Genomic DNA, 288,358 nt, shown 5'->3' on the forward strand with positions numbered 1-288,358 from the left:
TTTTTTTTCATCAGTAAAGAGGAAAATTGACACTTTAGAGAAAATAATCGATCTTGTCAACATGCTGACCTGCAGAGTCTCATTGTGGGTAATCAGTAATATAATTTGTCTGTATCATTGTACATTATGCATTCATGCAATGTTGCCCTCACATGTTTGTATTATATAGTAGTTAAGCATGATTTATCTACAATACTGTTTTAAATTTGTTGGGATTATATGAGGTCAAAAGTAATCAACTCAATTCTTTGTCTCACCAGCTATAAATGAATAAAAGCTGAAGACAGCAGCTTTCACGTGTGGCTGATCCAGAAGGTTTGAAAACTTTAAAGGGACAGATCACCCCAAAATAAAAAAGTTCATAAATTTTTCCCTTGGCCTTTAGTGCCATTTATCAAACTAGATTTTATTGGTGTGAGTTGCAGAGGTTTGGAGATGTCTGCCTTCTCTCAAATATGATGGGCCTAAATGGCACTCGGCTTGTGATGCTTGAAGCACCAAAAACATACATTTGAAAAATACCAGTGTCGCTTTCCAAAGATTTTGACCCAGTTACTCGAGATAATCCAGACAAACCATACACTGGCTCTGAACAGGGATTTTCATGTTTTTCTCGGGTTTTGTGGTCGCTATAGGTTCTCTTGCACGCTGGAAGGGAAGGATGAAGCAACACATTTGTCGGCTGAAAGCTCACCACTTGATGCAACCAAATCCTAGGCATTGGTCCTTTAATAAACTCTTATGAACACAACTAAGACAACACCCTGCATTTAATCAAGTACTATATTTAGGCACAATTCTGAGGTACTTTTACTTTATTTCCACTTCATACTTCTACATCACTACATTTCAAAGGACAAAATAGTGCTTTTTACTGCAAAACATGTATTTGGTATCCTAGTTACTGTACTTGCAGCTTTTTGTCTCATGATTCTTGCTGTTGCTGTGTATTGTTGGGGCTCCTTGACATGTTTTATATGTCTATGAGTTTTTAACAGTCCTACTGAAGAGACACTTCCTCTCTAAATGTCTCACATGATTTCATTTCAACAGCTGTTCAACTGAGCCAATATTTCACAAAAGAATGCAAGGATTAAACAGATTAATAAAGATTTGCGTATCAGAGCTTTTTTTTATTCTTTCCTCTCCCTAATTATCACACATTGATCTTGTGACCCTTTGCAGCAGCCTGACCCCTAGATTGATGCAAATGTATACTTCTGTATTTTTACTTTGGTGAGATTCTAAATGCAGGACATTAATTTGTTTTGGCGTTTTTTGTTACTTTTACTTTTACTGTTACTTTTATTTTTCCCTTGGCCTGTAATACTATTCATCCATCTAGATTTTGTGTGTGTGTGTGTGTGTGTGTGTGTGTGTGTGTGTGTGTGTGTGTGAGAGAGAGAGTTGCAGAGTTTTGGAGATATCAGCCATAGAGAAGTCTGCCTTCTCAAAAATACAATTGGACTAAATGGCACAAGTCATATTTTGCTCCAAGCACTAAAAAATGCTTTTGAAATATCCAAAAGCAGTGTCTCTTTCCAAAAATCACAACCTGGTCACTCAAGATAATCTAAAAAAAAATCTGTATTTTTGATTTTGGGGTGAACTACCCCTTTAAGTAAATGATGTAAATACCTATCATCCTGTCAAACTGACACATCACAGACTGACTAACTGACAATCTACCATTCCAGGTCATTCAATCTACCATTCCCTTTATATGTAATTACATGACACTAGTATTATAAACTCATCTGAACAGGACAAGGCTCCATTACCTTTAACTGCTTGTTTGCAAGCATCACAAATGAGCGTTAATAGCTTGGACAGTAAACATGGCTAATTACACTCCACCAGCACACTTCCTCCAATGTTATCTTTATCCAGTGAGTGACTGCCATGTGTCTCTCTGCCCTAATTGGTCTCCTCATCATCTCTCATCTTAGGAAACTGCTGCCACCTAATTGTCCCGACGGTAATGTTCCCAGACGCCTGCAGGCCCACTGAAAATGACTCCCATGATGTGTTCAATGATTACTGAATACTTAACGCACTCTGCAGTGGTTGAATATGAGCAATCAACACAAGGGGCTATGGATATATTAGAAATGGCTGGTGGCGGTGTAATTATGCATGGTGATGATAACGAATGCTTGAAGTAGCGTGTGTGTGTGTGTTTTTGATTTTAAGGAAAACATTTTTTCCTCTGTAGCACATTCTTCCTGAGGATTGCTGCTTCGTTCTATGAGACATGCAATACCTAAGATGACCAGCAGAGAGTGCACATGTCATTCTGTTCCAGTGTGAGAACCTCTCCTCTCTGGATGAAACAAGGGATCTTTGACCTCAGACTACATTAATACATGTTTCCCTCCCTCAGGATATTGATATCAAACTATAAATCCACTAAAAACCCCATGCATCATATATTACTGTACAAGCAGGGGCTCATTCATGCGTTCATGCAAAACACCGACTTCCAGAGTAGGAGAACATAATTCATGATCCAGTTTCAAGCTTGTTCTGACCCGAACTTGATCCCATCAAGCGGGTCTTAAATCTCCATGTCAGTTGCTGAAGAGTGGGAAAAGGGAAGATCTACTTCTTTGGTTGAGGAGAAGAGTCAATGCCTGACCTGAACACACACAGAGGTTAGGAGAAGTTAGAAGGAATAACAAAATAGAGCTGAGGACTTACAGCCCTTTGCCCAAATCAAATATTGACAAGTACAGAATGTTATAATCTTTTTTTTTTCTTCATTTTTTATCAATATTTTTTTTAGTTCATTTCATGAATACAGGCAAATAATAGAGCACTCATAACACTATGAAGATATTATAATGAAAGTCAAAAAATAATATAAAAAGGGAAGTAAGACAAAAAAGAAGAAGCATAAATAAAGAAAAGGAAAAAAACATATAAAATTAAAGGATCTCTACGAAAGATTATTGCATTCACTTAAGAAGACAAAGTGCTCTGTTTTTTTTTATAAATAATGAGATACATTTCATGTAAACAAAAAATCTGTCCTGCTTTTCTGAACGAACTTATCTTTAGATTAGTTCTTGATCGCACCTCCATTATAATGTTTAAAGATATAGATTTAAAGTCAGTGTCAAGTGGCCTTAGTCAATGTTGGATGTTGGTCCAGAAACTTGCAACATGTGGATAATAAAACAAATGCATCTGGTCTTCTTCTCCCTCATTAGAAAATCTACATAATGATAATAACATTATTCCTCAGTGTTTTGTAGAATATCTTAAGTTGAAGGATTCTGGAGTATCGATCGACTGTGGTTTTATAAACTGTTCTGGAAAGCTTCCATGATGTTATCTTAAAGTTTACCTATGGAAGCAGGAATTAAACAGCCTGAACAATAATGACGTAAAGATACAGGAAAGAAAGGTGTGAAGTGAGAATATGAAGAAGAAAACAATAAGATAGAGGGCTAGCAGCAAAGCAATAAAAGGCAAAATGAAAACATGATCAAATTTCTTAACAGCTGCTGCAGGAGCAGAAAAACAGTGTGAAAGTTGGCTTGAAGTTGTGAAGGATGGGGGAGTGATTTTTTATGCCGCGCCTGTGGCTAATGGAGTCAGATAATGGCTGGTCCCCGCTTTCATCCCAGCTCCAGGTTGTTCAATTAGATCAAAAGCTGATAAATGAGTCTTGACTTTCAAATGAGCTTCTCAAAGGGTTGGAGGTTGGAGAGATCTCTATCCACACTGATAATAAAGTTGGGCCCGAGTCTGAGATTCATCGGGGATTCTGTACAAGACCAGGATGGATATGTTTACAAACACAACACGTGCTCTCCGCCTCTCGTACACGCAGACAGAAAGCCCCGAAGTGCAGCCGCGCATAAAGGAAAGAAGCATGTACAATACATAATCGAGTCTGATCATACAGTATATCTCACTGCATGTGAAGCAAGAAAACTTCACGTTGGAAATACTTCCATTCGTCAACATGTATCTTTGAATCCATACAGAGCAGTTTCATAGATGACACTCTTCCTCAGGGCCCCTGAACATTACCTCATAATACCATAGGCATTTAATCTGTCTCACTTTCTCTGCTCACCTCCCATCTCTGCTCGTCTCTGCCAGGGGTCTAATCCTCTGTGACTAATAGGCTGGATATAAGGATTATTTTTTACCTGCCCAGAGACACAGTAAAAGAGAGAGATGAATGGATATGTGGAAAGCTGATCTTTTTAATGGTATGACAGAGTCATCACCATCCACCGGCTCCTGAGCTGGAGTCTGTTTGCCTGCTCACGTGCTGAAATGAAGTCCAAAAGCCATGATGGTTTCATGCTGCAGTCGCATAACCGTGTGCCAAAAAAGGTGGGTTTTTTCCCTACCAATAACTTACAGAGGGACTGGCTCAAGCTATAGTCACACCGATGTAGACATTTTCTGCATATAAACTAATACAGTAAGTTTCAGCGCCTGAGGAGATTAATCACTCTGATCTCTGATCCACTTCGCTCCCAAGGCTTTCTGCTCAGTGGAAAGTATCTCACATATTTAAACTGTATTTCACATCACTATTCTTTTAATAATAAGAAAGTCATGCAGTTTGATCTTCTTATAATCTCATGGCAGCCATCTTAAAAAATACACCCTAACAGGACAAAGCAACGCAGCCCTTTGCAGCCTTCTATGAACTGAGGTCCAAATCATATGCATGAAACACAAGCACACTGAGATAACTGACTGAGAGACAAAAAGGGGAAACATTTATGTCCATATATGACACCTAAAGCCAAAAAGAGGGACAGGGTCATATATATGTCATTCTACTAAAGTAAAGGGACAACACTGACATTGTACATGTTTTCTTAGTTTAATCCATAGTTTGCTTTGCTTTATTTAACAAGTCTACAGCCATATTAGCTTAGCTCTGTGAGACTATACTTTGACACAGGGTCATTCCTATGTTTCCAGTGTCCTATGTTCCACACCTCTTGCACAACATAGGTTACAGTTAGGGTTATGGGTTAGCATAGAAAATAGTACCCTGGGAACCTTGGACTGTGGCAATATAGTACCCGGGGAGCATAGGACCCCAAAAATATAGGGCCATTTTAACATTGGATCCTGGGAACATAGGACCTTAGGGAACATAGGACCATGAGAAAATAAGACCATGGAAACATAGGACCCTAGGAACGTAGGACCTTGGCAACATAGGACCATGAGAAAATAGGACCGTGGGAAGATAGGACCCTGGGAACATAAGATCCTGGGAGCTTAGGACCATGACAACACATAACCTTTACAGAATAGGAGCTTGGGGACACCTGTCAGCTTAGGTGTGGGGAACATATGTACCCAAGGTCCTATATTTCTGGGGTCCTAAGACCTTGGGAACATATGCTCCATAAGTACAGTTGTGTTTTGAGCTAAATGCTAAATGATAATGTGCTCACTGTGACAATGCTAACATGCTGATATTTAGCATGTATAATATTTACCATGTTAACAATCTCAGTTTAGTGTGTTACTGTGCTAACATTTCCCAGTCATTATAAACACAAGGTACAGCTGAGGTTTAGGTTGCATTAGTTTTTCAGGTGGTCATATAAGTAAGTTTTCCAAAATAACACCTGCACAAAACATCATTGTAAAACAACCAAAAGTTGTAATTATATATTTCAGTCTAGACCAAACTGACCACCCAACAGACTGGTGTGACCAGTTTTTGCTGTTCTGCTAGCATGGCTTAAAATTGTCTAAACCTGCTCTTAAGAAGAGCTTTGTGAAAGCTTTTTTGAAACCGTTGTCATTTCTCATGTGAAGGAATTCCTTACGGAGGAAAACGCCTCATTGCGCAGGTCATCCACTTTTGCATGCTCCAAGACCCAATTTGAATATTCAAACGCCAAAAGTGTGTTGGTAAAAACTTTCTCATGCTCTCTTGCCATATGGTTCACTCCTTTGATTTCAAGGGCTTTGGCTTGTTAAGATTGCATCAGTGGCTAATCAGATTGTACAAAGAATGAGTCCGTAAAGCTTTACGTCTGAGACTGATAGGATACAATAAAGCTAATCTTATTAAACAACTTCTATGGTAAATATATGCAGTGATCCTCCCTCCCCTGGTTCACATTGTAATCCCATCAAAAGGCTGTGGACAAAGAGGAGAATGCGGTCCTCCTTCAGCAGTCTGTCAAGCTGCATTGTCCCAGACAGATCCACTAATGTATTTCCACTTGAGAGAGTGCTGTTGAGATTTGGGACAACTTGTCTTCAAAATAAGGAAACATAATGGCCGTTGGACTGGGGAGTTATCCAGCCAGACAGATGATTTCTCAGACAAATTAGAATATGATTACTCTCACATGTGGCAGCAGATGGCGGCACTTTAATTTCGTACTTCAAGAATTCACAAAGTTTGTTTTTCTGAAGTTATCTCATTCTTGCACTGTTTTAACCACGATTGTGTTTCACCAGCTATTCCTAAAATCCATTACTATGCGTGTGTATAAAGTCCTGAATGATTTTAGTAACTTCATGAATTCAAAAATGATTTTACACACAACGGTTATCAATACACATGATGAAAATCCACAAACATAACTCCCGGAATTACCTGTGTAATGGGGTCACACAATATAATACAATGCCAATCTTTTATAAATGCAAGCATGACTTTATTCTAGTTAGCCTACTTATATCTCAGAGTTTCAGAGTCATGAGTATTCATACTGTTTAGGTTGGGTAAGAGCTATCTGTTTAGCATTCTGCTGAACTAATGTTATTTATATTAAATTGTGTAATTTGAGGTTTAATGTGTACTTTTTAGGAAATGGTATTTAAAATCTTCCCAGTTTTCATTACACTTTACCAATTACTGCATATAATAGTAATTAGTTTATAGGAAAGCAACTTTTGCATTACTTTTAAATGTCTGATTTAATTCTCTTATTAGTGCACAGTTAGCTTTATTATTTTAGTGACAACTGTCAATTTTTTATCTATCATTGTATCAATTATCACTGATAGGGGTTATTAATACTCCCGACCACCAGAGGGCAGTAATAACTAGCTTTCGTATCTGTAAGCTACACTTTTATTGCCCATGGGTTAGACTGTAGGATTTAGTTGAAAAAGACCCACAAGAAGCTTGATATTTGTGACAGAATGTTGCTGCAGTAGTTAACAAATAATTATATGAATATTATAGGTCATAGATTTGGGAATAGGCTGTTTGTCTGCCACATCTGCTGTCCTCCAGAGTTCTCCACTGTTTTCAGTTAAGACAAAAGTAAAGAGTAACAAGCCCATTTAAAGTCCAGTAATTGTAATTGCATTATTAATTTGAAAAAGTAAGTGAGTAGATATCTACTTACTGCTAAGTGGAATTACATGTTACTTTGTTGCAGTAGCAGTCACTGGATAGGGCTCATTTGCAAAAACATAAAATCATGTTTTTATGCACTCAGGGAATATCAGTCAAACTTAAGCTGTTTTTTTGTTTTTTTTATTTGATAAGATACTTCATAAATGTTACATTTTTGTGAAAAATCATTTTTGTATCATACACTCAGTGGAATATCAGACAAACTGGTGTTGGTTTATTCATTTTAACTATGGCGTTTTGCAAACCAGCTCTGCAAATATTAACTAAAAACGTTTCATGTCTACTCAAGTCAATGTGCTGCAACACATTTTCACTTGGTGATGTATAAATGTGTAAATCTCCAATGAAAACACAGTGCATCTGTGTCCATGAAAACTAAAAGGCCCAGCATCCACTTGCATTTTCACCTGACCATATATATGACACACTGTATGACCCCGAGAATTAAAATTGTTTCCATGTCACAGAGGAATTGCTCTGCACTGTGAGCATTCACAAAGATGACCCTGTCTCAGAGTAAAATCAGTCCTCGGGGATCTCATTTACTCTATTCCTCTGCTCCTCAAGAATTTCTATTAACTCCTGGGAATATCAATTGCTTACTCGTTCCCCACTCTTCTCCCTCACACATATTTCTGCGATGGAGGGCATGTGAAATAATTCTGTTTCATGAATATCAGAATGCACAGGACACATGGCATTCTGATAATGTACTAAACCTGTGCGCTGATTTCATGAATGGTGAGCCACACACAGACATGAGAAAAATACAAACAAAAAAGTGGATGCACACATTTAAAGGACCTAAAATAAGACTCACAGCAGGTACACACACACACACTATTCTTTTATCCAGTAGTGACACTATAATGGAAAGACATACTGCTCATACACGCTAGCTTTCAACACTCATCCATTACATGTCTATTGTTTGTCTTTCGCTGCCTCCACCCTACCTTGTTTCCTCAAGGGTGGGGTGTCTGAGTGTTGGTTTGTGTGTGTTTGCATGTGTGTGTTAATATAAGTATAATGGCGACAAAAGACATTTATTTGCCCATATGTTGAGCAGCAACTTTAACACTGATGATAGGAGGGTGGGGCTAAAACAGGAAAACAGAGGTAGTAAATCAAACAAGGGGCACTATGGGAATGTGATTACTGACCACTCATATAGACAGAGAGAGAGAGAGAGAAAGAAGGGAAGGATGCTGCCACGAGGTTATTAGATAAACCACATAATCTCCACTCCCGGCCTCAGTGGCACTGTGTAAGCCTCAGGGCCCGAGAGGTGTTATAGGTGTTTTATGAGCGTGTTTATGGAGATCAATATGTGTAAGCTGCAGTGGTGGGGGACCGAGCGCAAAGGCATCAGTGAGATTGCTGTTTCGTCTGGAGGCAGCAGCAGCCTCACACTACGAGGGTTGAAAGTTTATACTTGTTCTGCTTGGAGTTAGCGACTATAAATGGAGAGGGGCCTGACACAGAAGTGGAGGCAGTTGTTCACAGTTTCTTTTTCTGTCTCTTCTCCTGCAATTACGTTCCTGCAGCAACAGTCTGTCTCCAGATGCTGCAGGCCTTTGCAGCCTCCTACCAGTGGTTGGGTTCAATGCTCGGCTCCTTCATGTCGTGTATGCAGACCTCCTTGAAGCGCAGGCATATCCGACCAGAAGGCCCGAGTCTGTCGACAGCTCACCGTACAGGATGGCTGCGGAGCCGGCCGGGGTTCACTCTGTGGATGTGGCCAAGTCAGCTGAGGCAGTGCTGGCTCAGTGTGGCAAATGAGACGCCCAGGATGCAGAGTAGGCATTGAGAGGACGAAGAGGAGAGGATTGGAGGCTGCAGCTTCACTGCCGTACAGCAGAGTGCTGCACATACCTGGGCAAGAAATATGGAAATACAGGGTTGCCCATGATCCCCCTCTCTGCCTTGGTGAAGGGACCCAGAAGAAAGTGAAGCATGATGTTTCGCACCAGTTTGGCTGCAGGAGCTGCCAGAACAGTGTTTGCTGGGCACCAGTATGCCTCAGGTGGGCTCAGCTGCTAATGTGCTCCATTGAGCTAAGGGGAACAACGATGGTTGATCATTCTCTGTATGTTTGTCAAACAACCTTTGAATGAAAAAAAAAACATTTTTCTCATTCATGTACACATTTATGCATCAGCATGCAGAGGCCTTGGAACACATGCAGGTACAAACTTTCCATTATGCATTATTTGAGCTCCTTACTGGTTACTGTTCAGTAGAGTGTGCAGCACACACAGATACCACAATGACAACTCCATATCTTGCATACCATGTACACTAGTTGAGAGATATAAATGATTCTCCAGATATTTTTCTTACTCTTCATGATAACAGACCAAACACACATGACCTCAGGTCATGTCAAAAATATTTTCAGCACAGCCACAAAATTACTCTAACAGCATAAAATCTTTGCCTCTGGGTCAAAGAGCAGTGTCTTTCGCTGGCCTCATTATTTTGCACTGATGAAATAACAACACAGGGAGAAAAAAAGAAGACCAGTTACTCACCGCTCTCTGAAAGATGCCTTGTCACGCAGCCACAGTAGACGTTGTCCTTGAATTAACTCACTTTTAAATGGACTTCTTCACTCTTGGCCCTGGTATGCTCTCTTTTTTAACTATCCCTCCTTTGCACTTTGATGCAAAATCAAAGCATGAATACAACAAATTTGCACCCCTTTAACTTGAGCTGAAACTTATTTGGGAGAAAGCAAGAAATGACTGAAACAGTAGTAGATGACTCAAATTGGGAGATTCTCAGCTTTTATTTGAATGTATTGAATCACCAAAGACTGGTGGCACAAAGTTTGGATTTTCCTTATAAAAATAAAATGGCTTATACCATCTCCTGGGTTAACATGCTCAGGGCTGGAGCTGAGTTGATACTGAGTTTACCATTCATCCAAGAAACGTGCCTTACAGTGATAGTGCCCTCTCTCACATTGTCTTGGTAATGAACCTTGACCTAAACAGCTCACACACATATTGCAGCATAGACACACACATCCTGTCTTTGCAAATTTATATTCAAACAACTACGACCCATAACCACTGAATTTCCCTGTTGGGGATCAATAAAAGTATCTTATCTTATCATTCTCTCCCTGCATACGTGAAAAGCTACAAACCATCCTTTACTTTTAAGTGAATCTACAAGCACACAAGCACACACTGTACATGGCTGAGTCACTGCAGCCAGGGTGCCACATTGGATCACTGTGAAAAGCAAATGAAGACCTGCAGTTTTGGAGCCCGTGGCAGAGAGTCAGCCTCAGAGCGAGGCGGCGTCCTGCTGAGGAGGACAGTAAACGTAGCACAGGGACAGAGCAGACGATCCCGCTCAGCAGCCAGAGCCGGTCTGCACTATATGCACATTACGCAAGTTGCGTAGGGCCCCGCAAGGTACGCATGGCCCCACCTCTCCCCCGTGTCAAAGCGTCAGTGTTTACAACTTTGATTAGAGGATGAAGCAAAGCTAAAGAGAAAATAACATATCAAGAGTGAACGTGGTGAACAGTAATCAGGTAAACTTGTGTTTCCTCCTCTCCAAGTTTGATATCATTCATTCACAGTGATGTTAAGTTGATGCTCCTCTCTCTGTCTGTCTGATGTTAGCTGAGCTGCAGTCTGTCTGTCTGTGTCCTGCTTACAGACTCATCCAGAGCTCTCTCTCTCTGATTAAACGTGGTTTTTCATTGTCTTGTCAATACACTGATTTATACTGAACTGACTTGTGCTGCATTGTCACCCTGATTATTTGCTGTGATTATTTCTGTCCTGTTGGTCTGGTGGTTCACTTTTATAAAAAGTGGGTTCATGACAGAGTGTATTCATGCATCCATGTGGGGGAATGACCTTTAAAATCTCAAACAGGAAAGTGTCAGATGAACTCTGGCTGGTACAATAAAAACAATGATGAAATGTTTTGCTGATAGTCAGTGCATCATAGTGATTGTTGCAAAATGTTGAGCAGAGGTGGAAGTAATGAATGACAACTAATCAAACTACCATGATCTTAACAACTTTTCAGAGACTAGGCCTCATTTTCCCCTCAATTTGAACTGTAGTTCCACACATCCATCTTTTTAGACGTTTTCTGATATTATTCCAGTCTACTGACTTTCATTTTCTATTCTTTCAGTTGATCTGTGCTGCAGACTGCCGTCACTAAAATGGAGCCCAGATGGCTCAGTCCATCACTCCAGAATCTTTTCTTCTTCTCTTTTTCAGCAGTTGTCACAGGTAGGCTTTTTTCACAGGATCATGAAACATTTCTGAAAATAATTACTTTCATTGTTTTTTGCATTATTTCAAATCCTTATGTGCATTCTCTGTGTGATCTAATTTCTTAATTCAGGTTAATTATATAAATGTGTTTTCTTCTATTTGCATTTTTTAATGCATATATTTAGAATTATTTAAAACACTGGTTAAACGTTATGGTTTCAGCATCCTGATATCATCTGGGACAATAAAATATAATGCATCAGTTATTTCTCACAAATGATGCTGTACATTTCATTTTTTTTATTTTTTTTTGCCCCCAGTGTGTGGTCCCTTGCCATTTTGCTCAATGAAATCACAACTGAAAAGAGCTCCTTCCAAATAGTTTGTGTTCACTAGCTAACAGAATATATTATGTATTATTCTGAAATCCATCATTCTGCATAATGAGCACTTTTCTTGGGGTACTTTAAGCATATCTTTGTGCTCGTAAAGTACGAGCAAAAAGATATGCTTAAAGTACCCCAAGTAAAACTAAAGTAATACTTAAGCAAAATTGTACTGCACTTGGTATTGAAAGGACACTGGAAGGCAGTTATAGTTGGAGAGTGCCGAGAGAACGTCAGTCTATATAAAGACGTCACACTAAACGGTGTGTGATATTTGTATTTTCTTGCATTGACTTGAATGGTAAAGGTAACTTATATCTAGTGTCTTATATCTATATGTCTAGTTAACAGTTTGTCTCAAAAGCACTATCTCAAAACAATGATTTATTATCTCAAAGTAATAATTTAGCATCTCAACATAATGACTTGACAACTTGAGAAAGTTTCTCATTATTTGAGACAATTTTTGGAAACTCATTTTAAAATACTTGGTCAGTATTTTGAAACACTAATTCATTACTTTGAGAGTTCCTCATTATTCTCCTGGCTGCATTATTATTAAAAGATGTATAAAATACTTTCTAAAATACCTTGAATACAATTTGTTTTATTTCAAAGACAAATAAAGGTTATCCAAGATTGACTGTATGTGAAAGTAAGCTGCATTTTACCACCATATTTGTGTTTGGATAATCTCTGTTTAGCCTTAGATATCCCATTTGTATGTGGTCATAAAAATGATGATGTGTATTTTCAAACATAGCTTTAGACAAAAAAAAGATCTGGAGTCTCCCTGCATTGACTAAGGATGCCCTAGGGGTCACAGACCAACAGTTGAAGACCACTGCCTTAAATGATGTGCATCAGTGGCTACATTTACATACACATTAGTTTTCCACTAATATTGAGAATATTGCAATAATCTGAATTTGATATGGGTCATGAAACGGCATATTCTGGTTGGATATTCTGATTAGGACATGTGGGATATTATATATATATATATATATATATATATATATATATATATATATATATATATATATATATATATATATATATATATATATATTGCTGGTATTATTCTAGTTTTAGGAGCATTCTTTGGATATGTAAACAGCAAATCCAGAATATGTATCTCAGTTGGGGTTTTTACAGCACTTTGTGACACACAACCTCTTCTGCTCTGTGCTGTAAACAAACCAAATAGCCAACAGTTTGCAGGACTCGGGTAGAGATACAGGCACAAAAGAATATCTCACCTGTGTGATCAGAGGCAGAAACATACTTTCAAACATTATTTTAAACATTTAACATCAACATGTTTTTGGATATGCACAAATATTGCAATGCTTTTCAAGAAGGTGATTAAATGAATGAAAGAGGGAGGCTGAGTTTGCACATTCAAACATCTCCACTACCAGTGCAAAAGAAAATGGTTTTTGACAGAAAAAAGCGGCCATAATCAGAGTATGCACAACCAGGGGCGCCGCCAGAAATCTTGGGCCCCCTGAAAGATTAGATAGATCATACTATTAAAATAATATTGATAGCCCTCAAAGGGCCCCCTGTCATTACCAAAAATTAATAGACATAAGAAATGCAAGAAGTAATTGCACCTGGCTTCTTTGTTTTGCTGAATAATTAGAGTAACTAGGTACATCCAGCTTCTCCTGTGGGCTGGGCCTCGCAGCTAATGATTTCTACAGTGAAATTTCAATGATCAAGTTTAATTTACAGCAATGCATCATGGTCTATCAGATCATCAAATGTCCGTAGTGTCACTGTCCTGTGAGAACCGTGTATCTCTAAAAAGTCAGAAAACAGGCTTTTTTTCAGCTTTGTGGATTAAAAAGTACAGTATTTGCCTCTTGGATGTAGTGTAGAAGCATTAAGTTTGATAAAATGGAACTGAAGTAAAGAATAAAATAAGTACAGTACTTGATGTAAATGTACTTAGTTACAGTCCAACACTGATTATAACTCACTAACTAGTGCCTAATGGAAATTAGAAGATTGACAGTGATGATTGATTAATTAAATATAGATTTTATAATCAGTTACCTGACTAATTACCAGGCAGCAGAGCAAAAGCTCAGTGTTATGTTTTAGTGTTTCCTACATATTCTGAAATTTCTTCTTTATTTTACTGTCAATATTATTATAGTTTTTTTGTATCTTAGACAGAGCAAATTGTTTGAAAGGAGGAGGGATTGTAGTGGAAGTACTGGGGTGTCAGGTGTGATTGTGTGGCAAACGGTTTACGTGGCTCTCTGGTCAGTTAGGAGGTCAGGACCAGCTCTGTCAGCAGCACACAGAACAAACGACTTCTCCCAGCCTGCACAGCTGCTCACGCTTTACTGACTGCTTGCTCACTTGGATCACTTTGTTTCCAGACAAAAAGTATAAGAGGGTACTGTGTGCGTACGTGTTGCATTTATGGGTGCGTGTGTGTTCTGGCACGAGTATGCATGTGCATGTCTCTGGTTAGAATCCATAACAGAGTCCTATAAACTTTAACGCTTTTGAAAATAACAAAACATAAAATATTCACACGCTGCCGTGTCAAAGTGGGTATAAAAGGCTTTGCAGCACCTCAGTGGTGTTGTTGAACTCTGCCATTAGAAAGAAGATTGCAGTTTTCACTCTCGTAAACACAATTTTTACCCTCTTTAACACACTTTTCTAATGAATTCTAACATGAGGGTCCACAGTCAATACCGGCTGCTCAGTGTGTGCGTTATTAATGACGAGGATAATGTTCAAGTATAATAATGCAGCAGCAGCCATGCTTAAAAGTTCTCCATCCATTAAGATGAGAATGAGAGGGATCATGTCTGTAACTATGTTGATGGTGATGATAAGTAGGGCAGAAAGAAAGAAAATGATTTTCTGATTCAAATCGATCTTGTGTGTGTATGATTTGATATCAATTAATAAAATCTGAGATGGATCTTTTGATATATGTCTTTTTCCAGGGATATGCGAAGTGCTAAGCATGTTGGGTTTTGTGTCCACATTGCATTTTAACTCTGGCATCTCAGGTGAGAGAAAAAAAAGAGGCTGTACATGCATTTTGTTTCTATGACAAGCAGATGGACCTTGTAGGTATCTAAAAACGGAGGATAAAAAGACATAGAAAGTGTTGTTTATTTGTATTTTTTCTACAGTGGAAAATAGTTATTTACACGTACATATACGAGTATACACCCGGGAACTAATTCTGTAGTGTGGTTTTTAAATTTGCGTCTACTTGAATTGTCCATCGACTTTTACTCTGTTGTAACACAAAGCATCATCTATGTAAAAACCTAGAGTTCTTCTCCCCTCATACTGTTTGAGTCTTGTGAGTAACATCCTCTCAGCTCAGAGTACAATCTGGCCGTCATGTCCAACATGATCTGTGATATTATGGAGCAGGTCTCTCTGTGTGGGAAACAACAGCCAGAATCTCATTTTGTCTGTTTCATTTTCCTGATTGAAGGTTAGCCAGGAGCAGCTTTAAGTCCAAGCTGGTATCATGGCTCTTATCTCAGCTCTCCTCCACTTCTCCTTGGGCTGTCTGTGGCAGTGAGTCCAGCTGATTGACTAAATGTCATCTATTCACGTCGTCTATCTAAAAATGTATTATTTTTTCCTATTGCTGTATATTTACAATACAGCTTGGATGAACTGACCTGTTACTGTTGCCAGTGTTAATTCATAATGTAAAGATATATTTAATATTGCACCTGGTTAGAGTATATCTTCTGCTCTCTTTCATATCCAAGCAAAATTGGTAATGCAACGAAAATACTCCTAGAAAAATTGATAAAGATATCACATCAGATTAGATCAAATCGGAATTAAGTTAGGTTTGAAAATTGAATTGTTTTGAATTCAAATCGAATCAAATTGGGAACTTTTGAATAGGACTTGAATCAATTTGGAAAATCAAAAGCGATGCCCAGCACTGATGATTTGTTACATAAGACACTAATCAATTTCCTTAACTGGTGAACCTCAGCAGACTCAGTCTTCTGAGTGTCACTTACTCAGCCTGTCTAAGCTTGAAAAGAGGCTTTAACAAACATCTATAGTGGTTGGATTTATTGTACATGGCAGCTGTGGTCAACTTGTATGTTAGTGACAAAAAGCATTAAAATGTGACAGAAACTTCTCCAGCCACTCTTAAAGCATAATCCACTTCTCTGCTCTTTATGTTCGGTACATTCCAAACACTCATTTCCATCTCCAACCTCACACATGACCTCGTCATATTTCTTCATGTGCCTATATATTTTCCACAGGGATACCATGAATGCATGGATAAATGATATGCTTTAAAGTCAACACATTTGAAGGCCCTCTTTTGTTGGGGCTCTGTTTTGAATTATTTTTCACTTCCTGACTGCTCACTTCCCTGCAGCTGAATGCTCTCCCAGGCTAGTTCCCTGCCTCTCCCTGTGAAACCTTATACAGCCTTGACATACATAACTGGAGCATAGTAACAACTCGGCACTCCCGGGTCCCGGGGCCCTCGCCCTGCCAGCCCACAGCCGCTCCCTCAGGGGTACAATTCACTCAATCTCCCCCTACATCTCCTGGACCTCTGCCAAGGCTTCATTCAACGAGGGGATAGCAGCAGAAGCTAAATTTCATTATAGTGGAAGGCCCAGACAAGAACATTACCTCTTCCTAGATATGTTAGCAAAAATTAAAGTCAAATAGCTATGATTTAAATGTGTAGAGGTTAAAGTCGAAGACCATACTGTAAATATAAAGAGTGATGTATAGATTTAAAGCTGTACTAATTAATATTTATATCTTAAACCACAAAAAAGATCACTGACTCTGATATTCCCCTTCGCTCTGCAGCATATTATTGCTTTGTTCAGCTTATTGTTTTGATTTTACAGTCCACAACTTTACTGTTTTGGTTGACTCTCCTCATTTCCAGCTGCAGACTTTTTGTTAAGCTCAAAAGCTCTGAAAATCCACTGTTTGCTATTTTCCCACCACCAAATGGCAGGCAGTCAAAGTCAGGGGCTAACATTAGCTAGTGAACATGATGAGAATTTGGCTACAGCTTGGTATTTTCTCTCTGGAGTTGTCAGAAACCAGAAAACCGCTAAAAGAGTATTAGAATTATTCACCAAGTGGCCAGAAACATGACTCCAAATCAGTGCTAACATGCTCGATGTCTGCTTTATATGAAAACAGGCAACTGTTAGCTAACAAGTTCACCAGTCTTTAAAGTGATAATATTGCCAACGAGTAGCCAAATAAATCTGTTAATACTGCTGTAAGAGAAAAAATTAAAAGATTGCATAATGTTTCACTCATTAGTGACACAACACACCCCAAAAACATTTTGTCTTTTGTGGGGCTCCATGTTAACACTTGCTAGTAGTGCTTTAGGCTAACTATGCTAGCAGTGGCGATGAAACAGTTACCAGTTTCACAATAAAGCATGATAAATTTCCCAACAATTACTGCTTCAAAGTGTAATTAAAATTAAAACAGTGTTTGATTACCATGCTTTTTCAATATAAAACTTGATTTGATGATGATTTCAGTTTGTGTATCAGTACCATTTGTACTTTTTCTTTTCTAGCATGTTTTAAAATGAATCAGGTTACCTTTCTTCATCACTTGCACTGCTAATGCTAAATGTTAATGCACCCTAGTTTACATAGCGTCGGGCAACACTCGGCTCCAGAGCGTCACTGAGCCATGATTCTCGGTCTGCTCAAAAAATCCTAAACACAGAACAGTAAAACAGTTTAACCCCACAGTTTTGTAGCACATAGATCTCAGTCTTTTCACGTTTTCATCAGTTATTTTCCAGGTGAAAATCTCTAAATTTCTAAACTGTAACTTCCCTTCGATGATGTAGCCACAGTTTATGTCTGAAAGTCTGCAGCACAGACCTTTACGTGTATACTTTCAATCACTCACCAGCTTTATTGTCAACACCACAGTGGCCTCAAAAATAACAGAGCTGATTTAACACCACTTTAATACAGTCTCAACAAAAAGCTCTGTGCTTCTCAAAGTTACAGTTGGATATCTTACAAGGCTTTTGAACTTGACTGAACTTGACTTATTGAGCTGCCCCTTGTGTGTGACACAATCTTGCACTGTTTGGTTAAAATGACACTGATTGCTAAAAATATCTGAGCATTTTGTTTTGACTTGCGTTGTATCACTGCCATATTCCAGCCCCGTCCTATATTTTGTTTGGAGACAGCAGTACATAGCTTCATAATCATCATCATCAACAACAACAAACACAGTGCCCCAGACAGTGAACCCATGACAGCAACTTTTTTTTTCATGTTGACTCCACCCTCCTCTAATCAGCGTTGGGTTCAGACACAAAGCCCGGCTCTGTGCTGCTCTGCAGACTGAGGATGGTTGGAGTGCCACTCGGTGCTGCAGGCAGGTCAGCTGGCTGCGAGTGGAGTCACAGACATGTCTGTGTTGATGCATTTGTTCATCTGCCTGCCTCTGTGGATGCTTTCTGTCTCATCTATTATTTACTATGTGCATTTCTGTTTGCAAATCTGTTGGTGTAGCTCGCCTTTTTCTGTGCTGCTATTGTCAGTCTGCCCGGTGGACTGTGAAGAGCCAGAAGTTTTGAAGACAAGTAAATGTTTGTGTCTTTTTGCATTTAAGTGTTGGCTTGTGTGCGGCCCTATATGTGACTATACCTATTGTGCACTTGTGTGTTCACGGACAAATCAAAGACTTAGCATAAAGGTGTGTACAAGTCACAAGCTTTAGAGGTGCAATATGTACGAACTGGCCACCTGTGAAATTCGTACTGTAAACACATGGCGGGCAGGGAGATACCAGAGTAACCGCAAACTGCTGCTAAATGTAGCTACAGTTTGTTAGTTACCTTAGTTAGCCGTGCAGTTTGCAGGCTTATTAGCTTGCAGAACCAAGCTCAGCAGCCTCCAAGTGAACACAGCCAGACCGGAACAGAAGACAGACCCAATGGAAGCAAGTCTGATGACTGGGATACAGTACCAGGTGATTTACAGTGAAGCTGACCAGGACAGGAAGGGTAACAGGGACAAGAGTGAGACTGGAGATCGGTGAGGCAGCAATGAGTCAGAATATTTTCACATGTAAGTCTGTGAATTAAGGGCTTATTTCAATCAAACTAGAGTTGGTGACTGTTGGAACAGTGGAAAGAAGAGTCAGGATAGTTTTGGTGGATTTCATTTGGTTTCTGTTGAGTATAAATGACACGTGTTTTATGTTAAATTAGCATGGTGATTTAGTCTTAGTTGGGTAAAAGAGAGCACCTTCAGTTCAGAAGGTGTACGGTTATTTTTCTGTTTCTGCTGTTTCCCTTCTTGACATTTTGTCAGTTTGTTTTGTTTATTTATCAGTCCAAAAAAGCTAAGAGAGCATATGAAATGTAGCAAACTTGCTGCTCTCCCATACCTGTTAGCTGGTTAGCATGCTCACTTCAGCAGATATCTCTGCAACACTATATATAAGGTATAGTACAGGCATTATACAACATGGAAAATACTGTAATCAATAATCAATTTCCCATTCCACTCATGCTAAAAAAAAGTAAATGTTGTAGGGACTGAATGTTGTCTGATGTCCTGTGTTAAACATGGAGTCAGATACTATGTAAGCCCATCTCCACAACTAAAAGAAAAAAAATCCTATGGCAGTCATAATTATGAGAGAGAAAGAGATAATTATGACAGAAAAAGTGAAAATTATAAAAATAAATAGTCTAAATTATGGCATAAAAAGAATACATTATGAGTTTAAAAAGTTGAAATTCTAAATTTAAGTCATAATTATGAGATAAAATATTATGAAATGAAAAGTCACAATTATGAGATAAAAGTCGAAATTATGAGATAGCCAGACAATTTTAAATTCATAATTATGACTTTTTATTGAATAATTATGAGCTTCCGTGGTAATTTCTTTCTTTTACTGATACAGAGCAGTGCATGTGCAAAAGGAAATTCTTCATCCTTAGATGCATAAGTGGGTCAAAATGACCTAGTACGTTTGTTTTCTAGCAATATCTTAGGCAGTCGTGAATATTTATGGAGCTATTCTAAGTGATATTTGAATCATTTTGTTTCAGATTCACATGGAATAGTGGCAATTTATGTTGCTTTGTAAACAAGCATTCTTTTTTTTAAGATATGTTTTGGGGCTTTTTTGCCTTTATTGGATAGGACAGCTGAAGAACAGACAGGAAACAGGGTGAAGAGAGGGGGGATGACACGCAGCAAAGGACCGCAGGCAGGAGTCAAACCAGCGGCTGCTGCAGAGGACTAACAGCCTCAGTACATGGGGCGGACGCTCTACCAACTGAGCTACTGGGCCGCCCCACAGACAGGCATTCTAATATAGTGATGTTGATTTAAATTTATTAATATATTAATCTCAAAATGCCTGTAAACTCTGAAATGCCACATTCAACAAGTCTCATGGTGACGATTAATAATCACTTGCATACAAATATAACTTTCAAAATTGCTTTTATGCACACAGTGATCTCTCACGATCACATCCGCACGAAGTATCACTGTCACTCAGCTTGTGATCAACCCCTCTGACATGGAGCGCACGTGATAAATCATAAACCTTGTGGCTTTTTATCGTGCACAGGACAGATGTAGCTGTGCTGTATCAGTTTCCAGTGCTGTGGAACAAAGCTCTTTGTTAGCTGTTTGATGGAGCGAGTCCATTCTACTTGAGTTAGTGAGAGGGGAACCACCTGCACTCTGACATAAGGGCCCATATACTTCCTCTGCTAGAGTATAATGCGCAGTCAGATGGACCTACTTTGTGCCCTGGCTGAAATCATGCCAGTTTGGAAATCCTCATAACCCAGGACAAATGTTTTCATTTGTGACTCTGTCCCTGCAGCCAACCAGTTCACTTAAATCATAGTCTTTGCTTTCATAGTAGACACCCAAAAGTTTTTCACGCAGCTTCAGAAAACAACCAGAGTCATGTTGATAAAAAAAAAAGTCAAAGATTAGCTTGAAAGTTCTGATATAAGGCCTCCTGCTCCAGCCACAGGAAATGACCATAAGCAACCTACTGTATGAAGGAAATATAGGGACCATTCTTTTCAGTGTACTTTGGATCCCGTCCAGATTCTACTGGTTTCCCTGTTAAGTCTGCAGGGACGTCGCAAATGAGCTTTGTGTGTGTGTTCACTGTAAAAATAAACTATTTGTTTTAAAGTTAAAAAATTAGTGTCCACGCTGTATTAAAATTAAGTTGTCTGAATTTTAAAGTTGAGGTCATTTTTGTAATCATTCAAAACAAATAAACTTCTAGTCAAATAAACTTGAGATTAATTCAGCTGTACGTGAGAAAACATGTTTAATAAGCTTAAGATATTAAGTTGAACTAACAACTTGCCAGTCACACTGATGGACATTACAAACAAATTTGATTTCCTTTTACATTTTCACAGTTTGAAAAGTCAGTTTTTCATTTCACACAGAGAACTTACAGTTGCAGCTGCTCCTATTGGAGCAACTTTGTTCCAATGCTGGTACAAAGACAATATGTGAAACTGCTCTCAGTGAATTTATGAAGTTTTAAGTGTAAGGTTGTACGGACTGAATTCAATACTAACTTTCAACATGGTCTGCAATGTTTTCGTTGTGAAAAAAAAAAAAAAAAGAAAGACTTAGTGACCCACAGCAAGTTTCCATTATACATGTTTTCTTTCTAGATAACTTTTTGGCCATTTTGCCATGATTCAATAGAGACAGCTGAAGATATGATCAGAGAAGAGGTGGAGAGAGTGAGGAGATGACACACAGCAAATAGGCTGTAGGTGGGAATCAAACCGGTGGCTGCTGCAGAGGACTGATAGCTTCAGTAAATGGAGCGCAGGCTCTAACTGAGCTGCAGGAGCGCCTTATACATGTTTTCTTCAAACCATAAAAAAGAAGGGTTGCAGCCGAGTTTTAACTCTCAGACAGTGTATGCTGGGAAGTCTGTTAATATGCTGATCACAAATTAATTTAATGAGTTGATTGAACTCTGTACAATACATTCATTCAACTTATCATTTCAAGTCAAATGATCTTGAGTTTGAAGAACTCATTTTTAAAAGTTCTGAAGTGATCTGAAAATCTAGAAATTTAAATTTAACCATGAATAAATACAATAAAATATTTAGATAAAGTTCATGAGAAATTATTACCTGATTCCACTAAATTTCTGTATGACTTTTTACAGTGTTTCTGTATGTGTGTTAATACTGGTGGGTGAAATAGGCGAGGATCCAGAGCAGCAGTAACAGTGTGGTGTTTACAGATATATCTTTTAAAAAACAGGATAAAATAAGCAGGATATCATTTGCAAGAAAGCTGACAGCAAAATGATGCACAAACAATATAGAGTGAAATGCAAACTCAGCAGAGCAGTTACTGTACTTTTTAAACGTAAAAGGACAATGTACAATGTTTAGAACACATTTTAACTTGTCAATCATGATAATCCCACGCTGTCTGAGACAAGTTCCCACCGAATCCAAACAGAGCAGCGGTGGGGAATGGAGTCACGCCTGATGTGGTGAGGAATTTACCAAGGCCACCAATACCCTCCCATCCCTCTCCTCCCATTGTGTGCTTTGGTCTTTCGTCATGCCAAGCAACCCGGCTAGGTCAAGCAAACAAAGGAGCACCTGGACACAAAAGCCGCCTTGTTTGCCACTGTGTGACAGCATGACAGGTATTTCAAGGCTGACACTGAGAACAGGCCACTGGAGAGGAGCTTTGAAGTCACTGACACTTTGATTTTATTCCACTGTCTGTCAGTACTGGCACACAGTCAATGTGGAAGCACAGTGTTACAGTACGCAAATACAGCAGTACTTCAAGCAAGAACAATCCTCTTAATTCTCAAGGGCATGTTCAACAAGTGCTCTAAAATCTTTTAGATAGCAGCTACAGAGTAGAAACATTGAGCTGAAAAGCATTGTTTTTCTGATCTCTTGTGCTTGTTTCAGGTTTGGTCATGGCTGTTGACCACACCCAAAAGTGATGATGGGTGTGGTTGGGAGTGAACCTGCAACCACACCCAACAGTGATGTCAGAAACAACAGAAAACACCTTGAGTACACGTCTACGTCAATGTAGCTCAGTTAGACCCACCAGAGATCAGCAAAAATTAGATTGTCAGTTGCTGATAAAGGCTCTGAAAACTTATTTTCCCCACCAGCTTCTTCTTATGAGTCCCAGTGTCCTATATGAACACAAAATGAAAAAAAAAACCCAATTGTTCTCTTTACACACACAGAGACCCCATCTACACTTACACAACCACCACATGTGGTTTGAGACATATTCTTGCCAGATGTTGAAAAGGTGTAAATTCATCCGTCTCTCCAAGATGCATAAGCTTTACTCCTCCCACAGCGTAACTGTGTCTGTAAGCTGTCTGTTCTGAATACATCCATGGCCTTTTTCTCCCCTGTGTTTGTGATAAAGGCAGCTAAAGTTGCACTAAAAGTACGCTGAAGTTAGCCATTGTTCTCCAGGAATTTCTATACATACGATCAAATAGAAGGCACGCTATCTGATCACTGCTAATAAACTGTTATGACTAAACAGAAGTACAGACATTGTTCTTCTTCTGGTGTTTTTTGGCAGTTATCAAATGGCTTCAGGTGCATGACTAAGACCCTCTTGACTGGCAGAAGGCCAACCCTGATTTGTGTGTAACCTGGGAAAAGAAGACAGATTGCAATCATATTTATAAGAGATATGTGTGATATATATGCGGCTCAGTGTAAATAAAAGTTGTTCAGCTTTTCAATTTTTACAAAATTGTTACATTTATTATATTAGTGTGAACAGACTCATGGGAAATCCATAATAACTATAGCTAACTAGAACATGTTCTCAGAGCTCCTTCAGTGACACGAATCACTTATGAGTGATGATTTAAACCTGTAATTAAGGAATGATATATGCAATGCCAGAGTGCAGTCCTGATTGGCAGGAAATATGAATAAACTCTAATTCTGTCACCATTTTGCAGTTGCACTGTTATGTTGCAGGCGACACCTGTAGTTACTTGTGGTAACAGCAGTCATAGATGCTATAGGTCACATAGGTTTGAAGCAGCAAAACAAACTGTTGTGTTTTCAATAAAGAAGTCAGGCAATAACTGGCCTTTCATTGATCTGATTTTGTGCTTTTTATTGTCTGTGAACAGCAGGGCACATGAAAGTAGTTGCTTACCTGGCTGAGAGAAGTTGTGTGCAGCCTGTCTGCAATATTTCAACGTGAACCATGTCAATAAATGGCAAAAATGACTTTTGTCTCATTTTGTAGATGCACCTTTGAATGATCGTGGTAAAGATAACCTTACTGACAAATTCATAACATTTCCTGTGACTACTTTGAAATAAGAGTCAAGTCTTGTTTTGCCAGTTAAATGCTCATAATGTGAGGCTGCAGCAGTGGGAAATATTTGGTTTCACTGGCAGTAACATCACACAAAGCTCAACCTATCTTTTTTTCTCCAGACTGTTTGTTTCAGTTTCAGACCACCTCTGTGAGACAGCGCTGCTAGGAATTATGTGACTCGCAAGCTCACAAATGTGTGTGCAGATTTCTGAAAAGGTGGTTGTTGTTAACTCTAAAAGAACAGTGCATTGGTGTAAATGTACATATGTAAAAATTTCAAAATAGAGTTTCAAAAGTTTAAACACTTTTTCCCACAAACATATAAACCAGTTTTCAGATCACCATTTACAAGGTTTAAAACCTGAAAAACAAAAACAAATGAGGACATTGTATCAAGGATGAGGTTTGGTCACACAGGACATTAATGTATAAACCTGCTACAGGAAGATGTGAAAGCATTTTTATATTTCCTGAAAGAAACACGCTTATAATCTACACCTCAGAGGAACTAAATGGCATCTTTAAAGGAAAGGGCCGTGCATTTTGTAAAATCTGCCACATCAGTTTTCTTTTAGTGAAAGAAACCTGTTGAATATTTGCTCATGCAAGAGGTTTACAACTCACACCAGAGGTATTTAACATAAAAATGTTGCAGTGTACTTATTATTTCGCTATTTTCATTCTTTAAAAGTCTCCATAATGTAGGAAGCAAATTAATTTTGTGGTTTCAAAATCCTCCCTGACATCTCAAGGTATTTTTCCATAAGTATTTTTGGGGGCTTTTACGTGTTCATTTGATGGAACAGCTGAAGTAAAGAATCCAAAGTAGGTAAAGAGAGTCGGGGGGCTGACATGCAGCAAAGGGCTGCAGGTAGGAGTCAAACCCTGGTAAGCTCCCAAAAAATATTCTTGCTTTGTGTGAAAACATAAAACTGTTTTTATCTGATGTTTCACTCAGCCACGCATTTCATTATCTGATGTTACTCAGACCCTTTGAAAATGTTGCCTCGTGCTGCCCCTGCAATGAATCAGTTATTTCATTCCATCGATTCTCCGAGCAGTCTTATTCAGCTGTTACTTTTTTTTATTGAAAATAACAAAAGAGGCAGAGAAACAGGGTGAGGGGGAAAAGGGGGCGGAGGAGAGCGAGTGCCATCTCATGTGGTCTGGCAGAGCATCTTCGAGTAATCAAATCTGAAATCAGGAGGAAACACAAAGCAGTTGCTTAAGGCCAGAAGGAAAGCAGAGGGTGAGCTGGGCATCTCGTATGGTCCTGACATGAACTGTCCATCTGTGAGTACAGCACACTGTCCCATTCACAATCCCTTCATTTAGTCTTTTTATTAATTCATGCCTCTTTCACTGTGCCGAGAACATAATAGACAACCCCACAGAGGGAGCAGAGAGGATTGATCATCTCTTTTAAATGACAGTAGCACAGTGTACGGTGCTTTACATGTTCTTCCGCACAAATTCCCCCTTAAAACATAGAGGAACATGAAAAATGTCAAGCAGAGTACATCTTCAGCATGTACAGCTGGGCTCTAACCCGAAAATGTCCACTTGACTTGCTTCTGTTTTATTGCAGGCATTGTGGTTGTGGAACTGGCGTGGGAGTCTGTAGCAGAGCACTAAGAAAAAGCCTGTTCTGTTCAGACGTTGTTTTGTGTTGCTTTGAATTATTCAGTTATGCTTTAACATGGCACACGTGACCTCGGCCAGTCATACCCGGCTAATCATCATGTATCATCGTCATCTCTCCCTCTCTTTGCTCTTTCCTTTTATCTTTTTCACTTCCTTTCCAGGGTCTTCTTGACTGAGATGTTCGAGTTCAAAACAGGATATGAAAGCTCTAAACAGTTTTTCCCAAACTTATGGAACCATTTTTACCGGGTTGCCGATTGATAAAGATAAATGCAAACTGACAGGGAGCACAGAATGACAGACAGAAAGCAGCTCTCAGTGGTGTCATCTACTTTCTAGTTAGTAGAAAAGAAAGTGGTTCTAGTAAATTCTAAAGTAATTCCTTTAGATTCTACTGCAGAAAGAAAGTAGTTCCTACATGAAACTGCTCACAACGAGGTGTGTGGATTATTTTGAGCAACCGGGTCATGATTTTTGGAAGGAGACACTTGTTTTGAGTTTTTCAAATATGTCTTTGTTTTCTTTTCATCACCACAAGCAGAGTGCAATGCCGTCCCATTATACTGGATGTTTGATTTTTGGGTGAATTGGCCCTTGGAAGTTTTTTGTACTCCATGTTGAACTTAAGTAAAGGGTTGACATCACTGAGAGCTGCTTTCTGTCTCATTCTGTGCAGCCTGACACTGTTTGAGGAAATGCAGTATGCCAGGAAAAAATATGTATTTCTGACTTTTATCGACTTTGACTTTTATCTTTTGAACTGTCCCTTTAAAGCACAGTAGGTCAGGAAATATAACTGCCACCTTACTAATGGTTAAAACTGTCAACCAGCACAAAAATCATGATTACCAACATAACCTCCATGTTCTGAATAAAACAGAAACAGTATTTTGGAACATAATACAGCTAATTTAACAGACCATTCAGTCCAGGCATGATGGGAAATGTGGGCCACCAGTATTTTAGTCTGAGGCCTCGCTTTGGTCTGTTTGCCCTGTTAAAGTCACTGTATTACGCTGCTGTTCACAGAACCAAAACATTGAGAAGAGACATGCAGCTGTTATTCAAAGCCTCTTATTATACAATGATGTGAAAGAAGAGGAACTTTTTGAAGATTGCCGGGTAAAGCATGCGGTTTGTTTGCACAGTTTGGATTTAATGTGTTGTCACTGGGGATGCATGATAAGGATTTTTTCAGCCAATACAAATAACTGCTTCAGATAGCCAATACCAATAAAATTACTGTTAATTTCATTTTTTTTTTTTTTTTTTTTTTAAAAGCTCATATAACCTGTTGTCTCTGCACACCTGAGGGTGAGAAAGGCTAAAGTGTAGTGAGCAAAGATGGATGATTTAATACTCCAAATCTGACATCATTATTACAGTAAATACAAAGAACAGTTCTGACCCTTTAAGTTTTTGTTTAGGTTTTCTGGTTAAGTTCATTTCATTTTTCCAGTAAAGTTCATTTAGTTTTTCTATACAATAATCTACCAATATAGACCAATATAAGCCAAAATCAGCGGATAATTTATCAGCCCTGATGTTTATTGTTTATCCGTAGTAATCATTAAAAGTGCAAGTTAACTTAAAAATAAGTTAGGGAAACAAGAAAAGATAAATATTTTGCTTATGACCCTAATTGTATGATGAAAAATATCATCTGGAAGAGCAAACTAAATGGATATTTATATCATTCAAATTAAAGAGATAGTTTGGATTGGGGTTATATGAGGTACTTATCGTAGTTCGTGCATTACCTATAGGAGATGGAGGAAATCCATATCTGTTTCTGCTATATTATATCATATATTAGGCAGCCTCTTCCTGTGAGAAGCCACTGTTATAAGCTAAATAACAAAAACACAAATTTTACCTTGCAGAACACAGGAGCTGCAAAGTCCCACAATAACATCAACAAACAAACCGAGTAAAAGACAGACAGAGAGAGAGAGAGAGAGAGAGAGAGAATATGAGTGAAAATATTCTAAATACAACATACACTGAAACTGGTATTGATTTTTATAGGTGGCTAAAGTAGGTTTTGCTGCAGACAACTAAAGTCAGTCCTTGAGAATGTCAAACCAAAAAACATAATTAAATCTATGTCTTTACTTAAATATAAGTGAGTAACATTTACTTAATATCTTCTCGAATGTTAAGTTTAGTGATAAGCACATTTTTACGTGATACTGGAAAGTGATTTGTATGTAATGTTACAACAGTAAAATTTACTTATAAAGTCCTAGTCCAAGTTGTTACAAGAACTGTATCAAATAAATCTTGAAATCAAGTTGTTATTATTTGTGAACACTTGTACTTTGTGAATGCTCTGCTTTGGTCTCCACCACTTGTTGGGGGAAATATGTTGCTTTTTTGCTGCTCAGTGCTACAGTAACAGTACAGTAACAGTAAATAAAACCATATGTGGCTTATCAAGCATGATTCTCTCGTGTTTCTATGTAGATAAGAAAAAAAAACAGGGCGATAAGCAAAACCTCTCACTTGTTATGTAAATGGACAAATGTCAAAAGTCAAATGTCTTCATCTAAATGCAGTCAGTCCCTCCCTGAGGCTCTGAAAATGCAGATACTCAACTCTGCTCTGCCTCCAGTCCAAAAAAGGAGATGATCCTCTCTGGGTCCCCGCTGACAGGAGGAGCTTTGGAGGGCGATTGGGAGCGCTCCTGACACGATGACCCATATGTCACACGTCTGAAGGCATCAGGCAGCAGTGTTGCGGGATGTTTTGAGTGCTGCAGGGTGATAGTGACTGAGGTTTCTTGTATTTAGAGCAACGAAGAAGACGAAGAAGACGCTCATTTGTTGATATTTCTCAAGTGTGCTGACCTGAGTGATTAGGCAGAGGTGTGTTAGTGTTATAGCAACAAAGCAAACATGCTTCCCTGTTGAATCAGGACATATTCCAGATGTGGGTCCAATGTTAATGGGTTTGTTTTCAGATATCTACTTACTCAAAGTCAATTTTTAATTGCCCCTGTATAAATGTTTAGTTATTAAAGTTTTATTTATTTATTTTTTTTGTCATGTTTATTCTAAGGCTGCAAAATAACCTTCAGAAAATAGTGAAAAATGTCCATCTCCAGTTTTCAAAGCCCAGTCTAAAACCCAAAGATACTCAGTTTATTATGATAATAAACTAAGAAAAGCCAGAAGTTTCCATATTTGAGAAGCTGAAACCGCTTGCCCAGTCAGGAAAGTGAGTTGCCAGATTAACAAGCACAGCATGGCATTTTATTTGCCCTGAGAAAACGGGCAATCCTTATTGTTGGCCCCTGAAATATGTCCCTGTATGCCTTGGAATCCATAAAAATGAAAAGTATTTTCAAAGCCAGGGAAGGAGTGTGAGGGCTGACTGTTCTGTGCTATATTATGGGGGAGGCAAAACATTTGCAGCATCCAGATCCAGCTGATGTTTTACTGCTTGGGATCACAGCCAGCTTTAAGAATGTGCTGACGTGAATTTAGGCAGTTAAATATGCTGAATAATGTGTATAATTCACTCAATGTCCTGTTCCTGTCTTGGCTTTTAGTTAAAGAGCTCAAGCCTCCAGATTCAGATTTAAAAACTCTATTTAGTGAACATTTTCGTACAGTAGAGCTTACAGTAAAATACCTATAGCAAGTACCTCATTATTAGTGCCTGTTATGAAACCCCGCCCCCGTCATTGGCTGCGATGTGACAGCTCTCCGCAGCCCGGTCTCATAATCTGATGGCCTTTTTGTGCCGAGCCATTCATCCTTAATCTTTCAGGGCAACACTGAGCTTTGCAGCGCTGCTTTAGTTAAGAGAAGGATTTCACTCTTTTTCCCCCTCACTCTCTCTTTCCCTCTTGCGCTTTGTGGATATTATGATGAATGAAGCATTATCAGGGCACAGAGGTAAAGTAGATTAAAGTGACATCTAAAGCAGAAAAATGACCCTCCTCATTTACAGAGCCTGTGTTAAAGTGATGAGCACAGATAAGTCATGGGTCAGCGAACGTGACTCGAGAAAACCTCCTTTGTTATACGATGCGGGGGCCACTCGGCGAGTCAGATATAAAAAGTTCATATGGTTTTAATGACTTATGAATGATGCACATGCTCCCTTTCAGACGTGCGAAACGGTGCATCAATGCAATGTCACGCCACAGAAAATATGAGGTCATATATGGCCTGCAGGTTGCATATAGGATTACATATACACAGCGCTGTTAGGTTTTTACCCATCAAAAACACATTTTGTGTCCCTTGATGTAGAGGATGGTGCAATGATGGCTCGCAACAGTCTGATCTTATTCATCAAAGCGTGAGCCAGGATACACATGCCCTAAAAAAAGCTTTATAGACTTCTGGTTTTGCAGCTACATCGGCCCATTAGGGGTTCTAAGAATTAAAAAGAAATATGGAGTTAAGTTAAACATTTATGCAAAGTTCATTGCAAGTCGTCTGATCATACAAATAGTCTGCAAAGATAGAAAAAACATTAAAGATTGAGATGTGAAATGTCAGAGGGAAAGCTGAGGAAGTTTCCAAACAGACTGAAGCTTTGGGGTGTGTGTATGATAAGGAGATGGGCTCCTTCCAAGATGGATGTGTTAAAAGGTCAGGTGTCAGGTTACATCACATTATGCAGTCCTCTCTGTCTCTACAGCTACAGCCACAGTTTAACGTCATTTCCTCTGATTCTTTCTGTCTTTCTTTCTTATTTTTATCCAGCCATCAATCTCTCTACACCTTCTTTCTTTTCTTTCAATTTCCTCGCAATCCTGAAATGATTTAAAAGTGATATACGTGTTAATGTACCCAGAAGTTAGTTTGTCGACTGACATTCAAGTTCTCAAATCTGTGTAGGATTCAGGATGAATACAGTGTATAGCAGAGGTGAAGGACTCGACTTGATAGACGATTTTGACATGAGACAGGTGACTTGAAAGGACTTTACTTTTATATGAGATTTTTGTAGTCTCTATCTCTAGTTATTGTTTCTGTATCATGACTTCTACTCCAATGAGCACAAACCTGGCTACCTCGTCCCCAGCAGACATTACAACAAAACTCACAAAGATTGTTACATTAGTGTGTCTTTTTGGCTAATTTAGTTGCTCAAACATTAGCTAGAAAGCTAACATTAAGTTTAAGGTATGTTTTACTTGGCTTGGGTATGCAGTTTATTGAGAACACATATCGTAAATGTAAAAGGACTGATTTGAGGTCATATCACCAGTCAAACTATGCAGGCATGTAACAAGTAAGCACAAAAATATGAAGTATTTTCAGCCATGATAGTGACTCTTTAAGGTTGTGTTAAGGCACAGGAGTGCTTTGAGCTAAATGCTAATGTCAGAATGCTAACATGCTCACAACAACAAGGTTAACATGCAGATGATGGTATAATGTTTACCAAGTTAACCATCCTTGTGTGTTTGCATGCTAACATTCACTAATTAGCGCTTAACACGATAAAACAGGGGCTACTGCAAATTAGTAGTAGTTCTGTTAGTCATAAAACAAAGTGCTGGACACATTAATTTTTTTTTTGACCTGAGCATGATGCTAGATGAAAAGTCAGGGGATGACTTCATCAGCTGGAAATCATGAATTTCAGTGTCATTATGTCAATCCATCTAGTTGCTGAGTTATTCCAGTTTGGACCAAAGGGGTAGACCAACAGATTAAGATTGCCCACTTTAGCATGGCTAAAAAGCCTTAACAGTAGACAGTCATTCTTCAGTTTAGGTAGGGTCTCCAGAGATGTTTATAATTTAAATTCAAAGTCTATCCTTTGTCAGCTCGTTCAGCATTTTTATTTACATTAACCTTCTCCACTCTATGTTATTTGGTATTTATTAAATTCAATGCCTTGCATCATACGTACAATATTAGTCGTCTTATTAATACTTGTGTTCTCGGATAGCAGTCTTCATAATCAGAATATCAGGGCCAGTGTGTGTTCATGTAAAGTGCCTTGAGTGAATAATGTAGTCAGAAGTTCCTGTTTTTTTAATTTATTTTTTTATTACACTGGTGCCATGTTATGGAACAGCCTTCTGCTCCCCATCAAGTTTTTAAATACAAGAGGGACTTACAGAAGTCAGGTTAGGACTTTTTTTATGGAACAACAGATAACACATAACAGATTTATAATGAATTTTGCAACAACATTGTTCCTTTAGCTGTCCTTGTTTTTGGAGTGGAGCTATTTTTTATGACTTAAATCATGCTCATGTGTCTTTGGATTCGTTGTCTCTTTTTTGTGTTGAATGTCCTGTGCTTCTGTGCATTTTCTTTGTCCTCTGAAACCTTGGGACCACGCTGGTAATAACAGTTTTCACTTTAGTATTCTTTGGATTTCTTTTGTCAATCAATCCATACAAATGTGCATGTTAGCGGACAACATTACCTCATATGACAGGCTTGAGTCTTCTTCTTATATTTTATTAATGACTCCACAAAAAACATTCCTTTCATTAACTTTTAATCACGCAGAATCCTGTCTGCCAAAAATATTATATAACTGCGTATATCAGTCCCTTATTGCTTGATAATACCAGGTAAGCTAAAGACTTTATATATTACTCATTTAGCTCATGCCTTTCCGTATTATCGTTTCATGTACTTTATCATTATTTATGTAAAAAAAAAACATAAAATGATCTGAGCCATAGCTGCACAGTCATACATTTGTGTGAGTGACGAAGTGACGAGGCGAAAAAATGTGTCCTGTGTTTTGAAAATCTTCATCTTCAACACATTTGCAATTTTGACAGCCATGTAGATACTGTGCACAAATAGTGAAAGTACATCACATAAGTAGGCTCTTAACTACTTGTAAATAGTGCAGGTGTGAGTCTTGGGGCAGACCCAGTGTCTGTCAAGCTTGCATCCCATTATACAACCTGAAATTAGAAGTGATGGATGGGTCAGCCGCTGTGTACATCATGAGAGCTACTAATGGTGGAGGAGTGCCAGAGTGTAGCACCAAAGTCATCTGAGCGCGGCTGTCAGATTTGAAGGCTGCATTATTACTGTTGGCCATTAAGTTCACTCTGTCATTACTTGTCAGCGGCGCCACCAGGCAGGCACATCAGGCAGAATGAATGGAAATGGTGGCTAATAATAGTTTATGATAAACAAACCATTCTTACCCAGGTCTTCCTCATTACATATGCTGTCATAACACTGTGGCACAATGGCAGAAAGTGATAATGTGAAAGCACTGCTTTAATGCACAACAGGGTTCTATATAACTCCTCAAGATCAACGCTGACATTTATTACATATTCTGTGGGGCTGAGTTTTATATATAGTTCCTATGGTGCTATATCATATTACATGTGTGACACTGGACATGATATATAAACTGCAATGCATGGTTGTAAAAATCAGCATTTTGATTGTAATGTCAACATCCATGATATGCTGTCGACTATGCTGTGATAGTAGAGAATGTACTGAAGAAATAAGGGTTCCAAAAGGGTTTTTGTTGAGGGCTGAGGTTCTAACCAGAACCGTTTCTGAAGGACCCTTTTCGGGAGAAAGGGAGTATGCATGCAATTTGATTCATGGATGAGAGACAACATGCAGCTGAGTCTGACAGAACATGTTTGCTGTCTGAATGCACATACAGAGATATGCATTTATTAATATGTGTGAGAGAAAAAGACAGACGGGAGCATGACAGTGAAATATCGAGAGGCAGCACACACTAGCAAGAAAGTGTTGACACACACAGACTGATGGATGGGATGAAAGGGAATATGAAATTTTGGGCCTGTGGCAGTGTGTCTGCCTCTGTCGATCTGATTTGGGTGACACTGTGTGACAGGAAGCTGGCAAGAGGAGCTGGGTGACCCCCCCAACTGGAGGTCACAATGGAAGTGACTGGCACATAAACACATACACAGACACACATGTTAAATTCAGACTCCAAGTACAAAACTTCCTCTACCCTTTACTTTTTATTAGCCCTTAAACCATTAACTGGCATTATGTCGAAGTTAACACTTACTTGGCAAACAGAGCTAAATTAAGCTTGTGTATTAAAGGTCCAGTGCGTAAGGTTTAAGAGAATATGGAATAAATGAAATACAGTATTCATAGGGTAAAATAAGAAAATAAGAACTGTTGTGTTTTACCTTAGAATGAACCTTTAGTATCTGCAGGGCATGAGTCCATGTTGAACACCCATGTTATAATAGCCCAGAATGAACAAACCAAATACTGGCACTAGATAAAGTCTTTGGGGGGGGGGGGGGGGGTTTGGGGGAGTTTTGCAGCCACAGTAGTATCTCCTCCAAGCTTAGAAGGGAAGGGTGAGGCAAGAGGTGATCATTTGATTGCAGTCTACAATCTCACCACAAGATGCTACTAAATCCGACACACTAGTCCTTTAAGCCAGAGAAAACATGGAAATGGACACCCTGATTAGCTTGTTCCCAGTTAGTCCAATCAAGGTAGGGCTTCTTATATCTTTATCAATGATCCCAGTCTAAGAGAAGAATTCACCTAATTTTTTAGGGTGAGTTCAAACCTAAAGGTCTGTTTCCTGAACCAATGTGAGGATGATACATTGTTTTATTTTTCCAAATGGTCTGGCTTGTGCTCACAAAGGCAAAACTCAAATGGTCCAGAAATTGCAAATACAGTAGTTGTAAGTGTGTCGAGTTTTATTCATGTTGGTGTTGATGTGGAGTGTATATCAGCAGACTTTAGAGGACCATGCATATAACATCAGCAATGGGTGTCAAATAATTTAATAATGCAGGTATTTCTCACTGTGAGTCCAGGTTTGTCCCCTGCCAGTCCACATTTTGGTAGCAAACGCACCCCACTAGTTCACTAGTAACCAATAAAATGTCAAATACAATGGTGTGCCCCTGTGATTGATTCAAACTGTGTTCACACCAGGAATGGACTGGTCCAGAGCTCACTTGACAGTGGTCCGAGGCCAGCCTGGAGAGCTGTTTGGTCAGTACCACAACCTGAGTCCAGTGTTCATACCAACCCAAACAAACCACACCAAGGGGGGGAAACACTTGATGGTTCAGTTCAACTACAAAAGGTGGTATGAGGTGTGGTGTGAACCTGGTCTAAGAGCCTGTGGTCATGCTAACATCTCTATGATGCTGTACCTAGACAATTTGAGCTGCATGTGAACTTCAGCATGCAGCTATCACACTCACAATGACAATGTTATCATGTTGCTGTTTAGCCAATTGGCTATGTTACTGTGTTAAACATCTTTATTTTAGCGTGTTAGCATGCTAATGTTTGCTAATTAGCACTAAACATAAAGTACAGCTGAGGCTGATTGGAAAGACTTTAGATTTACAGGTTTTGGTGATACTGGACAAATAGAAATTCTGACTTGATGATGGCACCAGACAAAAAGCCAGTAAATCACCAAAGTTATTATAATTTATCATGTGGAGGACATGAATTTCTATGCCAAATTTCATGGCCATCCATTGGGGAAACATTTGTGGAAACCACAAATATCAACCACATGGTGGCACTAAACATCAGCAGTTCACTAAAGTCAGTAGGACACATCATCTGGGAACCATGAAAACTTTGTGCATAGTCATCAACAACATGATATTAGTATATTTATATTAGATGAGTGTAAAGGAAATTCAGTGGGATTAAACCTGTGCGGAACAAGAATGTCTGTGCAAAAATGTAATGACAATCCACCCATCATTTGCTGAGATATTTCTGTGTGCACCTATCGACCAACACTCCCTCCCCGAACAAAAAAATGAGCTTCACTGGAAAAACTAGTCCTTGTGATTCTGGCTAAGTCATAAGAATGTGAGATGTATGCAGCAGGCACAGTACATCCATCATCCCCTTCACTTTCACCAAGTTGTTTTCTGTTTTATCAGGGGGTTCACACCACTGAACACCCACAGCTCTTTTGTTTCTTGTACTGTTTAATAGCATACCTCTGGTTAATGTATTTTTTATGGGATAGTTAGAAGTGCGGTGTTAGTGCTGTTTAGTTTAATGGCGCTCTGTAGATGAATGAACATGTTCATTATTTATGACGCTTGCATCCTGCGCCATTTTAAGTACTTTTCTATATTAATGTTTATTGTTCATCAATTTCCTGCGAAGAGAATTTCCCTCACAGGAACCTGCAATGAAAAGAACACATATTAAACATGCATTTGATGTATGAGCAGCTGATCAAGGAGGAAGATAAGAAAAAGTTGTACCTTTTCAGCTTAAAAGTGCACTTACTATTTTCCGTCCCATCCAGGCCAATGGTTTTTTTACTCCCATGAGGCCAAGAGTACTTTCACAGTTATTTTTAGCTTGGGAAAAGCTCATCTGCGGTTCCCTAGGTGAGAGGCCTGGCCCATCTGATCCCATCAAGCAGTGTATTCATCCCTGCTGTCTTCGCTCACTGTCTATCTAAGTGTCTAGCTGATTGTCCATCTATATTTGTCTTTATCCTCTTTCTTTCATCATTTCTTGGATTATAAACTTGATTTATAATTATGGTCTTTTCTCTTTTATTTCTCTCATCCTATTTTTGACTTACTAATCATCTCTTTCCCTCATCACTTGAAGAGTAGAGATTATACTTTTTGATGAGACTGATAATGTTGACACCAAGTTTTTGTAAGTCCAGAGAAACTAAGTCCAAAGTCTTCTGCAGCTTGTTTGTTTCACTAAATATGAGTGTGATGTTTATGGCATTCAACAAATTCTGTAGACATTTCTGGGCCAAACACACACAAACACCCACTTAGGAGTGCCCGAACAGAGCGGGGAGGTTTCACCCACACATGAAAACATTGTGTACCGCCTGTCTAACCTGAAATGCAGGAATCCTGACAGGCAGGATCACAGGTATAACCTGTGGCTGACTGGGTCCTTATCAAATTAGCATTTCAGTTAGAATATCAACCCAAATAATGACAATTCCTCAACAGAAATCTCAGCAGATAATCAAATTGCAATATGAATGTTTGACAATCGTTGACAAAAACATTAAAATACATTTCGTATTTAATGATTGAATTTTAATTAGATCTATATTTCAATTTAATTGTTTGAATTGATTAAAATAAACACAAAATTAGACTACTCTCTGATTTCAGGTAAGGTAAGAAGCCTCTTTTATGTAAAAGTACAGCCAAGAATCAGCTCTGAGCAGCGCGCATGCGCTAATTGTAATATTGCTGCCTTCATACGCTTTTTGTAGGCTCGGACTGCCGAGTTTCAAACTGCCCCAACCCAGTACAATGCTGATACTATAAATTAAGAACTATAAACGTTTTACTATTTTGATCGTTTTTTGCATTTTAAGTAGTCTATAGCCTGTTAGTCATATAGTATATGTGTATCTGCTTCAAAACAGGGTTAAAAAGTATTATCAGTCTCAGATTAGACTCATGGCCATGAGGTTAAAATTAGATTATTTTAGAAATAATTATATTAATACATACATCAAATTAATGAAACTGAGATAAAAATGGAGCCTATATGCCTTAAAAATGCTGAAAATATAGCTTGTTTTTCTTATTATTGACTGAGAGGCACAGTAGTTTGAATTTACTATCAGTATCTTCTGTTTTAAGTGTCGTTCTTGTTGTTAAACTGATATGATTTTCTTCTATGTGCCATATTTTTAATAAATACATTCATTTTTGAAAATGTATCAACATTAAAATAAAAAAGACTTTTCACAGCATAGGTCTATATGGTTTGGTCAGAAGCAAGGAAATCACACATCATACAACATATTAATCAAGAAACGCCCTACATCTTTTTAAGCTATATAATACTAATAACATGTACATATTTTAATATAGATTGCATCCACAGCGTTGTTGGATCGTTCGTGTGGAACTATCTGGACCTGTCCGACAGCCCGTGAACGCAGCACTAACAGCAACACATTCCCAGGCAGGCAGCTCCACAGCAGAGCCCAGAGTGGGAATGAGATTCAGCCAAAGTGCATGAGAGCGTCGTACCTGGATAAACGGACCGAGGACGGTGTCAACAACCGATAAAGTCAACGGATGGACAGTGAGATAAAGGAGCCCAACCTCTGTTAAGCTGGAGAAAAGAAAGAAAGGCCATTTACAGTGAGTTTATAAGAACAACTGAGAGGATTTGGTAAGTGGACACACGAGGAGTGAGTGGGACCGTGGCAGATGTAAGATGACATCGATGAAGAGGGATTAAACTGCAGGGATGTTAAGAAAATGATGTGAACAATATCTACACAGTAAGTGAGTGACCTGAGAGCCGACAGGAATGGCTTGATTTGTCACCCCGGAGGAGACAATACTGTCAGAGGCACTCATGTTTCTGTGGAAGAGAAAGAAAGTTTGCTGCGCGTCACTCGGATACAAGCAGTCTACTTTGTGAGAGACATCGCTGCTGTGACTTTTTTCAGAGCTCGACTGTTCCTTTGTCGGCTCATAACTGTTCACAATGTCCAAGCCCGCACTAAAGAAAAACCACTGGACCTCAAGAGTGAACGAGTGCTCCGTGGGTAAAGATGCCCGCGGTGACTTGAACGTGCCACTGCGCGGCGGCGCGGAGAACGGAGAGTTCGCCCACATCGGCCAAGTCAACGAGGATGTGGTGAATTACAAAAGTGGAAAATTAAATGAAGGGGAACTGCTGCTGGAGGTGGAGAATCTCTCCATTTCGGGATTACCCTTGTACGACATACAGACAGTAATAAAGAACTGCAAAGGTCCCGTCAGGTTGAAAACTGTCAGGCAAGGTAAGGACTGGAGGAGGCAGAAGCATACGCCAAACTCCGTTCAAACTTTTGTCCCTTTAATGTTGTCCAGTTTTATGTAAAATAACATGGGTTCATACATTTGCCGAAAGCCCTCTATTGTATCAAAAGGAGGCTTTCTTAAATTCGGCACTCTCAAAAGGGACAATTAAGCGTTAAGGACTGCAAGAGGCAGGGGCACACGTCAAACTCCGTTCAAACTTGCTCTATTTAATAATGTCCAGTTTTCTGAAACATGACAGTGGTTTATACAGCTGTGCCAATGCTTTTAACCGAAACAGAAGGAAACTCTGCTCAATTCGGCTCAAAGAAAATGTGCAATTAGGCTTAAAATGTAATCAAAATAGAAACGTTTATGATGGCTTTGCTTCCAGGCATGAGTTCTGCAGAAAGTCTTTTAAGTTGGTAATATGTTGGAATAAATGCTGCAAGTTTACTGAACCGAAGAGTATCTACCAAAACTTTAAGAAGTCGTGACATTGTACACCTGTCGACGAGCCTGATTTTTGATTTGCGTTTGGCATTTTTTTTTTTCTTTCCATACCAAAGAAAATAGGCTACCACCTGTCAGGTCCAGCTGGATGGAAACATTGAAGGTTTACATATGTTGTTTATTCAGCTACCCCTTTTGTTCAGTCTTTTTTCCAACCTTTTTGAAATGACTCACATGTTAAGAAACTATTCCAAATAATGTGTCCATTTAAATGGCATCTTAGTTTACCAGCAGTCATCTTTTATGGAAAACAATGCTGTCAACACCTGAAATAATCATATTCTAACAGGTGTCACTCACCCCTTCAGATGAGATGGTCAGTTTTCCCTTGATTTAAAGCAGAATTTGACCTATATATCGGCCCACTAATATTATCTGCCAGATATTGGCCTATCACAGCAATATCAGTCTATATTGGTATTGGCCAACATGTTGCTGGTATGCACTGATATGAAAGTAGAGGCTGTAAAAAATTTCAGGGAGTCGTGACATTGTAGACCTGTCAATGACAGATCTTTAAGAGTTTTAGCATACTTTTTTCCCCTACCAGAGTTGTCATGCCTCTTTTTCACCTGTATCTGTTGGGGCTGAGTCTTTGGAACAGGCTAGACCGGCAACACTCCTCTAAGCACCTAACAGGAACGGGGACATCAAGCACCTAACAGCATCAGGCCAGTGCGTCTGGTCCGGCTAGTTCATGGTCAGCTTGACTCAGCGGGGCCGGGCGGTTTGACACTGAGCCGCTCTGACAGGCTCCAAGCATGGCGAAGCAGACTGCTGAAGGGATGCTCGGAGCCAGGCCGGGCCACACTGACTTCCTGTAGAGACAGACAAAAGAGCAGCCACTCTTCAAGGACAATTTCACATGTTTATAACCTGTGAACGCCGGCAGCTGTATTGTTAAGGCCTGTTCAGATATGGCACCAGACGCTTTTAAAGTAAAACTGAACTTCAGCATCTAGCTGCATATCACATTGTGTGCCACCACATTATATTTGGGAGAGTGTTAAAAAAAAAAAATCACTTTGGCGCTAATATGGATGAAAGCTCTGTTCTCCTAGTGAATAAGAAATGGACTCTTCTTGTGCCGTACAGTCTCTGAACAAAGGCAAACTGTGACAAGCTACTGAAAAATCTTAAAGTGAAGGAAAAAACCTTCAACTGAAGGTGTAAATATCCTGTTTGTGATGGGGAGAATCGGGGTTAATGGAAAATGTGCTCCAGCTCTGACAGTATCAGAGGCCACAACGTTCTCAACCTTGGTTTAATTTGTTGACAGTGAGCATTTGTGCGCTCTGAAATGCTGGTTTTCATTCTAAACAAACACTTCATCAGTTCTCTGAAGGTTTTTAACCAGTCACCTACTGTAGTGTTTGTAGGAATATAAGGCTTCAGACATTTGGCTCTCAATAGCTAAAATTTAAGTTTTTCTTAAAAATTCAGCATATAGCAACTTTTATGTCACAAATAGACCTCTTTCACAGCAGCCATATTGACATGAAGTTAGGTTTAACAGGTGTTATCAGTGATAATAATTAAAGTCCTGTTACATTTAGTGTAGCAGAGCCTTTTCAGCGAGCCAACATGTAGCAACACCCTGACTCTGCTGCAGCTGAATGGATCCTTAATTATTATCATTGGTAACACCTGTGATTAACCTGCTATTTCATGTTAGCATTGCTGCGGTGAAAAATGTCCACGCTTATTGTATTTTTAAACTTAGGTATAGTATGAGCACAAAGAGAACAAACCAAAGAAATTGAAAGGTGCTGCACACAGGTGTTTTCTTTCTGCTAATTAGACCTGTACTTGTGTGGAGGATTGGCGGGGCTGCGCTGGTCATTATGTGACGTCACCAAACAGGCACAGGTGTCAACAATGACATTAATTACGTCCCTGTTATTGTACATGCTGGCTCACTGGAACACTGTCATGACTCATTCAGATACTTGAATGAAACAGCCATAGTTCATGTCAGCATATTGCTGCATATAAAATATATTATACTATATACTATAAGATTAAATTCAAGTCATGGTTCAATACTTTAATTGCCATATCAACATGGCTGACTTGACTTTGCCTTGTTGAGCTCACTTAAGGACAGAAAAAGATAAAAATAGTAGAACTACTCACTCATAGAGCACAACACAATAAATAATGCATAAAAACATACCCAAGTCATATAATAATCATAAAACCATATGTACAATGATCATAAAAGCTTGAAGCAATGGTTAAAGTAAAATTAGCCACATGAGAGAGTAAACTCTTCTGCCTGGACAGGACAGTCAGAGATGTCAGTACACTCCCACAGTCCTGAGAAGAGCTCTAATCAGGCATAATAAGTGAAAACACCTGTGTGGTTGAATCACAGATGCTTTAATTCACTTTCAAAGTGCTGGTATTTGAATTTTCAGAAAATCTGTGTTTTTGTTCATGCTCAAACACTGAGTTAAGTATTGTTTACTAGATTCCAGGTGATTCTGTGGCCGGAGCTGCGGGTTGCTCGCCTTCTCCTCTTCAGTATCTGCAGGGGTAGAGTTTTCTGATAAAACTCCTGCTGCTGCGAGAAAACGGCAGTAAACAAATCAAACTGCCAAGTGGAGGACATCTTTTTCAAAAGTTTGCCTGTCGCTGAGTACTGAATTCAGAAGCCTTTGTTGAATCTTTGTTATTGTGGTGCATGTAAGTTGGGAACTAAAGTGTAGAAACAAAAAGAGTTGAGAAAAATCAAAAATTTCAAGGCAACTTGCTGCAACATATTTTGAGTTTTGAGCCCAAATTCAAACTTGTAAGTCTTGAAAAGGTTTTATCAATTACTAGGCTAATTATTTGTTGACATCATTTTCTTTTCTTCTTCAGATAAAAATGAAGTTTTGAGTTTTAGAAAGCCAAAAATTATAGTATACCCCTTCAAGTAAAAGTGAATAACAGTTAATATTTTAATATTTTGAATGAAAACCATTCAGGTGAGGTTCTTTGTTTTTCTACAGGTTATCTGGGAATTTTATTTAGCCTTCATGTAAGTACTTTCAAGAATGAATTCAAAATTTTAAAATTCAGTTCACGTTACCTCAGCCAGGGTTGATTATGCACCCCCCCCCCCCCCCACATTCTTTCTGCACTTTGTAATGACTTCAGACAATAAGAGGAAACTCGCTGCTCACTTTGAACCAATCAGGAGTCTCAGCTCCCCCATTTTCCAGGACCCATCTGGGGATGTCGGGTGTCACTGCCGTACAAAGTCACATGATCAGATTCCATTTAAAGTTTTTAATAATTCACGCTGTCTGGGAATTTCCCTCCCTAATCAGCCTTAATTGGGAAAATATGCTTGGCAACAAGGGCCATCTGTAAAATCTAAGTGACCTAATTTTACCCAGAGCCTGTGCCATTTTCTCACTTTAATCAAGTGAGACGTGTGGAGAGGTACTACTGCAGTGTCTTGGCTCACCGATACCCACAAAGCTGTTGACTGCCAGCTGTATGAAAAGACGTGTTGAAAAGTGTTAGGTCGGTAACTTCTGCACTCTATTCAGACCGTGCGCACACACACACACACACACGCACGCACACACACACACACACACACACGCACACACACACACACACAGAGGGGCATTTCTAGTCTCAGCTGATAAGAGACCATAACCAGGTCTGCTGCAGAGATTGTAATGTTTGCTTTGGGTATCAGTGAAACAGTGTTACACTCTCTCACACACTTACTCACTGCAGAACACACACCCTTTGCGCTTACGTTGAGCCCAAGCCATGAGGAGTCCACTTCACTGTGTATTGATCGGACAGAAGCTGTGGGAAAATAGCTGGATTATGTAATTAGTGAGTGTGGCACACAAACACGCAGATGCACTTTCACCCTTTTAACACGCAGCTACTGACCTTGTACTGATGCAAGTTAATGTTTAATACTCAGATGGAGATGTGCCTTGTTTGCAAACAGAAAGCCACATTATGGTGACGGTGAGGACTTGACAATCTGATAAACTGCCAGAACTTGTTTATGGATAATCTTCATAAGAAGATGACCTACTGCTCCACATATGCGGCACGGTCACCGGGTAACACTATGGATAACACGCACAAACACATGCTTGTACAAACGCACAGTCACGACAGAGAGGGTTCAGATTGAGAGCAGATTAGTGTCATGCTCTCTCTGGTGTTAGTACACATGTTGGGTGTGTTACTAATCAGGGAAATTTCTTTGATAGTGTGTCTGTGTGTGTTCTTGTGCTTTATTCTCCATGTGGACAGGAAAATTGGGGCAAAGGCAGAATAGATTTAAGTTGTTTAACAGAAAAGGCTGCTTTACACCTCTCAAATGCGGAGATTTCCCTCTCTGTTTATCGCATTAAACTGAATATCTTTGGACTTTAGACTGACAAAATGAGACATTTAAAGACATCCTCTTGGATTTTGAGAAATGGGTAATTTTTCACTGTTTTTCTGACATTTTATAGATGTTGCAGCCCCAGATTAAACATGACCATTAACTTTAGTCTTTGGTGTTTTTGTACAGGGGAAATCCAAAATTCACAGGTGTCCTCGGGCAGGACGTATGCTGTGTGTGTGTGTGTGTTTGCTTTGGCAAACAGGATTTGCTACATGTAACCACTCTTTCACACATACTGGAAATTTGAATCCTCTTTATGTAAAAAAAACAACCGTTCCCTCTCCCAGACCAATCAGAAATCTACACTACAGCTTCAGAGTGTATTTCTCTCCAGCCTGCATTATATTATACAGCTGGTGTGATGAATGAGGCCTTACTAGCTATAAATTTCTGGAAGCAGAAAATATTTCCCCTTTCATATTGTGGTGCGTGTTGCTAACTAGAGCCCTCCTGTGTTACCAACCACTGCGTGTGTGAGTGTTTCTGGCAGGGATTGCATATGGAAGTGTTTATTTCCTCTCTCGCAGCAGGAAGTTGGACACCCCTCCTTGCCTCCAACCGTTCTTCCACCTTTGTATTCTCTGACAGCGGTGGAACGACTTCACTTCCTCCCTTGTAGCCTGGCTTTAGGAAAGATCTCTGGCTTCAATTTGAGGGTGTGTGTTTATATGTGCGTGTGGGGAGCGATAGAAGTCACATGTGTACAGTATAAGCATCTTGCCTACTTTGAGCTGAATTTGTGTTTATGTCTGTTGCTGTTCGGTTTAAGCTCTGCATTTAAATACAGTGGAGGGAGAGTCAGTTACCAACTAAATAGACCATGAAATGCTGTCTCACTAATGCAGCGTTTTTTGTAATCCCACTAAAGAGGCACATATGCACATGTGCACCATCTTTTCTCTTGTTTGCAGAAGAATTGCCTTTCTCTTCCTAATTAGCTCAAGTGTAGGCTGTTGTATTGAGTGTGAATGGAAATTGGTCACACTTGGCACTTGGTGTTACACACTCTGTCAGAGGACGAGAAAGGCCAACTAATTTACGATAGTGAGTTTAGTAGGGCGGGGGCAGTTCCCTCTCCTTCCCTTTGAAGACTGCTCTTATCCAGCGTCCTCATATGCACGGTAGAGGAGGAATGCCTCAAGATTTCGACACGCTTTTCGAAACCAGTTCTAAGGAAATCTGTCAACACTCTCTTTTCTCAGTGGTCAGTTCCTGAGGATTTGTAGTACGAGTCATTTCACCGCACTGCTTTTTTTCCCCCCATCTGTCAAACCATGAAATGCTGAGCTCCTTATGAGTGTCAGGACACACAGGAAAATTAAAGCTCTATAAGCTTAATATCAGGCTGCTTTGGTTCAGTACCCAAGGTACCTGTTTAACCTAGCCAAAGTGTTAGGATGAGTTGACAAATCTACTCAAAAGGCCATCACTTATTCCCACTCTGCCAATCCAACTGCTTGGTTAACATAATCCCTCAGCTGGGAGGTACGATGGTGCCCAGTGTGGTGAAATTAGCCTGCAGTATCTGAGCAGGTGAACTTTTAATCAAAGGTTTTTATGAAGTATTAAGATAATGAAAATATGCATGTTGCTTAAAAAGTAACTTAACTTACACAGTCACTTTATTACACTGTCAACCAAATAGATCCAAGTCCCATTCTTTAGCGTTAAAAAAGAAGCTATTTTCCTTTTTTCAGGATTTTTTTTTCCTGTAGACCTCCCAAAATTCAATGACTTGACCCCGTAGACCTTTTTCACAGCAGCCATATTGATAGGAAATAGTAGGGTAAACACAGGTGTTATTAATGTTACAAATTATGGTCCCTTTCCATTTGTACACCTTTCCAATACACGTGTCGGCTTCGCATTACTCTGTTTGACTTGGCATGTCAGCCCAGCTCAGCTTGAGTTGAGCAGCTGTAAAATGGCAAATACATTTAGTTTCCTATTAATTCTTCACAGTGAAAGTCCTGTGATGTTTTTGTTATTTAAAAGCTTTTGTCATGAAGCAGCAAAATCAAGAAATGTTAGGATTTCATCAGTGGTAAAGAAAGTGAACAACGAAACGGTAAAATAAAGCAGATGCGTGAAAGTACAAACAGCAACGCAGGAGAGAAACTAAACTTCAAACCACAGAGATTCTGTTAGAAGCTACAAAGAGAAACTGAATGCACAGAGAAGGGGGGGGGGGGGTCATCGCGGGATGGTCGTGATGGACAAGCAGTCCACCTTGGGCATGACACAGCACAGCTTGGTGCAGTAGAAGTGGTTATGGAAATGTAAATCAGTGTGTCACGGTTTGTCTTGCAGTGGCCAAAAGTGCCAATAGAAAAGCCCGATTAGTGTAGCAAAGTCTTCCCAATGAGCCAATATGAACAATAGCAACCGCAGCCTGACTCTGTTTGACCTGAATGGAACCTTACTTAGTATCATTGGTAACACCTGTGTTTACATTACTATTTGTGAAAAAGGTCTGTGATTGTTACTCTCCATTGCCTTTGTCAGAGCCTTGCTGAGTTAAGCTAGACGTTCAAACTACTTTGAACCAACATCTCAGTGAGTCGAGGTTTGAATGCATTTTTTGAATTTCTCAAGGAGGTGTGTTCAACTTTAATCTTGTATCACCGAGACATTTTCAGGTTTAGAGTGTTAACATCTTTCGTTCAACCAAAAATAACTATCAGTACCAGAGCAGCCTTTTGAACATTAAACACTGCACATGTGAAGTCAGCAGCAGACTGATGACATGTTGTACCAGACACCAACCTGCAGTCACTGCAGAAGTAGCTGACGCTTCACAGTCCCTCTGCCCACCTTCATTGTGCGCTCAGTCTTTACAATGTTTGACGATAGGCAGTTCTGTTCTGTGTCCTGTGTTAAGCCAGGAACAGGATCATATGCAAGCCTTGCAGATAGCAAGAATGTGTGTGTGTGTGTGTGCGCATGTATGTGTGGCCGTTTGAGTGTGTGCGTGCCAGAGAGGCTGACATGGCCAAGTGTCTCTGTCAGCTCTGCTGTTGTTGAAGTCAGATGAGATGTGGTTAGGCCTGCAGCGTGCACGACGAGGAAGCAAAATGATGGGATTCGTAGTGGCTGTGGGCATTATTAATATGGCTGAGACTCAACCCAGTAGCAAGTGGATGTGCTCAAGAAAAATGCTGCTAGTCTCTTGAAAAGTTGAAGGTTTTATGAGTTTTTTATTATCTAATTCAGCAGGGACTTAACTTCTGCACAAAGAAGCATAGTTAAGTGCTATTTTTGTATCTCCACTTCATGTTTCTTTAATATCCTATTGCCGCATTTGACTTCTTTTGACACAAGCTAGTAAAATGACACTTGGAAGCTTATATGGTGTTAATTTGTTGTTGTTAATGCTAGTCATCAGCTTGTTATCTTTCTAGTTGTGGCTGCACACAGAAAATCTATACTTTATCTCTCAGGCCTCATGATATATAAAGGCCTTTCTTCCGCCGTCTGCTTCCTTCCTTTCTTTACCTTTAATTACATTCTGGTTGAGGCCTTGGGGTCTGTTTACACAAATCCCATTAATGTAAAGTCTTTGGGAAGCTTACCCATGCACATTCATGTGCTCACGCAGACAAAACAAGGGAGCATCTACAGGTTTAGAGGAGAGTCTAGCCCTGATTAAGAGGATTTAGGCACGAGTCTGTCTGTTTGTCCGTGGCAGTGAGCACACACACACACACACACATGGGCACACACACAGGTCCAAACTCCCGGGCTCTTCCTGCAGTGGCAATTATTCGGCGCACAACAATGCCTTGCTGAACCACACTGCCTTATTCCTCCTCCTCCTCCTCATCTTTCCTTGCTCTATTCATCTTGTCTGTTCTCTTTATCTGTCCGCTCTCAAGTCTTCATCTATTCTCTCCGCACTCATTGTTGTCTGACTATGGGAATTGTGACGGCTCTTATTATGGGTTCCAGCTGAGTCTCCCACCCTGTCCCTTTCCTGCTTTAGTATTGAAAAGAATCGTCCAACAGGTCACTTCACAGCAGTTATGGATGACAGTGTGTGGCAAAGCATTGAAGGCAGCTTTATGTGGGTGGTAGACACTGTGATTGGAGAGTGTAGGGGATTATGAGAAAAAAAAAAAAAAAAAAAAACTTTGTGTGAAACATCTGACGTAAGTTTTTAGGCTTGTGAATGACCGCTAATGTATATTTTATCTCTTAATGAACCTCCAGTGGGCATGTTCCTCCTAGAAGTATTTTACTAATAGCTCAATGCAGTCAGTGAGGTACTTTTGCTCTTAAAGGACTAATGTCTAGAAATTGGTGGCATCTAGCAGTGAGTTTGCTGATCTCAAACACCTCGCCTCTCCCTCTCCTTCCAAGTGTGTAGGGGAACCAAAAGTGGCCTAGAGCCAGTGTTTGGTTTGTTCGTTCCAGACTACTGTAGAAAATTGGTGGTGCAATGTGGCAGCTTCCATGGAAGAGAACCGGTGGCCTCTATAGATTTGAACAGCTTATTCCAGGGTAACAAAAACACAACAGTTCTTATTTTCAGGTTATTATACAGTAATGAAAATGTACTCATATGTAGTATATTCCATTTCTGCTATATTCTGTCAATAAACTCCCCAGATCTCTAGAGCTGCAACAATTAATCGCTTATTAATTGACTATTAAATTGATCCCCCACTTTAATATTAATAGATCAATAATTTTGAGTTATTTTTTAAGAAAAATGTCCAAATTCTCTGATTTTTATTTTCTCAAATATGAATACGTTCAGATTTCTTTACTCCTCCCTAACAGTAAACCGAGTATTTTTGGGATGTGTGCAAAACAAGACATTTGAGGATGTCAGCTTGAGCTTTGGGAAACGCTGATCAACATTTTTCACCATTTTCTGACATTTTATAGACCAAACACCCAATCAAATAATCGAGAAAGTAATCGACAGATTAATTGATAATGAAAATACAGTTGGTATAAAATATAGTATAAAATACAGTTAATATAGTCAGTTGCAGCTCTATAAATCACACATTAGACCTTTAAAATAATAGTTCTACCTTTAGGGAACATGCATAGTTGCTTTCTTGCTGAGAGCTCAATAAAAAAGATTGATACTACTCTCACATGTACAGTAAATATGTAGCTGGGGCCAGCTAGCTTACCTTACATAAAGACTGGAAGTAGAGGAAACCAACTTGCCTTGATCTGTCCAAATGTAACAAAATCCATTATTATTAACATACGAAAACTGAAGCATGGAACTTGCTGCTTTGTACTAGGATTATTGGTCTAAGAGAAGTTACCAGGCAATCTGCACAGACTCCAGGAAGTTACTGCTCCCAACCAAGCAATAGTGTGGCACATAATACCTCGTTTTCACAGTTTCTATAAGAAAGTGAATACGTGTATTTCCTAAAATGTTGAACCAGTCCTTTAATCTCCCTGAGAAAATGACAGTAATCTGTCAGGATTTATTAACTATTAACTGAGCGACCTACGATCCTGTCATGAAAACTGACCTGGTAAGCAAAGCTTCTGAAATCTAAGAAGTGTTTGTGTCTCTGATCTTTTTGCAGTTGTGTAGTATGTAGATAGAAAGTGCCTGCAGTTCTCCCATCTGGAAATATCAGCCAGTCAGTGTGATGGTGACCAACTCTGATTTGAAGCAGCCTTGATTGAAAACGCATGTGTGCTGCGGTTAGGTGGAAGCCTTCAGGACCATATGACTCTGGTAATCTCCTATGATGACAGGGGAGATATGGTTGTGTCATCATCAGCTTCGCAGGTGGCCTGCCAGCTCTGATGGGCGTTCAGTAATAACTGTTTAGCAGCTAAGGGCCAGGTGACCCTAAAGCTATCGCAACGATCTGACATCCCTGTGTTGAACTGCACAGCTCTGTCTGATAGCTGTGCATCAGCTGTACTTGTGCGTCCCCTAAAGCTGGGCATTCACAGAGTGACTCAATCACCACATTCAACCACATTGTACCACTCAAATTGAAGTCTATTGTTTCCAGTATTTTCATGCCTCTTCCACTTAGCGGAATAAACACTAAATGATTCAATACACTGTATGCTGGGGACCACACACAAAAGAGTCCGTACTTTTGGTGTGTGCTTTGAAATGGAACCTGAGAAGGAAGAATGGTGTATACTTATTTGTGCCAAAAAAGAACAAAAGAAGTGAGCTGGATACCAGAGTGGGAATTAAGAATAGTTTTGTGCATGTTCTGTATGTTCATGTTCTTGGAATTTTGAAGGGTATATTATTTTATGAGGCAGTTCTACAGTTTGCTATTCCACATGTTTTCAATTTCATTATGAAAACTTTTGGCTGTTGTTAAATGTTTTGGCTATTGGCTATGGTTGCTAGGGTTAGGTGAAAGCTGCATACAGAGTTGGTTCAGATCTTGGCATTTTGTCGACAAAAGTACCTCAATTTGGGTAAAGAGATTTTTGGAAGAGCTTTCTTGGGGCAAAACACTAAGAATAGAGACGACCTAATACTTTATCAACACCTCCTTAATGACTGAGACACTTAATGTGGGCCAAACATGATTGAATTCTCAGTAATGCTTCTTATCCTGCCGTCATATTAACAGCGATTTGGAGCACAGAACTGTATAGTTTTCTTGAAAGTCTGTGCCAAGTAGTTGCAAACATTCTTTAAAAGCACAGCTCAGCTCTGTGACAGGTTCACTGCTTTGATCGTCTTGGTAGCAGCACCATGGCAGCACAAAGTCACGCTGTCCCACTGTGTGCGTTTGTGTCTGATAGTGGAACGTAAAGGTCAGTATGCATATGAGCACTTAAAGGTCACTACACATACTGTATGAAAACTACAATAGAGAGACTTTATTCTTTTTTCACAGACAGAAGCGGTCCGTACACTCATCATCTACTGTACAGGCTTCATTAAACCAGTACAGTGAGGGAAATGTGGCAGATTATACTGATAGAATCTTAATTAGACAAGCAGAGACTAATTAGCAAAGACAGGAAAAGGATTGAGTCTTAATTAAGAGGTCACCGGTGTCCATTTTCTCTCTTCACTGTTGGCATCAATCACAGATGTTAATGTCTACTCTCTTGAAGTGACTTCTATTAATACGACAACTCCACTGACCCACCCTGCCCTGCTTTTTCTTTTTTATCAAAGCTGGTAAATATGCCTGATGATAGATCTTGGAACTTGAAAGTTAGTTTGGATTTTTTCAGTGTATTAGCTGCTGTAGATTCTGGTCAGCATGTGGCACCAACACAGAGGCTAAGCAATTAACTGCAGTGGATGTGGTCGACAACATAAGTGCCACCTAAAAAAGTCTGTTCTGTATGAAAAATATTCTTACCACTTTACTTTGCTGTCAGACAGCTGTTTTTGACAGGAAGCCGTCTGACAGCTTGTTTGACGGCAGTGTTGATCATCTTCACCAACACTCTTCTTTTGCTGTATAGGCTTCAGCTCTCCTTCCTGAGTGAATCTGACATCAAATTAAATCCACTTTATATTTGTGTTCCCTCTGACAGCAGCTGCTGTAAAGTAGATTCTGCGCAGTAGTCTTTACATTTGCTTTTATAATTCAAGACCTTATCTCACTGTATATGACATACCAATTGAACTTATGCAACACCAAAGTTAACCATTTTACAACTTGCTGACAGCGAAGAGGCTTAATGGAGACGTTGTGTTATCTTGTCAGGACTGCATCTACCCGATGACTCTATTCTAATCCATTGTGGTTTTACTACAGTATTCCTGTTGGGGGTTCAGTTGAGTTGTCCTTGTCTGTTTCTTCTTTTCGTCTCTGCAGTTAACAAATGTTATGAGACAGATGAGTTTTATTTTGAGGAGAAACACCCATTTCTCACATAAATGCTGCAAAAAAATTCAGAAGCCAGCCACTCTAGACTTTGTAGTTTTAATTAAAGTCAAATACAAGCCGTGCAAAAATTTTTAATGTACATTACAAAACACTATTCGGAGAGGCTGTACTATCAAACTGGGGCAGCTGTGTGTGTGTTTGGTAACCAAATTGCCCCCAAATCAATCTGAAATCACATTTCCAACTCCACGGTGCTTAATTTGTGCATGTTCACGGTATGGCTCAAAGCGTGATCAGAGTATTCAGCAAATAAAAATGACAGCCTGGACAACGTGGGAAAAGGTACCCTGCTGTAATCTTGTGGACCACATGTCACCATGTGTAGTGTCCACTGTGAAGAGCCTAATCTGATACCCATATGGAAATCATGCCATACAGCCGGATTATGACTTGACACACACCCTCTGGGCCTTGTCATCATGCCTGTATTTTCAGTTTGTTTAATGGCTGCTCAGCAGACTGAGCACATCGACTGAGTGACTGTCGCCGGTCTTGATGGCGGCTGTGTGGAGCTGAGGTTTACCACACATAGCTCACTGCTGATGATGATTGCAGGGCTTTTATGTTGTGCGCTGTGTGATTTTTAGTTGTGCATTGGGTCAGATGAGCAGGATTGTGTGGACTGGGTCTAAAATCCATTTGTCTCCTAGTAAAGCTTCACTACTGTCACTATATAAGGTTGACAAAACTATCAATACTTTGACACATTTTCGATACCACGTGTTTAAAACAACACGATATCCACAAAGACTCCACAGTTATTTTATTATTTCTTTTTTTATAGAGCTAGACACATATATCAGTTGGCTGATATTGTTGTAGCTACATTGGTCTGTATTGGTAGTGACGTATGTGTTGTTTGATATGTGCCTATGGAGTACACAAATTATCAGTCAGATCTCAGTCAGATTTTATGTGTGGTCCAATATCAGAATTTACAATTTGCCTCAGGGGGCTTTACAATCTGTACAGTGAGTGACACCTTCTGTCCTGTAGACACTCGATCGGGTGAGGAAAAAGTCCCCCAAACAAAAAAGCCCTTTCAACAGGGAAAAAGTGTAAGAAACCTCAGGCTGAGGAGGGATCCTCCTCCCAGGATGGACAGATGTGCAATAGATGTTGTGTGTACAAAATAGAACAGCAAAGTCACATTAAATACAGAATTTAATAACAAAGTTTCTGATAGACTCCTTTGTCTCCCAAACCAACTTCAAGCAGCTTGATGCAAGATCAGTTTTTTTATGAATCTGACAATTAAGTTCAGTCAATTGTCTCTTGTACATGGATAATTTCACAGTGGCAGTGCAAGAGGAAATGAACACTCATTCATCACTCAGTAGTTTATGGTAACTGTGCCTTTAAAAATTCTGCAAGGATAAGCCAGACGTTGACCAATGAGACTCATTGTGCTTTACTGGTAGAAAAGGGAGGGTTGAACATGAATAATAAACCAAATAAATCTATGACTCATCTCATTTTATTATCTTCAAACAAACAAACGGATGGCAGGAGTCAGGTTTCAGATGATGACCTTGTAATTAGCAGAGTCACCCCTTTGTGGGTTTTATTGACACACATCTTATTGGCTTGTTTGTATTTAAACACTGAAAATGAAACACACCCTCTGTCAAATGTGTTCCAAACTCTACCCCTACAGGGCAGGAAATGTCAGGAGTACCTCTGAATAAAGGGCATGGTGGACAAAGGCAACGGGATGATTGAGGAAGTGACACACAGGAACTAGAGGAAAGTCAGAGATAGTGAAAATGAATCTAAAGGGAAGCCGAACAACAACAAAAAAAGTCCCTTCAAAAGGAGACAAGAAGTCAACAGCAGAGCTCAGTAACATATGACAATGCTAAAAATGACTCTGCTTATCACAATCATTCCCACTCCGGCTTTCCAGCTGTTTTCTGTGATAACATTGTTCTACAGTGTGTGTGTGGTGCTTTCTGTGACCCTCAAGAGTCTTGGGACAGACACAATTCAACACTTGTAATGAACTCTCTCTATGGAGACTGTGAGGTGGAGACAACTCCAAACAGGCCTGTCATGTGCTCTGCTAAATAAAAAGAGTCAATGTGACAGAAAGAGAGTACTACTTATCCACAGTGACTCAGCAGGCAACTAGGCCACAATTCAGCTCCAACTGTCCCCTTATCAGCCCATTTACATCAAGAAGAATAGAAATCAAGCGCCCCTGAAAAGAAACAGTGTGTCTATGAGCACTTGGATCCTAAGAGCCCCACAGGGAAATTAGATTTCTTGTCTAATTTATGAGCTCTGGAGCCCGGCAGAGCTTCAGGTCATGGAGGGACGTCTGTGTTCGGTGGCAGTCTTCTGCCTGTTTGCGCCGTTGAGTTTTTAACAAAATAGATGATTCTCTATGTGTTTTAAAACAGATTGGTGCAATACATCACCAGGAGAGGAACTGTCATTTCACGGCAAGGTGCTTCAAGTGGGAACATCAAAAAAGAGGCGGGTGGGTGGAGGTCTGAGAGAGAGAGATCATATAAAAAGGCGTGCTGATGGTGCACTTTTGCTTTTACAATACTGCGGTTGGCTAGGCTACGGAGAATCAATTCCACAAGCAGGAGGAGAGATGAAGTCTGCTGGGCAGTGAGTGTGGCTCTCATTCAGCACACAGTCTGATTTCTGTACAAGTGACGGTATGAACCAATCTTATCTCTGGCACTGACAGATGATGTCAGATACATAGAGTTGAAAAAGTTAAGTCAAGTATATACATTGTAAAAATAATACAGGACTTTAGTGAAATCATTGAATATTGTTCCATCAGCTTCACATAAATATACAAGTTGTATTTATTGAAGTTAATTAAACTTCAGAATTTCTGATATTTATCTTTAGGACACTTCAGAACTTATAAATATGAGTTCTTCTAACTTGGAAATCTTTTGACTTGAAATGATGAGTTGAATGTTCTTTACAGAGTTTGATCAACTTGTTAAATTAAGATTCTGAGGAACACCCTTATACTTAAATTTCACTGAGAACAAGTTCACGTCTTTGTGCTGATGTTGGAACAAAGCAGAGCAGCTGCAGCTCTAAGTTCTTTGTGTGAAATGAAGAACTGACTTTACGACTCAGACTGAGAAAATGTAAAAGGAAATGAAAATTGTAACATTTGTCAGTGTGACTGAAAGATTTTTGGTTCGATTTAATATCCTACGCTTACTGAACATGTTTTCTCAAGTACAGCTGAATTAATATCAAGTTTATTTGACTAGAAGTTTATTTGTCTTGAATTGTTACAATATGACCTCAACTAGACTTTCCAAATTCATTCAACTTCAATTTTTAGGGTTAACAGACACTAACTTTTTAAAGTTATAGTTACTTTTTACAGTGTATGCTGAGGATGTGCATTCATCAACATTTCAGGCCAGGTGAAAAACTCAATAGTTTTTTCAACACAGCCCATGACTTTTCCACAAGGTTTCCTACAGAAATAAATGACAATAATTCTGAAGTGCATTTCAATGATTGTGCTGAACTTCCCTAGACTCTCCGGGCCATTATGTCCTGCTATAAATCCAGCAGACAGAGGAAAGTTTTAGGCAAGGTGCAGCAGTACTAGCCACACTTGGGCCTATAAAATAACTGTCAGTGACACACAACAGACACCTGAGAGACTAAATCTGATCTGGGTCAGTTCCAGGTATGTAAACAGAGCATTCCTGAACAGTACAGAGTGCAGGGAAACAGCGGTGTGTGTGTGTGTGTGTGTGCATGTGTGTGTGAGAGAGACAAAGAGTGAGCAAGACAATATCCCTGCTTGCAAATGTAAGAGAGCAATATTTGCATGTAATAAGTTTACATGTTTATCCCAAGGGGCATGGATCATGGATTTAACTCAGCATGTGAGTGAATGTAATTCTCTTGTGTGAAGCTGTAGAGTCGTCGTGATACTACGGTTTTAAACTCTGATTCAACACTAACATTAAAAATGATTCTCAATACCTTTTTGATGCCACAGCAAAAAGAAAAAAGTCCCAGGCAAATAAAATAGGATCATTTTTTCTTTTATTAACAACCTGAACACAGGTTTCCTATATGACTGCTACCCACAGGCCAAATGTCCACTCAGAATATAAACAGAAACCGCTAATAGCTAATTTGGCATACTTGTAATGACACCAATATGCCAACATCTGAACAAATACAGGCTGAAACTGGGCTCAAATTCTACACCTCACTAAATCCATGGCAATATTACCCTCCTGCTTACATATCCCAAAGCGCCTAAATTATGGGAACTGTAGTTCTAAATTAGAGCATGATTATAACCCAAAGTGAAGTGAGGATTCCATCAGTATTAACTTTTTTTTAAGTTGCACTGTCAATACTTTTGGACATGTCTAAGGCTCAGAATGTCACATCACCAGCGTCTGTCCTGGTGCCCCTCTCTGTTTCTGACTGGCTGGCACCAACTGTAGCTAATACACTGGCTAACAATAAGGAACTCATATAACCTCACTTCATATAATGTGAACTATCCCTTTAACCCGACTCCTAACTGACATAGAAGAATCTGGGCTCCCACATTTTAAGGATGTAAGACAGTATAAGAGTAACCTACAGTATGAAGACTTGACTCATGCTGCCAGTCTGTCATGTTTATTAGCTCCACGCTGCTCCAGCGAGTTCATTGTCCTTTCAGCAGGAATGGTTGGAATCCCATACAGCCAGTCGGGGCTGTTTAGCTGTTTATCATCACAACGTCTCTGGTTTGCTGTCAGCACAGGAACATGCCGGTGTCAGGCGTTCTTTATGAGTCAGTGAGCAGAAGTTGAGCATTTGGAAAAATGAATGAACATAGAAATTGAGGACATTGTGGTTTGAATTGTCTTGAAAGTGATGCATTCTTCCAGCCACAGAAACACACAGATGCACTCTGTAGGGCGTAAGCATATTTCATAATTCACAGGTGTGGAATTAAAGTGACATAAGTCTTTATTACTTAATTGTGATGTAATTAGTAAGCAATTTTATGAATCAGTTGTTGGGGAGGTTAGTGATTAGCTAATGATTAATCATCTGAGAGAGCAGCCATATCATCAAACATCTTTCTGTTCTAGTGTGTGTGTGTGTGTGTGTGTGTGTGTGTGTGTGTGTGTGTGTGTGTGTGCCTGTTTCCATTGCTGATCCAGTCGGACAGGTTGGGGTGAAACTGCAGCATACCTGCGCTGCACCTGTCAGCAGGTGCAGTGGGCGGTGTGTCGGTGGCAGAACACATCACAAGGGTGGAGTAAAGATTAGAGATCAGACGCTGCTGTGCTTCCTGAAAGTGTGACCACACCTGCGCATGTCTCTGATTTTACTGCACCTTTGTTTCCTCTCTGGTAAATGCAAATTCCCCCTCTGGACTTAATACTTGTACTGTCCTCACCAGGTACCTGTATTGACCGTCGATACTCTAAAAGAGATTGATCATCTCTTTGTGGTCTGGGGCGATGTTGTCTTTACCCTGGTTAAATACCACACTTGAGTGCTCTCTGTCCCTTCACCCTCATCCCCTCTATTCATCTGGAGAGTGTAAACATGACGTCCGAGGTGATTGGTGTCAGGTGACCTTTTGGTTGTCGTGGCAACAGGGTCCTAAATCCCAAGGCGCCGGTCATCTCCATGGGCTCGGCTGATTACTAAATAAAATCTTCCCAGACACACACACACACACACGCACACATGCACACACACACATGCACACACACACATGCACACACAGACTTGGAAAGCGGTAGATAAACAGTGGTGGGGAGTGGAGAAGCTTTCAGTCTCATGATGTTGCAGGCAGATAACTTTGTTTAGCTGACTGAGTACGGACAGACCACATTCCTGCTGTATCTGTGCACAGACAGAGAGGTACAACAGCATTGTTGTCCACATCTGGTTGGACTTGAGTCTTTCCCACTCGTTAGTGTGCTGGACACTTGTTTTTGTTTTGTTTTTTGGAAAAGATGAACATTATAGAATTCTTGAAATTGATTTACTTGCAGGTTCACAGTCTAATAACTTGCAGTGAATGTATCCTGAAGCTTAAATCTGCTTAATGGAAATGATTAATTGTTAATAATGGAATTTATTATTTTATTTATTTATTAGTGCAATCAAACTGCAGTTCATTAATTGGTCAAATATAAATCTGCAACTATTTTGAAAACTATCAATTTTCAAGCAAAACATTCTAAACACACGTTTGTTCCAAGTTCTTAAACATAAGAATTTGCTATTTTTTCTCATCTTACATAATAATAGAGGGAATATTTTTGGGCGTACACTGTTAGTCAGACAAAACAAAACATTTGTTGGCGGCACCTTGAGTTCTAAGAAACAATAAATGGATTTATTGCAAATAGTCCTGATCACTAATGAAAATGATTGTTAGTTGCAGCCATAAATTAAAATGGTGTTCATAGCAAGTATGATACAACCTCCTGCTACTTCATTCAGGTGTTTAAAGTTGGGTAAACACTGTGATTTTGAGCTGTCCTAGATGAAAGAAATGTGTCTATCTTTTGTTCCAAAACAGCGGTTCTACGTCGTGCTGTGAGAGAGGCTGTAGGTCATCCGTTGTCTGTCTTGTGACAAAAGACAGCCTGAGACAAAATTCTGACAGTGTCAGAACCAGAACCATTGCACAATTTGACTGCTAGGAATGCACAACCATACATTAATGTATGCTATTTTAGCATTCTTAGCATACTACAGATGCTAAGTGTTACCTCAAGCTCTCTTGGCAAAATTCTCCACATTCTCCTCGTCTTCTGTGGAATGCTTTTTCCTTACACATAAACGTCAGTATTGGAAAGGCTTGGTTCTTGTTGAGCTTCATTGTTTACCACTGTTGGTGTTTTCTTGTTTGAATTCAGTCCACATACATCACACTTGATGTCTTACACAAGTTTATTTGATTCATGTCACACAATGTGGCTTGTAGTAAATTTATAAGATGGCTTAAATCTCACAGTCTGTAGGCGTCATTTGAGTAACACGAGCCTCCCTCTGGTCCTCTCAGTTGTGAATAGAAATATGTAGTTTCTCCAGAAAGCTTTTAGGAAGTGGATTCATCAGCACTCTCCTGCACCTTTGTCCCTCACAGGCGGGCCCTAACAGATAAGCTATAGGCTGGCTGCTCTTCAGTCTCAGCTTCTATTAATCTATGGCATGGAGGAGGGAGAAGGTGGGATTTGCATGACAAACTGCCTCATGATGATTTACTTCATCATCATCATCACACATGTGGAAATATTTTTTTTCCAAGGTTTAGCAACGAGGTGTAATTATCACTGAAGCTCCTGTATCATATATGGAATTTACTATGATGGGAAGGCAAATGTACCCAGTACAAGCTGTTCTTAATGTATACTGTATGTACAAAATGTGTTTACTTTAAAGAGTTGAAGGGCGGCAGTGAAATATGTGAGAGTTTCCACAGTAGTTATATTTGAATGCAGTTTTAAACAAATGATGTCATATCTGTGCTCCCCATTGTAAAAAGAGAGCAGAGGAAAAATGTGTTGCTTTGTTCTCCAAGTATCCAGGCTCTTGACCACAGGCTGTGTGTGTGTGTGTGTGTTTGTGTGTGTGCACCCTGGCATACATGCTGCTTGTGTGTGGTCTAAATACAGCTCTTTACTGTTGCCCAAATCATTGTGCGCCAAAAGGCACAAGCAAGGTCATAAAAGTGACTTTGTTTTGCCGCTCTAAACATAGACCGGCTCTATATTTTGTGTGTGGATGTGAGTCAGCAATGGATCTGTATTCAGCTACTGTTTGCTCATGAAATGTCCACCCTGGGCAATATATTTGTCATTAACACATGTGCCTTGGCTACAATGTCAGTGTTGTGAATGAAAGATCTTTTATTTTATGTCTACAGTCCTGTCTGAATTAGCTATCTTGGTGTAATTATTTGTTGACTTCCTTTCCACGATGTAGTCATAGTTTATTGTGTCAGTGACTTATGCAAGGTAGAGATGCAGCCAGCTTGTACGTAGAAGGTTCAGTGCCGTACACCTAGACATGGCCCAGTAAACGTGGGGGAATTTGTCCATCCAAGCTGTGATCCTGGCTTAACCTCCACTCACTCTTTTTGGCAGCTAGAAGGCACACACATACACGTCAAGCCCACTACACATTTCCCATCTGCCTGACACTCAGATGAATTAGAGCAGACACAGGAAGAGAGGCTAGATGTGAGTTTTTTATTGTGTGTGTGTGCGTACCTGCTCATCTGGTCTGTTTCTCTGACTTGTTTCTGCCCTGCTAAGCGCCAGCTGCACAGAGACGTATTTCGGTCTACCTGACTGTGGAAAGAGCGCTCAGCATCACATCCCAGGTCAACCACAGAGCCATCACTCAATTTATATGGAACGAATGACAGCCAGAGGACAATGGAGGTCTGACTGATTGAGGCATATTATGAGAGTATGTTCATGTTCATCAGTGACATATAGTATATTGTATAACAGAACATCCTTGCTCAAAATGAGAGACACTTTATTTTGAAATTTAACCCTAGTATCTCAAATACATCATTAGAGCTGCAGTTGATCTATTTGAAAGAAAATTTGTTGCCAACTATTTTAAAAAAAGGTTGTTTTATTTTCAAGAAAAAATGTCAAACGTGTAGAGATGTAAAGATTTGCTGCTTTTCTCTCTCCTTTATGTTAATGAGTCTGCCAGTCTGAGACCTCTCAGCCAGCTGAGATTTTTAAAGTCGAGTAGTTCTTTTTTTTCAGTCAGTGTGTAATACAATAACAGTTTAAAACAGATAGAAGCCTATAATAATAAAAAGGTTTTTTATTAGCTGGTGCACTTAGTAAAAAAAAAATCCTTGTGACAACATGTCCTGGTGGTTAATTCATGAGAGATGGTAAAATGAACAGTTGGTAAAAACAAGTTTCAACTCTTGTTTTTTTAGCTGCATCACTGCAGACAGAGCAGTGCAACAGCATGGCAGGCTGTAAACTTTTCGGCACTAAAAATCACCACAAACCATAAAGCTAACTGTGATGGCAGTGGAGAAGATTGATAGAAATGTAGAAATTTTGCATCAAGATTAAGAGAATTATTACTTTAAACCATAACAGTGACACTAAAACTGTATTTCACACTTTGATGGTTTCATTTAGTTCCTGGTTCACATGTGGGCTGAGCTGTTGGGGGTGATCTACATGGACCAACAATGATCAATTACACTTCTGTCATGTAGGCTGATATATGCGTTTAGTGTGGAGAACTGAACTGGTAAAAAAGTTGGGGACAGTCCTATTTGGACAAAAGAAGCACTTCAAAGATGTCACTTTGGGCTCTGAGAAATTGTGTCCACATCCACATTTATCACAATTATTTAACATTTTCTGATGAAATGATTAATTAATTAATCATGAAACTAACTGGCAAATTAGCCTAATTGATAATGACAATAATAATTAATTGCAGCCCTATACATCAGAGTTCTGGCTGAAATAGGATGAGCTTTAACTGATGTAAATGTATTCTCATCTTCACCATGTGATTTTGATGTATAGCATTTAATGATCTGTTCATATGGCAAAGTTGCGTTTCTCTAGTTGTTCCAGCTGCAAACTGACAACATCTGTTACTGTTAATATGACGTGGAGGTTTCAAACAGCACTATTATAATAGGGGGTGGGAGCATTCTGAGTAAGTGGCAGTCTGAAATAGCACACACTCTTCTTTTGTGGTGGATTTTATTTTATATGCATGTAAAGTCACATTTTTGAACATTCTATAAAATTAAATAACAAGCAGGAGTTATAGGTTCTCTACCCTGGGTTGTGGGAACCATAAAGAACAAGAAGAGATTACCTCATTTTGCTCTCATTAGCATTTTAGCTCACACCCATTTTAACTCAGTTTCACTCTCTTTTCCTTTCTCTCTCTGGGGATCTCTCCTTCTCCTTTACTGACTGAACAGAATACATTGTGGGTCATAAAATCCGGGTGTGTGCGGTTTCTTCTAGCGCCCGTCGTTGGCTTGACTCTGCCTTATGGAGCTGAAGGAGCCCTGAGGAGAAAACTGGCGGGGCTTTTCCACCAACCAAGACCCTGTCCCTCCCCTCCCATGAGACTCATTCCACAGTTCAAACTGAAATCAATCCTCTTCCCTGTCGCTCTTCACCCCTCCTCCCCCTCCTCCTCTCATCTTGTTCATTCTCTCTCTGTTCAGTCACCTCCTCCTGTCCTCCATCCTTTTCCCCAAGCCCATATTGCCAGGAATCCAATTACATCACATGAGGGTAAACTCAGTCTAATTCCACTCCTCTTCAATCAGTTCCTTCTTAAACTCTCTTCCTCTCTCATTTCTTCTCCCTGCTTCTACTCCCACTGGGTAAAAGAAGATCCCTCAACTCTTCAAGCATTTGCCCCCGGGCGTGTGTCACCCTGTCTGGGGTCAGTGTCACCTCGTGGCCCCTCCTGTCTGGGCCCCTGGGTGCCTGGCTTTCTTTGCGTTCCCACACTAAACAGAGGCTGTGTTGACACTGTGCTAGTGGTGCCGTCACGTTTTTCTGACACACAGCAGGTGAACCATGAATGAGAACGAGGCCAAAGCGAGGTCATGGATGGATGGCTGGATGATGGCGGTGGTGATCCTGGGGGTGCAGGTTGAGACAGCAGATTTGAAGGTTTTGACTCTAGTCCACCTGACTTGCATGTTTTTGATTTTAACAAGAAAATTATGTATTTTTGAAATATTCACAGTGTTTTTGAAAGTCATCAAGACAAATGACTATGACTACATATTAGCTTTATTTAAAAGGGATAGTTCAGATTATGTGATGAAGCGTTTTATGAGGTGTTTATGAACAGTCAGTGTATTACTTACAGTAGATGGTGTTCAGTTTAGAGAAGCACAGAGGGGCACCAGCACTGCCATAAACGCAGTCAGCAACAAAAGGTATTTTAGCCTCCTAAAAAAGGTCCACCTAACAATAACTCCAAAAACAACATTGGATTAAGTATGCAATATATTCAAAATATTTTCACCACTTTTCTGCCAGACAGCCTTTTCTGGGGGGAAACTGCCATTACAGAAGCCAAACACAGATCTCTCCAAACCAGCCAAGTAGTAGGCGGTCTACAGATTGATATGTTAGTTTGTTTCTGTCATTGTGTGACCTCTGTGTTTTAAAAAGGTAGTTTGAATTCACCACAGTCACACAATAACACAAACAAAGAGTTCAAAGCTGCATGTAAAGTTACTGATTTTGCCCATGAAGTTTGGTTGGTTTTAGTATTACAGTGGTTTCCCATCAGAAAATGCTGTCTGACAATAAAGCTGTGTGTGCTGATCTCTGTCTACTGTAGGTAATACACTGCCCCCCCCATTTCAAATATTTTGAACTATCCCTTTAACTTATATAAAGCCCCCTAACTGCTGTAATGTGTTTATTTGACAGTAGTAATGGAGGGGTGGATGGGTTGTTTTATATTCCATACTCATGTCTTTGTGAATGAGTGTGTGTGTGTTTGTCAGACATCACTTGCTGACTCATTAAGCTGTCGGGATCCTCCAGCAGAAGGTAACAGATATTACCTCCATATTTCATGTCAGGGTGAATGGACGTGCCCCGCCGGCCCACTGTCTAATCAGCCCAGAGTGGACTGCGCCAATAATCAGCAGCCACAAATCACCCTCATTTCCTGTTTTGGGGTGAGGTATGTTGTTGCCGTTGTTGTTATTGCATTCTTTTCCTGACAAATTCCACATTAGCCTTCAGCTCGCTGTGTACGTTTTGGCAGTATGCTAATAACAGGCGGGAGTGGCAGCACAGTAACAGGGACTGTCAGATTGAATTCTCTTTGCACTGGGTGAGAGATTATGTGCACATGTGTGCTGTTGATATGTGATTTCACTCACTCAGGTGTGCATAAATTAAAGGAAAACTCTTGACAAATTGTAACATCCTTTCAGTGCATTTCTGGGTTCATTTAAAGTTTATATTTGTACTTTTCTTACAGTACATATAGCTAGAACTCAAAGTTTAAGCTATAGTGTTGCCCTGAGCTAATATACAAGATTGTCAAGGAACTTTTAGTGGATCACTATCTGCAGTATAAATTCCAATCCCTTGTTTACTGTTACACATTGTGCTCTGGACATGCCAGCAGTCAGAAATTCCTCATATTGCTCTGTTTAAACCCTACAACTATTTCCTAATGCAGGTAAACTGTTGTTGAATGGCTCATACAGTTAAACATCAACCAGCAGTTTCAGTGTAGATATCGACTTTGACAGCAGGGAAACAGTGTTTTTTAAACAGTCCTTGTGCCTCTGTTACAGCCACATTTCGCAGGTGCATCATACCTCTAAAGTGCAGCTGTTTGTTGAAAACTGCACTTGAAATTTTGTTCATACTGGGGATAATGAGTTGGAATCCAAATTCTACCCATGTGTCCTGCCACAGCGGTTACAAACTGAAGCTCTCCTCGGTCTCTGGATGTTATACAAAAACAGCACAGGAAACCATGAAAGGAAAGCTGTGGTGCAGGCTGTTCCATCTGAACACAGAGCTGTCAAACATCAAAATTGGACGGCGTCATTGATTTTCAATATAGCAGGCCCACTTTTTGATATGCTCTATTGGAAAAATATACATATCAGTCGTTTTACATAGACTTGCTATTACTTTGGATGTCACTTCCTCAGAGTTCAAGAGCAAGGGCTGATTTTATTCCATATTTAGTACTAGTTATGGCACCAGGAGGAATCCATTTCTGAAGAAAAGAAATTTAAGTAACTACTAGCAGCATGTTCCACTTCAAAATAGCGCTCCACCAATTTAGCATTGCACTCATTGTCAAACTTATGATGGACAGTTTAAAAAAAAAGTAGCAAAATCGTTGCAGCAGAGCCAGAGATACTTAACATGTTCTTCTTCCTTGTCAAAACCTGACGTTTATATTACCCATAATGCAACCTAGTTGTCTGATTGAACCGGCGCTGACTCAAGTGGGATCACTTGAGGACATTTGTAAGACTTCTGACAGCTCCCTCTGGAGCCGCAGCAGGCTATACATACCACCTCTCAGACCTGTAAACAGATTTTGGCATGGTTGCCATTTCTGGTGAACATCACAGATTGATGAGACAGAGCACAAGGGAGGTTCTGAGGTTGGATATTTGTAATCCTTTTGTCTGTGAGTGTGATCTTGTGTGATTGTGTTTGTATGTGTGATGGATATGGTGCATGCTCAAATGTGTCAGATGTGAGTGCTCATCTGTAGTGCCTCCCTCCCACTGGTCGAAGAGGAGGAGTGTAAACACACTCAAACAAATCCTCCTCCTCATCATTCTCTCCCTCTAACCCATCTTTAAGTTATCTTATCCAACAGAGTGGTTACAGATAAATGTTATAATGTTCAGATTTGAAATATTACAACATGAAGTACCTATCCAAAAATCTTGTTTTATTTTGGGTAATTGATTATCCTTAATATAAATGTAAATGACCTTTAATTAATTGTTAACATCATTTTTTCCCACGTTAAACCATTTACAAACAGCCCTTTAACAGCAGCACACATGCACAAAGTTTATTTTTTCATGTGAACTGATTATTTCTTGTATCGTGTCATAAAGTTATAAAGTTTCCCTGACTGGTAGATCTAGCAGTAAAGAGACATCATAATTGTTGGAATTCTCAAACTCGGTGCCCGTCATTGCAGTTTAATAAACTTGCTCGATACAGCAGACAGGTAAAAAAAAAACAAAAAAAAAAAACTCCTGCTTCATATCTCAACTCTCAGTTCTGCCTCTGTAAACTCTGAGCATGGCAGACTGAGCACCGTGACTGGCACAGCCCTTCATAAAGCTCCTCGGCCCCTTAGGCAGCATGCTAATGTAAACGCTGTGCTCCGCTACCCCTGTTTTAATCACAACCATATGCCTCGCATTCCTCCCCCTGGGGACCTGGACCCCGGTTCTGCCTGCAGTCAGCCAGTAATACGACAGCCACTCTGTTAGCAGGCTCGTTGATTTGCTCGGCTGAAACACCTCATATGAGCAGACCGCCTTTTAAATATTATATTTCAGTCCAGTTCATATCACACCTGAGGAGGCAGAAGCCCAGCAGTTGTAAAAGCAAGCTTGTGTCAGAACTGACTGAAAAGCTGCAGGAAAGTGGAGGAATAAGTCACTGTGCTGCTACATATTTCAGCTGTGGTACCTTTGAGCAAGACATTTTAACCCTGACATCTCCCCCAGCAGAAGGAGATGACTGGGTGTTGTGACGTACTTACTAACTGGTTGTATATGATTAAGAATAAGAGTCTATTGCCATGTTAGGAACTTTGAGCTAAATGCTAATGTCAGCATGCTAATATACTCACAATGACACTGCTAACATGACTTAGCAGGTATAATGTGCCATCTTAGTTTTGTGTGTTAGCATGCAAACATTAGCTACATTAGTACATAGTGCAGCAGAGGCTGATGGGAATGTCATTAGTTTTGCAGGTATCTGGTTGTAAATGTAACTGTACAAAGTATAGGTCAAATTGTGACCTGTTGGTGCCCCTGGAGATATTTCTTTGGAAAAGTGAAAAATTTAACTTGACTTACGCTGTTTATGCTAGATGAAAAGTCAGGGGTCCACACAAGTCAGTATAATGTATCATCATTCAAGAACTTTTTATATCTTTCAGTCTGGACCAAAGTCATCTCTATTAACTTTTATCTGCATATGAAATCAGAATCTGACGGCAAGGGAAAGATTTTTTAAGTGAAGTGGGTTTGCGAGACTTTAGCTCCACCTCTCTCGTGTGGCAAGCAAAGGAGGCATAATGCATTGGCCAAAATTCAATCTTGGAACCAATGGGTTATCGTCTGACAACAGATTTAGCTTTTTTTAGCTTTCTAAAAACTGATGCGCATTCATATGCAGATATCTACAGATATTAGCCAAAATGTCGTCTGGACCTTGAACTTGTGTCTCCAGTTGCTATTCGGGCTATAACGAATGACCGATACATGGAAGAGGAAGTCTTGGCCCCCATATCTGATACCCATTATCTAGATGTGCACTTGCTATACTGGAAGCCCTGAAACACTGGCCATTGTGCTTAGAGGCTAAGTCACTGTCAGACGATAGCCGATGTGTACCGACACAGGAACCAGAGTTGTTCCTGGACTGACCGACAGTGTCATCCCTAGAGCCACAGTGCTAGTGTGGCTAATACAAAGGCTTCAAATATTATTGGAACCTACACAAGGAGAAAAACAGCATCTTAAAAGCTACTTTTCAATAAAGATTACATTATTTGACATAGAGCAGAAGTTGGAAGGATTCTTGCTCAGTAATGTTACCTTGCATAATTTAAAAACACTTCATGGCTGAACACTGCTGCGTTGAAAGAGCCTCATGTTCTTGGAGTTCCACTTCTTTTTAAGCATTGCTGAGTAATGTATTTAGAATACTAAAAGCTCCTGATACTAAGCGTTTGTGTTCCTCCTCAGTATGGCTCATTGATAGGACTGATGGGCTGATAAATTACTGCTCCATAAGGCCCAATCTCGCCGCTCAATTAGCTTGGGAGGTTATCTGAGGACACAGCGCAACACACCACTGCGGCAGGCAGATGGTGACTTGGTGTGTGTTTGTCTCATTTGACACTACCTGTGTTTTGTGCATAATCACTCTCTCCCTCCCTCCCAGCCACTCTTTTTTTTTTTATCTACCCTAGTTTCCCAGTTGGTCTTCTCCTGTCGTCCGTTCACTCGTTCTCAATCGCTCATGTCTGTCTGACGTTCTTCACTTTCTTCCCCCCTCTTTGTCTTCCGAGGCTGTGATGGATTGCTTTTACTGGGCAAATAGCTTTGCATTCATCACCCCTGCTGACTGATTTGACAAACATGATTTTTTCCTCCTCTATCAATAAACTAGGTTTTGTTTTTGTAGCGGATAAACATGTAGCCTAAATAAGAACCTGAATAAGGAGTACTCATGCTCTTAAAACACTTTCTCTGTTTTCATGTCTGGAGAAGATGAGCATGACCAGGGGCTTGTGTCTAATGTATGAACACCGGGGAACAAGATACATTGCTTTGATGTAAAAAGAGGCCAGTTAGGTCCAGTTCGGTGGAGTGAAACAAAAGGATGAAGAAGAAATCAGTGAATGTGTGCATGTGACAGAGGAGGCAAAAGACACACATACTTTACTTGAGTAGAAGTACAGTATAAAAGTAGAAAAGTAAAAAGTAACCCTCTGAAGGACATTTCTACCAGCTGTTTCTGTGCAAAGTCAACTGAACCTCGTTTTCGTCTTTTTTCATCTTGGTACATGTTTTTCACTTTGTTGCATCCTCCTTGTCTTGTTTCATCCTTTTTGTTTCCTTACATCTTTTTTCCTGTTACGTCTTTTCAGTTGTTTTTGTCTTGTTATGTCTTTTTAATCTTGTTGTGTCTTTTTTGTCGTTATATCTTTTCCGTTGTTTTCATCTCATTACGCCTGTCGTGCGTAGTGTGCACTCAGGGATACACCCAGGAATCATTTTTTGTTTCTTTGTCCCATCTATTTAGTGTGAATAAACATGATCAATAATTCATTCCAAACGCATTACCTGTTTTGAAAATATCACGAGTAGAAAATACATATATTTGTGGTACAATTTAGGGAGTAAATGTAAAATGTCAGTAAAATAAATACTCAAGTAAAGTACTGAAGAGAGACACACACACTTTCTGAATGCTACATATGTGGTTGGACCTGCTCAGTTGGATTGTGGGTGGTCTGATGTCATCATTCACACATGCAACCAGTTTCTGCCTTCATGCTGCACGACACAGCGTCAGTTTCAGTACACATACGCACGTTCATTTCCCCTATCTGCTAATTCTTTGATCTTCCATCACATCTACTGTTAAGGCACTCGGAGAGCGCTTTCAAAGCCCCCTTTTTCTCTTCCACTCCTCAGGACTCTGGGAAGAAAAATAGCTGTACAAACAACAGATGTGCGCTGCGATCCCAGGCCACCACTTCCATTTTTTTAAGAATGGTATGTTCTCAACCCCTTGACACAACTTAACAAAGGGAGATATCCTTGAAAGAACATTGGTGGTCTTTTGTTCAGCTGTGAATTACCAGATCTGTTTGATGTGCCTGTGTGTTGGTGATGGAAAGTTCCCATCCCAAATCGCTCCTCCGATTTAGGTGTTTTGACTCTTTCAAGCGTGGCAGTGATAGGATCATGCCTGTGGCCCTTCCCACTGTGACACGGTGACAAGTGAACATGCATGTTTAGTACACAGTCCCAGCCACCAGCAAGTGTCCCATACAGGTTCAGTCACAGTAGACTTGCTGAGAAGACAGGAAAATGTCCTGATCTGCCACACTGCACAGAAACAAACAATCTTTCTTGGACAAGATCGTGTGAAGGTAAGGTCCATCCTGTGGCTCTTTTCCCAGAAAAATGTCCTCTCGGCAAAGAACTCTTAGGGAGTTGTATTTTTCATCCCTGAACCGGTTTAATAGCTGGTCTTAGGTAGGGTGTGTTTTTCACTTGCTGTTTATGATGCTTTCTAAGTATTGCACAGGGACAAGCACTCCTCTGCTAAGAGCAATCTTTCCACTCTGCGATTATTGCACAATTCAAGACGAGGTGGGAATGTTTCAGAAATGAAGGCTTCACTGTAATATATTCTTTATGAGGGCTTTATTGCCAGTCACATTGCTGAAGTTGATGTAATTGTTGAGGTGGGCTATGAAAGTGCTGAAAGGTAGAGAAACGCTTGCTTCACCTGTCTGCATTTATGATGAGAATAAGGATTTTTTTTTTCAAATGTGAATGTCATGATCGGCTTTTATACCTCTGCTGAGCAAGATTGCTGCACTATGTTTTCATGTCTGTAATATAGATGCCAACGAAAGAAAAGTGAGTTCAGCCTCACAACTGGCAGCCTGTCAGGCCCTATAGTCTAGGCCTAATTTTTTGTCTTATGTTCTATCCTCTTGTCCTTTTTTCATTCTTTCATGCAAGTGTTCAAACCATATTCTCTTTTCAGATTTCAAAGTAAGCAGCACAAAAAGTCAGACCCTGAAATAAGATGAAGGAATACTTTGTCAGCAACTTAATCTGTCCCCTTCTGTCGTTCATCCTCCCTTTTTGACAAGGCTGCATGGTACTTTCGGTACTTTTCTCTCTGTAAAAATAACAAAATTGTGTTTTCACTTATAGAAAATAAACATCTCCAAATTTCAACATTGTTATTTATTTAAAACTATATGCAAAATAAAATCCTCCCTCCTCCCAAACCTGTCCTCACAACCTGCAGCCTGTCAGTCTTTCACCAGGGCATGCATAACTCATAGGATGTACATTTGACATCCTTTCTGCTGTATGATATATATTATATGAAAATTTCCCCATTAAAAAATCTGCAATTCACATACTGCTGATTTGAAACTAAGTTTTCGAAAAAAAAAATCTCAGATAGTGTTGTAGCATGGTACAGTGCATGGTGGTATGGAATTTCGGAAGTGTTGGCTAACGCTAGTAAAAATGCTAAGCCAATAAAGTCAACTAAGATAGTGAAAAAGTCTGGTTACCTCCAGTAACTTATCCAACAAGCTAATTAATCACCTGATGATGTTGATGCCTCACTTTAAGTTTCATGGTCCATTTGGCACTGACTGCAGGCTATGGCTGCTTTTAGATATGTCTCACTTTCTCTTTACACTCCACTCTCTCACCTAGATGCGCTCTCAGCAAAATTAACCGAGGTCAGTACCAACAGTCCAGTATTTCCACCTGATTGTACTTAGTCCACTAGGTCTTACCATGCTGTGAGAAGGAAATTGAGAGAAAAAGATGGAAACAAAGAGACGTTAATGATTTCTGGGATGACTGGTAGCTTCTGTTTCACAACAGTGGTATTTGGTTGTGCTCGTAAACTCAGACCGCATTCCTCATAAAGCAAGTTTCTTTCTCTTGCAAAGATGATGTTGCTACTTGCTCCTCATTTTTCTACTTGCTATGTGAATTTTACTTTTGAATAGGAGAAGAGAGCAGTAGTTATTCTTCTAGTCTGCCTTGTTTGCAGCGGATCAACGGCTTTTCTTCATGTGTCACGAGGCATGAAGTGATCTGCCTTTGTGTTACAATTGATATTGCAAATTTCCTCACAAAATCCAATGTGGGAGCACAGAATAAAGGTATAGTTTGGATTATTTGATGTGCGATTTTGATGTGTCCAAACTATCCTTTAAATGAAGTTCAAGGGTTAATAGTCTGCCAAACTTATCGCTGATTGTCTTGCATTTTTTTTTTGTTCAGTTGCTACATGCAGGAAGTTCGAAGTTAGAACAGACGTCTTGTTGTGCTTGTCTCGTTGTGTTTGTGTGGGGGGACAGCAGAGGATGGCCAGCTGCTTTGTCCCAGTGGTAGCTGCACCAGCATGCAGCCATATGTTGCCTCGGCCCCCCTGTAATCACTGGACCAGCCGAAGAGTCAAGGATGGAAAAACGAATGTGAGGTCTGATGAGAAAGAGTCGGCGGACATGTCGGTGTAATGTTTCTGTCCATTCCAATCCACATCTTGAAAGATCTCCAGACCCCTGTCGTCTTGAGCTGCAGTGAAAAGGCCCATAAACACTTGAGTCTCTCCACACATAATTTTTTCATCACCACGTATTGAACTCCTCTTTGCTTTGCTGTGCTTCCATGCATTCTTTGTGACGACTGTGTCATTGGCAGTGCATGGCTTATTATTCCAGCTGTGCTTTCGCTGCAGCGCTGGCAGCAGCTCAGGGCATTTAGTCATGCTGAGGTTAGGACTAGGTTACCACCAGCATGTAGAAAACTCAGAGGTGGTGTGTGGTGTGTGTCCCGCTGTAAGATGATACAGCAGTTGAGCCCATTGCACAGATCCCACTCATCTTTGCTTCACGGAGACGTGATTACTTTAGAGGCTCGTGAGGAGAGTGATGTAGCGCAGAGAGAGATGCGGTATTTACAAAGGTTTATTGTGCCACGGTGTGTCAAAAGCAATAAGAAAAGGTCTGGCTTAACATTAACTTGATGTTAATGCTTCGTGCTGAAGCTCATGCGTCATCTTTGTGGCAAGAAATGGATGCACTGATGAATGAGAGCTCGAGTCCATGATTCTACAACATACCACAGATGGATCATCTACTGCTATACCCTTGCGGGAGCCATGAGGCCAGAGACCTGCCCCTCAGCTGTGTCCCCTTAGAGCTGTGGTTGCTATGATACACTCTTAGAGAGGCGGGGCTCGGACCAGGATGGATGTTGCCGATCTTGGAGGTGGCTCCATGTGTAATTGATGACACGGGGAGCTCGGCAGCCGGGGGCCACTGCATGCTGTCAACGCACACGTGTACTCACACTGGGAACTGTATAGGAAAGGCTGTCGCTGCACAAACACAAATCAATAGCTAACCCTATTTCACCAGCATCTGTGCCCAGGTTTGTCGCTCTATAGGGCTGCAAGTAACAGTTGTTTTTCTTGAATATTTTTAAATTTATTTCTCAATTAATCAATTATTTGTTTGAGCTATTGAACCTCAGTGAAAGAAAACGGAAAAAAATAATATATTAGTTATTACATTAGTTAGAGAGCACATTGAATAGCCTCAATATGTGTGATTTGAGAGAGCTCAGAGTCTTAGGACAGACTTCTTTTTTTATGTATTTGTTGTGGTCCGAAGTTATGTAAAACAGCAAAATCAGGTTATCATGGCTCAAATGTTGTGTCTATGGGATCAAATAACATACTGATGATCTCATAGACATCCAGGAATTGAGCGAAACTAAGCTTTCTTTGAGGGAAGGCCCATAGTCACAGACTTGGAAAACCCCTGCCTTACACAGTTGGAAAAGGAGGGTGAGACTACATTTTTTTGACTTGCAACCTCACTGTTATATGCCACTAAATCCTACACACTGATCCTTTCACACAGATGTTATCCAGCTTTTACATTAGATTGCATTTTTTTTTATGCATTGTTCTTCATTTTCAATTAGTTTTTATGCTTTTTGTCCTTGTGAGTGATATTTATGCTGCAGCTAAATTGGAACAGCAGCTAAATGAAAACTCCATCTCTGCTCCCCCCAAAATGTAATTAGAGGAGTTAAAAACAGAAATGCCATGGCTATTGATCAGAGAGAGTGGGGGCAAAAAAAGCACTGGCCAGTCCCTATGTTTAACAACTAATTAAAGAGCCTCATTAGGAGGGCAGGGGGGGCTGAGGCTGATAGTCTGCAGGGCAGAGATGAACCAGGTCCAGTCATCTGGCCCGGAGCAGACCCCTCATTTGTGGAATGTGAGGGATTTGCATTGAGGCGAGTGAGCATGTCAGCAGCTGGCGTGGAGAACTCTGTGGTCAGCAGCAGGTTAAATTCCAGACACACAAACACAAAAGTGCATCCTTTAGAGTTTATTGCCTCTGCGTTTACAAGTTTGGATCTTCTTGGTACAGGGGATCAGCAATCTTGATTTTGTTTGTATTTTCGGGGAGAATGAGCATCAGCCAAACTTGTCATCTCTCATCTTGAGATGAAGTATTCTCCTTTAATGCCATTGTTGGGTGTGTTTTCCTCTGCCTTCATCTCCCTCAGCTCATGTTTCATCACAAACTGTCCTTTTAACTTGTGTTTTTGTTGAGATCATTTGAGTGTCCAGCTGATTTGGCCAGCTGTCCTGCAGTGCCCCCCTTAGTTCATTTAGATTTCATTGAGATTGCCAGACAGGGAAGCAGCTTCTCACATCATTAAAGACACTTAGTGTAATGATTTGTTTATGGAGCCTTATCTGTTCACATAGCTCAGCCGACACATTCTTCTGATTGAGGCGTTATTTGAGGGGCTTGTATATTTATATTTATATATATGTTTATATTTATATTCACTAAACTGGAATTTCATGAAATAATTTGAAAACAGTTGACTTAAAACAGTGAAACTAGAGATGGGGCCGATCTGATTCAGTATCGGTAATGTGACCGATACATTACAAACACTAACAACCAGTAACATTTGCATTTTGATTATAAAATAACAAGCTTGAACTCTTAGAAATGCATCATGGGAAGTTATGCACATGAGAGAAGTCTCTCAGCCTATCACCTGCACATGTGAATGTCACAACTCAGAATCCTACAGCACCCCACAATAGAAAAATCCCATTACACAGATTACAGTACACAAACTACACAAGCTTTCCATGCTGAAGTTAAGTTTTAGCCTCATGTAATCTCACTACTGCTACTGTTAATAACAATAATAAATAATCATAAACATAAAAAAAAGGATGCAGGTACTGGTACATAATTGGTATCTGCATAACCAGACAAAAAATTGGATCGGTACAGGTCTAAATGAAACGGTTTTATAGTTTTTACAGTTTCTCATGTTCTTTGCTATATTTGTGCTGCACTATCAGGAGACCTCTTTGTATGCTGTAGCAGAAGATAATGATATTTCAGACCAAGTAATAAGTCTGCGTTCAGTAGGTTGCAGAAGTAATACTTCTGTAACAGATTTAGAGCTTCATCTAAGGTCACAGAGCAATGATGCAGACACATGTGTTGCAGTGGGCTTTTGTGTTGCCCTCAGGCAGTGCAGCATGATTAGTCATTTGCCAGCCATCCTCACCAGTGTGCATTTTGTGCATTTCTCTTCTTCCTTTCTCATCCATAATCTCTCATGTTTGTGATTTATGCAACTAAGCAATAAGCTGATGATAATAAACAAGTGTTCTGTTATGTATTCATCTGCAAATTGATGACGTTGGCACACAGAAGGCTGCACAGAGCCAACAGGAATAGAAACAACAGTATGTTAGCATTTCAGTATTGTGTTTTTATTATTTTTTATGGAACAATTTGTTCTTCTAAGACCTAGAATGCATCCAGAGTGAGACATCAGAATGACAAATGTTGTTCGAGCAGCACCCGAGTTAGCGTTCGCCCTCTATTGATTTTCCAACTTTTTAGTCCACAAATCCATCTCTGAGACTGAGACGTTTGCAGTTCAGCCTCCTGGCATGGTGGACAGAAATCAAAGCTAACTTTATTTACTTCCCAGCTCTCAAACTTTGACAGCAACATTTTTTTAGTCCTCACAGTGATTTCTTTGCCCCGGCTCTCCATCAGTTCACGTGTTTATGGCTGCAGAATGTTCCAGACGCCTTGAGTTGTTTTTATGGTAACACCAGCACCTCGAGGCTGGCAATTATGATTCGTATTTTACAACCTGATTAATCTCTGCTCCAGAGGAGATGCAACCTTTCACTTCTGTATGTACTCAAAACTCAGTCAAAACACACACTCTTAAAAGTTCTCTTGTAAAGAGGTTCAATAAGAACTTCTAAGGTACTATTCCCTGAATCAAAGTACATTTTACTATAAAAGGCATTTTTCTTATTTAGACAGGTCTTTTGCACTTTAACCATATGTTTGTTTATCATGAGCATTTACACATAAGCTACAATCAAATTCTGCTCCAACATGTGAGTTAGATGTCAGTTAAATGTCATTTAGGCTAACAGTTAGCCAGCAAAGTAGTCAAACTTACTAGCCTTGACTGTCAGCTTAAATGAATGAGGTAGGTCAGCAAGCATTATTTGGTAATTACAGAAATGTAGAAACAGCTCTTTTAATATTCCTTCTTTTAGTGTGGAAAAGTATGTTTTATGGTAAAAAAAAGTAGGCTAGCTTGGCTAACATTAATCTTGGCTAAGAGAAGCTTAACTAGCAAAGCTGGATGCCATGGTTATCCCTCAGTTTATCAACATTACGTGTTACTCTCTCAATTTCTTGGCTAATGTCAATGCTCGCTAATATTAGCATTGGATGCTATGTGAGTTATCCTTCAAGTTACAAATTTTTTCTCCACCCATCAATCCACCCATTTCCACCACATACATTGGCTACATGTGTAACATTACTCAAAGTTCATTGAGTAACACTACATGCAAAATGCAACTTAACATAGGTCTACAAGTTTTAAAATCATAGAAAATGTTGTATAATTTAAGACCTAGGCATAGCCTACAGATGGAAAATTTACTTGGAACCATTAATCAATCATAAAAATAACTTCACGTAATTAATTTAATGTTTATTTGCATTTGATAATGTACTTTCCTGAAAAATGGTGAACCATTTAGGACTGCCATTTGTGCATCAAAAGGTTCATTATAGCATCATTTATTTTAAGAGAGCATTGTCATCCAAGTGTTGGTGTGGGTCAGTCAAGATGAGGAGACGGTTAAAATGAGACGAGGAATATTTATATTTTGTAACAGAAACCAGTGCATTGTACAACGTTGATGGAAAGAGGCTGAAAATCAAAAAGAAGCATTGGGTGACCCAGAGCAAAAAAAAGTTTCCCAGATCCTTCCCTTTTACACCACATATTATTCACTAACAAGCAGGAGGCATCGCAGTGCAGCTCTGCAGATGTAGGCAGAGTGTTGCGCAAGGGCTCGGAGGCTCCAGGCTGACTTTGAAGCTAATTCAATAGTGTGTTCTCCCCTGCTTCACCGCATAATAAGATTGGAACACAGACATTTGGTCCTTAGATTAAAGTGTCCAATCAAAACGAGGTTATCGGAAGACAGATTCCTCCGGCACTGACTGTAATGGAGAGCGTTATCGCTGTCTTTGTCATTATTGTTTCCTTAATTGCAAACGATGCCGGTGTTCGCCTTGGAAGACCTCTTTGAGCATCCCAAATAATAGGGTGTGATAGCACTGATAGCAAGTGGAGAATACTAATTAAATAGCTTGGGGTTCCCAGTCTTTCCACATTTTTCCAAGTTCAGTAATTAAATAACTTTACAGCAAGTGGAGCAGTAGTTGGGTTTGTATCACAAAGGAACCTTCTTTAATTTGGTGGAGTCTGATAGAGCCACAGGTGGCCAAGAAACACCAGAGAACATGTACTGCAAGCACTCCACCCAGACTGGAGTGGGTTGCATCGGGGAGCTGAAATTTCAAAGGAACAGACCAAAAACTTATCTGAGCCAACACAGGAATAAGCGTTTCAGCACATACTGGTCCATCTGATCACTGCCAGCCAGTAGGAGTTTAAAGAGAAGGCAAATGATGTTTGTCTTGGCTCAAACCAGCTGCTCCAAAGGCCAAAAGCAAGCTTTCATTGGTCAAGCATTAACAAGGCTGCATAGGCCAATGTACAGCATCATTTTCAAAATGCATTTGTGCTGTGGCCACCTTATGATGCTGGGATTCACATTGTCTCGTAGTGGTGAATCTCAGACAAAACCGTGCATGAATTTTTCTGAATCCTTATATAAAGCAGCATGAAATCTGCTTTTTAAATTCCATGTGATATGACATATGAAAACCCACTTTTATGGACAGCACATCTACCCTAAGTCTCAAGAGTCCGTCATGATTCACAGTCCACAGGTGTCATGTCTCTCTCAGTCTAATCAGGCCTCCTGAGGCAGTGCTGCCATTAAATGACCTCCTGGGCAGCGTCTCAGAAAGCAGCAGCATCTTTGACTGAGATTAGTTTCTTTTGCTGTTCTTTATGTTGAAAATATTTTTCTCCTTTATTCTTGTTGGTTTTCCTCGCTTCAGGACCACCCATTAAAGATGTAACAATACCAAAAACCCAAGATAGAATAATGCCAGGATTAAGACTCCACAATACATTTATCACAGTATTAAAAGACAATTATATAAATAATAAAATCTGAGTTACAGTCTGGTACTGTATGGATATATAGTGTTACATCCTTGCCATGCTCTTTCTTACTTTGTCCTGATCTCTGGCAACGCTTCATGTTTAAATGCCACAAGATGCAGTCCATTTACATGCAGTGAACATTATGATCTCTCAGTCTTCCAGCCCCTTAGTTTATCTGTCATCTTTTCTCAGAATATCCTCTTCTCCACAGTCACGCCCCCCCCTCCTTATACATCTCGATCAGTCATTGATTTTTTTTCACTGCACATCTCTAGGCTCCAGCCTAATTTATGCTTTCTGATGACCTTTTTACCTCAGCGAGGCCCCCGCAGCTACATTGTTAGCATAGATCTGCTAGCCAAGTATGAGGCTGATGGCCTAATGTGGTCAGCGCTGAATGATGACTAACATTAAGACCTGTGTGGTGCCTTTTTTCTTTGGAGTGGAGCATTGATGGAGATCACAGGACCCCGGGTTTTACTCCTCCAGCTGTAATTCAAAGGACTACAGTGCTCTGAAAATGATGCACTTCATCCAGTTTGGTTTAATTTTATGATTTTCCTACTTTCTGATCAGCTGTTGTTGAAAATATGAAATTTTGAAGTGATTGAGGCAACAATATTAGGACTGCAACTATCGATTATTTTCATTATTGATTAATTTGTCAATAATTTTTTCAATTAATTGATTAGTTGTTCGATTCACAAAATGTCAGAAAAGGGTGAAAAATGTTGATTATTGTCCACAACTCAAATATATCCAGTTTACTGTCACAAAGGGCTAAAGAAAACATAAAATATCCACATTTAAAGAAGCTGACATCAGAGAATTGGTACATTTTAAAATGTTTTTTTCAAAGGTTGGTGATCGATTTGACAGTTGACAACTAAGCGATTAATTTACTTGTCACTGCAGCTCTAAATAATATACAGAAACACATATTTAAGTGGAACAAAACCAAATTAAACCTTACACTAATTATCTAGGCCTTTTCCATGAAAGAACCATCTTCATGTCACTGTGTAATGATCCTGTCTACACACAGATAGAGGAAAGCTTTTGTATATACTGATTAAAACTTGGTGGTGGGAAATATACTTCAGAGTGCAGGAAGCAATGGCTTCTATTCTTCTGGCAGCATTTTTCAAAAATAAAACTGATTTTGTATTAAGTTTGGTATGTACAATATAAACTGTGAAGGCCACCACGACTGAACAGCCCAAGAAAAAAGAAAAACCTATGCAAACATCCTCAGATGGAAATCTAAGGCAAAAGAAGTGATGACTGACGTTTAATTGCTAAATAAATTCTTGGTGGTGCTGTACAGAAATAATAAAGCACTAACAGTCACTCATGTTGCCAAATAAAGGAGGATCTTAAGCAATACATCTGATTTAATAGGACATTTAGATGATTTTAAGCATTACTGTTCGTTGATGTCATTGAGTTGGAGATTTGATGAAGAGGGAAAGGCAGAGAGAGAGAGAGAGGGAGTATAACGTAGCTCTGCTGGTATGCATTGTTATGTGCTGGTACAGTACACATGCAAATCATGACCACATGCTCAGACCTTCCGTTGTATACATTATATGATTTTACTTTTACCCGATGTTTTATTAAACGCAGTTGTGTGTAATTCTTGAATTACTACAGTCTTTTTTTTTCATGTTACCATTTGAAGGATGTTCACCTTTGTGAAGTACAACCCTGTAACTGAGCTTGTACTTTGTAGAATGAGCTTACAGTGTTGTACATTAGCAGCCAAATTCTCTGCAAAGTTTGCTGCATGTGTTCCAAATAAAGCCATTGACTTTTTTTTTTAAGTAAAACCTCCCCAGAAAACCTGGAGATGTGGAAATGACATCATTTTGGAGCTGGTTCTTGTGTCACAGTGGTAAAGCTTTGTGGTCGTATACGAAGCACAGGATGTAATGAAGGATAACCACTATCGCCACCACAATCAACTTCTATCAATCAGTTAGTAATGTTGGCTTATTAGCCGGTATTCAGTTCTCGTCAGACTCCATTAACATGGAAAATGGACCTGCAAGGATTAGTCGATTAATCAGTTAGTCCAGTGGTTCTTGAGTATTGTGTCATGGGCCGTCTCCAACTGTGCCTTGGAATTTTGTTACAACAATGCATTGTTATTATAAAATACAGCTATAAAAATCATTATGACTGTATTTTTTATTTACTATATCGGTACTTTATACTCACTCATCTCCCAATACAGAGGTCAATTCCGTACTCTACTTACGTACTCTAAACAAATTCCTTACAAAACTACCAAACCCCAGTTTTTGCTAATAGTGCAGTTGCTGGATGGTGGGACAATGACAGATAAAAGGACCTGATTGATTTAGGTCTTATTTTTTTCCTCACCCACGCTCTGAGATCTCTGCCTCTGATTGGTTAGTACTTGCTGCCTCTCTGTTGGTTATAGAGGCTATTTGCACTTATATGAATATAGGTGTACCTTGAGATTTTGGCGAGCCCTTTGGTGTACCCTGGGAGCAAAAAATTGGAAAATCACTGTATTTGTCAATTAGTCAATCAAAAGAAAATTAGTTGACTAATTAACTCTTTTGATAATCAATTAATCATTAGACTTTTTTCAAGCAAAAATGTCAAACATTTGCTGTTTAAAGCTTCTTAAATATGAATATTTGCTGCTTTTCTTTGTTATTTATGATAGTAAATGAGTCTTTGGGTGTTGGACTATTGGTTGGACAAAAGAAACAATTTAACAATGTTACTTTGGGCTCTGGGAAACTGTGATTTTATGGAGTAAACAATTAATTGATGAAAATAGTTGACACATAAATCTCAATACCCATCCCTAGTTCACAGAAACAATATGATAATGATATTCTGTAAATTTGTATTCTAGTACTTTGTTTCATTCTCAGTAATGTGTGTCCTTATTCCTTGACCCGTGGCAGCCTATTTCAGTGTTTGCTGGACTGTGAGTGCGTATGGGCCAGTTTTTGGTTCCATATGAGAAGCTTTCTAAAATGTTTAAATGATCTCAGGCCCAGGTCAAAGAAACTATTTAATCGATTTGGCTGCTGAGCTGAAAATGTTGAGAAAACTGCAGTCTGGTCTAGACCTCTTAGTGCCCTGGTCCATTTCTCACTGATTAATGTTCTCATGGAGTTATGTAGATGAACTGAAAAGTTTCAAGGTGTTCTTCCTTTCATTCCGAAAAGGCGTCTCTTCTCTTCTTCTCTCTGCTCAGTTTCTCTGTCTTGTAATCCTTTTTGACCTCTGCCTCATACAGGCTGTTGAATCTGCCCTCCCTCCTCCCAGAAACACACCCAGCCTCCACTCCCTCATCCCACTCCCCCCAAAAACAACTTCATCTTCAGTACTTCCAGCTCAGAAAGTTTTGTGGGAACCTGGAGGTTTGGGAGGTGGGGAGGGGGCACAGAGGCCACCATTCTGACGTCTTGCTAATGCTGCCTGATAAATCACTCGCCAAGATTCCTGCACACACCCACAAACCACAGTGCATCCACCGCAACTTGTTGATTCATTTATCAGTCAGACTTAAAGTTACTGAACTACAGCTGCTTTGGGTTATTAAGCACTGCGACCCTAACTAGCTGCCACTTCAAGAATTCATGTACTTCATTACAGATACTGTACACAGTTATACATGCAGGTTTTAATATTAACCATGGCCACAAACACTTACTCTGTGGCCGCAACATATCCCATGTAAGTGGTCACCAAGTTTTATCCCCGTGCTGTGAGCCTTCATGAGTGCAACGCTGCAGATTCCTTCGCATCTTTTTGTTCGACATTCTGTGAACCGTAGGGAACAGTACTCGATGGTGGCTAGCTACAATATGTCGGAAATGCTAAAGATTAGGTTTGCTAAGCCCACTCACACTACTACGACGTTCCTTACAGAAGAACGAGAAACATGAAAGGTAGGCTTTAAAATGATGAGCTTGGTGGCCAGTGGGGCCAGGTCTTGAAAGTATTAGCGACTATCCCTGACAGGGACATGAATTCAGACTTTCAAACTAATGTATTCTCCTCCGTTCTCATTCCAGTTCCAAGTTAGCAATGATTAATATGCAGCAGCCAGTTACACTTTCAAAACCTGTATATCTTTATTATCCTTGGGAAGATTTAGGCACTAAAACTACTTGGATAGATTTAGGAAAAGATTGTGGTTTGGGCCGAAATATCTGCTTCCTTTAAACAGTCAACACTGAGCATTTGTCTCGTGAACCCTTCCCCAGTCTCCTGAGTGAAAGTCCAGTGTTTGACTCATCTATCCCATCTTCCTCACATCACATCATTTTCATAATACACATTTCTTTATTACTTCAAAAGTCTTGCTAAGTGTCAAGAAAATTATTGACAATTCATGCCCATTTACACAAATCTCTAAATTGCAGTTCTTGACTATGTCACGAATTGCAGTGATACTTGGTGTGTCAGTGGGACAAAGTCAAACAGATATCACTCCTCCTCATGTGTGGTTTCCACTATTCCTCACATGTTGTGCCAGGAGACACCCACTCATAGTCCTTTGAAACGCTCTCAGTTCTTTATAACTCTTTAGGGTAATGTCTCATAGAAATTCCTCCAATTGATGTAATGGATTATTTTTTTTATCACCGTGTTGCTTCTTTGTCTTGAAGAAATGAGTCCCACTGTGGTTAGTTAGGCCAGTGGTTCCCAACCTTTTTGATTCATGACCCCTTCTTGTGAACCCTCATCAGATGCTACATGGATTCTATGACTGTGCCATTTGGATCATTTGGTTGGAAGAGGTAAAACTACACAGTATTTAATAACAAGCAAAGGTTAGGGGAAAATCCACAAAATAATGGTTTTGTTTTGACAACATTTGTTTTCTTATTTTTGTTATTCATTATCCCAGTAATCATCTGCCCACCTCCAGGCTGGGAACCATTGAGTTACGGAATATTTTCCACCACATTCAGTAGAACCTATTAACAATATTTGAACATATTTGAAAAGATGAAAGGACATATGGTGCAGCCATGTTGCTAAATCTGCAAAGCATGTACAAGACAAAATGATATCTTTGGATGAGCGTCTGACCATTGTTAGCTGGAGGTTGTTGGCGGGGGTTAAGTTGGACGTTCACTCAGTCAGTTGTTTGGAGAACTGTTTCTAGTTCAGCAGCCTTGCATACAGCCTCTGCTGCAGGGGGAGTGAGAACAGTGAGGGGGTATTACAAAGAGATGGGGGGGGTGGGGGGTGCAGTTGACTAATTGTTGTAATGTGGTCTAACGGTGCACGACCCTTGCTCGCTCCATCTCTGTCATCCCTCGTCAACTTGCCTCAGAGTGCTTCTCTCCTCAGTCATCTGGAATGCACACTTCATCATGCACGCATGCACAAATGGGCGCTGCAGAAGGACTGATACACACACATGCACACACACACACGTACCCACACCTCTTTAACCTCCTGCGGGAGTTAACCCCAAATCATTAGGTTTACCCACTCCTCCTGCTCAGTGTTTGCTTTTCCTACATTCATGTCATCAGGCAAGATTTCCCCTCAGAGTTCCCTGCAGTATTCCACCGTAAAGAGCTGCTATTGACTTCGGCTCTGCTGAGCTGTAATGGGGGATTGCATGCTGTGAAGTAATGGCATCCTCTGCGTGTCCTGTGGTCCTGTATGGCTCACTAAAAAGAAATGGTGAGAACTTTTGTAATGGTTAGGGATTGTGATTCTCTCGCAGGCACCCACAGTAAAAAATAGATGGGTTTTACGCTCTTGGTTTGCAATGTGCTGCTCTTGCAGTTTTGTATTATCATGAATATTTGACAATATATTGGGCTGTAGTAACAGGAATATGTCTTATTATATATAGTACTGTTTGCCTGCTGCACTGTGCGTCCTCTGTGGTATTGTTTTAATTGGCTATTGGCTCAAAGCTTTTTGTTCATCTGGTTATTGCTCAAACAGTAGTCAGTGGTCAGCATGTGACCACTGAAAGCCAAAAGCTGTGCAGTTGGTGTTAAATAGTAAATATCTGCATTCTCTATCGGCATCAATCTGCTTTTAAATAGTCCCGTCGATCAGTGAGTCACAGTGATGACTTTTTGTGTGCAAATATCACAGATTTATAAGAATGCAAGCCTACTAATTTTCATTAGTATTTGAGTTTTTACAGAGGTCTTACTGAAGATGTTTTATCTACGGTTTGTTTGACAGTAAAGCTGTATTTCCACCTTAAGTAATTGGAAGTTTTAGTTCCAGGAACTACTTTCCAGTTCTTGTTGGATTTCATCCTCAGCATAAATGCCCAGCAAGGCCTGGACTTTGTCGCCCGTCTGTGTGTGTCTTAAGCTTTCTTCTGTAACTCCATGTTGATGTGTTGAAGCACAATCAACAAAAAGCAAACTGGTTTGTGGCTGTAAATCTTTAAAAATGGTGGCTGAAATAAAATGCTGCATGTACTCGCCCGATCAGAAATGTTCAGCACTGCAAGCGCCACCAACGAAGTTCCTGTACTTTTGGAAAGTGCTAACCTCCTGAGCAGGGATTTTTTGGGAGATAAAATAATGTCCCTGGGACTTAATTTAGACCCTGATCCCTGCAGTGGAAATGCACTGAGTTCCTCCAAAGGTTCCTGGTCCCTGGAAAAAAGTTCCTGCAGTGGAAAGCAGTTATAGTTAGTAAGTCCTTGTGTTCCTCCTAAGGGTCGATCTGCTTTTGATTAGTCACATTATGCACAAATTGTACTTTCCCATGTTGAAACTGTAACCAGTGGGTCACAGTGATGCATTTTGTGTGTGAACATCATGAGTGTATAATAATGTTATTATTTTTCATTGGTGTTTGAGTTTTTACAGTGGGCTCACAGAAGATGTGTTGCCTACAAGGTTTGTTATTTTGACTCATTTCTTTATTAGTTTATTAGGGTGGATGACACCAGATTAGCTCCTAGTCCTTTTGAAACCAGCCTGAATACTTTAATATGGTGGTACAGTTAGGTAATGAAGTTGATTAGGGTTTTTTTTTCTCATACTTTTGGATTTATAAACAATCAATGATGGTGTGTTGTGTTGCTCTGGGTCATCAGTAAATCAGGAATGAAAGCTTGTATGATAGTTTATGTAAATGACTGAGTCCTATAGGGAATAGAGGGAGCAGCGTGATTGATTAGAGTGGTGTTGGAGAGGTTTGCTCTCTGTTGTTGACCAGAAATGGTTACAATGAAATCTCCCTTTTCATTCAAACCAGGCTTTCCTTTTAACAAAGCCAAGTTGTTTTTAGCTTATGTTATAGGTACAACATTATGAAAACATCTTATACTTTGGGAAGTCTCCATTGCAGGGGTGTGGTTATAAATCGTCCAGCTTCCATGTAAAAGGAAAAGAGGAAACTCAAGATACCTGTTGTAATTAACATGTCGGATTAACATTTGTCCTTCTTCCAAAGAGGGTTTCGTTTTCAGTCCAGTTCATCAATGCATTTCAATGAAACTTGCAAAGTTAGGCCATGGTTAGTGTTTTGTTTGGATCCAAGCTTTTTTGAAAAGGCTTGTGAAATGGGACATTTGTTAAATATTCTTGATATTTTCTCATGAACTGCTGCTCCTCTTTGAACCATCAAACCTGGTACATGTATCCTGTGACTGCTTATCCCAGAGGCCCAGTTGACATTTTTGTTTTATCTGATTTTTTTTGTTGAAAGCCCAAATATACTTTACTGTAGTAGAAAATTAAGAAAAAAAAGAAAATTTAACATTTCAAAAGATGAAAGCAATTAATAGTTGCTGATTAGCTGTCAATTCTGTCAATTGACTGACTACTCCTTTTTTCTCCTCTGCTCTATTGAGTGTTTTCTAGTGTCCACTGACATTTTTCTTCTGGTGGAACATCCATTTTCATTACACTTAAGGTGATAAACATTTGGAAAACCAGCTCTCGTTCAACACATGATGGAGCTGACACAATTGTATTGCAGTCTTGTGAGATGAACATTTCAAAGAGGGTAGATTATAATAATTCCAATGAGAAATCATTAGCAAACAGACCCTACCATCACTGGTCATCAGTGGAAAATGAGTTAACACTATAAATTTCGAAACTTGACTGTGTGGAAGATGAACGCAGGAACAGAAACACCTGATTGGGATTGTATATGAAAAAAAAAAAAAAAATTCAAAGTTATTTTTCCACCTTGATGCATGCATCCATGTCATTGGCCCTGCATTCTCCTTCCTGTACTGTGACCTGCGCTGATGATCTGAGTTGGGGGAAGATCTGAGCACACCGCCTCACTGTGCTCTCTGCTTCACCTCCCATCAGTCACACAGCCATCTCCTCAAAAAAAAAAAAAAAAAAAGTTTAGTGGATTTAGGGGTTAGCCACACCTCACTGCGTTCACCCTTTTCAATGAGCTGTCACTGATTGAAGCTCATTTGCATATAAATGGACAACTAATTCTCTCCTTCTTAATCGTGCTTGGTTGAAAGATTTCAACACAAAAGAAAACAGCTTTTGCAAAGTTTTTCGGCACGTCTCCACATCTGACCTCAAATTAAAGTCTTTTTATTTTTCAATATACATTTTAGAAAGTGCTTGTGGAAGATGTTCTGCATCTCCATCTGATTGCAGCAGATAATGTGATTGCAGTAATGGAGAGAGTCCAGGCAGGCCATACGAGTTATCTCTCCGTGTCTTCCTTGTCTTGTCTCATTCTGTGTGTTTCTGTCTTTCTCTTCCTCTCTCCTTCAGAGTGCACAGCAGAGATCTCATTTGGGGACAGATGGATCTCCCTTCTTCTTCTCTCTAGACAGTTTCCACTCTGCCCGTCTTATCTCTGATCTGTTCATTAAAGTCAGCAGGAGGGGGGCAAAGGGGTAAAAGGAGGCTGGCAAAGGGGAAGAACCAGGAGACTTCAGCAAACATATGAAACTCTCACCCCTACTCCCCCTCCCCTTTTCCTGACATTCTCTCTTTCCTCCCCTCCTGTCTGACTCATATCCTCCCTACATTCCTTCTCCTCTTTCCTCCTCTTGTTCCTCACCCACTATCCTCTGGGTCTTTTTCTTTGTGTCTTTCCTCACCCAAACTGTTTTTGTTTGGGTTCTTGTTAACAGTGTTGGAAGGACTTTCCCTGCTTGTTATTACGGTAGCTGCTCACCACCATGTTGCCATATGGTCGTTTGACTAAATTTTAGCAGTGTTTTTGGAACTCATTTATTATTGTGACACATTTGAATGTAGAGAAAAAATAGCCAGATGATACAAGAACACAAGTACTTAATTTAGTGAACTTTACTCACACATTGATTCAAAGGTTTTCTTGGCACTCCTTATGACATTGCTAATGTAGATATGTTTTTTGTTGCAGTAAGATGAACTGACAAAACGTAAGAGAATGGTGGTTTGTGACCACGTCTTGCACCAGCTATTCTCTTACTCAGTTTGTGTGTCAAGTCTTTTTTTGGTTTTAGTAAATACTAGTTAGTTTGAAACCAGTGATTTATTTAACCAGGTTGTGCCATTGTCACATTGTGGCTGTTAAAGTTGCTTTATGTAAGAAGGTAGTTTGAAGTACAGAGTGGTATTATGAGACAGGACAGGCTGAAGCTAGCTGGCTAGCATGCTAACAATACACTGATGTCTTTGACATAAAATGGAAACTATTTATTTATTCACATTCTGCTGATTTGAGTTAAATTTTTAATGTTTTTAACTTCTTACATATATATAAAATTCTTACATATAGCTTCTTTTAACAAAAATACATTATGACATTATTTGGTCAGTCAGGTTTCAGGTTGTTTTTGGGGAAATTTAATTCTAAAAAATTATCTAATTTATACCATTACTGAGTTGCATTTTAGTAAAGTGTCAGGCCAGATGTGTTGTATAGACTATATATGACTATATATTTTACTCTTTACTTTGACCATGTAATATATTAGCTAGCTAATGTTAGCATGAATTCAGGTAGCAATAAAAGTCACACCAGGCAGTTAATTTTTAGTCACAAATAATCTATGTCAAAAAAACATTTTAATTAAGCGATGAGAAAATCTCCACTTTGTAAAAACTGAAGTTACAGCTAAGCTAAGTTTGAGTTTAGGAACAGCTGGTGCTCCTGATGTAGCTACATAGCAAAGTGTGTTATTACAGCGAGGGGAGACTGATGGAGGGAGAAAGAATGGGTTGACAGGAGTAGCATAAAGGCTGACCGTTCACTCTGCCCCGTCCTGTCAGTTAGCAGCTGGAGCTGACAGTGGTACTAACAACACAGCCTCATACACAAACACACACACTTTAAGCCTTCACACAGCCAGAATCCCACAGGTTCTCATTACCACATTTTTTTTGCTGCATCAGCAAGACCAAAAAGCAGAGGCAGAAACTGAATGTTTGTGTGTTTTAGAGAGAGAAAAGGGCGGTGTTTCTCCTGTGGTCAGACTGTTGTATCTCCCTGTGAGTGCAGGGCTGTGCTGTATACTGATCCTGACCTCTCTTTCTCTGTAGGTGGAGGTTAAGGTGAGCTGAGGACATGAAGCCTCTTTTTCACTGATACCAATGTTGCATCACAAAACAAACAGTTTACATTCACTCACAGGCTGTTTGGCTGGGTTACCTGCACAAAACTGTAATCCGTAACCTAATCCAAGTATCAAAATATTAAAGTAATGTAACATAATTACTTTCTGTTGCATTTGGATTACCTTAATACCAAATATGGTGACATTTTTTACCCAATATTATGTTATATATTTGTTGTAGGTTTATTAATTGTTTGTCCAGCTATTCCTTCCTTTGTTATGTGTGAAATCAAATAGACATGAATTCAAGGCTTTTGTTTTTACCCACACAGCATCATCACCAGCAGTCCCAAAATATATCGCACGCTAACGTTAGCAGCGGATCTGTGTAGCTCACATTAGCAGTTGGTTTTATCTGTAAATATTTCCTTAATTAAATGTTAAGTTCTTGGATGATGACAGCATTTTCACAGCTAAAGGCAGAAACTGTCACTGTACTGCAATTATGTTTTTCTTTTCTGATTTAAAGACAAATTAATGGTGTAATTTCCACCACTTCCACTCGTAAAGTGTCGTAATGTGTGCACAGTGCGCATGGCATTATATCCTCCTTTACTTTAAAATGTGTTATAAGATTGGAATCTGGCTAATAATCCCCATTTTCACTGAATCTTTCTATAATCTGATTTTGGCTTTTTTTCTGTAACTGCAATGGAATACAGTACCTGTTTTGTAACCTAATTAAGTAATCCTGTTCCATGTAATCCATTACTTCCCAAGCATGGTATTGATATAAAATTGGCCTTTGATGTAATGCATTTTGTTTTATTGAACATGTGTGTGAACTGGTCAGTGGTGTTGTTGTCTGTGGGAAGTCCTTCTCTTAATTTGACTTTAATGCAGCGTTTTGATAAGAGTCCAAACCGCTCAGTGAAACAAGAGAAGCCTTGTGTCTGACAGTGTGTGGCGAGAAATCTTACAACTGACCTCTCTGAGTTTCTGCTTGTCTCTCATCTCTCCTTCATCACTCTCTCTCTCCGTCTATTCAATTAATCCTCTAGATTGGCTTGTCGGTGTCACCCCCTCCTCCCCCCTCCCACTCCTAACGTCTTCTCCTCTTTCTCGCTCCTCCATCTCTTCCCTCTCATTTTGTCTTTCTCATTAAAACTTGAGCATTATTATTTGGGCTTACCTAGCCCACAGTTGCAGGAGGATTTAGTTTTCCTGTAGCAGGAGATCACTTTCCCCTTCCAAAACAATGATTAATGATGCCTGGTATCTGAGCAGGCAGAAATGGGAAGCACGCCCCAGTTTTGAAGAATATTAATTGCATCAACAAGCATTCACTCACGAACACTCATTACCTCCTCTCATCAACAAGGCTCTTACCTTTCCCTGTCAGATGTTTCTCCTTCCTCTTCTGTTTGGTCTTTTATTTACTCTGACTCTGTGGATGTGGTGTGAGACAGGTGTCAGCCGTCTGTTTTTCTTGATAGATTTGTTGTTAAAACAATAACAACAACAACAAAACTTGTACAAAATTGCAGACAACTAAAGCGGATGATTGTATAGCCTTTGTAATAACTTCCCGCAGATAACTGTATTTGTCTCAGTGCCTGACATTTCTACACCACGCCATGTCCATGTCCTCTGGATGAAGCAAGGTTTTTTTCATGTAGAATTGTGCCACTCCAACAGAAATCACACTCAGTGCTGAGTGCTGAAGGCGCTTGTTTGCTAACAGATCAGTTCTTTTCTTTCTGCAGTAGAAACTATTGGCATTACTTTCTTTATACAGGAAAGAAAGAAGTTCCTACATGAAACCACTCACAACATTGTCTGTGGATTATCTTGACTAACTGGTCATGATTTTTGTAAAGAGACAATGGTTTTGAAGCCAATTTCTCCAAAACTCTGCAACTCACACCAGAAAAATCTAAATGGATAAATAAAACTACAGGCCAGGGGAAAAATGTTTGATTTGGGGGTGAACTGTCCCTTTAATGGTGATGGTATAAATAAACTGATCAACAATGGGACAGGCTTGCCAGTCTTTACCGTTACCATGGATACTCAAAGACACCTTACTCATCCAACCGTCGAAATTACATTATGCACTGTTTACTATAAATTTTTAAAACTGCACTAGTCAGTATTTTTATATGAACAATGAATCAAATGCCCATATAATATCAAAGGGTTGCTTGAGAAGAGAATTATCACCTAATTTTGCAGTTCTCCTCAGCTCTACATACTGCTGGATATTGGTGCTGAATACCTTTTAAGGTATGGACCAAAATAACCCAGTGCCAAGAGGTTTTGAAACTTCTTTAGTCAAATGATGTCTGCTTTCTCCTTTTTGTACACAGATCTAGAAAAAAAGACCTTGTGTATGGTTTTGCTTATAGCCAATCATCACAAGCATTCTCCAATTTAGTGTGCCGTATGATTGGTCCGCTACTGCAGCAGCTTCAGCCCATACGGTCTGTGGTGAAGTCGAGTGTGGTGTATTCAATGGCATTGGCAGGTCAGCCAGCGGAGATGCCACCAAAATGCTTGAAAGTCTATCTATATCACACATGAGTATAAGTTATTGCGATTTTCTTAAACGATACCCAGCACTTGCTCTTTTGATTTTTTAGTTTCTTTAGGTTCATGGTTTTGGTTTTAACGGCCCACAACTTTGCTTTTCTGGTTCAGTCTCTCAGCTCTCAGGAGTATTGTTTCCAGTAGCAGCTGGCAGGTGTTTTCAAGAACAAAACTCTGATAAAGCCACTGTACGTTAGCTGCCCAACACTAAACTGCAGACAGACATCAAACATAGTGGAGTATTTAGCAGCTTTAGAGTCAAATATCACTGGAGTTGGTGGAGACCAAAACAAAGCAAAAAAAGGAGAGTGAATATTGCCCTTGCAGTCATCAGAACAATCAAAATATCTGCTGGATGTGTAAAAAGGCAACTGTTTGATATTGTATGTGTTTGTTTTAGCATCAAATGACTTTCTGTTAAATTTCTGAGGCCAAATTGTACTGTGATGAAAATGTATTTTATTATTACATTGTTATTTGACCCCAACATATTGTAGAGCTGAATAAATAGAAAACATTCTAGTGCTTTTTGTTTGAAATAAATGCACACTAACACCTTTGAAAAGCAAGGTAAATTATTGTGAAGCTGAGAACAATTGCATTTTATTTCTGACTTTGTTTGACTTTTTGAATGAAAATTCAAGAGGAGAGTTGTGTGAGAAAGGCAGCTTTGTCCTCAAGTTTTGTTTGCTAAAGTATATAGAAGCTGGCATTTGTGTGTGTGATGCACTTTCTCTGTGCAACATGAACATCCATCTGTCTATCTCTGTAAGTTTCTTTTTTGCCCTGTTTTTTTTATGTGAGTTCTGGGTGCACGACTATATCAAAGTGTGTGTTGCTCTTTTTTTTAGTAGTGTTGGTCAGTCTCAGCATTTTTATTTAGCTTTTATGAGTAGAGAATGTTGCTGAGTTACACCTCGCCATTTGCCCTGTCAGCCTCCAAGGTAAACATGCCTGTAAGCCTGAGCAGCCTCAGCTCTGTGTAATGTTAGCTTTGGGTCTGGCTCTCACACATTGGTTGAGTTAACGCTAAGGCTTCTGACTGTGCCCAGGATTTAGCATGAGCACTAACATCAAAACAAAAAACTACCTAATTAAAACAAAGTCAATTTCCAACATGACCCACATTTTCATCTGTGACTCCTCAGACTTGCCAGGACTTGTGGTTGTGGCGTGTTGTGATGATGTTTTTAGGGCATTAAGTATTTGTCTTGGGTTACCAAGGCTAGATTCTCCTGCACTGAGAGGATTTGTAAAGGGATCCTAATCACCTATTCCCCATTAAATTCTGCTTTTCAGAAATTGTGCTGATACTATTGTGCTGGACCAGACCACTGTGAAAGCTGTAGTTGTGCCCATGTGTGTCATCTCAGTTTACGGCTTTCTGCGTAACCTTTGTTTACTTTAGCAGTTCTGCTGAAGGTAGCCTTTTCTGTGGATTTTACTGGAGCTTATGGAGATGAGAGCAGTTTGAGTCGATATGTTGTCTGTGAAAGTGATTATTAGCTGCCAAGTGTCAGACTCAGCACATCAGTCAGTTGGCTTCTGTGTTTGGGTAAAATGCTTGCAGAATGTGCAGCGTATTGATTCTGATATTCAGCATCCTGAGACTCAGGATCAGAAGACTGACTGACAGTATACAACTGGTCCTAGTTTCATCTTGGTCTAATTTGTCCATCTCTTAATTTGCAGTGTTTTGTAGTCCTTGTAGATGGAGAACATAGTGTATATTCTTTTTTTTAGCCAGTCTAGCCGCATGTCTCTACTGATTGCCAGGTCAGTCGGTTGGTCAGTCTGTCATTTGGTTCGTTGGTTGGCCTGCCACTGTTGTCCAAACTGAAATATCTCACTTCAAATATCTAAACTGCTGGATGAATAGCCACAGATCTTTGATCTCTGCACAAGTAATCAGAATATTATTTAAAATTGCAATATAGCAAAGTTTAATATCCAAATTACACTTGCTTCACTTTATGAAATAGTAAAAATGTGTGTACCGCAATGCTGCAGAGATGCCCTGCCCTACAAATCTTTTTCATGAGATGTAAGAAAACATGTTTGTTTGATTCAGACCCCAACAAATGTCACATCATCATTTATTAGATATATTTGCGATCATGATGCAAATCCATTCATACGGCCCACCGGTTGAATCCTAATGACTCTGACAGTCCTGAGACTTTTCATTAAATTTTCATTCATTCAACTTTCGGATGGATGGTTATGAAATCTGGTGCAACCACTGATGTTTTCCTCACTATGAACAGTAACAACTTAAGTGATGCTTTACCTTTCCATGTAGCACCACCATCAGGCCAAACTTTTGTTTTGTTCCATACTAATGTTTCCAAATACTTCACTTTTTGTTTTGATGTTAATTAGCTAATTTTAGGATTATAACATGATAAATTCAGATAGCGAACAACATGGCAAGCATGATCCCTGCTAAACATCTGCTGCTTAACATTGTCATTGTCAGCATGTTGACATGTGGCTGAAAAATGAAGCAGTGTGAACAACTGCAGTTCCTTGAATGGCCACTTGAGGCTCCAAAAGTGAGTCAGTCCCATACATCTGCATATTAAAGTGCTGAACTTTACAGCCTAAAAAACTCCCATGTTAACAGTCTTGTGAACAAAAAAGGTTTTCAGTCTCCATACCCAATTTCCCCATTCATGACAGCTGCAGAGGGCAAATTTTTACATAACCCATCTCAGCTCCCCATTTTTAGATTAGCTGGGAGTTAGCCGTGTCCACACCACACTGTGAACTGCACAATGACTCTTAAGAAAATTGTGGGTGACGTCACAAAGACTCAATTCTACAGTTTATGGTTAGCATGTTAGCATTAGCTTTAGCCTCTTGGCATTGTTTAAAAATAAATGTCACATAGAAATGGTATGATGTAAGTCCTAAATCATAAAACCGAGCTGATCTTGACTGCTGTTTTTCTAACATTTGTTTTCTTTTTTCTCCTTCTGTCTGTCTCTCTTCCAATGGTCCTGCTTTTCTATGATGATGATGATGATGATGCCTCTTCTTCACTCCATCAGGTAAGAAAAAAACTGCCTTTACTGTGGTGCCGCACATGTAATATGATGAATGTGCAACCTCTTTCTCCCATGTCAAAAAAATTGTTGTTTTATAGTGAAGCACAATTCCCGTCTCCCACCTGCTGACAGGAATAAAAAGATAGAATTTCCATCATTCCACAAATTGTAGACAGAAGAGTCGAGGAAGTCATGAAGATGAGGAATGAGGCAGATATTTCCGCACTGCTGCTTGTTCAGTGGGAGTTTAAAATAACATTTGAACAGTGGACGACTCTGCATACCAGAAGCCTGATGATGGTGGTAGTGGTGACGCAAAAAGTTGCGGGGGGGGACAGGTGGAGAGTCTTCAGTCTCCCTCACACACACACACACACACACACGCACGTAAAAACACTGAGATTAAAGCCAGATGGAGTTTCTTCCTTTGCCAATGTAAAAATGACATCTTTTTTTCCCTCACCCATTTAATGGCCCACAATCCCTTGAGCCCTGAGCGCTCACCGCAACCAAACTCAGTGTGTCACTGTTACTGACGTTTAGCACATTTTCCATTCCATCCCTCTGATCTCCTAAAAATCCAGAGTCATGGTGTGGATCCAGCCTTCACAGCTCACTAAAGGACTGTAGATTAGGCTAACGTGAAACGGCAGCATGATAAAGCTCACAGGAGGAGGTCTTTTAGAGGAAAAGATGAGTTTCGCAAGGCAATTTTCATCTATTTTAACCACTTGTGGAAACCTATTTTAAGTGCATACGTTTTTAGCATGGAAGACTCAGTGAGCCACCTGTCGTCTCTGCCCATCACGGCGAGGACAGACACAGACACTGACATCTTTTCTGCACTTCAGTTGAAGGCATATATCAACATGCTTATAAAGTGTATACAGAATTTGGTGGCCGGCTCTACTGAGGATTGAACCCTGGTTGTTAGTTCTACATTGCTACACAGGATCAATACGTGTCAGCTCAGTCAATCAATCAATGTCGACCAGGGTCATTTCTTATATAACTCAGTAAAAAGGGAAAAATCCATCCCTTTACACACCAAACTATTGATCTTTATGATCAAGTATGGGCAGCAGAATATTGGTGTGGTGCTCCTCAGCCTTTTGTATTCCTGTAATCACATCATTTTGAGTTTCTAGAAACTCTGTAGTTGCTTGGGTGGTCCCGTCCGTTCAGTGGTTAAATTAGAGCTGGATGGATTTTGTGCATGTATGTGTGAGGAGGGCGTTCCTGTCCACTCAGCACATTCCCCCCCTGGGTGGTGGGGGCACATCTGTGGCACACTCCCTGCCCTGGCCCCTTGCCAGGCCTCCTCCCGCCCTCACTCCCTTTTCCCTTCCTCTGTTTTTGCCCGTCCCTCCCCTCTTTGTGGTTGTTCCCACCTTGTCTTCTCTCGCCTCTGCTGTCTCCTCTCTTGCCCCTTTTCCACCAAATTAGCTCAGGTACTTGAAGAAGTTCCTCAAATATAGAATAGATATAGTGAATAAACAAATCAATAAATATAGAATGGTTGACAGCCCAATTTTTTTTGTCACTATAAATTGAAAAACTGCTGGGTTTGCACAACTTTGTTCTTTGTTTGGTTTTATTTGAACAATTATTGGTAGAAATGAAGGATTTTATATCCTAATTTATTTATTTTTTGAACATCGTCAGACAAAAGTTTGGTACAGTTAAAACTAGACTTCTGCTTCTCCTCTTAGCTCCTTTTTTAGGATTTATAAAATCTTGTCCATGATGAGAGACTTTGGCCAATGACTGGTTTGCAAGATATCTGACTGTTGAAGGTTTAACAATTAATCGATGTTGACAACAAAAGTAGTTGCCAACTAATTTAATTGTCGACAATTCATTGGTTACATCATCGCACATGTTTTTAATGCTGTGGAGCTGAACTGAACATTGTGTTTGTTGAGCTGATGGAAGTAGCGAGTGAGCCATCTTCCTGTTCCTTCCCATCTCTGCTGAGACATGCACATGTGTAGTAGTGACTGAGTAGTGACAGGTAAACAAACCATAGCAAAATGGCTAAATTCTAGGAGCATTTCACCCTCAGTGCTGCAAAGAAAAGGATTACTTGTAAGCATTATAAGACAGATCTTGCTAACATTTAATGCAGTGAAGTAATAAATGAACATTTGAAGAGGAGCTTCAGTATAACTTGTTAGCTTGCTTGCAGTTAAAAGTCAAGATAACTCTGCCTGTATCTGCATACAGAACTCAAGAATCAAGAACAAAAAAACGTCTTGAACGTCAGTGTTTCCCATACATTCATTTATTTGTGGTGATCAGACACAATTAAAACATGGGCAGCCACATATTGATTCTGGTTTTTTTTTGGGAGTTGTGCTCCTCTCTCAGTTGTATCTAGAAGGGAACTCTTGATTTGCAGAACTCTTGTGAGATTTGTACTGGTCACTCCTGCGATCTGTCACGGGTCTGGGGTTCCCTTTTAGACATGACCCTCTGTGTCTCCGTCTCTCACAAACTCAGGTGAAAACTTTCAGCGCATGAGTTGTATTTTTTGGGAGACTAGTCGATGACTAATCGACTGCAGTTAGTTGCAAAATGCAAGTATTTGACATATGTGGAACAAGACTCAACAACCAACCATCTTTTAGCCACCAATCTAAAGCAATTTGCTGACCTTGGATTGAGACTCAACAATCATCTATCTTTCTCCAGAATCGCTACTGCCCTTTTAAATTTGGCCCATTTGTTCCATTTTTTTTCTTTTTTGGGCTCCTGCAGCCCTCCTGTCACTATCTCTGGCCTCTCTCTTCCTCTTCTTTCATCCCCACCTGCCTCCATCTACCTTCAGCTGAGCTCTCTTGCCTATAAAACATCCATTAACAGAGTTCTTCCACCCATTGTGAGTCACAAAGGAAAATCTTTGCTCAGACTGGTGCTTATGAAACAGCTGAGACCTTGAACTCCATGCCATCCTGCACTCAAATCACCAATATAACAAACCTGCTCTTCATCTTGATTACTAATGAATATCTGACAATAAATAGCTGCCTCATGGTTGTGCATCTAACATTTTTCTGCATCTGTTCTTGACACAGCTGAAGGCTGGCAACTGCTTCAGTTTCCCTGTCTATTTAAATAACATACAAATGTACTGTAAATAAGAATGTTAGTATTGAATCAGAGACCCAAAGCTGCAGTTTCTACAGTACGTTGTTTACCTGCCGACCAAGTTGTTCTGTGAGGCTCACTGCACTGTGTCTTAGTAAAGTGATATTGCTGTGTGATGTGACTCAGGAACTGTGGGAAAGGTTGGTAGAGGGAGAGACAAACGGGGACAGACTTCAGGCTGACCTCCATTATTACCTGCAACTACACACACACACACAAATGTAATAGACTGTCTGCATGAAGGAGTTGTTCTGTTGTCATGAGGTGGCAACATTTGGTCACTGTGTGTGTATCTCTTTGTTTTGTTGGGTATTAGTTGTCACAGTGAAAGCCAGAGCTCTGAACTGAGTGTTGTCAGTCTGTGTGTGGGTTTGTCTATAATGATACACCTGAAACCAGAGGCCAGATACTTAAAACTTTGTCAGTTTTAGAAAGCATACATGTGGTTCTCTTTTATAAGTCTAAACCGTAATGAAATTTGACACTAGTGCACGAGCCTAGTTTCCACTCTCAGTGTCACCGGTACTGGATCATTTGCACATCAAAAAAGTAAACAAACATTTGATGTTGCAATAAAAACAACGGCAAAATGTCACTGAATGAGAGATTAAGACACTTATTGGAGAAAAGAAAATATGTTTTGTGGTTTCAGGTTTGGAATCACAAACAGCACAAACACTATTGAATGACAAAATGAAATAACGCCTATTAGCTCTGAAAGGTCAGTGCTAAGAACCCTGCAAAAAGATGATGGCACCACAAATGAGAGGCAAAAAAAGGTGTTAGTGCACAGGAGGAAGGCAACAAGAAAGGTGGACACCAGGAGGAGGAGGATGGGCAACCCCTGCTTTATCTACGGCTAATGAACTATAGCTTCTGTTTTGGGCCACACGGCTTTGCATGGAATGCAAATGTTACTGATGGATGGATGTTACTGATGATCATGAAGGAAGCACAGATGGGACATGGTAAACTGGATGTTTTATTGAGCAGGTTAAAATAAGTTCAACAGGATAGTTTATTAAATAAAATGTTCCACAGAGTCAGGTGACAGCCACAGTGCCGCCCCGGGACACAGGTGTGCAATCTGTGCCATTGTCATCTCCTGTAGGTCAGCCACATGTGCTCGTCCTGACAGATGCTGTGTAGAAGTCACAGAGAGACATCATCAGTGCAACTGACAACATTGCAATGGTCTGTGAGAGAAAAGTAGCAGTTTGAAAGTGCTGGTAAAAAAAACAAACATTAACAGTCTTCTATATGTTTTGAATTACACACATGCAACTTGTATCACACCCTGATGTATATCATCAGCTGTTTGATATAGCTCACATTCAGGAGCAAAGAGATCCCCATTCATTTATGTCATGTTATGTAACAGAGCCCAAGTCTGAGTAATCTTGGACACCTATTTTGGTTCATATACAGTTTACATGCATATATTTCCAGGCACAGCCATCTTCCTTTAAGAAGGTTGAGGTATGAGCGAGCACAGCTCTGGACTATATTGTGCATTATAGCTGCACCATCTGTAGATTATTAAAGGGAGTAACAGCCAGAGATGCAGGGGGTAGCAGTTATCCCCTATAAATTATGAAGCACAAGAAATAGCAGATTACCAAACCTTGCTAGTAAGCATGTATTTTTAATTTATTCAGGTCATTTATTTACATCATTCCATGAAGCCATCTATCATTTGTCCACCAGTTTGCAGTTTTCTCCCTGCACTGATTTGAGAAAGTATAAACCAGTCATAGATTGAGATTGGCTATTTAGCCACATTTGTCAACACTGTTTTAGCATCACAAATGATTTGGACATTGACAGACTGAAAGTGCTTTGTGTTTAAATTCATCATCCTGAGACACCCTTATTGCAACATGTGTGCAGTTTATTGCTCCAGTTACATTTGGAAAACCAGACTTTGTTGCAGATTGCATTTTGGTGTTTCTCCTGCTCACCTGGACTTCATGATAATCTGCTGTGCCTCTGACTAATAATGCCATCCCACATGACAGGAAGGACATGGCTAAATGCTGACTGAGCTATTCTAGAACTTTCTGAAGCGCCAGCTCTCTCTGAAATGTCCCTGTTGCAAGGAACCTGAGAACTGTTAAAACCTGGAAATTGACAGGAGTTACATGGTTTCTCTGGGTCTGGTGCTGTAAAGCCAAGAAACAAAATGAGAAAAGCCCTTGGAAGCCTAAAGCTACACATGAGCCAACTGTCCTCATGGGCCACAAAAATCAGAACAATCTCCAGATGCTCATTCATGTCATAGTTGCATTGACAAGGTCCTCCAACAACACCAGAGCAGCCATCTTTATGCACATGGCCTTACATTACATAGTGCCTACAGTGTTATTAACTAATAGCACATCCTTAGACTATCATCAGTGGTGATTTCTTCATTCTCATCAGAGGTCAAAAATGTCTAAATCATTTATGCATCTGGTCCCTGGTGTTTCAGACACGTCTGTTAGTTTTGATACATGAACACAGCTATGTTCAGGCACATGGACATGTTCAATACGAGCTGCTGACAGTGATTACTGGCTGCCAGGTCCCAGCCAGCTGATCCCCTGTCTGTCTGTCTGTCTGTCTGTCTGTCTGTCTGGAGTGTCGGCCTGCCCTGCTCCACTCTCAGCCTCATCCTCATCTTTGGCTGAAATTCCTCCACGGCTCAGTGCTCACTGCTCTGCGCTCGTCTCTGCTGTTACCAGACTGTGGAGTGAAGTAAATTTGTCATTCACCCCAAAAATATGTTAAATAAATCAACCCCCCCCCCCAAAAAAAAAAAAAAATTCTACTTATAAAAGCAATACAAAGTTAATGAGAACGTAAACATCATCCATCATCTGTGTGTCTCTGGTAAATAATTTTCTTCAGTTCTTAGAACTTATTTTCTACCAAGTTGTGACAACAGTGGTAAACTTTACTGTTAAGCAGGGTATGGAATGCATAAAAAGGAAATACATACAATATGTGTTGTATTTCACTTAAAATAAAGAAATAAATAATAACAAATGGAAATTCCACTGGCAAATATTGTGCTCATTGTGTGTATAACCCTGCCATTTTTGTAATGAAAGTCAGTGTGAAATCAACATTTAAATACATATTCAAATTCAAACTGACACACAGTGTATTAAAAGCTTAGAGTAGTAATTGATAGTGAGGTAAGCTAACAGCTGCTGGCTGCAGTTTCATATTTATCTGAAAGATCATCTAACACTTTGCAAGAAAGCAAATAGTCATATTTTCCCCAAGTTTTTAATTATTCCTTTAAAGGTGCTGTGGTCTGATGAGTCCACATTTTAAATTGTTTTTAGAAATCATGGGTCACACACCTGTCATAATCCATTAATGCTGAAAGGCACATGCAGGTTTTGGAACAATATATGCTGCCATCCAGACAACGTCTTTTTTTGCAATGTCCCTGCTTATTTCAGTAAGACAATGCCAAGACACATTCTGCATGTGTTCCAATAACACGGTATCATAGTAAAAAAAAAAAAAAAAGTTCAGGTACTAGACTATCCTGCCTGCACTACAGACTTTTCACTTTTGATTTTTAATTATGTCGTGATTTGCCGATCGCTGTTCACATACAGTAGACGAAGCGTTTATTTGTTTCCTGTGAATCTTTCAACAAGCACTGGAAGCTTACAAGCTGTGCAACTATTTGAAAGCAGAAGAGGGAGGTGTGTCCATCCGTCAGCGTGTCGTCATTGTGGCTTGGAAGTAAACCTCTGTGGTGGATTAAGGCTGTGAACTGGCGGCCTTGTCCTCGGACCTGGGCCCACTCCAGCCCGAGCCTCTGTCGTAATTCGCTGCTGACAGTGTGTTTGAGAAAGTGTTGAGCGTACATCTGTGTGTGCATGTCAATTCTGTTGTTAGGGCGTACGGGTGTGTTCACTTGTAATGACTTTATGAGGCCCAATCCATTCGCACACAGAATTATCACACTCTAACTAACTCACACACACAGTTCTTCTGTTCTCATGGTTCACTGGGCTTCATCTTGCTCAACATGCCACGGTGTTAGGACACCACAGATATGTGTGTGCTTCTGTTCACAGGCAGTGAGCACACAAGCACACACGGAGAGCAGCACATGGCACAATGCACGCATACAGCCTCGCATGGACAAATGCACTCGCAAGGCATCAATGCAGAGACAGAAGGACAATGTGGAGTAATTGATATATGAGATCCCCTCCATCTAGACAATCAGGCTGTTTCTAGGTTCATCAAGTCTGTGTGTGTGTCAAGAGGTTTACTTGCAACATGTCTTGTGAGTGACTGGGTGCATGCAACCTTTTCATAGGCCAATGCATCTGATTTTGTGTGGATAAAACAGAGGTACACTTCCTAATATTTGTGTTAAAATTAATTTATTTATTCACATCTTTGCAATGGAGATTTGTTTCTTTGAAGGTCAAAGGGATAGTCCAGATTAGGGCTGGGTTTAAAAGTCGATTGTTAATTAACAATATTTTTAGTGGTGCACCAGATTAGAAGTTAGTCTTTGTGCAATTTACATTATTAGTTCTCTGCAATTTTCTTTCATATCCAAGCAAAATTGGTATTGAAACAGAATTATCACTCTCTCCAAACCAACCAAACTCCATTGAAATCAGTCATTTTATCTCGCAGAACATGGGAGTTGCTGGTCTACTGCTGCCTCAGTCTGTTAGTTTTTTGTGTGACTTTGGTGAGTCCGAACTAACATTTTTAAACACAGAAGTAACACAGTAATGGAAACAAACTAACAGATCGATCAGCGCTAGACCAGCAACTCCCATGTTCTGCGAGGTAAAATTACTGATTTTGCCTAAGGAGTTTGGTTGGTTTGGAAAGAGCAATATTTGGCTGATATAACAGCAGCTTCCTGACAACTTCCCACACTCCTCTCTGCTTCTCCAAACTGGGGGTGTGTCAACTGCCATCTCCTGTTACTAATACCCTAACTATCAATAGTTAGCTAATATAACCCCACTTTAAATAATCACAACTACTCCTTTAAGTAAAAGTCTTAATACCAAGTGCACCATTCATACTTGTCTGCCTCTGCTGGTTCTAAGTCAGTGTTAAAACTATGTTACCCGGTGTGTGCAAAGATTTGTGTGTGCGCCTGCTTCCCTGTCTGGCCTGGAGTCAGCTGTTAAGGGATGCAGCGCTGGATGAGCGTTGCCTGATGCTGACCCAGAAACGACTGTAGACGTAACCAGCAGTGACTGCTGCCCTATTAGCCCACAACCCTGAAACACACACAGCTCTGAATATCTGTGTGTGTGTGTATACTTGTATTCATGTTTTTGATTCAGAATTTAGCTTTATATTTTATTTGTGTCCTACAGGGCTGCAACTAATGATTATTTTCATCGTTGATTAGTCTGTCTGTCATTTTCTTGATTAATTGATTAGTTGTTTGATCTATAAAATGAATAATGTAATGTAAAATAATATCCTCAATTGTCTAATTTTTTTCACAACTTTTAGATGTTTACTGTTATAGAGCAGTAATGAAAGAGGTTTTGACCTTTTTTTTTTTTTTTTTACTTAATATGACTTCATGACTTAATAACTCAAAACTAATAACTTAATAATTGATTATCAAAGTAGCTGGTGATTAATTCATTAGTCGAAAACTAACTGATTAGGCGACTTGATTGACCATTACAACTCGACTTTGTGTCAGGAGTAGAAAACCTGGTGTGTGTGGTGACCAAAGAGCAAAGTTTGCTCTTATTTGACCTTATAGAGTAGAAAAACCTACAGGACACTTATGGCAATGATGAACAAATTTAGAAATGATATGTGTGTTTTTTTAATTTTGTGTTTATTTTGTCCCGTCAGACTGGACATAAGGGAATAAATACTCCTTTAAGTTTTTTTCTTCCTCTTTTTTCATGCTTGTTTCTTGTGTGTGCATATGTGTTTTGTGTTTTCATCCTGTTACTAAATTTAGACCGGTGAGCAGATGTGATGTGTTTGAGCGTCCCCTTTGTGTGCGTGTGTTGCCAAATGTATTCATCCGCAAAAGCTAGGCTGCATGTGTATTTGTGCATGCACACAACATCTTGAGCGTGTCTTGAGTCAGCAGTGTGACAGGGTGACAGGGGCAACAAAGTGGGTCAGTCATGCTCTCTTCAGGCATCAGGGAGACGGATGGATGGATGGATGGATGGATGGATGGATGGATTGTGGAAGATGACTAGAGGTGGATGTTGGCAGCTGACAGGGTGTGGCTGTGGAAAGGAAATAAGGATTATAAGGATGGAAGAGAGGTTAAGTAAGGAATTACATAAGAAGGGAAGAGGCAAAGAGATAACGAGATAAGTTGACTGCCGACCTCGGGATGACAATGAGAGGACAGCAAATAATGGTGGAAAACACTGTGATAAAGCAGAAAGCAGTACTCAACCATATCAACATTAAGGCTGAACTCAGTGATGAAAATGCACAAAATGCAGGAAAAACAAACTAAAGTGACCTTTGCCACACTTTCAAACATAGGTAAATTTAAAAATGCAACATAGAGCTGAGACAATCAAGAAATTAATCAATCAGTGCATTTTTTTTTTTTAACTAAAATGCCAAACAATTTCTAGTTCGAGCTTCTCAACTGTGACAATGTTCATCTCCTCCAGTCAAAAGAAAAAGAAAAAAAAACATTATTTAAGACATCACTGCTGGCTTCCAGGAAATCGTAGACCATTTTATAGATAATTAAAGATGCACTGTGTGAGATATGGACAGAATTTTAGTCTAAATGCTCTAAAAATGTATGATCATTATTAACAGTGAATAAGTAACAGTTGTGATATCTGTGTATAATAAATATTATAAATGTAAATTAGCTTGATACCTTGAATTTTAGTTATTTAGTTTGTTAGTTATCATGCTAATCAGCTAGCCTGAGCCCATCTTGTCCAATAATACCACTTTGTGCGTCAAGAGGCAATAGTCTGATCCCCCGTAGATTCAGCTGACAGATGTGTGTGAGCAGAATTTTCTACTTTCACTGACTCTCTTAGCTTTTCTAATCAACGAAAACCCCTCACAAAATGTCAGAAAAATAAAGATTCTTACACCTATTGTCCATAATACACAGTAGACCTTCTGAATTCAAGTTTCTCTCTTTTACCAAAGTACAACAAGCTTAATTGCTTTGTTAACTCATTGTAAAACACACTTCATTAAACACGACAGACACAAATTAAAACACTCCAAAAACGTCTCAGTTCGTCTTTCCACCATTCAACAATCACCAACTCTAATTTGGTTGGAAATAAATCCTTAATCCACAGCTTTAGATGTGAAAATATTGTGGCTCCCCGCTGCCTCTCTAATACCCGACTTTCCTTTAGCTCCTCTCTGCTTCACACCCCTCCTGTCCCCCGCCTGCTGTCTTTATGTCTCCTGGAGTCACAGTTCTGGTCAGAGTTCCTGTAAACCACCTCTGCATTGTGTTGCTTGTTGTCAAGCTGGCCTCTGTTGGTCTCTTAGGCTTTGTTCAGTCCCGGTTCAGTTGTGTTCACTGAGAGGCTGCTGAGCTGAGTGTAAACAAAAGCACTCACACCCAGTGACCGAGCTGTTGGGTCCTAACAGACTCATGTCTGTAATGATGACATGTTCAGTTGATTCATTTTGTAGTAGAGCAACTGTCAATTATTCACCAGCAGTTTTGATAATCAGTGTCTTAATCAAGTCATTTATCATGCAAAAATGTCAAATAATCCGTAGGTTCAGCCTGTCAAATAAGTATTTACTGCTTTTTTCTATTTTAAGTCATTCAAAATGGAATTTTCTTGGGTTTTGGATTGTTTATCAGACAGAAAATGCAATTTGAAGGCAATACTGGGGAAATGGGATAAGCCTTTATCACTCTTTTTATCACACTTTCTTTCATTTTATTGAATATATTATTAATCTGTTAATTAAAAAAAAAAGACAGTTAATTGTAATGAGTAAACTAGAGCAAACCAGCGCTGCAAAGTTCAAGTGTAGGGCAATAAAGTTTTTAATCATGTTGCAGCTCAAAAACAGAACTGATGAATCCATGAAGGCGGCTCAACTTTATTACACAGGCACACACTTAACACACACCTACGATGAAAAGTCTCACACACAGTCAGAGTCATCCAGTAATCAGCATACACACACACACTTACCGAGCTGTCCCTCACTCTTAATGATCCTGAGTGACATCTGCCCCCTGGTGGCTGAGTTAATGAGATTGCCCTGGTTAATCATAGACAAGAACCCACTCTTCCCCACATGGCCAATTAGAAGCCAGGAAATGTTTGATGAAGACACGGAGTCCCCACAGTTGCTTGTACAGTTGTAGACAGACAGGAGGACGGTGTTTCCCTCCAACATGAATAAACTTAGAAGAAACCTCCCAGGTCATCGCCCCCCCCCCCGATTCATCCTCTCTCTGTAATCTTTCATTCATTCTTCATGGCCGTCTGTTTTCCCGTCTTTGCTCTCTGTTCATACACGCCTTCTGCCTTTTAACGTCTCCTCTGGCTTTAATTTCTCCGTCTTCCCTCCTGTTGTTTATGTTATTCCTCCCTTCCTCGCCCTCTGCTGCCCTCCCTCCCCGGCTGAGACCAGTGGTTGGTCTGTCAGTACAGTGTTCACCCACTGAGGGCCTGGGGTGACTTAGCACACTGCCTCTGATTACACCCCAGCAGTTGCTCATTTATCTCGCTGTGAAATGGAATAGGGGTGGAGAGAGGCCAGAAGATATTATGGTAATACATCTCACCACTGTAAAGGCCTAATAAACTTGGAGATTTTCAGCTTAGTCATACATTTGTATATTCATATGTATTTGTGGCTTTGGCAGTAATTTGCAGATGGTCTTTCCTTGACTTTTATGTGAGTGTGACGTCTTTTCTCTCGATTGCTTCGTTTTACTGCTTAACTTCAGATTGTTTTTTTTTTTTTACTGTGATAGACAAGTATATCCATGAGTCTCTGTAGTTTCTGTAGACAAGCTCTGGTGTCTTTGTCTGTTGCTGTTTATTATCTTGTTGCATGAATGACTTTACCAACTTTACGCATGAAGATCGGTTTACTTATAAGGAATATTACTCCGCCTGTGAAAATAGTTGTGCAGTATAATGTCTAAAAGTTGGATGTTATAAAGGCTGTCTCATATTGTGGGTGGGTTTGGAGGTCGAAAGAAGTGGGCATTTATGAGGCTTGTAGGGTTTAATGAAAGACACCATTGAGTTGCATTATGGTAAATGTAGGATCCGTCATTTTTGGAGCCTGACCCATACTAAGGACACTTGCCCCGACTAGTCAGGATATCACAACCTCTGCTGCTTTGATTTTGACGTTTTCTTTTACTTGTGTCTCTCACATGTCCATTAGTCAGGCAATAGGACACCACTGGTTCTTGAACTGGAGGTCCCGACCACCACCATGGTGGCCAAAGCTTCACAGGTTGTTGCCAGGCCTTCATAATTTTAAGAGGTGTAAGATTTTTTTTTAAAGAGGTATACAGTACACCTATATCTCAGTATTTTATTCATTTATAAAGTCAAGGTTATTATTTAACAAAGTTTCTGCATCCTGCATTACCAGTAAGCAGCTAAAACAACCAAAGAGCTAAGAGACCACTGATCAAGTGTCAGGGATCAAAACACACAATTTGTCAAAAAAAAAAAGAAGCCTATTAAGTATGATAAAAAAAAAAGTTCTAGAAATATAAGGAAAACTCATCTCTGAAATATTTACAGTAAATAATTTGCTCAAAATTAATCAAATCACTTGTTTTACCCAAATCTAATGCAGTTATTGCATTCACTATTTGGGTTAATTGTGCAGTTTGTCGGTTTTTCTGTATATTATATAAACTAAATGTGACTTAGTCAGTCGTTGTCAAGTTTACTGAATGATATAAAAGGGATTTCTCAACGAAAAGGGTTGGGAATCACTGACATACATTATGTTGACTTAAAAGTATTATCTGTTGCATAAATGATTAACTAATTGATTGGTCCATATTATTATATTTTAGAAGGACAGCATGCCCTCCCTTTTTTTCTTTCTCCTGAACTCATTGTTCAGAGTCTTTAAACTACATTACTACATAGCATTAAATCAAGTAGGGAATTCCTCTCTTTTCTAAATGAATTTGATGCTATAATCAAATTAAATTTAATCAGATAGAGGAGCGCTGCCTTGTTGCTTTTATTTATGATAGACTTTCCTCTGAAGGCTGGCTTTTCTTTTTGCTGACACTTGCCTCTTTAGTTGTGTTTGAACGTGTAGTGAGCACTTTGCTAAATGATAGTTGGACTGTGTGGAGGATTAAAGCTTGCGATGTCCCAGGATCTCCTCATCAGTGTCTAGATGTCTCACCTGTACACGCACTAAGACCTTTGCTGTCACATTTTCTCACTGGCTGTAAACATATCTTTGGTCATACCAACCTTTATAGTGTTGTTCCTTTTCTTGTCATCCTGCTGTTCTGCTCATAATTCTTTTCTCATTCTGTCTTTCTTGATTCTCTCATGCTAACATTCACCATCTCTCTCTGCGTAAAAGTGCTGATCTGCCCTCTTAGCCGAGGGACCCGTTTTAAATCTGGGAGCCAATCAGCTGGCCTGTCACAGGAGACTAATACTCCCATTGGTCTTGAAAAGCCACCTGTCAATGAGGAGAGGCCATGATAGAGAGGTAATTACCACCAAAATACTTGCATCCCACTGGCTTATGCATCCGTCAGTCAATAATCACACCATTAGCTGTGCAAATCTCAACCTTGCATCAAGAACGCCTCTTGTTTAGTGGTTAGGTTTAATAACTTGAAAATGTTGAATGTAAAGAACTATATACTTGTTTATACTTTTTGTCTTTATATTTCTGGACATGTTAGTGTTGAAAATCACAGCAGTACTTGTTGACAGTAAATGCAAAGGTCTCCTGTGTGTCAGCAGATGATGGATCCTCTCATTCACAAGCCTCTTTGAAGGCAGCTTCAATCGCAGAAGCTCATACTGTATGTGGAACTCACAGCATTGTGTTAAACACATGCATAAACCACGAATCAGTCTTTGGCACACGGATGCTGATGTTTGTCAAATTAGACAAGCGCTTGTATTGTGTAAATAAAGATAATGTAAAGAAGAATACATCTGAATCCTCAAATATACCTCACAGACACGCACACACGTAAGACACACACATATGGTCACACACATATAAAGTCACATGTATGTGCTCCTCAATTCGCCATCACCAACGGTGAAATTGACGCCTCTACTGCAGTCCTGTTTGCTGCTCTACGTGCTGAAATGAATCCTCTGAGGATTTCTTCTCCCTGCGTGGAGGACAACGATCAATGAAAGCAATCCAGAACATAGTAAACAGGCGAGCAGCTCTAGGATACACAGCCATATAGACAGGATTGAAAACACATCAGAGATTTAACCCCGAACACCTCAGATTCGATATTTTTCTATCTCGACTCAACAAGGAGCAGATGTCAAAGGATAAGAATGAGTTTTTGTTGTTCCACAGTCGTGCTGACATGACTGCAGGTGCTGTGACTTAGACATCTCCACATTTTACAGAACCACTATCAAACAGCTGAGATATTGAATTCTTCCCATATTTCTTCTCATTGTGGGTGGATAATAATTTCAGAGGCAATTTCTGTTAGGACGCTTGATCAGGTCCTGTTTAAGATATGATCAGGAGTGGTTATGGATCATGAAAGGCCTTGAGTTTTTATTTGCTATATCAGAGAAAACAACATTGCTTGTTACAACAGATTTTCCATGGAGAAAATAGAGCCATATGATGCAGTATTTCAGTGCCTGAGTGCTTTTCCTGCTTAATTTATAATTCACGTCTTCATAAGGATTGATTGGAAAGCTACTTGTCCCTGCCACACGAGACTTGGAAAAGTTTTTCTCTATATTGCAGTCACTAACATACTGAATATGTTACTACATCATGTTTGGAGCAATATTAGTTGGCTGAGATTAAAAAACAAACAAACACAAGAACTGTAAAGATGACAAGACAGCTAAAAAACGAGAACTGTAATGATAATATGAACTGCATTGAACAGTTGTGTTTATTTTGACAGGTATGACGGTTGTGATATGATACTCAATTAACAGGAATGATCATTTGCATCACAATTTGCATTTTAACTGAAAAAAATATTAAAATCATGATGATGTGACATTTGTTGGGGTCTGTACCAAACAAATGTGTTTTCTTACATCTGAAGAATGTTTGAATTTGAATTTGTAGGCTGCAATATCTCTGCAGCACTACAGTATATCATTATAATGCTGTTTTGTCACACATTTTTTTATCCTTTTTTTAAAAAACAGTCTATGATTGAGGGCTGGGTGATGTCTACTGAACTGGCATATGATGATGACCACAGCAAAACATCGCGATGGACAATGATACTGTTTCTGAGTCTCAAAGTGTCTTTGTCCTGACTCCACGTCTGTAACTTAGTTGTCTTTCTAAAGAAAATAATTAACATGACATGCAGACGCAGTGCAATGAACAGCAGCTTCTTATTTTATTTTATTTCCCACATGTTAAAAACAAAACTTGGGCAACTCTGAGGGGACATGCTACCTCAGTGTTACGGTGGCAGAGGGCTTAGTGATCCATGACTGTCAACAATTGCAAAGGATGATGCTGTCATCAATCGGCCCAGCCCTTATTATATTACATTGCACTTGGCCATAATGCAAGTTCCATAATATTTTGAGTAATTGTGTAGCTCTACTTATACATGCTTAAGTAGAAGTCATGTGGTTATTTTTGTCACTTTAAAGTCTTTCATTATGTGAAATTTCAATTATTATGTCCATCTTTCCATCACTATTTTGAATATGGCACACATGCATACATTTATCATCTCATAAATTCTAAATACAGCGCAGTACATTGCACTGAGGAACCCATTTATACTGAAAACATTTACAGATACATTTGTAAATATTCCAGTGCTGCTCATTGTCTATGTCTCTAGATCTCTCCTTTGTTTTTGTAATATCCTCTTAGTCCAGATGGGGGCAGCAGACTATGGCTGTGACCGTCACCACCTTCTCCACAGTCTGTACTCATCTGGCAGCTGTTACCATGGATACAGAGCCCCGTCCATTGCTGTGATGCAAGCCACATCTAATAGAGGAACATAGGGGGTAGTGTTGAGCTCAGAGATATGGATGTTCACACACACACACACACACACACACACACACACACATACACACACGGACACACACACACACACACACACACACACACACACACGGACACACACACACCGACACACACACACCTGTCTCCTGTGTGAATATGAGAGATTGGTCCTCTCCACATATCTGCCGTCTGGTTTGGACTTGTTCAGAGAGCTGCTGATTATAATGCTGTTTTGTCAAATGCCTTACTTAGGGGCTTGGAAGGAAAAACATTCTTGCCATCTGCATTTTCTCTAGAATCACTTTCAGCTGGCTGCAGTTCGGGTCAGTCATCATACATCAACTTCGCTGGTGTTGATGGATCCAGCTATGGTGTTTTTGTTGCCAGTAATCACCTGAACCTGCACTTAACAAGTTGGACAAAAAAAAATCAGATCCCTAAACTGTTTAAGGGTCAGACTGAGCTCTCTTTGACTTCTCTAGAGGCCTCCTAATCATCCTGACATATGGTTAAGCTCTGGTCAGTGGTGATGAAAATCTTAATTGTAGATAGCTGCTGCTGGTTGAATCAATTAAATGGTGATTAGCCCCGATTAACTGATTAATTAGATCCATGGATGGACTGCTCACTTATAACTTGATTACTTAAGACATGACTTTGGATGGCCTGTGTATGTCTCAGAGCTAAATTTAGCTTGTAGTGGGTCAAGTTTGACTGGCACAGATCCCGCTGACTCTAAATCCCACTTCTTTACAATGTTCTACTCTGCAGAAACTAAATTTAACAATAAACAGCCCACTGAAGGAAGGCTGTATTTCTAATCATAGCCTCTGCCTGGCAACATGTCCCTTGATGTTAAAAAGACAATTGAAGAGAGGAGGGAAAAAATGTTTGTTACCTTGTATGCCAGACTGTTTGTGTATTCTACATCGATACAACACTCAGTGCCCAGCCAAACATGGTGGCGCTGCCAAATCTGACTTGGCTAAGTGTAAAACAGGCTGGCACCATGGCATATGACTGTGTTTTCTGCTTTGTCACTTAGACTGGTGCTTTGTGTTAAGAGGGTGACTGTGACTACCATTGCCCAGTGAACTGATTGAAGTTAAAACATATCTGAGATGCTTCTGTATAAATGCCTTTTCAAATATAGCTATTTATTACTGGGAAGGCCATGCATTACCAATGTCACTTGTAATTAGAGTCTAGTACACTAGAATCTAGTATGCTAAAGTCAGCATACTAAAATGCTCATAATAGGATTTCGATGGTATGAGATTTTCACAGCATGATAATGGTCTCAGAAAATATCATGCTTTCACGGTGTACTGTATTACATAAGTATTAACATTGCTGTTACAATGACCCAACGGAATGAAAAAAGGTTTTTGAGTGAACAAACACTTTATTATAATTTAACAAAATATTGTGTCCCGATAGCCATAAAACTTGAAACCATTTTTAAATGGAAGCACAGAAATATGATGGAATTCAATTTTATAGATAAGCAAATAGACATGGTATGATTGTTGTCAATTTTCTGTGAAACCAGTGCACTGTTGGAACTGTAGCTCACAATGACAATGACAGCATAAGCAGGTGCAGTGTGTTCTGTCTGTGTGTGTTAGTTTAGTGTGTAAGCATGCTAGCATTTCCTACAACTAAGCACCAAATACAGCTGAGGCTGATTGGAAATGCAGGTGTCTGGTCAGAAACCAAACTACGGGACAAATTTGAATTTTTTTGATGCCATTAGATTAAAAATTAAGGAATCAACAGTTTTTTTCCACTTTATTCAGGGGAACATGAATGTGCACAATTTCATGGCAATCCGTCCAGCAGTTGTGGAAACATTTAACCAAAATCTTAAATGTCAAGCTCATGGTTAACAACCCCATTTGTGGTCCCTCAGTTCTGGAGGGAATGTCAGGGGAAGGTCAGGTGATCATCAACGTCATCGGAATCCTCTAGGAAATGTGAAAGTCTGTACAAAAAACAACATTCCAAATTAAATTGATATTTCTGTCCTGTGTGCACAACATACATATTGTAAATGATAGCCTCATATTTTGTAAAAAAAAAAAAAAGCTATGAACAGTTATTTAAAAAAAAAAACTCAGAATGTCTTTCTCAGATGAATGTTCCTCTGGAAGTGCACGCACAGCATATAAAACTTCCATTACGTGGCGTCTTCCAGTAAAAGTAATCAAGTGTAAGAAAGTTTGGATTTTGGCCTGAGCCCAGGTCTTGAGTCGACAACCTCAGCTACTTTTCAGCCGTACACACAACTAAGATTAATTTCAGGAACAGCACTCGGGTCATACAAAGACTCCTATGTAGCATAAATGTAGCTGTAGGTTTTGAATATCAAGCAAGTTAGCGGGGCTCTCCACTATGTAATGACACTGCTCATCTGGAGCGTGAAGGGCCTGTACAACTCTGTGACTCCTGCCATTTCCAAATCAGCAGAAATCGGTCAGACCTTTCCTTTCCCACTACGAGCAGGAGGATCGAGTTTCTGTGAAGTTTGGTTTTTCCATGCTGTGAATACAGATGTCAACTGCCAGCGGAGGGTCTGGCTGGTGCCATGTCTGGTGCTGCATGTCTGAGCAGGGCCTTGGCTGGCTGATCAGAGCGGAGGGGTGCAGGGGTGGGCTCAATGGGAGATGCCTGGAAAGTAGTGGAGCTTTTCACATTTCAGCTGTGTCTAAAACTCTTTTGATGCTTTGTCTGGCTTACTCTGATGTTCTCTCTGTGTGTGTGTGACAGACTCTGCCCCTCTCTCCCTCTCTCTCTTAGCCTAAACCGCTTCTCCCCCACTTCCCTTCTGTCATGGTTTGCGTGTCTCCTTCCCAAAATCTTGCTTGTTTTAGGGGGCTTATAGAAAATCTATAACAGGTGGGCTGTGTTTGAAGGATATGTCTTTTCTAATTATCTGTTTGCAGAGGGATTTGGGTGGGTGGTTGCTGGGCCGAATGTTCTCCCAACCCAGCCCTGCTGGCTGCCTGCTATTTGTTGCATGTGAATCGAGTTGAATTCAGATAATTAATCAATTAAACACTGCACTCAGACCTTGTCAGTTGTCAATTCTACACAGCATTAGTTGCAAGATAATGAAAATGGGTTCTGCATTACTGTCACCATACAGCTGGAGTGAAGAAGTGTACCAGCCACCTCACTCATGAGGTAACAACAAACCAGCACAAACATGACAATTACAAACATAAACCACAATGTTCTGCACAAACACATTACAAACACTAACAAAAAGTACTGTTTGTGTTTTGTAACAGTAGATAGGAAACTTAATCTCTGAGCAATGCATCACTGGAAATGATGCAAATGAGGACAGTCTCTCAGTCTATCAGCTGCACATGTGAATGTCACAAGCCACAGTTGTACAGTGCACCACAATGGTTTAATGATGCCATTACATTACACAAACAACACAAGCTTTCCAGACTGGTGCTATGTTTCAGCTTCATTTAATTTTACTACTACTACCACTACTAGTAAAAATAAGTGATCATCATCATCATCATCATATTCATCTAAAGAAAAAGGCCATTGGTATTGGTGTAATATCAGTATCGACAGAAATCCAGATTCAGATTTCTGAATCCCAATAGAACTGGGGAAAAAAAATGGCTTGTACATCTCTAGTTGATACCAAATAAAGTGAATAATATTGTGTTTCAGGTTCATCTAATCTGCCATCATGACCAGCATTGCTTTGTCATTATATACGCAGAGTGCAATTACAGAGTGAGGCAGTGCAGTAGCAGTTAATGGGCTTATGGTGTTAACATACTTGGCACTGGTTTGAAGGAGCTGACTAGCTGTCTTATAGGCTTAAACAGAGGTGAGTTGTGATCTTCTTGGCCTTCTTGCACATAAGAAGGGTGACAGATTGCTGGTGAAGCATCCAGAGTATATTGATCTCTAAGATAACGCAGGCGACTGTATTTGCATTCCAGTTGGACCAACCTAAACCCGACTGGGAGCCAAGTAAAAGACTGAAATCTACACATTGTGGGTGCACTTAAGGAGAGTGGTTTTTAAGTAGTCGGTTGTTGTTTTAAGTAATGGACAGGAAAGAGAAAAGAGCAGGGAAATGTGGTGGAAAGGTATTTGAGCAGAAACAATATATTATGTTGGGTAGCCACGCTGACTCCCCAGACCTCATATATACTTTGGTCCCAGCCAACATCTTGGCACAGGCCAGTGAAAGGTAGTGGTCAGTTATCTTCCACTCCTTGTGAGGGCATTGAGGTTATTGTTCAAGGTAGTGTGTCTTTCCTGCAGCAGCATGCATTTGGCTCGATACTTAAACTTTCTGTTGTGGGCGACTTTAAGACAGAATGGTTTAAATTATGTACAATGAACCCTTGTCCACCACATAAACTCTGGTTCTCTTCTGCTCAGGATCATTACAACCTTGATGCTATCTGCTGAACCACCCTGCATTTCTACCAGTTTTGAGCATAACAATTGTGATAAAAGTTGTCATTAACAGAGGGTGCTCAACAAACTGTAGGAAATAAAACACCCACTTCGGTTCCCAAGGAAAACATAGATTTTTTTTTAGTTCCAGCTGGGAGCCAGCTTTTCAGGTTCTGCACCAGTTAAATCTTTCTCGGATCCAAGTCCAGACTATTCTGGGTCAAATTGAACCATGATTTAGTTAATTTTGTAATGTGAAAACATACTTTGGATGGTTTGGACTTCCAGACCAATTACAGGAAAATCTGGAAGCCTATCGTCAGAACTGGAAAAAGGAAAAACAACGCAACACAACAAAATGAGCCACAATAGCACATGGGGAGAGGAAGAGACCAAATGTTTAATTGACATTTGACCTGATGACTTTATAAAGAGTTAGGGCACTCACAGTTACTGCATTTTAGTAGTCATCGACTACTGCCAAAAGGTAGTCAACTAGTTGACTAGTGGCTGGAGAAACAGTGGTTTTATTAGTGGTCGATTAGTGGTTTTGATAGTTGAATAGTCTATTTTTGTGAATAGTTATTTTCCAAGAGGATGAGAAAGAGAAGACTTGAATTAAGCTGACAATACGCCGACGTCAGGCACACATCTGTCTATAGGCTAATCAATTGCAAGTACTGTTGTAGGCCATTGTAGGGACGACAACAGGACGTAGGTATGCCATGTATTCTTCAGTGAATGTGGTAGTCCTTCAGGGCCTCTTCATTCACACTGAAGGATTTCTGTTCATTTTCAGTAAAACGTTGTTTCGATCACGATAAGCAAACACAAAGAAAGAGTGGAGGGAGGACAGAATCTACGTAACTAGATTAAAGCTTATGTAACAACTCCTTGAGTTGTTGTTTTCATGCCAGTGGAAACCACATTAGAAAAGCTTAGTTAACTTTCTTAAACATTTCTCACATTGACCATTGTCCAAAACTAACTTTTTAACTTTCTGAAATTATGACTTTTATCTGCAATTGCCAAGAACTTTTTACTGAAAACATTAGCCTATAAGTATTAAATCTAGCACATAGCCTGTCAGTCAGTTTTTGGAAGTGAACTGGCCCTCTTTTCTTTTTTCATTATATCAACATCCTTTTAGCTCACTTTATTGTGACTAACAAAAATGATCAACCTGTCCCAACCTACAGAGTTCGCCCATTTCTGTTGCAAACATTACATTACAAACATTTCACAAGGTTAAAACCCTAGTGATTGACTGAAGGGTCAGACTAAATGAAATAGCTTGCCACTGTAGGCCCAGGTACCATTTGTCGTAATATTGCTTGCACATGACTAAGCCAAAAGTTGGATTAACAGAAGTATAAAAACTTCAAAGTTAATGTGTCTTTTTAGAGGGCTTTTTGGATTATTTTGAAAGATTGTGCTTTTTTATTTGAAATGTGCACAGACACCAAACAAACTGAGGGTGTGGATTTTGAAAGGCTAACTGAAGCTGCTGCTGAGTGGAAGTTGTAAGATCCAGAATTTTTGGAGCTTGACCTATACAAGAGTATAAGAGACTGAATTTCTTGGCCTCTGTTTTTCCAATTTTGGGCTATTCTTTTCTAAATCTGTTGCAAGCATAGACTGTATTAGAGAAGTCGACGTAGCCCACAGGTCTGAAAAGTGAAGCCAGTGGCCATCAGGGGGCGACTACACTGGTTGCAAAAACAAGTCCAATTGTGTGGGACTTCTTTGATTTATTACCTCAGTAAAAATGTTCATAATGAGTTTATGATCTCAGTTAGTAGTTTCAAATCTTTCTGCATATCTTACCTATCTTACCTTATCTTACCTTATTTTATGGAAGTGCAATACAAAATCATTGGAGTACAAATAATGAGACATTGTGGTGACCACAGAAGATGTGAAATAATTGGATGTATTCTGCAGGGAAATAAGTGTTGATGAATTTGCCATTTCAATATAATTTGATTTGAGTGCAAAAACTTGTCTAGCAAGACTGTAGCTATATATTAGGACTAGGGCTGGGGCGATCCATTGATGTGATCAACCTCATTGATTACAAAAATATGTTGATTTGCTATAGATTGCTACGCCAGGTCAGACCATGGATTCACCAGAATAACAAGCTGCAGAGAGCGAGTTTTGTCACAATCACCTAAAGTGTGGGAGTATTTAAGACAGAGATGTAACAGTTTGGCTCTCTTTAGCAGAAGTAAAGCACTGAGCGATCTGTCCTCATCGTCCTGTTAACTTTGTGTCAGCACCCAAGTGCAACATATGAGAATTATCAACACGTGGAACATGTTTATGTTAGTGGAAGTCACTTCTTCATCACACCCCATGTCTGCACTGCTGTTAACTTTAAAGCATGCGTCATCTAAAGGTGTTATTCTGCCGTTTTGTACTTTCTGTTCACGATCATCTGAGCATCATGAGCCAGAAACGGCTAAAACTAACAGTGAAGACTGCCTGTAATTCATTTCAGTTTGCAAAAAAAACTATGAAAGATAATTTCTTTGCTCCACGCTAATGCAAAAATACACTGCCAGTGAAAATCTTTTCTACATATAACTCCAGTGATGAAATAACTTCATGTTATAAACACTTTAAGTTTTAAGTCAAAATACTGCTTGTCCAGTTTAGTGAAGGGTTGACAGTGATTAGTTATTAAATTACTCTGCATCACAGCTCCTTTTGAATTTGAGGTACAATATTTTTCTGATCAGGCAACTGACATGGAGTCTGTTAAATAGGGTGGAAATTAAACTTTAAAATCTGCCACCACTATCATTATTCTAATGTGTCTATTTTTCAGGATTATGATTGAATAAAATATTGAAATAGTAATTAGACCAGATTTTGATGTGTGTTTTAGGTAAATGAATTGTTATATAATTGAATTATTAAAAGAAAAATAGATGAATTGATAAATTAATTAAGTTAATCAATAGACTAATTGATTAATCAAAAAAAAAATAATAGATGGATTAATCATTCAAAAAAATAGTTGGTAGGTACAGAGCTAGTTAGGACTGTATACCTGCTGAGGCCTTCATCCATCCCAGCAGCGCTCTCATCTCTTCCTGTGTGGCCCCTTCGATCACAGATCCACCAACACAAAACTCGGTGACACAGCCAGTTGGGGGCCCACTGCTCTCCAGTAACTGGTGTGTACTAGAGCACATCAGGGTGTGTGTTCGGCTCTCATGTTGGCCTGAGCGTTGTGACCTGTTGTGAGGATTACCGCACACTGATATGTCTGGATGGGACACGGCCAGGAGCAGAATTTCTTCCCAGGAGGAGCTTAGATGGTGGGGCAAAGACTCAACCTTTTCTCCCAGACTGTTTACCCCAAACAGCCGCATTGCTGATTAGCTGTGAGACTAATTATGGTTAATCAAATAAATCACTAATTTCTTCAGTGAAATATGTTTGTAGACGTGGGACTGAAGTTATCATATGTCGTAAAAAGGAACACTAATATGATAAAATTATGCTTTCAATAAAATATAATAAAAGATACAAGTCTAGAAATACTCAACTTAAAACTAAAAAAATACGTACCATATTTTTACTATGATATGTCATCAGAGATTAAGGTAACTTGAAATACTGACTTCTCCTGTGGACTTGAATATTTCTCCTTTTAAGAAAAATCAAATTTATTTATTTGAGAGCTTTGCCTTCAAAAATTCCATTCCTTCTTATTTTTAATGTGTAAAGAAACGCAATTTAAGCATTTAAATACTTGTCATAGAGAACTGACATATTAAGACAGAGATACTGACTGCTAAAAGCATGGCAGTAAATTTTTTTTTTTCACATTGACATTTTAATTGCAGTATGAGCATGACAGCTTCTAAACATGATTTGACAATCTGATGAGTATCGGTGTATCCATAATTACATTTTTCCATCTCCTACACTCTTGTTACTTACGTTGACATGAATGACAGACAGAATCTCGGTTCACATTAATAAAATAAAAAGCAGTCATATCATGTCTGTGGGATGTTCATGTTGTGCTTCAATTGTATTTGTATTGTATGAACCTACAATCATTCTGCCAACCAGTGCAGAATGCTCTTCTGTACTATGCTAACAATCTCAATCATCTTATTAAACACAGATGCACACACACACACACACACACACACACACACACACACACACACACACACACACACACACACACACACAGACGCACACATACACACAGTTTCCATGGAAACAGGATCCAGGGCCTTTTATGACTGGTTGTTTGCCCAAGACAACTAAAAATGGTCTCAGCAGCCATGCAAAGATGGGAGATAAATCATTTTGATAATAAATAACGGGACATGTACTAATATAGAACGTGATAAGATGTTTGTTGTTGCCTGAAGCAGCGTTGTTATTGAATTGAGATCATCACATTTGTCATATTCATCAGGTAAATTCTCTCATTTTTCTTTTGGTGTGACATCATGCGTCTCTGCTCTTTTTTTATTCTCTCTTATGTTGTCATACTGTTTGTGCTGTGGTTGCACACATGAGCACTGCCTGTAAGGTGGACACTCGCTGTAATGGCCACACACACACACACACACACACACACACACACACACACACAGACACACACACACACACACACACACACACACACACACACACACACATAAACATATACACACACTCACGTACACTTTCCAGCCGTGCTGCCCTTCAGTAGCCTAATGTGTGTCTGAGGTCCAGATGGTGTAGCAGTGGGAGGGCTGATTCACAGTGCTAGTCGTAGGGCTAGCAGTCTTAGTTTTGGCTAGCCCTGGCTGGTTTGAGAGGGAGAGCCTGCAGCCAGATACCCCTCTGAGCGACAATGGCATGTGTACAATTCACGGCTATGCGCACACTTGCTGTGGTCACAGGATAAACTTGTGTATTTCTTTTTGTGGGAGCCAAACTGTGCGGCTGTTTGACACTTCACTGTGAATTATAATGGCGTCATTTTGACTGTTTATGTCTGCTAGCCTTATTTTTAGTTGTTTTGATGCACTTACCACATGTTTTCCTGTTTGTGTCCACAATGACAGGAAGTAAGCTGAACAAGGACCTGAAGCATTATCTGAGCCAGCGCTTCCAGAAATCCTCGCCTGACCACGAACTGCAGCAGACCATCCGAGACAACCTCTACCGTCACGCCGTGCCTTGTGAGTCCATGACCGTCTTACACATCTCTCTGTCATATTCCTTTATCTCACGCTTTCTGAGTCCTGGCATTTATGTGAGCCATTCTCTCAGCTCCTGATGATATTGTGACTTTACACACAGTCTTCCCACAGAAGTTCACTGTAGTCATTTTCCACTATTATTCAGTGGGTCTTCTGGTTTTATACAGGTCACATAAACAACATAATCTGTTTGGATATTCTGAATTAGGCCTTGAATGTATCATTTTCCAATTAAACTGTGTGAGATATGCAGTATTCTGGTTTTAGGGAGTGTTCTTTAGGCATGTATACAGCATATTCAGAAAATGTGTCCCAGTTGGAGTTTGTACTGCACTACACATCCTCTTGCAACTTTTCTGGCCAGCTCTTTGCAAGGCTGTGATAGAGGTGCATGCAAATAAGAAAAGCCTACATTTCTGGTGAGAAACACACACAAAATGGCTCAGGGGGCTCCAGCCATTCCGCTTTTCCATAATCAAAGTTTGCACTAGAGATGCACCTGAATCCAAATGCGTTATTCGGAAAAGTACAAATAATACTTCTGCTGTTCGAAGTTGCTCATTGTTATTGGGAAAAAGTTAACTCCATGATTCCTATGACATGGTTAATAGAGAGTTTCTATTCTGTAGAGTTTGTATTTCCAATGCAAAACAGTTTCACTCTCTGAAATCATGTTAAACCACCACCACCTCCACTTTAACTGATGGTGGTTTAACTAAACATCAATAAAGAGAGACAGATAAAAACATACAGTAACAGAGTATGGAAATAAGTTATTTGTCCAAAAAAAACTTTTTCATGCTCTGTAGACACATCAATTACATTGCCAATAAATATTAGGACAGAAAATACAATGTTTGCATAACTGAATGTTGCTTCTGGTGATGATGACTTTAATTTTGATTAGTCATGTAAACAGCTTAGTAGGAATATTGTCTTTCTTCTGGAATAAAGGCAAAGACAGAGATATTTTGTGCATGTACTATCACGAAAATCAAAACCCCATTCAAGCTAGGTCAGTGTGAGCCACTGTTTTATCTCCAGTTATAATTAGTTTTAGATTCATTTAATGACACACTGTAGCTACCTCACACAGACACTTTGAAATAATCCAGTTTAATTAGATAGTAATGCAGTCTAATCCAAACATGGCTCCACTCGCCTTTTGACCAGCATTAGCTGTGCAGTTAGCCGGCCTGATTACTTCATATCCTCCTTGGAACTAACCTCGTGTTGTGGGTTGATCAGCTATATCACACATCATCCCGCTTCATCCCAAAATTGACTTTTTCCGCTTGTCTCCAAAGCTGATAACAAGCATTGAGTTGATACAAAGTCAGCCACCCACCATTTATCCAGTCTGCATGGCGTTTGCTTTACTAATATTGTCTGATCACTTAGAGGGAAAGTCTGGTGTCTCCACAGTGGATAGGCTGGTAGTATCTCATGTCCACGGGATCAATAGCACCAGTAATTATAGGCGCTGTGGCTTCATCCAAGTCCCTCACCCTCTATCACAAACCAGCATCTCCTCTGCCAGAGCCGGCTGTGTAATCCAGGAACAGAGGCTTCTGTCTTTGGACTGTTTTCTTCCTGACTGTCGCAAAAGATCTGAAGACGTTTGTTTTTTGATGCTGCATATTTCTCTTGAAGCTGCCGCACAAAAGCTGAAGTAGATACTTGAAGTGTTTTATTCTTCTCTGCTATGAAAAACAGCTCTAGTAGGATGTGATGGTACTAAGAATGCTACATTGTGCCATTAGCACCATAACAGTAGAATGAAAATGAGATAACTGTGCAGCTCTCTCTGTGTTAGACTGATGAACCATGCTGCACGATGCCAATCTTTGGATTTCACTGATTTGCATGTAACACTGAAATCAGCTGCATGGACCAATCAGAGCCAGGCTCAACATTGCCATGATTCCATCACTTATGAAGACAGAGAGAGGGGGAAGAGAAAAATGCCATTTGAATATTTACTGAATATGTATTAGTATTAGCATGTACTAGAATCTATAGATTCCACAAGTGCTCTTTGGTCATCATTTCATCTTTTATACAACCCTGAATTAAAAACAGTGGAGACACATTGTAAAACTTAAATAAAAAGAGAATGTGATGATTTGCAAATACTTTTTGACCTATATTCAATTGAATAGTAAGCCTTTGGGAAATGATGACACAAGTTTTGAAGTTTTGACAGTGAAATTCTTCCCCATTCTTGCTTGATATACAACTTGAGGTCTGGGGTCTCTGTTGTTGTGTTTTGTGCTTCATAATGCACCATGCGTTTCCAATGGGAGACAGGTCTGGACATCAGAAAGATCAGTCTCGTACCCACACTCTTTTACTATGAAGCCACACTGCAGAATGTGTTTTGGCATTGTTCTGCTGAAATAAGTAAGGACGTGTCTGAAAAGGCGTCGGCCGGATGGCAGCAAATGTTGCTCCAAAACCTGTGTGTACCTTTCAGCATTACTGGGGCCTTCGGAGCTGTGCCACTTACCCATGATGCCGTGGGCACTAACGCACCCCATACCATGACAGATGCTGCCTTTTGATCTTAGATGGTCCTTCTTATCCTTAGATGGCATCCTGAAATGTGGACTCATCAGGCCACAGCACACTTTTTTCAAGTTGCATCAGTCCATCTCAGATGAGCTTTGGCCCAGAGAGGTCGGCTGTGTTTCTGAATGTTTATATATGGCTTTCACATTGCATGATAGTCTTTCAGAAGTGCTCTCAAGCCTGTGTAGTATCCGTTCTACAGTCATGTAGTTTTCAATGCATTGCTGCCTGAGGGATTGAAGGTCACAGGCGTTCAGTGTTGGTGTTGGCCTTGCTTTTTAAGTGCAGAGTTTTCTCTGGATTCTTTAAATCTTTTAATGACATGAATTGTAGATGGTGAAATCCCCAAATTCCTTGCAGTTGTGTGTTTAGAAATGTTGTTCCTAAACTGTTGGACTATTTGCTCCTGCGGTTTTTCACTAAGTACTGAACTTCACTCCATCCATGCTTGTGACCAATTAAGCTTTTGAAGGATGACCCTTTAATACACAATTATGATGGTATCACCTGTTACCAGTTAACCTCTTTCAACCAGGTGTTTTTGAGCATTCAGCAATTTTCCCAGTCATTTGTTGCTTCGGTTTCAGGCATCAAATTCAGAATGTATGTATACTTACAAAAATCTGTTTATCAGTTTGTATTCAATTGAGTATAAGTTGTTATTATTTGGGTTGTACATAAACACTTATTTGGAGTACCAAAATTAAATTAACTGCATGCAAAAAACATCTTTCTTATTAGTAACTTCTTTTCATTGTTTCTCATCTCCATTCACTTTTCAAGTCTGTGGCATATTGGATTTTTATTTTTGTTTTGTTTTGCAGTTAATTTCAGACTGTTATGTCCCCAAACCCATGCTTTTCCCTAATGGTTCTCATCCGTTGGCTTTTCAATTAGTTTATTCGCGGCCCTCTCACACAAATTACTATCTGTATTCAGGAGGCACGTTTAAGGGCCTTTATCTGCATTACCTCCACTGCCATATGTCAGCCAGACACTGGTGGAGGGTGGGGGTCTGGCCATAATGGCCATTTTAATCACTGAGTGGTCTATGGCACACTTGTAAAAATCCTGGTGTTGTTGGGAGTAAACAAAGCATGAAGGTGTTCCCCAGGCCATATGTTTTATAGGACTGTAAAGTTTTTGTTGTCATGCACTTAGAGGGTGACGCTCTCACCAGAATATAAAATTTATAAATACTTTACTGCAACCTCTTTTTTTTTTGCTTTGTACTCTATTAAGGGAGTGCATGTTACAGCACAGTCCATGAATAAGTAGTCCCTTATGCCCTTTACACTGACAGAATAACGCAAGGCCAACACAGCAGTTGTACAGGAAAGCTTATGTACCTCTCTGTATTAATATTAGTGCATATGTGAAATGGATTTGCTGTGACTGATTTGGCTTGTGATTATGAGAGGTCAGTGTGTGTCCATGTTGATGTATGTCCAAAGGTTTGTTCAAAGCACCGTCCATGTGCATGTGTAGGTGTAGGTGTGATTAATGCACAGCAAGCAGGTGGAGAAACAGATGGAGAAGTGTGGCTGTGGTTGTTGAGTCTTTTCCTGCTACTAAATCAGACAAAACTCATCTCAACCAGCCTTTCTGCACTTTCATGGGACTTCCTCTTCTAGTCTACAATATTATGAACAGCACCAGTGTACTAAACATCCACATAAGGGAAATGGTAATAACATGATCCCTCACTGGCTTCCCACCTTTGAGCACTGCCAGTTATGTTTGTTGGACTGCAGTGCTGTCTGTGCCACAACAGGGATTGAACACACTGTGCTGGTGACTGTTTACTCTGAGCCACTCATTCATAACACCAATTCAACGACTCAGTAAACCAAACTATGAGACAAAATTCTCACAGAGAAATGAGCTGAGAGTTGTCTGTCAACAGGTGAAGTATAAATAGTCCCTGAATCGACTACATCAAGCTTACCTTTGGATAGTTTAGAATTGGAAAAGCTTACACATGGCCAGTATGCTCATGAACATTCCTCAGGATTAGTCATTTCTTTTTAAAATAGACATGAAATACAAATAGAATAAATACAAAAATACTGTAGTCTTTATAAGTCCTACCAGCAAATAAAGTAATGAAACATGTTACCAAATCCTGAAAAGCTTGAAGTGCAGTTCAGGGTTGAACGATTTCTTAAAAATATCCAGTTGTGATAATTTTAACTGGTATTGCGAGCACGGTACGATTTGCAATATTTAGTGAATGTTTTGTTTTGTTTTCTTTATTGATATATTGTGCCTGCAGTTTGAATTTACAGATTTATTTATTTATTACAGATTCGACAACATTTTCATCAATTGTTCAGTCCTAGTGCAGCTGTTTGCTCTTCTTTAAGAGAAAATATACCGTCCACTTGTTTTAATAGTGACGAACACAGCAGCAGCCGTCTCAGTTGCTTATGAAAACCCCTGACTAGCCGGTAAGGCTGTGCTCCTCTGTACAGTTGTTGTACCAAACCCACCCCATATCGACAGTTGTGATTGGTCCACTGAGATCCAGGACAGGTGGAAATCTGTCCAAATGGGTGTGGGAGCAGACGTATCTGTTTTTGTCTGGTTGCCAGGCTAATGTGCAACACTACTGAGGGCCACTTTGTATTCTGTTCAGTCCTGACAGAACTAGTGGGACAGTCTTTTAGAATAGAGAAAAACCTAATTGCAGGAATCATTTGCATGCAGAAAAAGGTTTTTAAAAAAGTTGCAAGCATAAACTACAAAAAGACAGTCTGAGAATTAACTAATACTTTATAAAACTACACTGGAGATTCAGTATATGAAGTTCACCAGACCTGTCCACCTTCAGGTACGTCTCTTAAGACATACAAGTTTCATGAAGTTGGTTGTAAACATAAACTTGACTCCTTACTCACATCTCCAAAAAGTCAGTTGTTCTCATAACCCTGTTAAAATATGAAGCCCAGCACTCTCACCCTCCCCCATCTGCTGAGGCGTCCGTCGGCTTCCCTTGTGGTCACCCCATCCGCGCGTTCAGCATTCCCAATCTCCCATTATCCCCACCAGCCCTCCACCCCCTTCTACCCTACTCTCATTCCTGACCCCCCCAACTCATGACAACGCTGCCTCTCGTCCTCTCGCTGCCTCTGCTGCTCCCTTTCTCCCTCTGTATCGCTCTCCCTCATTTTTCCTGCCAGTTAATCGGAGCCGCAGCGAGAAGAAGAGGAGACGATTGCTCCGTTTGGCTTACACCTGATTTTACAGTTCAGCATTCTGTGTCTACGAGCCTTGAAACGGGAGCTCTGGTCTCTCCTGCATCGAGGCAAGTAGCAGTATTGTCTGCTGTGGTTGTTGTGATGCTGATGACTTGGTGCTCGCCTCTCAAATGAGCAAGGTTTGCAGGGGCTAGCATTCACGTGCGCGTGTGATGGGCTAGCAGCACAGACGATTGGATGACCCGTATATAGGCTAAGAGGGCGGCTCGGAGGGAGGTGGGGGCTGAAGCCAAGGGGATGGAGATGGGGGTGGGGTGGAGTTTGGGTGTGGGAGGGGGGCAAGAAGGGGGATGGGTGGAGAGGAGAGAGAGAGAGATGCAAAAACACTCACACACTCAAATCAACGCTGGCTCCAGCTAGCCAGTCAAGCTAACATAAACATATGTACACACGAGTTGTGTGGGGCTGATTTGCATGTTCCTGCCTGTGTGTGTGCGTGCGTGCGTGTGTGTGTACAACAGCAGCCTTTCTGCTGCTTGGTGAGGTTGAAGATTGCATTCTCAGATGCAATCACATTGTGTCACCTGAACAAAAGAAATGTTCTCACTCACGGTGGCATTCCTAAACAGCAGAAGGTAAATCAAGATGGGGAAAAGAAAGCAAAGAGAACTTGAGACTGAGACTCTCTTTGGCTTTGTTGACTTTTATCTCACAAGAAGAGGATGTATGTCAGTCAAATGGTCTGTGTGTGTGTCCACTGTTTGAAATGCATTACACAAGGGATGTTGTTTTGTCAAGGCTGGGTTAACACATTTGGACATGTCTTTCCAGTGACAGATCCTTCCTGTTTTACCAGTTCTCAGTTGAATTACACTGAATCACAAAGCCAAGATTGTTTTGCCCTGCATGTGACTTCACCCAACAGCTGAAGTGATGGCCACAATTCGACACAACTTTTGTTTTAAGATAGGGAAAGGTGCATGAAAGATAGTTGATAAAGGTAGTTGTTCAAACTTGAACTCTAAACTGGACTTGGGAGTGTTTGATCAATCAATGGACTGACTATCATATATAAGTGGACACTGTAAAATTAAGGTGTCACACTCAGTGAAGGAATCATATTGCCTTTTTCTTGTTAAGCTGCTGATATGTACTGAAATAGACTTGACTGGAATCATAGATGCTTAATATTACCATACTATAAGAGTCATGTTTACATTTTAAATTAAAGTGTGGTGTGGTATTTTGCATGTACTGTAACAATATTTTCACAGATAGAACTTGGACAGTACTTTGTCTATGACTTACTTAATAAATTCTGACTTCTGAAACACACCAAAATATTGGAAAAAGGGGTGAAATTGACTGGCTAGTCTGACCCTGTACCTTCTGAGCATGGTGCGGTAACTTCCCACCGCTGGTTGCCTGGCAATCTTGAGTTGATGACACAACTCCAGGCAGTACTAATCAGGCTCGCTCTTTCAGGAAGTAGTCCAGCAGATAGCCTTGTGTAAAACCACAAAGTGATAGTGAGCTTTAGAGTTGTTGGTAGACAGATTTTGTTACCTTTGGATAGTCCCACACTTGCCATTTCCCCCTGATTCAAGTCTTAATGCTAAGCTAAGCTAACCAGCTGCCGGCTGTAGCTTCATATTTACCATACAAACATGAGAGTTGCATCAATCCTTTCATCTCACTCTCAGCAAGAATGTCAATTAGTATATTTCTTATAGTGTTCTTATTTTATTTTATGCATGTTGGAAAAGTTTTTCTGTCTGACTGGCAATGGCTCCTGATTTTAAATAGACTATATTTAGTTGATTGTATATACACTGAAATCTTCCCTCCTATTTTTGTTTTCCTTCCCCTATAAATGAGTTTAAAATCTTTCAAATCTTGCTCATATACGTAACCATTGGGAGGGGACAAGAGACAAAACACCACACCGGTATCTGTGTGGTTACATTGGAACTAGTGATCCCAGCATGCTGCAGGTAGATCAAAAGGGGGCTGTGAAGGGAACAATAGGAGCTGAATTGAAAGTTTTTTTGCGTAGCCAACACCATTAACGGGAGTCAAAGGAATGTTGTCAAACTGAGTGAATGATGGGTGGAGTCCCACAGATTCATAGCCCCACTGCCCCACCCACACAAACACACTCTCACGTCATGTATTGTATGCACACACTCAATCACTGACACTGTTGCACTCAAACGCAGGATGATAGGCTTAGGGGTAGTCTGAGAAAATTATGCCTTTGTCTCATAACAGGCTATATAGAGTGTATTTCTAAATGTGGGTGCTTATTTGTGTCTCTGTGTGTCTGAATGTGTTTTGAAAAATAGTTCATTTCCATTAGTTGAAATGGCAGCTCACACTGCGTTTCCTGAGTTTGATAATAATGCCTTTCAGTCTGACAATGACAAAAAAACATTGTATGATCTCATTATATTATATATTACATAATTTTACCACTCAAGAGACATACTGTATTCAGCTTCAACAAAACTCACAGCTGATGACAAAATAACAAGATATATTACTAATATTTTGTCCCCCGTTCATATCAAGAATGGATATTGTGGAGCAGGTGTCTTTAAGATGTGGTCACAACTGTCTCTGGTTTCAAGTTGCTTGACCGGTCTATTTTGCTCATTTAATTTTCCTGGCCAGACATTAGCCAGGAGCAGCCTTAAGTCCATTCTGGGTTAGCATGGCTCTCATCCCTGTTCACCTCCACTCCTCCTGGGGTGGTCTGAGGCAGCGCGCCAAGCTGATCTGGCTGGGTGGTCGAAAGATGCTGTGTATCATCATGCTGTACTGCACTGCACTGCCAGGACAGCTTTTCGGTATGACCTGTTTGTGTGTTTGGATGCTGGCATCTCTTTTTAAGGACCTATAAACCCTGGCATGGCAGGAATTGAAAACAGCTTCATCTTTGAAAATCACTGCCAAAGTGAAATTTGGAAAAATAACTTGGAGAAAGAGAAAAAGCAAAATTTTGTTCAAAGATTTAGCACCTCATTATTGTGTTTCTTGGATGTTTCTGGACTTATCTCACCACCGCCCACAATTAGTTAAATTTTTTCCAGCTGTGAGTCACTCTTCAATTTCATATGCGTATTGCATTGTGGACCAGAATTGTCCATCAACACCACACTCAAAACCCCCAGAAAATCCAGTATGCGTACTAATATTCCTGAGTCTTCTTAACACTGTTACTGTGTGAAATTCCTGTTTAGATTAGCCTACCTTAAAGTATGGATTTGGGACACATTTAAGAGGCTATCTGAAAGAGAATGGCACATGACATGACCTTTGACCTTCCTCTATTTTACATTTTCTCACTGCTGTTCCCAACCCCCTCCATTGACCACAGAGCGTAGCAAATTAATCCTGCACATGCATGCAGAGTAGACTGTTTTTGTTAAACCTGCACAGATGTGTGCCAGTTGGTCAGCTTGAGTCAGCAGAATCAGTGTTGTTCTTGTTAGTGCATATTTTGTCTTGAATCTTCAACGAGACATTTGATCTCCCTCTTTTGGGATTTGATCTCCTTCTTTTGGGATTCTTCAGCTCGTTCCCGCTGACATCCTGCTGGCGTTGTGTTACTTGCCCTTGGATACGCTTTATGTACCAGGGTTGTAACACCTGGTGATTCAGAAATAGTGAGTAGCTGTGTCTGCCATATAAATTTAAACAGCTCTAGCCTTATTCTAATCATAACAGTGAGGATTGCCAGCTTGCCTGTGACAAGTAAAATGCCATGGCGGGCTACTAAATCTGGCAGCTATTAAACTATTTTGATAATCAATTTATGGTTAAAGTAATTTTTCACACAAAAATGTCAGAAAAGTTTTTTTGCAACCTCTCAAATATGGATTTTTTTTCTTTTTTTTCATATTAGCTGGATGTTTTGGGGTTTTGGACTGATAAACTAAGACATTTAAAGACATCACTGTGCACTTTGAAAATGGGTTTGACATTTTTTTGCTATTTACAGACATTTTATGATTTTATTTGATCAAGTAACAAGTAGATTTCTGACCCACTTGGGCAACGTTGAACCCTGTAGTCCATGCCTTGCTGCCAAGCTCTTGTCACCAGTGTTTTTTCCAAGTTTCAGCTCTGTTTCCTCCACACTTGCCTTCAGGATTCTTCCCTCGACTCCTGTCCTCTTCACATGTTGGTCAAGGATGAGTTGTCTGGAACTTGTTAAACACCCAGAGCATGTGTATGAGTTTGTGTGTGTGTGCCTAAGGACACTGGTGTCTGGGGAGGAGCAGAAAGAAACAGAGGTGTGGGGAGAGGAAAGAAGAACTGATCGGGTATGTGAGAACAAGAAAGAATAGGGGTGAACAGCCAAGAGGAGGGGAGGGAGTGAGAGAAAGAAGGGGGGAGGTGGGCGGGTGCATGTGGGTGCCTGCGAGACGGGAGACAGCGGGGCTCAGTCAGTGAGGAGAGAGAGCATTGGTGTGTGTGGGTATGAGACGGAGCGCATTATAAGCCAATGTGTGGATACTGCTTAGCTTAGCTCCCATTAGCTTAGCATCACAAAGCCAAAGCTGGACAGAGGACAGACGCACGGGAGGAGGAGGAAGGAAGGGGAGGGCGGAAAAGGAGAAGGAAATGTGAATCTGCACCGGTTTTTCTTCCACTCATCCACACCTGATTGGATTTTTTTTTCCATCCCTCTGTCTCTTGTCGACGAGGTGTTGTTCTGTGGACCGTAGGGCGAGAAGGAGAAGAAGAAGGAGCCCCCTTGCAGACAGGCTCCCCTTAACTGAGGTATTTTGTGTTTCATTTTGAGGAAAGGGGCTTGCTGTGATTTAATGGTTGGGGGTTGGGGATGGAGAAAGAGATGGAGAGGCAGGCAGGCGGCGAGGATGGCTGTGCATCAGGCGGAAGGCATCAGGAGCAGAGCGAGGAGGGGGAGACGGAGGCACATCGCTGGCAGTAATGGAGGCTGATGTGTTGTGGTCAAACGGAAGCTGTGTGTGTCTGTCTGAGTCTGTCTGTCTCAGGTATGCGTGCGTCTGTCTGTGTTTGCCTGTGCCCCCAGTTTGATGCCTCTGTGTGTGTGTGTGTGTGTGTGTGTGTGTGTGTGTGTGTGTGTGTGTTTGTGTGTATGTGTGTGTGTGCAAAGTGTCACTTCCCGTGTGTGTACAGTATGTGTGTGTTTCTCAGCTTTGCGATGGCTGTATTAAGGCTATGTGATCTGTTGACATGCTTGATCATATTGGAAGCCATTACCTCCAGCAGCTGCCTGCCTGTCTGTTTGTCTGGAGCTTTCAGGATGCTATGCCTAGCTTTCACCTCTTCTTCATCCTTTTCTTTCTTTCTCTCCCTCTCGATCCATCTCGTGTCTGGATGACCCCCCCTTCCCCTCCATCTCTATCCCTCCATCCCCTCCACCACCCCTCTAAATGTACCGTTTTAAAGCCTCTCTTTTCCATTTTCCACGTTGCTGTAGGTGCTTTTTTCTGGATGGAATGAAAAGACAAAGGCCGGCTGGGGCATTTTCAGGCAGGCTTCTGGCTGATTTAGCTTCACACTGCACTACTGGCCCTTCAGGTTTTTTTTTGTTTCTTATTCTAATCTCTCTTCCCTTCCCTTCCCCCGGTCCTTAGATACCCCCCTCCTCCTCTTCTTCCTCCTATCCCTCTGTATGGGAATCATTTAGAGCTGAAAGCATTGCTTATGAAGGGAAAATTGGAGCACGTCACAGGTCCAGAGAAAGGCCTGTTTTGATCTCATTGTGGTGTGGTGTGAGTGTGTGTTTGTATGTGCATCGTCTCACCATTGCGAGCCTCTTTCAGCCAGCCGGAGCAGTGAAAACACCCTCCCTCCCCCCGACTCAAAACACTTCATCCCAAATGAAAGGTATCTGTGTACCAATCATTAAAAAATTATAACAAAAATGACATTTAATTCCCTGCCACCACAACATGGGGAGGAATCTTGAGCTTTTTAGAGTTTGAAGAATCAGGTGGGATGATTGGGGTGTCTTCAGGGCTGGATGATAGTCTTTAACCCCCTCCTCCGGCCCACAAAACCCCCAAAAAATACAGCCAGAATGTAGCTAGAAATTTGAGGACTGAAAAATGTTGGAAAATGCTGGAATCTGCGGCCTGTGCTTTTGGTTGGATTAACCCTTTACTAGGACAGATGGCTCCATCCCCCTGCCGAGCTGACAAACCCCAGTCAGCTCGTCACCCCTCCTGCATTAGTGTGTGTGTGTGTGTGTGTGTATGTGTGTGTGTGTGCACTGGCAGGCTAGCTGTGGCGAAGATGGTGGATGGATCTGTTTTGGTTTTGGAATATGACGGGGAGTCTGCTGCTAGCCCCCCCCCCCACTACCCCTCTATGTTTGTGTGTGTGCACAAGCATGCAGTACAGTCATCTGTTTCTTGAACATTATCCATAAAGACATGCCTCAGTGTCTTCTTGGAAAATGTGGAGTAGCTGGCTAGCTTGACATCAGAGCATGTTTATTGTGGAGATTTAGAGAAATGCTTCTGTAATAGCTTCTGCACAACAGTTGGGTCTGTGAGTGTTGCCAGATTTTCAAGGCAGGGCCATTATCCTTGTTGTTTCTGTGTGATCATCCACCAGCTACATACAATATTCTTTATATGGCCACCTATTTCATCAAGACAGATGCTACAGTGAACCCAACATAACCAGCCAAATGTGATCAGTTTGAAACAAACATGTCTGCCAGACTTCACCAGAATGATTTGATATGATTGTACAGTGTTTATCCACATGCTTAATATGTGTTACCTCCATTAGTGTCCTGCTGTGTTTACTCTGGCTGCCATAGAACAAAAACATGAATACCTTTCAGAGTAAAAGCATTCATGTAGACTGTAGAAGATCCTACAGGAATTTGCTGGAATCAACTAATCTTTTCTCGTAAACTTGATGGCAATATATATAAACATTTTCCTAAAAAACAATTATAGACTCGTATAATCCATCTCAATCATCATTTATGACCAACTGGAAATGTGGGATAGTGTCTGTATCTGCACAGACCATGCCATCTGCCTGTATTTCCTTAGAAATTATTATTTTGGGGGGGCGGGATGTTTTACCAACCCAAAATGAGACTCAACAATGAGCAGTCTTTCTGGTGCATTCACAAACAGCTGGGACAAATCCTACCCTTAATGTAAATAACAAGTTTTATTTATTCAAGCTTATTAAACTTAAATTATTCTAAGAACACTTCAGAACTTATAAACATTAATTCTTCTAATTTGACGTCTTGAATGAGTTGAATGAATGTGCTGTACAGTGTTCAATGGACTCATTAAATTAAGTTACTAAAGAAACATGATCAGCTTCCCAGCATGCACAGTTTTAAAGTTGTAAACTCTCCAGAGAGTGTTATTTTTTATAGTCTCAAGTTTCAAACTGAAAATGTAAAAGAAAATCAAATTTATTTGTAATGTTCATCAGTCTGACTGAAGAGTTGTTGGTTCAACTTAACATCTTAAGCTTTTTGAACATGTTTTCTCAAGTACAACTGAATTAATGGTTTGTTTGACTAGAAAAGTTGACTTTGAATCATTATAAAATTATCTCAACTTAAGTTAAAACAAATAGTTTATATTCAAAGCGTATTATTTACGGAGAACATCTGTGTTCTTGCACAGTTGTATGGTCTGCTGCTGTCTGTGTAGGATATATAGTAGAAGGCCTATGCAATGAGTTTAACTTGAAAGTGAAATGACTGGACTCTTTGAAAGACATACAGCGGGCTAATTCAATCCACTACTAGGCCTGCCCTTAATGTAACACAGTCATCAAATTTCATTTCAAAGCAGCATGATTCAGTGCACGGGGCAATTTCGTTTTCACTTAGTACAGGCCAGACTAAGGAAAAGCATTTGCTTGCTATATGTTGAGGCACCCGTCTTTATTAGAAAGGGAGCCAGAGCTGTTAGCGTGCATATCACATTGGCCCACTGCTTCACCCCTTCGCTCCACTTTCTCTCCTGAGACGTGCACAGACTACGGACTGTAAAGAAATGAGGGATACACACATCTTACCTCTGAGTTATGCTAAAGCAGAATAAGCCAGACTTTAACCTGTTCCTGACTTCTTTAACTGACATTAATGGTGCTTTTCAGCCATAGGCATTTGTGTCAAATGTACTGCTGTGTTTTATTCACATTGACAACATTTTCATGTTTAATGGTGCAGTGTGTAAGATTCACAGTGCTTTGTTGGCAGAATATGGCAGCAATGAAATATGATAATCATGAGCATGTTTTCACCTAAAAATAAGAGATGTTTAGTTGCATTAGAAAAAGCCATTTATATCTGCATACAGTGTTTTGAGTTCTGCACAAGTTTTGCTGCCACCGTAGGTTCTCCTCTGTGTTTTGAGGGGGAGGACATTTGCAGTCTGCACACTCGCCTGTAGATGCCACTAAATTCTACACACTGGTCCTTAAAATTCATTAGTTAAAGAAAAACTGGACCAGTCTTACACATCAAAGTCTGTTTACAGGTCTTTGGAAGTTCTGCTCTACCGCATATGTGAAAGACGTTTTATAAAGCCCTTTGTGGCTCCAGAGGGCTGCTGCATGAAATTTGATAAATTGCCTCAAGTGATGTCACTTGAGTCAGCATTAGTTGGAGCTAAAGATGGCAAGTTTGAAGAAGTTACCCCGTAACCTGTTCCTCATCACTGCTACAAGCTAGATGCTCGAGCTTACATTAGCTGCAGCTAGCAAAAACACCCAATATCTGAGTGAACTGTCGGTGGTCGGGTTGCATTGTGGGTAAAGTCTGAGGTGAAGTCCTCGGGTTTTGATAAGGAAGAAGAACCTGTGGAATGAAAATGATGATGTCTCTGGTTCTGCTGCATAGTGTTGCAGAGTGAACATCCATTTAGAAACTTTTCTGATGCTTTTCTGTTAGAAATGGTTCAATATTAGAATTTCAAACGTTCAGTACTTGTTGCACGTCAATATTTTTGCTTTTGCGAATAAAGGGCAGGCACTGAGGCTGTGTGTTTGTGTTCAGTTCAGCCTCTGACTGAACTGTGTTCTCAAGACTCAAGTTATATTTATGTAAATTTAGCGAACATAACATTGCTGATACATCATGCCTCTGGCTAGAATATGTGACTGATTTTGTGGAGCAGTGTTTAAGGTGAAATGGCCTGTTGGCAGAATCATGGTTTGTAATTTTTTGAATACATGGAGGTGTATAATACATATTATCATTTGACCCAGTAAATGGATGAGGAATTTGTCCTCATGTGTATGAAATAGTTCAGATTTAATGGTTTATCAGCAGCGTACTGTATGTCCCGGGTTAATGTCACTTGTAAACATTCTATTTCTGTTCTATCGAGTATCAAACCTGTATCGTTTCAGTTCAAGTATTGTTTTGCTGTCAAGTATCACGATACTTAACTTGGTTTTCATATCCAAACTTTTGAATCGTCACAACACCAATTGTGGTTAGTGAGGGCTTTAAGTTTTGACAAGGAAGCAAATCTGTGGAATAAAAAAGCGTTATAGGAGTGTAATGCTAAATCGGTGGAGTGCCTTTTGAAATGTAGATCTTAATTATCAATGTTGGATTTAAGGCTGTATGGATGATGAGTGGTTGTTGGGACATAATAGGTCTGCAACTAATGATTATTTTCAATGTTGATTATTCTTTAGATTATTTTCTCGATTAACCGATTAGTTGTTTGGTCAATAAAATGTCAGAAAATGGTTAAAAATGCTGATCAGTGTTTCCCAAAGCCCAAGATGACATCCTCAAATGTCTTAATGTGTCCATAAATCCAGAGATATTCTGTTTACTGCCATGGACGAGTAAAGAAACCAGGGAATATTCACATGTGAGAAGCAGGAATCTGAGAATTTTGACTTCTTAAAATAAAATTACTCAATTTATTTAATAGTTGACAACTAAAAAATTAATTTATTAATCACTGCAACTCTCTATTCTCCACAGTATCTCCAGTATTATTCTAATTAATCACCCCACAAGCAAAACATTTGAATCTTGTTTCCCTGTATGTAAAATATTAGAGAACCTTGATTATCCTCCACATCTGGATTTCAGTATGACTGGTCATTTTAATGAGTGGCAGCCAAGAGGAATGAAGCAGTAGTTATTTGGTGTACTTCTGGATTACATGACATCATCAACATCAGAGCGGCAAAATGGAGTTTGGGCTCTTGGCAGGACTCAAGTCAGCGGCTTGAGAAAACCCACAGTTGTCCTCTAGTCAAACCCGAAAGCAGGAACAGTTTTGCCTGGCCACACAGGCAGCCGTCACATCTGCCAATCGTACTGGAGACAGAGAAAACACAAAATGAGCAGATCAGAGGCTGGGTGGAGGAGTCTGCGGTATTAACTTCCTTAATATTCTTTGTATGAAAGACAGAGTGGATGAATTGTGGTTTGAAGATTAAAAGAGAGATTTTCTAGACTTACTGATTTTGAAGAAGTGGAACAAATGAGACGACCAGTAAAAGAGGGAGCAAAGAAAACATGGAGAGAAAGGAAAGAATGAAGTGACAGGAGCAGCGTTCGATGGAGGGGAGGGCAGCAGAGGGAGCGAGTACCACGGGTCTCCTGTGCTATCCACTGGGTCACGCTCATGAAAATTTTAATCAAGCTTTGCAGATAACAGCTTCTTCTTTAAGCTACAGCACATACATTTAACTCTATGTTTGTCAATGATTCATGTGTCTTTGTAGAAAAATGCCAAATTTCCCAGAAATGCTGTCAGAATTTGAGTACTGCCATTGTTTCCATGTCGAACTACTTAAAATGCACTCTTTCAAATAACTCCTGTCCTGAATGACCTGGATGCCAGCACACAAGCCGAATAAGAATAGCTGGGCCTATTAATAGAACAATTATGATAATGAATCATTGCCAAACACATTTATGATGGCCTACTTTTCACTCATGGTGCTGATCAGTTAACCATCATCATCTCCCCCCACCCCCATGTTTTGTTTATGGGTTATTTTCAGCCCCATGTTTTAAATTGCCCAAGGAATGAACCCGCAACACTCTGAATTAAAGGTGTTTTCCACCTTACTGTGCACGTCGTGTCTCTGAACCCTCTGACTTTTGAAGACAATTTGTATCTAGGTCATACTGAAGTCTGTGTATCTGTTGGTGTAGTGTGGGCATACTCTGAAGGCCTGCCTTGAATGGAAAGATGGCTCGTGATGGAAAAGACTGCCTTGATTATTTGGTGTTTGAGATACTGTAAAGCAGGCCCATTCAGTCACTCGTTTTAGAAGGACCGCATCTGAAAAATAAGTAAAGTGCCAAGGGGCTGGATGTTTACGTTTTCTATGGTTGACTTGTAAAGTTAGGAATTCAAATGTGTAAAACAATGCACCTTTTTAGTCTTTTTCCCCCCTCCAGTTTAGTAGTTTCACAATTAGAAAAGAAAGATTATGTGTGAAAGTACGGGGGGAAAAAAACAATGCACCTTTCAGAAGAAGCTTGTTGATTTAATAAACAATTTTGCATTTAACATATTTTCAATTTGACTCTCCTAAATGGCCAAAGTTAAAGTGCTTTAAAATAGTAAGTGTCTCTGTACTCAACAACAGACATAACCAATGAATGTGATAATTAGCCTGTTAATTAAATGGTGATCTTCTAATAAACAATGTAAACACACATAAACTTAGAATGGTAGCAGGGCATTCAAACAAAATCACAATGCTATACTTTTTTAATATTTATAAATGATCAAAGGCCTGGATTGAGGTTTTTCAAGGGCCCATGGGCCGCCCATTGAATGGACCTGCTGTAAGGGTTTCAGTCCAGAGTCAAGTCTTTTGAGTCTCAATGTAAACTGATCAGAATCAACACCCCAACTGCATGATAATATTCTTATCTGATGCAGTCATGAGCTTTCAGGCACATCCTAACTGTCACAGTGTTTGGTAAGGTGTGTTTTCTTAAGAGCCTGACTAACTTGTTTGGTCGAGTCACTCACCTTCCTTATGTTGAGTAACTCTAGGTTGAACTGGCTGAGCGACAGGACACACAGAGTGCAGAATTTTTAGTCGTTCATGATGAGGAATAAAGTTAGTGTCTCCAAGAGTTACTTGACTACTTGCAGCCTGTCATAAACATTATTATACTAGTTAGATGCTGCAGAAATGTGCTAATTTCATGCACAGGAATAGCTGTGGTGTGCACAGACTTGCTAAATATGTGCATACAGTGTGACATCCAGGTCATGTGTGCATTAACCCAGTTTGTTCTTTTTTTTTTTTTTTATAACTGATGTTATGTCACCGGCAGTGACATGCTGACATGTATGAGTCTCTCAGTGTGACTGTTGCACAGTAGAACTGCTTTGATTAGTAAATTACTAGATTAGTGCAGGGGTTTCCTAACTTTTTCATGTCAAAGACTCTGCAGCTAATGCGCATTAGACCACAGACCCCCAGTCTGAGAGGATTTTGTCTTAAGAAATCTTCACTGAGTAAATATTTTATTTTAGGGTTGAAGATAAATGCTCATTACAGTTTCTCAGAGCTCAAAGTTACGTCTCCAACATGCTTCTTTTGTCCAACCAGTAGTCCAAAGACTCTTCATTTGCTACCATCATCTAAAAAAGTCTTCATAGTCAATCAGTGATCAAACAAGGATCAAACCATACATGACAAACAATCAAAATAGCAAACTCTCATTTCTTCCCTAGTGTGATCAAAGTTATTCTCCTTTTGCTGGGGACCCCCTGTAACCCACTGAAGGACCCCTGTTGGTCCCCAAACCGCAGTTTGAAAACTACTAGATAATTGGATTGAAAGAAAATTAATTGACAACTATTATGGCAGTCAATTTATTGTTTCAGTCATTTTTCAAGCAAAAAAACCCCCCCAAATTTGCTGCTTCCAGCTTCTAAAATGTAAGGATTTGTTTCTTTTCGATCTAATTTATGATAATAACCATTTTCTCTTTTCTGTTACTTTGGATCTTTGGTATTGTCAGCAATCATTTTTCATGACATGTTCTCGTATCCCTTTAGGCCTCGTCCAGGTTGCACAGGCTAATCGTTTCATCTGCCTGTCTGCATTTTGTTGACAAAATTCAGTTTTGGGTGGAGCAGTCGTTCAGCCTCACTCCTCTTAGAAGCCCTGGGGTCAGAACAAGGTCCTCCTCCTGGTTTGTCCAGCAAATAGAAAGTTGCCGTGTCTCTTTCTGTTTTTACCACATTGTGTTGCATTACTGTTACTTCAGATAATGTAACAGAGGATTTGTTTTGTCACCACCAAGAAAGAATTCGCAAAAGAAGACAAGCAATTCTGACTGCTTTATTCAAGCCATCATTTAAGCTGATTATTTGATCCAAGAGGAGATGAATATGGATACTTTGGTGTCATTTTGCTGCCACAGCTTCCCTTTGTGGGACTGATTTTCACCATTTTTAACAGTGACGCTCAAGGGTATTTGGACAGATTCACCTGGATCTCTATTCGATTCGGTAGAACCAGCATATAGTCATGTTCACCCTTTTGTCTCTAAAGCTTTGCGGGTGTTTTGGAGCCCGCAAAAAGAAAAGGAAACCTGGTACTAACATGAAAGAAGTGGTTAAGTCTGGTTCACTTGCAGCTCTTAAACTGAAGAAAGCAGTGAGATTTAAGAAAGATCACGACACGTTTCTGATAAACACCACACCACACCACCAAACCGGATCTGATGAAGATGTCAAGCAAGACGACTCCTCAGCTCCCAGCCAGAAACCCAAAGTCGTCCAAGGAGTCAAGCCCAACATTGTCCTTGTGGAGGGAATTAAATGTAGGTCACAGCTCAAATGCAAGGCCAGGCCTGGGGGATATGTAGGCCCAGGGTGCTCCATTGCTCTGGGGGAACGCAAGCGTAGGAAATAAACAGATTTTTCACACACGGGTATTTTTAGAAGCTGGGTTGTGGCTCTGTGTATGCCTGTACAACCTCCTTTTACATTTTTCATGCATTTTGATTCCCTCGTGTTAAAAAAAGACAGCTAATTTTAATACCATGTGTTGTCCTCTGTCATTTAAACTCAGTTGTTGCCAAGCTGAGGTATTTTCCTCTCTGTTGGTTGCATTTCTTTCCTGTCCTCCTGCAAAATGTAGTTGAAATGATCATGATTTACCTCTGAGTCTTGATCATGTTGTGGAAGATATTTCAGCGGTGCGTAATGGAATAATGTAGTCATTTTGTTCTTTTTTTTAATAATGTCATTGTACTCTCAGATCTAATCTTAGTGTCATGCTCTCCCTTCACAAATGTCAGCAACCTTAGTCTGAGTCTATCCTGCCACTAGAAGGGCAGATGCTCCCTTAAAATAGTCTGCCATCAATTAAATATAGATGAGGTGCTTGGATTTGTCTGCCAGTGAGTGTTGGTTGTGCTTGAAGAGGGAAGAGGTGAAGATCTTCCATATATTAAGTACATTAAAGCGATCCATTTCGCTGTACAGTATTTAAATCACAAGGTCTATTTCAGGTTTTACATGTGAGAGCTTTGTTCAGTGAGTGTGAGACGTCATCCAAACACTTTTATCTGTAATTTATTCACATAAAGGTAGAATAAGAGGCTCACTATTGTTCAGCATTGGCTAGAGAGGTGACCCATGAACACAATATACAGTGAAAGAAGGTAATAAATGTCTGCTCTTATTTTTAATTCTTAGTTGGAGGTTTTCCAAGAGAGATAGTTACAGATATTATGGATTTGTTTTTATAGATTTGCTATTATCAGTCATCTTGATAAGTAATTGACTGGAATAACTAGCTGTTTCCTATTGATTTCTGCATGTGGTGTTCGATACAGCAACACAAGTAAAAATACAAACCCTCACACTATTGTCCTCATTGCTGACCTTGGACCAATAAATGAACCTCAAACGCCAGAGTTGGGTTGATGATGGGCCGATGGCAGAAAGGAGACAATTTGTTATTGATCCTCTGTAAGCTGAGTGACAGTGTAGACAAACTGGAAAGGCCAAGGTCACAGCGAGGGTGGTGACCAGTTGCTGTCATGTATTGATTGTGGTTTGAAAGACATCGTGGTGTAACCGGATGCTCTCTGTAGTTGATAAGCCCAGTCCTGACAAACTGTGTGGAGGGGATGATGCTTTGATTGGCAGTGAGTGCCAAGGTCACAGTGACACCAAAGTGCAAGTCTAAACAACAAGGATTTCCCACATGGCAGGTAAAAAAGTAAAGCTGGCAACTTGTCTGATCAAGCAAGTGGAATTGTTTGAGCAATTTTTCATGCAAAAAAGATTAAAACATGGCAATTACTTTAATCTGTGTTGCTTGAGAGCTACTAAAGATGAAATAATAAAATAACAGTTAAAGACATTAACAATAATAAAAAAAAACCCATTAACCTTGAACCTTGCAGTTTTCACTATTAGCTTTTAAAATGGCAAAGTACTGTGGCATGTCAATGGTTTTTCATAAAAAATTTAAATTTATCATTTAAATGAGGTAGGTTTGTGGCATTTTTAGGCTACATGTCACAAAAACACTAAGTGTATTTCTGACCTACATCCTATTAACATTGTATGTTTAAAGGTGCATTATAGGATTGAATGTCCAAACGTTTGTGATGGATGCTGACTTGATTAGTGGCTCTAAAAGGGTCTTCATCTCAGTGCTACATATATGTAACTTAGTTGAGTTTAAAAAGAAAAGTACAACACATAGATGTAGTGCAATGGCTGGCAGCGACAGCTTCTTTTTTATTTCCTCTCCCAAATGTCAAAAAAAGTAACTTCACCAACAACTCCTGTCTCATGGCAACTCTGAGAGGACACACTACCTGAAATACAGAAAAAATGTAAGTCACAGTGTCATGATGGTAGAGGGCTCAGTGGTCGCTGAGTGTCAGCCATCACAGTGGTCCAACCTGAGTGCATTCATCAACAAATGATTGACAATTGGCAGGAAAAAAAAAACTCCAAAGGCAAATTGCAGAGTCAAAGTGTTAGTATACAGTCACCTACTTAAACAATCAGAACACAGTGAACAGTATGGACGTCCCATCAGAAGCTTTTTTCTAGCTAACCTGTAATTGTTTTCATATTCACTAAACTTTTATCTCAGATTTACTTCAGTCCACCTACTCCTGAAATGAATATGTGGCTCTCTTCAGCTTGCAGGATGTCTTCACTGCCGACTGCTTTACTTTGACTCTCTCTCTCTCTCTGTTTGTGTCCACTTGACCTGCTTGAGCCTGTTTTCTCGGAGCATCTGAGTACAGTAAATGCAGAGCCTTCAGGTGGCAACTCTGATCTGCAAATAGCTGCAGGGTTGTGTATTTTACTTGTAGCTCTTTTCACATCACAGAAGGTTATTTGATTGAATGTTAATGCTGATAATGGCACTGAACAGAGTTTTGAATTAAATAAGCTTCTGACTTATTTTGAGGTAAATGGGCGTCAAGGAAATCTTTTCACAAGGACTAATAACAAGGTCTTCAAAGCTACGCCTCGCTCAAAATCAGTGGTTATTTTTGCAATTCTCCAAAAAGGATAGTCAATATTGAGATTCATTAAATGAAGGATAGATTCAACTGACAACAAAATTTTAGGCTTTTGGTGAAAAAGGCCATTTTTCTCACCCACTGTAAAATTTTGGACTTCCAGAACTAGCTTTTCTGTTACATACTGATTTATTTCATTATCATTTTAAAATTATTAGCTATTATTTTAATTTTACATTTACATGTGTAGTATTTAAGTTGCTTCTTCTTGTTCCCCTTGCCTAGCAGCTAATTAGTTCCTACCTTCCATTGTTTAGGAGGGACAGTGTTTTACTCTGCTGTGAGCCAGAAAGAGTGAAGCTGGATGTATTGTGCTGTCAGGCCATTTTGGGAAAGATTAACAGGAGAATAAAGAAGAGTATGCAAAGAGAAGTTGTAGCCGCTTATTACCCACAGCCAGAAGAGCTGGAAAACACAAAAAACCAAGAAAACAGGGCTACAGAGTTTTGGCAGCTGTGTTTTTTTTCCTTTCTTTTTCTTCATCTTCAGAATAACTAGCATAGGCATTCAACTAATTTTACACTTAGCTGGACTTATTGGAGAGCGACTGCAGTCTACAGGTGCACTCTTTGTTTCTGTTTTAAACTATTTTATGGACAGCTGCCAAAGAGAGACGCAGGCTGCAGCGCTTTCCACAGCAGTTTTGGTTGGATGGGACTTTACAGCAAGTCACTCCAAGAAAAGAGGGTAGCAACAGGAATCTCCTCAGTCTTAAGATGTTTTATCAAATTGCTTGTGTTGAAGCAGTTACTTTTCCTGATGTGTTATTGGGTGTGGTAGTATCAGAGTAGTTTTATGAGTACGAGCACAGTACCAGACTAATACCTGATGTTGCTATCCGTATCTGTGAATCCCTGGTTTAGGTTTTTCACCAGTATAAGGTGGTTTGGATTTTGTTGTTGTTTATTTAGTTGTTATGCTGAGGGTGTGGATGGAATTACAGTGTAGCTCTAGGTGCGATTTTCCTACTTTTCTTTTAATGTCTATTTGTTGTTTGTTTGTTAAGATCCATGAACGATGATGCCATTTTTATGTTTGATACTATAAGTTAAAACATTTGCATGCAGATGGTACACAATACTACACAAAATACTTAAACACATTAGGTTTTGACATGATACAGGGTCATGAGGATGTCTTGCTTTCTCTATCAACTAACTGCATTTTTCCCTTTTTCTTTGACTTCAAATGATAACTTACACAAACTGAAGTGATATAATCACAACAGAAACCCAGAAATCAAATATTTACTTTGTGTATACCTCTCTTTAAATAATAAATTTCTCTGTTTTTCCTAATTGTTCTCTCTTGTTTTCTGTCCCCAGCGATACTGGCTGGAGGAGAATACATCTGCATAAAAAAATATGATGTATCAATGCAGAACCAGAGAAAACTTGTGCAAACAATCTACGTCTGCTATTATATAAGAGCCCTTTTAGCGCGACCATGGCATGGCAGAAGTTTACTGTCATCACATCTACATGTATGTTTTACTGACTGCATATATGAAACAGTGGAATGACCTGTTAGACATTTTAGCTGTAAGAAAGTCGTTGTTTGGGAGGTGAGTGAGTTCAGAAGCTTAACAGTTTGGTGGTGGCCACTGTTCCTCTGCTTTGTTGTTCTCACTGGGGGGGCTATGAGATGTCCTACCAGATGGTGGAGGAATTGAGGGATGGAGAAGAGGGGTCTTGGATCGTGCAAAAAAGCTGTATAGATGTAGCAACTCCTGAATGGAGAGCAGACAGAAATCTGATGATTGTTTTCTGTTGTTGTCTTAATGTGCTGAAGTGACTTGAGGTCTGAGGTGTTGCAGGCTGGATATTGTGACCCAGCACATTTTTAATTGTGCCTCTCTAGAATACAGACAAGATCAGGGTTGGGGGTCTTTCCTGTCTCAGTTGCTGCATGGAGTGGAGGCGCTTAACTTTCTAAGCCAAAGATGATTGGATTTCTGGGTGCAGATAAGATCCTCAGTACGAAACTTGATATTCCTGACTCTTTCAACATCAAAAGTGCTGAGAACTAGTGGGGTTTGATCAGCGTGGGCCTTGTTGAAGTCCACTGTCACCTGCTTTGTTTTAATCACCTTAAGAGACAACTTTCATCTTTGCACCTGTCCACTAGCTACCATTGCTACTGATAAGACTAGTCACAGCATCAATGGACAGGCACGGATGGCATTCAGGTGTGTTAGGATGGTGTATAAGACAAAGGATATTGTGTTATTCACAGATCAGCATCTAATATCTTTTTACTTTTACCTTGCAGCAACACACTCACAAAAATGCAGTTCCTTGTGTTGTTCTGTTCTGGCAGAGTGCTGTGGTCAATCAGAAAGTGCCCTTACTCTCACTGTATTGTACTGATTCTCATTCAGGCTATTTCTGTGTTCATTTTTGTCCACATTAATGCTTGAATGTCTAAATGTCAGATCAAACAATGAGAAACGTTTAGAGAACAAAGATAGGGCGGCAATTGCTCTTTTATGACGAAATCAGGATGTGACTCACTCAGACGATAAAGAGAAACTATTGGTATGGAGATTGTGGTGGAAACATGGTCCATCCCACCCATGGTTAACTTTTGTGGTCTTGCTGTCATGTGGTTAGCCCTAACTCCAACATGGATATTTAGAGTTGGGTAACTGTAGATACAGTGCAAAGGTGCTGAACTCTGTGTTGTTCTCCTCACTGTGGGGGACTAATCTGGTCAACATAGGTGGTTCACCGAATAGACAGGACAGTTCTCCTACTGTGGCTGTTATGGTAATGAAACTCTCTGTCTGTGTGTGTGTGTGTGTGTGTGTGTGTGTGTGTGTGTCTGTGTCTGTGTGTGTTTGTTGCAGAAGAGATTGGTGCATAAAGCTCCATTAAGTGATTACCCTCCACCCACAGCTCCTGTTTAGCCCCAGACCATGCCATTTGGTGGCTATGCGCCTCCTCCCCATTGTCAATGTGTGTGTGTGTGTGTGCGTGCGTGCGTGCACATGTACATGTGTATGTGCAGGGGGTGGCAGGGGGGTGGAACAGCTGCTGATTATAACAGGAGGTGTTTCCTTCCCAACCCTTTTTGCACTATTACAGGCCAAAGCGTGTTTGGCATTCACATACACACGAGCCATATGACTCCTCTGTGACTGCTGGTATCTGAGTCAAACCTCTGCTGGATTGCCAGAGGGAAAAGGTGGCTCAGCATTGTGCCCTCATCTCTGTGAAGAGACAGACAAGAGGTTAGACAGAGAGAGAGAGAGCAAGAGAGAGAAAGCCAGAGAGAGAGCGGGATAGAATCAAACATTATGTGGAGCTCCATATATTTCAACATGAAACTACAAAAATCTTTCTGTATACAAAACAGTGAGACCTCATCCAACATTCTTTCTGCAACACCCAGCTTTACATTCATCATAGATGTAGAAGAGGTAGAAGTTGACAGAGCTTCCAGGTCTGACAAGGGAAGTCGGTGGTGAGGTTCCTTAAACCTGCATTCTTTCTAATGATGTTCATTTTGTAAACTCTGATCCTATTTAGAACAAAATAGATGATAAAGCAGGGTGTGTTTTACCTACCATATGATTGACAGGTCATTCCCAGTGAGTTTGTTCAGTGTAACACACACGGCTCACGAAACTCAGATCAAACTGTCAGACTAGACAAATATGAATCAAGTTATGGTACTCCATTGCCTGTTTCGAGCCTGAAATGTTTCTAGAAAGATAATTTAATGTATTGTTTGGCTAAGATTAGTATGCATTGTTTCTTTATTGTGCACATTGTACAAACTGATTATATTTTATACTGTAACACTATGATTAAGATGTAGGTAGGTTTAGGAACAAAAAACACCTGGTTATGTTTAAGAAGAGATCATAGTTTGGGTTCCAATATTTACTCTCATGAGATTTTTTGTTAGTCTGGGGTTCCCCTCTAGACATGACCAGGTAGCTGCCATTCTGGTTCTGGTTTTCAGTGGAGCCTCCCGCCTCATCAAGATTCTGTTACCACATTGGCTATTACTTGCTTTAAATATTATCAGAAATATATTTTAGTGTCCTGTTTTGTTGTAATATGAGAAAGACTGTGACTTTACACACAGCCATTATTTCCTGCTGAACAGACCAACCAAAACCAAGCCCTGCCCTAGTTGCAGTGCATCACCCACCACCTATACACGCTTGTCAGTATTGCGCATGTTCTGGTTGCAAAGAAATCAAGATGGCAACCTCCGTAATGACAAAATCAAGCTTCAAAATGGTAATCCACAATCTAATGAGTGACATCACGGTGGTTCCATCCTCTAACATGATGTCTGTGCATTCGTGTATTGATCCTGGTGCCATGTTTCCACTGCATTGTATGGCTCACTCTCAATTTCATTTTACACTGTAGCTGGAACCCCCTCAATACAGGTTGGATTCTTTAGGTAACTGTCATAGTGATGCCAGGTGAAACTGCTGTGCCATCATCTTCAACAGGAGACAAAGACGCAAACACACAAGAAAAATGTGTGTTCATCAGCAAACCAAACAGAGGAATGTCTACACTTTGTCAGTTGACCATGGTGATGTATTAAGGGCAGCCTTTTTTTAAAAAATCCTGGTCAAATCCTGGTTACAATTTGTGAACTGTGTGCAGGATGTCCTTGTTGTGCAAGTGATGATTCGAGTGGCCATTCTCTGACCAATCAGTGGTCTCCGGTGTTTTCACATTGTTACCTGGCAGCTCAGCTCACTTAGAGCTTCAACTGAGTTGATAGTAAAAAAGTACCAGGTACTAAAAAGGAGCAAGTCAAGTTAAGCTGAGCCAAGCTGTGCCATGCAGTGTAAATGTGGCATTAGACTCACAAAGTATGAATAGAGATTTTACAAATTACCTAGCAACCCAACAGCATTCTGGTCTGTGGCCAGTACTCAAATTATTTGGCTGCTGCCTCACAGCAGTTTCAAATCTTGAGTGTTTAAATATGCCAAATCAATATGCTACATGTACATCATTTATGCTTTATTTATTGGACCAGTCATACCTCTGCGGTGCTTAATATTTCTGTCGTGGAATTGAAAAGGGAGTTGTGAAGCCAGGGGACATGGTGTAGACGACTGCGTCATCAGTGGAGGACAGACTTCCCCACATAGCTTCCCCACATCTCTCTCCCTCTATCCTACCCTTCCTGGGTTGTCCCTAGCAACAGCAGAGACCCAGTGGCATGATGCATGAAGACACAGAAATTACTTTCATATTCTCTTTTGTTTTTTTTTTGTTGAAGAACATACAGTACAGGATCATGTATTGTTGTGTGTTATACAGTTACAGTCTACAGTGCATTTACAGTATACTTGGACATGCATGTGTTACGATGCAGCAGTAGTGGATCCCAGCTGCCTGCGCTACAGTACCACTGCCAATATCTCAACACTTGTTTCCCTGATCATCTTCTTGAAATGCTAATGATGAGTTTTTTTGAGTTTTTTTTTACAACGCCCACCCACCCATCTCAGCTGGTGAAGATGTTGAAGCCGTTAAGCCAGCAGTAGACGAACACCCTCATAGCAAATCTCAGAGGCTTCATTGTATGTGCAAGTCACTGGAGTATGCTAACCCTTAGCTTTGGTAGTCTTCTCTTTCTTCGTCTCCTGCATTTTAGAGTCAGCATTCGAAATAGCTGTTGTTCAGCTCCTCCAATCCCAACTCTAGGCATGAGACTCCTAAGTCCCAACCTGTCTTTCCTTCTCAGTCTTTTTCACAGCTTGGTCAATGGAGCTTTTGTGGGAGGGGTATTGAATTAATCAGGCCTATAGCGATGACAGTGTCTTACCCCTGGGTGTAAGCCAAGGCTCTGCTTTTCTATCCCTTTTGAAACACTGGTCACAATTCCACTTCCTATTTGGTTTTCTAAGAGCAGCAGTGTCTAAATGGAGTCGAATCAATGGCCACTTTTGTGTGGGAAGCGAACTGACAGTCGGCTCAACGCTCGAGCTCGGCTGAGGACTCTCCAAGGTCGACGTTCTGTAAAAGACTCGGTGCCTGGGAATGAGCGAACTGACTGTTTGTTTGATAGACTTCAGTGGGGATTTGTATGACTTTAAATCAATTTCCTCTTGAGTGTCTGGTCACAAATAGTGGAGTTTGGAAATGTGTTGGCACTGAAGTATGGCTGCTAGTGATAAACAGGTAGATGTGTCTCCATACAGCAGCATAACACCATAGTGGCACTTGGAGAGCAGAGACCTCCACCAAGCCCAATTGTTTTCTTTTCTGTTATACAAATCTGCAGACTCAAACTTCATGGTCAATATTATTTTTCTTGAGTATCATCAGTAGAATTTATCACAGACAACTCACATTTTGATGAAAGAGTATAATAAGTTGCATGATATGAAAGTATGACTCCACACACCGATTGTTGTGTGGAGTCATACTTTTGCCACCATTCACCATATTCACACTTTTGCCATTTTCCTCTGAGGGTGAGAAGCTCAAATGTTGTACTGCTGTGTTCCAGGTTGCAAGTTGTAAACTAAATGAGACAAATGTGACAAATGTTTATCATTTCACCGCTTCGCTTGAGCAGTAGCTAAAAAGACATTGTATAGTGGAAGTCAGCTACTGTGAGGCAACAGCTAACGTTAGCATTCAGCCACTTCCTAGCTACTGTTATCGACATCATGCTTGCCACGCAAAAGACACACTGCTATAGTACTACCATAGTACTGTAGTGTCCCTCCAGATTTTCACTGTCTATTGTCTTTTCAGTTGCTGAACATATAGAGTCTCTATGTTGTCGTACAACATTTTGTGTGACTATGGTAAATTATCCATTTTTGTCATTAATGAACCATACACCCATCTACTGGATTGAAAGATGTGTGGTGGTCCACCAAGGCCAAATGCCCTAACTCACTGTGTTAACGAAACTGAAAACCAATTCTTGTATCTGCCCCATGATTCAGATCAGTTTCAGGTTTTAATGGTTCCTTCTTTGGAGGTGTAGACATTCCTCATGCTACAACTTTCCACCAAGTTTCATGAAAATTGTGGTAGTAGTTTTTCCATAATCCTGTTGACAAACAAACTTCGTTGGCGAAAGTAATGCATGAATAGACTGTGAATGTGACAGCTGGTTGATCAAGCTGATGCACGTCAAGAACGTCGTCAGACATTGCAACATGCATACCTTTCTACATGCTTGCATGAGTGTAATGCGCGCTTACTTGAATTAGGATCCACATATCTGTGATTTATCACCAGTGTCACTAAATGTGGCTGCAGCGGGAGCCTCTCCCCCTATCCCCACACATCTATTTTTACCAGCTTATTGCTTACCAACCCACTGGAGACAGAGTGATTGGGAGATAAGACAGATAGATCAAGAGATGGAGGAGAGGTAAGGCAAGGAAGGTAGCAAAGGAGGGAAAGCCCTCTGTTGGCAGACACACGTCTGTCAGAACAAGCAACATGTGGAGGATTATTTGCCATGAGCACTGACAGAATGCTGTTTTTTTAAGCCACTGACAGAATAATTTTCTTTATGTAGTAGGATACAGTAAATCCAGTAGTGAGTGAGACACTTAGCTCAAATGTGACTGTGTGAGAATGTGAAGTAGTGAGGCAAACATTGACTGATTTTGACTAAGAAAGTTTAAAAGAAAAAAGATTGCCAGTTAAATTTACAGTGTTTGTTGATTTGTTGTCATCTCACCATTGTCTCTGCTGTAAAGCTGTTTACCATTGACGCCACACTGGCCAACTGTCAGCAGTCATTACAGACAAGTGCTAGAATCTCACAGGCTACATGCCAAATCACACACACACATTCACACACACCCTCCCTCCCATTTTCCCCCCACATATGGCAGGATCCCACCTAGGTGCTACAACGATACCTCACACTCTACCCCAGCGTGAAGGAAGATCATAGCAAACAATGGTGCTACCGTGCTATTTGTTATTTACATCTACCAGAACCAGTTTTCACATGATATGAGTTACTACAAATAATGAATAGTGCAATGAAATCGATGCTTCCAGTGAATTATTACACAACAGCTGCCACTGCAGTCTTCAGCTGTATTCCCTGTTATTCGTTCCAGTTTGCTAATTTCTACTTTGTTTCTGATTGGTTGTGCAGGTACAACCCGTGCCCCACGAGAAGGAGAAGTTCCTGGTGTGGATTACAATTTCCTCTCAGTGGAGGACTTCCTGGAGTTGGAGAAGAGTGGAACCCTATTGGAAATTGGAACGTATGAAGGTAAATTAGTCGCACATTAGGTTGGGTGTATTGTTTTTAACTTGTTGGGGGCTTCAAGGGAATACACCCCTACAGATCCATCATACCTGGAGAGGAGTAGGAATCCTTCGCAGTCAAACAGTTGTGTGCATCTGCCTAGTCTACCTTCTCTTTGCAGGGTATTAGTTCCCCTGAAGAGTTGCTCAATACGTAGTTGAATCAAAAAAACTTTTAGGAAAATGCTGCACTGTACTTCAGTTACACAGTTTCTTAGATTTGTTGTGGATTCTGTTATTTTCATGTCTAACTGACTGAACAGAGAGGATGTGGCATCGTGTTGACATTGTTGATATTGCTGGTGTAGCTTTAAGAGAGTTAGAAAGTTCCATAGTATTGTAAGTTTTTAGATAATTAGAACATCAGCATGAATATCAATGGCTTTTTAAAGCAACATTATGTGAGATTTGGTATTTATTTGTGATTTGGAGTGTGATTCACTCATACACCGCTGCAATAATTATAGACAATACCAACTTCACGAAGCTCTCGCCAATGACTAAAAGCCAGTCTGACATTTACTTTTGTCCCGCAGCCTTTTGCTTGGTCCACACTCTTTTTTTCTCTTCTCATCTTCCTTTGGCAACATCCTCCTCAGTCTCTTCGCCGCTGCCATGATGTCCGTAACTGGTTGCGTTTCCTACTCGCCTGGCTCCAGTTCTGGCACAACACTCTGGAAATGACAGAGGCATCATTTACCTCATTATAAGTCAGTGTGGCATCAAAATGAATTTGAAGCTGCAATTTTAAGGTGGAATAGCTACATAGTGTTGATTTAACAAGTCTTTGCTGGCATAGAGAATGTGACACTGTTACACACTTTGATTCAAAAGATCACATAATCCTTCAACAAGTGTAATGGACGCTTTTAGTGGCTGCAGAAAGGAGTTCTCACTGACCATTTTCACTCTTGTTCTGTCTGTGTGTCAATAAGTGCTTAAACTTGAAAGGCATTGAATCTGACTTTGGACAGGTGTGCCAGCTTGTATGGCAGAAAAATTGTAGATAAGAGTCCCTCTGTACCTCCAGCCAGTGCTTAAACTTTCCCATCCATGGTACATTGTCGGCAAGCCGGCATGTTGTGTTCCTGTCCAGGCCAATCAGCCCGCTTCTAGACAGGTGCACCTGCTGGCACAGCAGGAGGGAATCGTGTCTCCTCTCCGCCTCCAGCCGGCGCTCAAAACATGCCCTCAAAGTCTTGGTGTCAGTCCCTTTGAGTCAAAGCTTCGTTCTGGATTCTGTTTGCATTGACATTGAACAATCAAAAAAGAAAGAGAAAGATAATCAGACAGAAGTCCAGCACAAAAAGTCAGATATACTAATAGTTTAGTCTCTTAAATACATCATAGTGAAATGCAGCATGAAGCAAGGTTGTATTTTTAAAAGATTTCTCTCAGTAGAAAAATCCTTGTTCTCTTGCTTTTTATGAACTGGTATGAACTACTGCTGCTATCACTCTGTCCACCTTAAGTGTAGGTCAGATAGCCGTCAGCAACATGTTCACCTCGTATCTCTGGTGGTTGTTGAAAGTAACTCTCGGACATATTGGAAAACACCAGCTGAAGTAGACTATAAAAGTTGAAGAAGGCATCGAAAAGTCTGGTTGAAAGTTGAAAAGGTTGCTGTCAAAATCTTGATATGATTTGTCTTTCATGTAAGAAACATCACAAAGGTATATTCATAAAAAATTGATGTGGTGGATGTTGGATATATTGAAGGACCGGGGAGTTGTCAGTATCTAGTGTTAGTGTGGGGTTGATATGCTTTATGTCGGCTGACTAGTCACACTGATATCGACAAAAACATAGACACTCCTTTTAGGTCAGGTCAAAGGTCATTGGGTCATAAAATGTGATCTTGTGGGAGTTCGGCTTTGTCCTGCAACTGTAATCACAGTTAACCTTTCATCCAGATAGCGTGTTTTTCTTTATATTTTCTCAGTTGTTCAGTTTGTGCTCCTTCTTAGCTGCCAAAACTAAATCCAAAAATTTAATTTCAGTCATCGTGGAAAATGTAGCATACAGGCTACAACACTTTTGCTTTGCTGATGAACCAAGGTCACTCAACACTGACAAACTGTGAGGACTGTAAACAACAACATGGCCATGTATCGCCTTCATTCAGTCATATAATGTTTAATTAAGTGTCTGCTGTGTCCACTTAGCTTGTTCAGTGTTCCATAACAATGGATTTCCCTCTGACATCGAGCCAGTAGGAGCAAACAAGGCCAACGGATCTCTGACTGGCAGCTAGCTTACACGCGTCCACTGATGACAGCGTGGAGAAAATCAGAAACTCTCAAAGATCTTCCTTTCACTGGCTTGAAACAAGCTAGTAGTGTGACATGTTGTCTGACCACATCAGACTGCCAAAATCCAAGCCAGCTGAACTTGAAGATGGGATGAGAAGTGTGATAGAGACGGGTGGGAGGACGTACCATGCCTATCATTTTGTTACCAGCCAGCCAACACAAATAACAAGGAAGCTAACACCAAAGTAGCATTAATTTAACAAGTCACAGTGAGCTCACAGTTGTATTTGCCACTTTATTCGGTCAGTCAAGTGTGCTCCACTTACAGTTCAATTGCAGCACCCAAAGACAGCTTTTGTTTGCAATTGTGTGGCTGTGAATATCCATTTAAAACATGAAATGTTAGGATTCTGATCCGAAAGACAAATAGATGATGTTTCAGTCAGTGTCAGAGGTGACAGTGCATTTACATGTATCCCTGTTTTGAATCTTATCCTGTTTGTGATCATACACGGGACATGTCTTTTTTTACATTGTACATGAAATGTCTGATTATTCAAATTCCTGTATACATGACTATAACATTATCCAGGTTTCTGATCATCTGCCTGCAGGTGTATAACTATGCTCTGTACCATCAAAGCGTGTTCAGAAACCTGGATAATTATTTTTTACAATTTACAGTGTCACAGTATCCTGGTTTCTATGAGTGTGTTTATGTGTGCACTACTGTCCTGGTTGTAATCAGATTTTTGGGGTATCTTGCACATGTATACATCATATCCTGGTTTCAGAAACATGGATATACCACTTGGAGAAGACAGAACACACAGCTGAGTGTTTGGGATAGTGTGAGATCAAGATACAACTGCGAACAGAAACCAGGATACTGTTAAAATTGTGTATAAAGGAATATAAATAACCAGGTTTATCACGCTCCCTCGAAACATCATATCCTGAATATCATGTAAACACTCTGTCTGAGCCCTCCCGGTGGTATATCTAGTTTCCTCAAAACTGGGATAAGGTCTTATCCAGGTTTCTGAAACCAGGATATGATGTTTATATGTGCAACAGATAAAATACTTTAAAAACCTGGTGATAACTAAAATACTAGAATTCACGTAAACCCACTCTATATTTGGTGTTATACCAGCTTTTAACTGTAGTATGTGTTGTGATTTAGGTGGCACAATGCATGAACGCAAAACGTTGTAATTTTGGACAATAAATGGATGCTACAGAAAAAGGACTGAAATGATCAAACAGTGTTTAAACCAGCGTCCAGCTTAAGCCTTTGTGTGGAATAAACTGTGATGTACAGGCTCTAGACGAGCAAAAAAGTCCCTGAATAATGCCATCATTGGGGGCTGTCGTGGTGACAGAATTTCTGCTGCTGGTCTTGAGGTTGACTCAACAACACAGGGTGCTGTATTAGTGTCATTCATTTGTTTGTTTTTGCAAATTACTTAATTTATGGTGAATAAAGTAATTTGGTGCAGTAATGCTAAATGTAACGTTACTTGTGGATCTCATCTCGCTGCCCAGCAGGAAACTTTATTGTCTGAGCAAACTTGCTGCTGGGTGGTTGTCATAGTTACACAGTGTTGCCAGTGAATTCCTGCATTTTAACCATTTTCAGGGCATGTCTATTAAGTAGATTTACATATTGCAACCGCACAAACACGTACACACCATGAGAGGATTATAGAGCAGAACCGGCTGCCTTCCATACAACAACAAAGCTAATGATCTACTGCTCTTGATACTTAGTTGGCTTCAAATTAGGCTTAACATTCACACAGTTTCTCTTAACTGCCCCTCAATATTACAACATCAGTCCAACATTGCTCCAACCTGTGGTTTAAGCCACACTAACTGTTTAATATGCTAACACTAACAGGTTAACCACAAAAACAAACATGACAGCAAAACATGGAAGAACATGCAGCCTCCGAGTTTGAAGTTGGGTCACAGACAGCCGGTTTTGATGCATCCTTGAGCTTTAACCATTGCTAACCGTCTTATTGCTTGTTGAATTTTTGAAAGCACTGATTCATTAACACACTCTGAAATATAATACAAAAAGGGGAAAAAAGCACAGACAAAAAAAACATAATCGGCTGTAGATTACGTGTTCTTCAAAAGTAAAAGTATGTTTTGTTTTTTTGCCCGGAATCCAGTGATACACTCCTGCCACTTCAAGCCCATGCTAAAGGTTCAGACAGGTCTTATGATTGAAAAACTGTTCTGACAACAGCTAATAGACATTTTTCATGGCAGACATTGAAGCTCAGGTGAAATAAATTTTGTAAACGATGGCTCAGTTCCATCAAGTGTCCCAGTAAGCGGTGCCAGTCAGCTGGTATGCAACTAGCTCTCCAACGTATTTGTTATTAATGAATCAATTACACCTGTGCTTTTCCTGCTATGACAAGCCAAAATGTCTGCTGTGAAAGAGGTCTATTTGCAGTTTGCCAATTTATATTTTGACTGTAATTTTGCCACCTGGACTAGAACATTCATTTTTCTGTTGCCTTTATATTTTGGATGCTAATGCCGTTCTGTCTCATTAAGTAGTTGGCTTTATATTCTGGTCTTCTGATGGTACAGTCTCCTAAGGTCTGCCTGGTTTAACTTTGGATGAAAATGACTTGGTTTGTGAGATGAGATGTTTTGTTCTCTTCCCTTTCAAACTGTCAGTTTAGCTGAAGTGTGGTATTGGCACTGGAGAGCAATTTGGCTGCAAACTGCTTCACTAAATGTCTTCAGACAATTTTATGATGCAATATTGTTTGAGAAATAAAACACTCATTAGTTTGTGGTAAGTTAAAACAAAGTTGTCTTCGTTTTGAACTTTATTTAGGTCAAAGAAATTTACTTTTGCGTCTGAGATTCCCACAGACAAAGGCAGCCTCCTTATTTGCATACAAAGGCTATAACTAAACCCCCTGCAACACACACTCGCACACAAACCCTTTGACCCCTCCTCTCTAACCCGCCTACTAAAATGCCCTTCTTTTCTCTGTCTTTTTTAACCCCCCCGCCTTCTTCTTTGTTGCCTAGGAAACTATTATGGGACGCCCAAGCCACCGGTGCAGCCCCCCGGTGGGAAAGTGATTAGCAGTAGCGGTAGCGGCGGTGATGCCCCACTGCCAGACGGGCTCAGCGGTAGCCTGCCGGGCTCGCAGCACTCCACTCCCCGACGCACCAAGTCCTACAATGACATGCACAATGCTGGAATAGGGCCTGGAGAGCAGCAGCAGGAGGACGACGAGGACCTCCCTGACATGAACAGTAGCTTTACAGGTACGTACAGGGGGACAAGGGGTTGACGAAGAGGAGGGGTAGAAGAGGTGAAGGCATAGTATGCAACTGGATGATGGAAGGACAGTGGAATAGATGTGTGTCTTTACAGGTTTTATTTCATGTTTGAGTCACATGGACCTCTGGAGAAGCACACATTATGAGACTTTACTGTTGGCTTTATTGAGAAGTTGTGAAATAAAGTGTCCAGGGATGTGTTTCAACATGATGTGACATCATAATAGCAGAAAGCAGAATCTTTATTGTAAGCAGGTGTAAGTTTTCTATTTCAAATGTTTAAAATGACCAGAGACAATGTTAACAACAAAATAGAAATAGGCCTTGATTTGGTGATTTGATTACGGGTGGACAACTCTTGAAACAATAATTGTCTGTCCCTAAGTCCCTCCCCTTTCCTGCATTTTTCCTCCCAGGATGTTGAAGTCATGACCCATCCTACTCTGATCGCTGGTTGCCTTCATTGGTTTAGGTCATTTGTAGGGGAGTCCCGATCCCATATTGATATCGGATATCGGTCCGATATCAGACAAAGAACGAGTATCGGATTTTATCAGCCTGCATTTAAATCTCTGATATAAGCGCTCAGATAAGCAGTCCATTTTCTGCTCCAGCATTTCTATCCATAGGTGACTCTGGTTGCTGACTGTTGTTCTCTGTTTGAGTAACATCACTTGATCAAGCCTTTTCTAACATTCCACACTACAAAATAAGTAATAAAAGTATGTATGATTCGTGCTGATATCATATCGATATCGGTATCGGCCAATACTCAAGGCTGCAATATCGGTATCGTATCAGAAGTGAAAAAGTTGTATCAGGACATCCCTAGTCATTTGGAGAGGGTAGGTTTTGAGTAGGTATGGAGGTGAGGAGTGTGATTGAGTAGGGTTAGGGTAAGAATTTCAGGGTAAGCCAATCAGAGGCAGGGAAGGCAGGACATGACTTTGTCATGAACGTCTGGTGAAAAAAACAAACAAACAACATATTGCTCCCTGTACATAGATATAATGTGTTAGGTTTGTATGTGGAGCTTGTCCCAGGGAAACCTGTAAAAGGGACTTATAGTCACAACTTCTCAAATGTGTAGATGAGCTACTCTTTGCCCACTTTAATTTTGTATATTAAAGAGGCATCACCACATCACACATTGTGTTAGTTTGTGCTTAACATCCGAAATGCAGTTGATTTGCTTATACCATCACCTGGACACGGTTTTGAAGTCTGTACTTAAACCGTGTACTAAACAAACTTTCCTCCAGCTGTTTGGTTGAGCACAGATGAGCGTTTTGCTGTTAAACAGTGTCACTCAAGACAAATTTGACTCACATTCTGAAGCCAGGTGTAAACAGCAGTCTGTCTCCAATGGATTTAGACACAATTTTAATTTATTTGGAAACAAAATACCGGGCCAGTACAGGCCCCAAGGCTGGCACTATACTCCAAACTAAATTAAATTTGGCACAGACAACAGCCAAAATGGAACACCACATTTGGCACAGATAAACAGTGAGTGCAGGCTAGGTGGCTTGACTTGTCAACAATTTTACACAAGTTTTCCTCCTTCTTACAGTTTTGCCTGCAGCTAACCAAACAGCTGATGTGGCAGACTGCATGCCACATATTGCTAGTTTGTTTTTATTTTCTTATACTAGCTGTCTTGGTATGTTAAAGGAAAAAAATATTAATTTTTATGTGAATGTCCAGCTAGTGGTGTTGGTAAATGCAGTTATTTGAAGCAATGAATTCCTCAGTATGTGCTATATTGACTGAGAAAATTGAGTTATTCTGCTGCAAAGTCTGTTGTTTTTTCCTACATTTAGCGATGTCATGGTAATGTTGTTGATGTTAAGGAAATACTACAGGCTGTTTCAGCATGGATTTCCAGTGCCCAACTCTGGGTAGCCAAGGGCACATGCTAGATGACTATTTTTGTCACCTAATCCCACAGCTGTGTTCCGAAACATATACTTTTTCTTTTTACTTTTACTATATATTGCACCTGCCTTTACAAATTACTATTGCATGCAGTATGCATACCACTGGGACATACGATTACATCATAACATTGCACCTTGAATTTTGACCCTGCATGTACATCCGTCATGGTTGACAGCACAAAATTTTAAATAAAATCAAAAAGTTTTCAACTGGGAATGCAGCACATCTGTCTCTCTCAGAGGCTCAGAAATAGCCAGAAAAGAATTCTGGCTTGCATACTGCAAAATGCATCTGATACAGTACTACATCCTGGTATTTTTACCTATGTATTTTGACACAAGTGCATTTGACATACTTGTCGATAATAATATGTCCCTATTCATTTATAGGGACATACTAAATAGTTTTGTGGAATACTATGTGAGTATATGTGAATGTTAGTAAAGGTATTCAAACACACCTTAGTTTTGGTCAATTAAGTAATAGCTATAAACTAGGTTTGTGTTTGATGGCAACATGGGCCTGGGCGTCAGACATTGGCACACAATGCATCCTGGTACATGTAGGCACTACTTCACAGCTCTGTGAGCAGGGCAACTCAGTTTTCTTGGTCAATATAGTAGGAATTTATTGCCTCAACCGACTACTTTTACCATTAAGACTGACTGGACATCCACATTAAAAATGCTGAATTTTCTTTTTAGCTCCTTGTTTTGCAGAACTTCATGACTCAGGCACTCCTTTAACTGGTGTAGACACCTTTAAAACAAACAGACCTATAGTAGGTGAGTACACAGGCAGCTGCTTGCAGAGCTGTCTTCGACAGCAGCCTGGGAACACGCTGTTTAGTTTGGAGGATAATACTTGAATGTGATCCCATAGTTGTGTTTGGAGAGAGAGAGAAGGAGAGAATCTTTTAATTGCAATGGATAATGTGGGAGGGGATGCAAGTGGAGAGAAGGTAGCAGGACGTTAAAGAGAAAGAGGGAGTGGCAAGTGAAGTGAGGTGGGCAAGTCTGAAAAGGATTGGACAGAGAGGGAAGAGGAGAATCAAGGCAGGATTGTGTTTTGTGAAGGGGCATAAGCTCCGAAAATGAAGAAGTAGGAGAAAGAGCACAAAGGAGGTGGAGGGAGAGCACTTTGGTGTGGTGAGGGGCTGCAGAACACAAGAGCCTCTTTGATTGGTGAGTAAGTAGTCTCTGGGTTCGACTACAACTGCCTGTATCCATGCGTCCAAGAATGTAAAATAGTGCCATCTGGCTGCAGGAAGCAGAGGGTGGATGACTGAGCAGCCTGCATTTCTGAAATGATTCTTAATGATATCATTAGTGCTCGGTAGGTCACTTGTGTTTATGAATCAGATGGACATTGGATTTGATTAATGTTTGGAAGCATGGTGCTGTTTTTTAATAGCCATGTTTTGAATAATCTTACTCACTGTGCTAATTGTGTGATATCTCCCCTTGTGTGTTAGTAGGTCAGTGGGCATTGTAGGGGAGTTGACTCAATGCTAAAGCTGTTTCTGCCATGTGTTCTCAGAAGGTGGGACCAAAAGTTGCTTATTTGCCGTCTGTGATTGTGTGAGCAACGCGGGTGCGAATCAAGTGTGAGTGTGAAAATGAGATAACAGGAAGCTAGGTGATAGCACTTCAGAGGCCGTGGTTCTAGGTGTGAACTGCCCACTCAGCAGTCTTAACTGAAGCAAATGTCTCTATAGCTGTGAGATGTAGTTCAGGATAAATGGATGTACTCTGCAGTAGTGTTTCTCTGTGATTTTATTAAAAACTAGTATTAAAAGCTTTGAAAAGTTATTGGACTGAGTCAAGAGCTTTTAGTGGCGAGATGAGGCTTCCAAGGAATTCTTGAACTGCTCTTATCCTGGAAGGATTTTTACTGCTCAGGTGAAAGAAATGAATGAAATTCTTGTCTCATTTTTTCCTCATTGTCATAAATGTTTTCATCATACATTGCAGTCTATAATGTTAGTTAGTGGATGATAAAATAAATTAATCTCAGTGAGCCAGCTGAACCTTGGTAACACTTCTAACAACTATCATTAATAAATGGTAAATTGATAGTTAATACAATTTTGGCTAATAGTTATTTCATTGTTAAGAAACAATTTAGTGATAATCAATTATGCTCTCAAATTTAGTAATGCTAAAATTTCGTTTCAATTAATATTAATTTGTGCAATATAAATTACTAAGTGTTAAATTACACATTATAACATTTAATATGCTATTTAGTATTTTTTAATGATTACCAAATGATTTGTCAAACTTAACATAATGCATGATGTTTTTCTGAACATACCCTATCTGCAGTGGCCTTTATAAAGTTTTATAAAAATTGAATTGAATTGAATGTCTTAGAAAACACATATAAACATTATTTTAATGTTAGTTAACAGTGAAATAGCTATTACTACTACTACAATAAATTAACTAGCAATTCCTCCTTTTATTACTGACTGTTATTATAAAGTGTTACCAACATTTTTAGTTAATTTTCTTGGTTGATAATAAAAAATATCTAATTCTGATTATTTTGAGGGGTTAGTGATATTTTTTAAAATTATTCTTACTTTGACTGAAAAACATGTTAAAATGACTATAGTGTGTTTTATTTTTCCAGGAATCTGTAATGTTTTTGAAGTCTGTAGAATGTTATTTGTTGGACAGGACGTCTCTGCCTCACAACATTCATTCATTTAAAAGTTTCATGACACATTTTGCTTTTAACAAATATTGCACCTCCTGCAATCTGAAAACTGCAAAAAGCCACATTGCGACTTTGATAAAATTTTGATTAACTGTGATGTCCTACTTGAAGCTCCACCAAATTGTTTTCACAGCTATCTTTTGTTCCTGAAAGTGTTTTCAGCGTCCTTCAGCAACCAGTAACGGTCTTAACACTGAGCCCCGTTTGACTTCAATCCTCCAGGAGACTCAAGCGAATTAGACGAGATTCATCACTCGGTGCGCCCCTTCGCCCCCCGCCAGAGTGACCCGCCCTACATTGGGAGAACCCCCTCACCACCGGCCACCACGGAGAGCACACAGCAGACACACTCTCACCTGAGCCATCCTCCCCCGGAGGACCCGCTGGGACCTCTGCCTGAGAACTGGGAGATGGCCTACACCGAGAACGGAGAGGTCTACTTTATAGAGTAAGTCACTCAAGACTTGTACTTACTTATACACTCATAATTGACTTTTTGACAGGTGCTGCTTTAGCTGCACAAAGGCTTCAGGTTTTACCAACACACCCTGAATGTTCCAAAGAGGTGATATTTAATTTTTTTTTTGCATGTATCTGTACATACACATCTGTATGCACACCTTAATGTTGAACTCCCATTTTCAATATTAAAAAATATTAAGCTGATCAGAAAGTCAAAGCTGCCAAATTCCAGTTTATCAGACATCAAGTATAGAAATGAGACATTTCTCTTGTTTTGACCTTTTCTAGCCTCCAGTGCTATTTACCCAGCTAGACTGTTTTGATGTGAGTTGCCAGGTTTTTGAGATATCAGATGTCTGCCTTCTCTCAAATATAATAGGACTAAATGGCCAACATCTTGTGGTGCTCAAAGCACAAAAAAATGCATTTAGAAAACTCAAATGAAATGTCTCTTTCCAGATATCATGACGCAGGCGTTCATAGACCTTGTTGTAGACAATTTGATTGTGAACTGCTTTCTTTCTACGGGAGAAAGTTAGTAGTTTCTGCATGATAGTTCCTACCATGTGGTGAGCAGATTCATGTAGGAACTACTTTCCTTCTATTGTACTAATATTCTTTGTTATTTCTAATATACATGTAGGCAAATGTGAATATAAATATGTGAAAATCAGAGCTGACCTGATAGCTTTGGCATTTTGCTCTTTGTTATTGTTACTAATAAGACCTAGATTTTAATATATTCAGAATGCTTTGTTTAATGAGTAAGACAGAAAGATAACACTGTAATAAGTATGGTGACGTCCTGAGATGTTGTTGTTTATGAAGACTCTTAAAGGTTAATCCAGGTTCAGTGTAAATAAAGTTAATAGTGGAAGAGCTTTAATAACAAATATTGCAGTTCTTTGTGTTTTATCTTGTTAACAAAATTGTGATGAAGGCACCGTCTTTTTTGTCCTGTTGGCTTTTACTAATATCATAAACAGATCAGAATAACCTCTGCCCCCATTCATGATGAACGAGCATCTTCATCCAGAAATGTGCACTATGATCTTTGAAATCCTGCTTGCTGTGTTTCTTGTATCACCTCAAGGTAATCTGATTTATCTCTGTTTTCCATACAGCCACAACACAAAGACCACCTCCTGGATAGACCCTCGGTGCCTGGACAAGCCTCAGAAACCCCTGGAAGAATGTGAAGACGATGGTAGGTCCACATTATGAAATTATATGTGTTTATGTAAAATCCTCTCCTTTCAAACACAAACCAATCGTATGACACTATATTGAGCAGGGCTTCAGCCCAGAGCTGTTTTTACATTTGAGACTCAGCACTGGAAATGATATCAGGCATTCTTTGATCTTAACATTTTACTTTTTTTGCCAAATATAAAAATGTGTTAAACGTGTTTCTCCCAAGCTGTCTCTTCATTATTAAAGGACTACTAGAAAACCTCTTGACAGTAAATTAAAAGATAACTAGTGTTAGGTCATCTGCTAGATATGACCAAAGTCATTGCTTAGAAAACAGCAGTTACATTCACTCATTTTGTATTCACAAGTTGTATTGTTGTGAAACTCAAAGAGTAGAGGTTCCCCTGGCAGCCCTTAGGTGTCAGTGTTGGGTCACAGAAAATGGCGAGCAGTCACTGGGTTGCACTGCTCTGCTCCGCTCTCAGCTGTTTGTCAAAGCGAGGCACCCAACAGCTTCAAAGAACTGACTGCCTCATTCACATCGTCACACTCACATAAGTGACCCCCTTCCCGACGTGCACTGAGGCTTCCTGCCTTCTCATAGACACAGAATTTCAACCACAAACACTGTAGGTGCATTCAGACACACAGCAGAGAGGAATAGATGTTTCTTATGAGAACATCTTGCAATCATTGATTTCCCTTGGAGTGAAAGGGAGACAGTAGATGTGATTTCATAATCAGCTGACATGACAGCTATAGGGTGGGTAAAATTCTGCACCGTCAGACTACACATGCAGATCCAGTCATTTGAGGAATTTTCATTTGTGATTTCTGACAGCCTGGATTGTCACATGAGGCTGAGGCTCTGCTTTTGATTAACTCCTGCCACCCAGTGGCCAGATGTAGCTAACTGACTCACACATGTGCACCTTTTTCCCTCTCTACCCCCCTTCTTCTTCCCTTTTGACAACAATCCTGTGCTGCTGTGCCGTACATCCTGTCGAGTAGAAGGGGTACATACAGAGGAGCTGGACAATGATCTAGGTAGGATCCCTTCTCATTTTTTTACACCACTATCCTGCTACACAAATATTGTCATGGCTTTATAGTGAAGTTATGGGATGGACTTGATTCAAAATGCTTCCAAATAATAGCCACAATTTACCATCTGTATGCCACTTTCTGCTGAGTCGACTTGCTTGAAGAACCTGACTTGGGTGAATGAGTGAATGAATGAGTGGATGAATGAGTGGATGAATGTGCTGTGGGTTACAATTGAAAAAAAATATATAGTTTGATGCAAGCTGCTAAAAAAAACAAAAATCAAAAAACTGTGTATCCACAATATTCACAACAAGACTTTATCAATTTGTTTTCTTAATATCAAAAATGTATGCATTCTTGAGAACGAGTGGTTCAAAAACAAAATCTTTCCAGCATCCTCATGTCACAGACTTGTGTCTGTTAATGATGACAAATGTATGGTGATTGTGTCATTCATAAATGATGCTGTGATGCCTTGTAGTTCTTTAATAAAACAAGAAAAATGGCTCCTACAAATATTTATCCCTACATTCACCATCGTAGCACCACCGTCACCTTGGTTTGATTCTTTGTTCCAGCTCAAAAAATTTCAGCTGAAATCCAATTATTTGAAAACGTCTAAGTGAAGATAAGAGTCACAACAGTTAATGGTCCACATCTACATAACGACATGCACACCACCACCACCAGTGGCTCACAGAGAGTCATTTGACAGTTGGTTCGAGATGACTGTGACAATGACTCCAATCATCTAGAAATGAGACATCATGACACACTGACAGAGAGCTGACCTTTACATCAGTATGTGGCTTTGATTTTTTTCTCAAATTTTGTTTGATGTTGACTGAATTTTCAGCGACAGAAAAAAGTTACATTTCAGCTGTCAGTGGTTTGTCAAGTGTAGCATAAATCAAAGAAAGAAAAACAAAACAAAAGCTGTGTAAAAAATCCAGTACAGATACTTGAACACTGTGATAAGAAAAAGCAAAAATAACAAAAAAGGCAAACAAAAATGAACACAATATATTCAAGTTGGCCACATAATGCCGTTTAGCGTCACATATGAAATCATTCCAAAGTAATGATAAGTACATAAATAAGGATCATTAGTGTAATTAGAAACATTCAATCAGAACAGTTACTCTGGGAAAGCAGCAAACAACAACCTCTCAACATGTGCAAAAAAGGCCCTCAAATTTTATTACATTTTGGCAAGTGGACCATTTATCAACTTTAACATAGTAAAGAATGTCCTGTAGAATCAGACACTTTGCTAGTGTGGCAACAAATATCACAGTCTGCTTTATGTTTTGGAAGCAGCAGAGTAGGAGGCAAGACCCAAACAATGCTGTGACTGCTATGGGTTTATTTTTGATTTTTAACAAACACACACCTCTTGCAGTCAGAAAAGCCTTGACCACAACTGTCAACTTATCGTCATGCCACCAGCCAACCACACACACACACACACACACACACACACACACACACACACACACACACACACACACACACACACAAAATACCTTGCAATAGATTGTCATTTCATACGTAGGAGACGAGGGCTGATCCGAGGAAGATTGTTATAATGATGATTTCCTAATGGGTGTCTGTCTGAGCCAGACACCAACAGGCCTTTTTTCCTGAGGCCCCATCAGCACGCTAACTAGCCTATCAGACACAGCAGCGTGGCCACTTGTGCAGGATAAATGGTGTCTGGAGACGGTGGCCTGCACTGTTACACACGGGTAACAAGTAATGTCATTCCATCAGAGGAGAGATCTGATTAATGATTGAAGCGTCCTTTTATGATGAGCATGTTTTGACACAAAAGTATGTAGAAATACAGGGACAAAAATAATACACACGTTTCATTTCATTGTCTTTTTTTTTTTTTTTTGGTAGAATTCACAGTAATGCTAAATGCATATTGATGTAAAACAGCTTCTTTCAGCTTTATTAGTAATCAGCTCCAGTTTTGTAAAATGGGATTTGGAAGGTTGTCATTCGCCGCAGGGTCAGGGACTTACTCAGGAATCCTATTCAGGTATTGGAATTTTTTCATCCTTTGCTAAAGCTGCATTATTTTTTTTATTCAACATTGAGTCAAAAGACTATATGTAATGTGAAAGTGGTCACACACACAGAAACGTCTACTTCTGGCCTCTTTCTAGTGCTTGCTGCCTATTAGCAGTTAGCTGTTATCTAGAGCTTGATCGATATATTGTTTTACTCAACATGTCATCACAGCAGAGTGGAGTTTGCACCCACTTGAAGTGTGTAATTAATTGATGACATGTTCATCTTAAGACAAGCAGCTGTAAAGCAGAGTCTAAACATACTATTCCCTATATAATCTTCACAACAAAAGTCTCCTGTTACTTTGTAACCTAAAAGCTTTTATTATGAAGCAGCTAAATCAGAAAATGTTTGGTTTTCATCAGCAGTAACTTAACACGACTCGTATATGAGTGAAAGAAAACATGAAACGGTAAAATAAAGCAGATAAGTGAAAGTACAAACAGTGATGCAAGAGAAAAACTAAACTTCAAACCACAGTTAGAAGCTTCAAAAGTACTGAGAGCTGAACACAAATGTCTTTCTCTCTGCTCTTCTGCACATACGAGTCGAGTCTCAGCTTCCCATCGCACATCAGAAAACAACAGAAACCCAAATTCATGTATTGATAGTAGAAAAGGGTTGATCGCCTATTTTTAGCAGGTTTAGCCATGTTAAAAAACCCACATGAACGTACCTATTTAGTGTGAAGCCAGTATTAAATATCCTCCCTCCATTTTTACTCCATTTATTTTCCATCATCATCACTGTCGGCCCCAAAAATCAGTCAGACTCAATCAAATAACGATAAAAGCACGACAGACAGAAGATGGCATGCAAAAAAAGTTTTTCACACACTGTGAAGGGGAACTGACTGTCTGCAGGGCTTCAATCTTGTTAACAGCTCTCATTTTTAAGCATCTGAAAGAGCTGCCGTGTTCTAATCATCAGATCAGACGAGTCCCATGTCCATAAGACAGCCCTCCACTGGATGAATGTGTTCAATATTTATCGATCAGCACAATCCAATACAGGTGGGCAAAGAAATGTAATTAACTTCAGTCCTCTGCGGAGGAGCAGACTCAAGCATTTCATGAACGCAGGAACACACACACACACACACACACACACACACACACACACACACACACACACACACACACACACACACACACACACACACACACAAAGAGTGTCTCTGTGGTACATGCTTACTCAAGAGAAATCAATCACAGCACTGTATCAAGAGAATGAGATGCAAACAGTTAAACATGCAATTCATCATGCTTGACTCTCCCTCAAAGTCGCAATATGTTCAGGAAGGTGGGATGTGGGAAGCGCGGAACAGGGTGAGAAGAAAACGCTGCTTAACGAGTGAAAGATTTCTCTCTTTGTCTTTTCATTTATGTTTCCATTCACTGAAATGTATACCATATTGTTTAGCAGGCGGCAGCAAGCGTCCTCTCTGCTCTCTCTCTCACTCTCTCTCTCTCTCTCTCTCTCTCACACACACACACACGTACACACGCACAGACTCACAGGTGCTCCTCCAGGAGCAGAACTAGTGCAGTGTGAAATCAAGTGGGTGATTAAAATTTTGCGCGAGGCGAGGCGGGACTGCATTCCATTTAACGTTCCAGTTCAAAACATCTGAATGATGATTCACCATGCCTGTTTTATGGCTTCACCGTGTACTGCAACACTAAAGCTGTAACCTTGCGCTGCCTTTTAGCCTTTTGGCATTAGCTGCATTTAGAAGGTGTAGAAAATACAGAATTATAGTCACTGGAGTTGCTTACAAGCATCAAATTGAAGACTCCAATTGCAGATTTATCTGTGGCTGCTCTTCATCAGTCTTGGTTACCTGGTCTGATAAACTGTAGTCTGTAGTGGTGTGTGTGTGTGTGTGTGTGTGTGTGTGTGTGTGTGTGTGTGTGTGTGTGTGTGTGTGTGTGTGTCATGTACAGACGATTTAAACATTCCCATCTGCTGCTGATTCCACTCCAACCAAGGGCCCTGCTCATTAGAAAGCAGAGGGAGGCTCTCCAAGTTGGATGATTGTAATTACCAGATACTTGCACACAGGGTGAGGTTTAATTGGCTCAGGGTAATAATATGTAAAACTGATACATCACAGGAGAGGACTATTGGACAATCTGTGTTTGTAGCCAATTAGAAGCCTCTGACATTATCTATGTGGACGCCAGCCAATAATCAATGCAGCTGTAATCAGACTAGAGAACTGATTCAGATGGCTCTGCTGGAGATAATGACATCACCCTCTCTGGCAAACACTGTAGAAACACAGCACGATCGCACCATTGGGCAATTACACACTGCTGAAGTGGGCCCAGTCATATTCATATCTTTTCCTAATCATCTTTGATTAGGATGAATTTCACTTTTACTCTCTGTAAAAGTCTGTAAAAGTGTCTGCACATGTGTCCCAGCATCGCTGTGAGTAAGCAGCTGCCTTCACTGCACCTCCTCCTCGAATGAAGTAGCTTTTCAAGTCAAGTCATGGGTGCAGTCTTAGTCCATAAAGCAGGAGATGGCAAAGGTGACGTCAGGTCTGCAGTAAATTCGCACACAAACAGGGTGACTTATGCAAAAATGAAGGACACAAATACTAGCAGGCAAAGACGACAGCACCAAGGACATGCATCTTCTCACTAATATAGCCATCACATTGATTACAGATGTGCATTTTTAACACTTTATTTATAAAGATTTTTGCCATTTATCAGCAAAGACATTAACATAGGCCAGCTGTACCCAAACCTTTTAGGCCATGTCCTCTCATGTCCAGGCGGATGCACTCCCACTCCCCAACACCTTCAAAAGAGAAGCAACATAGAATATTTACAGCCGTCGTCATGGCAAAGGCAGTGCATTCAGATGCTATTAAAGATACTGCGCAATTGTGTGATTGAGTACAATACACAATCTGCCACCTAGGTACAAAGAGAATGAACCATGTATAGGCTCAGAAAAAAATAATACAGTGATACAGTAATAACAAGAATATGAAAATTTCACCACAATTACATTTTTCAGTTGGTGCACCCCAAGATGTGTATGCAGCCTGCAAACCCTGATACATACTAAATTCTCATGGTACAAACCTTTACAGAATAGATAAGAAATACTGGAAAGTAACAAAAACCAAAACCAACAACATCTAAGACCAACAGACTGCAAATACACATCCTTTTAACTGAACTACACATAGTTAATTAATGGGTTCCAGGTTTTGTAAAATCTCCCGGTGGAGCCGCTGAGGGTGGATCAGATTTTTCCAGCTAGATGTTAACAGGTGCATCACATCTTTGATCCACTGTGTGGGTGGAGGGGTTACATCCTTCTATTCAAATAGAATTGAACATCTAGCTAATAGAGACGAAAAGGCAAATTACCTTCCCTAAGTGAGCGGGGAGATTGGACTCACCTGGAACTGAGAATATACCAAAAATTACATAGCAGTCTGACCATAACAAATTATTTCATAAATTAACTGCAAGGCAGAACTCACACACTCAATTTTAATAAATCCAGCCCACACATCTAGTTCAAATTTAAAAGGTTTAATGAACTGAACTGATTGGAACTGATACCAGAAAAACCCAAAGTGAAGTTACCTTATGAACTGGACTGAATTATATGGAACTGGACTATATGAGCTATTGAAAACATTTGTTTTCTTTTTTTGTGCTCTGATATAACCTTTGAAATCTGAACTGACAGTGTAGGTTGAGTTTATTGAAAGTGAGTGTTTGACACTTACCTTGCAATTTATTAATGAAATAGTTTGCATCATGAAAAATTAACCACAGATATTGGGTATCAGGAATGCAGTTATCCTTTGTGGGGTTGATACCACAGTCAGCCTGAGGCATAAGCCAACTAACCGCCTGCTTAGGGGCCCCGTGGCCACCAGAGGGCCCCGCAAGAGAGCTTGACATGCTTTTTTTTGTGATATATTACTGTCAATGGTAATCATACGAAAACACAATGTTATGTTAATGGAGTGGATAGCTGGTTATTCAAGTGCAAATTAACACTAGTCCAGTCTGTGAGTTTGCTGTCTTTTTTTAGATTTAGATTTTTAGATTAAAAACCTTTAACCTTAAACATTTCAGGCTGACATTAGTATGATAAAGAATACAACTACGTCTAATAAAATTGAAAGTGGGTGTGTGAATGATTAAGCATTAATAATAGTCCATAGTACTGGCCCCACTGAGATGGTGGGGGGGCTCCAAATCAAATTCTGCTTAGGGCCCCATAAAAGCTTTGGCCAGCCCTGTTTTATGTTGACATTTTTACAGGTTTAAACTTGGTTGAACCGTTACAATAGCAGGAGCAGAAGAAGCTGTAATATTACAGTCATAAGCACTGGAAGTAATGTCAAAAAAAAAAGATGTCAGGAGAGGGGCAGTTGTGCATGCAGTATTTGCTTTTCTGTTCTGTTTTTTGGACTGCTGGTTATTTGTCTGAGGAAAAGTAAAGGATACAAAAAAAAATCCTCCAACCGTTTTCTCACTTTTTTCCTCCACATTGTCCAACTCAGGTTTCGAAGCCTGGGTGATTTCCCCCTCCCCCAGTTTCCACTCCTTCTCACCTGTCTTTTCCTCCTTGCTTTTTCACTCTTGCTTGCTGTCCTCCCTTCCTTCCCTTCCCTCTCTCTGACCCCTTCACTACTCCTTTCTCCCACCTCTTTTTCATCTCTCCATCCCTCCTATTCAGCCACCCATCTCTGCCCAAGGGGGTCTTGCTCTGTTCTTATCTGATGTGTGGAAATGTCAGCGGTGTGAGGGGATTGGGGGGGGTGGGGGGTGGCGGCCAGACAGCCTGTGAAGCTGTTGAGTCACTGTGGCCCTGGAGACTGACTGACAGGCAGACACAATGAGAGGCAAAAGGTCTCCACTGGGCTCGCCTCTAATGGCTCAATACATGGCCCCCAGCAACTTCACAGCCTTGAGTTTTCCTCGTTTCCTCTGTCTCACTCTGTCTTTTTTTCTTTTTGCAGAACTTCCACCAGGATGGGAGAAAATAGACGATCCAGTGTATGGGGTCTACTATGTTGAGTAAGTGGATGTGTACAGTATGTAAAGGCACCGCACTTTCATGCAAATTCACAGGCTGACGCTGCACACATACATGCAGAAAGAAGAAGAAACGGCCGTCTTGCATTTTTCTTCATGCACACAAATAGAAATGCTTTCGCACACTTTCATCCGAACAGCAGCAACTCTTGGCCTCACTGTAAACAAGAGCAGCTCTAATGTATGTACAGGTCTGTTGTAAAGACGTCACAGCCTGATTTCAGCTATTTTTGGTCTTTTGTGTGCTGGAAAATGTAGGCCATTTTGTTTGTGTCATTATCATTTGGGAAAACATGCAGCGAGTGTGTGCATGCGTGTGTGCATATATGTGCATCTCATCTTGTGTGAAGCCCCTGGGCATCAGCATTAATACGAATATGTTTCATGTGTTTTTGATGTTGTTCAAAGCAGCACCTGGGGGCTCAAGGCTGTGGCATTTCAATTTTTTCCTTCTTTGTCTCTGCAATATTTCCTCTCTTTTTTTTTTTTTCGATCAGACATAATTCACCGTTTCCTTCATTTGCTGTGTAATGTGGTGCTTTCAGGTGTAATTTCTCGGTGCTGGTAGCTTAGTAGTAAACCTCCCAGGGCTGGTGTGTGATGTGAAGGAAAGATGGTTGTGGTTTCCTTGAATTAATCCATCATCAGAAATGTGATTGAGTGTATTTGATGTGATTTGTGGGCGTGATTGTGTCACGCATGTGTCAGAGAGGGGTTTCTGTGTAAGTACAGATGGATGCATATTATGCCACTGTTTATTAGGCCAGGCAAGAAAATAGTTGTGATATGTTTCGGCAAGAGACATCTCATCAATAGCAATAAGACAATTGTTTGATAGAGTGTTCAGTAGATTCATTTACATGGCACATAATAAATATGCCCTGGCTCGTAAACAGCCTATCAGTTCCCTTGATAATGGAGTGTGCTATCAGTGACATGCAAACAGTCGATCATATTCCAAAAAATTGAAAGAGTCGCACATATCAAGTCTTCAAGTCAAGGAGGACAAAATGCTCACATTTCACTCGTTTATTTGGCTCTCATCACAATAGACACACACTTGTCTGTGTTACGGCGCAGAGCCTTCCTGAGAACGTTTGCAGTATGCAGTTTCAATTTGGTAATATACGCAAGGGCAGAGATGACACGCAGCTGGATGTCGGCACCAATCAATTTTTTATCCCGTGGTTTTAGATGCAGGGATCAATCAAAAAAATCATTTAACAAGGTGTGTTGTTCAGTTCCATCGTCAACATAGAAACAGCATGGAGTGAGAAAATGAGCGCAGATGGCGAGGAAATCTGTTTAAAAAAAGGTCAGATCAGCTCACCAGCAAGGTATTTTTTATTTTAAGTTTATTAAGACTATTACCTGTTTAAATTCAAAATTAGGCTTCGAAATCAATTTTGAAATAAAATGGTTTAATAATTTTTGGCCTATTGACCCTTCTTAAATCCTGTCCTTTTTTTCTCTATGCTCCAATAAGTTGAGCACTTCACTTTACAGGTCCCCAGCAACATCTTGTAACTGTATTCAACATTTTATTTATTTTTTGGTCATCCTTAGCACATAGCGTATCAAAATACAGGAAACCAGAATGGAGAAACTTGATTTAGGTACAAAGCTTGCTCAACTGTCATTGGAGCAAAGAGTGAAAAAGGGCGGAGCACAGGGAGGGTCAGTCATTGACTGAAACAAAACATTACATCATGATAATTTTTTCTGCTATATCGCCCAGCCTTATTGTTTATTAATCAAAGTTTATCACCATGTCTCCCCTCCCTCTCTTGGCCCTATCTCTCCGTCTTCTCTTACCCTGTCCTCTCCTCTGTACCTGTTTTCCCTCTCTCCACACTGCGCTCCACTTTCCTGCTGATATTTACTTCTTGCCCTACATCCTGTTTTCTGTTCTTATTTTCTATTCCTTTTATTCATCCCTCCTGTCATTAATTTCTTATTCCTCCACCCTCCATCCACTCATCCCTCCTCCCACTCGCGTCCCAAAGTCATATCAACAGGAAGACCCAGTATGAGAATCCAGTGTTGGAGGCTAAGAGGCGCAGGCAGCTGGAGCAGCAGCAGCCTCAGCAGCCTCAGCCCCAAAGCCAGCAGCCACCTGAAGGTGAGCGCTACATCCGAGGTTCGTTCACAAGCCCCGACCAAGGGCGTCATTTCCTTTCTTTCTCTTCATGTGTGTGACTGACCTGTCTGTCTTTGTATGTGTGTGTGAGATTGTGTCTTTAAAGCAATAACTGCTACAATACTTGATGTTGCCTGCTACAGCTTTATGATTTGCTAAGTGCCCTTCCATAAAGGCATAACTATTATTTGCGGCTGCTCCTTGCAGCCTTTTTTTAAATTAATTTCTGTTTTCTGTGTTGCTGCCAGATACTTGTTTGTTATAATTTGTTGAAAGTTTTTTATTCTCAGGTGAAGAAAGGTAAGTTTAGCATCGCACCTTCAACCAAAGTTATTATAGTTAATTAAAACTAAACTAAAAACTGCTAAAATTATATTGTGCACTTACAAAACTAACAAACATCAAATTAAAAATATACAGGAAAGATCTGTTTTTCTCTTTGCCAATTTGGTCAAATGAGGAGGCTGTATGTGTTTATTAAGACCTGATGTCTACATGACATGTTAATTGCCTTCGGAAAATGTTGTTTTTGTATTGTAAAATGTTGGTGCTGAGTAACATATAAATACAAAACTACAGTGTAAAAACAAAACAAAAAAGTTGAGAAAACTTTTCGAGTTTTGAACCCAATTTAAGCTCTAAGGTTTTGAAAAGGTTTTACGAACTAATAATGTTTTGTTGAGGTAATTTACTTTTCTTCTTTAAATAAACTGGAATGTTTGAGTTTTAGACACCTCAAGAATTTGTATTTCAAAAATTGTTGAGTAAATTCATTAAAGTGAAAGTGAATATTAGTTAATAATTTAATATTTTCAACTGCAACCATTTAATCTTCAAACACCCAAATAAGGACAAGTCAGGTTCACAAACTAAAACATATAGATTCAAGTTTATCCAAATAAGAAAAGTAAATTATCTTAGCAAAAGATGTCTGTTCAGCAGAACTTTTAGTTTATATCAAAACTCTCAAACATCTAGAGAAAGCAGTTTCCTTGAAAGTTTTCTCAAGTGTTTTTTACAGTGTATTAAAAACTAAACGGAAACGTAACATTTTTCAGCGTTAAAAACTAAACTGAACCGAGCAAACTCACTCTGAAAATGAACTGAAACTAAACTAAATTCAAAGCAAAAAAAAAAAGATAATGAATGAAACAAAACAATATTATCTCTGTCCTAACTCTGCTGAACGTGATCTGCCTGCTAAGTCTCTTTCCTGTTTTCCAACATTTAGCTCTCACAGCTGCCAAAACTCAGCTGATTTGGTAACCTTAGGTTGCTCCTGCTTCTTGTCTTCAACCTTACGTATTCACAGGACGCCCCACAGAGAGATTAATTGTAAATGCATGCCGGCCCACATGGGAACTCCTATCGCACTCAACCTTCTGCTCATTCAGCAGAAATCATTCACAGCCACTCGATTACCTGCTGACTTTTCCCCGTCTGAGAGCTCAATCTCTCTTCAAAAAAACTCAATACCTTCAAGCGGGCTTTTTACCCATTTTTTTTTTCACCTCTGCATTGATTCTATCACACTGTTAAGAATATTAATGAAGGCTGTAGTCTGATCGGTGCCGTGATGTTGTAACAAGGTGATTAATCAAAGATGGTAGCCATTATGAACAAATGGGTTGCTCTGGTTTCACACAGCTCCATTTGAATTCAATAGTGAGATGTGAAACAGTGTTAAAAGCTTCACGAAGTTTGAGCGACCTGTTCACAACATGTTACGGGGCTCGTGTCCACGTAGTTTTTTGCTGGCGGAAAGCTTCTGACAGGGAGCTGGGAGCACTGGGATGAAACATACATGTAGTGACAGAAAAAAGTGCTGCATCTGAGTTTGACACGATGATTGACTTTAGCTGCAAAGCTAACTCAATGCTAGGTTAACATAGCTAACTAAATCAAATATGGACAAAATCAAATATGCCGATATTTTTGACTAAATACATCTTTTTTGTCTTTGATAAATAATCATCAATAATGTAGATAGAATGACTAAGTGTGTAAAGGCAAATAGTCTGCTAGTTCAGAAAATTACATCAGTACTGTAATGCAGCCTTTAAAACCAGGAAAGGCAACACTTATACCATATCACAATATAACAATATCCAAAATCTAGTCTTCTATCAAAATATCAATGTATTATCTAAATATTGCCGAGCCCTAGACTTTACTGTTGTTCATTAGGGGGATGTGACACTGTAATGTAGGTTTCACATGATATCTTAGTAGCTGAACCACTTCCATTCACTTGTTGCTCTGTGGGGAAAAATCCACACCAAGAAATGTATAATTTTCACAGAGAATTTTCAGATCTATTCCCTCACATGTTCCTCTAGCTTCAGAGAAAGCCAAATGGCGTTTTCCCAAACACACAGCGCAGCGGGCCATGTTGTCCCAGACCCTTAGCCCTGGTTTCCTCCACAAGTAGGGCAGCTGTGCACCTGTTTAGACCCTGTCTAGAGAATATGTGCCTCTTGCTGTTGCAGAATGGATCGAGGACTCGGCGTTGGCAGGGGCACCACTAGCCAGCTATGCTGCCAACCACCAGGAGACCTACAGGGACCCTCAGACAGGACCTACAGTGCCCAACGCAATGGGACAAAAACGTAAGTTCTCACTCCTATAGGATTATGAAGTTTGAAACTTCATGAAAAAAGGATTACTCATAACTTTTCTGTTTTCAGTCTGTGTTACCCAGAGCGCCTTATTAGGAGTTAAACCACATTCAGCTCTTACACTGTAGTTTGTTTTTCTGAGCCAGAGCCTCGGGGCATGTTTGGGTTTTCGTGATGGAGTTGTGAACTGACACTATAAAGCTACTTTCTGTTCCATCATATATTTTTATTAAGTAAATGAAATGCAACTCATCTGGTATGTACAGACGAGGACAAAATTATTAGCTCCCCTATGAAAATTACATTTTTTTAAAAGTATTTCCCAAGTGCTGTTAAACAGAGGAAGGGATTTTTAACACAGCTTTTCCAAGAATCCTAGTTTTATTCTGGGTGCTTACATTATTTTACTTTTCACACAGAAACAAAATTATTTCACAAAAAATAAAAGCTACCATGGTCAAAATTATTACCCCCCTGATGCTAATAGTCAGTTGTGTATCCTTTTTGCTGGTTAACAGCCTGCAGTTGTTTGTTGTAGTTATCAAAGAGTCTCAGACACGTCTCCTGAGGAATCCCAGCCCATTCTTCTTTGGTGAATCTCTCAGATCTGATGGTCTTCTGACATGGACCTTGGTCTTCAGTTCACCCTTCATATTTTCAATGGGATTCAAGTCTGGGCTTCATGCAGACCAGTCAGTAAAGTTCACTTTGGTCTTCTGAAGGTAATTGTTCACCCAGAGCGACGTATGTTTTGGGTCATTGTCATGTTGGAAGACAAAGCGATGACCCAGACCCAGTTTTGCTGCTGACTGCTTGAGGTTTTCTTTTAAAATCTTCACATATCCTTCTTTCTTCATGATTCCTTCCACCTTGATGAGATTCCCAGTTCCAGACACACTGAAGCATCTCCACAGCATAATACTCCCACCACCATGTTTCACTGTGTGGACGGTGTTCTTTGGGTTATACGCCTCTCCTTTCTTTCTCTAAACATAAGCAACATCTCTATGACCAAAGAGCTCTAGTTTCATCTCATCTGACCAAAGGACATACTTCCAGTATGTATAATCTTCCTCCAGGTTGTCCTTAGCACATTTCAGTCTGGCTTGAAGGTGTCTCTTCTGCAGAAGTGGAGTTTTTCTTGGTCATCAACCTCACAGTCCATTCCTGTGCAGGGCTTTAGTGATTGTCTTCTTTGAGACTACAATTCCTGACTTGGATAAGTCATTCACTAGTGTCTCTGCAGTTGTTCGGGAGTCTTAAGACACATCTCTTACTAGTTTTCTTCCCAGAGTTTTTAAAATCTTTCTCTTCCTACCTCTGCCAGGCTTGTTCTGTACTGTGTGACTCTCGTTGAATTTCTTGATGATACTTTTCACTCCAGTTTTTGACACTTTGAAACGCTGTGATAACTTTGTATATCCTTCTCCTGCTTTGTGAGCATCAACAATTCTTTTTCTCAAGTCTAAACTGATTTATTTTGTTTTTGCATGATGCTTTTTCTTTTATAAGCTTTGAGCATTACAAAGTTAAAGCACATCATTATACAACAGTGCTTTGCGCTATGGCTCAATAAAAAGGTCAGTTCTTAAGGGGGCTAATAATATTGACCCTGGTAATTTTTTTTCCTGAAATAATTCTGTTATTGTGTGCAAATAGAAATAATTTATGCTTTCCAAAGAAAACTAGCATGTTTAGAAATGCTATGTTGAAAATTCCTTGCTCTGTTAAAAAAAACACTTGGGATTTTTTTTTTTTTTTTTTAATTTAAATTTCATAGGGGGGCTAATAAATTTGTCCTCAACTGTATAGTACATTATATTTTTTTCAAGAGAGCACTCAAGGCAGTGTCTTTAAAATACACTCTGACTGTTTTCAGTTTTATTTATATAGCACCAAATTATCTCAGGGTACTTTTCATATGGAGATGGTCAGGTTCTCAAGTTGGTATTCAGGACCCTGAGAGGGTCACATGACGTTGCTGCTTGCTGCTAACAGAGGACTTTAATTGTGAAGAATTTCTAAGATGTTTGTAGGATGTCTTATGGTAGCAGGCACTTGGCAACAACAGCATGGAAAAACTCCCTTTTTCCCCCTTTTGTTCACCAAATAATGTATAGGCACATAGACTATACGGATATACTAACAATACAAAATACAATAACATGAAAAGACACAGACAGGTAACAGGTGTCAACATGCGAAGCAAGACACTATGACACTACCAAGTACCGTTTTATTTTATACTCCGTGTGTTTACTGTGGCCACATGTTGCTCTTTGTGGAACCTCTGTTATGTTGTTCCATTTCTGGATCAAATAATGGCCTCATTTCACCCGTCATTTAGCTGTACACACACCTACAGACACAGTGTCTCGCCGTTACTGTGTGTTTCCCTCTCCTGGTTGCCAGCTCCTTTTATACCAGCCTCCCACTAGCAGCTTGTCTAATTAGCGCAGCCACGGCAGAGAATTAACTGCCTCACCCTGCCTTCCCCTCTTACTCTCCCTAGTCGCTCTGTCGGCCGTCTTTTTCCTTTTTCCCTCATCGATCTCTTTATTTTATGGCCCACATTCACCGTCTCGCTGGCTTTTGTCTCGTCTCCCGCCATTCTCTGCTTTTCTCCAATTGTTGGTTCTGTCCATCATTTTGACTTTCTCTCCGTCTCTCCCACACTCTCTGACTCTACTTTCCGGCACCGTCCTAGGCCTTGACATTCCTCCAGAGTGAGGCATCATTTGAAATCTCTGTATCTAACTACCTACTTTCATGTTTCCTCCTGCTTCCTGGTCTGTTCGTGCATCTCCATCTCCCTTGTGGATAAGGCCGCAATCTATATCCACAGTTTTGTTACATCTCTCCCATTCTGAAAAATGCCACTCTCAGGCATTGCACACGCACACACACACACACACACACACACACACACACACACACACACACACACACACACACACACACACACACACACACACATATACATAAAAAACACCACAAACACAAGGACACCAACTGACTCCAAGGGTAATGCATTTTTCATTGAATGCATAAACTGTAGGACAAGCACAACCTAATGCTGTACTGCAGGTCACTAAGTACACATTCTTCTCCTGAATGTACACTCCCTCCATCTCCTCCACCATGTTGCCTTTCATTCTTTCCTTCACCTCTGCCAGCAGCTCCTTTATTCATTTATGTGCAGTAATTCTGTGAAGTCATTTTCTGTAGTGTTTGGCTTACATTGTGTTCATTAATAGACCGGTAGCGCTCACCCTGTATTCAACTGTTGTTCCCCATCACTCCTTTTCTCGACAGTGAAGACAGCAGATGATGATTTCAACTGATTCTATCTCCTGTCTTTCTTCATTTTATCCTTAATGCCAGATGATGAGGCAGAAAAAGCAAGAAGAAAAGGGATGAGCGAGTAATTGGTTTTAGATTACAATGTTTGAGCAGTTCTCATGACTTAAAACCATTGCGAAATGTGTTTCCGTGTTAATTAATTCTCACCAGCGGTGCTGAATCATACAAATGTCTTGTTGCAGATGAGGTTTTGCTTTCAGGCCTCTCATACAAATGCCTTTGTCATAAGGCCTTCATGTATTAAGGATGTGATTAGCATTTGATTCCATTACTCAAAAATGTGATGCCTCTCTGTAAACGTCTTTTAAAATAAAACTGCCTTTACATAAGAAAAAGACACTACACACAAGGCAGTCAAGAGGCTGAAATAGCGTAATTCAATTTGCACCATGTTAAATTAAATAAAACTGCTTTGTCTCCTTTTTGATTTTTTAATTGTCTGGTGTGCAGGCTGTGTTTGATGGTGCTTTGGCTTTGACTCCATGCACTTTCAAGTATACCAGTAATCAATATACAGTAGCTTAAGTTAGCACAGGTACCAGATCAGAAAAATATCTCTGTAACTGGGATATCAAACTCATTTTAGTTCATGTTACACATATAGCCAAATATGATTTCAAGCGGAGTTGACCAGTAAAACCATTACATTATAACCTATAAATAACAACGACTCCTATTTTCCCGCTTTTTTTAGTGTAAAAAAAGTACAATTCATTTATTCAATTCATGAGACATCCATTGACAAAACAGGTGATGAAAAGCCTGAGATATCTTAATAAAAACAAACGCAATTTCAACATGTCTCAGTTTTTCCACATTGAGTCTGTTATGATTACATGTGCATTACAATATACAGATTATTGTGGATCTACAGACCCACAAAACATTTATGTATTTTGTAACTGAAGAACAATATAATATTTTACTTCTTTATCATTCAAACAACTTTCAGAAATTCTTTTAATTTTCTATTCATTTCCACCCCTGTACAGTATTGTTGGCATCCCCACACAACACCAGCTAAAGTGGAAGCTAATGAAGAAGAAGGTTAAATTATCTCCTGTGCTACAAATCATTTACAAATCAGAAGTTTTGGCAGTGCCTGACTGGCACATTTTTTACATTTTGCAGTATCATCCAGTGGTTTGGGTCAGTTTGTTTGCTCCATAAGCATCATATACAGCTGTAAACATGGATAGTGAAATCAAGCGTAGTTGCCTGATACTGCCCATATACTCATTTTCAAGAGAGTCGAGGCACTCTTAAGTGTAGCAGTGGCTGATGCCTTGAAGAGGTTTGGATCGATTTGGATACTACACTGGGGATTACCCCCATTTTCTACCACGTGCAACCTCACTTTTCTTTTCTGATTCCCTTTTAACTTAATTAATGTATTTATTATGACGAGCGTGCTTTGAAAACACACGCTTGACGATCGCTAACCGTGGTAAATATCCATTATACTCATTTCACACGGTTTCACTGATCACTAAGTGAAAAGGTTAGTTGTGTGTTTAGATTAATGATAAATCTTAATGGTTTTGAGGAGTATTTAATTTTAATGAAGCCCAAATTCAGTATATCACCAAACAATTTCCAGCAGTTTCATCATTTTTGGTGACATGCAAACTGAATCAGAGCTTCTTAATTCAGTTTGTATTGTTACACTGGTGTATCAGAGGGATCAAAATTGATTCATCTGTATCTGTGTGTTCAGGAGGGAAGCCTTTCTTTACTCGAAACCGGTCTGAGCTGAAGGGGACTTTCATCAACACCAAGCTGAAGAAGAGTCGTCGGGGGTTCGGTTTCACTGTTGTGGGAGGCGACGAGCCGGACGAGTTCCTGCAGATCAAGAGCCTCGTCCTAGATGGACCTGCTGCCCTCGATGGCAAAATGGAGACAGGTTGGTTTACTAAATTTATCCAAATTTATTTTTAATAGACAAATACAGAGACAGACTGATAGCTAAGACAATCTAAAGCAAAAAATTACTTCCTTAAATACAAAATAAAACTAACTACTCCATCTTCTCCATCTCTAAGGTGATGTAATCGTGAGTGTAAACGACACATGTGTGCTAGGCTACACCCACGCCCAAGTTGTGAAGATCTTCCAGTCCATCCCAATCGGCTCCATGGTCAACTTGGAGCTGTGCCGTGGCTACCCACTGCCCTTTGACCCCGACGACCCCAACACCAGCCTGGTTACCTCAGTGGCCATCCTCGACAACAAGGAGCCCATCATCGTTAATGGACAGGAGGCCCCCAACAGCTACGACTCGCCATCCAGCCACGGCAGCCAGAACAACAACAACGGCTCGACCAATGGCGGGGCACCGATCAACGGCCTCCCACGACCCCACAGCCCGTCGGCGGAGGTGGCCTCTGACACCTCCTCCCAGCACGGCTACCCCAGCGACGTGGTCACCCTAGCCTCATCCATCGCGACGCAACCGGAGCTCATCACTGTACACATGGAGAAAGGAGACAAGGGCTTTGGCTTCACCATCGCCGACAGTCCGGGAGGCGGAGGGCAGAGGGTGAAGCAGATCGTGGACTACCCGCGCTGCCGCGGCCTCAAGGAGGGCGACATCATCGTGGAGGTGAACAAGAGAAACGTGCAGAGCATGTCGCACAACCAGGTGGTCGACCTGCTCAGCAAGTGTCCCAAAGGCAGCGAGGTCACCATGCTGGTGCAGAGAGGTGAGTGGAAGCTGATCTCTCCGTATGTACACCTGTGGTCTCGTATTGTAAGTGATGAGAGCAGATGGAGATGAGGAAGATGGAGAGAACAGGTGTCAAGTTGTGTGGCGGTTACTGATTTATGTGCCCATATGTTGAAGAATTGCAAAACAAAACAAACCTTTCCCAGGAAGCTGCTTGATGCTGTTGACAAAAAATAATCGCTAAGCTTCTGCCTTACAGGCTGTTCCAGCTCGCAGAGAGCTCTTTTATTGACACATATTTATTTATTCATGTAAATAGAGGTTGGAAGCAAAAAAGGGAGCGCAAAGAAGAGAGGCATAATTATGGTATGGAAGGAGAGACGGAGCCAAAGAGAAAGTTGAAGTAACATTTGAAGATGTGACTGAAAGTGAAATGGGAAGAGAGTGTCTAGTGTTTATACTAGAATATTATAGCTGTCTTGAAATGGAAAGGAGGCAGAGAGGAGGAAAGGCAGAAAGGGGAGATGGAGGAACTATGAAAAGAAGGATAAACATGGGAGAGAAACTCTGAATATTTCCCTCTTTTTTTATCTCTGCTTCTCTCTCTGCCCAACATCTTATTCACTTCTCTCTGTCTCTGTCTGCTGTTTTATCTGCTGACATCATGTCTAGTTTATTTTAGGCTTTTAGTATAAAGTTGGCAAAGGTGGTCACCATAAAAATGCCACCAATTGTACCTGTTTGCCTTTTATCCACCCACATGGCTATTTAGCTTGATATGAGCTGAGGTCTGTGACATTTTTCATTGTTAGAGGAATAGCTCAGATTAATTGATTTAAGCTTCTATGAGGTACTTATCGATAGTCAGTGTATTATACAGTAAATGCCAGTCGGCAAAACCCCAGTAAGGAGAAGCCGAGAGCACAGAATACCAGCACAGGAGCTAAACAATGAACTGCTTCTATATTTTTTAGATGGACTTTCTTAAGTGGCTATCAGTTTATTTGTATGCTAAATTTAGAATATTTTCATGGCTTCTCTTTGCCATCAGACAGCCTTTTCTGACAGGAAGCTGCTGTTCCATGAGCCAAATATCGCTCTTGTCATTGTGTTGTTATGTGACTAGTTCTGATTCCCAGAAATCACAATAACACAAACAAACAGATCAAGTGTTAGTCATTTTTCCCTCACAGAACACGGGAGTTGCTGGTCTGATTTCACCTGTGGAGTTTGGTTGGTTCTGAGAGAGTGATCTTTGGCTTGTGGACAGCAGTAAAGACTTTCTGATGGCAACGTAAAGTGGTGAAAATACTCTAAATACAGTGTACCATTAAACCTAGATTGATTTATTTTAGGTGGACCTTTTTAAGTGGCCAAAATGATTTTGTTCCACACTGGTGCTCCTCTCTGCTTCTCTTAACTGGGAATGTGCTGACCAGCATCTACAGTAGTTAAAGCGATAGGTCACCCAAAAATGAAATTCCATTCAATATCTACTCACCCCTGTGCTGATGTGATGATAAGTGAAGATCTCCAGTTCACAAAACACTCCTGGAGCTTCAGCGAAAAACAGCGTTGCAGCCGAATCCAGTACAATTGAAGTGAATGGTGACCAGTTTCAAAATGTAAAAACAAGATAACAAAAAACCCACAAAATGTCTCCATACTACTATTTCATTTTTGGGTGAACTATCGCTTTAATGCACTGACTATTAATAGGTATCTCATACAGATCAAAAAATCTGAATCATCCCTTTAACATGCATTTTAAGTGTTAGCTGGTCAATGTCAGTGCTGTGAAAACAATGCACAGTGTGTGAATGCTGCTATTCAACATTTACCCGCCCTGCTTTTGTCATGGCTCCTGATTGAAAATCACTGTCGCACAGAAGCACTAAATGGAAACAAAGCAACTGTGAATGGAGAATAAAACTGAAATGATTGAATTTCTGTATTTTCTCTCCAATCCCCTTCAGACTCACAGACCTCCAGAACTCTAAACGCACTGTGTGATACAAGTAATTGGACTATTTTCTCTGTCAGGCTGTCCATAGCTTGCTTTGGGGGCTTATTAATTCAAGTAACTAAAAGGTTTTTGTGTGTGTGTGCGTGCGCACACGCAGAGTTTATCTCCTCTGTAGGGTTAAGTGCTCAGAACTGTCAAGGGAAATTGGTCAGATGAATGGCGGCCGAGTCGCATTGTGGGCTCACATTGAGTCCCCGTCTTTCTTTCTGTCTTTTTTATCTACATGTGTGACTCTGTCTCAATTTGTATCTCCGTCTCTTTTCTCCATGTTGTCACACTCTCTCTTTGTCTCGCTTCTTGACACACACCCACACCGAAAACACACACAGACTGAACTGGTCCACTCCCCCTCACTGGCTTTGGCTAATGAGTAGCATTTCTTTGTCGAGCTAGTGTCCACAAGCCCATAAAGTGACACAGCTTCATCATGGACAGGGGCTAAATGGACTGTCAATAATCTATCTATCTATCTATCTATCTATCTATCTATCTATCTATCTATCTATCTATCTATCTATCTATCTATCTATCTATCTGTCTATCTGTAATTTTATCATAGAATTTCTGGACTCTTTTATAGCTTATTAGCACATTTTTATTTAATTGTTTTTATTTTTATTTTTCATAAAAAAGATTCTTATTAAGTAAGTAAGTAAGTAGTATATTCACTGTATTAAATCATAAAATGAAATTCTGGCTTCTCCAACAGGGCATTAATAGAGGGGGTGTGTGGGGGGGCACTGGCCATCCCTTAAATCTATTTAGTCACCCCATTATCCTCAAATATGATTGGCTGTCTGTCAGGTGAGAGTCAAGACCTTAATTTGAACCAGCTGTTTAATTATTATATATAAATGTGCATTGTTGTGCTCGTCTTGTACTCTTGTAGGACCAGTGTCCCTGCAGGATGCAGGCAAACTGCCTGAGCTTCAAGTCTTGGGAGGAGAGTGCAGGGTTTAAACAACTAGCTTCAACCTATTCAATATACCATCTATGACTCCAACCCGCTATTTGGACTGTAGTATTCATTTCTGAACACTAAAGTCTTATATATTGATCCTTTAATTGTATGTGTCATGTGATTTTCACACCTTTTTTAAAAAAAAATTGAAAATCACCATTATTTTCAAGCTTTACATACTGATTCAAAAACTTACCTGTATCAGTATCACTAAACTTTAACAAAACATAAGAAATTTAAAAAGTTTGATATCACCCATCCCTAATGAAAGCCAAGTTAATATAAAGTGTAATTTAGCAGGACTTGCCTTTCTGGTGCCTCGTGCACTTTAATTATAGAACAAAAGTCTGCTCACTGCACTTCTCCCATTTGCACATTTAAGTACCAAGTCTGGATACTGTGTGTTTTACGAAGACTCTTTCTGATGAAGAGCCTAATGGCTCCAACATCACAACACAGCCAGCAATTAGTCAGCCAAAGTACAAATTGAACCAGCACAGTGTGTCGACTTCTGTTGTTATTCGTCCCACACCGGGTATCAAACCTTTGAAACGTGTCCGTAACACTGAGTTGTGAACGCTGTCAAGTCCTAAAACCTGGCACTGAATCTTTTCATTTTCTTCCTTCAAATGTTGTTGATGGATCTGTTTCTATAATATCTTTTTTTTTTTTTTTTAACCTGTCAACTCCTCACCCACACTACATAATTTACATGTCATACGTGTTGCTAACACATACAGTCTACACACACACGGTCACACTCATGAGAACATAAACCAAGGTTCTAGACACGGTGCCTTAATTACTCTCTGGCTTGCACTCTCTTCACTGCTTTCTCACTCTAGCTCACTCCTCCAGTAGCACCGAGACACACTGGCCTCTAATTGGGGTCCTGATGTCAGCTTTGCTTATCATACACATACATCTTTTTCTCTCTTGTGCTCTCTTTTACTCTCACTCTCCTTCAATCCATCAAGGATCTCGTCTTCCCTGAGCAAACACCGCTTGTGCATGCACACACACACACATGCTTGGTGTCGGTCTCAAACATGAAGAGCCGCGCATCCAATTATAGATCCGCGGCAGAAAGACCCTGGTACAGTCTTAATTGGTGGAGATCCACCCCTCCTCCAACCCTCCATCCCCCCTTTTCTGTTTCTTTTCCCCCACTGCCAGTATGTAGATTCACAACCGCTCGCCCACATAAAGATGGGAGCCAATCCCTGAGGAGCCGTGCGTGATACAGATACACACTCGTTAAGCAACAGTGTGCTCCCTCACCCATCTCCCACTGTGTCTTTTTCACAGTGCATGAGCATGTGCATAAGTCAGGTTGTGAGAAAATGTGAGTGTGTGTTTTTATTCCACACCAGCAACAGTGAGCTGAATGTTGTCAGGCTACATTAGCTTTGAATAATCTTTTTTGGTCCAGTTAATGCATACAGAAGAAGAACCACCATCAGGTTGGAGTGTCAGGTTATAATAGTGTTTCGTAGGTTAAAGGGATAGTTCACCCAAGAATCAAACTTACATATTTTTACCTGTAGTGCTGTTTATCCACCTAGATTGTTTTGGTATGAGTTGCAGAGTTTTGGAGATATTGGTGGCTTTGAAGCTTTAACAGGAATTGACCATGACCATGAGGGTGGGAATATGACCAGAACTATGGTGCATGTTCCTGTTCGTTCATGTTCGTCCTCAGTAACTCACTGGCCGTGTCAGTGTCACTTGTGCTACCACTTGTGGTATTTTGTTGGTCTGCGTCAGTCTGACGTTATCGTCTCTCCACGTCAGGTAGGCATTGGTCTGAGAGACGGCCAGAGTCAGCAGGGGAAAACAAGTCAGAGGGGGTCCAGCTCGAGCTGAAGCTGCTACAGCAACACCTGCTGTCCCTGTCAAAGACACAGCAAGAGAAGCAGGCAGGTGTGCAGCAAGGAAGCAGCTTCAGCATGAGCTTGGTTACTTGGTTACTCAAGATAATCCACATACCTTGCTGTGAGCAGTTTCATGTAGGAACTATTTGGAAGGAAGCATGCATCTACTTATGGACAAGAGGCTCATCCTCATGACAGTGTTGGATGCAAACATTAATGACTTAGCTTGCTTTAGTTTTAACCTCTCGCCCATGAGTAGATGCACGCTTTGTTTTACATAGTTGGCAGATGTAGTTCAGTAGAAAGAAAATAGTTCCTACATGAAACTGCTCACAACAAGGTGTATGGATTATTTTGATTAACCTTGTGATGATTTCTGAAAAGAGACATTGTTTTTTTTTTCAAGTGTATTTTTCAAAAGTATTTTTTGGTGCTTTGAGCACCCCAGTTACGTTGGAGAGAAGTATATATTTTTGGGGTATATTTTTTTATTTTGGGGTGAACTATCCCTTTATGCACACAGAATACAGAGCTTCTAGAGACATTTTGTACTGCCTATAAGCACATGGGAATGATTTATTACTTCAATCAGGTCTGTGTTGCATGATACATCGTTCTTTCATTTGTCTAATTACACTGCTCTAATGTGCTCATTTTCCCCTGCCTGTCTTCTCCTGCCCCCACTGATGCTCTTACATAACTCATTTTGGCCCCCGATGTCTTGCTGTTGCACAGACGTTAATTTCCTCTCCCGCATTCCCTTTAAAAAGGTGGTAATGTTACAGCGTCCATGGGGACGCATACACCTGCTGTACAGCGTTTTGTCAGCGAAAACTTGTTTGGTTGTAGAATTTGTGAAACACAGCCTCTCGATATCCCAGCAGCAGCTCGTGTCATTAGTCAGCCATAGAAAAATGAAGCCTATTTGTCTAAGTGTGGATGTAGAATCATGTTTTACTCTATATATATATTTTTCTTTTTACTTTTTTACCTGTTTGGAAGGCCTGGTGATGAATGCAAGGTAATTTGTGTTTGGCTGCAGCTCATGGCCATGTGCAGGAAATGGAAGGAAAGATAGCTGTAGTGGGTGAAGGCGAGGGGGGGACTGTGGATGAACGGATCTCACAGGATCAGAGAGATGATAAAAGAGCGGTGCAGAAACCCCCATGATGCTCTCCTCTCTCTTGCTCTCTTCCCCCCACCTCGTGACTCATCAATCAACGGTGACACATTAGTCGCTGCTGGGCAATCAGGCCTCGCACTCCTCTCCTCTCAGAATGAGAGATGGACCTTTTCTCTCCTCCCACGTAGCCACCAGATAGACAAATGGCAGGTTGAGGGACTAACGCAGACAAGAGGTGTTAAACTATTTTGCAAATGTCAATGTATTTGATGAACCCCCTTGACAGCACGGTCACTCACCTCATTTCTTTTGAGTAAATCGGAAGCTAAACACCAAAAGTCATGTCTGAGACCTCAAATTATCTGCATGGCTACTCAGAGAACTCTTAAAGGCATTCATCTACAAAACATCCATGGTGTTAAATCACAAGAGGATGTATTTCCTCTTGTTTACCTTCATTTGTGTTTCCCCTCATTGCTTTTAAGTCCAGGATTAAAGAGATTCAACACAGTGCGTTGCAGCTTCCTGTGTAATTGACTGTGTAGCTGCAGACCAACCAGAGTGCCCATGCTGACCCCTGTCCACAGACCAAAGTGCCTACAGTGGGCAGTGAGCATCATAATTTGATCTAGGTGCAATGGAAGAAGATTGCCTGGTGTCAACAGGGTGTTGACTTGGCCTCCAAATTCCCCAGATCTCGATCTGAACAAGTATCTTTGAGATGTGCTGGAACAACAAGTCTGATCCATTGAGACCCCCCCCCCCCCTCGCACCTTAGTTTCTCTGCTTGTCTCAGTTTGGACTTTCAGGCATCTGCCTTATTTTACTGTTTCATATTTGCTTTCAGCTGCAGAGGAGTTATGTTAAGTTTCTGCTGAAAAGGCAACATTTCCTGTTATTACTGCTTTATAATTAAAGTGTTTAACAAAATAACAAAATAATGGGGGAATTAATAGGAAATAAAATGTTCAGACACTTGACTAATGAAGTGGTCATCAGTTTAATACTCACTCTTAAGAGGGTTCAAACTGCTGTGCTGGGCTGCTGCACCATGTCAAAACAAGTCGATCCAAGAAGCGCATGTATGAAAAAAGAGCAAAAGAGGCTACTGGCCTTTGTCTCTGTCAAAAAGGGGCAAAATCAGCATTTTCACCCAAGTGGCATGCTCACTGCCGATTGGAGCTGGAGTCGATAAATACCTGTGACTACTGCAGAGTCATTTGACCTGCAATCAGGGGGTGTTGGTGGGTTCTTTGTCCAGTGTAAAAGGGGCTCCACGGAACTTGGGATCTACTGCTAATGTATGGACTAATGGCCGGTTGACGGACTAACACAGAGAAGAGATGTTGAACTGTTTTGTAAATGTTGGTGTATTTAAAGAACCCCTTCCACAGCATGATCACTCACCTCATTTTGAGTCCCTTTGAATAAATGGGAAGTTAAATACCCAAAGACATGTCCGAGACCCCAGATTATCTGCATGGCTGCTTGGAGAACTCTCAAGAGCATTCATCTAAAAACATCCAAGACATCACAAGAGGGTGTATTTCCTCTTGTTTACCTTTCTTTGCGTTTTCCCTCATTGCCTTTAAGTGCAGTCTGAAAGAGATTTATTGTACCCTTGAAGACAGACAAGGAAATGTGTGTTTTCCTTTTGTTTTTTCATGGTAGTGTGATTTAAAGAGGGTAAAAACACCAAGTAGATCATTGCCACGCCAGATAGCTCTTATTGGCATAATGCTGGGCAAGTGAACCGACAGCTTGTAAATGCCTCCTGTCAAAAAGCACTCCACGGATCAGTGTTCTTTGAGGACACACACTGATAGGCACAAACACAATTAAGTGAACTCACATAACCCACATAAACAAACTGGCAGTTACCGGCATGCACATTCATAAGGCCCATATAATGTGGACAGTCTTGTACACACCCATTAGAAAGAGATAAACGTTGATGATGGGTCCCTGTGCGGACCAAAGCGGGAAATCAATTCCCTGTATGGGCAGGAAGCGTCGTATTTTTGCCCACTTCGCATTAAAAATTCTGCTGACTGCACGTTCTGATGGCACCATAACGAACAGCGGTGCAGTCTTGAAAAGCGATGATGGGGGGGAGCGGCCTGCCCGCAAGGTACCCACGATTCACCTCCGCTCATCTTTGGCTTGCTGGAAGGCTTGTGCCTGTGAATCACCGCTTGTTGCACAAGAGACAAGGTGAGAGTCTGTCTTCCCACCCCACCCCCCGCTGATCTCCCATGTCTTCACACCTCCATAGCTATTGGGCGAGTTGTAAATCTCTGCCATCGCACCATCCTTTGTTTCTATGACAATGCTCTGCGGATAATCTGCGCTGGGGTCTCCTCCGGGGTGGATGTGTGCATTTAGGTGGAGGAGGGGATTTCACCCCTGCCACAAGAAAGAAGGCAGAGTGCAGGAGAAAAAAACATTCATACATCCTATTTCTTTTCAGAATAAAGCACCGTGGCCTTGCCTGCAAGAAAATCTCTTATCATTCCTCACATTTTTTGCATGCATGCTTTCCCTGGTCATTCTATTTAGTCACGCTGGTATGCTCCCGTGTCACGTTTAATTTCACTGTTTACACGCTCATAGATGAGGCTAAATAAAGCTGTACTCTGCAGGGCTGTCACATCCTGGCTGCTGATGTACACAGCTGATGTGAGCTTTTCACTCCTTGGAGACCGTCTGTCAGTTCCCCATGGTCACCAGGCACTGTCGCCACGGTGACAGATGGACCTGCCTGTTGGAAGCCATCACTCCTAGCCGAGATCTACCAACACGTACGCACACACACGCACTGTGGACAGACAACATAATCTGCTTAGTAATGGCTTCCGTTTAGTGACTGCTGTGCTGCCAGGTTGTTGCAACAGTTCCTATCTGTTGAGGGAGACTGTACCACAGCCGAGGGTACAGTACAGTTCAGTTAATCCAAATCAGAGCTCGTTTGGGAGCAATTTTTGCTGAATTCATCTTTCCAGTGCACAAATCTTACAGGGATAGATCGATCGATAGATCTAATGTGGGGGTGTATGAGTTACTTATCGATAGTCAGTGTATTGCGTTCAGTAGATGATGCTCCCAGTAAGGAGAAGCAGAAAGAGTGCCAGCACGGAAGTTAAGCAATGAACTGCTATAGGCGAGTCAGCAACAAAAGGTATTTTAGCCACTTAAAAAAGCCTAAAAACACACAAAATTAATATCAGACAGCCTTTTCCACTGGGAAACTGCAGTTATACAAGACAAATATATCTCTCTCTAAATCAATCAAACTCCATAGGCAAAATCAGTCATTTTACCTCTGTACCTTTTACACCACTGCCTCGATCTGTTATTTGTTTGTGTTATTGTGGGACTTTGGTGTTGTAAAAAGAATAGTTTGGAGTCACCAAAGATACATAATAACACAAACAAAGTGGCAGATTGAGGCAGCAGCAGACCAACAACTCCTGTGTGCAAGGTAGAATTACTGATTTTGCAAAAGGAGTCTGGTGGCTTTCTAAAGAGCGACATTTGGCTTATATATTGGTGGTCTCCTCTCAGAAAATGCTTTCTGATAGCAAAGTAAATTGGTAATAAAATTGTAAATATACACTTAAAATGATATGGATTTTTTAAGTAGCAAATTAATTTTGCTGCTGACTCTGTCTGCAGCAGAACATTGCTTAGCTTCTGTGCTGGTACTCCTCCCTGCTTCTTCAAAGTGAGGGCGTGCCAATCAGGATCTACTGCAGATATTACACTGACTATCGATAAGTACCTCATACAACCCCACTTCAAATAATCTGAACTATCCTTTTTACTCTGTGTGTCAAAGCTTTCATACATATAGTCGCATATGTATTCCCCCACACCATATGCATTGTACTTATGCACATAGACTGTTGGAATTTAACCAGCTCTGTTGCTCTCACACAGAAAAAAAACAAGTTGTGTTCGCTGAAATTCATTGAGTTTCGCCTTAGGCAGTGAAACAAGATGACTGCTATTCTGTCAAGCTCAATAAAACATTTTACTGCAACCCTTAAATATACTGGATACTATGACTATTATTTTGGCTTCATTGGAATTCATAATAATCAGTTGATGTATCATTAATCATAAAAAACACATATTATACAAATTAAGTGCCCTGTGGGCTGAGCAGTCCTTCATTATTCACTGTTAAGAATGCATTTTCTGCCATAAATTGTGAAATTTAGTAAGCAGAATAAAATGAGCTGGGGGGCCCCCAAAGCAGTCCTGCTCCATTATTTGAGTGCTGGGGGCGACGAGGATTTAGTGGGTGCTCTCTCTCTCTCTCTCTCTCTCTCTCTCTCTCTCTCTCTCTCTCTCTCTCTCTCTCTCTTTCACTCAGGCCGTCAGTGTGCAAGGCCAGCTGAGGTCGCTCACCTGTCCAAAACCACTCTTTCCTCCCTCTTGTATGTAATTAGGACTGAAGGTTGGCCCAAACATCCACAATATCTTTTGATCTAGGAGCTTCAAACACACTGTGGCGCTACACACACACACACACACACACACACACACACACACACACACACACACACACCACTCAATAACCCTTAGAGCTGTTCCTGTCTACTAATGCAGTGTTGACCTGTTCACAGTCATATCCTACTCGTTTTTGATTTGGTTGTCAAAGTATTTGTCAAATGGCATCAAGGCCTCACAATTTTGAGTTTTATATTTTTTCGGTGAATCAGAACTGTACTTCTAAACCACCAAGACCACACTAAAATACAAACAAACAGTTCAAGCCAGCAGTACACAGCAGCTCCTGTGTTTTGCATGGTAAAATGACTGATTTCTCCTATGGAGTTTGGTTGGTTTGGAGAGAGTGAAAAGGCTGCCTGACAGCAAAGTAAATCTAGAAAATATTCTAAATATAGTTCACTTAAATTTATATTGAGGTGGTTGTAGGTTGATCTTTTTAAAATGGCTAAAACACATTTTGCTGTCGACCATGTCTATAGCAGTTCATTACTTGGCTTCCTACACTGGCACTCCTTTCTGCTTCTCCCAGCTATTGGTGAGCCGACCACCATCTACTGTAGGTAGCGCACTGAATATAAGTATCTCACTCAACTATCCCTTTATCATCTCATTTAGTAATATTCTGCTTACATCAATTTGAATTTGAAATTGAAAAAGAACGGTGCATTACAAAAATCTGAATCAACCTGTGTCTGAGTCGGTTAATTGCTCACATGGGCGTGCCCATTCTGTGTATCATGCACCTGTTCGAAGATCTGGATGGAGATATACAGTATGCTGAGAGACATTGACGGACAGCAGCAGCAGATAGATGAGCGATAATCAAACATCAGCCTGACAATTTGATTGACAGCATGCTCAGCACAGAGAGAAAGCCTCTGGATTGACAGTATGCATCTGCATATACGCATTTGATTTAGGGGATTGTTATGCTGCTCCTGAATGAATGATTCCTATTGATTGAAAAAACAGGGGTGAAAAGGGGAGAGGAGAGAGATGAGGGGGAGGAGGAGAGGAAGGAGCGAAGAAAAAGGCTGCAGACGCAACGCAGTTGGAGCTGTCAGTTGTGAATGAACCCAGATGTCTGAGAGATAAAGAGGATGAACGTGTGTGTGTGTGTGTGTGTGTGTGTGTGTGTGTGTGTGTGTGTGTGTGTGTGTGAGTGAGTGTGAGAGAGTGTGTGTGTGTGTGTGAGAGAGAGAGAGAGAGAGAGAGAGAGAGAGAGAGATTTCATCCTCTCAGTTTCCCTAAAGGATTGACACACAATAGTGGCCCATTTTCTTAGATCAGACACTGCCTAGTCTCACTCATGCTTTACATGTTTTACACACTAGGGCCCGACTGATACTGGATTTTTGGGGCTATTGCAGATGCCAGTATTAAAAAAAAAAAAAAATAAATAAAAATTAAATTATATATAATTTACACAATTTACTTTATATGCAGTAACATACATCTTTTAGAGTGATCCTTCAAAAGTGGTTAATACATGAACGAGATATGTAATAGAGGCAGCATATTATATAGTTTAATAGTAAATGTAATTGCTCAAAATGACATCAGGGCACTGAAATGGTAAAGTTTCACCGGTATTTCTAATAATTATGTATAACTATAAATTAAAAAAAAAATGAGCAAAATATATGTATACATTAAACCTGAATCAAGGGAAAGCTTCAAATATACATGCTATATAAATGCTGCTAGCTAAAAAACACAATCTGTGTCATGTTAGGCACATATCATCAACAACATATACGCTTACACTGACAATCTTTTTCTCCTCAAAAAATCACCAATATTATGAAAAAAAAGTAAAATATCAGTGTACCTAAAATTAGGGTTGCACAATATGGATTTCTTTTTTCAGCTGATACAATAATCAGTTATTACCTGCTTCTTATGACTGATACCAACAAGACAGTATTGGCATGTAATTTATTGGCACCCATATTTATGTACATCCTTAGCTAAAATAGAAACAGAAAGTGTTGTATGGAATTTAAAATGTTTGGCGTTGCCCACCCCTAATGAAAGCCAGGTTAATATTTAGTGTAATATGGCTGATGATATTGGTCAATTGATATATTGGTCAGGCTCTATTACACACTCCTAAGGTATCCAGATGTTTGTGTGCGCGTGCGTGTGTGTGTGTGTGTGTGGTCTAGACTCCGCTCTTTGTTGAATTTTGAATATTGCAGAGGTAAATACACACAAGTCTGGCATTTTCTCTTTGTTTCACGCATTCCTTCTCCCACTCTCATTTCCATAACTTCATACAACTGTTTATTTCATGCAGAGAAGAGGGAGGGAGGGAGGGATGGAGGAGGGAGAGAGGGCAGTGATGTGCTTAAGGAGCAAATTTCTCTGGCGAGATCCAGGCTGTGTTAGCATTTTAGTCATCCGTCAGTCTTTCTTTGTGTTGCCCGTCTGTGGTAATGATATTCCTGCGATGAAATTCTTGGTCACCGCTCACTCATGCAGAAGCCCGCCTGTCATACCTTAAGCACACTTCGATTTGTGTCGGGAGCCGAGCTGCCTCGTGCCCGCGTGTTGTTGTACGTGTGTGTGTGTGTGTGTGTGTGCAGCTGCATGGATGTTTACCAGCATGTGGGGGTGGGAGGGAGACTGAGATGGAAAGCAGAGAGAAAAGAGGAAGAGGGAGGGAGGAGAGAGGAGAGGAGGGTGATGATGCTAAGGGAAGAAAAGGGAGGGAGGACAGTGTGCGGTGAGGTGAGAGAGAAAGGAAAAAAAGGAAAAGGCAGCAGGAAAGGGAGAGACGGGGAGGACACGGCAACTGCCTATAGATGCTGGAGCCTTCGACAGCGGAGCACCGCGCTCAGCGGACACAGGAAGATGGTCTCAGTAAGAGGGGAACTGACGGTTGCCTATAATTTAATGTTCAGTATCTTGGACTCCTTCTCCATGGGTAATGCTACGGCCAGGAACTCCAGAGCCCAGCTCGCTTTTCTCCTCTCTACTCCTCCTCTTATCTTTATTCTCCGGCTTAGTTGCTCTCCAGGATTCTGTCCTTTCCTCTCAACTCTCACTTTTCCTCCCTCAAACACACACACACTCGCTCGCATGCGTGTGTCGGGTAGCCAGGGTCTAGCGAGCGCTGGGTTAGCCCTTGGGGCTGGCCCCACTCTTCCGCTGCACCAGTCAAGCCAAGCGCTGGCCACGGCAGTGATGCAGATAGATCGCGCTGCCTGCACCCCCCTCCTCCCCTCCCTTGCTTCCTCCTCAAATGCCAGCAAAGGAACTAAGCAGGGAGAGAGAGGAGAGAAGGGAGAAGGAGACGAGGGCTAGATGAGCACTGTTGTGACACTGTTTTGGAGTCTGCGTTACCTGTTTTATTTCCTCTTTTTTCCTCCTTTTTTCTGATGGATAATACACTCAAAGTGCACTGGTAACCTTCTCCTTTTTTCTTTTTCCCATTTCTGTCTGGCTTCACAGGGGTGGCACCTGCAAAGAAGAGCCCAAAACTGGTAAGTAGTTGTTTTCCTATATTCTTCTCTTCTTCTCTTCCATCCATCCTTCACTCTTCTGTCCCCCATCCACATGGCGTATCTGTCACAGGGATGTTTGTCTCACTTTTCCCTGCCTCTCCTCTCTACCCCTCCTCCGTTACGGTGTAACTTGTGCTGATGTTGTGGGTCTGTTTGTAGACATGGGGTTGCTGTGCTGTGCGGGGGCGGATCCCTGTAGCCTCACATCAGTGGAGCCCCCTCCTCTCCGGCGGGGGCTGGGACGAGGGGGCTTTGATGCACAGCGTGAGCTGGGTTGCTAACATGTTGATGATCGCGGCGCGCTGGGTGCTAAGCTTGCAGAGTGAGCGTTGAGTGTATGATCACAGCTGAGAAACGGCCTCATCCTGTGATATATGCTGCATTAACGCTGAGTGGACCTGGCCGACTGTGTCTCACTGAATGTGTGTTTGTTAATTTGTTGTTTTTTTGCAGGATGATTTTGAGCTGGCTCCACCATACAGAGATTACACTAGGAGGGTATGTGATGTCGTTTAGGTGGGGGTGAAAGTTTTGTGGGGATGAGGTGTGGTGGTGTTGGTGCTGGATGTGAAATGCCTTAGACAGTCCCTCCAGGAGGTTGCGATTGCAACAATTAATGCAAACTCTAACAATCCAAATGAAATCTGCACAACCATGCAAGTTTAGAGCAAGAGCAAGAGCAAGTTTAACCAATCATCATAGCTTCCCACGAGTTCCACCAATCATAGCAGCCCCCAGCGTGAATAAACTGACACAATGTTTTCTTATTTACTCTTTTTTGTATTTTTATTTTGTCACAGGTACTGAATTAATTCATTATTCTTGACATTTATCAATGGTCTGTGCACTTTTATATTTTGTAATCCTGAGCGTTTTTGGTAAGGTCACTTACTCAGAACAGAGTGCGGTTTTATTCTCTCTGGTACAAGTTGCTTTTGATTTTTAACGAATTCTAAAATAAATAAACAAATAAAAAGCGCAACTTTTTCTTTCAATTTTAACTTTTTCCTGCAATTCAATTGCAAAACACACCTAAAAACATTGCAACATGCATCACAATTTTTTGCAAAAACTCGGACATTTTATGCCACAACATTTCCAAGAAAGCCTGAAAAACCCTGGAGGTACTGGTTAGATGATAGTGGTGATGGTGTAGTATTCTTAGAGGGGATAAGTTGAGAATTCTAATAGCATTATTGCATGATATTTCAGCATAATATTTGGTTGTATTAAGTTACAAAGCACTGAAGATGACTGCTAATGCTGTGATGAATCAAGGCCCTGAACCCTCAGTATGGCCTGCTGGTGGTGAAGCAGGACTGAGCTGAGCCTGAGGAAGCAGCTAGGATTTGTTTTCATCGCCCCAGATCACCCTCCCTCCCTCCTTCCCATCTTCTGTCTCCTTAATAAGTTATTGGAGCAGGAGAAACCGATGTATTAGACCCGTGCCGGAGCACAGAGGGAGAACACAATGACTGCAGAAGGTCAAATCTAATAGATCCATCAAGAGAAAGAGATTTGTTTTCATTTGAAAGGGGAATAGGATTTAGACTTTGTGTGCATCAAACTGAGAGAGAAACAAGAAAAAAATGCTGCCACATTGGCCTAATGGAGGCGCCATTTTGTTTGATGTAATGAAAGTGACCCAAAAAAAGATCATTTTGTGGTCAGCAGGGTCTGGTTTTAACACCAAATGTGGCCTGTGTTTGTGACTAATTACAAGAATCCATTGATTTTTACTTGACCACACAACCCAGTGAGGTATAGCTCATAATAACTGGTAGAGTAAGCATTCCAGCTGGATCCACGAGCTCCGACTTAATATTTGCTAAAGCGTCAAGCTTCTTTTATGTCTAACAAGGCTGATGAATATAAACATGAATTGCAGAGGTGTAGGAGGCTGATTCAGGGGAGTAATGAGTCCAAATTTATTGAAGACAGGGCTGCACTTTGAAGGCCAAACACTTTGATATTTGAGAACAGATAAGCGGCTCGCCCCTGCCCCCTTCATGGTGTATTTTTGTACCACCACATTCGAAGAACCGGGGAGGTCATGTGATCTGCTGTCATTTTCTCTTACTGTCTTAAAATATCTCCCTTTCTTTTCCCATGCTCTGTCTGTAACCCTTTCCCGTCGTTGCTTTCTTTTTCAAAATCATCAGAGTGATGATGAAGTAAAGAAAGAGTAACAAGGGTCATGGCAAGGATTTTTACTTGTACTTGAGCTCAGTATTGTATGTGCTTTACCTTGCTCAAGCACTGCTCCCCTCAAATCCTTGAGCAGGTGCTTAAGTGCCCATGTTATTGAGGGGCCACTGGCAATTTATGAGGAGTTTTACATTTCTGGCTCCACCAGTAAAACCCTCTCTTCATTTGAAACCCCATAAGTGCTTTATTCACTGTGAATATCTCTCCATATGCAGCAGGGGATGCAGTTCCTTGTTAATACATTCCACTCTGTTAAACAAAAGGAATAGGCAATGTTCCCTCATAAGTTGAGCTACATTTTTTTTCTCCCACAGCTGAATGACTTAATCATGAGAAACCATTGAGGTCTTTTTTTTCCTCGTCTTTGTAATAATTCTCTGAATAAAACTGCTTGATTATTGTTCGTGTTGAATAAGGTAGCAACACAACAATGCTTGACATTATACGCTCTTAGATTCTGCTTCCTTTCACCCCAAGGAGCAGCAATCTTTAATCTTTTTGAACTCTAATCCAAAATTCTTCTATATTCAAACCTCATTTCTCCTCTCACAAACCACAACCCTGATTCGTCTTGTCTTTTCCACTGCTGAGCATGCAATAACCCTTTTTTTTCTTCGTTTTATTTCTCTCTCTAAGCTCTCAGTTCAGCCTCCATTTTCACAGGTGCCCTGACACAGCTGACTTTCAATTGTCAAACGATATTGATCTTCTCCTCCAACAGCAGTTGTCGAGAAAGGACAGTCAGAACAGTTCCCAGCATAGCGTTTCCAGCCACCGGAGCATCCACACAGATTCGCCCGTGCACCCGTCCCTGGCACCCCCCCTCAGCGAGAGCACCGCTCCCCCACCCCCCTCTCAGCCCCTGCCAGGCCTGCCGCCCCAGGACTCCTCCCCGGCAGACGGGACCATTCAGAGAAAACCGGACCCCTTTAAAATCTGGGCCCAGTCCAGGAGCATGTATGAAAGTAGGCGTAAGTATATTTATTTTTGGTGGCGGTTGGATGAGGGCTGCATGGGGCTGTTGGATCCATGGAGACTCTTGGTGTATTCAAGTGGCACTGTACCTTTGGGTTCCAAGATTTGGGATTAGAAATAAGTCTTCTGCATGTAAGTAAATGGTTTATATTCTTAAACAAAAGCAACAAAGGCCCAACCTTTTTGGTGCTCATTTTCTGGCGAGGGATGTGGTCTCAATGTGGTGTTTGGGGTGTTCCAGTATATGTGGACTTATTCCCTAATATCCTGTCAGCTGCCAGTTTATTTGTGGCCCTTTCAAATGCCAATGGAATTTATTAGTCTATGGCAATTTTGCTCCGCATTTTTCCTAATTTGCAGATGGTGCCAGTTTCTTAGCTTTATTCAAGTTAAAGTGTTTTATTTTACCTTGAAACTGTTTTAGAGAGGTGTTGATTAATTTTATGGCCTTTTTGAAGGATGTAGTTGGTGGTGTTGTTGAATTGTGTTACATTACCTTCCCTCATTAATATAAATGTGGTCGACAGAATGCAATACAGTTCAACAGCACCACAAACTGCATCCTCCGCAATGACCATAGAGTTCAACCAACACTTGTGTAAAACAGTTTCAACAAAAACTGATTATAGAGTGCTGCAGTGATGACATCGTTTTGAAGGCCAACTCAGAAGTTAGCATCACTCTAGTTCCCTCCACAAAAAGCCAATGGGATTTTTCCATTGAGTTTTGGATCTAGGCAGAAAGTAAGCTCTGTGGTGGATGAAAGTTTATGATGCTGACTAGTTCAGCAAGATAGTCCTCACAGCCCAACACCACTTTTATCATTTCTGAAGCATAAATGGAATCGTCAGAAGTAGAAAGCTAGTGTTTGACTCCTGTAAATGTTTGTCATGATGACATTTATCATCCCTGACGGCCTCTGTAGTCTCATTTAGCCACCTGTTACCCAGTGACTTTTTTAAGGTACAGAAAAGCTTCAGAATTCAAAGGTGGTGTATTTTCTTTTTCTTTCTTTTTTATTGATATCTTTTGTGTCATAGAACAAAATGTGACAATCAAGTGTGTGTTAACCACAGACTTTATTTCAATTCCTCAGAACGTGTCATATTGACAAAGTCACATTGTTCTAATAGACTGCATTAGTTTAAGCTAGGTGTACTAACAATATAAAATGAATAGCATCAGAATCAAAATTTAAGTCGAATAAATAATAATAATAATTGTTTAATCAGAATGTATATAATTGTAATCAAATCAAATTATAATCAAAAGAGTAGCTCAGCCTTTTGGGAAATACACTTATTTGCTGTCTTGAGAAGACTGACACCGGACAGTTAGCTTAGCCGAGTTCACACAGGAAGCAGGGGAAAACATTCAGCCTTGTTTAAATTAGTTTTTACTTTTCTGTTTGTCTTTGGATTAAACCAACAAAATATAACATGTTTATTGGCAAAGTTTTGCTTTCAAGCTATTGGGCAGTTTTGATTTACTTTGGACGAAGCCAGGCTAGCAATTTTCCCTTGCTCCCAGTCTTTGTGCTAAGCTAAGCTAAGCTAAGCTACACCTGCTGGCTGTGGCTTACAATTTAGAGTACAGACATGAGATTGATATCAATCTTATCATCTAACTCTGTAAAAGACAGTGAATGAATGTATTTCCCATTATTTCTTTAAAACAGTTCCTCAGAGCTACAACATTAGCATAGATTTTATTGTCATTTCTAAGTGGCTTTTAAAGGACTAGGCTAGCCTCCCACATCTTCTTGGTCCAGTCCATTAAGATGCCACTGTTGTCGACATTGGCACCATTGACACACTTTTACAATAGACTTCCCTACAGAGAGACAGCATATAATTAGCAGTGATAGTGGAGTGGATGTCAGTGGATTGCATATCCCCCTCCTACTTGTGTAGTCTTACCAAAGCAGAGGGATAACTCCAATTACAAAGAATAACCCTCACATCCACTGTCAAGTAAAAAAAAACAGGAGTCTGTAAGGGCTGAGAAATCTTAACATCTAATCACTTTCCCAGGCACCACATGTCAAGGATTTTCATTATTTAGATTCCTGTGACGAAAAATGTAAAAGAATGTCTGAGCGTGGGCTAGTAGTGGAGACGCCTGTTGGCAAGCTGCCGTGAAAGACTGAGAGGACGATAGTGTTTGATTTGAAATAAGGAATAGAGATGGAGAGTGGAAGAAAACAAGACTGAGGGGGAGATTATGTCTATACACCTGTACTAAGTTGAACTCTCAACAGGTTTTTTCTAAATTGCCTGAGCCAGTTTGTTTAGTTCAAATGGGAGGACATGCAAAGAAAAGGGTAATGAAGAGGAAAGTGAAAGAAACACATCAATTTGACGTGAAAGGAAAATGTTAGGATAAGAAAAAGGTCAAGCATTGGGAAATGAAAGGATCCTGAGTTATAGAGAAGTAGAGAGGAACACAGCAAGAATGATGGAGGACAGCTGACCTGTAGCAGCAGGTGTAAATCCTCCACTTCCTCACGCTGCATTGAGCTCCCATCCTAAAATCCTGCTGTGTGCGCCCCATAGGGCTCAGGCCTTGGCTGCGGCAGAGACCATTTCTCTACGCAACATTCCCCATAATGAAAAGTTCTGCTGAGATCAAGGTCTTTAAACACACCGTGCAGTGAACGATTTCCATTTGCAGAGAAATCCCCCCCACCCCCTCCAAAAAAAAAAAAAAAAAAAAATCCTCTCACAGCATTAACCTGCTCTAAAAAACCGAGGCCAGAGAGGAGAGGGAACTCGCTCGTGCTTTACTGGCCTTCATCTTGATTATTGTCTGACTTTTAACAAGTTCCCAGTTTAATTTCCTCACTGTTTGAACCATCTGTGCTTGTTATTTGCAGTCCTCCCTCAGAGCTCTGTGCTGCACAGGTCCGTCCATCTTTGTGAAATATTGATTGATCCATGCCCAGTTGCCTCACTGTGGGGATCACTTATGGATCTATTAATCGACAGGAGCAGGGTGTAACCGTGCAGTTGACCCCCCTACGAGTACAGGTGCAGATTGTGACAGTTAGCCTTTGACTCATCCTCTCCCAGTTACTCCACCGTTACGTTGTGATAGATTGGAGGAGATGGCTGCATTCTGTGGGGATTTTAGCTTGTTGACTAAAGGAACAGATTGGGAGCAGGCTTTTTTTAATGCCTTCTGCCACCCTGCCGCCTCTTGCTGGCTTTAGTGGCCTTGGCAGCAATGTCCTGCGTTGGAACAAAAGGAAATCTCCTCGGGAGTTTGCTCAGAGGTGTATGTTTGTCGGCCCGTATACAACACAGCTGCTACCGCTCAGATGCATGCACATACATGCTTATGTGAATAAATATACACATACTTAAAGCAAAGAAGCTAGCGAGGATGAGGCCACACACATGCACACTCGCTGTGTCTCTCCCCTGAGGCTCCCCTCTATCTCCACTGCTACATGAACCATGAGCTGTCATTCGCCACAGTGCAGTGCCTCTTTTATTCTTTCTCTTGTGGATGGGAGTGGACTGTGAAGTAGCCATACTCCGCTCAATAATATATAGCCCATTCCATCCGGCATGTATTAGCACCTGTGTCGACTGGGAAGTGCTCTCCAGCATGTGGAGGAGTCGCTTGTCACATCACCTTAAAAAAGACACATTGTAGTCTATTCGACAGGGTTCAGACGGAAATCTGGTTCAAACTGGAAATCCTTCAAAACACTTTCAAGGGTAAATTCAGCACTTTTCATGTGGCTGTCCAACCAGTGTTGATGGTAGGTGTCGAATCTTCCCACATTCAGTGATGTCATAGGTGTTAAGGAAGAACTACAGGCTGATTTTAGCTTGGACTTTTAAGTCTGTGTTTCTGGGTTGCCAGACGGCCTCCTAGGTGAGTAGTTTTGGCATCCAACGTTATGTTTTGGCCAACAAAGTAACAGCTGTACATTAGCGTAGTAATACTCAGCATGGGAGTGACAAGCTTGCCCATAATGCATGCTGGTACATGTAGGCACAGCTGCATGGCTCTGTGAGCAGGAAAACTCAGTCTTTCTGGGTCAGTAAAGAGCACATTAAGGAATTGATTGCATCAATTGACTACATTTCCCATCAACACTGACTGGACATCCAAAATGAGAAGTGAAACATTTTTGCTTTAATTTAGTGTTTTCGAGGTTTGGATTTTGGATAGTGATCGCAACTGCTCGTAATTGTATCTGCATTATTTTCATAATAAATCGTTGACTAAATATTTCCCTTTTTAGATGTAGAAATAAAATATGTCATATATTGCCTCAGTCAGAGCTCAAGAAATGTAACCTCACTAATACTTAAAATTATAAACCAGCACAAAAATAACAATTACCAACATAAACCAGTATGGTCTGAACAGACACAACCACAAACAAAAAGTAACATTTGCACTTTTTAACATAAAATAGCAAACCTAACAAAATATTCAGTGTAGCACCAGGCATGATGGGAAGTGAGGCTGCATTTTAGACTGGGGCATGGGTTTTACATTACATTGCTTGCACCATTTGTCTGAGAATAGATTTTTAGCACTTTTGTATCATGCTTAACCAAGCACCAACAGCTAGTTTTTGCTGTCTAAAATATGGAACGACTGCTATGGAGCGATAGCTTCTCAGAAAAAGTAAGCTTCAGAAATATCACCCTGACTTTCAGGGATTTTTTTTGTGGGGGTCACAAACACCAACCTCATTATTGTGAGAGGTCATGACTTGAAATGGTTGAGAGCCACTGGTTTATAGAACAATAACATCTGATTTAATGTGATGGAGAACTGAAATAATCATTTTGAGACTATATATACAAAAAGGACATTTATCACAGCTGTAAGAGGCTGGAAAAGCTTGAAAAAGCACCTTGAAAATTCTTGAAAAGTGCTTGGTTTTGACTTTGGAAAAGGTGTAGGAAACCTGATTCAAACATTAATGTCCAGTGTGCAGGACCATCACTGAAAATAGAGTGGAATTTCAGCCTGATCATTTCTAATTATGGGACCAATGAATGAAGGTGCTCTGAATTATTTTGGCAGTCTGTCTTGCTTTTGATAGTTTATTTAAGCTCCATACCTGTTCTCTGTACCCAAAATAGAATAGCGATCTTTTGATGGATCAGTTGTTTGTTCTTTTCTCAAAGCCTCCAGACAGATTGTTTGTGCAAAGTGCTATCTTAGTGACAAAGCTCGGAACAGTTGGGAGGACAATTATTTGCGTGTTGACATAAGAAGGCGGATGGTCTGATTTCCCTGAGAACAATGGGTGCATCCATTATGACCACACCACTTTACAGTGGTGGAATGAAATTAAGTACATTTACTTGTTAAGTTGTAATAAATACCTAACCAGCATGCTTGTAGTGAACTCCTCTTGTACTTGTGCAGGCAGAAGAAGGCCCATGAGCCTGCCATCGGTATTAATGCAGAAATATTAACAGTTGTTTGTTGATTTTACAGTTCCAGACTTCCAGGAGCAGGACATTTTCCTGTGGAGGAAGGACACAGGGTTCGGCTTCAGGATCCTCGGAGGCAATGAGCCAGGAGAGCCAGTGAGTCTTTCTATTGCCCATAGCTGTTTATCTCTTGCTTCTATTTTGCTTTCCCTCAATTTTCTCAATTTTCACTATTTAATTTGTGTGAAATGTATGAACTACAACTGTCAAGAATGGTGAAATGGATACTGTGTTCCCTGAACTACTCCCAGCAGCATCTATAAAGTTTTTCAACACATCTGTTTTTCTATTTATCATCCTGCTGTGTGCAGTTCTGAGTCTCTATGTTGGACTCAAATTCACACCAGTGATTTCTACGGCACAGTTTCTCTTTGATCTGGCCAATGTACAAAAAACTACCACCCATCTCGCACACACACACCACTTTTTTTCCCCCTTTTTAAAGAGGCAACATTGTTTGTTCTCGTTCACTGGCCTGCACTGCGTTTTTGAAGGAAAAAATAATGATTTACTTCAGAGCTTGGCTCGGGTGACTACTGTTGCAGGCTGGAAAGAAGAGTAAAGATGTAAAAGTGAGGTTTAAATTGTAGTAGACCTGTACTGCATGCCAGATTTATGCTTGCAATAAAAATTGGGGCACCTTTGATTTTTATTTAATTTGTGTATGTCTACTAAAGTATGCCTTAATTAAAAAATCTTGCATGTTTGAACTCTGTCCATGGACATATATGTCTATAGCAGCTAGCTTTTTCCAGGCTTCCTTACGCCTCTTTATAAGATATATATTAAAAAAAAACTATATGGTCCCAAAGGAAATACTACATGTCAGACACACATACAGTCTGCTGTTAAAACATACAACATAGAGCATGCATACAGTACATATACAGGTCTCTAGTCCACATGCACTCAGGCACAGACACACACATGCACACCGAATCTGCAGCAGAACTCGGTTTTGTCAGAGTTCAGCAGTTGGAAATCACAAAACAGGGTGAACAGAATCGGTCTGAGCACAGATCCTTGTAGAACTCCTTGACTAACTTTGCCGTGCAGCGAGGATTCATCATTAACATGTACAAACTGAAATCAATCTGATAAATAGGACTTAAACCGGTTTAGTGTGCTCCTTTAATGCCAATTAAATGATCAAGTAATAGGATGTCATGGTCAGTGATGTCAAATGCAGCACCAAGATCTAACAGGACAAGCAAAGAGACAAGTATGTTTGCAGCTTCAGTCAGAAGGTTTGTTTGTGTAATTTTTCACCAGTGCTGTTTCTGTGCTGTGATGCAGTGTAGATCCTGACTGAAATAAACAATTAAACAAGTAACCAAATCAATTATTTTTATAAAGTCAAACAACTGACTGGCGACTGCTTTCTCAAGGACCTTGAAGAGAAAGGAAAGGTTAGAGATGGTTAAGCAGCTTTATCAGCACAGAATCATCATGAAAAGTACATGTGTACAGTTCAGATAAAAAGCAGCTCTGGCTTGCTCGCTATTTATGGCTTTGATGGGCATGATCTAGATTTGTGCACACAGTCTAACAAGTCTCTTTCATCTACTTCGTTTGTCTTTCAGATCTACATCGGCCACATAGTGAAGTACGGCGCGGCGGATGAGGACGGACGCCTGCGGTCTGGAGATGAACTGATATGTGTGGATGGCACAGCGGTGGTGGGCAAGTCGCACCAATTGGTTGTGCAACTGATGCAGCAGGCTGCCAAGCAGGGCCACGTCAACCTCACTGTGCGACGCAAAACGAGCTACGCCGGTAAGAATTAAGAGGGACTGAGATGAGTGAGCAGCCTGGACTGTTAGAGATCAGCTGTCACATCCTTCAACCACTCCCACAGGGGTTTGATTGATTTCTGTTAGCTGAGGTTCAAAAATTGTTATGGAAAATACATGGGATGTATTTGCTTAGAACTTGGAGATGTGCAGCCTGTACCTCTAAGGTGACTCTAACAGCTAACAGCTTTTGAAATAATGAACAATCACAATTAGCTAATAGCTGACTGCTGTGGTAAATGCATTGTTTCCTGTAGCTTCCTCTTAGTAAAAGCCTCTGTGTTTCACTGGCTGAATGCTTTTTTATTTGAAGTAGCAACAGTGAGATGTTTGTTTGCATAAGCAGTACCTTTGACACAGTGTAAAAAAAAATGAGCTTTTAACAGTGAGCTGATATCAATGAGAAAAAATTAAGGTGGATTACATTCATTGATTACTATGTCCAGCTATAATTACTGAATGTAAACATATTAATTGCAGATTATTGCAGAAAAAAACTCAGACCATGAATAGTATTGTAAAATGGGGTTTGATTTCATGAAAATCTTAAGGATCATAACTTACTTAAATGTCCCCTCCAGGGGTGTCCATGTAGCTCAGTTCTCATATCAGTCCTCTGCAGCTGCTGGTTCAGTTTCTGCCTGTGGCCCTTTGCTGCATGGCATCCCCTTTCTACCCCCTTTCCTGTCTGCTCTTCAGCTTTCCATATTAAATCAAGTAAAAAAAACAAAAAAAAAACAATAAATACATAAATAAATAAATAAATAAATAAATAAATAAATGAATGAATAAATAAATACATATATAAATAAAAAGACAACAAGAAAAGATTACAAGTATAATTTCCACATTATATTCCTTACAAAGACATCTACTCTTTCTATGTCATTAAAATTTCCATATTCTATGAATATGCAGATTTGTTCATTTCAGAGTTTTCCTGCTGGACACATGATGTCTCCCACTTCACTGTGAAGTCCATTCTCAGTGTATGTGCACTGACGGCTTCCAGTTTCTTTACACTCACATAAGTTGCAAACTGGACCAGGGTTGACTTTCCAAACTAGTCGTGATGTCACATATCCTTCTCATAGACCTGCCCCTTAAAATCAGATTTTCAGCGAGCACAGACAAACTTTATTCTTTCAGCAGATGAATGGGAAAACAGCCTTCTAGTTTCAAGTTCTGTGCAGTCATCATTCTGCACAGTGACGCTCAAACATCTAACTGCAGGAACAAGAAAGAAAACATAATTTTGAGTTGAGAGGGACTCTAAAAATTGAAAAAGCCTAAAAAATTAGCATCTAATTGTCCATTCCATTATATCATTACAGCCTCTTCTGTTACAGTACAACAGTATTCAGTTGCTGAAAAGCACTGTACTTTTCAACGCAGAGGGCCCTATTTATTTTCATCGCAGTGCCATCAGGGGCCCGGGGACCTGCTTACTCTGTGCAAGGCTTGCCTTCCTCTGTAACAGTCTGGGCGTGTAGCGGTAGGACGCGTTCGGCCGCTACAGCAAGCGAACGCCCCCCGCCCATCACTGCCATTTCGCCGCTCTGCTCTGCTACACTCTGCTCCTCAGCTAGCGATAAAGAAAGGCCCATAAATATGATGGAGAGGGTGGTCAACCTTCGGCCCGATGACAGCAGCCAGACGTTAGTGCACTGCTGCTCCCCGCCTGCCTCAGAGCGGTGAGAATATGAGGCGCCTTCCTCGAGCAGCTTTACAGGAAATGAAATGTGGAATGAAATGTCCAGATCCAACAGGCACGCTGCGTCTTTAGTTCATCTTTTGTTCAAAACAGATCAGAGAGATTGTTGGAGAGGCTCTTCTCCCCAAGCTGTCTTGTCTTTTATCATATCAACGTAAACTAACTGTGTTAGGAGAGAAAAATGTGTTCATTTACAAAGTTTCAGTATTTTCAGATTGTACATGTAATGTAACATTTTGCAGTGTTTTCCTGTCTTGACAGTTTTGCTTGAATGTAATCTTACCTCATTATGCTTTTTCTATTATATTATCTCCTGAACTTCTTATATAACACCAGCTGGCCTAATTTTTATCTGTTTGTCATTCTTATCTTGATCTCCTTGTGTCGACTCCTAAATCTTTTTATCTTCACCCCCCTGTTGTTCCTCTTGATTCCTTCCATAAATCATTCCCCACATGATTTCCTCTCCCACCCTTCATGGTATGTGTGCATCTTTCTCATCATATCCTCCTCTTCCTCTCCCTTAGTTAAAGCAGAAGGAGACGTGCCTCCATCACCGGCATCCTCCCACCACAGCAGCACTCAGGCGCCCAGCCTGACGGAGGAGATGGGGAAACGCACTCCGCAGGGCAGCCAGAATTCCCTCAACACCGTCAGCTCCGGCAGCGGCTCCACCTCTGGCATTGGCAGCGGAGGAGGGGGCGGAGGGGCGGGGGGCAGCGGCAACGCCGTGGTCGCTGCTGCGGCTGCCACCACGTCCTCTCAGCCCCCTAACGCCACCTCCACCGTCTCATCCGCCTTGCAGCCCTACGACGTAGAGATCCGGCGTGGCGAGAACGAAGGCTTCGGATTCGTCATCGTCTCTTCGGTGTCGCGGCCCGAAGCCGGCACCACCTTCGGTAAGAGCTACTTCTAAAAGTTACAAAATATCTTCAGGCACACAGTTATTGATTGCACATGCAAATATTTAAGAAATCGGTTCCACTCAGCAAAACATGAAACATACACTAAAGCTTTTCCTCACTGCGGGGGTCTTTTATCCTTCCTTTATCTTTACGGCCGCCTTTGTATCATCCAGAAAACCTCTGAGCACTAAATAGCCTGACAACCAGCACATATTCTGGCTATTTACAGTCCCACCAGATCAATACCAACACTCTTCAAAGAAGTGGTTCTTCTTTTTCGTTTTCATCTGAGCCTGTCAAACCAAGACACTGAAACCCTTTTCTTCGCCTGCAGCTGCTGCTACACTCACACAAGGCTTTCATAATTGATCACAAGTGAAGTGGGTCTTACATAAGGCATTTGTATTATTCAGCTGAACTTAAATGGCTTCTGCTGAGCAGGTTGCCACTAAAAGCCTAATGACAACTTAATGAGAATGAGTGCTGCCAGCTGGATAAATAGGGGAAATGATCGGTGTGAATAATATTTACTTATTTTACAGCATCAGCTCTGAGAGATGCACTGACTCAAAATCACCTTGTCTACATTTTTTACGTTATTCTGCATCACTTAGCTGATAGTAAATACTGTAATATCTGAGTTGTTTAACATTACAATGATTCCTCTATTTGATCTCGCACACCTGCGAGTATAAAGCTGCTCAAATTGACTCTACTTTGCTTTTTACAAACTAGTTGTGACTTTTCTATGCAGTGCACTCTTCGCCCTACTGCCATGGCTTCCTGCCTACAACACTACAGCATTCTACTCTTCTCTGTGCTCTTATCTCTGTCGGTGTGGGTGGACAGAAAATGCTCAACTTTCCAGGTTGGCTTACAAAGTGGCAAAGCTCCTTTTCGCAGGCCAGAGTAGAAAAGCATGGGCCAGCAGATAAGCGTTATTTGATTTGACCTGACATGTAAAATCTAATGGAAAACCGTCGGCTACATGAAAGTTTAAAACTCAGTTGTTGCTTTTGCAATATGTCATTGGTTTATGGATGTGATGGAGTCAGAAACCAGTCTGCCCGTACTGTTAATATTTGGAAAAGCACTTTATTTTGTTCAGAAATGGTACAGCACCTCAGCTTTTCTCTTTCTCTGTCTCTCTGTCATTCTTTCCATTCAATATTTTACAGCTAGATTCTGTTAAGAAGACAGGGGGAGGTCGAGGTTAGACAAGTTTGTAGTGGAATAAAAGAGTAGAAGTGAAATAAATAATAATGAAAAAGAAGATGGAAAAAGAAAGGAGCTTTTGCATGCTTCTTTTCTCTGCAGTGACTGATGTCAGACTGCAGACAGAGAAGGGGGGAGGGGGCACAAAGGGACCTCAGGGTAGTTGGTGAGATGTCAGCTCTGATGTATGTTTGTCGTCTCCAACTTTCTGCAGGTGCAGGTGTTTTGGGATGCAGGCGACAGAACAGTTCTTTCATTATTAGCTTTTTGCTGCCGAGAGACACTCATGCAAATATAATAATGTTACCCGTTTTAGAAATTTGGTGCTGGAGCAGCTTTAAGTAAAAGAGGAGAGGGTGAGGGAGAGAGGATGGAGGAGGACGAACATTGGATATGGAGTTAAGCTCAGTTTTCCCAATGATTAATTTGAAAAAGCAATTTAGAGAAAAAGTACTGAGAACTACAGTGTGACACATTCTCTTATTTTTTTGCAGAGCACATTTAAATTTGCCCTTCTTTGCCAATGCTTGCATTTTGTTCTGATCAGCTTCTCTCAGTGACTTTGGCTCAGCTTGCTGTTGGCTGTCTGTGAATTAACCCTTAACCTTCTGATCCTCTTTTTCTTCTCCTCTGCCCCTTTTCCCTTCTTTTTCCTTTCTCTCTCCAAATGCAACCCCCCAAATGCACACACACACACATACACACTGAACATACCAACATGTCAATGGTGACCATAGCTGGCAATGCATGTGTGGCCATGCCCCACAAAATAGGACGCATCATTGAGGGAAGTCCAGCAGACCGCTGCGGGAAGCTGAAAGTCGGCGACCGCATCCTGGCCGTGAACGGATGCTCCATCACCAACAAGTCCCACTCGGACATCGTCAACCTCATCAAGGAGGCTGGGAACACTGTCACACTACGCATCATTCCTGGAGACGGTGAGTAGAGAATGACACTTATGGACTCGAGCTGGTTTATGATCATTTGTGATTTTATTATGCGTCAGTGCAGGAGAGAGCCATGTCCAACGTAATGTTTTCAGGTTTTCTGTTCGTCCCATTTTTGTGAACGCAATTTCTCAGGAACACTTTGAGGGAATTTCTTCGAATTTTGCCTTTTTCACTCAAGTTTTTGACACAAGATTGAACTGATATAGATTTTGGTGGTCAAAGGTCACTGTGATCTTACATCCATCCCATTCTCATGTACACACATCATAAAGCTTGGAGGGAATTTCTTCAGATTTGGCTTAAACATCCACTTGGACATAAGGTGAACTGGTTGGATTTTGGTGGTCGGTGGTAAAGGTGACTGTGACCTCACATCCTTCACATTCTCATGAATGGAGGGAATGTCCTCAGGCCTGGCACAAAAGTCCTCTATGACTCTGTACTCATCTGTAAAAAAATAGTGTGTAAGTGAAGACAGCATGTTTCACGTTGTAATTTTATTCACTGAAATTAAACATGTCAAAATAGTCCCCAAAAAACTTTTTTTTTATTGAATTACCTTCAAAAACTCCACTACATGACATGAGTGTAAAGTGCAGCTTGACTGGTTGGTGGAGGCATAACTGTGGGATAGTAATTCTAGTTTGTCTAATGGTCTCTATTCCTTTGATAAAGTTTTGCCAAAATGGGGTCCCAGCAACCTAAAAGGTGCTTTCAAGGGTCCTTGTGACATTTTAGGATATTGCTAACCAGCACATTCTGACAATTTCCCATTCAGTCAGTAGCCCTCAGCCACAAACTCATATTTAACTCCAGAGTAAGAGCTTATTCATGAAGGTGGTCCAAGTGGTTTTCTCAATAGCACACTAACATCATCACACAGTACCATCATCAACTCTTGTTGGTATTACTACAGAGTGTGAGGACATTAGAGCCACAGGACAAGTCATCACTTTCCTGAGAGGTTATTATGTATGCCTGCAGTGTTGTATGAAGCAGTTTTTTGCTTTCAAAGTGACTGGAACACCCGCTGTGTTGACAGAACTGTTTCTTTGGGGATATTTGGGAACTTTCCCAGCTTTTGAGATTCTGCCATCGGCATGCCTACACTTTTAAATGATAGATACATGTGGATGTGGGTGTGTATGGGTGTGTGTCAGAGACGGAGAGGGGGGATGCAGAACTTCCTCTGTGTATATGGGTGTGTCTATTTTGTCAAAGTGGTTTTAAGGAAAAGTTGCATGTTGTGCTGTGCAGTTGAGAGCTCTCGCTACTTTGTGTTGACAGATCACCCTGGCATGCTTCACAAATACTGTTTAATTAAGTGTGTGTGTGTGCGCGCGCAAGGAAGGCGATACTCCCTGTCAACCTGCGTGCTGGTAGAAATTGGAGCTATTTGTCCGCCGCTCGTTGCTTTCCGGCTCACTTCTTATGGATGAAGATTTATTTATTTATTTTTTTTTTTCCCCGCCGAGCACTTGATGAGAACAGTGAGACAGAATTGCTCTGCCAAGAAGACACAGAGAGCAAGAGAGAAGGCGTCTGAGAGAAATAACTAGACATGCTTTATCGGAAAAGTTGTGGTTTGTATTTATGTGCATGTGTCAAACAAACAGACGCTTGTCTGACACGGACACAGAGAGAGTGACAGGAAAGGATTGTGGCGTGTGTTTCTAAGTTGAGCGACTGTTCTCTCTGTTGCCTCTGTTTACACAAGACTGAGCGTGCCTATTTTTGTGTGGATCAATCCCGTCTAAACTTTCTGACATGAATACATACCGACGCGAGAGGTTTTTCCAAGGTGAAGTCAGGTTCATTGAGCTCACCTCTCCCCTGTGTGGGAACACAGACAGAGTTTTGTAGTGAGTGATGCTCAATGCTTTTGCAATGACAAGGAGAGAACAGGCCTGGTACTCCTCCTGCTGGTGCGCAGTAATACATGCACAAAGACCTAATACCTCCATGAAAGCTCATGTCTTTGCAGCACAGACTCGAGGTGCAGACCAGGCAAGCACACCTCATTGCTTCCTATTGTGTACGAGAAGAGAGACAGGCGTGCCCAAGGTGATATGACGTGCCTTTTTTTAAAAATTAAAACCTGGAGGATATTGTGTGCTACAGCCCTCCCACTTTTCTTATCTCTTCTCCCTTTCTTTCCCTGTCCGCTCCTCTTTTTCTCCTCCTCTCTCCCCGAATTTTTCTTCTCGATTGTACCTGCTCTTGTTCCTATCTCGGCCCCATTCAGGGCAGGAGGGCATATTGCCAGGGTCGGAGACAAATTACAGAAACAGCTCAGTGCTTTTTCTCTGCGCCGTGAATGTTTTTATGCGAGGCAGAGGAGAAAAGAGGCAGTGGGTCGCGAGCGGAACGGAAAGACAGAGAGGAAACGGAGCTTATTCGATTAATTTCCAGACGGAAAACAGTCAGAGGAGAGATAAACGGAGGGAGGCGAGCAGGATGGAGGGAGTGGGGTATGCAAATGAGCAGATGGAGGGGCGAGCAGGGTTTACAGGGACAAATTTGAGGCTGGCAAAAGTGAGAAATGAGCAACAGAAAACATGTGAGATTGTAACAACCCACAGAAATTCTTATGGGGGGTTGTTCACAGCACAGACATCATGCTGAGGTACCGAGCTGAAACATTCATCACTCACAGAACTATAAGGCTCTCTTCAAGGTTGTCCTCGCCCCACCCACGCTGCAGCTTGATTGGTTGGCTTTTGCACCTCACGGGCAATGGGCAATTGAAGAGTTAAGCCAACAGCCTCTGAGGGGACTGGTGGAGGTGGAGGAGATGAATAGATGAGCGGGGAAGTGTGACCGTGAGGGGAATAGCGAGTAGGGGGACTGAGAAGAGAGGAGAGGAGGGTTGTAATCAAATCAAAGATACCTGAAAATGGCCAAGAAAGATTAGGTTGTTAAGGAGAAGAAAGGTTTCTTTATGTAGCAAGAGCGGTGTAATGATGGTCTGTTTTTGTCGTTAGAGCACGACAGCATGATTCATTGATAGCACGAAATGATTGAATCAGTGTTAAGATAAAAGACAGGAGCTTTTATGTCCCTCGAGGCTGCGACTGTATATCTTTTCTTTCAGGCAGGCAGGAGGAGCTTCAGTCCAGAGTGAGATGTCCATCTTTTGGAAGAGAAATACACTTTGACAAGCACCTCAACAACATGATTGATAGCGCAGATGTAAACCTCAGTATTCTTCTGGTGTCCCAGATCTTGGCTAAGTGGTGGAGGAAGCCTGGAGGCTGGTGGAGCTGGTGGTGGTCCCTGTGGGTCAGTTAATGTTTGTAGCTGACAGCTCCTGAATCTACACCAGTGTTCACACTGAGATCTGTGAAATATGGATTTAATTCCATCACACAGAGTCTTCCAAGACACCAGAGACACTTCTGTTGGAGTATTTTTATGGAAATTAGTGGAAGCTGTATAGAAAAAGCAAATGTCAATAAAATTTACTCAGTGAGCAAGAGGGGTTCTATATTTGCATGAGGAAAAAAGGTTCTTAGACGAATGTCTCACAGTGCTTGACATAAAAAGCAATAACTTTCTCAATAATAATCAATTCTTGAAAAGCTCTATTCATTCTTCTTCTTTTATGGACGGCAATTTGTTGGTCTGTCGACCAGTCAGTTGGTCCAACAGTTTGGTCTAAACTGAAATATTTCAACAACTGTTTCATGGATTGCCATGGAATTTGGTAAAGATGTTGCTGATGATCAGAGGATGAATTCTGGTGACTTTGGTGATCTTTGGTGAGTTTTCCCTCTAGTGCCACCATGAGACTGATGTTTATGTTTTTGAGTGAAATATATCAACAACTACTGGATTGAATTTCACACACATATTGATGTGTCCCTCAGAATGAAATGTAATAACTTTCATGATCCTATGATTTTTTTTATTTAGCACTATCATCAGGCCAAAGTTTCAATTTGTCCAATACTTTCTTTTTTGGTTTATGACCTACTAGAATGAGTGCCTTGTGGTTGTCAAGTTGCAGTTTATCTAAACTATCCAGGCTCATACTGTACTTGCAGACATTGAAGGTTTTTATTTTTTTTTTCGAAATGAAAGTGAATCATTTCCAGTGAGAAACATGCTGTCTTCACTTACAGACTATATTTATTATATGAAGACTACAGAGGACTTATAGAGAGCTGAACATCATGATGTCACTGTGAAGTTGAACTTTGATCTTTTGCATATAAAATGTCATCATCGTATCATTTTATTCTGTTAGATTTGTGCGTGAAATTTTGTCATAAATAGTGCATGAGTTCATGAGTTAGGGGCAAAAACATGTTTAGTGAGGTTATAATGATCTTGACCTTTGAACTCCAAATTCTAATTAGTTGAGTCCAAGTGGACATTTGTACCTAAATTGAATAAATGCTGTCCACATATTCTTGAGATATTGCAATCGTGAGAATGTGATAGATGTGAGGTCACAGTGGCTTTGACCTTTGACCTTCAAAATGTAGTCAGCTCATCCTTGAGTCCAGGTGGATGTTTGTGCCATGTCTGAAGAAGGTTTCCATCAAGGTGTTCTTGAGATATTGTGTTCAGACGAATGGGACAGATGGACAACCTGAAAACATGATGTCACAGAGGCATAAAAACCTGCAAAACTAATGCATGTTAGCAGCATCAATAGCATGTTTGTGTGTTAGCATGCTAAAGGGCACAATTAGTGTTTAGCTCAAAGCACCACTGTGCCAAGCAGAGCCTCACAGCGCTTCTAGCATGGTGGTAGATTCTTAGTCTTGTTTCTGTAACTGTTTTATAATGCTTTTCTTCTCTGACTCTCAACAGAGTCATCAAATGCATCTTTGTTGACCAACGCAGAGAAGATCGCCACTATAACCACCACTCACACACCTCAGCAACAGGCTGCACCTGAGGCCAGGTGAGTGTTTTGCACAACGCAGCTATAGTCCTTTAAAAAGGCAGCATAAAGTTCTTTAGTATTTCACACTGATGGTTATCTTTCTCTCTCAGGAACAACACCAAACCAAAACAGGAATCATTTGAATTTAAAGCCCCACAGGGTCCTCCTCCCCAACCCCCGACACAAGTCTCACCTCAGGTAAGAAAAGACCTTTCAGTCATCAGTTCACCTGTCACTCCAGTCATACATTCATAAATGTCATTTCTCCATCACCCCAGCTCCATCCCGCCAGCTTCCTACACACATCCACATTTGTCTTTTCACACGTACAACCAGCTGTTCCAGCACCCAAACATCCATTCATCCTCTGTCCCTTCACGCATCAATCAGTCCACCCACCCAACCTCCCAAGGGCAAACAGAGTACATTTTTATTTATTTATTTTCTCCTTTACGTCTACCTGCTGGCGTTATCAGAGCCCATGCATTAAGGAGAGCCTGTCTGCTTTCAAAGCAAGCCCTCAGTCCACTGTGTTCACTGCTGAATTAATCTGGCGCTGTGGAGATGGCTCTCACAGATAGCATTGATCCCTCAGCAGAGGAGATTAGGAGGGCGTGAAGACAGGAGCTGCTGTGGCTGTCTGCCCGTCCTTGTGGTGCCCAGCCTCTCTGTCTCTCTCTGTCTGTGTCTGTGTCCTCTCCCTTTGTCCACCCAGAGCCCGAGGCATCAATAATTCAGCATCCTTACACCTGAGCATATGCATGTACACACACACACATACACACACACAGTCTGGCCCATCTATTAAATAGGTATGACTTTCCTGAAGGTGGCATTTGTCCCATGCTCCTGAAATAGGAGTCCACTTCAAAGGACACACAAACACACACACTTCTAATCTGAATCACAAGCCTTAATGCAAATGTGTCTTTCTCCCTCCCTCTCCTGCTGTGTGTGTGCGTGTGTATGTGTGTATGTGTGTGTGGTCTGTCTACATCAGGATGCTGAGTTCTACTCAGTGGACCTGGAGCGAGACAACAAAGGGTTTGGCTTCAGCCTGCGGGGAGGCAGAGAATACAACATGGACCTCTACGTGCTGAGGCTAGCTGAGGACGGAGCGGCCGTCCGTAACGGAAAGATGAGGGTACGGACACAATGCACCAGTACTAACAGCATGAAAACATTCACATACCAGAAATAATTAAATATTTCCAAATATCAGGCCCAGTTTAGACACACAGAAGATGCCACAGGCTTCTCTTGTCATGTTTTGTCAAAGTGGCACTCCACTGATTTTTACACACAAAGTTCATGTTACTTGTACCATCATAAGGAGTGATACCAGCATCTGAGAACAGTTCTGTCAAGTCTTTTGTGGCTCTGGCGGAGTTTTCTAAAGTTTGCGAAACTAGTCCATGATGATGTCATCAGGGTTATCTTGGCTTGATGTGAAGACTATAATTTTATGAGAGAAAGTCTGCTTTACAAAATAGGGCTGTGGGGTTTGCAAGTCTAATGAAAGAAGGAGATCTCAGCCTCAGCTGCACTGACTTTTCTTTCTGAATGTGGCTCTCGCAAGTCTTGCAACTTTGGTGGCCAATAATACTAATCCACTGGAGTACCCCTTAATATTATATTCAATTATAAACTATTGTGCATTTTTCTATGTACTCTTGTGCCCCTTGAAAATGAGATCTTAGCCTCAATGGGGCTTACATTATTAAATAAAGGTTATATGCAGCTGTGATTGCAGTAGTCACTCTGTAACTGGAATAATTCCAAATGAATTGCAGGATAACAATATTAAGCTGCATTCAGCAGCACTCAAAGATTCCCCTGGAGTCCACTGTCCATTTGGACTGTTTCGACACATAAATGAACACTTCCCTCAACTGTTTTGTTTCAAATAATTTTACCATGCAACTTTATGTTTTATGACATTACGTCTGCAGTACATAACTAGAGAATTTCTTAATGCTTGATCAGTGCAATGTTTGCTAATCATCGCTATAAATGCTTAACAATAAGAAAGGAACAATGAATGGTAGGACTGTGGTATAACAATAAAGTACATATTGAACTGCTGCTGGAGTCCAAAAATGTTCAGCTTCCTAACAGTGTATTTTTTCAACTATTACAATGGGTTTTTAAATGGTTTATTTGACTTAAGAAGTTGGGGGATTTTCTCAGCCCATAAAGGAACACTTAATCTGTCAGCTTATCTGAAAAATCATCAAAATTGACTCTTTGCTCTGTGCTTTAGTAACACATGAGCAAACTTCATACACTGGAAAACCTCTATCAGTTCTCTCCTTCCCTGTTTCCTGTGCTTACTATTGCTGAATGTTATGCTGAAATGAAAACCAAATCTAGAAGATGACTAAAATATGTTTGTGGGGGACTGAAAAAGTATGTGGTGTGTGTGTCTTGACTAGAAGGGAAACCTAGATTTGCGAAACTCTCGCAAGATTGTTTCATCATTGTGCACATTGTATAAACTGATTCAGATTCATACTGTGGTTAAGATCTGCTTAGGTTTAGGGACAAAAACACCTGGTTAGGGACAGATGAAGATAAAAATGGTCACTCTTGTGACTGGGTCTGGGGTTCCCTTTCAGACAAAACCCTGAGGTTCTGCCTTGTACCAGTCTTGCTCAACTGTTATTGGTGCACATAGCAAAAAGGGGGTGGAACATAGGAAGAATAAGCCAGAGATACATGATTTTCATTGGAAAGTGCTGCACATATCTGCACACAGCACAACTACATGTCTTACAAACAATTGTTATTGAACTGATTATGATGTGTGATAATTGCCCACTTTCAGGTGCAGTCTAAGCCAGTTGACTGCTGATTAACACAAGGGCTGATGATACTGCCTCAAAGACTTTACAGTCATCAGAATAATGTTATCTATCAATATAATTGCTTGTGCATAATGCATCCTCGAATTACTGCGAGCTGTACTTCGCTGAATACAAACACAGTCGCCTCCAGGCTTGAGCACGTAGGAGGGTTCACCGTGTGAGTGAAATATCAAAACACAAGGCACACAAACATTGCAGAGTCACCGAACACACAGTACCTGCTGACAGAATACGTATATTTTAATTAATTAACGTCTCCTGACCAGCTTATAAAATGGCGTTCAAACAAGCCACAGAACCTGTCATGAAACTGTAATATTTAACCTTTATTTTGATTAATTGCATGAACCAGTAGCACTTCCCCTGGGCTTCCTGATTGAATATACAATGTGGGGCTAATTGATTCTCCCTGATGTGTTTGCAGTGTGAGACATATGCAGAGCCTGTTGGCAGATACTGGATGCCTGTGAGCTACAAGGGAGTTTTTGATATATGTTAATACGCTACACTTAGGAAGTGTGTGGGTGTGCATGAATTAGCACATTTGTACACACATATATGAATACATACGTTTGTGTTTGTGCGCCTTATTAGAGGAGATAATAATAGTAGCAGCTCTGTGAAGCAGAGAGAGGTGTCAGTGAGAGATCCATATTCTGCCAGAGAGGAATTCCCTCTGCGCAGACAGCACTGACGGATAACTCGAGGCATGGAGGCAGAGAAGCAAAAAGTGTTTCTTCTGGCTCCTGCCTTTTCCCCCCTCACCCTCTCATTTTTCTCTCTCAGCCTCTCAGTTGCTGCTTTTCGATGCAATTAGCCCTCTCTGGAAACTGTTGATTAGATAAAAAATTGTTGCTGTTGTGTGGTTTGCCGTTCAGAGCATTCAATATGTAACTTCTCCTCAATCTGTCCTCCCTTTCCTTCCCTTCTGCTGTCACCGTGTCCCTTTGAACCTTCGTGCCTCTCATCTTCCCTCTTGTGTACTTTCTTCCCCACTGTCACTTGTTTTCCTGCATTCTGTCGTGCTCTGCTGTCTCTGACTTTTGCTGTCGCTCCCTTTTTTTCCCCTCTGATTTACCTCTTCTCCCTTTCCATCTTCACCTGTCACCCTGTCGCTCCTCACTGCCTCCCACCATTTTTTTTTCCTTTCCTTCCTGCTCTTCTTCCTTTTTCCTAGGTTGGAGATGAAATCCTGGAGATCAACGGCGAGAGCACCAAGGGCATGAAGCACGCACGAGCCATCGAGCTCATCAAGAGCGGAGGCCGGCGTGCGCATCTGGTGCTCAAGAGGGGTGACGGCTCGGTGCCCGAATATGGTGGGTCAATCTACGAAAACATTCCCTTCTCCCCCATCTTCACGCCCTGAGCCAGGGACGCCCAGTGGACGGTGGTGGGTCGAAGGGGAAAGAACTATAATTACCCTCCCGGGACCCTTCACCCATCCCTGGGACAAACCCGCCAGGGAGGGGGAGGAGGTTGATTGGTCTTTGGGTGTCTTTCTGGTGGAGGTCATTCCTGGGCTTTTGGGATTTTGGGGGGGTAAGCAGGGGTGGAGGTGCTCCTGTGGGTGCTGTCGCCCCCTCCTGCTGTCACCTGCTCTCAGTTTCCATGTCATCCCGCTGTCACTTTTCACCTTCTGGCCACTGAGCAAAAGCACTCCGCTGGGACTTTACAGAAAGGTGGTGGGTGTGATTTCATTCAGCGCTCCATGAAAACAGAAAACTGTTTACAGGGTTTGAATGACCAGAGTAGTGAAAATAAATGTTTCTTTTGGGTAAGAAGTATTAACTGAGGGCTCCAAATCCTCATTAAACACTAATTTAGCGTTAAGAGGAAAAAGAAAACTTGATCCATTTGCATCCCGTGATAAAATGGGACATCTCGCAGCTTTCGGTTAGGACGTGACACAAACGTATTTATGATATTTATTGAAGGTGAATGTAAGCTACTGAACTCGTAAGGGTTTTCAAGTGAGAACTGTATTGAAAGAAGAGGCAGTCTGATGCTTTTTTTGCCATTTCAACAAGAAAATCTCACGATACTGTGCTCGACATTACTCACTAATCCATGGATTTTTATTTTGCACCCACTGTTAATGTCATTGAAAAGCTGTGATGATGATAGGAACTCCACCCATCCCCATTCAAAAAGAAAAAGCTCCAATTATATAGACGTTTTTGTACAGTGATGAAAAGAATAGAGGCAAGTATTTTTGTTCCATGTACAGAGCCATGAATCGAAGCCACATATTAATGGATAAAAGTCTATTGCTGCATGAACTTGTCAAAAGTGTAAATTGGATTTTTTTTTTCCTTCTATTGTCTATTTTCCATAATATTTATGGAACGTTTCTTTTTTTAATCGTATTGACCAGTTTTGATTGATAGTCACGAGTCATCATAAATGTTTTCTTTTTCTTTTTGTTACTGTTTTTTTGAGTGGAGATGCATTTGCCTGTCTTGAAAAGTTCATCAATGTAATTTTATTTTGCGCTAAGAATGTGCTGTCTTAACCTGCACCGATATGACATCATGTGAACTTGTATATTTTGGATCATTGTTTGTACTTTTTAGTTGGCACAACCTTCGGCAGTCTTGCCAGTATTTCTTTTGATTTCTGTCAGCAATGTAAAACTGCTTCATACGCTGTTGTTGTGGGTGTGCAAGTCTCACTGTCTTTTATTTTTGGGGGTTTGGGGTTTTCTGCTGCTTCTGTGTCCACATGTTTAGGTGTGTGGGTTAGTGTGTCTGAGTGTGTGTGCGCGCTTGGTTCCAGGACTTAACTGATGGTTTCCACTGAAGGGGTTTGGGCAATTTCCTGGACTGTTTCTTTCTTCTGAATGACTCAATGATCAAATAAACACATTTTTTTCATTGAAAAATCAGCACAATAATTCTCCTTTTTCTTCCTTCAAAGTTCCAAAGCGATCTAAACCCTGTGCTCTTCTCTTTTTTTCTGTTTTTTTTTGTATCTTCCCTTCTTCCCGTATTGTGCTGGGCTCTTGTCTTCCTTCAGGGATGGTCGCTCCCCATCTCACTGCATGTATGAGAAATGACAAGATGGGGGAGGCCTCTGTCCTCCAAAATCAGACCACGGTTTGTAACTGTCCTCCCCTGTTGTCTGGCTCTCCCTCCCTCCCTCCCACTTGCTGTCTTTCTGTTTCTCTGTCCCTCTCTGTCTTTCTCCATCCTGATCTTTGTGTGGTGTGGCCTCAACTCACCCATGTCCATGCTCTACTCCATGCATACAGATCCATTCACCCAAAATGCATTGCCAATGCCGCCGCTGCCGTAGCCGCTGTAATAGATACTTAATGCGTATGACTGCACCAGGTGCATTTGGGTGACAAGTCCAAAGGTGAAGTGAGTGTTAGTTTGGTCTTGTTAAATAGTTGAGATATTCACATGACTTCAGACCATCAAAGAACATTGTCTTTGTTAGTGCTAGGTTTCTGCTGTAGTTAAAGTCTTGCGATCAGTTGCACCAACTCTTCTTTACTAAGCATGGTCCTAACTTCCAAATCGGTCTTTGTTAAGTCCAGTCCTTTAGGATGGACTTTTTGGTTATTTGCACTAACCAAACTTGATAAACCAAACAGTCTTAGAGATGTGCACCCATGTGAATTCCCACGCATCTCTGGATATTGCACACATGCACAGTTGATCAGGTCTGTCTGCATAGTCACAACGAATAGGGAGTACATGGATGTGCACACAGAGCCTACACCGAAACCCTCTGATGATGAAATTGACATCACATGGCCCCCAGCGGGCCCTTGCTCACGGAGGCGGAAAACATAATGACAGCTTAAGTTGGTCTTTCATCATCAATAGTGGTCATAATTTTTTTTTTCATTTTAAATTCAAATTCCCCCCATGTATTGTCCCTTTCACAGCCAACTCATACTGTTTGGTACATAGAGAGAAAAATGTTTGGCTGTAATTGTGCTTGGGCTGAAATATGCTAAGGAGGACTGGGTTCAGATCAGGTTCAGACAGAATTTTGTCTAGCTTTGGTCTTTTCGGGCTCAACTTTTCAGGCCAGATTAAAGTTCTACTTTACATTGTTTCCACCAACCAAACTTATCAAACCAAACGGTCTTAGCAGTGCACATCCATGTGAATTCCCACACATCTATGGCTGTTGCCTAGCAAAGTGCGTTGCAAGGATACATTGTTAACTATCTGCTATTGTTGTCTTAACTTGTAGCGAATCAAGTCGCATCTGTGATAACGTTATGGAGGATCAAAGTAAAAGAAAAGGCAATTTCACTGACACTGAGATGTGAAGATGAACAGAGCTGTACAGCTGGCACAAGGAAACACTGACAGTTCAACGTAATAACAAATAACAGGAAGCAGATGACTTGGAGAGAAATAAGGGAGGACATAAATGATTGTTCTGACTTGGGCAGCCTTCGTTCAGAAAATGATGTACAGCAAAAGCTGTGAAGACCTCCTGAGCAAGGCAAAGACAGACATTTCTTTGAGAAAAAATCATCAAACCGGTGGGACTCCTTTCCTGAAAACCTCAGTATACAGTATACAGTGACATCGTTGTTAATGTCTTTGTTAATCATTGTAAAGTCAATATCCAAGTCATGCCATTGTGATTCCAGATCCCATTCAGTTTTACAGGATGTGTTATTGAAAGTTGTGACTATAGAGACGGCCCAGATTTTGACTTTATATCTGTTCCTGACCTGTCTTAGCGAGAAGAAGGATTAAGCTTAGAAGGTGCAACTGGTGTAACTATTAGATCAGACTTAGCATGCCACATTAAAACCAACTTAGCTTAAGGCCAGCTGTAAGCCCAGTTCGTGCAACCAGCCCCTGCAGTTGTAGTCTTTCCTTAAAATGTAGACGTGTGGACATATTGACAAGTAGCACTAGGTAGAAGAATGTTGACATGTAATTCTAATAGTTGGATAATCAACAAAGCACTGTGGTGGCTGTAGATGATTCTGTGAGACTAAGAGAATGAACGTCCTAAAGGTAGCACAGTTAAAATTGATGTAAAATTGTGGGGATCATTAAATTCTTCTTGTCTTTGTAAAATGCCACCTAAACCGTACATGTTGTTACTGAGCATTTAATTTGCTTTAAACGTTTACAAAGTGTCTAAGGCATCATGTCAGTGCATGAAAGAGCATGGCTAATCAGTACAATCAAGCAGCATCATCAACATTCAGCACATTGGTACTGACTGTACGCAGCCTCCAGTCCAGCCGACCGACCAGCCACGTCCCATTTTGCTTCAGAGAGGTGACCCCAGGTTGACCTGGGAACAGGTTTGTTGTGGGTAACAAGTCTCCTCAACAAATGGCTGCCTTTATGTCACTGCCTTTATTATCATGTGTAAGCTACACTAGTGTTTTACCATTGGCTGTCGCTGTGCCATCTAACAATGAGCCATCTTTGCTGGCATTAACATCAGAATGGCTTCCATTGGAAATGTTCTCAGCTTCATGTCTGAGTTATTCAGCATGGTTGATGTGAAACAGGAGCTTTTAGAGTCTAGATGCATGTTTGATCCTCCTTCCCTCGTCTGTATGTCACACTGTGTTGCAGACGGCAGCCCCAACGACAGCAGCGCAGCCAACCCAGCCTCAGGGTTACAAAACGCTGCGGAAGTGAGCACCCTGCCCCCAACCAACGCGCCATCGGAGTCAAGCTACCCACCAGAACCCCACCAATCATCCCGGAGCAAGAAGGAGCCGACCCGCCACTCTACCGGCACCGGCAAGCAGTCCCATTCCAAACACCGCCACCGCTCCCCCAACAAGAAAACCAGCACGGGAAAACACAAGGGGAAAAAGTCCACGGGGACGCTGTTCAAGAAGAAGGATGGCAAGGGAAGTGACGGCCACCGCCACCATTCCAGCGGGCACCACCGCAGCCGCCACCGTTCACCTGACAAGGGGAACCGGTCACGCAGTGCAGAAAACACCCTGGATAGCCGTCACGGGGGACACCGCCATGGCCGCTCTCCTGACAGACGCCACGGTCACCACTCCTCCTCTCATCACCGTCACCGCTCGCCCCACCGCTCTCCTCACCGTTCGCCTCGCCGCTCACCACACCGCCACAGGTCCCCCCACCGGTCCCGACACCACTCCCCCACCAGACGCCACGCCCACTCCTCAGACCCCTACCGTCGGTACACCTCCCCTGAGAGACAGAGCCGCAGCAACGAGAAGCCCAATGGGGACGAGGCCGTATTGACGGAGCCGCCCAAGTCTCCTGAACCCAGCCTCCCTTTCGAGGACAGCATCCTTCGCGAGGCCCCTGCCCTGGACCGCCTGAACAGGGAGGCCACGCTTCCACCACTGCGCAGGGAGGAGGACCGCCTGTTTGGGGAGGACAGCCTGCTGATGAGAGCCTCCTCCATGGATCGAGCCCTCGGGGGGGACAGCTTGTTGAGGGACGTGGCATCCCGCAGCCAGAGGGACACCTACAGGGACGCCACCTTGCCCAGAGTGCGCACCCCCGACTCAGATTCAGCCTACAAGAGGTACAGCTCACTACTGAGGGGGCGCTCACCTGAGAGGACGGAGAGGAACGGGCGCTATGCCAGCCGAGGCAGTTCCCCGGAGCCGCAGTACCGAACCCGTAGCCTGGGACGAGACATCTCCCCGATCAGGAGCTTCAGGAGGGACGACTCTGAGGACGAAGAGGACGATGACAACTTTGTAGCGGCTAAGGTGAGAGAGTACTACAGCACGCTCAAGAATAACAGCAGTCATTCATCCAAGCCCGCGCTCCCTGAGCCCAAGAAGACCTACAAGGAGAACCCCAAAGACCTGAGCATCTGATTGGACGGCTGTCAGCCAATCACAACCACTACCCACAGAACACCTCAAGTACTCACCCCATTACCACTTGGTTCTACAGAAATACACCTGATTGTGAACACACACATATATATATACACACACACACACACAAGACAACACACACTTGCACACAAACACATTATGTAACAATGTTGAGTTACTAACAAGACAGTGATTCCAAAATGACTTTTGAAAGCTGTTTTTTTTTTTCTCTTTTTTTAATTGTATGTTTATTTTTCATTTTTTTTCTTGTTTTTGGTTAAAGCATTCTACATTTACAGTGACTCAGACTTTTCCAGAAAATGTAAAACCATAAAAAACAATGATGTGCCTAACAGTTCCATTAATGAGCGACATTTTGGTTTTGATTTGATATGTGACGGGCATTTTGTTGCCGCACTGTCAGATGATGAAATGTATGTACTTTTCCACGAGGATCCCATGGAAGTACCGCGCACCTGGATCACTGTAACCGGTGCTCACAATGATGCTGTGCATGTCTTTACCGGTTTCAATGTCTCTCTCTTTCTCTCTCTCTGTCTCGCTCGCTCTAATTCTCTCTCTGTCTGTCTTTCTTTCTAACTCTCCCTCTCTCTCTCGCTCTCTCTCTTTCTCTCTAACTCTCTCTCTCCCCAGTGCCACTGTTTTTTAGACATTTGACCAGACTATAGCACAAGCCTGCATTTGTTTGTATATTTTTGACAGTTTGCAGTATGTGTACATTCAGAGGTGATCATTTTAAATGAATGAAGGGAAAATTAAAACTTAAACTATGATGATGATGATGATGATGATGATGATGTTAAAATAAAATAATATATTCAACAAACAAACAAGTGTGTGGTTGTTTTTGTTTTGGTCTCTTTGGTTATCACAGCCATTAGAGTCATTTTGGGACATTAAAGGACCAGTGTGTAATATTTACAGGGATCTATTGGAAGAATATGGTGGAGATGTAATATAGTGTTCAGAGAATGTTTTCATAGTAATAAGATTTTTGTGTGATTTTGTTACCTTACAGTGAGCTCTTTATATCTACAGACAGTGTTGGGTCAGAATACTTTCAAATGTTGTCAGTTATTGATTACAAATCAAACACTTAAAATATTGCATCTTAGAAGAAGATAAAATAGATGCAGCAACAAAAAAATCACAAATATTCTTTTTTTTTGAACAGCTCAAAACATTTTCAATGCAAAATTGCATTTTGCATTTATTCTATAGCGAGGTTCACCCAAAAGTGCAGCACTTGTCTACAATGTACTTTTTATGAGTTAATAGAGTTTGGGTTATTATTAAAAAAAGTTTCATAATTTTTACAAAAGCCATTTTTTAAAGATGTTATCAAAACTGTAATTAAATAATCCCCAATGTAACAATTATCTGCAAACACAACTTTCAAAGGTAATCTGGGTTGATTATAGTGACCTATTTTTTGTAATTATGTTATCCTGATTTCATGTAATCCATTACTACCCAGCCCTGTCTACAGAGGGCACAAGTCTTAGATAGGCTGCATATGACTTTTCATTTTTTTGTGAGTTTAAGTGCCATCGTAGGTTTAGTGAAACTCACTGCCAACATAGGAGGAGGAGAGTGAAACAAGGTGTTTGCAATCTGCAAGCTCAACACTAGATAGCACTAAATCTTACATACTAGTCCTTAAAGTCATGAAAGTCCCAAAGAGGTTTAACAATACAAACATGGAGTATAAATGTCATAGTGAGGCAGATATTGGATGACAGGTAGAGAGAGTCTGTAGAGTACTGAGCTCTCATCACCTGGGCAAACAAAAGACAAAGACTGAGAAGGCTGATATTGTCATCTCAGGCCTCCCAAAAGTGTGTGTGTGTGCATGCGTGTGTGTAGAAATAAAGTCTTTGAAGAAAAGTAAAGGAAAGAGCTCCCATCCTTTCACAACATCAAAGCCTGGATAGAACAGTCTTAAAAAAATGTTCCCCCACTCCTCCTCTCACTGCTTACTTTGATTTGTTCCTTTTCAATGCCCTATTTCTCCCGTTGTCCTCAATAGTCCTTCCCTTCTTCCTCTCTGTGCTGAAAGACTTTTCATGTGATAGAGAGCAGACAGCAGGGAAGCTGCCTCCCTATTTCAGGACAGTTACAGCGGTAGGTGGGTGACGACACTCGGGAGGGCTGTGTTGTGTGTCCCCCCCCCCCCTCCTAGAAACAACAAGAGAAAAACAGAGATAAAAGAAAACAGCAGAGAACCAAATGGTCACTCCAAGTGACCTGTGAATGCCAGCAGGGATTTACTGCTGCAGAAAAATGAAATATGTTTCCTGCCTGTGCTTAGTGCTGATATACAGAAAGATGAGAAACAGCATATCTGCAGTTGCTGAAATCCATGCATTGTTTTTTCTTTTTAACTTTTATCTCATAATATTTACTGACATTCACTTTCAAGATGCTATCATGTAAAACATTCAAGGAGGCATACACTGTAAAAAAAAAACAATCTTTAAGTTTTAAAAGGAACTGAAGTTTTGAAAAAAGCTTAAAAAGAAAGTTTCTCAACCAAAAATCATTTGAGATTATTTACTTTTCTTCTTTAAAAGAAACTTTCAACAAAACAATCAAAAAAATCTAAAATTGTTGAGTAAATCCATGCAATTAAAAGTGAATAATGGTTAATAACCCAAAATAAAGGCAAATTGGGTTCACAGCTTACTGTGAACAGTGATTAAAACTCAAAGAAGAAAGAAGAAAAGATAATAGGTTTACTTTATTTAAAACCTAAAGGTTTGAGTTTGACTTAAAACTCAAGAAAAAAATAAAGCCAGTCTCTTTATAATTATCTTTTTATCAACTATATTTTTACAGGGTGTGCATCTACACTGTAAATCATTTTAAGCTGGTTCAACTTAAAAGCTTAAGTTCCCCTGCTGCCTTAAATAGTGAGTTGACTGAACTTGGTTTAACTAATTAGCTCAGTGTTGTTTAATGTTTCTTTTGAAGTTTTATTTGATGAGTTGAGTGAAAGCATTAGCATTACATTTATTCACCTCATCAAGCTCATCAGATCAACTCTTGTGTATGAGCTCTGACTGGTCTGAAAATAAAAGCTAGAAATTACAAGTTGAATTAACTTGAAAAATATATGTGAAGTTAATGAGAAAAGATTAATCGATTCCACTAAATTCCTGTTTTATGTTTTACAGTTTAATATTCTGCCAATATTTACCATCCTCACACCCTGCCTTAAACATTGTGTGTATGTGTGTGTGTGTGTGTGTGTGTGTGTGTGTATGTATACGTGTGCTTAAACATGCAGAGAACTGATGGTTTTCTGAGCTTACATTGTGTGAAGTTTCTTCAAGTTGCTACAGCACATGCCAAGGTACTTAATACCATATGTTCAAACGTGTGCATCCAAGATTACCCTGTGGACACAATCTGCAGCTCATAAGAGGAAATGGGAGGCAGAGATGAAGCATCGCGATCAAACAGCAACATATCAGAGGTTTTTTTTGGCCCAGTTTCTCTACGATTCAACAGGGCCTCAATACATTTTACTCCTTTTGATGCAATGATTTGAAAGTGTTTTACATGGTTACATTTATGGATCTGGCTGCCTACTCTAGTACAAGACACAGGGACTGCAAATAATTTTGAAGATTATTGATTACAAAATGTAAGTTTCATAGATATGATTTTATTATAAATTCATACATGTAATATATGTCACACTTTACATTACACTGGTAAGACGTAACAAGATGTACTCTGTATCAAATTAGATGAAAACTTCTTTTTTAGACCATATTGAACCCTTTATCAGACTTAACTGCAGTGTAATTAGGGACACATTGCAACAGAATTGTACAGTAAACTAAAGTGCTCCTACTTCCCACAATAAACAATTTGTAAATCAGATCTAATAAAAGCCAAATCATAGAGGTAGAGGAATATTTTGTCTATGGGTGACTGCACAGCATATTATAACATATTAATGTTCTGTAAGATAAACAGCAACCCATATAGTTATAAATCATTTAAATTCTGTATTTTTACTACAATTAAATGACATTTTTGACTCATGGAAGAGTGGGATCTCATTGAGGATGTAATGCAATCCACACGGAGATGTTTGTATCCTGCAAACACTTCTCCTTTCTCTCTCCTGTCTCACAGTGAGGGGAAAGCAGCTCCTAAATAATGGATGTAATCCACTTTCCAGCACTGAAACACTCTCCTCCCCTCTCTTTAAATCTCCCTCTCCCTCTTTATCAGGACATACTCCACTCCTTCTCATCATCAAATGCAGGAACACAGCTCCGTGTTTTATTACTTGTGCGACCCCAGAAATGATTAACAACCCGTGTCTGGTGACAATTTATCATGTCCTTGCCAGGCAGGAGGAAGAGATGGTAATGAAATGTCCAATAACAACATGACTGCAGCCCAGCATGGCGACAGCCCTGCCGGGTCAGGACTCCATTCTCCCATCAGCTCGGCTGCAGGTGCTCTCGTTCTGACCTTGGAGACCCTCTGCTCCCCTGTTGCCATGGAAACACGGATGCAACCGGCTCTTTCCCTCAAGCTGACTGGAGCAGACAGGAGTTGTAGACGTGTAAACAAGGTTGAGGGGAGAAAAGTAAATGAAAAGAAAACAAGAGTGCAGGGTTATTTTTGGGCTGTGTGCTCAGGATTTCAAGCTGCTTTCACTCAAGAGAGGGGGAAGGTTTCTAAAATGTGAAGTTACTCGCCTCACAGGAAGCTCTGCGTCCTCTATAACAAGCCAATTGTGGTTCCCGCTGCAGTCATCTTATGGACATCCACGCTGCTGCCATGTAGCTGTAATACTGTATCTGTCTCATGCTCAGCTGTGCATGGAAATCGACCTTCTCAGGGAGACAAGTGCGGTGGAGGAATGTGTTGCTGCTGCTCAAAGGGCATTTCATGCAGTGTGTGTTTTTCCTATCATGGTTGCAATAACAGCACTCAACAGGGTATAGGTAAACGCACATGTAACGCTTGAGGCTATTGTGGTGGATGGTTTTATTAAGTAGAAAAATGACTGCAGCCTCTCGTTGTCACACTAATCAATCAGCAGCTGTTAAGGAAGACGCCCTCATTTTTAATTAAATTGTGCCTTTTCTCCCTTTAGTTGGAGACATCCAAATTTCTCATTTCATCCCAGTCATAAATTGATAGATATCTTTGGTTAATCTTTCAAAAAATCCCACAATATTTTTTTTTTTTTAATTTGCCTTAACAGCTGGTAATATTGTAGCCTGGTATCATGTCTGCTAGAGCAAATGAAACATGAGCTTGCAGATTTCTCTGGCTCCCAAACCAGGCATTTTGTGCTTGATTCCAATTTCCTATGATTAAACAAGAGGCATCTTACCTAACAGACCTATTAATACTTGCTAGAGCACTTATATGGTTTTATTTGTTTTTAGTGTGTTAGAGTGTCAGTACATCATGTGACTGATATGTCAGTAAAGTATGGAGCATCATCTTGAGGGTCTATGTAAAAAAAAAACCCTGCACTAATCAATATTTATAGCTTTAGCAGCTCTGTGGGTGGAAATGTCAGTCAGTCGTTCAGGCGGGCCAACAATTTCACTCTGACTGAAGTATCTCAACTAACAGACATCCAATCTACTGACGCTGGTGATCCTCTGACCTTTACTTTACAACCACCATAAAGTTATTTCTGGTTTTGAATGAAATCTCGTGACATTTTATCTAATCTTGGATGGATTGCTGTAAATTATGGCATAAACACTCCGGGATCTAGAGAATGAATTTTAATTAATTTATGATCCTCTGACTTTTCTCTGTTATCTGTCAGCAAGTTTATATTTTGGATTCAAAGTGAGGTCTCTCAACAACTATATTACCATGACATTTGGTCCAGCCATTCATGTTCCCCTCAGAATGAATTGTAATGATCAAGCTGATCCTCTGATTTTTTGCATTTAGCGCCATCATCAGGCTAAGACTTTCAAGTCATCCAATACTTTGGGTTACGACCAAATTTTGGCAAAAGTCATGACATTCCCAGCAGCATCAGCAGCACCCTGTGAGACAGGGTAGCCACCATCAATGTGGAAAAACAGAGGACACACCTTGCCAAGCAACCCCAGATGCAGGGACACAAATCTAACAGGGGTCTGGGGATCCTCCTTCATGATATCTGGAGTATCAAACATTTAACTTTTTTTTTTTTTTAAAGTGCATCTGAGATTTCATATTCAAGGCAACACTGATGTTGAGACTGTCATTCTAATTTAATACTTATGAAACATAATATTTCTGTACACTTTGGTGTGGTGTGATTTTTTTTTGCTCCAAGTACCATTTGCGCACTTTTAAATACTCAATTACTCCCCGTTGATTAATCATAACTTTGAAAAACTAGAGAGAGAGACAGCAGAGAGGAGGGAGGGAGGGGGATCGTGTGTGAAGTGATGAGTGATATTAAACTTTTTTGATGATAAATCCTGATGGTACTGAACAGTTCCCTGACTAAAATATCTGTCTGAAACAGAGAGACGCTCGTCTCCTCCATGAAACTTCGCTGCATTATTCTGAAGCCTGCAGTGCGTTAGATGTGAATGTACCAAACAATGTAAGTGAATGGTGACCAGTTTTCAAACAGAAAAAACAACTAGAAAAAAAAACATAAAATACCTCTATGCATTTATCTGGCATAATCCAAGTCTCCTAAAGTCTGGCTCCAAACTAAGGACCTACAGTGAAAATTTCAGCAAAAATTGTGTAAATAACATTTTTTTTGGTCAACTTGGAATGTCAGCGCTTTAGGACACAAGCTGCAGGCACAACTCTGTGATGTCTGTACCTGATCAGCACGAGACAGGCAAAATTAACAACTAGCTGGTGAACAAAGTGGATCATTTAGCTGCTAAAGAGTCAAACATTTTCCCCAGTGGAGGCTAAAAGACAGCGACCACTGGACCTCCATTCATCAGGTGGCCAGAAACACAACTGCAAGTGGATGCTAATGTTACTTTGTGCCTGCAAGATATGACACTAGGCTCCATTTTGCCAACGTGTTACTCCATATGAGTGTTGTTTCTTCAGCTTGTTGCCCTTTTTCAACAGCAGACATTTGGACTTGTCACGATATGAAAAACACAGGTGTTACTAATAACATTAACGATGGCTTTGGTTTTCTTCAAGTGGATCCTGAAACCACCTGTGCCTTTCCCAGTTTGACATGTTAAAATGTCTTCAGTGAAAAATTCTGTTAATGCAGATTTAATGAGAGTAAGTGTAATTAGATGCTCGTTGTGGAATATTTTGGTTTATTTTAAAAGAAATCAATCAATGGACTATGCAGCAAAAAACACTTGGTGAGTAGTAAAATAAATTCCTAAACTTTCAGCATTGGAAAAAAATGGATATTTTGTTTGAGGCATGTGTCAGAGGCAGGTCACGTTCAGTGAAAATCCTTAAGTGGTGTGTAGGTCACCAAAAGGTGACTTGTGACTTAATCCAGAAGTAGGTGGCTCCTCATGTTTAGAGATGTCAAGACACTGAACTTTTGCTCGCCCCAGGGGTAACGCTCCTGGCCTCCCTCGTCTGATGAAATGCACGCAAGAAGCAAGTCTCCTACTTGTGCTGCATGTGGTATACAAATTCAAGTGGTTCTCTCCTCATCAGGTCTCTGTCTCGCAGCTAAATCCCTCTTCCCGTTTCATGCATACGGAGCTCCTGATCAAAGGCAAATTACAGCACACCTCATGCTAAGACTAATGCAGTTTTAAAAGTGACTCATCCGCTCTTAGAAAAGAAATGGCACTCTGGGAGCTGTGTCGGACTGAACCAATAAAATAGTTATACTGTCATAAGAAATGCATGTGGAAATGTCGGCTTTGCCTGTTGCACTGTTGAATGATTAATTCCAAACTTTGTGTGAGGCCATTCGGTCATGGTTATTCCAAGCCGAAGATACTTCTCAGACCTTCTGATACGCGTTTTTATTCAGATTGTTCTTTGGAATGTGTTATGACTTGTAGCCAACAAAATGAAAAACCTTCAGTTCGAACTCTGCAACGTCCTTGTTCAGTCTGTAAAAGAACTTTATTATGTTTTTTTTATTGTTGCCACGTACAGAGAGTGACCAAACAAAGCCACTGCAGTGAGCTTTGGATAAGCAGGTGTTTTGAGTCACTTTAATAGGAGGTTCATTGAGTGGGAGGGCAGGGTTCCCACCACAGCAGAGTGTGTTCACGTAAATGTGGATCAGAAGGTTTTAGAGGGCCATGCTCTTTCTAATGAAGCAAGGTGAAGGCATAGAGATAGCTCCAAAGCTGCTGTCCAAACAGGCAAAGATATATGCTGGCATATGGCACCCAACAGGTTACCTCGTCTTGGCAGGGTCTGGGTGGTCTGTCCTTCCTATCTTCAAAGGACCATGAAGAAACAGATAATTGCCAAGTTTAATAGAATATATATGATCTGCATGCTGAGTTTCTTGCGCTCAACAGTGATGTTGAGAGTGAGGAATTAACAGGGATACCAGCTACCCTGAGGCAGAATGAGTACGCAGGCAGTGCAGACAAAAGCCCAAGGTGTCATTCAGTGTTTGCACTTACCTCATGGTTTGGTCAGTAACCCAGATGCACGGCCATGTTGCAGGTACTAGAATATAAACAACAGAATAAATTACATGCAGAATATTCAATTAAGTCAATTTCACATGTCTAATCCACAGAACAGTTCAGGAAAATGTGTGGAAGCTGCTAAAACATACAGAGAAGGACTTGGTCAGCAGGAGATGGTGTGATATTTTGAGAAACGAAGGTTAACAGGTGGTGAATGAGTCCTGACACCTGACAATTTTGATTCCTATTTCCTATCCTGACTTGGTGAACTGCCTCATTTTTCCTGAGCCCATGCACGGCTGAACACCTTGAATTTTAGAAAAGTTTGGAGGCCTACAGCCAGATGGTGTGCAAATGGGTGAGAGAGGCTCAGTACCATTTCATCAATGATATGTGTATTTAGATTTTGGACATTTAACTTAATATCTAAGACTTTAAGGATTTTGATTCTGATAATCTTCTACTACACTTCAACCAAATTTTTAGAGAGATCAATTGATGGGAAAACTAGTTTTTTATTCTCACAAGCTTATATTTGGTGGACCAATATTGACCACTTTGAGCAACAAAAATCAGGAAGAGTTGTGAGTTTGGAAGCTACGTTCAGTGCCTTCTTCATGGCAAATCTTTGAAACGATGACATGCTGTGAAAACAAACTACTGTCACTGACTGAATCAGTAGCTTTGACTGAGGACAGTAAAAGGGACAGTTCACCTCAAAATCAAAAATATACACTTATCCATCTGGATTTTTTTTTTTTTTTTTGAGTTGCAGAGTTCTGGAAATAATCAATCTGATAACTCTGTTATTGATAAAAAGGATACTGAGATATTAACTGTATGTGCAGTGCATGTGAAGGTTAATTTTGTACTGAACTGAACATTACAGCTTGAACAGCAACAGAACGAACATACAATAAAACTGAGGACATTCAGATTCAACACTGAATGTCAGGCTGTATGAATGGTGATGCATTGACTTACTGTTGAATATACCAACGTGCATTTCAATGGTGATACGATGCTGGGCTTGGGAAAATTAACTACAGTCAGATTGGAAAAAGGGAATGTAATAGTCACTGTTTTCTGTTCCATCCCTGGCTCCACAGTGAATTGAGATGTGAGCACACTACTTGTATTTCTGTCCTTATTGCCAAGCTGGCCTTTTGTTAAAAATAATACATGAGATTACATGTCCTCTCATGTGTGCTGAACATGAAATATGGACATAGAAAGAATCCGTCACCTTTGTCAAGTAGCCCTCGTGTTCTATCCATCAGGTTATTGCTCCATTCCATTAGTTCCTATGTAATCAAGAGCATACTCAGTGTGACTGTAATGTGTGTGTTATGAGTGTGTGATCCATACTGTGTGTCTGTGTTGTCGTCAAAATCAGAGAGGAAATCAGTCATGTGTTCAGAGTGGGTCTACAGGCAAACATGCTTCAAAGCTCTGCCTTCCTTTCAGCATCATTTCTTTTTTTAGATTTGACAATGTCAGGTTAAATATTGATGCTCTGAAGTTTCCTCGGAGGTGTTGTGCAGGGAGGGGGCAGACTGTCACTTTGAGAACATACAAAAGGAGCAGTGAGCTTTTCTTAAAGTAAGGGAAGAAGGATTTAGAAAAAAATCAAAAGGGACATCAGAAAATCTATTCTTAGTTCACCACATCAATAGTAATCATAATACTGTTACATATGTGCCCAAAATATATAAAAAATATACCTCCAAATGAAGATTTAGCCATGGATTTTTTTTCAGATTTTATTTATTAGCTCTGGGTGTTATATGCATTCATAGGCACAGCAGGTGTGGACCTTGGATAATAGCAGTCACTGCTCAAATGATGTGGAATGAATTTACAAATACCAGTGTGCGAGTTTCTTCTTCAAGAAATATTTTGCGTGAGGCTCTGTCTCAAGGCTAAATTATTTTATGCATGCACTGATATAAACACCTGTGCCGCATTAGAAGGCAGACAAAACCTAATGGGGATCAGACGCATTTTGTGGAAATCAATATCACTGTGTCTATAAATAAATTCCTGCAAAACCTCCATACATAAATAAAAATCTCCTGACACATTTGTGAATGCACAACCTGCTTCATAAATATTTATACCTGACTAAGGCACCGCAATCGACATCAAAAATGTTAATGTTTCTATTGTGAAAAATCTTCACAGACTGAATGTCTCCCTGCACATTTAATCCATGTCCTGTGTATGAATCATGATATTACACATGAATTTGTACCACAGATGAGCAAGAATATGTAGGATATCATTATGTTATTTTCAGTCTTGCTGCCTTTTATATTGCTGCTGGACATGTAAAGCATATGATGAATGTTGCTTTGATTGATTATGAGTAGAGGGAATTCTGATTAGTTATCATGTTTTGCATCATCCAGCCATCCAACCAAATAGTATGAATTAGGCAGTGGCACAGAAATGATTCAACACTTGGCTTTCTGTGAGTCAGATGGAACGGAAAAAGAATAGCAATTATTATTCATCGATTCATTTTTTCATTTAAAGGTAAAATATGCAGGATAGTTTGTAAACGCACCATTCAAAGTTGGCTCCTCCCACTCAGCTCAACGGACAAGACAGGTGAATCAGAGAAATAGAATTATTTTGATCGTTTCACAGCAGTTATGTTCTAAAGCACTGGTTCCCAACCTGGGGTCCAGGCTCTCTTTAGGGGGGCACCAGAAATCTCAGGGGGTCCCCAAGACTTTGTCTGCTTTGAGGTTGTCACAACTAATAATCACAATTCATACAAAAGTCTGTATACAAAGCTATATATTTCTTTGTTGTCAGAAATAGTAGACTACTTAGTATCTCTCCTTGGATGTTGGGGGCTTAATGGAAAAAAGGTTGGCAACCACTGTTCTGTAGCGCAAATAAATGTGCCCACACCTTCAGACAACGTCAGATTTGTGAGAATACAGCCAAAGCAATCCTCAGTCTGCTCTGCCTGTGTGTGTATGTGTGTAAAACTTCTTCTGCAGCTCTTACACCGCGTCTGTGCAGATACAGACACCACAAAACACTTCTAGTGGATCATAAGTGATGATTTTTACAGAATATCAGTGTGCGTTTGTATGTTTGTTGTTGTTTTTTAGGAAAGTGTGATTGTGATTGGTCAGACTGTAGCAGGTCCATTGTCTTTGGCTCACAGGTGTTTGGGACAGGGCTGTGTGATTGTAAAGCACTGCTGAGGACAGCTGCTGCACACCGCTCAGGAATACAACAATATATTTGGTCCACTGCTTCTGATAGATGTTGTGATTGTGGCAACTGGGTGAAGCCATCTCCTTGATTTACAGGCCCTTTAGTAAAACGGCCCTTACCGAGTGGACCAGTGTCCCTGTAATTGGTCCCTTGACTGAAAGAGCGACTCTGATTGGCCAAAGAAGTAAAGAGAGTAGAAGCTCTGTAGTTTGAACTCAGCTGAAGAGGGTTCATCATTGTCATCCTGAGTGGTTGAGTGCTGGTTCTCTTTTTTATTGATGAGAAAGCAGAAGGGGTTTGATCCTGAGCTCCCATAATACCTCAGCCACACCTCAAAGAGACAAAGTGCAGGGGAAAAGAAACAGAAAGAGAAGATACCACAGAACAGTCTAATTTAAAGGGATAGTTCTGATTATTTATCGTTATTGTTTATTTATCGTTGTAGGAGGCTAAGCAAGGAACTGCTGTGGACAGGGTCAGGAACAAAATGAATTTTAGCCACTTACAGACAGGGCCATCAAAGAAATCAGTATCACTTTAAGTGTACGCCATCTTTAAAATACAATCACCACTTTACTTTGCCATGAGACAACTTTTTCAGATGGGAAACTGTTGTTATATAAGCCAAATATCACTCTTTCTCCACCAGATTCCAGCAGTGAAATAAATAATTTTGCCTTGCAGAACATGGGACTTGCAGTCTACCTCTGCCTCAGTCTGTTAGTTGGTTTGCCATTTGTTCAGATTCACCAAAGTAACACAGTAACACAAACAAACTAACAGATTGAGGCAATGGTAGGCCAGCAACTCCTGTGTTTAATGAGGTAAAATGACTGTTTCTGCTAACAGAGCCTGGTTGCTTTGGAGAAAGCGATGTCTAGCTTATATAACAGTAATTTGCCATCAGAAAAGGCTATCTGGCAGCAAAGTGTTAAAAATATTCAAAGTATAATGTACATTTAAACTGATATTGATTTTTTTTAAATGGGCCTTTATACTTAGTGGCTAAAATACATTTTGCTGCTGACCCTGTCTATAGTATTGCTTAGTCTCTGTGCTGGTACTCCTCTCTGCTTCTCCAAAGTGGCAGCATGTCAGCATGGCGTTGAAATGGCTTTCCAAAATGCAAAACTTGACTTGCACTCAGGGGAAGAAAATAAAGAACAATACTAGTCCAAAGAAAGAAGGAATAAAAGTGTTTCCTGTACAAACAATATACAGAATAAAATAAAACACAAAACCCTAAAAAAAAAAATACTGCACAGATTAAGCAATATTATTGCTAATGTTGGATAAAAAGTAAAATGTAAACATTAAAATGTGCTTTAATCAGTATGTATTTTAATGAGCTGTCGTATTAGTTTGTAAGTCAACTTTAACACAGATGACCTATTACAGGTCTCAATGAGGAGGCTGTTTATTCTGGCAATAAGAACCTGACTGATTAGCTGAATAAATTACTTGTGTACACCCCATAGCCAACGCAATGTTGCCATGGTTTCCGTTACATAACCGAGTGCCTCGAGAACAACAAATAGTAATATCCTTAACACTTATGAATTATTTCCACTCTTTGCTCTCTGATTTTGGTTGCATAATTTCTGGGATTACAGTTATTATACACTGTGGTATTAGGTATATTATATGTCACAAACATGAAATAACCGATGAAGTGAAGCAGCATACAATATCGTCTTACAATCTTACACATGGACAGTTGTATAATGCTTTCTGTATTTCTGGAGAACCTTTGTCAGTCTGAAAAAAAGTAGTCTAATAACTCCTGTGTTGTCATCAGGGTTCTCAGATTGAGGATGGTGAAATCAAATTTAGAAAAGAGAACTCCTGCACACTGTCCTTTACTTGCAGGAAACTTTATGTGACGTTTCAGTCCTGAGGCCTTCATGAGGTAAAACAGAGAAACAAAGTATATTCCAGACAGATAAAGTCAACACTGACTTAGGTGAGGCCAATCAGAGACCTGAGCTCAGTCCCACAGGCTGTGTATGTTTAGCCCATTAGAAGGCAAATCTGACCCAAAAAAGTGCATTCAGTCTGTGAAAAACAGCAAATATATCAATGTTTATGTAAAGATTGATATAAATAAGATTAAAATGTATACAGCATCATGGTGATAATAATAATATTGAGGTTCTCAGGGAAACACTATCATGCTTTCTCTGTTAACAGCTTCCCCATGAATTAAATAAATGAAGCTACTGTTAACAGAAAAGGCTGATCTTTAAGTGATGGCCTTTTCAGGCTGTGAAAAGTGCAGTAGGATCTGGTGCTGACAACTATTATGTGAAGAGCAACAAAAGTTACACCCAAATGAGGTCGCACAGTTCACTTTAAAATAGCTTGAATATGCAGGTACTGTAAATGCAACCACTATAAATAAAATATTAAAAAGAATGAGCAGAACTGGCACAAAAACAGAGAACTCACATTTTATCACATCTATGGAAGAAATATGTGCCAAATACTGAATTGTGTGAAATTAATATTTGGAGTTCACACATGTAACTTTTCACCCCATTTGTCTTCATGAAGTAAATGCAACACAATAGATGCTTTATAGAAAATACAGCTGTTTTCTCTTGCTGGACACCCACGTCATTGTAGAAAAACATCAGCTTTTTTATCTAAATAATGTCACATAACAGTACATGTGTTTGTGTGTCAGCAGTACAATACAATGCACAGCCATCAGGTACTGTATGCGTCCCACAGTGTCATCTTGTGGCCAGTTTGAGACATCACACTCTCCCTCCTGGGCATCGTCCTTGTTTTAAAGCTGTGTGCACAGACAGAGTCAACAGACCACTTCCTTTGGCAGACAAACTGTCACCCCCCCAAGCTATAACTCACAGGCTCGAGTGTGACTGATGCTCTAAAAGAAGAGCAATCTGCGTTTTCCACCCCCCCCCCCCCCCCCAACCCCCCATTCTCCATTATGAAGCAGTGAGTTTCCTGCCAGGGCGTCACACATTCAACATCTGAGGCCAAGGACTCTGTCAGAGAGAGACGGATCAATATGTCACCATAGGAATCCATGTGTGTGGATGCGTGCGTTTGTGTGTATTTGTCATAGTCAGGGTCAGGGGGGAGATGATGGTCTGAAGCTCCTTTGTTCGTAGTATTGATTCAGTCTAGCAGACAGTGAGCTGATGTCACGCTGGCTCTCAGGGTCACTAAAGTTGTGGTGAAACGCCCTCTGCTGTTGCTCGAATGAAACAGGTTAAGAGGTTTACACAAGGAGGTTGAATTCAAGACACTTTTTCTTAATAACTCTCAGCTGAATAGATATTTTCTTGGGGCTAGAGATATGAGAAATACTTCTTTCCAGACTTCTGATTTTTTTTTTTTCCCTCCTTGAGAAGAAATCACTGCACCTTGAAATATTGAATAAGCACTAAACTTGTGAGGGATTTATCTCGTTACTGGAGATGAGTGGATAACTCTTATCAGAGGAGCTGAATACATTGAGTTTCCTTTTTAGAAGGGGGCTCTGTGCACTCAGAAACACACATTCACCTACTGCCAATGGTTTTGTAAGGCCTGTGAGACTGACGGATGATTTAGTGAGTGATATAAAAACTCTTAGAGCAAGGACACAGAAGAGATGGGAGGCCCTGCCTATGTGGACCGATTCAGTGTTTACTACATGAAGAAGAGTGACTCACACCCCCCCCCTATACGCTGCATGTCTGTCTGACAAACACACACACACACACACACACAAACAACACATGGTTTGCTTTCAAGTTGAGTTATTGCCTGACCACTGCACGGTGGATTCTCCATAGCCCTTTATGCATCACTACATCAAAGCACCAATTCATCTATAGCACGTTGCAGTTAAAGACAGACTGCAGGGGCTGGACGCAGAGTCATCAGCAAAAACCAGCACAGAAATATGCTGAGCCAACACAAGTTAAGTGTTTTCTCATGGCCCCTTTTCACAATTACTTTACAGCAGCTTTTCTGTAATAAATATACTGTGGGACAGGCCAACTCAGCTTGTGGCACGCGGGCCAGATATAGTCCTTTTGAATTTTTTCAAGGTCTGCACAAGAGGCTGCCTGAAAATCAGGCTGGCATGTGTGTTATATGATGAATAAAACTAAGGTACATATGTCTGAGCTACTTTGAGACATCTGAACCATACACTTTATCATCTGAGCCAATATGGTATTGGTTACATCTTTTGAAAGTTCTTATGTAGTCAAAATTGATTGTTATATGTATTTATAACATATATTTTGCACTATACATCACCTATACAACAGTATCTGTCCTGTCAATGACAAAAAAATGTCATTTTGTAGATATTTTCATGTATTACAATGGTATTTGAGACTTCATCTTTTTGTGGAAAACTTTTACTCATCCTGCACTCATACATTACATTTGACTACATTTTTATCAAATGTAAGGCTTTTGCACTTACGGTGCAGTGGAGCAGGGAAGGAGAATACATCTGTTCACTGGAGCAGACTGGAGTCTTTCCAAGGAGCAGGTCTCATTGTACAAAATCACAACTTAATTTACTGATTTGGGTGAAACAGGATCATATTTTATGGGGAAAATATTTTCTGGTATTACCTCTGATGTCCTCAGGCTGCTCAGCTTCATCTCTTTGATATTTAATTAGTTTCCTAATGGACAGATAGTTTAGATTACTTGTTGCTAAAGCAGGTAACCATAACTGTTAACTAGTATTCGTTGGTAATAGAACTGGGCTCTGCCATTAGCTTGGTTATCTATGATGGTTAGGTCACCCCCCAGGGTACCTGGCAAGAAAATCACCTCGGTACTGCAGTCTATTCCCCTGTGTCAAACTGGCCTCTGTGGGCACAGTTCAGTTTTGGTCCCAGTCTGGCTGTGTACACTGGTAGTTCTCAAAGGAAAAGTCGGCTAAGAGGACAGCTATCCCTCCTACTTTTACATCCATGGACCACTTGCATGTCAGGGGTCACGCAATGCACAGCACCACTGGCTACTATATAACTGATAGTTGTTTCATGGGAACTCTGAAGCACCTATGTGCTGTGATGTGCTGCAGCATGATTACACCTGCTCTGAACCTGTCCAGCCTCAAGTTGTACTCTGTGCTGGAGGCTCAAAAAACTCACATTAACTATGCCAACAGCAAGCTTTAAAATGTCTCTCTGGAAACTAAAGACATGTAAAGTTGATTGAGAAAGGTGCCATTTCCAGACAAATGAATTGACAAGTACTTATTTACTTTGCCAGCTGCAACAAGTAATAAACAAGAATGTTTACTGCAGAATAAATGCATCACAGAGAGGAGATAATATAATGTGAGGAAGCACTACAAGTCAAATCATGGCTCATTGTCTGCCAGTTTTTCTGAGAGCTTGGAGGAACAGAGTCAAGTCAAGTCATTTGATTTGTATATGCCAAATCATAACAGAAGTTATCTCGGGCCACTTTTCACTTACAGCAGGTCTAGCCTGTACTTTTTATATTATTATTTACAGAGGCCCAATAGTTCCCACCAAGAGCAAGCACTAAAGTGACTGTGGTGAGGAAAAACTTCCTTTTAACAGGCAGAAACCTCGCGCAGATTCAGACTACATGGTGTCTAGCCATCCAGTGGGAACAGAGATGAAAAGCATAGGGACTGCTAGCATTGTTTCAAGTCAACTGGCCCTTGTAGTCATATATCTATTGACACTGTACTGTAAGAGTTATTTGTAGCAAATAATTGACAAAGTATTCTGTGTGGCCCACAGACCCCCAGTGATTTTCATATTTGGCTCAGTTGCACTGCTGTAAGAACTGCACAAGCTATAGTTAACGACAGAGATTTGTGTTGAATGCCAGCTTCTATATCCATTACCATCACACAGTGAGGTTGTGTTGCTATGTGCACTACACACAGAGTCAACACAACAAAACATACATTAGGCCATTGCTGAAATTAACTGACTTAATTCAGTCCCAAATGTGTGGCTTTGGCATATATAACAGGGCTGCGACATTATCTAATGTACACAAACTGAAGTGCTTTTTCAGCACAGGACACACACACACACACGCACACACACACACACACACACACACACACACACACACACACACACACACACAAATACACACACACACACACACACACACACACACACACACACACACACACACACACACACAGAGTCAATCTCCACCACAGGGGGAACTGCGTGGAGATCCACACAGCATGCTAATAAGCCTGCAGTGAGCCAAGAAAAATACAAATCAGATATACATCTGTGTTTTGACCTCGCCACTGGCCTGTAGCAGAAAATAAAGTAGAAATAATGAAAGCTGCATTTGGAATAAACAGTTCCACAAACAATCACTTTTTGTGTGGCCTGATTATTGTCGGCATGCCTGAGCAGTAGGGAGAACTAGTCTCTAAGAGCTTTGTTTTCTGCACGATACTCAGACCTATCGTGGCACCAAATAGTCCTGAGACTCTCCCTGCTCTCTCTGTTTTAGGGCTTCTTCTTTGTTACAGAAGAACAAAGGCTTTTTGGCTTCTTGAACAAAGACAGGCACGCTTTGAGTTGACTGTGGTCGCTGTAAACTTCCTGCTGATTGCACTGGTGTGGAGCGGCTGACCAGAGGAAACTGGCAGCTTTGGAGTGGGCGTGCAAAGGCGGTCATTACAGAAACCTGGGTCCATCCCGACAACTAGGTAAGCTGATTGCTACAGCTTTAAAGGTCTAGTGATGCTGAAGTCATTTTCTGTAAGATGGAAGCTGTGGCCTCAGCTGAAACCTTTAAATCTTAAAGATTTGATTAGATTTTTCTTTTCTTATAGTATTTATAGTGAAGAAAACACCCGCACATGGAGTTTTTTCACCACTTTTGGGCAGTGCAATAAACTCTTATTGCATCATAAACTCTTATATATCACCTCATCCAGTTGATATAGCTAACCTGTTAACAAACCACTGCTTCATCATAATACTATGACTTTCTCTGTTATCTTATCCCAACCTTAAACACCTACAGAAGATTTTGGATCAAGGAGACAGCGTTCTTAAACGTACTGTTCATATCTCCAGTGAAGTTAAGAGACTTACACAATCTGCACCAAAGAACACTGAGGCTCTTCTGGAGGATGTTTAGTATGAACAATGGGTCAGATAACTAAGTGTATTGTAAAAGGGATCACTCCTGTTGGTGACATTACCCCAACAGACAGCTGTTTTCAGCAAACAACTCCTGATAAAACCAGTGTACACTATCTATCCAGCACCAAATGGCAGACAGACAATGTTAGCAACTAGCTGGTGAACAAAGGAAGCATTAACTGCTTAAGAACAAGCTTTATTATGCAGAAGTTGTTGGTGACCAAAAAACTTTGTCAAGTGGCCAGAAAGACAACTCCAAGTGAGTGTGTGCCGGGAGTCTAAGCAGATAATTGTGTGGTATTTGCTACTAACATGTCGAACATGTGTGTGATATTTAGCTTGTTCTGCTAGTTCTGCCCTCTAGTGACCAAAAATAATCAGTGTAGCTTTAAATAAATTTATGGCTTGGAATCAGTGACAGCTATTACCCTGAACCTAAATGCTATAGCATTTCACCAACATGTGATGTGCATAAAAACTACACTCCTTTTATAGTCAATACTAACATATATTATTTACATTTTAATTTAAAGAGAAGCAGGTTTAAGTCATCAAGCAGGAATAGATGAATCGACCTAGGGTTTAGAGGTGAGACAGTGCAGTTACCTGACATTCTACACTAATGTTCTCCTCCATTTGTGTTTCTCCGGCCACTGAGAACATCTTCAATCAGTGTGACTGGTAACAGCAAACTACACAGTCCATGAAGCTGTACCTCTTTGACAAATGTCAAACATGATGTGTGTATCTCATTCAATGTAACCAACAATTTACCACAGAGATATGGAGACAAAGATGATCAATAGCCAGTACACCTCTTGGTCTTTCTTTTCCCTCTTTGGAGAAGAAATGTGTAGTTATCATCAGTACTAAACTGACTGTCAGAGGCCCACGGGCCCTGTAAAAACACATGAGGCACCAGCCAGGAGACCACTGAGTAACTCTGCGTTTACTGCAAAGTTTATCATTATTATGAGCCTGTTTTATCACCTGAGACTCCAGCAGACAGTCTCTCTGGGCTACTGCTAATCTTACACGGGAAACCTGTGTGGTGGTGTTGTTGTTGTAGAGGCACAGTAATGAAGCACACAGCAGGGAGACAGACTCAGCGATGGAAATCTAGAATATTCAATATTTTAGTCCCTTTTAGGGAAGTCACTGCCATAAAGTAAAACCTGCTTTGGTAACACTTGATAATAATAATAATAGCAATAATATCTTTGTTATGACAACATGACAGTGAAAAAGGCTACTTAACCATTATCAAACTGGTTTGCTTCATGTTTTAAGATTACATTATACTGTCATGAGATCATTATAAGTGTATTTTCTATGACCTCAGCTAAAAGTGCTACCATTTGGACTTGTCGTACAGATGTCTAGAATGTTAGAATCTTCTATCTATTTCTGTACCACTGTATTAAAATAGTTATCTCCACAGGAAGACTGACTTGTGTTAAAAGGGTGGAAGATAACTGGAAAAGGAGCGGAGACAGTACTGACCATAAACCGTGACTGATCTTTTTCAGTTGGGAAATATCAAAAACCTAATGTACAAAGACAGGAAGAACAAACAGAAGTGTTTCCTGCTTCTGTTTACTAGTTTATATCTTGAGCCAAAAAGTTTTGATTCATAGGATGTTTTCTTGAGCAATAAAACTTAATAAGTGATGACGTCCACCTGCACCGAGGCAAGAGCATTGGGTGGGAGTCGATGTGTGTCAAGTGTTGAGCAAGGCCGATGGGTGTGTGTATGTGTGTGCATCTGTGTTCCTTCCATGAATTCTTCACTGCTCCGTATTACGTCCTCTGAGGCTAAGTGTGAGTAAGCACGTGTGTGTCCAGGATCTGACGTCTCACAGCAAAGGGATGAATGAGGATTGTGAAACAGGGTGTGTGTGTGTGTGTGAGCTGCCCCTAGAGAGGGAAAGGTGACCCCCCACCTCACACATGCGGACACACCCCTACGTCCCACCCTGTGCTGGACAATGCAGGGGTTGATTAACAGGACGGGGGCTGTGGCTGGACAGAACATGGGCTGTGTCATACCTGGAGCAGCCGGATGGGTTGTGTGAAATGCCTGCAATCTTGGACGTGGACTTCCCCATGAAGTTTGACTGGGACATACATCCTGGAAGGACTCATGGAGCCACAAGACTCGGGTGGGGGGTGAACAAAGCAGTGTAAGAGAGTCATTTATAACTCTTGACTCCAAAAATAGACATACTGCATATTCTGATTTGAAACTGAATTATGAACTGACCCTTCCTTAGTCCCTCTCCTTTTGCTCTGTACTCCAGTAACAGCTGAGCCAGCTTGGAACTAACAAAATCTCAATTAAATTGATCCTTTCCAGTTTCTCGTATTTAGATATACTATGTGCTAGGCATGTCTATGTTGAAAATAAAACCAAAATTTGTAGATGGTTTAAAGATGTTACAGGATGATCTGTTGCTTTTTGCCTACACAAAGGAAACATAAAGGAAACAACAAAGGAGAAAGTTGACTGAGGTCCCAAAAAGGGTGGGACTTAAGAAAGGCCATTTCTCTTCTTTAAGTGGTATTCTTTGTGTAAACTGAGGCCATCTACGTCTTTATCGTGTTATGAAAAAGCTGAGCTGGCTGGTCCCTTCTCTCAGACCAAGGGGCAGGGCTGACCGGCAGTCTAAAGGAAGTGACAGCTCCCTTGGCAGCATGACACAGTATGTAGTAAGAGAGGGTCACACAGCGGGACCAAAGACGCAAACCACGCCAGTTCTATGGGAAAACGGCACTGAGCATGCTCCATGACCCTTGTTGACCAGCTTCTCCGCAGTCTGATGGAGATTTCTTCTTGGCGGGACCCCAGAGGGACGCTCTACTGGTTCGCCTCCTGGGCAGAAAAAAATAGAAAATCACACAGACAAACTCAGCCTCTCTCTTGCTTTTCTCTCTTTTTCTCCTTTTCTCCCACAGTATTTTCATGTGTAAGATATAACCCTCCCTCTAAACCTGTTTAATTCAGTTTAAACAGATATGTTGCATGTTTAAGTGCTTTACGTAGATGCTTATAATTTTTTGGAATCTGTGTTTATTTGTCAAACCCTTTGTATCTCTGTGTACTGAACATACAGACAGTTCTGTGCAAAGAGAGCAGTAAACTCACATTGACACTTTCCAGATTCACGGGACTTACAGAGGGTATCCTCAGTTATTAAAGCGTAGACGCAACCTTGTTTTTTTCCCGCCCATACTTCACCCTGCTGACGTAACAGGCCTGCGAATGTTCCCTGGCACTCGAGTGTTGTGACGTCTGCCGAATTCAGGAGTTTACAACTGTGCTCTGGTTAGTGCCACTGTTAGAGAGTCTGACACAAGCACAGTATCAGTGTGACGTTACTGTATTTATGGTAGCTGCATGTTATCAGTGGAGCTACTGTTTTAAGTGTTGGTTATTTTAGTCATGTGAGCCATCTAAGGTTTGACTCAGACCTTCAGTTACAAGCTGTTTTCTTCACTTTGTTTGAGAAGTTTAATTTAAAAAAAAAACAGTAGGGTTTTTTTGTATTAAAAGTTAATAAACTTGAGGGTTCTTTTAAGATTTAAAGAGCATTTTTAAAATGAAAGAAACAGGTAAGGAAACATAAATTGATGACACCTCCTGACCCTAAATCACACACTAACTTGGGCATTTCAACTGTACAAATTCAACTAAACTTTTGCTAGAATAAAACTTACACCAATAAAATATTAAAAATCAATAAGAATAAGTCAATAAAATAAAATTTTATCAACAATTAAGACAACAAAACCCCAAAGCTATAACATTACTCCTATTAGATCTTTCCTTTCTGATTACACTCAATTTGAATGGGTGTGCACAAGACTGAAGTTACACTGTTATAACCATGACATGACACCCGTCATGATGGATTCCTTGTGAATGTTTATCATGTTGTCATCAAGTGTCATTTGGTCAATTATGATCATTTTTATGACAACTTGACAGTAACCAAGACAACAGGTGTTTTCTTACCATTACCTGTCCTTCAGGTGACATTGACATTGGTACTTTACTCTGTTGTCAGACTCTCCTTATAACATTTAATGACATCTTTGTAGTAAATTTATATATATTTTTTTATATTTCATCACATTAGTTGTTACCCTTACAAAAGCATTTGATAGTGTAATAAAACTTAATGACATCTTTAAGACAAGTCCAAAATATACCACTTTACTTGAGGTCAAGGAAAATACTGACCCACCTATGATGGTCTCATGACAGCTGATGTCAAAACCAACTGCATATGACAGAATAATAATAACTGAACATAAAACAGTTTCTTTTAATTTGATAATGTCAGACTGTCATGACAAAGACATTTTTGTCTAGGTTAATGTCAGGTGTTCAGACCAAAAACATCTCAAACAACGCCAACTTCACATTGAAAATCACGTTATTAAATGAATTACACTTAATGACAACAGTCATAAACATTCATAAACATTCATGACAGGTGTTGTGACATGGTTATGACAGTCTTATACACACCCCTTCAAATAAAGTGTTACCAATGACTCAAAACAAAGGCTTTACACACACACACACACACACACACACACACACACACACACACACACACACACACACCCATTCATCTCGCCTTTGTATATTCGGGTAAGTCACCCCAGCGGCCCTCTGGCTGAGTGTGTAGCTGACCTCTGTCTAGCAGTGATGATGTCAGACACAGAGGTCGTCAGAGGTTATCACAACCAGCTATCAGAGTCAGTTTGAGCCTTGAGTGTTTGAATGCTCCCAGCAGACTAACAGTGGTCAAATAAGCCACTGAATGCTGGCTCAGCATCCCCCTTCACACAAAGTTGCCCTTGAGCACTAACAGAGCTCCATATTCTGTATCTTTGGACTTAACCCCAGAAGTTGTGTGTGTGTGTGTGTGTGTGTGTGTGTGTGTGTGTGTGTGTGTGTGTGTGTGTGTGTGTGTGTGTGTGTGTGTGTGTGAAACTAAAAGCGCAGCCTTACAGAGTTGCACGCTGATAGTTTCATTCATGTCACTCATTAAGATGATCTTAACCTCCCACTACAAACCTTAGGTGAAAAAGAACATAAATAAAACCATCAACCCTTAATTAGATGTATCTTTACTGACTCTCTGTGTTAATTAGTGATGGGATTTAACGGTCTTTGAATGCATCTTATGGTTCCATTTCTTTTCAACTATTCAAAAGAATGACGGCATCTTTTAAATATTATGTAGGCAGCAGGTGTTTAATAGTTTTATCTGTGAAATAATCACTTGGATAATTATGACATAAGATTTGGATTAGACTCCAGAGACATTCACATTGCCAGTATGATTACTTATAAGATGCAGATCATTACTTATATGATCTACATTGGAATGAAAAGTCATAATCAAAACAGTCATAATTTAAGCAGTACTACACTCTGAGGTACAGTTTAAAGCTAAAAAAGGAGCCCTTGAGTTTTCAAATGATGTCCTAAGATATCTTCATGCTTTGGACAATTGAATTGTATTTGATTACTAAATGGTTCAGTTGTCAACTTTTAACCCTGTAACCTAGAGGACTTTGGTCATGTGATAACAGAGGAAATGGATTGAAAGCTTTGGAAAAGCAACATGAATGATTTTGTCAAACTCCAAAACCATCTCTTTCTCTTTGATATTCACATTATAATAATTAATAAAATTCTAAACAGTTATGTAGTAATCCTCTTTGTAGTTCCAACTTCAACTCTTATAGCAAAATTTTGATCTCCACTAGTGCATCACTGTCAAATGGATTCTGTAAAATAGCATCATAGAAACTTCATTGCACTTTCTCTGTATTATGAGAAGATAGATATCTTGCCATTAAAAATTGATTCTCTTTTCTGAAACTTTATTAAATTTTACCAGCAGCAATTCTTATATATCAGTCTCATGTCAATCACATCTGACTCTAGGCAGCGCTATAAACAGAATTTCTGAAACACTGAGGTCAGATAGGTTTTTTCACATCTTACTTACCAAAATCAATTTAAGTCTCTGAGTATAAATGAAGCCATAAGATTACTTAACATTCTGTGGTCCAGACACAACAAACAAACAAGCTCATTTACTGGATGCACAGCGTTCAGTGATGCTAGAAAATTTCTCCAATTCCACTCGATTGGTAGCTCTTGGTCCATTTCATGATATCTGATGTTGCATCGTACTTTCTATTTCTTGTCTTTTCCATCTAACACAAACCTGGCAGGAAAGGTAGGGCAGAGACGAGGAAAAACAAGGGGAAACAGAAACCATCTCATCCTTTCTCTTTTATCCTGCTGTCAGGCTGTTAATTAGATGGGAGAGTGTTTTGATGAAGGCGCATTCCCTGGATGTTCAAGCTATCAGTTTGGTACAATGGGGCCAGGAGCACAACCGTAGGGGGTGAGTGGGAGGTTGTGTGTGTGTGTGTGTGTGTGTGTGTGTGTGTGTGCAAGGGGGATCTGAAGCCTTGTGAGATTGAAGACAGAGGCCCAGAGAGGTGGGAGGAGGAAGAGAAGGGAGATGTAGAGACGTGATCAGAGTGAAAACTTCGGGTGCATTTGCAGTGAAGATGCGGCAACATTACTATTTTCCTCTCTTTCAATTTTACACTTTCCTTCTGCTGCTCTAACTGCCTCCTTCTCTACGTTTTTGTTTTTTTTCCCCCTGCTTTAGTTCTGTCTCAATATTTCTGTGTTTTGGTACATACAATCGAAATTGCTGCCCGGCTGCTTTTTTCTTCCACTAGATGACTTTTAAGCACACATATGCTCTCATTTCTTCTGGCTCTCATAAAATGACACCTGCTCATAGCTACTGTGTAGCTGTCTTTGCTCTTTTTTATCAGGCATATGGTGTGAACACCGGGCTCTTATTTTCAGCCATAAGGTTTTAAAAGGTATAATGGAAAGAAGACAGCGCTGAAAAGCTCTTTGAAGGTCTGATAGATCTATCTATAAACCTCCAGTCTGTTCAGTGGTAAGCCTGGCCAGTGTCTGTCAGTGGTAGTAACCACTCCAAAGTTTGGATAGAAGGATGAAAGGCAATATAATCAATTGTTTCTGCCCCATTTACAGTTAATTTTATGGGAAAAGTTGGAAATTGGGAATTATTCTTATTTGCCAAATGTTATGCTGCATTCACATATGGCCTCATTTCCCAAAGTGGAAAGTCATTCTTCTGACTTCGGTGTGTTAATGAGCTTTTAAGACATGATGTGGAGACATCTAGTGCCTTCACTTAAACCACTAGAATATTGTTTTACCTGAATTGTTATCACTGCTGATAAATAACTTCTTTAACTGATGCAGGTTACTCTACATGGACAGGAACTACTGGTTCCAACTTATTACCATATTACAAATCACATGTGAGCAAATATTTGATATACAGTACCTGAATTAATATTGGGTTGTCAACCAAACAGTTACTTTCGCCAGCCTCAACAACATTCCAAGTTGTTTTTCCATGTTGCCCAGTGGTATTCACATGAATTTTCCAAGTTTGGAACTCATTTTCGGATTATTCTGACACCACATGAATGCATGGAGATCGTTCGCTTAGCTAACAAAATGGAAGCAGGGAAAAAAGCTAGCCTACCATTAAGTCTAAAGCTGACTAATGAACATGTAACTTGTTGTTTGTTTAATATGTACAAAAATAAGTGTCTAAAAAGCTATTCAGGTAATCAGGTATTTAAGATTTTCAGCAACAAAATCCTTTCTGTTCACATTCTTGATGCAATGAAGTGAAGTGAAACCTTCTGTATTTTGCATTCCGTTTTTCTTCAAAGCTGATTTTTGAACTGTTGGAGTAGCCTCTTGAGATTTGGCTTTCCGTATTTCTCTAATGTTGACATTGTTATCTCTGCAACATTTAACTGCTGGACAGAGATGTGTGTTGTTGCTGCTGAGATCAAGCATTATTGTCAGTTACACCTAAGGATTTTCTATCAGCTCCATTTTCTTTAGCACATGGTTTCTACAGCTAATGTAAACTGAATGTCTGAGTCAGAAATAAATGGACCAACTGTCTGAGCCATGTCTGCCTTGGTTTTGTGCTTTCCCATTATGTGGCACTAATGTATTGTTATTAAATGTATGTTGCTTAAAAGTTTTAAGTGGCTTATCAATAGTTATTTTGTTATTGCCCATCGTTCTGGACGTCTGACTTTGACTAAAACATTAGCTGTGGACCTTTGAACCCCTGTCCTTAACCTATAGACATCCCCTTCCTCTCATTCTGCCCCTTTCATTCACTCTATCTAGGTGGCCTTGCCTTGTCACTGAAGTCAACCACAGCCAGTAGCACACATATATCTCCAATTCTCCATGTTTCTGGTTTCTCATCATCCAGTCTGCCTGGCTTCCTTATCAGCCTACAGAGCTTTTCATCTGCATCGCTGGTCCTCTGCCACGCCACCAGGTTCTCGTTTAGCCTCCCACCCTGGGAGCGGGGCTGTTTAGAGGAATTATCTTTCATCTTTGTGGGTGGACATTTGGATCTGGGAGGAAACGATGGTGTGTAGGTTAGATGCACTGGTCAGTTCACATAAGTGCATATTGGAATATTATAGGTTTGTGTGTTTTGTTTGATGTTCTGTAAGAGTTACCTCTAAATCCTGTTTGAAACTCTGCTTTCTCTATCAGTGATTTTATAGGATTAGCAGATTTGAGATAAACTGACAAAACTTTCCATAACTTTGTGGTCATACCCAGTGTGTTTGTGTTTGTGCAAAGGGGTTGAGGTTAGCTGAACTGTTTTGCTCCCACTCCACACTGGGTTTCAGAAGGAAGTGTTTAGTGGTGAGATCCAGATCGTAGACAAGGCTAAGCCAAGGATTTCAACCCTGGTTTTGTGAAGTGAACATGAAAAAATATGTATTGGCACTGCAGCCCAGAGTATAGAGCCGATGCTTGGGACTTACAGACTCTCTTCGGTGCTTGGACATGGTGACTGGGACCTGCTGGTGGAGACAAAAGGCCTCGGCTTTGGCCCTCATCTGCCCCCAGCTGAGGGACTCTGCGGGCACTAATTCTCCTCTGTCAACCCCTGTCAACCCCTGCTCATTACACCACTTCCTGGGAAACCTCTGGTGTATACCTCGGCACAAAAATGGGACAATACCTTTGTGGAATGCGAAATAACAACAATGCACTGTGGGAATATTACACAGGGGCTGAGAAAGGAGGAGGACTGTTCATTAGAAATAAAAGCTTCGCAGTGCTTCCTGCCAGTGTTGAAAACCTGTGGTGGTATTTTTCTTTCAGGTTTTGTAGAGGAAAAAGGTCATGTTGACCAGTGGGATCAGTAGAGCCACTTTTTGAGCAGGGTTTGCTCTAAATTGCATCATATCATTATATCTGTACCATATGAGTCACATATTGCCGGTCCATTAGATTTGTTTTTTCATGCTCCTGTTCCTAGTAATACATCCTGTATTGACATGTAGGTCTGTGACTGGCTGCATCAACCACTTGAACTTTAAAACTTAACTTTGTCCTTTACACACAATATTTCCCTAAAAGTTGTCATGGCAACTACTGTCATAATACAGCACATGTCAACTTTAGTTATCATGGTTACACTTCGCTCACATCATTCTTTAAAGTTACTACAAGGAACATTCATGTTGTGTTAATTTTGGAGCTCCCTGTGTTTATACTGCAGTAACCACAAAATATAGTGACCAAAAAAAAAAAAAAAAGAAATCTAAATAAAAATCTCCTTCTGCTTACTTTGCCTGGGAAAATGTAAACAGGCTTGTTTCATCCGATTTCATGAGGAATCTGATTCCCTGGTAGGCATAAAAAAATAACTGTATACCTTACAGTAGCTAACACAAGCTAAGTGTATCAGTTAAGCTAGCTAACACTGACAATAATGCTGCCAGTTTTTAACTGGTTATGAAACAGTCTCTTAATACTGATGCCTCTAAATGACCTATATACTGTAGCTTATCCAAAATGGACAACAAGGAGAAGACAAAAAGAAAAAGACAAACTGGGCAGAAAATGAAAACGTTCTCCTTAAAGAATTCAAAGAGTACAAGCACACAATCCAAAGTAGATTTAACCCGGTTGTAACAAATGTAACAGCAGAAGCTGGAAGATTTGGGAAATAACTGCCAGAATCAATGCAAGACATCTCGCTGTGAAATGAACAGTAGATGAAATGAAGAAATGTGAAAATATTACTGTGACAGCAACAAAGGACAGACATTGACAGGAGTTGTCAAAAAGTAATGAATTTTAATAAAACCATATGGCTAACATAAATGTGTAAGACAGATGTTTTGTCTCAGTTTGTGTATTTCTGCATTTACACTTCCTGTTTTGAGTGCATTCACACTGACATTTACAACAAAATTAAATGCACTGCGAGTACCTAGATGTTGTAAAATGTTGTAAAATGGCCCAAAAGCTGAGTGTGGAACACTGGACACTCCTCGCCCTTAACAGTCACCATCTTGTCTATGTAGTGGAAAAGGTGGGGCTACCTAACTTGTGAACATGCTGGCCCAGGCAGTCAAGGAAGAAGCCACAGTGACTACAGTGACTGCGGTGAACACAGAATTAAACAGATATATGTCATGCATTTATTTTTATCAATAACTAGCACTATACTGTTATTGGTTTGAAGCCACACATACACACATAGTGGGTTTTTACTGTCACAAAAATACATCTTGGTATCTCCTTCTTTCCTGCAATCACCATAAATTCAGCTATTGTCTTATGTTCCATACATTTCACTTTTAAGAGACTGGTATGTGTCTTAAAATTTTCTAGAGGAAAATGGGGAAGAACCAACTCGTTCTTTTTCTAAGGCATTCTTAGATGAAAATTTAAGGGAAACCTCAGCCTAAGTGGTTTTATGCAAATGGACACTGAACTGTAATGAGGCACTCTTTGACTTTCACCAGCCACAAACTCTTGTCGTCACTTCTCTCCCTCTACCACACTCAGCCTGGACTGCTTTGTAAGCTGTCATGTGATGCCTGTCATCAGGTGCTTTTTTTTGCAGATTTAGAAGAGCAGGAAAATGACTGTTTGTGTAATTGTCTGTCACTTAATAACACAAACAGTCTCCCACGCAGCCAATTTTCCTTCACCCCCCACTCCTCGACTTTCCTCACCTCCTAACCCAGACTGCTTATTTCACAGACTCAGCAGAACAATTCCAGTTTGTTTGTGTCTATGACCCCAAGCTGTGGCTGCAAGTCCACGGCATTTGCATGTGCATCTGCATGTGTGTGTGTTCATGCTCTCAGATGCATACAGAATAAATGTCCTGCGTCTCTGTCTGTGACTGAGCTTGGAGACCATATTTGTGGCTTTACCTCCCTGCTGTGCTTGCAGGACTTTGAAGCCAAGTCTGGGGAATGAGAGATGATCTCTGATCTGACTCCTCTCTTTTTCCTCTCCCTCCTCCTCTTTACTCCTGTTCTAAGGCTCCCCACAAGATGCAGCTGGTCTGTGAGCTCATCCCTGCACCAGCAGAGCTGTAAATAAACCTCCTCTCCACTCTCCCTCACATGCCCTGGATCTATCTCGTTTTCCTTTTCTCTTATCAGTCCAACTCTTCTTCAAGGTACATGTCTCTCCCCTTGCCGCTGATTTGTCTGACAAGTTGTCAACAGACCTGGAGAATAAAGTTTTACATGCTTCACAAGTGGATATTGCTGAGATCATCTGAGGTAATGATGTGAGGCGGGTTTCAGATCATTAATGGAACAATAGTGGAGCTGCATCTTTAGGGTGTGCACCACAGATGTGAAAGATGCAAACAGAACTGTAACTCGTATAGAATTTCAACTCGAAATGAACTTAGGTGGATGAAACTGCTGCCTTCGCCAACACACTGATCATTGAACAATGCCAGTAGTGAAACTGCAGTGACGAACATCTTGTATATAATACACTCCCTGATGTGTCTTGTTACAGTAAACTTGGGACATGGAAATTTTCTGTGAAGTTCTGTGGTCACATCCATATTCATGGTGTTTTGAAGGCAAATCATATCTTTCTGTTTCACTGTAGGTTCATTTGGCTTTGTTGTACACTAAGGGCTTGTTCAGACCAACTTCATTTAGGCCGGTTGAACTGAACTATTGGGTGTTTGCCCCATTGTTGCGGTTTCTTTGGGTTAGTGTGACTGCCGGACCTGATCTCTGGTGTGGACTAAAGAACTGCTCTCTGGTCCGCCTCAGAGGTACCTTTAAGGTATTCATTGAAATAACCCACTGCCAAGTAGTATTGAAACTTCTCCAGTCAAATGATACCTTTATTTACTGTAATCCTTTTGTACCCAGACCCAGAGAAAAACTAAACTATTTGAGCTGGAAATGTGAGTGGTCTGCTTCCTCTTGAAGGACAAGGAAGTCTCCAGAGCAGAATGACCAGGTCAGATTATACCACAAGAGCTGAGATGGGAAGAATGCCACCATAAATCTGAGCCTTTGTGGGATGACAAAACAAATGCATCATGTATGGGTCAGTGTATGGGTTTACAGCTTCTGGAACTTTTGAATTTTGCCTTTGTGAATGCAAACCTGACCAGTTGGAAAATAGGAAAAATGTGTCACCCTTATCTTGGTTTGATTCAGGAACCAGACCTTTAGGTGTGAACATGCCCTTATTCTCATGGGCTGCAGTTTACAGATGAGCACACTGAGCCTCTAGTGTCTCAGACTCTCCTCAAGTTATTATTTATTCATATAATGGTGGGTGATATATGGTCTGCTCTACAACAGCCTGAGGGAAAAAGTAAATGTCTGTACATCAACAACGCTGAGCCCAGTTGTCTTGATTGTACGCCCAAGTTCTGACTAAGAATGGTTACCTGTAGTTTGTACAAAGGTCAAACACAGAACAAACACTTTCTTTTTCCTTACAATGGAGCCAATGTACAGGCTCTCACAGGCCTCCATGTCTGACCTTGACCTTAAGTCTCAGCACATACCTCCACCTATGGTTGTGAAAGCCAGATTCTGCTGATGAAAACCATTTGAACACAATGCAGCGGCCCGGAGCGAGGCCAGGAAGGAAGAATTAGTAACACATCCTCCACACGAAAGCCCCTGCCCAGATCGTCATATCGTTACACATAACACATCCGTTTATTCAATCAAGCCAGGTTAATTTATCACCACCGGTCTGAAAGGTTCATGTGCTTTTCCACACTCCCTATCTCACTAACACCCAGGCATGTTTGTTCACATGGCCCACCAACAATAATGAACTTAAGCGAGCTTGATTACTGAAAAAGGTGCTGTGACATTAATGCATGACGACAGAGACAGGATTCAAGATGTGCCCTTGTTCGACGTGGTCTTTTGACCTCATCAAGAATGTTCTCGCTGAGTGATGCAGACAGACAAAAAGCATTGGTGGTTTGTGGTTGGCGGACCGCAGCTCTTCTGGCATAGTTTAAATCCCATGTCTCCTCTGCACTCTCAGAGAGAGAGGCGCAACTGTGGTCATGCTTTCCGAAACATGAAAGGATAAGCCTAATTAAAACATCTTAATTACAAAACTAGATACAGCCATCCTGAAGTGGGGGAAACATGCTGGAGTTCTACACAAACTCTTTCACCCATCCCCTGAGGACAATTTTTGGCATCAGTAATTACCCACAGAAATCAAAAGGTTGAATTTCTGCGCTCGATTGATGCTTTGAAAAGTTTTTTGGTTCTATTTCTTTATTCATCACTCAACAAGCACATAACAAATATGTTTTTAAAGATGTTGAAAATTAGCATATGAACCTTTCTTGTGGTTTAGGTTGTATTTGCAAACACTGGCATGCAACACGCAGGCTGAGCAGTCCCTGGATCACATGTGCGTTGATGTATTTGTAAAGGAAGTTGTATGGTCTGTTAAAAAACGTCTGGAATTCAATGATTGTCAGTGGGTTTGAAAATGACAGAATAGCAGCCGATACTCATTTTAGGTTGTAAACACATGGAACTCTATGGAACTATCACAAACAAACCATCTTTGGTTTGAAAAAATGGAGTGAGGCATAAAGTCTAAAACACGGAGAGTTTGATTGGTACCAGGCCGTAACAAACAAGACTCCCAAGATAAGGGTTTCAAAACGGCTCTTCCTGATGAATGGTTGAAGTTCTACACAGCTTCTGAAGAACCCTGGAAGGAGGGTTCTTGTTAGCTTTTGTAGGTGAGAAGGTTCTAGATAAACATCCAAAGAGGTTTTATGTGGAACCACCATAGAAGGGTTCTCTGTAGATCCTCTTGTACAGGGTTTTAGGTGGAACCTAAACCTCACAGATGTTCTAGGTATAACCCTTTGTATTGAATTCTAGGTTAGACTTCCTCAAAGGGTTCCAGATGTAACTTTGATAAAGGTTTAAAGCTTTATAAAGTTTCTACCAGGAACCAAAAAGGGTTCTCCTAAGGGGATAAGCCAAAGAACCCTGTATAATTAGTGAGCACCTTTATTTCTACGAGTGGCACCCTTCAATACTCGCCTTTCATCTCCCTGTCAGTGTGATTAGTAGCATTTCAACTGAGCTCGCACCCAGTCTGTCTGTTTTGTAATTTCTGGTTTCCATGTTTTGTGTTTAATGTCAGAACGTACCCTCAAATATAAGCCTTGTAATGAATTACCAGAGCAGCAGTTGTGTTGTGTGTGATGACTCCAAGTCACATCCCTTGAAAACTACGTGGGGGAGATAAATGAGGGCAGATGCAGAGATGAAATATTAGGATGTGGTCTGATCATCCACCTGGCCAGTCGTGAGGCCATTGACCAGACATATCAAATGGCAGGGAAACAGGAAAAGAACCAGTGTGTTTCAAACAGAACTAGACTATTTAGTCTATTCCATAACTTCCCAAGGTCTTATTGATAACACTGCTGCAGAAACCACAGCGTTATTGGCAACAGGGCTAGAATTTAAACTTGTTGACAGTGTGTGTTTGTGTGTGTTCACATACAGTTCCTGCGAGCATGTTTTCATATATCCCTTTCCTTCATTCAGTGACATTCTTGTCTCTAGTTTAGTGTTATCATAATTAGTGTTGACTTTTGTGTATTGGCCCAGTTCCAAGCAGATTCTCTATCCAATCAAAAAGCTGTCTCACATTAGGCAGGCCAAACCAAAATCCCTGTGGTTACTGAATGGGTAGATCCGAGGCAGAATGTTATTCAACTTTATCTGTACATTAGCCGTCTTTATTACAAGAAAGATTGAATGAAATGGTGGTGAGTGCCATAGGACTGTAGTCATTTAGAATAGACACTGCTGTCCTTTCAGGTACAGGGGCATTGGTGGCTGTCTTGAAGCAGGTGGGATTACTCACCTCAAACAGAAATATGTTGAAGATGTCAGTAATGACACCTAGTAGCTGGTTGGCACATGTTTTAGTACACAGCCTAGAATGTTATCAGGCTTAATATAAGGGTACAACCAGCAGGTGTTTAGCTTACCTTAGCATAAAGACACTGAAACACAGAGGTATCACAGCCTTCCTACCAGCATCCCGAAAACTCACTATGTCCAATTTATTTTGTTTGTTTAGTCAATAAAAAATCCAAAGTGACAGGTTGTGGTTTGAAGAGAGGTCATTTGCCAAACTATTTTTTGGCCGAGAGCAGTGACTTCCTGACATTGTGTTGTCACTGTGATGTTGCCAGGCAACCAGCAGAGATTTTCACTGTTGCTGTGAAGTTGCCAGGCAACCAGCAGAAACTTCAGGAAGTGATCGCTCCCAGTTAAGAAAACTGTATCGATATTGTTACCATCAGAAAGAATCAGGCTAGCTGCAGCAGAGGGCAGCAGATGTTGCTGTCTGAATTAACATTCCTGCTCTTACTTGTGCTACAAAAGCTCTCGTACTTACCTGCCTGTCGTTTGCTTGAACCTTCCCAAATGACTTATACATTTTTTTTTATTGGACACCTTTATTGGATGTTATTAGAGACAACTAAAGCTGCTTAATGTCTCAGCGTCTTTATGTTGCACTTTATGCTGTAAAATCAATTGCCCACCAGGGACAAATAAAGTTGAAAGTTGAAGTTGAAGTTGAAGTTAACTAAGGTTAAGGAATGATTTTGGTCACCGTCAAAAGAAGCCAATATACTGACTGTATCAAAGTCAGACACTTTGTAAGTTCAACCACCTGACTACACAAGATCAGTGGTAGTGTAGTGGAGTGAAGACAATGAAGACAACTGATACAGCATGTGGCAGGCCTTGCTACATCTCAAAAATACTCTGAATTCAACAAATTAAAAGATTTAGTTTATAATTGCCCTCCAGAATGACATATAAGCTTTTTATAATCTGATCATTTGTCGGTGCCTTCCAAAACAGTCACAAATCACTAATGGGAAGTTGAGTGTTTCTGTAACCTCAAGCTGTCTTTTGTATTCCTGTGGGTGTTAAGTGGTGACACAGCGCTTAATCTGACACAAATGAGAGTGTTTTGTCAGCTTTCTCTGAAAACAACACAGTTTTTCTCAGACTTTCAGCAACTTGAAGCAAAGCCACAGCGTGCTTTTAATCAACATGTTTTTGTTGAAAAGTATGTGAGTACTCCTCTGTTATTGGCTGTAAAACTTAACATGGATTTCATCAAAATGCAGCCTTTACAATGAATACTGGTTGTTGTAGGAAAATGAAATGACATGAAATGATAGTATGATTGACTGTAAGAATTGGCATTTCTCAGCCAATACTGGGTGCATTTGAAGTATCTGCTTCTATAAACAGTCCACATTAAATACTGATCAAAAGCCAAGCAACTAAAATAAGTAAGTGTTCTAGAAAGGCCAAACTCCCTTTCATCTGTTGATGCATTTTGAAATTTTATGTTTATTGGTCCCGTCTTGAACATCTTACCTGACAAAATATCTCAATGCACAGAAAAATGGCCGGCAATTGGGTATCGCTTAATTGAAGCCAGTCGCAAGTCTATAATTTCTTACATAACCAACACTGTTACCTTTCTGGAATGTAATTATCTACATTTACTACATTTATAAGTACAAGTACGTAGTGCTCTCATGTGTTTTCTTCCTACAGTATGTTCATTCCTCCCAGCCTGCTTGCCATCCTTCCTTCTTCTCTTCATTTCCTTGTCAAGTGATCTTATTTATAGTACTTATATATGTACAGTAACCCTAACTTGAGCCCACATTAACTATACAAGGTCCAAAACAGCGGAAGACAAGAAGGCAGTTGCGTGTAAACAGTTTCAGACAAATAAGCAATATGTCGTCACAAATCCTCATTCTCGAAATACATCTAAGAAGCCACAATAAAAACAGTAAGTAAACTAATTGGACAGTAAATCTGTGTTTTGTATGTCAGCCAGGATAGGATTGCACAAGCTTACAGTTTTCTTGCACATTGTGCTTCCTGTGGAGCTTCCCCTGCATGTCAGAGGAGTCAAGGAGCGGAAAGACAAGGAAACATCTTTTCAGTTCGATGCTAAACAAACATATTATGAAGGACCCAAAAGCATTTTTCATCTGTCCAGAAATAAAAGATGTGTTGTGGGAGAGAATTACAAACTTCTTTTATTTTTTTATTGGACAAAAAACATTTTTTCCTGCACTGAGGATGGCTCAGCCTGTTTACACCAAATGGCCTATGAATAATATAGCAATGTGTCATATTGAATCATCAGAACACTTTTATTGCTTTTTAATTTGCGTGTCATTTCAAGTGATAAGAATGATATAGGTAAGGTTATAGTTCCTTGTTTGTTTTCCTTTTCCCCAAATCCTTTGAATTGATTTTTAATGAGAAATAACACTGAGGTGTGGTTAAGCTGTGCGTTATTGAAACGTAAAATTGAACTCTGGCGTATGCACTACAGGTTGGGTTGCTCTGCATCCATAGAGTGATAATAGTGACATCATGAAGACAACTTTTCCTGGACTTCACTTAAATCCCCTTTTCTTTTGACTCTAATGCATACCTTATGTGTGTGAGCGTGTGCACATGCATCTGAATGTTGGGTGTGTGCAATCGTACACACTCACATCTCTGTGCAGTGGCACAGCCAGTCACGTTCCCATGGGTGCTCCTGACTTGCTGTGTTTCCATAATATCTTGTTTTAGTGTGACCCACCATATGTCTCTGCTCTCCTCTCCACTTATGAGCTCATGTCAGGTTAATTCACAGCTTTCCTAGAAACACTACCATTGGAACTTTTATACTGTGGTGTCTCACTCACACACACACACACCCCTCCTAGACTCACACAGACACACTATCTCCCTGAGAATGGCAACACAGCAAATCACATTATGGAAGGAGAGTAGCATTGTTGCTCTTTGCAGATTTAAACTCAAGTCAAACTCTAAATTTATTAGCCATGTTGGGAGATCGGTTTATTGTTGTGTTTAAACCACAAACTCAAGCCTTTTTATAGACCTTCCAGAAAAAGTCCCACACTATGTTTGGGAAGATCGAGAGCATGTGGAAAAGACGTTTAACACAGTTTATTTAAAAGCACCACAGGTTAACTACATGAAAAATTTCAGTGACACAGTAGAGTGTCATCCTTTGTTGTGATTATCCCAGTTGTCCGACTTGTACTTTTTTGATAGATTGTCTCTGTCGCCTAAGCAAAGAAATGTTCAAGCCAATGAGCCGAGAAAGAGGAGGAATTTATTTTGTGTCTAAAGTTTGCAACTTTTCTCTCCTCAAAGAGAAAAAGATGTTGGATCTCCAAGATGATCACGAAACTCATAAACAAAAGAGGCGCCATTTGCTCTTTGCCAAGCACATCTGGACTTCCCTCAGATTAAACATCCCTAATGTGACCTGAGCTGGAAACGATTTGTTCACCGGTAGTGTCGTCACTCCTGCCAAGAGGCGAGGGGGGCGGCAGGGATGATGGGGATAGCGGTGGTGCCGGGGGGGGGGGTAGGGGGAGGTTGGGGCAGTGGGTGATGAGTCCTGTGAAAGGACATGTCGAGTGTGCAGAGTTCCTCTACTCTTAAGATTTGGTCGTGTAGTAGTGTGATACCCGGCTGTGTTTGAAGATGCAATCTCCCATTTGATTTCCATTCAGTGGGCAGGATGGGAGGGTGCCGGTCGCTGCTCCCCAGGGCTGCCACATCCAGCCCATATCAGGGTCAGGCAAGCTCTCTTATAAACACTGATTAAAACACTGGAAATGGCTGCTCGGCTAAAAGCTCATGCTGACAAGATCCAGCAGGATGGAGTGACACTGAGGAAGACGAGCCTGAAGTGTAATTAAAGTCCATCTGCTGCAAATTTAAGTGAAACTCTCTCTCTCTCTCTTTAGAAGCTATATTTGATCTGAAATTTTCTGTTTTGAGAAACCTGTTTCAACAAACAAAAAGATTAAAAGGATGCAAATAAATATTCTCTTCCTCTTTATCTCTGTTAGCTCTTCTGTTAATGGCCTTTAAATCTGCAAGAAAGAATGATGTGTCATAGATTGTTACCATCATCAAAGCATGAAATGTATGACTATGCTTGTCTCAGCATCCAAAACAGATGCCATGAGTTCAGAGGGCACTGCGGACTTGATTTTAACAGTTTTATAACAACCAGAGAGACAGAAATAGAGACCGTAAGTGTCTGTAGCCCCACATGGAGCCTGTATGGAAAATACTTGGTCTGCTTCACTGATTGCATTACAGCACACAATAACACAAGTATGAGATGTGTGGTTTCATCTGGCGGCATTCGTTTTCTCCTATTTTCCTGTTTAAACACAATGATTGACTTTCATTCTTGCCATGTTTTTTTTATCTCAGAAAAAAACAGTTATTGTGCTATTGAAGGCTGGAATATTGTATGTAAAATGATCACTGGAAAAATAGGGCAACAGGGAGACATTTGAAATAATTTGGGCTTTGTTTCTATACAATAACCACAGTGAAATAACAGAGACAGACTTAAAAACATATGGCGATTGGATGGCAGAGCATTTCCAGAGAGATTGCTTTAGAAGTGTGGGAAAACAAATCTGTGACAGCGTCCTTAAATGAACCTTTGAAAACTGTAATTAGAGCATTATCTGTGGGAACACCAATGTCACGACACAAGTGTTCCTCTTTAACTCACCAAACTCAAGCAGATTTTCTGGCTGATTGCACTGTAAAAAAACTGTTTGTTTTAACTTCAAAAAGTTTGTGTCTGGAAGATAGTGTTGGCTGAATTTGAAAAGACAAATTGAGGTTATTTTGTAATGATTCAAAACAAATAAACTTTTCTTGTTAAATACATTTGGTATTAATTCAGCTGTGCTTGAGAAAACACGTTCAATATGCTCAGTATAGATTGATAGAATATATAGATAGAATTATATACAGATTTAGAATTAATTCCCTTTCACATTTTCTCAGTTTACAAAGTCTGTTCTTCATTTCACACAGTGAGTTTCAGCATTACCACAAATGTAAAACTGCTCACAGTCATTTCTTTTTTTAATTTTAAGAATTTAAAACTAACATTTTGCAGTTTTATTATTGTATTGTTTCCATCACATACATTTTCTTAAAACAATAAAAAAGAATGGTCTTAGCCTTAGTTTGAACACTAACACTTCTCATGTTTCTTTACAAACCTAATTAAATTAGTTTATTTAATTGTGTACAGTACATTCAGCCAACTCCTCATTTCAAGTTAAAACATTTTAAATTAGAAGAATGCATGTTTATAAGTTCTGAAGTGTTCTGAAAATAAATACTCAAATTTTTATGTTTACATAACTTGAATGAATAAAATCTGTATATTTCTGTTAAATTAATGTCAAAAGATTGGCTGATTCAACTAAATTCCTGTTCCTGTACAGTGGAGACGACAACAAAACATGAAAGCATCAGAAAACACCTGAATAAATATATGGAAGCTGATTTAACAGACTCTTTTTCATGTCTGAGAGAAGCATAGCATGCTGGGTAATCTTAGGGGGGAGTTGGTCTCATAACTGCCCTTTACCCTGCAGGGCACTTAGTGGCTGCCTTATCAGATAAAAACAAAAACTGAAGGAATCATCAGGTTAAAAGCTTTAAACTAATGAGATGGAAATGATGTAATTAGATTCATCTGTGGCTCATTTGTTGGCCCAGTCCTTGTGTAGCCACTTTGGGGTCTTTAGGGTGTATCGAGTGGGGTTTGCAAACAGCGCTGAGAAGGAAATGGCTGAAAGATTCTGTGCTGCAGCACTCCACCCATGTTCATTCATTGTTTTCTATTCGGCGTATTTATTGATAATTCTGAACCTAACTTCATGAGGTCTTTATAGGACATTATCCATTAAATGGAGTCTATTTTCATACTCACGCAGAACAGCACCGTCTCCCCCAGCAGCTCAAAAATCTTTCAGACCCCCCTGACTTGGCAAGAAAATCAGAAATAATAAAATATGAGGCTTTTTTTTAATGAAAGTGGCTTTTTGTAAAGCCAACTCCAGAATCGGGGATGACGTGTTTATGTTTCTGCTATTTTAATATGATACAACTGTACGCTGGCTTTATTGAAATACTCCCTGATTTCAACAGTGCTGAGGGAATCTGGCAGCAACATCACGCAGTTGTATACAGGCATGGAGTCATTTTGTGAGTTTGGATTGTTTTGTTGCGGTTTTGGAGTAATTCTAAATTTGAGCTCTACAAAATGACAGGGTTCGTTATTTTGGACTTGAGGTTCATGTTCCTGTGGTTTTCTAAATGAATAAATAGTGAGACCATTTGATTCAAGAAAGAACTGGAATATTTGTTATTGTTACCCAAAATGTAAAATGTAAAAAATGTAAAATGTGGCAAGACGTCTGCAGACAAGTTTACTTGAATTTTTTCCTTTTATTTTGATCTCATCTGTCAGTTGGTGTTGTTCACCAGCCTCTGTCGATTGTCAGATAATTATTGCCTGCTCTTTCACAACTGCTGAAATAGTATATTTGTTTGACTTAGGAACTGAAATGTAAAGAAATTACTGTGTATATATCTGTATGTAAGATTTTGATGCTCAGTACACTTGAGCCTATGTGTTGTTGTCTCTTGTTTGGAAGCAGATGTCCATAGTTGAGCCTGGGTTACATTTTCTCTGATTCTGTGCAGTGCTCTTGTATAACACAGTAAACATGAAATCCATGCTCCTAGACTGCATACCGTACATCTACATTCTCTTTTGTTTTTCCATGATTCATCTCAAGTAACAGCGTCGCAAGTTTTATGGTCACGCATTAAAAATAATGGGAGTAAAAGTCATGGTAAAGCATATACATAAAGTGGCTGCTAAATGTGCATTTCTCTTTGCCTGAGGCTTCCTTCCTAAGCCAGTCACACAGCTGGATGAAACTAATACAGTTTTATGTAAAGCCTGCATTATTGTTTGCAGAGATGAACATTTGTATTTGATGTAGCCGGCCTGCCCCGACGACTCTAGTGCTACGTATAAATACTTGTACTCAGGAAATAATCTGACAGTTGGCATCGCACCTGTCTTGTGCCTCTGAAGCTGCTGATGTGTTTTCTCAGTGACGATGCACCGAGCTTACAGCTATCAAAAGTGAATTCATTTTGACTGTTTTTAGAAGCAGCAAAGACACTGACAACATTATTCTCACAAAGGTTGTGTTGTAGGCTTCACAATAAAAATGAATCCTAATGGCTGATTAGGCTTGATAATATTGGGGAAAGTGGTATCTGTGACAGCAGATTTTGCGTAAAACATTTTACTTTCAACTGCTTTAGCAACTAACATTAGCTACATGGATATGATGGGCTGGGGGCCAGGACTCACTGATTAAAAAAAGCACAATGCTTTCTAGTTTTCCCTCTAATGTCGTCTGACTGCTCAGCTTCAACTCTGGGTTTCTGCTAACTTATCTGCTGTTAGTGGGCAACAGGGCTCAGCAGCCTGACAGTGAATGTGGCCAGACTGGAGCCAAACACAGCCTCCAAGACACACAGGGAACACAGCGCTGAGTTCATTTATGGAGTTTACTGAGGTACCAGGAACAAAACCTGGCATTCAAATAAATATACATAAAAACAAAGAATTACACCTTCACAATAAAAGCTCATTATTTTCGCTTAAACGCATTAAAGGCAAAATGCCACAAAAGAATATAAATACATAAACACCCTGGCTCATAAATGGTCTATCATATTCCTTAAGACAGGAATGTGCTACAAGTCACAGGCAATCAACCAATCATTTAACAAGTGTGTTGTTCAGTTGTGACATGTGACACAACAACTGAAACAGCGTGGAGTGAGAAAATGAGTACAGGCAGTGAGGAAACTGTTCATACAAAGAACAGGTCAGCTCACCAATATTGCAGGTTTTTTTTTTGACTAAGTCTATTACCTGTGTGCCTTGATGAATTAGGTGGATAAATTCAAAATAAACTGCTTAAATTCAAGCTTATTCTCCCACTCTTTATTAAGAATATGTCATTTTAAATGATCAATATTGTAGTTAGAATGAAATTATCGTTATCAACTGAAATAAAATATTTTATTGTGATAAAATTTTTAAGTTATGTTGCTCAGCCCTACCAAGAATAACAATACAAAAATCAAAGAATGTGAACAAAAACAGATTATTGGTTAAATATTAAGTTATTGTATGTATACACTGGCTACACAAAAATGATTTGCTCTCCACTCCTCCAGGTAAGTAAATTAAACATTTCACCAAATGATGTTGCAGCCTTGAATTCACCATTTTTAATTGATTTTTGTTGCATCCGGAGTGAAATGCTACATGTCCTGCCAAAAAGGATGTCCGCCTTTTTTTTCTTTTTTTCTCTCCCCTGCTCTCTCTCTCTCTCTCTCTCTCTCTCTTCCTCCCACTTTTACTCTTTCCCGTTCTCTTCTCATCACACTCTGAAACTTCCCAGAGCACGCTCTGTATCTGAAATGAAGATTAGAAACACCCTCCTTGGCTATTGTCCTGCAGCCCATCAGAACCCTGGCGAGTGAGCTACTGAAACATTTGATAATCGTACCTTGAGGTTAAACGCTCGTATACCCACAGCACCACCGCTCAGCATCCAAATCGACTCCCCATCATGTAGATAAAGATGGGTCTGCAGATTAAATGGACAGAAAGCAGGAAGGAAAAAAAGAGGAAACAAGAAAGCACTAAAAAGAAACCTGAGATTTGACCTTTAACATCCATATGTCTTTGCTCTTTGAAAAAATAGAGCTTAATTTCGAAGGAAAGGACCTTCCAAAACATCAAAAAGCGATGTTAATTGCTATGAGTGGAACCCATAAAAAGGTTTTATGGGTCGAAGTAATTCTGCCCACAGCAGGACGACAAAATGAATGAATTCTTTGTTGAGGTCCTTACAGTATATGAATCCACTTTATTTGTGCCTGTCCTCTTTCCTCAGGCCATGTAGAGAGTGGAGCAGATGCAGATGGCTTGTTTCAGGAAACCACGGGCCCAAAAGGGATCCCTCTCTACTGTGCATTTAGTATACAAACTACAAAGGCAGGCTGCGGTCAGCACACCCTTGTGAAAGGGGCTAAAATAGTGTCAGCAGGATGTCCAACAGACTGCAGGCAAGCAGAGGAGAGTAAAGCAAAACTGACATGTGAAGGAGAGGGTAATACACTCTGAGTGCCACTGAGCCACCCTCTGCTATTAGGAATCTGAATAACAAGCTAAAATATTAATATTTGCTCCGATTGACAACATATGTGTGTTGTGTAAATTTGTTTGATTGACCACCTCTATAGAAAGGTTGAAGAGAAGTCATACAGACATAATACCAGACATAAACATAAAGAACTGGAACAATTGTCAAATATGCTTCCTTCTTAAATCCCACCCCATTTTGCTCTGTTCTCCAATTGCTGTTGAGCAACCTCGGTCAACGATGTTGTTGTTGGATCTGTGACAGTGTGATATATAGTCACATCTCAAGTTAGCAAAATGTTCTGGTAACACAGCACAGTGGGAAATTATTAAAGTGGCTGGTAGACTTCAGAGACAAATTAATGATCTACCACCGACTGCCTGGCAAATTTGAACATTATCTGTCAGTCACAGTTTAAAAAGTTTATTTCCCAACCTGACATTAGCTTTCAGATGTAATTAGCTAGCTAATGATTGAAGAAGCTAGCTAGGTAATGAGTGATATAGATGTTTTTAGCTGGTTAACTAGCATTTTGCTTAACATTGGCTAACTTAGCATAGAAAACAGGAAAGGTTTAAGATGGCCAAGGTCCCGCTGGGCAAGAAGCTTCCTCAATTGTTATTGGAGCACAGAGTGAAAAGTGTCTAATTACCATCTCACATATTTTTTACCAATGGCCCAAAAACAATCTGATCAGTTTTACAGAATAATACTCTTATTAAACTTTTAGCACACAGCTTAATCAAAATAAATTGTGTATTACAAAACATGTGGTGTACCTCCTGCAAAATGCTCCTGTTACAATCTGTCTTTCTGTCCCTTTCATTGCCATTTTCCATCTGTCCACTAGATGCCCTCGACCTTTCCTTCCTTTCCACTGGTTGCCCACCTGTGCCCACTTCTCCCATCAGCCCAGCAGTTACCTGACCTTCCTCACTCACCTGTTTCCACTCTCCCTCCTTAGCCCTGCAGTATTTAACCAGTCTTTTACACTCACTCCTTGCCAGTTTGTCCTGTGATGCTTGTTTTCTTTTTTTTTCTCTTGCTACAACTTTTACCTGGAACTCTGCCACCTGTACCTGCCCGATCTTCTGTCTGATTATATGGACCTTGGTTTCAGGCCTCTTTCAAGTTTTTTTGTAATGTGTAGTATAGTAAAAGTTTTCTTATCTAGATGTATACTGTTTTTAGCATAGTATAGCCTGTTTTCTTTGAGGGGCATTAACTAGTGTAATGGTGTCATAACCGAGTGTCTTCATTTCACCTATCTGTATAAACTTAATAAGGATGGAATAAGGAATAAGGAAACAGTAAAGTGGCCGGTAAGTCCAAATTTCTCAATTTAAACATTGTTCTTTATTTAGAACATGATATTTATTTACAACATTGCAAGAAAGATAGCTATGCAACAATATAATAGATATAGAAATCTACTTTTTTGGAAACTCAGAAAAGTTGAAATTCTACATCATTCACACTCAGTGTTGACCAGAGCGTATGTGTCCAAGTGGAACTTGCTGGTATTCAGAAGGTTGAGGTTAATAGAATGCCCCCTGGAACTGAATGAGTTCTAACAAATAAACAATATCATCTTCAATTTCTCATGTTTATAACAAACCGACTTTCAGAATTAAGTGAGTTGCATTTTGTAGTGATGTCTGCTTCTCTCGTTTGTTTACTAGCAGACCTTGAACACTTGAATGCAATGTAGCAACCAGAACCGGTCGGCCCTATATGTATACTACGCAAGTTGTGTAGGGCTCTATCTATGTGTGCTGGGCAGTCTGTCACTGTGCCAACATGCAGCGGGGTTTATAAAGTGGTGTGAACATGTGTATGTAAGATGTATGTCTATCAAGACAATATATGAACATGATTTTACTCCTCTGAAGTGGCCAGGAGTGTAAAAAGTACTCAGATCCTTTACTTAAGCAAAAGTACTAATATCACACTATAAAAATACTTCACTACAAGTAAAAGTCCCGCATTCACAAAACCTTACTGACGTAAAATATGGAAATATTATCAGATAAATATTCATAAAGTAAAAGTAGTCATGTTGCAGTAAAATGTTCTCAGTCAATGGTATAATGTCTGTTGTTTTTATTATTGCTTTAATGTAACTGCTGTTTACTGCTGTAGATGTTTATGGTTGAGCTCATTTTAACTACTTTATAGGCCACTGTTGGCTAGTTTAATCTACAGCAATGCATCATGGTCTATAAGACCATCAAATGTCTGTAGCATCACTGTCCCGTGAGAACCATGTATCTTTTTTTTTGCTTTTTTCAACATTGTGGATTAAAAAGTACAGTATTTGCCTCTGGGATGTAGTGTAGAAACATAAAGTTGGATAAAATGGATCTCAAGTAAAGTATAAAATAAGTACAGTACTTGATGTAAATCTGGACTGACTGACTGATGATTGATTAAATATGGAATTTAAAATCAATTAACTGACTAATTACCAGGCATCAAGACCCAACGCTTATCTTTAGATTCTATACAAAATATTCTGGTCAATGTTGTCTTTTTGTATCTCATTCTGCTCTATATAGGTCTGCTTATTCTTAAAGCGACAGATGGAGCAACTGTTTTAAAGGAGGAACGATTGTAGACGGAGAAAAGGGATGTCAGGTGTGACTGTGTAGCGGTTGCTGTGGTTTACATTGCCATTGTCACACAGTCACACTTGTGTTAAGAGGGCCCCTTAGCAGAATTTTGCTCAGGGCCCCATGGAGGTCAGGACCGGTTCTGATGGCAAGTGTCCAGAAACATGGCAGCAACATACATCAGTGGCCGGTGAGATTCAGTCAAGATGACTGACTCCAACCATGAGAGGTCCTTGAACATACTATCTAAAATTGCACAAAATGTATTAAGCTGATGCGTCCAGTAGAGAATATTAGCTGCCAGCACACATGTGCACAAAGGACCCGTCACATGATCTTATAAGAGGTTTTGATCAGAGGTGGTGTGAAGCATCTCTAGCTGTGCTTGCAAATTCTTTGAAAAAAAATATATTTTTGATTTGTTTTGATTGATTTGATTTCTTTGGTTGATAGATATGTCTATTCATTAAGAGTCTAAGGAAAAAGCTGTGCTAATCGTCGCAATGCAGAGAGAATGTGGTATGTCTTGGAGAGACTTGATATCTTATAGACAGACTAAGAGATGGGCTGAACAGTTCTGTCCATTACCACCAAATTATAAAGACACAGATATTCTAAAAAGACTGAATTTATTGTTATTGGACTGAAATTCTCTCAAAATGAGGGGATTAATGATATGATTGATGATATGACATCTGTCAATTATGAAAACTGTATATAGTATTATAATGCAGCAGCTGTGCAGGCATCTGTAAAATGTGCATACTGCAAGCGTATGTAGGTCACAACACTGTTATGTGATGCGACAAGGCTCTCTGACACACAGGGTTACATCATGTAGCCATGTAAAATTCTGTGAAAAACGTTGTAGGTTATACCTCATACCACAGAGGAAGAAAGATAAGGACACACACCCGTGTTGGCTGAAGGGGATGAGTCAGCATTGTAGAGAGAGAAAGAGTCCTGGCTTGTGACACTGAACACAAATGCTGCCAGCAGTTGGGGCCTTCTAATGTGTGACTCGGAATACAAGCAGAGGTGGACTGACTCTTTTGAATTCTCCTTATGTGTTTAGCAAAGACCAATGTTGGACTATAAAAAAACACCTGTAAGCAGTGGGACACCAGTGTGCTGAAAATTGTTGTGCATTGAAGGTGAAACGGTTTGAATTCCTGGTTTAGATTAAAATTGCTTTATTGTACAACAACTACATAGACAGCAAATAATTTTCTAGTATGTAGAGGAGCCTATATGGCATTGCAATGTGTTTTTACCACTAGAAAAGCACTGTAGAGGGTACTTTACTATATTTTTTCACTAGAAGGGAAGTCTAGGGTACATTTTATCATGTTTTATTGATCATAAGGGCATCTAAGAGGACACTTTTTTTTTTCAAACATGGAGGCACCAGGGGGACAACCACCTCACCTGTAACAGCAACACTGATATTGTCATATTAATTCCATCTTTTTGATAACCATTGCATTCGGTTTAGACAGATTTTTTGTATGCTGTCATAGAAACCCCATGACAAATAAACAGCTTCCCTCTTTTGTGTTTCAAAATCAGCTACATACACATAAGCATCAGAGTGTGTAATGGTACACCAACCTTGTGTATATTGTATCTCAATTAAGCTCACCCTGGTTTATAGAGGTTGATAGGCTTTGAGAGCTTTGATCTTCCATTTTTTTTTGAAGGTACACAGATAAAGACACACTGCCGTGTCACAGAACAGCTGTCACTTCCCATACTCAGTTTGTCATTCGTCCTAAAGTCTGTCCAGTATGATACAGAATGGTCAGTAGTTTAGTTGTTGCATATGTCTTTGTCTTAAATCCAAGAGTTAAATTTGTTGGGCCAAGCAAACCATTTCACCAGAACAATGGCCTCACAGCCCACTTTTTTTTTCAAAGAATCTCTTCTTCTTCTTTTCACATTTTCATCAAATATGTTCTAACATGTAAAATGTGTTCAGATTGTGTTCACACACTTTTACACTTTTTTTAAAACTTTTTTTTATTTTTTTTTATTAAAAATTCCTTTTTCCCAGCACAGACCTAATCTACAAACAGGAGTAAAGTGCAGTAAATGTAAAAGGTTTTTCATAACCATTTCTGAAAATTACACAAAGCTTTGAGATTCTCTTTGTTAAGATAAGTTATCTTTTATTGTTTTTTGTTTTTTTTTAATTGAAATTTGTTCTGAGCATTTAAGCTACCCTGAGTGTTCACAGTAGTGGGTAGCCACTGTGCAGCACCCTGAAATTCTTTGCACATATCTTTTTGCATTCTACAACAAGCTCTGCAAAACAGATCTTGCTGTAAAATGAAGGGACTCCATTTAGACAATAGTGCTGCCTCTGGCTTTGACCCTCTCCTCAACATGTGGTTGTCTTAAAAATGTTGATAGCATGTGGCAATAGAGGCGGTGATGGATCCATTGTAAGTTAAGCAATTTCTGATGTCATCTTAAGGGTTTTGTTCGTCTGTTCAACGGTGCTGAGTCCTCATTTGACGTAGTTTTCGTCATCACTGAAACTCCATCTTTTTGTCTCATCAACTTGTAATGGGAGTAGAAGTTGAGAGGTTGAAGGTAAAGGCAAATGTCACTGGTAAGCTTTATCGCAGATTTGGCAAACTGACTGAAGTCATTCACCAACTTATATGGCCTTAAAGAGTTGTTAAAAACCATGCCTTCTTTAGATCTCTACACTCTGCCTCAACCTCTGCATCATGTAACACAAGAGTTGCGTGTGCATATAATTTACAATTCCTCACTTTATCGCTTCACATCACTGTGTTTATGTGATGTACATAGCTCGTGCCTGTAAATATGCACTTACACAGTGACCTACTTTTGCAGCTATTAGCATTAATAAGTGCATAAAGCATAAATAAGTCTGCCAGGACAGTTGTTATTTCAGCTGACAAAATCAACCACCATCAACTAAAAATGAGAACCTCCTTTTGGCAACTTCTTTCTGAAATCAAAGACCAGTTGTTGAAAAAAATACTAGAAATTTCAATAGTAAATTAGCCGCTGTTATAATATTGTTTACTGCATATTCAGAAGTTTCTCATTTATATGCAGCAAAGATACCAACCCCTCTGACATCTGTCTTTGGTTTAGCACCAGAAGAGATGCAATTATCGTCATGCCAGATAGAGGAGCTTTTTTCCATATTATTGGTTAGATGAATGATTACTTTTAGTTGGAAAAAGTCAAAGCCTCCGTCCCACAAGCGCTGAATAGAGGAGGTGACTGCACTTCTCTCGAAAGGTTCCTTAAGGTCAGGAAACTGTTTCTACTTTATTTTGAACACAAATTCCTCTCTGCTAGTATAGTATAATCACAAGCCCTAACCCATTCCCCTCCTTTCCTATCTTATTTTGATTAATTTATTTTGTATTATTCTTACTATTATTATTTATTTATTGGTGGCACTAGGGTGGTGTAATTGTGTATATATGTGAAGGAATGTGTGAATGTACTCTGAGTGTGTGTGTATATCTTAGATGGTATTCATTGCTATATTTTTTATGTTTAAATGTTCACTTTGACTTACCAAATTTATTGGATCTTACTTGTGAACTGGCATCTGTCAACAGCCCATTGCTGCAAGTAAATTTAATAGTCAGAAATGCCTCCATTCTCACAGTGTTTCACATAAAATTGTGTGTCAATGTGGTTTGCGTCACAAACACTGCACATGAAATCAAGATTACACTGCAGGCTGAAACTCACCACTCATGTTTTGCCAACAAGCCTGTCCAGTTGTTGCCGTCCCTGAGCTAGACATTATGAAAGCACAGCTGTGCAGAAATTTAACTCACACTGATGAGAAGCCAGCCCACGTTTGACCACCATTAGCTGATTGTGGTATGTCTCTGTGGAGGGGTCATAGCGTAGTGAAGTGGCTACTCTTTTACTGTCTGATGTCAAAAACAGAGCCGCGCTCCTCCTACACAAGCAACAATGCAGCTTTCTGCCTCTTCAAACTTTGGAGAATCACACATTGCTTTTGTGTCAAAGTTGGCATTCCTGTAATATTAAAACATTCTTGTACAGCCGTTTTCCAACCCTGACTTGAGAGGATGAGATTAACAATGAGGTGCCACAAGAGAGGGACGTGATTAATTTTTCCACCATTTTGGCTCACTTATGAAACTCCTCCGTGCCTCCTAAACACCAGGTGCTTTGTTCTGCTTGTTTTTGAGGCCTTTCCACACATAGAGTGGTTTAATACATTTCTAGTTCTTTTATAGCCTGGCACTGCTCAGAAGCAGTGGTCAGCTGTGATTGAAAGTATCTCATGTGTGAAGTCGAAGGGTAAATCACACTATTTCAAAATGTCTGGATTTGATTTTACTCTAGTAGATCGTTGACCCCTCTTACTCAACTACAAAAACAAGATATTTTATAGCAATGCTGTAACTCAGGTTAAATTACCTCATTTGACCAGAGGTGTGACAGAGATAATTTAAGTCCCGTGGGCAAGTCAAACTAACGTGTGATAATGTGAGCTCAGCTATGAGACGCCAGTGCTTACACTGGATCAAAAGTGAACCTCTGGGTGACCCATGTGGGAGTAAATGTGAAAAACAGGAAAGCAAAAAGCAGAGTAGAGCAAAAGGGAGCTAAGGTGAGCTTGTTCAGCCTCCCCCGTGTGTGCAGCCTTGTAATAAGAGTCATGAAACCCGGGCTGTAGTGGAGTATCAAAAGTGACCCAGTGGCATGGTGATACTTCTGTTATCTCACATTTTTCACTTTAGTATAATAGCATTGTAAACAATACATCTTTGTTTTTAAATGTATCAGTTAGGGATGTACCAATCCAATACTCAGAGGCAATGTCAGTCTGATGCTGATTTAAATCACTGGATTAGATATTGTGAAGGGGAAAAAATCCAGTCCAGTCCAGTATAATCCAGTATAATTCAGTATGATCCACTAGCCCAGTGTTTCTCAAACTTTTTACGCTGCATTCCATCTCAGAAAATATTAGGCTTTCAAAGTACCACCATTATGACTGACATTAACCTAGTGCAGGCCTACCCTATTCAGCTACAGACAGTTAAATCAGGAGGCAGGTTTAAAGATTTATCATCTATTTATATAGACTTTATTGATGACTGTTGTAAGCTATAACCACACTTCCTTCACTGTGGCTTACTGCCATCACAGTTTAGCTTGTGACAAGTCATGAATGATGCATGCATGTTTTGTGACTAGCAGGTTGATATTAAAACAAAAATATTACAGAAAAGGCAAATTGCATTTTCATCATTTCATTGATCTCATAATTTAAGTATTTTCATTTGAAGTTTTGTAGTATTTTGATTGCATTTTTTAATCAGTTTATTTAATTTTTAAAATTTTAGGAGATTACTATTATTGTCCAGTGTACAGGGATCTTGAGTACCAGCAGCTGTACTTTTGTCATAGACTGAGAATTGGGGCATTAGCCTAAACTATACTGTAAAGACTTAACCACATAATACTTAAATTCAGCTGTTAGGGGTCTCTCTGACAATAACAAAACACATAGTTTGATGATGTTGTGAATTGGTTTCTTCACTTTTAAACAACCACTATAGCTGATGAAAATCTGTCTGACATGACTCACTCAGAGATCAATGTTCATGGACAACATAATACTGTTACATTTAGTCTTGTGCACCCCCTTCCTTCCTCACTCCCATATCTGTCTTATGTATATGTATCCCGTGATTTACAGGAGGTTAAAGCAACTCTTGACAGTAGAATATTTGTTTCAGTTTGAGCATGATGTTTTTAGATGGCTGGATTGAGAGTTTAGTTTTAAGAGAGTAAAGAAAAAAGACTATTATCAGTATCAGCAGATACTTAAGGACATGAAAAAGTAGTATTGAGCCATTCCTGGTATCAATAGCTTCTTATGTCCACTTACAGAGCAATCCTGTCTACAGAACTCAATTTCCTTCATAGACAAGAGTCCTCACTTTCTATCTGACTGAGGAATGACTGTTTCCTGGGGATGTAATCTAAAGGAATCCTAGCCATCTGACATGGGATATTTCCTTTACGTCTGAAGCCATCCATTCCTAAGTAGAAATGCACACAAGAGGAAGAGGCATAGTGCGGTTTGAATGGACAAAGGCCCATGAACTGCAGTGAATGTGAAAGATACTCAGTATTGAACAGTATATTCAGCACAAATCTTCAAGAAAACAGCACGAACAGAATACAAATGAGAGGGACCTTTTTTTGAGACAAAACTTAATGATTGCACGTGTCAGTGCTACTGCATCTAAAGGGCTTAATGTCCATTTGTCATTTGTCTTCTGGATTTTTTTCCCCAGCAGAATAATGAATGAATTTGCTGATTTTTCAACAAGCACACAAATGCAGCATTAACAGTTATGACTAAATAATTAAACATTTCTAGATCTGTGTCACCAAGAACCAAATCAACCCATCCTTTAGTCAAGAGGGATCTGTCAATGCACTAATCAACATTAACCTTTTAGACGTAGGTGATTATTGAGTGGGATTATACTGTATTTGTATGAGTCTGTACATTGTTTCTTTTTTTTTTTTTTAGCAAAATCCTGCATAATATGCCTTTAAGCTGGTTTGTCATAGATGACAGCTGCTTTTTGGGTAACACGGCTCAGTCAGCAATGTGCTTAAAATTTGGAAACAAAGAGAAATGAAGATGAAATCTCAATATTGCAATATGTTTTTTAAAAAGTGGGGACCCAAGCCACATTCACTATTCCTGTGAGAAATCTATCATGTAACTCCCTGCTGTTGTGATATGGAAATGAATGTGCTATTTTGATGACCCCTATTTCCTCTGAAATAAAGTGATTTTCCAAATCAAATAGAACGATACAGCACAGCCACTCAATGTCATGACTTCGAAAAACAAATGGAAAAACATATGACAGTTCAAGCTGTTACGAATTTCATCAAAATTATATTCTCCCAGTTTCATTCCCACTTTCGGTAAGACCACATCCCATGGCTTTCAGCCTCATCAAATCAAAATTCATATTTTCCCAGCCTGCCATGTTCAGATGGTTTGATAAGCACAGCCACAGCAATTGTCACTTAACCACTGTGAGACTAAATGATTCTTCATACAGCATAGGTCCTCAGACATCATGCAAAAGTAAAATTCTCAATAACTACCATAAATAAAGCAACAAAGGTTTGTGACTGTAAATGCCACTTTAGTTGTATAAGAGAAGTAAGGCCATATAATGAGAAGACACAGTTTGCTTCTTGGTATTTTGCTAAAAAGTAGTCGATTTTCAATCAAATCTTTGTGGTGCATTTTGGAAAACAATTTGCAACTATTTGCAGCTCTATTTTCAGCATCGATCTAGCTATCAAATTCAGTGCACAACATCAGTTGCTGTGATTGGTATAATTTAATTTAAAGTTTTTTTTTACTTTGTGCAGCTACAGAGCTAATCAAGCATGGATCTACTGGCTGCTATGATGTGCTTCACATTCTGTTTGTGAAAACCCTGAAATGATTATGGAGGTGACTCACACGAGCATCTGTTTATGGAGTCAATAAGATGAGGCCAGACGAAGCTAACATGAAATTGCTCACCTCGTATTTCCTTTCATGTGTAAACAATAGTCCACATTCGAAAGGAATAGCTGGATTGTTGTATACTCCAAAAACATTTTGCATTTTAAGTGTTTTGTTGGATTTCATAATTACAGTATAGCATACACCATATTGTATTGTTTAGTGTTATATCAGGGTTCACGTGGTTCATCCATATTGTGAAAAACAGATCATCTGTTTCTAGTTCTTTTGGCTGGAAGCAATGTGCAGAGGGCGTCACTTTTCACCAGGATTATTTTATTCAGCTATAAACAAAAAAAAGTTCCATGAATCTAATTTGAAAGATGATTTAAATGACACATAGGGTCTTTAAAATGTCCTTTTGCTGTGTAATTTTTCATTGTTAGAGACAAAATAAGTCATGCTTCAGTTTGAATTCATATCAGTTGTATTATACCTCTATATGGTGCAGTGTAATCCTGCAAGTTACTCTTGTCTGTACTTAGTATTTTGGGCTTTCCACAGCACATACTGTAAGCTGTCAGTCAAAGGCATCGCAGTCATTACTTGGTGCCATTCACCCTACTGTGTTAAAACCATAATACGATTATTTAATCATTAAATCAGATTTGGTGAAAAATAATTTCTTTGTTGAGTGATAATCCTAAGTGGCTTCTGAAAGATTATACTGAGACAGACGATGAACTCCAGTGAAATAGACCCTCTGTTTGGCTTCTCTTACCAGCGATGGAAATATTCCAGGTGACACTTTTGGAGTCAGCTGACCCTTCCTGAGTCCCGCTGCTTTTTGCTCTGTCCTCCAATAACAGTTGAGCAAGCTTCCTACCCAGCAGAACCTTGGTCAGCTTCCTCCTTTCCTGGTTCCTGCTATGTGCTAAGCTGAAGATGTTTCAAAAGAAAACCACTTTTTGAAGAATAGTATAAGTCATTGATAGCAAATTTTATAGCTAACAATTTATGCAAATTACCTAGCTATTTAACTAGTGTTGTGCTATAATTAGCTGTCAGATGTAGGTAGCTAGCTACTGTCGTAGATTAGCTAGTTAGCTAGTGTTTTGCTAACATTAGCTATCAGATGTAGGATAATTAGCTTTGCTAAAAATCAATGTAGATTAGCTAACTGTTAGCTAGCATTAGCTAACTAATCTAATTTATGTTATGCCTTTAATGGACAGGGAAGCTGAAGATATGACAGGAAATGGGGAGAGAGAGTGGAGGAATGACACGCAGCAAAGGGCCTCAAGCGGGACTTGAACTCATGGCCGCTGCAGAGGACTGACAGCCTCTGTATATGAGGTGTGCACTCCACCAACTGAGCTACCCATGTGCCCCCAAATTTAAGATTCGACTATGGATGCACTCAAGGCCAGTAAACCTGATTCCAGACCGAAACGTCGGATATTTAATAAATCAGCAGAAAGTGACACAGTGTGCTGGAGTCTTTCTAGATCTTCATCACGTTGAATCTTCCACCGACGCATCTGTCATACAGTCAGGTGTGCAGAGATCTTTTCTGATATTACTGCAACCGAAATAAAATACTACGCACTACATACCTAATATAAATGCTATCATTCAGAGCTACTATTATTAACAGCCTTATTGCCAGTCGGAGACACATTACCATGGTAACCTTTAGAGACTCTTTTCAAAAATTTATTACGTCTGACAGAACGAAACTTATCCAAGATTAAGACTGAAGCATTTTTGACATTACGTCATGATCACTGTCCACCTTGTCTGTACTGTTGTTGTTGTTGTTGTCATCACTCCTGCATTGCATTGTGGGATACTTATGCTGGCGCACTGTCCACTGGAAGTAGAAAGTAGGGAGGGTCAATTGTTGGAATTGCACAGTATTAATAACCTCAACATTGGTTAAAATAAGCTGTATACATCTTAGTTATATCACATCCCACTCCATGATTCAAGATTTCTGTCTCTGGCTGAAAACACTGATTGTCTTACTGGACTATAAAAACGCACATCGTTGCCTTTTTCTGTTTAAAACATCTTGTTATTGCAGGCCTTCCTTGTGGTAAAGATTTCCCCCTCACATCCAGCTGGGGACCTGGTGCACACTGCTGTGCGCCTGTCAGCTATGGTGAGCTCGCTGGCTCCTCTTGGTCCCAGACGACCCATTTACACAGTAGCCCTGCCAGCAGGACCCGAGCCAGCCTATTCTTACAAGCCCTGACAGCCACAAAATAGAGTCCTTGACCCAGAACATTAAACCATATCCAATATGACAAAGGGGAGTGGGGAAACAGACTTTACTGTACAGCGATGTCTGAGCTGAGGATGTAAAGATTCCAGTGCTGTAACTAAAACTGCAAAGGATTGCATGGGAAAAATCACAGATGAAATGTTTCTGTTCTTCCTGCCTTTATGAATTTTTAATTTCTCATGTGATGAGAGGATAGTTCGAGAGTGGGGTTGCACAAGGTACTTGTCAGTGTCTACCTAAAAATAAAAAACAGTATCATTTTAAGTACATGCTATATTTAGAGTATTTGTATTGTTTTAGTTTGACATCAGACAGTCTTTTCCAACTGCAAACCACAGTTACAAAAGCCAAATATCTCTTTCTCCAACCCAACCAAACTCAATAGGTGAAATAAGTTGGTTGGAGAAAGCGATATGTACCTTATATAACAGCAGTTTCAGCTGTCTGATGGCAAAGTAAGGCAGTGAAAATATTCGGAATATTGCATACTCTTAAGTTGATATTGATTTTTTTTTAGATGGCTTTCCAAACCGGGGGCATACATGTGGCGTCTACTTCATAGCAAGTAATGCAGTCTATTGATGAATACCTCACACAACCCTGTAACAAATAATCTGAAATGTTTTAATAATGTACAAAGAGATGTCACGTTCACATGCATGGGAAATTTCACATGTTCGTGCATGGAAACCAATACATGGGAGGAAAAACACATGTGCTTTGGATTAACATGTGAGTCCTCATATGTGAGTAAGCCTATACTGCCCTTACCCTTATTAAACATGTCTGTTTGGTGCTGCATGAAACAGCTGGAGAGAAAGAACTCTCGAGGATCATGCCTGTCGTATTCAATGAGGAATTTTGTGTTTTCAGCAGAGGAGAAGTGATAATCTCACTCCTCCCCGTACAGCCCCTCATTCCCCTCTTTTGTTCTACGCTCAGTTCATCACTCCAGCTGTGCTGTGTCCATACAAAAAGTCAGGTGGTTAAAGGGTGTCACGACATCTTTTTTTTTTTTCCCACTTTCACTTGCAGCTGAGAGTGATTAGGTCATCATGCTGTCCTTTTGTTAAGTACGGGATGGCAACTGAGCTGACAGGGGGAGAACGTGCTGGGGCCGGGGTAAGACTGCAAACTGATGACATCAGGACGCTGCGGAACAAGATCACTACTACACAATATCATAATCACTGTGAGTCAGGCTGGGAGGGGGTGGACTAAACACCTAACACCACAGCTCTCTATGCCCCCATCTGTGCCCTCCAACCCCACCGAGGGCAGTCGCAATCGTGTTATGAAATGCCCACTAAATTTTAGTGGAGGGAGAATGACTCATTGAGCCCAGTCTTTTGTAAACAAAGGAGTTCTTGGAAGTACTGAGAGCTTTTGTGAACTCAGGGCCATTGAGTTTGGGTTCCCTTGGTATGCGGCATAATACACTCAGTAAAAATATAAATGCAACGTTTTTGCTCCCTTTTTTTCGTAAGTTGAGGTAGAGGAACTAAGACTTCTTTTGTACGCGCAGAAAGTTCATTTCTTTCTAATTCTATTCCCAAATTTGTGAAAGTCCATGTTACTGAGCACTCCTCCTTTGCCAAGATAATTCATCCACCTGACAGGTGTAGCATACAGTGATGTTGAGTAAACAGTATGATTATTGCACAGGTTAATCAGAATCTCTATATGCTATGCTACGATTATCTTGGCAAAGAAGAAGTGCTCGTTGACAGAGATTTCAACAAATCTGTGAGCAAAATTGGAGAGAAATAACCCTTTTGCTTTGCTCATGAAAAATGGGAGCAAAAACAAAAGTGTTGAGTGTATTATGTCACACTGGTATCCATGCTACACCACACTACACCTCTGATGACTTGTTTCTCCTCCTCTCTTCAATCTGGGGTCAGATTAATTTGGTCTCTGGCATGAAGTCTATTGTTGCCATTCCACAGAGAGCCAGAGAATCTGGGAAGCATTCTGATTTTGGATGGACCTGCTGACAGCTGCTGTACTACTTGGGCAGAGTCCAGCCCCCCTATCTTGTGGTCTGTGAAAGCCCCTCCAAAGCCCTAATTGCACTTCAGATGTTGAGCGTTGTTTTCACTCAGCCCTCACCCAACGTAAACTTGCCCTGGACCATCCTAAAAGTCCATTTACAGAATTGCCTCCCCTCCTCTACCTCCCTGGTAAAGCTCTCATCGCTTGCTGCTGTCTGTTCTCCAACTAAAGCACTGATGGCATGTGACAGAGCTCGAAGATTGAACATGTGTGCCCATCTGTATGAATCTGCGTACGCTTGTACGTGTGTGCTTGCAGGTCTGAGGAAGCCATGTGTCTCTGGATGTTTACACAATTACTGCTGGAAGTCCAAGCGGTCCCATGCCGAAAGACGTAATAAGTGTGCAGCAACAGAAATCATGCTTTGTCTCCCAGGGTAACATTTGCTGCAGGACTCACTCCTTACAATGACATGTATTGTGTGTAGAAGCACACACAGACGCACAGAGTTTCTTGCAACATACCGAGGAAGAACTGAAAATGATTCTCCAAAAATGCAGACAGCTCAACAGTTCAGCCTGTGCTTCTGTGCAGAGAATAAATGCTCCTAGTTAATTGTGAGAGACAGGTTTTTTCTGTTAAGGAATTAGAAATGAAAGTTGAAAGTGCCCATAAAATCACTCAAGATTGCACAAGATTTAGCCAAGCCTCTTGCAAGAAACTGCAGTCTGAAAACCTAGAAAATTGTGCTGACATACATTTAGGTTGCTTTTTCACAAAACTATGAATAATAAATGACCCAGCAAAACACTTGGCATCACAGAGTTACTGAGGATTTGAAATATGATGGAGCTACGAGCTCCTCTGAAAGACACATGGGCTCCCTAGAAAGCTTCAATTATGAGTTTTAGGGGGAGCTCTAAAACATAGTAACTTTGTGGGGCACTGCGCTTTTCTGTATATATTTATATTTTCCTGTATATTGAGATGCCTGGCTGAAATAAATAGTTGGATTATAGTAAAGCACTTGTCAACATGCAAGCTTATTTGTGTAGAACAATGTCAGATCTGTGTCTAATATACACAATGCAAACCAGTCCAGATTACTGCACAAAAACATGTATATTGTGTGTTGTCCATCCACTGCTTTAGTCCAGACTGAAATATCTCGACGACTACTGGATGGATTCCCAAGATATTTTGTAGAGACATTCATAGTCCCCAAAGGACCATTAACTTTGATAAGCCTCTGACCTTTCCTCTGGCATGGCTATGAGGTTGACATTTGTGGTTTTGTGTGAAATGTCTTGATAAATTGGTATGTGATGCAAAACTCCATGCCCCCCTCAGGATGCATTGTAATAACTTTGGTGGTCCCTTAACTTTTAATTTAGAGCCATTATCAGGTCAAAGTTTAGATTTGTCCAATACTTATATAAATGACCACAAACCTGCAAAACTATGACATTCCCAACAGCCAGTTATACTGCTGCAGCAACGTACACTGATGAAAAAAAAACCAATGTGGTAGTCCCAAAAACAGCAGGTCCTAAAATAGCCACTCGAAGCCAACTTCAGAAGTGAGTCAATCCCTACAGACGCCTTTATTAAAATGGCCAACTTTGCAGCAGAAGTCATGCAGCCTGACTCAATAACAGTTTTTGTCTCTCCAAATAACTCCCCTGTTTCCCCAGTTTGTCTGTGCCATTTAAAATATATTAAAGCTTAAAGTTATCCACAGTTAGAGGAGTAGCCAGTTAGGATGACAGGTCGGTGCTGTTACAGATGGCTAGCCGCTATATAGCTGCTTCATTTGAAGGCTGCCCCTCCACTCATGTTCCACATCATTGCCCATTTTTGGATTAGCCAGGAGTTAGTGAAAGTCAGCCACTAACAAAATGGCAATGGTTTGAGCCACCACAGGGAGGATACATCCACATATTCATACAGTCTATAGTTTAGTGTTCACTAATAAATTAAGATTGCAAACATGGTAAACATTTAACCTGCTAGACATCAGCTTGTTAGCATTATCATTGTCATTGACAATGATGTCAGTATTTAGCTCAAAGCACAGCTGTGCCTATGAGTACAACCTCACAGCAGAGACGCTAACCACAGCTGTAGACCACAGAATAAAAAAATGCCCTCTGTTGCTGCTTTTCTGTGATTAAAATGCAACTTATTGTTTCAATTACATATTACTTTTGTTTTCCAGTTCAATGAATTTAATTTTCCTCTCATATTGTCCGTCATGTACTCTTCATTGTGTGATGTACAACACCACAGCTGGCTTCATGTGGCTAAATGGTCTGTACATTATACAGCTCACTTTCCAATTGACTACACATGGATATTGCTTTGTAGTGAAGACAAGTTCACTAGGCCAGGAAAGTCTGCCAGGGCGGGGGCTGAGGGAGAAACAGAGTAGAACGAGAGTTTGAAAGCTCCACAATTAAAGTGTATCTCTTTGAAATCCCGGGCCAGGCTTGGCTACTTCATTCAAGCTTTCCGCTCCCTATCGGCCCATTATCTGATCTGGAGGGGAAGTGAAGTTTACTCTGCTGATAGCCGCTCTGAATGATGCTGCCTGCGCACAACTCAGGAAGGGTGACTCTGATGACCTCAATGACCATCCACTGAGAACACACACACACACACACATACACACACACCCACAGCTGTAGTGACTGCTTCATTGAGAAGCATGGAAAAACGTCAGTTCACTGAAGCAGTTAAAGGTGGAGGAGGAGTCCCTCTTTAAAGCCTTCTCACCGCCACATGTCGGCACTGACTTCACGAAGTCAAATGTGAGAAACCTGGAACAGTTGTCCGTAGTTTGAAATGTAGGTTGTCTCCAACAACTATACAGTGACTATGACAACACATTAAAGAGTTAATGGTCCACTTAAAGTTGTAGCTGCTGCACATCAAAACACTGTGTAAGGCCATTTTTTTCCAACAGTTTTTACTTGTCTGTGACCCCCGTGTTGTAAAAATGTTTTATAGAGAGTTCTGGGAAAAGGGACTAATTGTGAATGAAAGGTTGTATTTAAAGGGGTATGTGACCTACAGATGGCCATGTTGATGTTTTAGTTTGCATCCTGAGGGAGAATTTTCTAATAACAAGAAGTACATAGGAAGAAAAATTGCTCCTGTGCACAGGGGGGTTTAGTCATTTTGGGGCCTAAGGCAAACACAGACATGGAACATCCCCAAATTCATTGTTTTCCCCTTTTGCAATTCTTGAATAAATTATAAGTCATAAAAATAAACTTTTATTCATGTTAGAGTGGACAGGATGAATTGAGGAGTCTCAAAGCCTCGGGAAAGAAGCCGTTCTTAAGTCTGGTGGTACAGCAGTGGATACTTCTGTATCTCTTGCCAGACAGCAGCAGGTTGAACAGGCTGGGGTGGGTGGGTGTCCTTTAGTCTCCTCCCAGTTTCTCCTTCCTCGGCAGCGCTGGGTAACTGGAAGGAGTATTGAAAATCTGTACTATACTATTCAAATACATTTACATGACTAAACTCATTTCAATTACAAAAAAAGCTACCACTCTTTAAAAAATGCCTAAGTAAAAGTACAATTATATTATTATTATTCTCAAAAACTGTTCAGATTATTAGTTATTTTTAATTATTGATGTTTAATACATTATCAGTAGCAGCACTCAATCAGGGAGGTTTCTGTTTCTTCAAAATTTCAGTCTGAATTATTTTGAACTCCCGCTCTGTGGTCACGCTCACCTCTCAAAACCTGCAACTGCTGCAGCATTTTGTTTTTTGTTTTTTTTATCCATATGTTTTTTGGTAGCTCCTTTGCAATCAGATAGCTTCATGGCTACAAAATTGCAGATGAAAGGTTTGGATATTAATTCAAAGTGCACTCAGTTCTCATGTATGATTATAAAAGTATATTATATAGTGTAATGCATTCATATATACATATATATACACACACACACACACACACACACACACACACATATATCTATATAGTGTAATTTATACATACAAGTAAAATTAGACTTGAAAAAAATATACTTACAAAAGTACAAGTACCACAAAAAAAATTACTTAATTACAGTGATAAGAGAATTTGTAATTAGTTGCTTCCATCCTTGCATACTGCTGTTTGTTTGTTTACACAAGTTGGGTATTGTCTTCCAGAATCATTAATTCCTGATGATTTTAGCGCATGGAATTTTGGAAAGACATAATTAGTGAAAAGGGAAAAAAACAAAAACTTCTTAACCATAAGTTCGGATTTGGAAGTTCTTTAGAAGTGACTGCATGGGCTTTTGAGGACCTCAAGAGTGTGTAATTCATCATAACCACTGATCTCAAATGCTAACATTTCAGTGACTTCTAAGGTCATATCTAATTAGTTCCATCATACTGGAAAATAAGTGCTAACTGGTGCAAAATGCAGGGTGGCCCATGGATGTTTAGTTGCTCATGTTGGTTTTGTGAGCGGCAAAAGTCATGATTATAAGAGTTGGTGTGAAATATATTGAAATGATGTTCCCTCTGAAAAATGATTATGACTGTAACACCACAAGCCTGCACATGTAATGACCATAATGACAGATGCGACAGAGCTGTTTGGCCTGTTTGTGCTCAGGAACAAACATTGTGCTCTGTTTTATATTTTCAGACACCACAGGCATTTCATATGAGGCTTTTGTTTAAGGTATGCACCTGCAAATCCATGTTAGTCTCCTTGATGGCAGTGCGTGTTGATTGCACACAACAAATGAGCTGTAAAGTCATGCGCCAGCTGTTAGTGTTTATCACCACATAAGGTCTTGTGGGTGGGAAACATCCACAGACGCCTGCAGTGATGTGGCTCTGAGTGGACGGAGTGATGACATGGAGCCGGTTGAGTACAGCTCAGGACAGAGATGCTAGTGATGCTTATATATTCAAAAAGTTAAGTAAAGGGTGAGATCAATTTAACTTTTCAGGAATATCTCTTTTAGAGATAACTGGCACAGATTTCCAGACAATTCTAAAAATGATATGTTTGCAATGATTTAAAAAAAAAAAACAATGACCTAAAAAATAAATAATAATAAGACAATTTAGTATGGTTGATGTATTATGTGTCATAGCTCTAATTTATTAAAAACTGCTTATGGGCTGCTGCTCTCATTAAGTTAAGAACAAGATTACCTTTAGTAATCTATGTTTTCTTCATGTGTCCGACTGTGAGTTTTAGAGCAGGTCCAATCTTATCTTTAAGATAGTACTCATAATGTGTGTGTGTTCACCATGCCATGCTCTTAATGTGTTTACATTACATTCATTCATATTGTCAGACACATTTATAGCAGACTATCAAAGCATAACACCTGTGTGTAGCCTACCCTTTCATATCAATATAGCACGTCATCTATATTGTTTCTGTTTGACCTGA

The 288,358-nt window shown here is 40.3% G+C and overlaps 1 protein-coding gene across 11 annotated transcripts; it reads left to right on the forward strand.

Moving 5' to 3' along the window:
* Positions 1–38,002: 38,002 nt before the first annotated feature.
* magi1b (membrane associated guanylate kinase, WW and PDZ domain containing 1b) lies at positions 38,003–225,718 on the forward strand. 11 transcript variants are annotated; one of them, XM_084729343.1, is made up of 24 exons: positions 38,006–38,830; positions 119,397–119,513; positions 149,991–150,110; positions 155,464–155,706; positions 160,609–160,834; positions 161,973–162,055; positions 163,054–163,089; positions 170,177–170,234; positions 172,259–172,392; positions 174,882–175,001; positions 180,091–180,276; positions 180,416–181,075; positions 194,997–195,028; positions 195,503–195,547; positions 197,979–198,228; positions 203,708–203,799; positions 205,287–205,479; positions 207,738–208,109; positions 210,068–210,271; positions 215,105–215,198; positions 215,291–215,378; positions 216,181–216,324; positions 219,225–219,363; positions 223,618–225,718. In XM_084729343.1, the coding sequence occupies exons 1-24, from the start codon at positions 38,533–38,535 to the stop codon at positions 224,859–224,861; spliced, it is 5,178 nt and encodes a 1,725-aa protein (XP_084585469.1). In that variant the 5' UTR covers positions 38,006–38,532; the 3' UTR covers positions 224,862–225,718. The 11 variants fall into 11 exon arrangements, with proteins under 11 accessions (XP_084585545.1, XP_084585469.1, XP_084585502.1 ...); XM_084729376.1 differs by having other exon boundaries at positions 210,104–210,271; XM_084729359.1 differs by having other exon boundaries at positions 197,979–198,222.
* Positions 225,719–288,358: the final 62,640 nt, after the last annotated feature.

The sequence above is a fragment of the Lutjanus erythropterus genome, chromosome 2, assembly GCF_056507025.1.
Source record: "Lutjanus erythropterus isolate fLutEry1 chromosome 2, fLutEry1.hap2, whole genome shotgun sequence".
NCBI classification, from domain to species: Eukaryota; Metazoa; Chordata; class Actinopteri; order Lutjaniformes; family Lutjanidae; genus Lutjanus; species Lutjanus erythropterus.

What these genes read in the sequence shown, in the direction of transcription:
- magi1b (XM_084729343.1), top strand. Translation starts at nt 38,533, where the DNA reads ATGTCCAAGCCCGCACTAAAGAAAAACCACTGGACCTCAAGAGTGAAC. An exon ending in CATGAACAGTAGCTTTACAG is followed by an intron (nt 155,707 to 160,608) that starts GTACGTACAGGG and finishes TCAATCCTCCAG; the next exon opens with GAGACTCAAGCGAATTAGAC. An exon ending in CAAAGAAGAGCCCAAAACTG is followed by an intron (nt 195,029 to 195,502) that starts GTAAGTAGTTGT and finishes GTTTTTTTGCAG; the next exon opens with GATGATTTTGAGCTGGCTCC.